General features: G+C 38.4%; 3 protein-coding genes across 6 annotated transcripts; 2 read left to right on the forward strand and 1 right to left on the reverse strand.

Moving 5' to 3' along the window:
- Positions 1-3461: 3461 nt before the first annotated feature.
- IDNK (IDNK gluconokinase) lies at positions 3462-14647 on the reverse strand. 2 transcript variants are annotated; one of them, XM_056513255.1, is made up of 5 exons: positions 14303-14647; positions 14174-14204; positions 13757-13843; positions 10105-10148; positions 3462-7593 (listed from the first exon to the last, which is right to left on the reverse strand). In XM_056513255.1, the coding sequence occupies exons 1-5, from the start codon at positions 14341-14343 to the stop codon at positions 7233-7235; spliced, it is 564 nt and encodes a 187-aa protein (XP_056369230.1). In that variant the 5' UTR covers positions 14344-14647; the 3' UTR covers positions 3462-7232. The 2 variants fall into 2 exon arrangements, with proteins under 2 accessions (XP_056369230.1, XP_056369232.1); XM_056513257.1 differs by lacking the exon at positions 14174-14204 and having other exon boundaries at positions 14303-14393.
- Positions 14648-26067: 11420 nt separating this feature from the next.
- FRMD3 (FERM domain containing 3) lies at positions 26068-146963 on the forward strand. 2 transcript variants are annotated; one of them, XM_056514440.1, is made up of 14 exons: positions 26069-26348; positions 81861-81965; positions 94538-94580; positions 101055-101133; positions 109723-109820; positions 110480-110603; positions 120275-120362; positions 122170-122258; positions 124469-124532; positions 125537-125625; positions 128806-128880; positions 129428-129496; positions 132601-132722; positions 143527-146963. In XM_056514440.1, exons 1-14 carry the CDS (start codon positions 26250-26252, stop codon positions 144120-144122), a joined length of 1740 nt encoding a protein of 579 aa, XP_056370415.1. In that variant the 5' UTR covers positions 26069-26249; the 3' UTR covers positions 144123-146963. The 2 variants fall into 2 exon arrangements, with proteins under 2 accessions (XP_056370416.1, XP_056370415.1); XM_056514441.1 differs by lacking the exon at positions 129428-129496 and having other exon boundaries at positions 26068-26348.
- Positions 146964-191499: 44536 nt separating this feature from the next.
- On the forward strand, positions 191500-226786 carry RASEF (RAS and EF-hand domain containing). Of its 2 annotated transcripts, none has more exons than XM_056514242.1 (17): positions 191500-191964; positions 202199-202345; positions 203125-203215; positions 206432-206527; positions 207506-207583; positions 208065-208180; positions 208878-208946; positions 209829-209913; positions 211318-211409; positions 214179-214413; positions 215427-215564; positions 215656-215803; positions 216712-216793; positions 218173-218287; positions 219132-219251; positions 220243-220319; positions 221395-226786. In XM_056514242.1, the coding sequence occupies exons 1-17, from the start codon at positions 191597-191599 to the stop codon at positions 221501-221503; spliced, it is 2166 nt and encodes a 721-aa protein (XP_056370217.1). In that variant the 5' UTR covers positions 191500-191596; the 3' UTR covers positions 221504-226786. The 2 variants fall into 2 exon arrangements, with proteins under 2 accessions (XP_056370217.1, XP_056370218.1); XM_056514243.1 differs by having other exon boundaries at positions 191516-191964; positions 211318-211400.
- The last annotated feature ends 48778 nt before the right edge of the window (positions 226787-275564 follow it).

The raw sequence follows: 275564 nt of genomic DNA on the forward strand, positions 1-275564 counted from the left end.
TGCGAGGGCAGTTCTTGATTTTCCCAGTCCTCGTTCTCACCTCCTGCAATTTGGGCAGTGTGGCTGGTGCACTTGCTGGTGAAGACTAAGGCAAAAAAGTGGTTGAGTACTCAGCCTTCCCTATGTCCTCCTGTCTTCCAAATCCCTCCTGAAAGGAGCCACATTTTCCCAAGTCTTCTACTGCTAATGTATCTAAAGAAGGTTTTCATTACCCTTGATATTTTTGGCTGGGTTTACTTCTGTCTTGCTTTAGCTTTCCTAACCACCTCCCTGCTTTTACCTTCTGCAACTTGGGCAGTGTGTCTGAAGCATTTGCCAGTGAAGGGAACAACCCAGGCATCAGTCAGTGGGTGCTGAGTGATGGTACTTTGTATCATTTGTTTCTTTTGGGTTTTAAAATTTGTCCAGGGGCTCCTTGTTCATCCATTCTAGTCTCCTAGCATTCTTTTCTAATTTCCTCCTTATTGGGGTGCTTTAATCTTGAGCCTTGAGGAAACAATCCTTGAATGCCATCCAGCCCTCTATGCTCAGGGCTCTGTCCCATGGTATTCTACCAAAGAGATCCTCCAAGAGTCTGAATTCAGTTCTCCTGAAGTCCAGTGTAGTATCTTGCTTCTCACTCTCCTCATTCCCCCAAGGATCTCAGTCTCCACTGTTTCATGGTCCTTGCAGCCCAGCCTGCCTTTGGGCTCCACATTCCCCACCAGCTCTTTGTTGCTTGAGAACAAGATCCAGCCTAGCATCTCTCCTCTTTAGCTCCTTTATCAGTTGGAGAGGGCAGTTGTCATCAGTGAACCTTTTGGAATACACGTGCTCTACTGTCCTGAGCTTCTAACGGGCTGTCCCAACCCAGAAGGCTGTGTGATGTTTCTTGTAAATTCTCATCTGTCTCAACAAGGTCCACGTCTATACAGTAGCCTTAGCTCCACCAATTAGCCCACTATTTAGCTGTGAAAGTGTAGTCTAACAAGCTCTCAACTTCTACAGCAAACTTTCAAACTAGCTCCCAAATCTCACAATAAACTTCAGATGTTGAGTAAGTGGTAGAATATGATTGCTGGGATAAAACAGAAGAGAATAGATGGAAAAGAGAGAAAAAAAAGTCAGTCCTTAGATCCTGTGTTAGTCCTGCTGCTGTGGCTGGTCTGGATCTGGGGTCGACAGAGAGAATGCTGGGGACCAATCCCCTTCCTTTTATGGTTTACCTGGTATATGCATCTCATGTAAAATAGATTTTTTTTGTGCCATTGCTGCTGTATTGTTCACATGTGCACAGTCACATGTGTGAGAGTTATTTAGAGTTATTTATTCCCTCCATGCAATGAGGGAGTTGGTGGACTGTGGTGTCCTGGAGCCCCTTTTAGTGAGGTGTCTGGAGTATCCATCCAGCATATCAGACCTTCCATTCCCCTTTGAACAGAACCATCTACGACTACAACCATTATTTTCTTCCTCATGGAACTGATGTTGTTATGAGCTGTAGGCATATCTGACCTTGATAACACCTCTGGTGGAAAGGGACCTCCATCATTATCCATTGCATGACCTTTCTTATCTGTAACTATTGTACAGAGAGGCATCTAAAGAGAGGGTCAGATGGGCAAGGAGGCATCTTTGGTTTTGTCCCAGGCAAGGACTTGACTGTTCATTGTTTCATTCTGACCTTCAGGCAGAGGGAGGTTATAGGACTCTCTGGTAAGAAAGAATAGAGAGCAAGTAGTTTCTGTAGAATAATCTCTAATTTTTTGCAGTTATTTTCACCGTGACTGTTACGATCTCCAAAGAAATTAATTTGACTTAAGTGTGCCTTAAGTCAAATTAGTGTGCCTTGAGATAAAAAAAAGTTAATACTCCCTCATCACTCAATAGGCAGATCTTTTTTGAGCATACAGTCCATGGCATCCAAAAAGTCTGTCAGATGGGAGGGTAGCAGTGATATGGGGAAAATAACAGTTTTTACCAAGACACTAAATAAATGAATCATGACTAGCACAAATACTTTCTCATGACATCACTCAGCTCACCCTTTTTAAGCATTTCAGTTGCATGTTACAAACTAAGAGACAATATATTTGAAATAAAATTTCATTGCAAATCAGCAAGAGATGAAGTTTGACCTAAATTCTATACTGAGCCTTCAGGTAAGCTTACTTCTTGAAGTAAAATCAGTGTTTATTAGTAACTATTGTCAACTAAACTAGCTTTCAGATAAAAATAGCTCTTCTTTCAGATGAGCACTTAGACAACTTGTATTTGAAATCTGCAGCTTGCATTTTGGACCAGAAGGGCCTGAAGGTCGTCTCTTCATTTTCCTGCTTTCTTCTTTTCCTCTGCTGTGGACCAAGTGACCTGACAGGCTTTTCTGCAAAACTGCCTTGCCTGATCATTGAACTCCTGCTGAAAAAAGTAACTAAAGCCAAAACCAAAAAACTTAGGATAATCTGAACAGGTATAATATATAATATACTATATTATATCTGACAGATACAATTTAAAATACTTAAAATGCGTGCATTTACTATTGGGAATATGACTGCAAGATGGCTAGTTTTGTAAAGGGATGTGATCTGCCTAATTCTCTTCTTGGCTCAGTAACTGCCTATACTGGGTTGACCCTGACTGGATGCCAGGCACACACCAAAGCCAGTATATCCCTCCTCTCTGCAGCTGGACAGGGAGACAAAATATAAAAAATGGTTCATGGATTGAGATAAGGACTGGGAGAGATTGCTCATTGAATACTGTCGTGGGAAAAACAGGCTGGAATTAGAGGCATTAGCTGAATTTATTAGTAACAAAATCAGAGCAGGATAATAATAAAAACAGACCTTAAAAAAACACCTTCCCTCTACTCCTCCCTCCTTCCTAGTAGTACCTCCTACCCCCCATCAGTGCAGGGAGACAGGGAATGGGGGTTACGGTCAGCTTATCACAAGTTGTTTCTGCCTCTGCTTGAGGAGAGTTGTTCCCGTTCTCCAGTATGGGGCCCCTCCCATGGGAGACAGTTCTCCAACATTTCAGTCCATCTCATGGGCCACAGTTCTCCACAAACTGCTGCAATGTGGGTCACTCTTCATGGCGTGAAGTTCCCAAGGACAAGCTGCTCTAATGTGAGTCCCCCATGGGGTCACATCCTACAGGAAACCTGCTCCAGTGTGGCCTCCTCTCTGCACAGGTGTGCAGGTCTCTGCCAGGACCCTGCTCCAACATAGGTTTTCCATGGGGTGACAGCTTCCTTTCAGGCATCCATGTGCTCCAGCCTGGAGCTCCTCCACCATAGGTGGGTCTCTGTACCCCCATGGACTGGACCTCTGTGGCTGCAGGGGCACAGCTGTCTCACCCTGGGCTGCTCCAGGGGCTGCAGGAGAATCTCAGCTCCGGTGCCTGGAGCACCTCCTCCTCCTCCTCCTTCTCCACTGACCTTGGTGCCTGCAGAGTCGTTCTTTTCACGTGTTCTCACTGCATTCTTTTCTGGCTGCCATTACGTCTGTGAAATCACAGTTTTTTCCGCCTTAAATCTGTTATCACAAAGTGTGACCACCGTTTCTGATAGGCCCAGCCTTGGCCAGCGGCACCTCTGTCTGGGAGCCAGCTGGGATTGGTTCTACAGGGGTGGAGGAGGCTTCCAGCAGCTTCTCACAGAAGTCATTCCTGTAGGCACCCCCCACAATACCACAACCTGTCATAATAAAATAAATATAATTAATTTTAAAAAAACCAAAAGAAAACCCCACATACCAATTTACAGTCTGTTCCTTTGCCTGTATAGATAACTTGTGCAGTTTGGCAAAGATAGCATTTCATTTTTATTTTCTCATTTCAGCACTGAAAAATATTTATGTTCCAGTAGGTACAGTATTTAAACAGCATGTTACTAACTGTGCTTAGTACAATTTTTTGAGAATGTATAGTGCATGTACCTTGCATGGATAATTTGTGCTTAGAGAGGGAAAGCAATTTCTAATTCCAGGTGTTTCCTCCTCAGTTTTTGCTGCATTTGCTTAAATACATTTCAAAATACACACAGAGCACTTGCATCTGGGTAAGTTGTACTAAATACTAAAAGCCTGCCCAACTAACCTCAACATGACATCCCTAGAATAGTGGTGTTTGTTTAAAAACAACAAAACTAAAAAAAAAATCCTCACAACAAAAAAACCAAATTACACCAAAATCAAGTAAATGAAATGTAGGATTGTGTTTGGACAGGGATTGTTCTGCTACCTTTTTCTTCGACTGCATACTTGCACAGCTTGATTAAACTCTGAGAGTACTTTCATGTGGTTAATATTGGGATAACTCACATCTTAATCTATTAATTTGTAATGCAGAGAAACACAAGTGAACAGAAGTAATGCTTTATTGTCTTTCAGAACAGCAGGTAAGACAACTGATCATGTTGACAACAACCTTCTTTGCAGTATCTTTTAAGTAAAAGCAAAATGCAAATATATCAAAAGGGTAAGGGAAGGAAATATTTCCAACATAGAAGCAAAGACCCTGAAATACCCTGACTTAATTTGAAGAAGCGTGAACTGCCTGTACATACAAACATAGTACTTTGTTTAGAAGCCTCCCAAAATCCAAGCTGCTTACATAAAACTCTCTAAAAGAGAAGTTTTTTTAACTGTTGAGTACAATTTTCTGTTGGTGAAAAATGTCCCTTTTTAAAAAAAATCTCTTAAAGGTCTGATCATGTCTATGTGTGACATGATGCAGCTGCTGCACAGAGTCTTGGTCTGGCTTTATTGTGTGTGAAAGAAAGTAAGCATAAATCTGTATTTAATAATGGGTACATTAGTCAACTGTTTATAAAATGGTGTATTGGAAAAGATGAAGACCTCCTTAACAGCAGAGGTGCCACAAGAGGGTGCTGTGTCTGATTTTCATAGCTGCAAAATTTGTACAGGTGTGACAAGTCACTGAAGAGCGCTCTGAAATTTGAGAGTATTAAGAAGCATACAGACATCCTTGTCTCTTGCACTTAACTTTGCCTCCGTGTCTTAAACTTGCATCCTGGCTTTTGGAACAAACAAGCTCTGAGGTGAGATCCCCTGCAGTGTACAGCAATAGACTAAAACTGCTAACTGCCTGGTATTCTCCCTTCGAGTCACAATAAACAGAAAATACCTGGGTAGGTATACCCAGAAAATTTATGGGTAGGTTAATGCCTAAAATTCCTAAACTCTGTGTCTAAAAATTGCTGCTTTCAGTAAGATAATGCCCATTTATTGCACTAATTTAAGCACAGTAGTTTGCTGCATAAACCACAAAGCCCTTACTGTTTTCATACATATTGAGAACCATGACTAATGTTTTTCAACTACTTACCTAGGTAAAAATTACACTAAAGATGCTTTCAGACATGAGGTGTTCTTCCACAAGAGTTCATTATCATCCCAGGAATAAAAAAAAAATTGCACGATACACACAAAATACCCATGTGTGATACCACATGGAGATGTCTCCATTCAGACAAGACTCAATCTTTCTTAGAGAAACTATTTCAGGTTTTCCTAACATTAAGCTGAAAAGGCATGTCTTGTATAACACAACATGAAAACACCTTGGTGGTAAAAAAGGACTTTAACCTTAAAGTCTGTCAGCTGGGTGACTGATCAGGTATTTGGAATTTTTTTCTCATTGTTATTAAAAAAGGATGAGAAAAATATGTATTAGGAATAGTTTAATCAAAAGCTTTAAAGCAATTGCACTGACATGCACTGAGGTGCCCACCAGCATTGGGAAGCGAAGGAAAAGGTCCAACTGTGAAACAGTAAGTTTTCAGAAAGAAAGAAATGTCTATCAATCTTGATTTCAGTACCTTAAATCACTGGTTGACTCACATAAAAGCTCTTAAGTTTGAAGCCAGTAAGATACCACTCAAGTTTTATTTCTAACGCTTTCCATTTAATTACATTTTGTATAGTGCATCACCACCACCTTTTTTTTTTTCTCACATTTTTCAGCTTCATGGTCATACACTAAGAGATCAGAAAAGTTCTCATGAAGTCATCAGTGCTCTGGTGAGGTCAAGGATACAAACACAAGAACCTACAACTTGATGAAAATCTGGCAGTGAGACAGGGGTAGCATCATGTATGGAACTTCATCATGTGTTGAGATTGTTATGGGTTTAATTCTTCAAAAGAGCAGAGCAGTTTTCAGTTGCTATAAAGTTGTTTATTGTAAAGGCACATAGTCTCAAAAGACAAAGAGTCCCAAGTGTTAAAGTCCATGCTAAAAGCTTTTGGCATAGAGTCCTGATTAGAAGTCATGATTGGAAATAGAAGCAGCTCTTGCTGCAGGACCCTGAGAGGGCCGAAGTTGCAGAGCAGCTCCTGTGGTCTTCTGGGCAATGATGATGGCAGTGAGGAGAGGAGAGAGTGAGAGCGTTCTCACTCCAATACACGGATTTTATTACAAATTACCCAGTGAGCTAAAAACATGAACCTGAAGCATTTCTTCTAAACCTATCAGAATTCTGGTTCTGTAATACAAAAGTTTACATATAATTTGTGCATATAGCCTATCTGTTCTATCTGAAGAATGTAAGCAATATTCTTACTATATTTTTTCTATGTCTAGAACTATGTTTTTGAGCTCTTACTGAAGCATGTTTTTGAAGCTTGTTTTTTACACCAGATTCTAATGCTTTTGCTCTTTAAGGCACTTAAAACATATTCTTACTTAACTTATTTACTTAAGCTTACAGCTCTATTTCATGCCTGTGTGGCTTAATATATTTTAATTTCTCTAAAGGCTTTAATTCAAACCCTGGATTTTGATCTTTCTCTGAGGAACTCAGGCCTTTGTTTTTCACACTCCAACAATTGTGCGTGTTCCTGCCTCTTGTAGGGGAAAATAGTGTTATTTTAAACAAAGCTGTAAATTATTGATCTTGTAATAGCAAATGTGCACATCTCAGTGTCTGACAGAGTAAATATTAAAATTAAGAAAATAAATTACTCTGTGGGACCCTTGCCAGGATTTTCAAAAGCGACTTACTAAAATGAGAATTTTAACTTCAGAGAATAAAGGGCTTAAAAAGTTAACAGTTCTTGAAAATTACATCTTATATGTCTTTTACAGGGCCATGACCAAAAAATCTGATTAGTAAACCAGCTCTTAAAAATAAATGGGTTTGTTTTAATAATCATTTTAATAATTAAAATCCTGTCTCATGGCCTTGCTGTCTTTCAGTGAATTTCTTTATGTGTCAATTCAGGAAATTACTCCGGCAAAGCCTCATTCTGAAGAATGGCACGCTCAATCTCTAGCACTATTTCTGGAAGAGATTTTTCTAGACTGACAGTAATGAAGTTTTCTGGTGCACTAGGTGGCTCTAGAGTATCAAACTGAGACTTGAGAAGTTCAAGTGGCATAAAATGACCTCTCCGCTTCTCCAGGCGGCCAGCAATGATGTCCATAGGTCCATCCAAATGAACAAAGAGGATCTTCAGTGCTGGTTTTTCTCCTGGTTGGTCTGGCTGCTTGCTTTCAATTGCAGATGCTCCACTAATTAGCACACGCCTGTACATCTTCTTCAGTGCAGAACAGGCCAGAATGGTATCTTGTCTAGATGTGTCTTCTCTATCAAAAAAAAAAATCCAAAACCCAAAAACCTTTACATAGCTATATGTGGTATGACAAAAATGGCTTGTTAGTTCTGCTGAAAAAGGTAGACAAGCCCTAGCTCCTCAAGAAGGACAGCCATGGGAGTAGTGGCATATTGACAGTGGTATTTGAGTAATTTTGACAGGATTTTGAAACCAAATTTCTAGTCCAGGTAAAGATGTAATTTGAAAGTGAGGTCAACCTGATATGTGGAAAAGACTTCATAACTTGTGAGAAATGACAGTTATGAAGTAGGTATGCATTTATTTAGTGTTGAGGTGCATGGGGATAATTTTTTTTAAAGCATGTACACTGCAACTTTAAAGTACTGATTTATTTATTTTTTTAAAAGCTTAGGATTACACAATATGCCTAATACATATTCATGTTTTAGCTTTGCTTAGTCTTGTTTACTCTTGCTTTGTATTAAAATTAACTAAAAGTTTTTTTGCGCTTGTGCTTTTTTAATTTAGGGGCTGTTGGAGGTTTTTGACAAAGGCTTCTAAACTTTTCAATGCACTTGAATTTTTTAACTTTGTTTTTGGAGCATGCGTTTTAGATTTTTTGGGTACATTCTAGGCTTTGAGTTCAGTTTTTGCTGGTTTGGGGTTTTGGATTTATTATTTATTAAGGGTAGCTTTGCACTCCTCACTTTGTTAGCAAGTTTTGGCTCCATTTATTACAAACTAGTTTGCCTCTCTTCCTAATTTTGCAAGCATAGTAAATATTAGGCATTTTTTATTGTCTTAGTTTTTGATGAACTATTCTTTACTTTTTAATTCTTTGTTTCAAACCTAGCCAACCTTCTGGTAAAATCTCAATTTTAAGGACCTTGTCTATTACCCACCATTCTTTCCTAAATTAAATTCAATTCTAGCACAAGGAAGTGTCAAGATCATTTCCTTGATTGCTGAGAACAGGAACTAAATATCCATAGAAATACCTCTCCATTATCAGTAAAATTACTGTACTATCCTCTCTGAAGGTAAGTTGCTGATAAACAGTACAGACCACTGTTCTGAAATACACAATATTTTCAACACCTGTTGTCACTGTCTTGGATTTAACTGTAATTTATGTTTCCTGCAACTCACTGGCAGCATTCCATATATGCTTACTTCAGATTAAACAAGAGATTGCAGGTCAGTAAATGCTTTTCACATGTATTTTCTGCTGACAGGTTTTCTTAAAGCATTTAACTCTGGGTGTGTCTGTTCCATCAAAAAGCAAATCCAGAATTAGTTGTCTCTGTGAAAAGTGAATAAAATTCCTAAGAAAATATATTCTATAATAAAATTAGAATCAGGTATAAACCTTTTTAAAAATCATTCTGTGGTCATCAGATTTTGGTTCAAAGGGAAGTAAGAACTTCTAATACCTACCATTATCACCTAGGAAAGTCAGTGACAGCCTCAGCTACTAATAAGTACTAATAATTAAACAATGGCATTAGGCGCTTTTAAAATATAGTTGATTTTGTAAAATTTCCAGAGCTGGGCAGTGGCATTGAGCTATCACACAACATAAAGTAATGGATCCAGCAAATCAATCCAGACAAATTTCTCAGTGAATTAACCCGTGTTCCAATGAGGTAGGCTCACCTAATGTGCAGAAACAAGTGTAAAGCCTGTCTAAGCAGTCCCTGCCTTCCCAACCTTTTCCTTATTTGGGACATACTCCAGTCCCCTCATCATTGTTGGATGCTCTCCAGTATGTCCAGGCGTCGCTTATAATGAGAAGCCCAGAACTCATGGAGTAGTTCAGTGCAAAAGGAGAGGGGAAAGATCACCTCCTTTGACCTGCTGACAATACTTGGTCTAATTCAGCCCAGGATTCAGGATTTTGCTGGCCTGTCTTGACAGAAGAGCACATTGCTGGCATTTATCCAACTGGGGCTGTCCACCACGACTCCCTCAGGCCCTTTTCTGCTGCTTTCCAGTGAGTGCCCCTCAGAGTCCATACCGTGCCTGGCGTTGTTCCTTCCCAGGGGCAGGACTTTGCATTTTTAAAAGGTTCCTACCAATCCATTTCTACAGCCTTTCATGGTCCCTCTGCATCAGTACTCCTCCCATTTTGGTGTCATCTGCAAATTAGCAGAGTACACTCAAGCAAACTAACAGTGTCAAACAAACTTGACACTGTATCTTATTCAAAATAACTATTTTATCCTACTGTTGTTATTAGTGCATTTTGTGGTTATGTTCTTTGTAAGTAGTTAATGTCAGGCTTATTAATAAACTGGATCCTTGAAATTAGTTTTTACACAGATAGTAGATTGGCAACAATTTCCCACTTTATTTCTCAGGGATTAGCTCACCATCAGCAATTACTATGACAGCTTAGATTAGTAAAAATAGAATGGCTGTACTACCTGCAGCGTTTCTTTACACTACCACTTATATTTCTGCTTTGCAATACAGTGGGGAAAAATACATTTGGTACTTTACTTCTGTCTTTAAAACTTTTTAAAACTAGATATTCTCTTACCTCCTTAGTATGTCATGCAATGTGCAAAGCCAAGGAATCCTGTCCTGGAAAGAAAACAAGTTAGTGGAAAATTTTTCAGACATTAACTTGAAACAATTGCTTCTAACATCTCAGACATTTGACTAAGAGATAAAATTAGCATTAAACTGTACAGCAAGTTCAATTTTGAATCTTTTTCTTCCTACATAGATTTGCTACACTGCCTGAAGGCTAATAAGAAGTGCTAGGCATATTATGAATAAGACACTTTTAGTGGAATAGTACTTTCTACATTACAGATCCCTGCAAATATATGATGGAAGTAATATGTATGCAAGTGTAGCATGCACCTCTGAAGGACAGGCAGCTTATCTCTTGCTTCTGTTATTCAAATGTACAGATAGAGTTGTTATTTCTTTTCCCTGATATAGTGTCAAACACACATCTAATCCCCATTTTGGATCCAAGTTGAAGCTTTCAGAAACAGACAGTTCTAAATTTAGTTATATAATTATACAATTATATTTATGTCAGTAGTACTTACAAATAAATGTAACCACAACCCCCAATTTCTCAAAACTTTTGTCCATTACTAAGGCAAACACAAGTGATTAATCAGATGCTTGCTTAATCTGAAATTTTAAGCTGCCACAAACTTCAGTCATGCCTAATGAAAACTAAACAAGTGCTCCCATTTTATCTTTCAATGCTGATACTGCTGAGTGAGCACAACAACTGACAACACAGACAAATAAATGCAACAATTTTCTTTTGCTGTCATTACACAGTAACTTCTCCTTGGCATTCAAGAAGGCCCTCACAATTTTCCACCTCTCCAGAAGAAATGCTATCCTCTCGCACCACGCACCGATGGTTTAGTCATTCAAGTGTGTAATGCTGATACAGACAACATACCGGCTTCCAACCACTAGTGAAAGATCCAAGTTTTTAACTAGAATCTAGAGTACTTTTTTTCATTAGCTAAGGACATCTCCCAAAAGATTTGAGGTACTTAAAAAGGTGGAAACCTTGCAAAATAAAGGTAGGAACAAATTCGCAAAATTTTTTTATTACAGCTAAATTCTCAAAGTCTTTTTCAAAAGATCCCATTACTGCATCTTGCCCTGTTTCTAAGCTCCATATAGTTTCAGATTGATTTTGTGTGTTCACCAGGATTGTTTAGTTTATATTCTTTGTTTAAAAGTCTTTATGTACATTCATAAGTGTAGATTTCTCTAGAAGTAGTGGACATAAACTTTTAAAATGCTTCCTGATTCCGTACAGGAAAAGTGGCTTTAACTGTAAACCACTGTCCTAATTGATGGCAAATGGAAAAACCGTTTTTTCAATCTGTGCCATTAATTAAGGTGTTGGTACTTCAAGCATTGCCAGCTGGGCAAAGGAAGGGATTGTCCCATTCTGCTCTGCAGCAGGGCGGCCTCACCTTGACTCCTGTCTGCAGTTTTGGGTGTCATAATTTAAGAAGATTATAAATATATTAGAGAGCATCCAAAGGAGGACCTTGAGGATGCTTGAGGGGCCTTGAGGGGAAGGTGTATGAGGAGTGGCTGAAGTCACTTGTCTGTTCAGCCTGGGGAAGACCAGTCTGAAGACAGACTTCACTGCAGTTAGACTTCATTGTGAGCAGAAGAGGAGGGACAGGCACTGATCTCTCTTACTGATCTCTGTGGTGCTCAGTGACAGGACCTGAGGAAATGGCCTGGAGCTGTGTCAGAGAGGTTGACTTCGAAAAAGGCCCCACCACAGAGGATGGTGCACTGGAACAAGCTCACTAGGGAAGTGGTCACAGCACCAGCCTAACCAAGTTCCAAAACACTTGGTCAGTGCTCTCAGGCACATGCAGCAATTCAGAATCATAGAATCATTAGGCTTGGGAAAGACCTTCAAGATCATCCAGTCCAACCTTTGACTGAATACCAATATGTTAATTAAACCACAACATTAAGTGTCTACTTGTGTTTTTTAAACACTTTTAGGGATGGTGACTGCACCACTTTTCTGAGCAACCAGTTCCAATGCTTAGCCACTCTTTCAGTGATGACATTTTTCCTAATATTCAACTTGAATCTCCCCTGGCACAACCTCAGACCATTTTCCCTTGTCCTATTCCTTGTTACTGGGGAGAAGAAGCTGACTCCCATCTCACCACAATCTCTTTTCTGGTAACTGTAGAGTCTCTCCCCTCTAAGGTATCCCCTTGATAAGGTCTCCCCTGAGCTTCCTTCTCTCCAGGGTAAAAATACCCTCAGCCCCCTCAGCCGCTCGTCACAGGACTTGTGTTCCAGACCCTTCACCAGCCTTGTTGCCCTCCTCTGGACTGACTCCAGCACCTCAATCTCCTTCCTGAATTAAGGGGCCCAGAACTGAAAACAGCACTCATGGTGTGGTCTCGCCAATATGAGCTACAGGGGGACAATTGCTGCCTTGCTTTTGCTGGCCACACTATTGCTAATAGAGGCCAGGATGCCATTGTCCTTCTTGGCCACCTGAGTGTGCTGGCTCACACACTCACCTGCTGCTGTCCAGCACTCCCAGGCCCTTTTCTGCTGGACAGCTTTCCAGCCTCTGCTTGTAGTCCTGCCTGGGGCTGTTGGGACCCAAGAGCAGTACCTGGCACTTCACCTTGTTGAAAAATGGCCTCAGCCCATTGATCCAGCCTGTCTGGATTCCTCTACAGAGCCTTCCCACCCTACAGCAGATCAGCCCTTCCATCCAAATTGGTGCCACCTGCAAGCTTACTGAATGCAGTCAATCCCCTCTGTATCATTAACAAAGATGTTAACCAGGATTTGCCATGACACTGATCCCTGGGGAAACCCACCAGTGACTATCGACTGTAGCTCCATTCACCAACACCCTCTGGGCCTGACCACCGGCCAGTTTTTAACCAGCAAACTGTACACTCATCCTAGACAAGAAAAGCCAGTTTCTCAAGGAGGATGCTTTGGGAAATGACATCAAAGGCTTTATTGAAATCCAGACAGACTATATCAACAGCCTTTCCCTCATCTCTTTGTTCACCTGGATATAGAAGGAGGTAAGGTTACCTTTCCCAAACCCCTGCTGTCTGGTCCTGATGTTCTGGTTGTCATGCACATGCCATGTGATGTACTCAATCTGTTCCATAACCTTCCCTGACACTGAGGCCAGACTTACAGGCATGCAGCTCCCTCCAACCCTTCCTGGAGATGGGCCACATTTGCCAACCTCCAGTCTTTTAGGACCTCCCAAGTTAATCAGGAACGGTGATAAATGAAAAGTGATTTGGGAGAAGGGTAACAAATTTTTTGAGTTTTCTTGTGTAGGGCCATGCTATGGATTCTGTGGTTCTTGTGGGTCCCTTCCAACTCAGCATATTCTAAGATTCTATGATTCTAATCCAAAACTGCAGCTCTGTGTGTGAACTGTAGAGGGGGAGATTCCTCACAAATCCTGAAACAGCAGCATAGCACTTGTGAGCTGACAAGCATTTGATAAAATACTTTTTTGTAGAGAATCCTTTTTGACACAAGAAGCCTCCCTCACCTTACCAAATGCAGACTTGAGTTTACAGTCAGACTAGTTTACATAGTAAACCACAACCTAGATGTGCATGAAGTTACAGAGAAAAACGTGTGTGGATGACAGTTTTTTCAGGGTTTATCCAATGTACCTCATCATTTAGTGGTATCCCTTCTGCCATTTTCTTCTTATTCTCTAGAGGATGATAATCGTCTGCATCGTAGAATTTCCATCCCAACTAAGGAAAAAAAAAAAATTATGGATCATTCAGCTAGATCAGGTGAGGCAACAATAACTTCAGAATTACAAAGACGACACTTAAGAAATTACAGGCTTCTTGCACCACAGTGTGAATCACCGTTTACAGCATGATGATTAGCAAATCAAACCAAAACACCCAGGCAGCTCGGTATCAGCAACAGCTGTTGCATCACGGCACTGAGCCGAAGCCGGAGCAGGGGACCCTGCGCCGGCGAGAGGCGGCCCGGGCGAAGGCCGTGGGTCCGGCGCTGGGAGGGGCCTGCCCGGCCCGGCCCGCCTCCGAGGCGGCGGCTCCACACGCTCCTACCTTCTCCGCCAGCCGCGACCCGACCGTGGTCCTGCGGGGAAGCACAAAGGGCAGGTTACGCACCCGGACCCGCTCCCGCAGCGCCGAGCCCCCGGCGCCGCCGCCGCTCCGCGCCCGCCCGGTACCTACTTCCCCGAGCCGCTGACGCCCATCACCACCAGCAGCACCATGGCGGCCCGGTGCGCTCCGCCGCCGCTTTGCCCTCCTGCCGGCCCGGCCCGCCCTCAGCCCTCAGGAGCGCCCGAAGCGCCTCCTCCCGCCCCGCCGCCGCTCCCTCGCCGTGGGAGCCCGGCCCGCCCCTGCCGTGCTCCCCGCTCTTTCCCGCTCCTTGTGCTGAAATTAACTGGTCTTCTCCCGAACCCCCTTTGTCTCAGGCTTTTCAGTCTGGTCGGGCGTTCCTCTTCCTGCGGTTCCTAGCGCAGTATTCACCGTTTGCAGCCTCAGCAGCATAAGCGAATTTAATAGAAACAATAATTTCTGCAGTGTGTGTTAAAATGTGTATTGATGCCCGCTGAATTACCCTTTGGTGATAAAGGTCTGCCTTCAAAATTTAATTAAGCCATCAGCCGTGCCGTGGCTAACTCCGTTTTAGTATTTCTTAGAGATTTAAAATCGCTGAATTACTTGGTGGGTAAGGCTGGAATGGACCACTGATGGGGTCATCTAGTCCAGCAGGCCGGCGCAAGCAGGACTCTGTAGAGCACATTAAGATTCTGTCCAGGCGGTTTTTGAGTATCTCCAGTGAGGGAGGCTCCACAGCCTCTCTGGGGACCCCACAACCTCTCGGGCAGGCAGCCTGTTCCAGTGCACGGTCACCTTCGCAGTGACAAAGTGCTTCCTGATGTTCGAGTGGGGCTGCCTGTGCTTCAGTTCGTGCCATTGCCTCTTGTCCCACCGGGCAGAGCCTGGATCTGTCCTCTGACACCCTCCCTTCAGACACTAATGAGGTCCCCTCTCAGTTGTCTTTTTTCGAGGCTGAACAGGCCCAGCTCCCTCAGCTTTTCCCTGGAAGAATGATCTAGTCCTTCAATCATCATTGTAGCCCGTTGCTGGTCTGCTCCAGGGGCTCCATGACTTCCTTGCTCAGTGAAAACTAGAGCTGGACATGGCACTCCAGATGTGGCCTCACCAGGGCTGAGAAGAGGGGCAAGATTGTGGAAAACTGTGGAAATTCACTTAGCTAGCTTAGATAGACTAAATTCTCAAGTATTTTTGCTATATGTACATATATCTGACCTAGCAACATTTTTAAAGCTCTGCAAGGATAACATGCAGTGATGCTGCCAGCCAGCGTTGAAGTTTTCCTGTATGGTGGAGAAGCATCTGCTGCACCTGTAAGAGCTGCTCCACCCAGTGATGATGGCTTCAGGAGGACGTGCTGTGTGCCCCCTTCATATTTTTTACATCAATTAAACCTTGGAAAAAATTCTCAGAACCTACATTAAGTCTCCCAGTCTGCATAAATTTTAGTTCCTGTGCACAGCACTTCAAATATCATTATGTATGATATTTGTATCTTTTCTTTTTTTAAATTGTTGCCTGTCTCTGACCATTTAATTGAGATCTGGAACTGTCTGTACTTCACATACCTATTAAGAAATGCTTAACGAAGACCAGAACCTTTGCAGTTATTAAGCTATTACTGAAACAGGCCAGTTCTCAAATTACTGACAGACTTCAACGATTTCTTTGAGGTGCCATGTGACTGGATACATATTTTGCTATAATAACTGTATGATTGTGCTAAAGTAATTGAATTTGCGTGCATCTTTTCTATTCGTTGGCTTATTAATGGTGAGACAAGGAAAAATGCTTCATTTGGATGAGAGTTCCAGGGAGATTCAAATGAACAAGCTCAAAAATACCAGCGGTCACTTTGACCCTGGGAGCATCACAATTGCTATTCCCATTCCCAGAATTAGAACTAACTGGTCTGTGGCAATAATTCCCCAGATTTTGCTAACATGAAGAGCAACTGACTAGCCTGCCTACAGTGCATGCCCAAGGCACAGCTTTAACAAGCTTCTTTATTTGATACCTCTTCTTTTCATCATTCATTTCCTTGCATTTTGGAAAAAGAGCCATTTTAAATTGGTGTGATATTATCTAATAGCTATTTTATATCCTCTTTTGTGCAGGAAATCTTGCCAGGAGTTGTCTTTTACTCAATCCCAGGTTAACTTAACATGAGCATGCACTGCAGAGTTTGCATGCACTGTACAGGCAGCAGTGCTGTGCAGATGCTGCTGCAGGGAGAAGAAAAAGACCTGGAGAAAGCTGATTGAATTGTACAAACACAAGAGCATATAGGCAATGTGAAGAAGGCAATTGCGTTCAGACTTCCTGCTTGTGTGGCTGATGTGATTTCTGCAGATATAATTTATGTTAGTAGTCAGCTGGAGAGATGACTTGATAAAACTCAGTCAAATGGTTGACTTAAAGGCAATGCTTTGGTTAAGCATTTAAGATGTGCTTAAATTAAATATGCTTTTATTACTAATGTTGTCAGAATGCAGAACTTAATTCCAAATCTCTATAGTAGTTATATAAAAAATCTTGTATGGTTTCATGAGCTCCAGAGTTCATTCACATAGCTGAAATAGAAGACAATGGAATGTAAGCATCTTCTGTGGTTTTAGTTATTATATTTAGTAAAAGGTGAAATTACAATATAATGGTGAAGGATGAACATTCTGGAATTAAAAGCCAAAAAACCTCAAGAATACCTACCCACCAAGTACTTCTCAATCTCAAAAGAATTTTCCACACACTGTATCTTTAAATACTTTTTAAAATTTTTTTTTAAAAAAAATAATATAATATAATATAAAAAATTTATATTTTATGGCTATTAGAACTATTTTCAGTGTCTTTCTGAGCCTTTCTGGTTTGACTAATTGTCTAATACTAAATTTATGGAATTCAGTAAAGCTTCATTTTTTACTTCAATTAGCTGCCTAATTTTAGAGAAGGGTAGCATGAAATATGAATGAGGATTTCATTTTCCTGGGGTTATTTCTGTTTGCCTTTACTGTATCTATCTCCTTCCCATGGATACTAGGAAATGTCTGTTGGATTCAGAATATTACCAAACTCAAAGCAGAAAAACAAACATTCCCATGGTAATTCCTAATGGAAACTTATCACAGTATAATCGTGAACTATTGTAAAAGTGCACAGGCCTCTTAATCCTTGCCAGGAACATCCATCATCATGGGTATCTTCTTCTTATAAAAGTGGGAGCTCAGATACATTGAGTAATCTGAGCTTCCTGAATCTTAAGGGGAGTAAGACTGCTTTTCAAGCAGCTAAGGCCTAAATTTATGGAGTAATTTATGGGTTCAAATAAAATCCTGAATATGCATTGATAGTAAATACAAGGCAGAGAGTGTTAATAGAGTATGTTCACTCTGAGGAGAATAGCTGAAAGAAGCTACACTGTGGTGTTCTGTCAGTCACAGTTAGTCCTTGTTGTGAAGTAAATCATCAAATTGCAGCCATGTTGATTGGAACTTTACCAACAATTTTCGGAATTTGTTTCATGCTATATAAAGTCAATCAATACATTGTCTAAAGTCCTTTCTGAGAAGAATTTAGTGCATAATGGCTTTCTGCACCCAATAGGAATTTACCAGTACTGAGGAAAAAAAAATCAATTTCATAAATGAGTCAAACTTTCAGACATTTGGGATCAGTAAATCAAACTAAAGCTGTTAAATGTTTCTTTAAATCATACTAAGTATTTGTATATATTATCTCATCCCTTTTTTTAATACTGAAGCTCTGAACTTTAGGGTTTGATGTTCATGAAATAAAAAGGGAGTGTTGTAAATAACTCTTATTTTTCCATTTTGCGGTACAAACACAAACAAATAAAAGAATAGGTGAGAGGGAATGGGAGCAGCTTTTCTTTGTTGCTTGTGACACAAGTATGTTCTCAGTTTGGTTGTAAAGCTGAAGGAATGACAAAATCGTCTGACCCTAATTATGGGTAAAAGAGAAATGCAGTATTTCATACCATTCTACAACCTGAACATGTCCTAGCACTAACTTCTGTACAGGGAAGCCTAAGAAAACATTTATCTAAAGTTTAAATTCACATAGCTCTAAATAGAGAAGTTATTGTTAAATGATTTAAATGACTTGCTTTTAAAGGCTAGCTGATGGACTTTCAATAATATTAATGTAGATAAGAAATGGAAAATTAGTTGGGTTTTTTACATGATTGTTCCTTAGGTTTTGAAAACTTCTTCATTTTATGGACTTGATTTTATCCGTGTAATCCTAGTTAAATCTTCCAATACTATCTCCAGGTTTGCATGAAAGTCCTACCAAATGTAATTGAAATTGAAATAGAAATCAGTGGTTTACCACATAAAAATTTCTTCATGTGATGCTACCAAAATCAGTGGATTAGCATAAATACTCCAGAGATAAATACTCAAAAAAGCACAATTGTCTGAAACAGTTTATAAAATAACATTTTATTTATCTGCCATGTTGAGGATATAAAAATTGTGAACATTACAGTAGTTTCCGTCCAGAGTAAAAACTAGAGCTGCAACAATGTGATTCAAAAGTGACAGTGATAAGCAAGGGGTTATATGTCTGACACTTGGAGCACAGTCAGAAAAATACATGGATTTTTCTGCCTGGGTGTGGAAAGCTGCTAGCAGAGGTAGTGCACACCTAGTGCTTGCAGGCCACAGTCACATGCAGTCTGGACTAATTTCAGTGTTACTGTAGGGACAGACTGGAAATAAAGAAAACCAGAGAAAGACTATTTTCTTTTCTTTAGTCTCTTCAAAAAGAAATCAGGCAGAGCTGAAAAGAGCATCTAGGAGAGCTTTACTGTTTCTATTCCAGTCCATGTGAGAATAAAAGTTGCTTCTGCAGCAGTACTTTGTTACTTTAAAGATTCTGTCCTCCGCTGGAAGTACAGGTTTTGCAACAGATTTATTATTTTATCTTCTCATCTTGTTTTTGTCTGGTAAGACTGAGGATGGAAAAGTTACGCAGTCTATATTTCAACATCAATTACAATACCAACAGTATTCGCTGATGTAGAGCCATTAATTTTGGAAGCACTCAAAGCATTAGTAAGATGGAGCCACCCGCTGGCTCTGGAAAAAGAGGGAGAATATGTATCTTAAAATGTTGCTTCTAGGTGATAAGATTACTATTTCTGAGCAGTTACTATTGAAGCCTTTTGAAGCATGTTGTCTTTGTGTCTCTGATGAATTTTTTCCATGTAGTAAGTCCACATCTCTTCCCTGTGTAGCCAAGCCTCCATTTTGTAGTCCCTTACAAGCACACTTAGTTCTTACACCCCTTGTGTGCAAGGAGATTCAACAACAAAGTTAATTGCAACTTCAAGCCCGGTCTGTATAAGCTCTCATATAATGAAAAGAGCCAGACCAACAAAAAGCAAGTCTGTACAGCAATTTGAAAAGGAATTAATGGCATAACTCAGAAGCTATAAAGAGAGCTGTATCAGAAACTGAATATTGTTGCATATTATTAATTAAAAATCATGATGCTAATTACTTTAATAGCAGATTCTGGATACAGATTAGATGCTGACAAGATGAACAAACTTGAAATACATGTTGTATATCATACACGTTTTTCCTGCAATACTTATTTTGTTCACAAAATGCACTCAGAACCTGAAATAATTTTGCAAAGCAGAAGATTTATTTTGCTGGACTTCACCTTGATTTATGCAAATTAGACATGAGGTAAAATAAGATTCGTCATATAGACCTCGATTTTGAAGACCATTCCTGGGTGGAAAAGTGCCATAAACACATTTGAAGTTAGACAACTACCACTGCAGATAAATGATGTAAAATTCAAATCATTTGATGGGAGTATTAAAAGTCAGAAAAGCCCCAAAAGAAGAAAAGGAACTATAAAACCAGCCAGAACTGGTCAACTCACTTGGAGCTCTTTTAAAGTGCCTGTGCAGCAGCCATGGAAACAGGATGTTACTTCAAGAGAATTCTGCCCATGAGCATCCAAATTTCACCCAGTAACAAGAACAGTATAAAAGCATATACAAAAAGGTGTGTGGTGGGGACTATTTTTCTGTGCTCTCATTAAGCAGGGTTTTTGGGATGCTGAGAGCTCTTCAAAGCCTGGCTCTAGATATTTTGCTGGACTGGCCAGCAGGTAATTGATATTAATGTAGTTTTTTTATATATTTTATGATGACTGCTATTGTTACAGTAAGGATCAAATTTAATCCTACCTGCAATAATAATGTGGAAAAAATGTGGTTGTTTGTTTTAACATTAGACTGTATTTGAACTGGAGTCTTACTAAACATTTATTTAGGCAAATTCTATAAAAGGAAGAACTGTTCAAGCTACAGACAGGCAATATCTCTTTTCTCCAATTATCAACACTGCCTGCAATTATATCTCTACCTGCATGAAAAGCAAACTTTTTTGTTGGTCAGATTGCTGTATTCTTTGTTTATGCACAAATACGGTCAGGAGAATGGAGCTGTGATTTGTGGCTTGATCAAGAGGTAGAGAGTGCCTTTTTTTGGATTACCAAATCATTTTTATGTTTTTTTTTGTTTTGTTTTGTTTTTTTTTTTTTTAAATTCATCGTAGTCTAAGGAGATATATGGATATGCAGCCACTCTGCATTCAGCGTGAGACAATCAGGTTCTTCTAGGCACTGAATTAACTGTAGACCTTTGAAACCCCTGGCTGTGTCACGTGCAGAACCTGTAAATCTTTTAGTAGTGGTAGCTGCAGAGTTTCTCTGGGGCTATTAACAAGTCTGTAAGAGTACTGCTTAGATTGTGTGAAAGTAACTAGAGAGAACCTGTAGTGAAAGAAGTTTTTGGGAACAAACTTGGTCTTCAGAGAAAAGACATTTCTTGGAGACACAGCATGGGAAACTGAGAGAGTACACTGACTGCTGTAGTTTTCCAGAGAAGGATATTAGACTCAGTAGATTAGAATTAGATTAGAACGACTGGCTATATACTCCCTGAAAACAGAAGAGTGTGCCAGAGAAACATTTTGACCCTACTGATGAGAGAGTCTTGTCAAGTCCCAGGTCCCTGTGAATCACAAGAATCATCTCACTGACTTTGTACACTCCAAACCAAAGGCTGAAAGCTGACATTTGCCTTTTTGGTAGTTGTACTATGTAGATTAAAATCAGTGTAAAGTTTGCTCCCACCAGCAAATTTCAAGTGTGGTATTGTGCAATCCAGTTTAACTCAGACAAATGCTGATTGGAGTTTGAGCTTCCAGATGACATCTGCAGGAAATTTGCTGAGAAGTTTGTACTGTAAAGTCAACCCATCATTCTCTGCTGGAAGAGAGTACTGTAATGTTCTTCCCGTACTTTGTTCTGAATCTTTGTAGAGATTGCTAAACTTAAGTGGTGGAAGAAATTATCTGCTTCTGACCTTCTGACTCACTACTTCTCCCCCTGTAAGCCATGGTTGGGGTGCACAAGTGCACCCAGGACCATCAGTGCCCTGCAGGTTATGATACAGCCCTTCAAATTTCAATAATACTCCAGGTCTTTTTTACTGGGGCAGTTGGGGCCAAATTTATCACATGTAGCCCTGCATTTTAAAACGGATTTCAGGGAGTGCAGCTCCCTTTGGAGTACAGGCATGAAAATCCTGAGTCTCTTTATACAGCTGCCAAATAATCTAGTGTTTTATGTATCTTGCTGCTTTCTCATTCATGCAACAAATATGTGATGGTTTTGTACTGATTTTGTTATGCAAAAGAAAGTAGAAACCTTATGTGAATTAATGTTTCACCTTCTGACTCAACTCTGCCACCAGTGGACGGTAGAACTTTTGCTATTTAAATATATTTTTGTTTGTAATTTATGTATATTGTAATACTCTTAGGGTTTTTTATATATATGAATTAATATTTATATGCAGTTTTCAAGTTACTGGTTTAATATGTACATGTAAGAAACCTTTTATTTCAAGATACATACCCCCTGCTTTTTTTCTTTCATGCTTTTTTTTTTTAATCTGAAGTGATTTTTTTAGATTACTAGTTAAGATTGAAACAAAGGAGATCCCATATGTGTGGAATCTCATATTTGTTTTCATATTTTGCATGCTGCCTGGTATGCCCAACCCTTCAATTACCCCACTACTAATTTCAGCTTAGTTACTAGATATATTTTAGAATTATACAGTGTGTGTCTCAAAGGTAATCCCCTTGAAGATAAAAAAGTGTATGCAAAAAAACTGTGGCCTTGGTATGAGTGATTTTTTAGCCTTGTGAGCCAGGTCCTTCAGAGGTCTCTCAAACACCTAGGAAGCCAGCTTTCCTGTGGACTTTGTGCCTTTGAAAGCAAAACTCACACTGTCCTCACTACAGGAGCCTACTCCCTGAACTATGATTCATTGCTAGCTCAACCCCCCATTCTTTAGGATAGGTTCTGGAGAAGCCTAATGCCCAGACCATGTGTCTTTAGCTGAAATATTTTAGTGTTGGAGTTCCTAATCCTGTTGTAGAAGGGAACTGAGTAAAACCTAAACTGTGACAGACTTCACAAATAAGTCACTGTTTACTAATGGCACATGATCTCTGAGCAATGGCTAATTGCTGTGTGCGCTAATGACCTGGCTGTGAGAGCTCCGTGAGGAACCCACAGCCAAGGCAAAGGGGAGGTTGGGCAAAGAGGTGTGTGCCATGCAGAGCACTCCTGTGGGGACAGTGGTTTGTGTATTTGGCCAATGCTGGAACTCAGGGTCTGACTCATGGCAGGCAGTATTTACAGTCATAGCAGTTGTATTTGTTGAAGAATCTTTGAGTATTTGGAAAAAACCTAAACAAATCCATATCAACTGTCTATATTTTTGGTTAAATAATAAACATTAATTGAAAGAGCTAAAGTTGCTGTATTTATCAGTCACTGAAGGGAAAATTCTTGGCTATTATATTCTGTAATTTGACTCCATGCAGAATCATCCAGATATCAAAGTGCTACTCAAGCTCATTAGTGCTCCCTACTGTCCTTAAATATAACTTTGTATCTGGCAGCAACTCCTAGGTTCCTGCCTAAGTGGGCTACTGTCCTTTAGGCCATCCACATGTACTCACTCATCCCAAAGCAAGGTCATTCAGTGACCAGTTAGATGAAGAAAGAATGGGAATGTGGCTATTGCACTGAGTGGTTCTGAGACTGATGAATCTAGAATGCATTTCAAGCAAGTATCTGCCCACCATCAAGCAGTTCTTGCAGTTGGCGTTTCCTGGTATTGAGATCTCCCATTAGAACTTCCAACATCTTCAGTACAAAGCCAGGTGAGTGCTTCAAAAAACTCCTCAATAATATACCATGGTCTTGGCAGCAGCAGTAGATGATAACCTTCCCCTGAGTCAGAAGCATATTCTGCAAGTTCAAGCAGCATATTTTCTTATATATTCCATCAGCTCAGCATTCTCTGAAAACTGAATTCAATTTATCTGTATGTTGCTTTGTGTTGTCTTATATTTGCCATACCCTTTAATTCATCAAGTGCCTGATTTTCCAGGTGATCTTTCCAAACACTAGCTGGATTTGGCCTCCAAGATCCAGCATAGAGGGGTGCACAGTGATAAGTGTGGAGGTAAGTTTGTGGGTTTTTTCTGCTTAATTTACAATGCTGAGACCTATAAAAGCCTTCTATTTGTAAGGGAAAATAAAAAAGTGTAGAACACTTTTTAAATAAGGAAGGGGTGGTGGTCCTAATATATGATGCAAGATTAATCTGGTGGATTTACTTCATGAAGTTGCAACTGGGCAAGTTGGTTTTCAACTTTTTTCAACTTTTTTTTTGGGTTTCAACTTTGGTTTTCAACCAAAACAACGTTCATTGCTGGGTTGTTTTTTTTTTGTTGTTGTTGTTCTTTGTTTTTTCTCTTTGGTTGGAGTATTTTTTTTTTTTATTTTTTCATTTATCTGGTGTCTTCCTATTAGATGGACGTTCAGTCATCTGTTAGATGGACTGCACATTCCCTGCAGTAAAAACTATTGCTGCGGTAGATTAAACACAGAAAAGGGTTACCTGTCTCACAGAGCTCTCAAGCACCTCAGGTCAACATGGCATGAGGTATTAAAGAGGAAAACAAAGTGACCAAAAAGACAAGAGTGACCTGTTTTTACAACGGGTAAGTAAAATTCTGCAGAGCTCTGTGCTCAGCAGCTGTGCTGGTGGTGGTAGACACTAGGTCACACTTGCTGTGCAACAGTTTGAAGATGCAGACTTCATGTTGTAGTCATCACTGTTGCTGTAATTCTGAGAACTCCTGGAAAGCTCATCCCTCTCCATGTGGTCCTGAAGGTAAAGCAAAACCCTCCTTCAGACAGTGTGATCTGCTCACTAAATCTTCATCACTGGCTCAACTCCCTCTTATAATTCCTCTTTTGGGTGGAGAAATGTGTACTGCAGAGACTGAAGTAAAGCTAAAATACTTGGCTTAGACAGAAAAGATTCCTTCTGTATGAGAAGCAGGAAAATCTGTGTCACCTGAGAGTCAATCTGCATGTGGGCTTAACTCCTGCTATTGAGTTCCCGCGTTGCAGAACTGTAAGACAAGAAGAGTTATTTTATTATTAGTGAGTGGGTGTCCACATCTGATGTCCCAGTTGATAAGGACCTTCTTCCATAACTTGTGGGCTGACTGTGGCTGCTGAGGTGAATAATCTGTTTTAAATACTCACTGGTTTGCTTCACTGTTTGCTGTGCAATTGAAAGCATTTATCATTTCTGTGAAGCATATATTTATAGCTTTTCTTTTATGTTCCACATTAAAGGGCTTTGCATATTTATTAGCTGATGGTAGCGAGGATTATATATTTCTCATTTGTTTGTGGTTGCCTGTATTTCCTCCTGCTAGCAGTCCAGCAGAAAGCCAAAGGAAGAGCTTACAGCAGTAGCAGCACTTAGGCTTTTACACGGGATTTTCAAAAGAACAACATATTCACACAGAACTATTTTCAAAATATGGACATTTACAGGTAATCACAGACGACTAGGCAAAATAATGGAAGTGCACTTTCTGTGTGGCTGTCAGTGCTTCTTTTATATTTGTAAACTTCCAGCCATGTCCCATTTTGCCCTGGCTGTTTTTCATTTCATATTTCAAAGGAAAGTGCTCATTTTTAACACAGTGCTGATCCCTGCTTCAAGGCTGGTTAAGTTTGGCGCTTGCTTTCTGCCAGCAAGGTTTTACACAAACATATACACCCTTTTGTGATGGAGAGCATAATAGTGAAACCACTGGATGCTTTATTTTCATTCCCACTTAGACAACAGATGGGGTGTGACTGCTGCTTCCTAATGGGTCATTTTTTTCCCTGAGGAAAGAAGTTTCCAAGGCTTGCACTCTTACAATAAGTTGCATTCTGTTTTCTTCTGTTTCATTAGGGTACACTCATCTTTGAGGTTTCTTTGTATGACTCTATAAATGTATTCCACAGGCTTCTCGTCCTGCCTCGGGGTGTGTTGGGACACGCCGGAGACTCACGCCATGGGCAGCCAGGCAGCGTGGGGACTCCACTCGCGGCCGGCAGCCCGGGGGATGTGCCCCGTTTGCAGGGCATCGGGCGTTCCCACGCGGGTACCAGTCTCTCAGGTGCACTCAAAACCAGGCGAGGCACGCCCGTGGCGGGGAAGGCGAACAATCGCGCTGACCATGTCCCTCCCGGCACTGCCCGCCCGGCCAGCCGCGCAGGGAGCGCCGCGGGACCGGCGGGGCGGAGAAGCGGGAGGAGCAGGTGAGGGCGGAGAGGTGCCCCCGCGGGCCGCGCCGTGCCGCGCCGTGCCGCGCCGTGCCGTGCCGGGGGCGGGCGCAGGAGGATGCTGAGGCCGGCCAGCGGAGCGCATCCTGACGCAGCGGCGGCCCGAGCCGCGGCGGGCGGGCGGATGGCGGGCGGCGGGGCGCCGCGGGGCTGAGGGGTGGGTGGCGCTGCCGCCGCTCCGTGCCGTGCCGCGCTGTGCCGTGCCGCGCCGTGCTCGGCCGGGCGCCGCTGCAGGCTGGCCCCCTGCGGCTGCCTGCGGGGCGGCGACGGCGGGCGGGCTGCCGGGATGATCCGGTTCCGGAGCTCCAGCATCAGGTCGCTGAGCGCGGAGATGAAATGCACCGTGCGGCTGCTGGACGACTCCGAGATCTCCTGCCACATCCAGGTGCCGGCGCTGAAAGGGGCGGCGGCGGCGGGGCGGCTCGGGGGGCGGCGGCTCGGGGGTCGCAGGGCCCGGGCTTGGCCGGGCTCGGCCGGGCTGGGCTCGGCGCGGCCGCGGCGGGAGCTCCGCTCGCCGCACGCCCCGTTCTCGGCGGGGGCTCCGCGCACCTGCGGCGCGGCTGCTCCGCCGCCTCCCGGCGCTGCGCCACGGCGCTGCACCGCCCGGCGTGGAGCCGCGGGATCCGCCGGGCTCCGGCACCCCGGCACAGCCTCCCCGCGGGCGGCAGGAGCGCCCCGGGCTGCGGTGGCCCGGGCGGGAAAGGGAGATCCCGGCGGCGACTTCCCCGTCCCGCCAGGCGGTAACGGGGCGGCCCGGGCGGCACCGCGGGCTGCGGAGCCGCTGCGCGGGAGGACTCGCTCTCCGGTACCGGGAAAGAAAGCCCTACCTTGGAGGCAAGGCCCGCGGCGTGCGGGAACCGCTGTAAGCGAGATAGCGGGCAGAGTTCAAAATGAAGCTCTGCCCCCTCTTCCTCTTCATCTAAGACAAAAAAAAAAAAACTTGAAGCAGGGTTTTCAGTGATAGTAGTTGCTGTATGGTTGGGAAAAAAGCCCCCAGTTTCGCCGTAGTCCCTCTTCCTAATTACTTAGTCCCTGGTTTTATTCCTTCAAGTAATATGGATAAAGATGCAAACAGTGAGGAGTCTGTGATTTTCTGGTGGAGTAGCAATGTTTGTAATGTGTGAAAGCAGGGGTATTTCAGGTGTTCTAACAAGAACCGTAACTCTGGTTACACCATGGAAGACTTAGATATTCTTACAGATTTAACTGCAACCATTAAAATCAAGTTACCCTCTGAAATTTCCATAGCATTCACAGAATAACAGAGATGAACTTGGCATCCAGATCAGAAGATATGAGTGCTCTTTTAGGAAGTTGTTTGTCACTCACAGTTAGTATTTCTGTCTCTCTGATAGAAAAAGCTCTTACAGCTTTAAATCGAGTTGGTAATCTTATACTAAGACTGTTATGGCACCTCCAAGTACCATGAAATATAAGTTCAATTTTTGCTTGAACCAAACCGTTTTCTGTTAGTTCCAGCAGAGCTATTTAACACCAGAAAAGAGTAAACTAGTTCCAGTTAAAAGGGACCTAAAACAATCACCTAGTCCAACTGCCTGACTGCTCCAGGACGGACCAGAGCACATAGCCTGTTACTCAGGGCTTTGCCCAAGTGTCTCTTTTAAGGCACTGACAGGTTTGAGGCATCAATTCCATGAAGCCTGTTCCAGTGTTTGACCACCCTCATGGTAAAGAAAGGTCTCCTGATGTCCAGTCTGAACCTCTCCCAATACAGCTTTGAACCATTCCCATTCCACATTCTTCTATGCCAGGAACAGACCAGCACCACCTCTCCAGGTCCCCTCCTCAGGCAGCTCTACAGAGCAGTGAGGTCACCCCTGAGCCTCCTCCTCTCCAAAACACACAAACCCAGAGCCCTCAGCTGCTCCTCTCAGGATGTGCCTTCCAGCCATTCCACCAGCTCTGCTGTCCTCCTCTGGACCATCCAAGGACCTTCCCACCCTTGTCAGACCGTGGGCCCAGCACTGCTCACAGGACTCAGGGTGAGGCTGCACCAGGGCTGAATCCAGCAGGATGATCCCAATCACCGCTGGTGATGCTGTGTCTGATGCACCCCGGGGTGGGGTTTGCCCTCCTGGCTGCCCAGCACACACTGCTGATCACCCTGAGCTGCTGCCAGCCAGCACCCCCAGATCCCTCTTCCAGGGCAGCTCTACACACATTGCTCCCCCGTCCTTGGTTGTGTGGTTGAGTTACTCTCTAACAGCATGTAACCTGGAAGTAACAGGAACTTACTGAAAACATTTTGTACATGTATCATTCTAGTGCTCTTATTATTGAAGAGCATGGTTATAAGATTTATTGGGTAAGAAGCAACATGGCCTTCAGAGTCTTTTCTTGAAGCTTAATGCAAGCTTTGCATTACTTATTTGGCACCTTTAAAAATTAGTTCCTTTAAACAATCATAAATTTAAGGTTAGAATCTGAGACAGTGTTATGACAGCTTTTTAGATTTGAAGCATTCCACAGATTTACACGTGCTAAGAATATTCCCTTCAATGCCTACAGGGTAGAAAAAAAGAGTTACTTTAGGTGTTATGTTGGGCAGGGTGAGGCAATCGGTTCAGAACCAGTTGTATGGTATTGCATCATTGTGGCTCCTTCTGCAGGCAGGAGAAAAATCACTGTTGAAAATGTTTTAACTATTAGAGTTCTAAGGATAATTCTGAAGATTGACTTCTGTTATAATCTCATTTGGAACTTGCTTTCCTGAGTCTGCGCACTGGCAGAAACATTTAAAATTCAGGAATAGCTCAGGTTGTTTCTTTATCCTCTTGTGTGTGCATAGCTTTTAAGACACTAGACTAATGAATCCCAAACCACTCAACTTTTTGGCTGTAGTCTTTTTGTCAGACCTGAAACCCCCACCTGCCTGTTAGAGCTATTTGTGCATATTGGTGCATGTTCACTGGGACAAAATAGCCCAGATGAGGTGCTGCTGGGTTAACAGTAGAGATGCCAGGGTTGTGCCAGCTGGAACATGTTGGACAGCTGTGTTTCGGTCATTAAGAGGATAAGAAAGCCTAATTCTACAACACTGAGAAATGCCATCAGAGTCTTTTAGGGACACAGGATGCAGTAAGGAATGTGACAACTGAAATTCTAGCTGTGCATATTCAGGGAAAAGGGAGGGGAGATATGTAGCTAGTCTGGATTGTGAGGTGTATAGATACAATTTTCTGGAGTTTAGCACACCAAATTTTGCCAAATCCTACTTTTTCAAGTATATCTTCCAAGCAGCCAGCTTGTACACATAGTTTAGTATTACAGGACCCTGGCACCACTTCTGGGCAGAGGTGTATGCTAATTTTCAGATGCACTGTCGATCTTTGGGCCTACAAAATATGCAACCAGAATTGTATGTTACTCATCTAAAACACTGGGAGGTAGTTCTAGGAAAAATAAGCAGGAGCAGATATCTCTAAAAGCTCCTGGCAGCTGGGAATGGACACGGGGATCAGGCAGGGAATGGACACGGTGAGGGGATTGGGCAGGGAATGGACATTGAGGTGAGGGGATCGAGCAGGGAATGGCTTTTTTTTCCATCCTGTAAATTTCTTGTAAATTTCAGTGTTTAGATAGGAAAAGAATATGCATTTTTCTTTTTATTATAGAGTTCTTTCAAAGCAGTGTTTCATTGAGCCGCCAAGCTAACAAAGTCTGCTTTTGGATATAACAATTTTAGCAAATAGTCTAGTGACAGCATATGGAGTGGTGTGGGGAGAATCAGAGGTGAATCATGCACTTTCAGACTCCAGCCAACTAGTTATCGAGTTGTGCAGCTGCCATGTAGGTCACCAAGTTGCTCAAGGCTAGGTTTGCAGCGCAGAGGTCAAGATTCAGTGCGTTGTCCTCCTCATCTGAGAGACCCTGTGACTGCAAAATAGGTGAAGTGGTGACAGACACAAGAATGGGCTGGGGCCTGAGGGACACCTAACTAATTCTTGTGGTGATGTTTATTTTCCCATGATTTTTGTTTGTGAAGGCCCTCTGTGATCTGTAGTCAAACAGTCTTATAGCAGCAGTAGGGTGAAGCTGCTGTGGCACAGTTGAATTTGAGAGGTTATGAAAAACAGCCTGAAGGGACAGTGGCCACTGTCTGTTTCCATTTGTAAGAGAAAGAGGTGACCTGCTTGTGCAGCCTGCCTGATAAAAAACAGAACCAGGGTTTGAAAGAGGGCAGTGGGGGAAGTAGGTCTTCAAAACAATTGGAAATGAGTCTGGAGCAGCAAGAAGAACTCCTTTCTGAACGTATTAATGAGATACTTCTCAATGGCATAATGGGTAAAAACTTCAGCTTTTGCAGACTTCAGGCAATAACTTAATGCAGCAATTTAGCCTTTTAGTAACAATAGCCTAGACCAAGTCTTGGCTTAACCTGTGCCACTTGCTCTCTCCTTAGTTCAAGTTTTGCTTTACTCCTTGAGATGTTCAGGTCCAGCTGTGTACAACTGGAGATAAGTTTGGCTGACTGAAGCTTTTCTCTCATTTGGAGCTTGTTATTGAAAGTGGTATGAACGTTTCTGTGTGTGTGTTTATTTTTAGAAATACTGCATGGCTGGGTCTTCTCGTGCCTCAGTCCATGTGTAAGATTGTGTTGTAATGAGGACTTTTTAATTACACAGGTTTTGCTTTGTATGAGCTTTCCCATACAAAAATCTGTTTGGATATTCCCAAAAATATCAACTGGCTACTATACTGGTTTTTATTGTTTAATTGTATGTAAATAGTTATTTGATTGGTGCTTAAGAGAAAAAAAATTGCATTTCTATGTCCGTCCAGATTTTGAACAAAGAAAAGATGTTATTCTAAAAAATAGGGTTTAGGAATCAGGGAGAAAATATAGCAGAATAAAACTTTGATTTACTCATGGTTCTTAGACCTTTTAACTCTTTTTGTGGAATTTGAAGTGAAGGTGATAAAATCTGAGAAAGCTCATTTCCTTCTGCTGCTGATGGTTCAATAGCAGAATGGTCTTGTGCTTTACTAATCTAATTTCAGGAGCAGCTTCTATGCAGTTTGAATACTGCTGCCTGTACTTCGCCTAATAATTTACTTGCTTGACTTTTTTTTTTTTTTTTTTTTTTTTTTTTTTTTTTTTTTTAATTTCCTTTTAAATGTAACATACACTGTTCTGTCTAGTTCTTTTTGTAGCACATTGATCACTGAAAAGTTGCCTACTTACTTAATGTTGTCTGCTTGGTCTGTGTCTTGCAGGCAAATGTTAATTTAATAGAGATCTGCTAATGAGAGGACTCTATTTAAAATTCCCATCCCTCAATAAAATGTAAAAACCAAAACAACATGCTGAAGCAGGCTGTGAAATAAAAGTGTAGTGACCACAAGTCTCTCTGTGAGGATATGCTGAATGTCAATGAGTTTAAAAAAAATAAATGGGAAAGGGAAGGCAGCATGAAAAGCGAAGGCAGAATGAAAATACTGGAGAGGCCAGAGATGAAAAGAAGGCAGGGAATCATAGCTGCGGAAAGGGAGAGGTTAAGGGATTATGTAGACAGAAGGCAGGAGATTTAGTGAATTTATATTTATCCTGTAAGCGATGTCAGAAGCGTAACCAGCCAGCGCCTTGAGCTGCTGGATTGATACTGTAGCAGTTCAAAATAGTACGATGAGATAAGGAAGGAGATGCAGGTTAGGAAGAATTATTCTCTGTGTTCTGCTGACACATTTTAGAAACTGCTCGCCAGGGCTTGTACTCCTGACTTGGTGCTTGAGCCTCTAATTGTACAGTTGCAAAGGGGTGCTCTTGGTGAGAGTTGTACATGAGAACACTCTCTAATTAAGCTAAGCCTATGGGTTAAAGCTATCTCTGTTGTAATTGCAAATTTTTTATTAAAGTTGCTGTAAAGTATTTATTTTCTGTTTGTTTGTTCCGTTGGTTTATTTGTTTTTGTTTTTATACATTAATGGTTCTTAAGGATGTGCTCTTAACTCCTTCCAAGGCTGAAAAGGAAACAGGAATAGAACACACTGCTAGAAGATTACTAGGGTGCTGGGAGTTTTCATTAAAATCAAGAAATTAGTTCTCTTGATGGATTTTGATGTGTGTTTCTGAAACTTGGTATTTGCTTAACATTAGTTTCTTTGTCTCTGATAAAGAAAAGATTCATACTTATGTGTGATACGGCCATATTGCTATCAATTCATGAACTCTGTTGCTCTTTCTTGCTATTTTTAAATGAAAATACTCACAAAGCTGCTTTATACAGGATTTTATCCAATATATACTAAATTGCAGCTGAACAGCTTTACTGTTGGCTAAAGCCTATTAATGATGAATGAGCTTTTTACCACACTCATGTTGTCTGATTAATGATCAAAATCTGAAAATTCTCTGTCCTAAAGACTATAATCTTGCCTTTAATTTTTAACTGCCTGTTTGCTTTGTGTTGTGATTGACATTGCAATTAATATTTTGATTGCTAGTAAATAAAGTCATGTGGGTTTAAATTTTTAAATTTTTAAATTTTTTTTTACCAATTCGTTGGTGAAGATAAATGTGTGTTTCACTAAATAGAAACAAGGTAGATGATAAGTAACTTAATATATTGGTCTAGGCTGAAGACTAGAGAAAAAAATGTTATCAAAAATACAGACATCCTTTCACAAAGTTTTCTACATAAAACAAACAAGCTAAAAGGAGAGTTGCTTGTTTAAAATATGGGTATAATCTTTGCACTTTTCGCCTCCTTTCATTTTTCTTTCAGCTTTACATAAAAATTTTTACATTCTTCATAGTCAGGCATGTTTGGATTTTAGCTGAACAGTAGAGGTGGAGCTGAAGTAATGATAAAAGGCAACAGGAAAATCAATAGCACAATGCAGCACATCTTATACCTCCAGACTGCAAATCCTAATTTTCATCCTGTGTAGTAGAAAAGTGGCTCCTGTGAGATACAGAAAGCCTTGCAGGAACTTCACGCACTTTTTTGTCTTGAAAGGGTTTTTGGCACCTCACCACAGTTTTCTTGTACCTTGAGACATTTTTGTCTATACAAGCATCTTCAGTGCACTGATACAGATTGTATAGAGAAGGCAGCCAAAAAGAAATAATATGGCAGAATTAAATGGCAAAAATAATTAATTTGTAAGGAAGTAATGTATTTTCATGTTTTAGTTGTATTTTCCTAGATTGAATTTCCTGTAGAGGTCAGAAATTATTTAATAGTGTGTATCAATTGAACTTTGAGTTTTAAGAAAAGAGGGGATTAAAACCTTTGCTATGGGAAGATGAAATAGAGTCTGAATGGTTTCTGCTGGTCCTCTGTAACAGATATTATATTAAAAACTCAAGTTTTAAATACATAAGTTAAAGAGTGGGAAAAATGGCAGCTGATTTTTCTCTTCCTCCTGAAACAAAGCAGGTGGGTTGGAAGACTGGAAAGCAATTATCTCTGCTTCTTTTCTGTAGCACAGGTCCGTTCTTCTGGGCATTTTGGCATATTAAATCAAACATACTGAAACAGTTCTCTTCATCTTCTTCTTCTCCTTGTTCTCTCTCTCTTTTTGCACTTCCCTTCCATTCTATAGTGTGGATAATGTCACCCTGTTGCAATGTTCATAATGTCCAGATAATCCTTCTCTCCTTTTCCTGTTAAAGTCAAGCTGCCAGCATACGACTTTGGCTGTTCCTTTCCCTGCTGCATATGGAATATATCTCCTTATAGTTCTTCCTTCAGCTGAGGCTTCTTGTCTGTTCTTTCATTTTTGATTGCTTAAATACTGCCTCATTTTCTCCTTAGCCTTGCTTTCTCAGAGACCCATTCTAGACCTTACAAGTAACATTTTTGTTCCTTCCTCTCACTGTGGTTTTAATTCCTTGTCTGATAGTGAAAACATAGTTTTAATAATTCAACAGTAAATAAATTAATATTAAATCTTCCTCTTTCTGGCATGAAATAATAATAAGAATAAAATAATGTTTATGATTAATGATAACTACAACAATCATCATAAGAATAGCAACATCACACTTTTCTTTCTTTACTCTTCCACTGTCAGTTTATGTTATCTTTTCCAGCTACAGGCAGTCAATTCCTAAAAGTGTTTCTGTTTTCCTCTTTTCAGGGTCTAACATGTTTTTGGTGGAGGTGTATTGATAATCAGCTCTTGCCATTTCAGTTTGCTTGCCATTTCAAGATAGATGCTGTTCTGTGGCAGTAGTAAGCCAAGTGTGTGCAGTAATCATCATATTTGTGGTTGCTGCTTATGGGAGTTACTGAAGAATAAACACTGATGATCTAATACTGTTACATTTAGAGGAAAAGTTTCCCCTCCGGAAACTTGAGAGAAAATGTATCATACCAATCTGTATATGGTTAAGTAAACTTCTAAAATTTGTCAAGGCTGTTCATGGTCAGAAATGAGAAGACAAAGGGCAGTAAACCTCAAGTTCTTTTTAATTGGAAGTGTTCACAAATGGAAATAACTCCTGCAGTCATTGGAAGTCCTGCAACTCGAAATAATTGTAGTAAGATACATAAGTATTAAGTGGCTGCAAAATTATTGCTCTTTAAATGCTACCTTTGGAAAATATGTCAAATGACATGTCATTAAAAATACTGTTATTTTCCCCTTGTTTACTTGAACCTCAGGAAGAAGTTAATGATTTAAAAACAAATTTTGCTCCTTTCAAATATATTATCTCACAATGATATTTTCCCCATAGCAACTCTCTTTGGGTTAGAATTGTACTTTAAAAACACAAACCAAGATTATTTCCATCTGAACATTTTTTTCCCAATGTTGTAACATGTAAACTTGCTATAAAAGGGCAATGTTGCAAAGATAACTTTGGAACTTCTGACAACATCATGTAAAACATTTTTCATACCACCAGCCTCTATTCCCACTTTTCACAGTTTTTCACATAACAGAAAGCTAAAAATAGATGTGGTTACAAAATGAAAACAAACACACAATATCTTCACCTTACAAACCCGAACAGTGTCAGAAGAATTTACAACAGGACATAATAATTTATTAAATATGAATAAGGTGAAATTGTGAGGATATTGATGCATGAAGTTTAGACTGCAATGGTATGTATTTCTTTTGTTTTCAGGTGCAGAGACTAGTCAAAAAAAACAGAGTTTCTATGTGTGAACTGCCTTTTGGGAGTGGTTCCTGGACTCTCCTATCTACCAGTCACTACTTGGGAACTAGTCAGCAAGAATACTAATTAGGAGAAACAGTATTGTTGTCAGGCAGTGTCCTAGCAGTTTGCCTGGCTTGAGTACTGGATTTCAACATTCCAAAATGCTTGGAGGGTTTTAGTAGTCTTACTATAGATGCAATCTCCATTTTTAAAGAAGAAAAATAGAAAAAAGGAGATTTATTTTTTTATGACTGGAGATGTATTTTACAGTTTGATATTGAAACATGAAATGGTAGCTGTGTTCATGACACTTTCATTTTAAGTGGAAAATCTCAAGAATTGTGTGGAGGGTCTTAAACAGTTGTTGGTTGTTAAACCAGGAGTCACACTGGTTTTATTAGGTGCTTACAAAACATCTGCAATTAGAATATGTGGCTGTAATCTTGGATTTGTACCTGTAATCTGTTCTGTAATGACAGTCTTGCTTTTTTGGGGGGGTGTGGGCTGTGTCTGTGAGTTGTTCCACTTGAGTGCTCTTAGCAGCAGAGTCTAATACAAAAGTACTCTGCACGACTTCAGTTAATGGTGCTCTGTTTTCATTTTTATGGACACAAGCTCTAAGCCCTATAGAGGACTGATAAATGAGATGTGTTTGGCTGTTTCTTTATTTGAAGAGTACTTGCAAAAATGCAGATGAGATTCTCTACGGAGTGCTATGCATGCCACAGAAATGCTACAGAACATACTTCTAATCCCATTTGTTTAGGCTTTTCAGAACAAAAGGCAGCGGTGAAAATCACATTTACCCTATAATTTAAAACTGAGAAACAAAGGTAAGTACTGCATAGTCAGAGGATGATAGTTGCCCTTGTGTTACGGGACAGTTAGCTAGGGTGTGAGTTAAACTCTGAAGTGTGCTGTGCCAGCCTGAGTTTTAGTGACTTTAGGAATTTGCCTTGAGCCATTCAGTGTGCCAGTGGGTGGAGTGCACCACACACATTGACCCTGGTTGCTCCTGCTCTGTGTGAGTTTTCTTTAGCTCTGTCCTTGGAAAGGGAAGGGAACAGCAGGGGCTTTTGCAGATGGTGCTGTGAGTGATTCAGTGCACAGATCCAGCCATTCAGATAAAATCACTCCAGCAGCTCGCAGTGCCCCTGCCCGTTGCTAGGTGCATATCCAGGGAGGTTTTCTGTTTTGACTGGAGAATACACTCACATTTCCAGGATTTCCAGAGTTTTCTAATATGGTCTGTCAGCTGGTACTTAACAGCCACCAGAACAGGGAAGAGTTGAGCAGGAGTTGTCAGTCCCCAGACCAAGCCATGCTGCTGGATTGTGGGATTAAAGCAAGAAGAGTTGCACACCTAAATGGAAAACGAGCAATCCACACAGTTTCAGGACAATGTGTTCAGGACAGTTCTGTTTGTTTGGTTGGGTTTTGTTTGTTTGTTTGTTGGTTGGCTGGTTGGTTTCTTGGGTGTATGCATTATATGCACCAAACAAATAGCAATTTTCCTTCTCTTGTCTTCGAATCAGAGAAGATTCTTGCCCAGAAGAATTTATGGTGTAATAGCAGTGAAAACACAATAGAGGAATGCTTAATTATATTGTGATGATGAGACCTCACAAAGTAATTCATACAGTTGGGCTGAGTTTTAACTTAAGTGTGGAAAAATGCTGCTATAGAAAGGAAATTCCAGTAGCAGGATGCTGGTATATGTGGGCATGTTGTAAATCATGCTGCCAAAGGCCAGAGGAGACAGGGGCAGAAAAAAACATTATTTGAATAAAGGGAGAAACCCCTCTGTCTCCTTTGTGCTCATGGGGAAGAGAATAAGGCTTCAGTTGTGTAGAGATTTTGGTCATTATGTGGTAAAATGCCAAAAGAGCATTGGTTACATCTTACCAGCATTTGTACCTGGAGTTTTGCTTCATTCTGTTATGTAGAAATTCTTTCTAGTGAAAGAACACATAGTTTTTAAATCTACAGTCACAAACACTGAGGTAATTTTGACTAATCTAATATGTTCCCCTCCTTGTTTTATATTTCACATTTGCTTTCAGGTGTCAAGGGATGAGTTCTTCTTTCAGCTAGGTCTGTGTAAATAACTTTTTCTCTCCTGACTCTGTTAGAGGCTCATTCATGTTGTGAATGTAGGAAGGCTGGCTTGAACTGGGGAGGAAGGGGAAGTAGGAATTACAGTGATTCTCTGTAGCCACAGTGGTTTTGATTGCTACTCCTGCCTTTTGGCAGCTCCTAGCTTACTGCCTTCTCTATAATGGGTAAAGATATCCAATCTGTGCCTAAGCACAGAGGGCAGGACCTGACTTGCCATTTTCACCTCTTTTCATTACCTGCTTCTTCAGTCCACCAGACAGTTTTCAGTCCTTTTCACAGATTCTCTCTGTGGCACTTCCAGGCTATGATTTCTACTTTTTTTTGGAAGTGGGGCATTATACTGTCTTGGAAACAGAAACCTACACGGGTTGATAAACAATTTACTAAAACCTGTAATTATTTCACAGGGATTATTCAAAGAATTGTTATAGATTCTGTAAATAATTTCTTACTTGTGTCCAATGGAGTTTTTCACCCCAAGGTACTTTTTTTAGATCATCATTTTGATGATAATGATCTGAGTTAGTCTTTAGACAGTGAGGGCTAGAAGTTCCATGCAATATTTTGGATAGATGTTGTTTTTCTGTTTGTTTTCTGTTTTCTTGTTTGGTTGGTTTGGTTGTTTATATTTTCAATTGTTTTGTTTGTTTGGCTGGTTTGTTTATTTTGGTAGTCTTTTGGAATTTATTTTCTCCATGAATTATCTTGACTGGCTTGTTATATTTTGCTGCTCTTGTAGCATACTTTCATATAGGGTACATAGGGTAATGCATATATCTGTGTGTTTGTGCACACCCTGTAATTTTCCTATAAAATCTGTACAGTTGTAAGGCTTTTATAATATCCTAACTGTCTCTATGGGGATTTTTTGCAATTCTTTTAAATGTATCAAGTTTTGCAATAATTATGTTGTACCTTAAAAACTTTAATTTCTAATCTTCTTGCTCATTAACTAGGTTATTCATACAAGTTTAATTTATTTTAATTGATTTTAAAATAAAAAAAATCTTAATTTTCATGGTCTGTTTGGCTGATCCCTCTCAATCCAAATGACATTTTAAAAAGATCTTTCCCAAAGCTTTAATGGTATTTATGCATTTTTAAACTGAGATTTAGAAAAACTTACAGTTAAAACTTACAGTATTTATAGTATAGGTCTTTGCCCATTCTTTTTATTTGCAGTGTCGTGTGGAATCCTGAATGATACTGGAGTGGTTCAGAAATAGTGGAAATGTTTCTAGGTCATGCAGGTACTTTCACAAAGCATGAGGAAACAAACAGTTTTTGACAGCTAAACTTCCCATTCTTCCTGTTAAAACTCAGCTATGCTAATATATTACTTGTTATGAAAATTCACATATTTTAATGTTTCTTTTTTTGTGTGTGTGCATGTGTTCACGCTAGAATTTATTTACACACCATGTCCAGGAAATGGTACATAGTTTTCTGTCATGAAGTCATAAGATAAGTGGATATCCCTGTTCTGAAAAAATAGACACAAACTGAATGGTTTTTCATTCATAGCTCCAACATCTGCTTTTCCACCATTCTTTTTTACACTGTGAATGCTCTTGTTTCTTTGTGGCCAAAACTACCATTGTAATCCAAAACCTGTAAGAAAGTGGTATTTTCTTTTTAGATTTTCCATAAATAGTCTGTGTTCTGATAATGGAAGAACTTACACTGCATTTGATGTCTTTCCATTAACCTGCTTTCAAAAGCTTCATTTTTTATTGTTTGGAAAATTACAGGGAAGATGCAGATGTGGATTTAGTTGCCTTTGTCTACTTTCTTCTTCTCCCCACCCTTTGCAGGAGAACCTTTTGGTAAATATGAGGGCAACGATTTCTAAAAATTATTTTGATGCCCTTCTACTTAGCCAAGATGCACTTTGCTTGTATTCCAAGAAGGACTAAAATTCTGCCAGATGTTAAGAGGTGTGGCCCGAGGGTAATGCATTATCCTTGATTCCCAAGCCGGTTATTGGTTTTGCTGGTGATGTCCTCACTCCTCTCCTCAGAGCCTCTGTGGTTCCCTTTCTGTCTGTCTCAGTATCACTAGTATAATTTTTATTAGCCTCTTTCCCTTGAAGCAAAACTCTGTGTTTTCACGCTTGGTCACAAAGGTAATCTGTTGAGAAAAGAACTTCTTTGTTCTGTTCACTGCATCAAAGAGGGTTTTAAACTGCTCTCCTAGTTTCTGTTTTTCTTATGCTACAAGCAGGTAGGCACAGTGACATGTAAATTCTTCCTGAAATTCCCGATTCACTGACTTTGCAGTAGTCAAAGGCAAGAAGAGCTGTGACTGTGGTGAACCTGCAGAGCTGGTTTGTGCCCTACATAATGTTTGGCACTTCTCTGAGACATGCAGAAGAAATTGCATTTTCTAACCTCCCTCTGCCTTCTCTGTCTCCAGAGGATTTCCTGCTTATGCAGTAACCAAAGCGTTTGCTGGAGGAGGATTCTGAGTTTTTATCCTGCAGACTGAATGATGCGGAAAGATTATGAATCCATGGGGAAACCAGTTTAACGAATTCTGTTTTCCTATTGTGTCCATACAAATTTGATATTGCTTTGTAATTAAAGTTGAATCTGCTTCTACAGGATATTGTTTTTCTCATTTTGAACCATGAAGCTTTGCCCATGCATTCCTGAAATAGATCAGCTAAATGTATGCTTAAGAAAGGAGGGAAATAAAAAGGAAAATACTGTCCTCCCAAAGGTTCAGTGGGATCTTTCTAGCAGTATTTCTTTGCAGAAATACCATGAGTTGAGTTGTCTTGCTGAGAGAGGGGTTTCTGCTTTATGAACAAGATAATTGTATATTTCTAAAGTAAACATCGTTCTGACACGATTCATAAATGCTGGATATTTTATGAACTCACTGGAATAAACAAAACAATGCCATCTCAAGCACTTAGTTTGTGGTTAATGTGCCTGCTTTTGCACATCTTTCAGCTACATCAGAGATCAAAATGAACTCCAGCACTTGAGGGCATGTGGGGAGGATTTTAGACACTCTGGAGGAAACTGTGTCTGTAAAGCCTTAATGATTGCTCCTTCATCTATGCAGATTTGCCTTAACTGGTGCCAGATCTGCTGTAATATTGATGACATCCTTCACCTTCTTAGTGGCCCAAATGTAAAAGAGCGTATGCTAGTAGTCAAATTTTGTTCATTGTATAGGCACATCACAAATGTTGAAGCCTACAAAAAGGATGAGGGCTGTAGCTACAGATTTGGCATGGATCATGCTTTCTGTTAGGTAAATGAAAAATGATGACAACTCTGATTTCGGTGCACTGGGCACATCCAATGGCTTAGCTGGTGTGAGAGTTTGATTAAGCAAATTCTGGAAGAGTTCTCTGACAGTGAGGCATTTAATAGCATGTCACAAGATATAATGATGAAGTTGTACATTGAATGACTGCCTTTATCCCTGAAAGAGTATGAGAGTGTGTGGAGGTACAAATCACCCGTTGCTTTCCATCTGCCTTGGTCTTGGCCTGGAGATTTGATGAAGCATTTGGCATTTAGGACACAGCAGTAGTAATTGGTGAAAAATTAGACATGAGTAATAGGAACGTTTAGCCAGACTGGGCAGTATTGGAATTCAGTGTTATGGGCTTACAACACAAGATTGCAGAATGCCTGGAGTGGGGCTGCATTAACCCAGGGCCAGTGCCAGGGCTGTGCCTGGGAAGTGGGCTGACTGATGTGTCCCTCAGAGAAATAAGGGGTACTTCCCATGAATTTTGTGGTTTTAGTGGGACTGTTAATCTCCTAATATCTATTTATAATGTTCCTATGGGGCATGCTGAGAGGTGTAGATTTTAAGGATTAAAGCAGATTTTAAAGATAAAAGCTGATGTTGGGGGAGAGGCTGTTAATGACTGTTTAATTTGGAGCACTTTCTGGGTTCTGCAAGAACGACTATAAAATTAAAAACTCTGAGATAGGATGCTCTCCCTTCTATACATGTGGAAGCATTCATGTGGGAATATGCTGTGATTTGTATGTCAAAAGAAACCTTTAGTTTCTCAGATGACTGTGCAGGATAGAGTGTCTTGCACTGCACTGGACCTTGTCTTCTGCAGAGCTCATGAAAGAGAATGTGCTTTGCTATGAGTAGTGTGGAAAAATGAGTTACCATTCTTATTCATGGTCTGTCTTCTGAGCCTCTTCCATTTTGCAGAGAGAGGAGATGAAGCTTGCATTGATCACAGCACAGCTGTAGTACTCACCCCACTTTTGCAAGGTCACTGTGTCCCCCGAAGTGCTCAGGAGAGAAGTAGACATGCAGGCTGTTTCTACACTTCTACTGCTCCAGAGCTGGTGGGGTTTAATTGAAAAATTTGCTTTTCTGCTGTGTGGGGTAGATATTGTGTCCCTGAGGAATGTTAAGCATTAAGCTTTCCTGTATCTTTGCCATTCTCACAAGCTATGACCTTGTATACAGCACTGTTACTGCCAGACCTCAGGAGCACCAGATCATCTGAAGCACTCTATTTTTTGATATTGTTTACAAGACAACCATTTGGGAATACAAATAGAGAGCACAGCACAGGAAGCATTCGGAATTTCCAGAAATCACACCATATGCCTCTCAGGGGATTACAATTTGGTGAAAGCAGAATCATGCTTTTTCAGAGCCCATTGTTCCTCAGTGCCACAATAGTCACAGATTATCAGTCTACCCTTTTCTTCTTTTTTACAAAGGGGGCTGATAGTAATTTCCCTCCATGCTAGTAATTTGTTTTCTCTATGACCTTATCATTTTATTTTTGCAGGACTTGCCATTTTTAGACATAAAAATGTATATTATGAAAGTTTGAGCAACTTTCATTAAGAATATCTGCTATTTCATTTCTGTAATTTAAAAAAGCCACGCCAACTAACACTCAGATGCTTCAGTTGTCTCTGTATATCTAATGAATGCAAACAGCTGAGGGCCAACATGCAAATGACAGCTTGAAACAGAATGGAACATGAGGAGTGCATTTCCATGGGCAGTGACAGCAGTGCTTACTGCATTATCACATTATCACAATAGTGCCACAATAGAGCCTAAGGCATGGATAAGGACACTATTTTGCTATGCAAACACCAAGGAAGATGAACTTCTTTATCATGTCTAAGGACACAGACAGAGTGGAGTGTTATATTATATATATAAATAAAAGAGATTGCTGCCATTAAATGAGAAGTTGTACATGAATCTGTATATGCTCTTGGTTCATAACAAATGAGAGGGAAAACATAGCAGACCAAAGCCTTTTTGCCAGTACATGTTAATATGCTGGGTTGGACAGTGTTCACAAAGGCAGGAAATAGTTATTCAGTCATCAAATGCAACTGAGTTATTTTCTGAGCCAGGGTTCTGAGCCCAAGTCTTTAAATTGAGACTGTTGCCTAGATGGGCACAGCAGATGAAGAAATAACACAGGGCTGTGTGGTGTGGTAGTCTCTGCATATTGCCATCTTTGCCAAGAAAAGAGGGGATTGGAGCATTATAATGAAATGTATTTTCCATTCATTTTTTTCTGCAAAAGATCTGACCTGGATGGAAAGGCAGTTCCTACTTTTGGAAGTTTCAGAAAAGTACTGTGGGAGCTGAGAAGGATAAGTGATTGTTATCCTCTCTCACTCATGAGGAAGGAGACAGGAGGCTTAAAGTGAGAGGGTTCTGATAGACCCCTGAGAGGCTGAGCTGCAGCTGGGAACAGGTGGGTGAAGGCTGGCTGTAGATAATCACGTTTGTGGTCCTCTGCTGGACTCTCTCCAGGAGCTCCATGTCTCTTTGGCACTGAGGATTCCAGAAATGGACACAGCACTCCAGTTGTGCCTCACCTGGGCTGAGCACAGGGCTGGGATCATTTGCCTTGCCCTGCTGGCAATGCTCTTCCTAATGCACCCCAAAACACCATTGGCTTTCTTGGCCACCAGGCCACCCTGCTGGCTCATGGGCACTTTGTTGTCCACCAGGATCCCAAGTCCTTCTCCACAGAGCTGCTCTCTAGCTGGTACCTGGGGTTATTCTTCCCCAGTAACCCTGCATTTGCTCTTGTCCAATTTCAGACAGTTCTTCTCTACCCATCTCTCTATCCTGTCAAGGTTGCACTCTTGCACTGCTCCCAGCTTTGTGCTGTCTGTGACCTGCTGAGGAGGCATCTGCTCCTTTGTCCAAATCATCATACTCAGTGCTGAACCTTGGGGCACCACCTGTGACAGGCCTCCAGTGACTCTGTCACTGACTGATACCTTCTGGGATCTGCCATTCAGCCAGTTCTCAATCCTCCTCCACACACACTCATCAAGATGGTATTCCTGCCTTTGCCTTTCATATCATATCATGGTACCTGGAGCCTTGCTGAAGTTCAGGTAGATTACAAACACCACTGTCCCCTCATCCATCCAGCCAGCTGTCCCATCATAGGATAGCAACAACTCTCCTGAAACCCAGAGAGTTTCCTCCTCAAGCAAGACAGAATTCCATGATCTTATGGAGACTTTAATGGAGGTTGCCACAGCCTTCACATCTGCAACCAGACCTCCCTTATTATATAGTTTAAGGTTCAGCAGCACAGCTTTTCTGGTTGGCCCTTCCATCACCAGTAGCTGAAAGTTTCATCAATGCTTTCCAACCACTGCTTGGATTGTTTCTGCTTTGCTGTGTTGTTCCTACAGCAGATGTTAGAGTGGCTGAAATCCCCTATGAGAACCAGGAATTTGACTACATAAAGGAATATGCTGAAGCAGGAGACCATGGAAAAGATCCTTGCATCATTTTTTGGAAAGATATCAGTGGAGCAGAATGGCATTTGGCAGGCTAGAGGATGTGATATTGGGATAATGTAGTCACATAATAACAATAATGAAATAGTGTCTCCATTTATTATACTTTTGTCTGCTTAGGGGTTAGGATGAATAATGATTATTTGTAGTAAGAATACGATTTTAGGAAACAAAGTAGATGTGTGTTATGAGTGCATGAGCTTTGTCATACTTCAAAATTAACTGAACAAGTAAGAGGTTTTTAAAAGCATTTCTTGACAGGCCAAGGATGCTGGTTGTGTATTAGGGGTGCTTCCAAGAAGGTAATAAATCTCTGGATGCTTAGCCGTGGAAACCCATTTGCAATTAATAAATGATATTTTAATACTTCTTTACTTTGAATTTGGCATGGAGAATTCTAACTGATTGCTACTGCCCCATTGTCTGCTGGCAGGATCACAGTCTTCTGGATGATATTATCTAGATTTATATTTTCTGTGTTTCAGGGTTGTCTCTAGTATTATCTACAAGTTTGAAAGCTGAGTTTCAACTCTATTGAGCACTTCAATTACTACAGAATTGGTATGCTTTTATACAACAAATCATATGTACTCTGACCTTGAGAGGTATGATTTTAAATTCTTAAAAAAAATCACACTTTTTGACAATCAAAAATGACTGGGATCTCTAACGTGAAAATTTTAAGGTGAAAAACCCAGGGGTTAGTGAAGTGTTAGGAAACATTGTATAAGGTGCAAGTGCAGGCGAGCTTCTTATTGGCTTCCAACATAGTTTGCTGTTTTGGAGAAAAAAGTTGAGGTATGTGGGAAAATGAAACTCCATTTAGGAAAAAAAAGTGTTTCTGTTGATTTGTATAAAGTATTTGACTAGCTTAATTTGAATTAGACTAGATTAGCTTACTAAACTAGAATACTTAAAATTAGACTAGATAACAGGCTTTCAGCATGAGGCAATCAGCTAATATATTAGTGCTGAAAGATAGCAATATAAGGAATGTCTGCTAGAAAATTACATAGTTAAATAACTTTAATATTTTTAAATGAGCATTTCACAGTTATCTTTAAAGAATTGTTTAGTGTGATTAAAGATTGTGGAGTGAAAAATGCCAACACACTGTGTCAGTTTTCTATTCCTGAACAAATGTCTGAAGAAAAAACTTTTTTATGCTTACTTCATTATTCATTAACTACTCTGAAATATTATGTGTAAGGTTCAAGATGGTACACCTAATTTATGAAAGTGGTTTTCTTATTTTGCAACAGATTTATCCGTAACTTCATTGACTAACCAGAAGTGAATGTAAGTGTACATAGTGCTCTCCTTATTGCTTATACCAGAGATGTAGAAGAGGGATATTCAAATACATGTACCTTTCATTGCATCTAAATTTTAGTGTATTTAAAATGTTTATCTTTTTTTTAATCTAAGTAAGCTGTATGACAGGTTACATGTTATTAATTAATTGAGCCAATGTCTTTGAATATGAAGGCACATAAATTTAGGTACCTTAAAATGCACCGATGCCAGTGAAGTAAGCATGTAACTAATTGGATGGATCCATGCTTGTCCAACTCCTAGCAGAGTGGATTTGGAGGGAAGTTAGAAGTTATGTGTAGTGCTTTACAGCTGATCTATGTTACTGTTCTGTGGGAATAGGGTTATGATTTGCATCAGCTTTAGGCAAAACCATAGCATGAATAATACACAGAGCTTGCACAATTTTTTAAATTTTAGATTAAGGCGTGTACAATTTCTATTTGTTTAACCACTTAGCAACATCTCCTTGAAGCAAATCTTCAATGCAAAACATCATGCAGGAAATAGATCAGTTCTCAGGTGCAAACCACTTCAAAAGCTCGGGGCGAGGAACAGAAATTTATATCTAGCAGTTCTAGTATGGAGAAATGGTTAGCTCTTTTTGAAAAACTTCTCCAATGTGCATTAAGGCAAGTGAAACAGAATGTTTCCAATGCAGCCAGTGGATGCAACATGGTGGAGGATATGTGGAAAGTACATGGATTATACATCAGTCACCTTTATTTCGAATTTTGCTTGGAATCTGGACTCTCCACATGAACAGTACATAAAAGCAGTTGCTCTGAAATACACGTGTGTTCTTACAGTTTATTAGCTTACACTGAAGAGGGTCATTTTCTCAGAGACATGACTTCATTTTGGTGGTGGTCTTCATTTTTTCAAACATACTGTAAGTGTTTTCTCAACTTGTTTCTCACTTGTTGTGTTGACGTTATCAGAGGTTTGGAATATTGAATCCTGTCTGCTGGTATGGACCGACAGTCTTGGATTTCCAGCCAGAACAATAGCTAATTTAACTGTTACTCCTAGTATCTTCAGTAATATTTTTTCAAGAAACTGAGGATTCACTTCCTAAATCACATGAGAATCACATGAGTTTTGGAAGTTAATTTTATGCAACCGTTCTTAACTGCTGTCAGGCCAAATAAATAATTTGTGTAAGGTTATGTAGTTCTCACAAGGACAGTCTTATTCAAGCACTCAGAATGCTGAGGTTGTTTGCTTTATGTACTATAATAAAACTGATTTTATGCCTGATGCAAACAGATAATAAGCTGGAGTTTCCTGTAATGATGTTAGTCCAGTCTGCAATTCTGAGTCGCAGTCAAGGAAAAAGGGAAAGTTACATACCATCCTGTTATCATAACAGAGTGTTATTGTCAATAGTTGTTACAGATGTTTTGCTTCATTTTCCCTGCACAATATTAAGGATTAAATAATTAAATACCTAGTGGAATCTGAAATTTGAATTGTTTAATAGTATACCAAATAAAAAAAAAATACAACCCTTTACAAATTACAAACCTTAGAAAGGTGTCTACTTTCCAATAGTATTTCTAAATACAATATTTACAGTAATAGCTTTGTCTTGAGCAATTACACAGATTGTTTACCTCAATGTCTTGTAAAATTTTCAGAAACTGATAAGAGCAGAAGAAATTATAAGAAAATGATGTAAGCCCAGGAACTTACATGAAAGTAGTACTGTAGACAGCCCACACCTCCAAGTCACTACCAAGCTTTAGTTTAATTTTAATTAGTAGACATTTATTTTGTTTACTTTTCACTGGAATTCTAGTGCCCATCCTGTTAAAACAGAACACAAATGGAAAAGACTTTAGGAAGTCTTCAAAATAGAAATGGAAGTATTGAACCCAGGCTTAGTGTATATTCAATATAATGACATAGTTAAATTGGATAACATTTTCAAATGCAAACTACAAGACAATGCAACTACAGACAGCTAATCTAAAGGAAAAAAAGTGCAAATATTAAAATGGAATTTTTTATTTTGTGTGTCAGTAGTTTCCTGATTGTTATTTTAAATCAAGTGTACTTGCTCAATGGTTTACAATGTGTATAATGGCTGAAGTGCCAGCTTGGCTTCAGGTTTTACTGACAAAAACTAGCAAGTAAAAATCCTGACTAGTTTGGAACTGAAGATCATTCCTTGCTACTGTAAATTATCCCTGATGAGGGATTATTGTCAACATTTCCACCTTTGCAGTTCATCTTGTGGGCTGAATTCTGCCTTCAAATGCAAATGTCTGTGATTGCAGTCAGTGATTGCACGGTGCAGGGTAGGTCAGGGCAGAGGATGAGGTGCCTGTGCTGCTGTGCTGCTTTGTGTTCCTGGGCACTCCTGCCACTGGCCTGAAAAACAGAGTGAATTGTCAATTTAGAGAGTTTGCAAGGCTGTGTTGGCTCTGTTTTCCTTAATTAATTGTTGTGTTTAGGAGGAAACAAGTATAAAAGTCCCAAGTATTCACATTTACTGAAACAGATCTTTCAACATAGGTAATATTCTTCAAAGAAAGGTCACAAAAGTGTGTCAGTCCTATTTTTGTATTATTTTCTTTTTGTCATTACAAAATGATGATTGAAAGCACTTTGCAGGAGATAGTGTTAGATTGGAAATTAATTTTACTAATAAATAATTTTCTGACAACAGGACATCAGTGTTTTTCAAGATTCAAGTCTTACTCTGCTTATGAACTAATAGTAATCAAGCCCATTAATAATATGATTTTTGTAATTAATTTAAGAGCAAGTTTTTAGCTTCTTCCATTTTCATAAACCTAATTTAGCCTATATGAAAGAGCTTAAGTGTACTTAAGCATGAGTCTCTAAATTCACCTATTTCAGTTAAAGAGAGAGAAATTTTGGGGCATGCAGTTTCTCATGAAACATAATTTATAGAAAGGATTACTGTGAACATTTTAGTGATTCCTGCTTAGTACTTCACTGAATTCTATGTAGTAATCCTAAAAGTTGAATTACTGCTCACAAAGATGTCCTTGTATCAGCAAACATTTTTAGGTAAAGGGGAATAAGTACATTTTATTACTTGGTTGTAAAAACATTTACTTATTTATTTGGGCATTTCAATGTATTTATTTGCTTATTCTAAAGAAGCTATATGTGTTTGAGGGAAGAAAAGCAAAACGTGTATATTTGTCACTTGTGGAGAACTTTTAATTTGTAATGGGACTCAACATAATTTAGCAGTTATGCTTCCTCAGGCAGTGTTACCCACTGCTAGTATTACCACATATAGTGCATACATATGATATTCTGCACTGAGGTATGTCTCAGCCATACACAGAAAGGACATGCTTTAATGTATTTATCTGGTTTTTATTTTTAAGTTTTTTTTTTTTAAATTTAAGGGTAGGGCTTTTTTTATTTAGGAGCAGTGAATTAAAATTATATTGAAAATCCTTGAAGGTTGGAAGCTGCTGTCATTATCTGAAATTTCCAGCTCAATTATTTGGCTCTTGAACTACTTGATAGTTTGAAAGAGAAACCTTTCTGGCCCATTATATTTGTGACTAAAGTCTCAGTCATTTAACATCTCTGGTCTTGAACCAATTCTATCCATGTGTGATGCCATTGAGCAGAGAGTGTTTTCATTTCCTCACAGACCCCTGCACACCTGCTCTTTATAAGGGTGTCTCATCTCTTGGGGTGGAGGCAGGACCCGGGTTTTGCTCTTGCTGGAGTTTTTAGCAATGTTCTGTTAAGAACAGGAGCCATGGCATTGCTACACGTTCCTCACACACCTGTTTGTGCCTCTAGACGTGATGGAGGGGTGACAGTGGTGGCCTGGGGCTGTGCTGCCAGGGCTACTGACCACTACCCTGGCTGGAAGTGGGTATGGATGGCTGCTTCCTTGCTTTGAGACAGGGGACAGCACTTCTTGGATGGCTTGGAGGAGGATGGATTTCTTTGGGAAGGAAGGTGAGGGGCTACACAGGACAGGGATAATTTGCCATGCCACCTGTATTAGGCAGTGGACGTGTCCATGGGGCAAAATCTGTGTGTAGCTGGGGGCTCCTGGATCTTTCTGGGTACAAGTCCATGAGGTGGACAGCTGGGATCCCAAGGACTTGCTTTGTTGCTGATGCAACAAGGATAAAATTATATTGTATTATATTATATGTATGTATGTATATTGTATTACATTATATAAACACTTGAGCTTTCTCTGACTTCATCCTCTTTATGTATTTTCTTATCAGCTTCATAGGCAGGTATTCTTTCTTTGGGACAATAGAATGCTTTCAAAACAGTTCTAGTCCTATTTATGCCATTTCCAACGTCTCAAGCTGGCAGCAGTCCAGTTACAACATACAAATTTGGTGTGTTTCCATTCTAGTCACCATAGGATGCCTCAAGGTATAGTTGTAACTTGAAAATTAAGATGTGCTTACATTTTTATTGTAGAGTAGTGAGCAAGTTCTGCCAAAAAAATATTAATGGAACATTTTATTTTTCAGTGTGAGTTTCATATTATTCCTCTTATTTAAGTCAAACAGTATATCTTGGAAGCTTTTTCATGGTAGTATCTATACTATGGTTGGGGATATACTTAGGGTGCAAAAGGTTTTCAGGAATGGGACAGACTCATTGGCTTAAGCCATACTGAATGCTCAAAACTTGCTTAACATGGTACCAGTGAAATTCAGCAAATCTGAACTGGGTCTTTACTTCTTTGTTTTATGGATGGTTCTTGGCCAGGTTGTAAGCAATCTTCTTGTATTAATCTAAGTTCCCTAATTTATTCCTAACTTGTAGTAATCCAGAGGCATTTGCTTCAAATTTTAAAAATATTCTCAGTTGTTGGCCCTTTCTTTTTTAATTGCATGCTGAATATAACTTTGCAAAAGGCAAAGTATTCATATTCACATATAATATTGCCAGGTCTGTATTTTCCACTATAGTCAATCTGTGGATGAAGAATCAAATATACCAGAATCCCTCCTGGAGTTCTTTGGTTTGTCCCTGTTCAGGGTTTGATTTTTTTCATTGCTCACTAACAAAGAAGGTCTCACATGTGAAGTTATATTTGCACTTGGCCACAGTGACCATGAAGGGAGCAAGTTTAAAATTTCTGTTGTCAGGAGGAAATGTGACAGCAAAACTTCAACCCTGGGCATGGGGAGAGCAGACTCCAGGCTTCTCAGGGAACTAGTTAGTGAGGTACTGTAGGAAGTGCTCTTGAAGGTGCTGGGGTACATCAGTGCTGGTCACTTTTTAAGCACCTCCTCCGAAGGGCACAGGAACAGCAGTTCCCAAATGTCACCTGTCAAGCAGGCAAAGTGGTAGGCTGGCTGAGCAAAGGTCTTCTTTTGGTGATAAGGCAAAAAAAGAAAGTGTAAGCACAGTGGAAGCAAGGTCTGGTGACATGGAAACTACACAGAGATGCTGCTTGTCACTGTAGGGAGAAAATTTGTGTGGCCAAAGCTCAATTGAAGTTGAATCTGGCAAAGAATGTGGGGGATAAAAAAAAAAGGAATTTTTGAAAATACAATAGCAGCAAAAGGCAGCCCAGAAATGACATTGGCCTGTTGCAGAATGAGGATGGTCACCTCATGAACAAGACAAGCCAGAGTTGTTAAATGTATCCTTTGCCTCTGACTTCAACACTGATGATGGGCTCTGGGAGTCCCAGTGTCTTGAGATGGGTGTGACAATCATAAACCCTCAGTTGACTCTGAAATTGTATGGGATCTGCTGCTCCAGCTGGATCCTGACAAATCTCTGGCACCTGATGGGATTCATCTGAGAATACTAAAATATTCAATACTGCCTCCTGTCATTGTGAGGTCTTGCTCAATGACTTTTGAGTGATCTTGGGAATCTGAAGAGTTCCTAGTTGACTGAAATGTGTCAAATGTCCTGATTTTCAAGAAGGATGGAAAGGAGGACCCTGGAAGCTGTAGACCTGTCAGTTTCCCTTCAGTGACTTGTAAAAGTATGGAGAAGATTATTCTGGGAATTACTGAAAAACACTAAAGGGTAGTGCAGTCACACTGGTTGTAGCCAGCATGGCTTTGAGAGCAAAGCCTAATCTTCTGTTGAACTTAATTTCCTTTCGTGACAAGGTAGCCCACCCAGCTGATCAAGGGAACCCAGTAAAATTTTCAATACTGCCTCTCACAGGAGACAAAATGTCCAGCCCAGAGCTGGATAACCCCATCATGGATCACAGGCCAGGCACAAAGAGTTACAGAGGATGGGGTGACATCAGACTGGGGACCTGTCACTGGTGGGGTTCCACAGGGCTCCATCCTCAACCCTCTGCTCTTCAACATCTTCATAAATGACTGGACACAGGACTGGAAGGGACACTGAGCAAGTCTGCAGATGATACAAAACTGGAGGAGCTGTTGATCCCTCGAGGGCAGGGAGGCCCTGCAGAGAGACCTTGACAAATCAGGGGTCTGGGCATCACCAACCATGAGGAGTTGCACAGGTGACATAAAACCTGCTTCAGTGGAGGAAATTAATGACTTGTATGTCCCAGTTTCAGAGCCTGGACTGGTTCTGAATTTGCAATTACAAGTATGTCTTTTCAGTTGCTGCTGCCTCATTCAGCACGATATTGTGACTTATCAGCTTGAAGCCAGGGTGTACAATCTGTCACTAGTTGAGCTCTCTTGGCCTTCCCTCCCATCTCTCATTCTCCCTGCATACATACTGAGATGTACTTTCCCAACACACTGAAGACAATTTGTTTATTTTGATGCAATTTCTCATAAGAGGTGATTTGTAGAGAGTTTACAGCAGTTTCTTTCCTAGAGGGCTGGATGCAGCACCACTTGGAATGGCTTGCAAGGGCCAACCCCCCCAAAGCTCCATTCACAGGTTTTGGGTGAAAATCTCGTATCCTGATGATGATCTGTAATTATTTTATGAATCACACTGACTTGGTCATTGAGATATTTACTCTGTGAATATCACAGTTAGCAAAGAGCTACATAATTAATTTGAATCTTCTGGAAGTAGACCTTGATTAATTCAGCGTCCACAAGGACAGGTATCAGAGAGTAGTTTCTCTGTGCTGATTCCAGTGCCAAAAGGCACTGCATGTTCTCTAAGCAATTGGGAACTGAAGCAGCATGTTGCAGCTACTTCCCAAAGCCCTGGGAGAGTGGGGGAAGAATTTCCTGCCAGAATGTGAAAGGCATTGCATATCTGGGCCATTGGTGGAGCCTTGACACAGTACGAGCTGGCTGTGGACCAGAATCTGCCATTTAAGATAATTTTATGCCTGGTTTAACATGTTGGAAACCCATAAGCAGTAGAAGCCAGTAAGCAAATAGAATGGTTCAGCATCAGCCACTGCTTTCAAAACACTGAAGAATTAATTTAAAAAGAAATCTCAAAATAAATGTAGGATTTTGTGGATGTAGTGGGTTTACTTATGTGTTTTCCTTGCTGGGCAGATACTGCTGTCCTTTTGCAATATATTACAGCACTATAATCAAAATAAAAAACTGCAGCTACTCTTATGGACAGTCACCTTCACATTAACTTTCTTACTCCTATATATTTTGTACTTCTTTTGTGAAATCTCTTTTTACTAATTTGTAATGATTCTTACTGATAAATCTTACTCAGAGAAAATGGAAAGAAGGAAACAGACAGAGAACTGAGCTAGACCAAGAGAAGTAAGAAATGAAGGAGAATGTAGAAAGTGATGCTGTGGTCAGAAAGGGGAAAAGAAAAAGCACCTACTTCTAAAGCTTTAAAGAAGCATAATAGATGGTAGGTTGCAATTTTTTGTTGCTTGCTTGTTTAACTTCTGTTAATTAATTCAGGATCTTTTCAAAGGGTCATAATTATTTTTTTAATACTGGACTGTTGAGTTGAAGTTTTCTGCTCCTTTGTTGGATAATAATTGCTCTGTACAATTAAGAATTTTATCATACTTAAAGTATGAGACAACTGCATTAGTGGCATTTTCTGCATTTAATTATAGACTCATTTAAATTGAAAGAGGCCTCTAAGATCATCAAGTCCAGCCATAAAATTGACACTGCTAAGTCCACCACAAAATCATGTCTCTAAGCATGTCTGCATGTCTTTAAAACACCTCAAGGGCTGGTATTCTCAACCACATACCTGGGCAACCTGTTTCATAATGAAGAATTTTTTCTAATATCCAATTTGAACTAGCCTTTTAGTGTTGATTAGTAGGACACGAGTAAAAGTTGCACCTGCAAGCTGTGAAAATGTCTGGCTAAAATTCAACTCATATCTTTAGGGCAATTTTCAGAAGTCCATTTTCTCAAAGTCAGTTTGACTCCTCCCCCTTGTGTGAATGGCACCTCCCTTTGTTGCAGAGGGGTGATGGAAAGAGCCATTTCTGGAAGGGGGCACAACTACTGGCATGCAGGTCAAGTCTCAAGTATTAGTCAGCTTCTCTCTTTAACAGAAACATAAAATAAAGTACAGCATATGGGAAACCACAGGCATGACCAGCTGAGCTGTGGCCAAGTTGCATGCTAGCAAAAGACAGCATCTGCTGTGTAATTCTTGTCAAAAAACAATACTAATCTCATTGGATCAGTATTTCACATGAGCTAATTTTCTCCTGTTGCCTAGCTCAATAGGCAGGGTTAATACTGTTTGCTAGGCAAGATATGTACAATTAAGTAAAAAGCCTTGGTGTGGTGATCAAATCTGTGGAGAAGATGGTATGTGGCAGCTATGGAGTTGTAACACAACAGTGCTTAATAATAGTATTCAGGACATTTCAGTTTGGTAGTGAAACTACAGTACTGAAATTCAGTACTGTACAATTAAATACTGTAGCAAGCTGCAAAGTAATTTGGATCAAGTCATTTATTTCAAAGTGTATTAAGGAGAAGAGAATAATTTGAATGTGGAATGTCAGTGTCCTGGTTTTGGCTGGGGTAGAGTTAATTGCTTCTCAGTACAGTGCTGTTTGGGACTCAGCAAGAAAATAATGTTGATAATTAGTGCTGCTACACTGGGAGGAGCTGTTGACAACCTCAAAGACAGAAAGTCCCTGCAGTGAGACCTCAGCAAACCAGAGATCAGCAGTCACCAACTGCATGAAGTATCATAAAGATGTCCAGGATTCTGCACCTGGGATGGGGCAGCCCTGGGGGTTGGGGAATGGGATGCTGGAGTGCAGTGCCATGGAAAGGCACCTGGGGGTTCTGGTCAGTGGCAAGCTGAACCTGAGCCAGCAGTGCTCTGGAGCCAGGAGGGACAGCCCTGTCCTGGGGGCATCAGGGACAGCATCACAGCTGGGCAAGGGAGGGGATTGTCCTGCTCTGCTCTGAGCTGGGGCAGCCTCACCTCCAGTGCTGGGGGTTGGTTTGGGTGCCACAATGTAAGAAAGACTTTAAACTGTTAGAGAGTGGCTGAAGAAGAACTATAAAGATGGTGAATGGCTTTGAGGGGAAGCCATGTGAGTAGTGGCTGAGGTCACTTGGTCTGTTCATCCTGGAGGAGACTGAGGGGAGGGCTCTATCTCTCTGATCATCTTCATTGCCCTCTGGACTCCCTCCAGCAGTTCCATGTCCTTCCTGTGCTGGGACCCCAGGGCTGGATGCAGGGTTCCAGCTGGGGTCTCACAGAGCAGAGCAGAGGGGCAGAATCCCCTCCCTCCCCTGCTGCCCACACTGCTCTGGATGCAGCCCAGGACATGTTTGGTTTCTGTGCTGGGAGTGCCCATGGCTGGGTCATGTCCAGCCTCTCACCCACAGCACCCCAAGCCCTTCTCATGAGTACTCTCCATCTGCTCATTCCCCAGCCTGTGTTGGTACTGGGGGTTGCCCTGGCCCGGTTCAGAACCTTATACTCAGTCTTTTTAAACTGCATGGGATTTCCGTGAGCCCAGTTCTTGAGCTTGCTCAGGTCCTTCTGGATGGCATCCTGTCCTGTGGGTGTGTCAGCTGCACCAGTTGGCTTGGTGTAGTCTGCATGCTTGCTGAGGCTGCAGTCCATCTCTCTTCTGTGTCATTGACAAAGACATTAAAGAGCAGCAGACAGAGCCTGATGGACACCACTCATTGCTGATCAACTGGATGTAGAGGCATTGACCACAGCTCCTCCCTGTGTCCATCCAGTCAATTCTTTATTCACTGAATAGTTCATCCATCAAATTCATGCCTCCTCAGTTTGGAGATAGGGATGTCACACGGGGCCATGTTGAAGGCCTTACAGAACTCTAGGCAGATGGTATGTCCATCTTCCTGCTGGATCACAGAATGCCACCTTACTGGTCACAATTTGCCTTTACTAAAGCCATATGGCAGCTTTGGATCCCCTTGTCTTCTACGTGCCTTAGCAAATCTTCAAGGGGGATCTGCTCCATGGTCTTCCCAGGCACAGAGATGAGGCTCCTGGGCTGTAGTTCTCTAGATCTTCCTTTTAGAAATGGGAGTGATGTTTCTCTTCAGCTTCATGGAAACAAAACATATTCAGATGAACTAAAAAGGATATAAAGACTTAAGGGACAAAGAAGCTGTGAAGCACCATCATATGTTGATGATTCCTTGGTTAGTATACCTCATTTTAATTCACAACTTTAACATTCCTGAACCTGCTGCTGTGCACCAGCTGCAGCTTGCTCCAAGCAGTGGTTCAACTTCTGAGCCAAGTGGTGAAATATCTTTCAAGACATATACTGCATCAAAACCACTAATCTACATCAACCAATAACAGGATTAAAAATACATCAAAACAGAAACTCAAAATATAATTAAGCTAAAGATATAATTAGGCCCCTCCCCCATGCTCCCACTTATACTCTCAGGAGCTATCATAAATTACTTATGCAAAAGCAAAAAAGCTCTTTGTATGTATGGATGCAGGAAATATTTCTCTCTTCCAAACACGTTGTGAAGCCCACATGTATACAAACCCTAAGGCATAAACAAATCATCTAAGAAGCATGGTCACATCAGAGTTCCCCTGACTCACACATTTAAGAACTGACAGAGGCAAGAGGATGAATGATTGTAGAGCATTCCTCCCACAAACACTAAAAATAGTTTTTAAAATACTGGGTGAAGTCTAGCCAAGAAAAGGAGAAAATCTATTTTAAGGCAGAAGAACTTAGTTTCTGTCAATGGTGGTTTTGGGAAGAGTATTAACATGAAGCAGAACAACTCTTAAATTTTGAGGTTCTGTAATTTGTTAACACAGGATGCATCCAAAAATATGTAGTAATTTTGATTACAGGAAAAATAATACCTACCACATTAAAGGACTTTCATATGCAGTACCTTCACCAACTTTTATTAAATATCACCACCAAAGGATTATAGAAAAACAATTTTCTCTACACCAAATGTTCTTCTTGCATTACATTTCCAAGGGCTAACAATATATGGTGATACCACTTCAATAGTTCTCACAATTAACCTCAATTACGTTTGTTTTTCCTCTTACCCTCCCCCTTTTCCTTTCCAATGGGAGCAATTAGAAGTTAGTTTCCTAAGAACAGAAGTTAGGGGATGCACAAGAAAGCTAAAAAAAACCCAATACATCTCACCAATTTCACTCAATCACTCAAAAAGGTATTGGTATTAGCAGATAACAATAACCTCAATCTTAAAATACTAAGTACTTCAAAGGTCAACAGTCCAATGATGTTCCAGCAGGACAAGGGTTACAAATGCAGATGCATCTCCATATTATACTGTGAGCTTTTGAATTTTTGTGATCTGATCCTAACATCTAATGCTTATTATTTGAAATTTAATATGCTGGATAGATTAGAAGTCCAACTTTAAAGTAATTTTAAGGATGTATAATTAGGAACATGCTGATATTAAATATCGTTTGGTCTGGATTGTCCTTACTTCTCCCTTCTCTTTTTGCCTTATCCTAGCATCATGCACGACAGTAAAACCTTTTTGAAAGTTTTTAAAATGCTAGTTCTTTTTAGGTGCTGATTCTTACTATAGAACATTTTTATAATGGGCTAAGAATAGGCAAAAGTCTTGCTCCTGGTTAGTGCATGTGGTAGAAACCATGAATCTTCCTGGGATTCCTCAAACTGGGATGTCATAGTGCAGCTGTGAGAACATTGCAAGTTGATGGAGAATTTACTGCTTGTGCATGATCTGCTTGTCAGCTTGTCATCGGGCTATGTGAGCATCGTAATTGCCCCAGAAATGGGGACTGTGCCTGCTTGCAAAGCTCCTCCTCAGCAGGAAGGCTTTCAGTGTGCCACCAGTGCTGTCAGCACACACACTGAATGCTGCTGGGCAGGATTCCTAGGTGAGCTTCAGATGGTCTGACATCCTCCTGCCTTAGGATGGCTTCTCCTCCTTGGGCTGGACTGTCAGACAGACGGTAGCTCAATCCAGGTGCCGTGGGTAAATTTTAGTTCAGGAGAGAATAAGCCTTCTCACAGGGTTCAGTTAGCATTGCTTTATTAAATAGCTTTCTTTGATGCCAACAGAGGTGCCTCTGTCTGGAAGAAATTTTCAGATTTACAACTGTGTCTGCTCCTCCTCACTACACATATGCCCACCTACACACACACACACACACTCTGAATCTCCCCTACATCTTTGGTATGTATTAAATAAAACAAAGCAATCAAAGAAAATGGAAAGTAGTTTGAAATGGGAGACTAATAGTGTCATATACATTTGACACACGTTTGAAATATATTTGAAATACTTAGAATTATAAAGAAGAAAAACTTTAAGACTGTAAGGCTTCAGTGCTCCGATTGTTTTAAAAGGTTTGGTGTCAGCATTTTTATACCCAGCATCTCTGGACTTTGAGATTTTGAGTCCAGAAAGCAGTTTGGAACACCTACAATGCCTGAAAATTTCTGTATAATCCTGGAATTTTAGGTTGACAATTATTCTTAGCAATATCTGCTAGGCAATACACTTTACAATATAAGATTTCTTATTTACAGTTCTACTTTCTTTTCCTCCTCCCCTCACATTATTTCTTATGTCTGTTCTTGCAGAATTAATGGAACTAACGCAAATGTGCATTCCAACTGGAAATTTATAATCACAGCTTTTAAATGACATGCTGTGTTAATCTCCAGTCACTCTAGATTCAGATGCTAATATCAGCTAGAAGTGTATTGAAATTAAAAGGCAAGAACATGAAGTAGTAGTCATACTGACCAATTTCTAAATAAGAGCAGTTTCCAGTGGGTTTATAAGTGGTTCTCTGGTGTTTTGATTATTGAACTCTTCTCCCAGATCTTCTAAGGAACAGCAGAAGTCATAGTGCAATATCTATTCTCAGAAAATATGCAATATCCACTTGAGACCATGATAATTTAGCAGCAATATTTCCTGATTTTCCAGTTAAAGGGAGGGTGTAATGGGAAAATACTGGCGCTAAGAAGGAAGATGATGAATCTGGTTTTTGCTAACATGTCCTGTTAGCAGCTGCACTTTCTCCTTCTCTTAGGAGCAAATGCTACACCAGCAGTAGCAGCAAGGGGTTCAACATTTGGCATAAGTTAAAGCAGCATAATGCAGTGCCAAGTAAAGAAACACAAGCAACTTGGAATGGGACTCTTCTGGCAGAGACCAAATGATTGCTTGGATGAAATTCAAGTTTCTGCGACTGGCTTAAAATTGGCTATACTGCTCATCTGTCTAAGAAAATTCAAGTACTAGCAAATGCTGAACTAAACAAGGCGCCATTTTCTTAGTATAAACACTTGAAGTGTGAGGTAGAGTTTGCAAGCAGAAAAGCTTTATTTTTTACCACTTATCACTTCATCACTTTTTACCACTTCATGTTTTTCTGTTTTAAGTAATTTTAATTTTTATCAATTTTCTGTATCTTTATATCACTGGCTTAACTGACTGTCATCACATAAGCCCAGATGGCAACTGAGCATCAGGCTTGTTCACACCTGCCACTGCACCCGGGTGGAACAGGAAGGAGAGTGAAAAGGAAAACTTGTAGCTTGAGATTAGAGCAGTAAAGCAACTGAAACAAAGTTAAATATATAGAATTAATAATTACTTTTTTAGAGAAAGGATAAAACGATACAATTGTACGATACAATTGCTCACCTCTCTCTGAGAGATGCGAGACACCATTCCCAAACACTTATCAGACCCATTTCCAGGTAACCCCCCTACTTTATATACTGTGCAAGATGTTCTGTGTTGTGGTGTATTTCTTCGACTGGCCTGTGTGTGCCACCTCTCCTGGCTATGTTCCCTCACAGCTTTTTTGTTTGCCACTTCACTGGAAAAGCATAAGAGACTGAATAAGTGTTTGATTTAGGATTATGAGAAACTGTGGATGCTCCATCCCTGAAAGTGTTAAAGACCAGGTTGGATGGGGCCCTGAGCAACCTGATCTAGAGAATGGCATCCTTGCTCGTGGGATGATCTTTATGGTCCCTTTCAACCCAAACCATTCTGTGATTCTTTGATTTTATCTACTGTGCTTTTCACAGGAACTTGTGGTTTCCTTCCTGTAGAAGTCTGTAATCACTGACCTGCTGCAGAATGTGTTTAGGAGGATCAGCCTTTTAACAGGTAGTTACTGATGTGATCCACTGCAGAGCTGCTGACTGAGAGAGATTAGTGCTAACACTGTGTATTTTACTCCCATGTGCATTTCTGTCTTTTTCACTTGGGTGTGATATACTTTCAAATGTATTCAGAATTTGGTGTTGTAGGCAGAAAAATAAATATGAAGAAACTAACAACTTTGGGTCTATAGCTAAAGAAGTTACCTGAGAGATACTTCTAATACATATTTAAGCATACCAATGCCCTTCTTAGAATTTAGTTATGTGTAGGTGAATATCTTTTCTCCTCCAGCTCTGCATGAAAGCATAAATTGTGTGCATTTTCTTGAGCAGTTGGCCTAAAGGAAAACACTCAAGCAGTAAAAGCCAAAGTGTGCCACCTTGTCTTTGCTTCCATTTTACACGTTTTGACTCACCTCTCACAAAATTTAATGTGGTTGGTTCTCTGTAGCAATGACTTTACAGGTTTGAAAGTGCTGTTCACCTCTCTCCAGAAATTTTTGCTTGCTGATGTGGAACTGCACACCTCATTCTACCCCATGCTGATACCCTCTGGGGTAATTTACAAGTGTGTACTTTTGCAAAATGTAATCTTGCTTTTGCAAGTTGTTTTTAAATTTCATACTAATATTCTTTAAAAAGACAATTTGTATGGAGTGAAAGAAGCTAAGTATATGTTAACGATTCTGATGTCACAGTTATATCAGTGAACTTATCCTTGTTAAAAACCAATATTTGTTACTGAAAGTTTAATTAAGTAAATTTTAGGAATGCAGTTTGCCTCTTGGCATCAACTTTTATAGAGGTTTTCTTTGTGCTGAGGTCCTATGTTACATTGTGTAAAATATTCAGTAATAGTAATTAACATTTTATTTTAAAGGGACCTGTAAAATTTGAAGCAATTGTAAAGTTTGCATTTATCTAAAACAGAGTTGTTTATCTCCATGAACTGAATGGCATCACTGTAGTACAGAGTCACACTTGTTAATTTCTCACTTTTTTTTTGCTTACACTTGAAAATTGGTATGCAAGTGGGAAGCTGAATGAGTGGTGGGAAGATTTTCTTGCTTCTCCCCAAAACAGTTTGGCAGAGCTTGTATGGCAGCAATGTATGAGACCAGTGGGACACATGCCTCTGTCATCCTTAAAGGACAGAGGGCTTCTGTTTTATTCCTGTTTAATGCAACCTCTTTGGTATTTTTTACAAGGATTAGACTCCTAGTTCATGCATGTTTCTGAAGAAAAATGACTTCCAGATGAATAATACTCATTGGCTAATGCCACATTGTATTTCTGCTAGGAGACTGGTGTTGAGGCATGCAGGATTGTCATATGGGGACACAAAATGGTATTTTGGCAAAATGTTGGTCTGTTGAGGCTTGTTTTAAATAGTATTAGCAGCTTGGTGACACTGAGCTGGTCAGGCCCAAAATTGATATGCAGAAGGATGAGACAGAGGAAGTGAACAGCAAATATAAACCTACACTGCCAAGCAGGGTACTTGTCTCTGTTGGCATCCTCTTGGAAATGTTTGAGTAGTTCCTTGGGAGCTGTTTGTAGTGGAGACAGGAGACGTGAAGGAAGGAATTATGTGTAGAGAGAGTCTCTCTGAAAATTTAGGAACCTCATAGAAGAAAAACACCAAATTTAAAAGTCTGTGGCTATGGTTTTCAAAACTGAAGACTCATAGGTTCTTAGGATATATATTTATGTGGGCAAAGTATTGAACTTGCCTTTGCCGGGATCCATTGAAATTCTCAGTCTCCCAAACTCAGTTTCTCCAACTGTCTCAAAATACCTTAGTTTCCCAGCTGAAATAGGAAACATTGTACTAATAACCATCACAAATATGATCCAAGAGAATTGTGTCTATTAATATTTATCAGAATTGTTATGTGACAAAAATGGGGGCATGAATTGGGCTCTAAAAAGAGGGACTGTAGAATTTTTTTCATACAGATTGCTTTTACCTTGGACTCATGTTTCAGCCTGCTCAAGCTGGAGGCAAATGCTAAGCACTTTATCTCTGTGGAAAACACTGTTATAGAAGTTTAAGGGATGAACATTCAATGGTGTATATAAAGACTCTTTCCACTCTTTACCCTTCACACATTCCATTTTTTAGTAGTTGTCCATCCATTTATAATCTCCATGAATTAAGTAATAATTTTTAAAAATAAATGAGCCTATTTTCCACCTTTTAAAAATTAAATATTTATGTTTTTACTAGAAACAGTTTCTATCAGCAGCAATGACTTCACCTCCTTACTTTGTAAATCTGTAAACTGTAGAACAATGTAGATCAAAGGGTATCTAGTGCACAGCCTCTAAGTAGGAACATTACAAATCACTTTATTGGTTTTTTTTTCCCTTTTTTTTGTTGCAGGAAATGCTAAATTATCCCTCTCTACAGAAAAGCTTAGAATAGTGGATACACAAATAGATAGGAGAAGGGAACATGAAAAGAGAGAAATACTCCTGCTCAGAAAAATATTTGAGTTTTTCTGATGAATCATAAATTTTTTTTTCTCTCTTGTTCATTTTACCATCCTGGGGAAGCATAAACTGAGAACTCCCTGCCTTTACTTTCTGTTGCTGTAGGCTTTCTAGAACCACCAATAATGCATTTTGCTTTTTTTATGTTTACTTGCAATATGTATTCAATACAAAGTCTTAAAAATTTGAGAAACGTGTGATTGATTCTACTTGTATATTTTAAAATCATCTTCAGCCCTTATTTACAAAATTTTCATTTTTAACTTCCCCTCAGTACTGATGTGATCTTTAAAAATGCTTGGAACTCTCAGTACCTATGAGAGCAACAAGTATTTCTCATCTGCACTTGTAAATACATATTGTAATTAGATTTCCCTGTGTTTTTGTAAGTATAAGCACTGTCAAGCCATCATTTCTCAGTGCCAGTGTACAGTAATAATAGAGCATGAAAATATGGAAAGAGGCCATGCTGGCAGCAATACTGTCCATACAAATTTTACCTAAAAGAGCAGAGAAGAAAATCTTATTGTTGCAGATTAGTGAAACTGGGAAGAATGTGCTTGATTTTAGTAGATGGCTCAAGTCTTTTACCTGCTTATGATGGTTGCTTCTGCAACAATCATCATCTCAGCATGATAGGATCATAGAATAATTTGGGTTGGAAGGGACCTTTAAAGGCCCTGTGATCCAACCTCCCTGCAAGGAGCAGGCACAAGTAATGGGCAGAGAAAAGCATGATCCAATGAATTAGAATTCTAACATCTGCCCCCTACTTGTGTGGTTTTGCATTTGCTGTTTATTTTATTTTGACTTGTTCTTGTTTTCAGTTTCCTGGCATTTTTTAGGGGTTTCTTTCGTTGTTTTTGTTTGTCAGTTTGTTGTTTTCTGTGTGTGTGTTTCATTCTTGGTTTTTTTCAAGGTATTTACAAGCACCCAATCTCCAGTGAAAGAAATGGAGACCTGCTCTTGAGATCAGAGCAAGGTTTAATTGTAATGAGCTATGGAGCATGTGCTGTTCCCTGTTAGCTCTTTGTGCAGTGACATGCAGAGGAGAATTGAGGAAGTCATAAGATTATCACAGTGGATTTTCTCTTCCTATTATTTTATTTAAATGGCTTTATTTTTTTACTGTAAGCAATTATTGTTCAATAAATATTCAGTGATGGATTAGCTAAATTCATCAAATGCTAAATACAAATAGCTTTCTTACATTTCAGATTTTTTAATAAAGAAAATCTATATCAAATTCCTGTAGACTGAGTTTTTAGAATGTGCACTCTCTCATTTGAAGTGTCTTTGGTAGTTTTAGGTGTGCTAAAATGTAAGAGGAACTGAAATTTCCTGGAAAGAAAGATCAAAGAGTCAAAGAGTGTAAGAATTGTGCAAAATAGAGACCTGTTGTGTTACTCAGTTTCCTAAGGAATTTCAAAGAAAATTTCAAGCCCTGCTACTTTTAAAATATTTAAGATTTATGCAACTTATTGGTCAGCCTACTTTTGAACTAACAAACATAAAAGGAACAGTAATTAATTAGCTTTTTCATCTCCAGAAAACTTTAAAATTAAACTTAATAATAATGAAATTAATAATCAGATGTCTTTGGTGTACATGAAAGCAGAGTGAAGAAATGAGGCTTAATCATTCTGTTTCATTGCATAATTTACTCCATCCTTTTGCCTTGAAGGTGTTGTTCCTCTTGTTCTACTGGTTCCAGTCCATGCTACTGCTGAACGGTGCTCTGATGTAATTTCCCATGGCTGCACAATTGATACTGAGAACAAACCTACTTTTCCTGGCTTTCCTTTGGGAATGTAGTGAACTTTTCAAAGGCTCCTGCTGCAAGTAGGTTAAAGGGATGCAGCAATCTGGAGCCAGTAGCTGTTTTACCCTTGGTAGGTCCATGTGCATCTTGGGATGCTGCACATCCATGTGTATCCTGGGTGAATGAACCTCGTCCTAGCTGCTGGCTAAGTGCTGGCAAAAAGCTTTTTGCCTTTGCTCTGCCTCTTTCAAGTGTACTTTCGCTGAGTCTTGTGGCTGCTGACAGCTTTTGTGGTTTTGACTGCCCTGCACAGAGGACATGCTAGTGAGCAGTGCAATCTAGGCACACATCTTCCCTTTGCAAATCTGTCTCTGTTACACCTTCTCCTGAGAATGCATGATGTAGGGGTGTGGCATTTACCATGTGCATGTGCGTGTGTTTCAGACCTTGGGAGGTCTGTGTGATGGGCAGTGCTGACATTTTGCAATGTTTAGCACACTGAAACTGAAAAAGAAAATTAAGTAGAGGATAACAAAAATATATAAGCACGTGCAAAGGGAAACACAGGAAAGGGTGACCCCAGCTTACTCATGCTACGTATACATTGAATTTTACTGAGTCCAAGACAAGAGAATTTGTGCACTGATTTCTATATTTGACCCTCAGATTTGTGTATGAATTTGAGCTCCACAGATTAGCAGGAAGAGCCTTTTTGTGATGTGTGAATAGCAGCTTGCATTGTAGGCTGAGATGCTAGCCTGAGACTGCAAAATGCTGTGTGGTGCATACTTCTTTTTCTTTTTTCCTTCTCCTAGCTGTTAACTCATTCAGACTCCATCAAATGTAAAGTTACTTTGGCAATTGACTCTTGCAGAATTAAGCTATGACTTCCTTTTTTTTTTTTTTTTAAGAAAAAAAAAAAAAGCCAGTGAGACTTTCAGAGTGGGATCCAAGATTTCTATTAGGAGGGATCCCCTAAAATCATCTTTTCAGCTGGTATTTTGAAAGTGAAATCTGAACTTATATTTAGCCATACTACTTACTGATTTAGAAGGGCTTAATGAACTTCTTCATCAACATTCTTCTCACACATGCATTTTTGAAAACCATGAAAAATTAGTCATGGTAACTTGAATGTCTGTATTGCCAGCCCAGATCTGGTGTTGCTCAGGCAATAGTAGTCTGTTGTTTTATGCTGATTCTGCTGTCACTCTCACTCTTACATGCTTTAGGCATGGCATACCCTGAAGTGAGTTAGTATTGACTGTTTGGATGTTATTTTTGCATTCCACCAGCACGATAAACTCTACCAAGGCAAAGCTGGGTCTGTTGCTGGATGCATCCCATAGTAATCTTTTCTCCTCTGTTTTCTGTGGTGATTCTGCTTTCCCTTACCCTTTACAATACTGTCTCACTGCTGGAATCATGCCTGTCTTGGGTTGTAACAAAAAATACTGTCAGGGGGATAAAAATGCTGTCCATATTTCCTTTAAGTGATCTTTAGGATCTATTGGATTGTGACTGATAGCCAGAACAAGATCTTGAATTACCTGTGAGCTTCTCTGAGAAGCCAGTACAGGAAAGGAAGTTTCCAGTTTGCCTTTCTATTTGCCCTATGATGCAGGTGCAAGAGCAGTGTTTTTATTAACTTAGGATGTATCTAGGAAGGAGCTAGTGTATTTCCCTAGTCACGTTTCTGAAGACAGACATGCTCTGGCATTCACTGATGCTGCTCTTTACCTTTTCATTCTGAGTAAATAAATCCAGTCTTAAAAAGAAAACAAATATATACCTTTATTACTTAGATCAATGTGCTAGCAACTGAGATGCTGCTATTACCAGACAATTCTTCCTACATCCTTAATGGAGCTGCTTTCCGGAGGAGTTATGTTATACCTATTTTTTTTTACATTGCCAGGAAACAGTCATCTTATTAAGATGAAAAGCTAATAAGAATTGGCCCTCTGCAGAGGGGCTAATTGTTCTGGCTAGTCTGGAGCAAGACTGTCTTCCTGACTGAAATGTTGTTGTTAAGTGGATGGAATGGATGCATGATTAGATTATCAAGCTGAATAATGCATATTTTTTTTGCTGTATTTTGGGTGTTCAATGCTAGAAGAATACAATAAAATAGGGTTTGAAAGTACTTTATTCCTCACTGTAGCAAAATAGGCATCAAAATGTGAGTAGTATAATACAGCTATTTTTGCACATGATAGGAAAACTAGTGGTAAGGCAGAAAACTGTCAAAACATAATTCATTAAATCGGGGCAATTTGTCATTAAACCTTGGATTACCAAGCATGAAAATTTATTAAATGGAAAAGATTGTCTGATGCTTGTCATAGGTTATCAGAATAAAGACTATTTATACATTTGGTTTAGGATAGAGACAGCTCTGTGTTGTCTTCCAGCTGCAGTTAAATGCAACGTTGATCTTCACAGTAAAACAAACAGTTTTTTGCAGTTTATGTTTTATTGTCTGTATTCATTAAGCCAGTCTAGAAGAATGTGTTCTACTGATATGTATATCAGATATAATTCTGTAATAAAGGGATTAATTTTGCAATTTAAAATTTGAAACTTGTCATTTAAATGACCTTTAGGTGTTTGCTTTTCCATGTTGTAGACAGAAGAGTATTGCACTAGGAAAGCTGAAACTTTGTCCTTGACATAGATTATTATCTCTGTATGCAGGAGAAAAGCTGAATTGAATTCTCATTTGTGTAGTCCTGGGCAGGATGCTGTTGAAGTCTAATAGTTTATTGATAATTGTTTTGATTGCACTATTTCATTTGCTTCATATCACACAGCACATTTGCTATTCTTTTCCACGCATATACAAATCACTCTTCAAATGGGACAATTGTCTTTTAAGAAAAGAAGACTGTATTTACACAGTGTGTCTCCTCTTTTCCTCACTTTCTGGTTTTTTAAGGAGATGTGTGCACCTCCTTTAGCTTGGGGCTCATGTTTTCCATGTAAAATTTTGTTCTCAAGTTCAACCAGAGTTTCTTGCCCAGTTTTATAACAAATGATTCCTTCAATATCAGTGCACAATTTTAGTGCAAAAAAGGGAGCCGTGGTTGTCATCCCCTGGTATTACCATAACAGAGAGTGGTGTGGAACAAGAGAAGGGTATGACAGCTGTGACCTGATTGTGTATTGAGAGGTTGAGACCTGCTTCTGATGGACAGCTTGTTTCGGAGTATTCTGAATCAGTATCTTAATCTGTCAGAGTACTTTTGTTTGTGGGTTTGTTTTTTTTTTTTCTTTTTCATATGCTCAGTGTAGTTAGCCAATAATAATTTAGGAGTAGAAGAATCTCAATGTTTCAGCTTTCTGGTAATTTCAAAGATCTCTGGCAGAACTTATAGGTCCAAGTGGCAGATGAGGGAGGGTGAAGTCAGCTGGGGAATGTTCTAATAGAAACAGAGGAGAGTTTGAAATGGCCACAAGGAGTCTAAAGTGGATGGAATTGCCACCACTGCTGTAAGCAGGATCTGTTTTCTGTGTTTACATTGCAGAGATTATTTTGAGAACCTTACAGAATTCAATTTTTAAAATATAAAATTCAATTTAAGCATTCATTGCATGGTTCTGAGGGTTTCCCTTTTCTCTGCCAGAGGCAGGAGCCATGCCTGTCTTTCCTCCTGATGCAGGGTAACAAATTGAGCCACAGTGAGACAGGAATCATGACAGTCAGAGCCAGGGCTGGCAAATGGTTTCCTGTGTTTTCATGGGAGGGAATTGCACAATTCCATCCAAGGGCAAGCTGCCAACTTGCCTTCAGTTTCATTAGTCATGAACTGACCGGGTGTTTCCAGTGCCAGTACAAAAAAGGATAAAAGGTGTATCCAATCCCCTTTACTCTTCCCTTGGTGCTAGCTCAGCATCAGCTGTTGGAGGGCAGAGGAAATTTTCCCAGTTTTCAAATGCATTTTTGTTCCTTTCATACTTTTTTGGGAAAAGGATGCCAATAATCTCTGCAGCTGCTCAGTATATGAGGAACTTTTGGGATTGTGAAGTTTTGCATGATTTTGAAGGGTGATGTTGAAGAACAAGGTAGACGTTTGACATAGATTGTTGTGCATGTATATTTTAAGACTGAATTTCATTGATCTGTAAAAAAATTCACCCAATATGATGCTTCAGGTTGAGTGGTAGTAACTGTTTTAGGGACTCAGTTAAGCAGGGATGAAACTGTACCTTAAAACTTTTTGAGGAAAGCTGTGCTTAAAACTTCAGAATGTGTTCTGGCTTGTGAGAAAGTGAGTGTTATTAAACATGACAGCTTATATACATTTTAAAATAACAGTTTTTGAATGCTGTCAAATAGATCATAGTCCGTCATTAAATTCATTTGATGAGGAGAGATTGTTCTAGATAGGTAGCTCTCTTTTTTAGTATTTTTATTTTAGTAACAATGTTTTTGGGAAATTATGGTGCTCTGTGGTTCTATGTTGCCAGTACAACCAACTTTGTTTTTTTCAAAGTTTGTTTTGTAAAGCTCGTGATGCAGTAGAATTAACCAGCACCAGAATCTGCGTATTTTCAACCTCTTTTTTTTTTTAAAAAAAGCTTTAAATCAAGATTGACTGCCTTGTCTGAAGACATGCTGTAGAAAAGAAATGCAATTATTTCATTTTACAAAAGATAAGGCTGGCAAGTATGAGACTTTAATTGGATAAAATTGTACTTTCCAAATTATTCAGATAGCTAAATCATCTAATGGCCTTCTCTAATGTTAGAATCCCTTATTCCTTTTTCTTGACATGTCTTTTATATTTATATATGAAGAGAGTACTTGTATATATACATATAGCCAAACATTCACAAAAAATATGGGGTATGTATGTGTGAGATGTAGCAAGGATACAGTATAAGCTAAAAAAGGAAATGCCTTTAATGAGCTAAATGCATGATGATGGTCAGCATTTTTAATCTAATGGCCATTGCCTTGAGAGATTCTTTGTTAAGTATTTCAAGATTAATATCTTCAGCCATGTATATGTATGCACTGCGGAGGTTCAACAGGGTCAGTGTTTAGATGGGTAGTAATGTCTGGAATTACCTTTCAATCATCCTGTGAAACAGTGTCCTTTAGTAGGTTGGTGCTTTCTGGTATCTGTGCACCATTGTCCACTTGTGCTGCTCTCCTGCCTTGCTTATAACCCAATGTACAGACTCAATGCTCAGAGTGTGCAAGCAGAAATTCATTTATATCTGTGTTTCTGTTTGCTGTTGAGAGAAGGTGACAAAGACAAAGCTTCAGAGGATGGGCTGCTGGGTACCTCAATGTGTGATACCTACCTGCAGGGGCTGAGGTTGGCCACCCACTATTGCGTGGTGAGGAGGAAGATGGGCAGCACTGGGAAGGGTTAGAGAAGATTAGGTTTTGAGACTGGGCAGCTTAAGAGCAGAGTGTCATTCATGCACTAAACTAAAGTTTAAATGTCTTGTAAGAAGGAGAATCTCTAATATTTTCTTGAAAAATACATCCTGGTTTACTGGGTTTCATGTCTCTGATATGGTTTTGCTTAACTCTGGTGCATTCTCAGTTGAGTTTTCAGTGCAGTCTGTTCTTCAAGGCTCTTCAGAGAACATGTGAAGGTGGGTGAGTTTGGGTTAATGGCAGCAGTGCACTTGCTGGCAAAGTCTTTAGAGAATCATGGAATCACAGAATATTCTGAGTTGGAAGGCATCCACAAGGATTATCCAGCCCAGCTCTTAAGTGTGATGTACCCAAAACCTTAGAGCCATTACCACGCTCTAACCAACAGAACTGGTCCCAGTGCTCTTCCCCTGCTCTCTGCTTCCCTTCTGCTTGCTGTTTTCTTGTACTTGGGCCACATGGCTAAGGATGATTGCTGCATCCCACAAGGAAGGGTGCAAGGCCACTTAAATGTCTGATGCTCTCTTGCCAATTTCCATGCTGGCTTGTTTCTTGCTTTATTTTCCAAAAGTTCTTTCTGCATTGATGTGTCAGGCAGAAAGAGAAATCCAAAAAGTTGTGTTGTGCTGCAAGACAAGACACCTTTTCTTCTTTGGTGTTATGTGCTCATTTATGTAACTTCTCCAGTTTTGAAAGAGGTTCATTATAAAATAATTTTGTCCTGAGGTTTTGCAGTCAGTTTTGGCAGGGCAGGTACAAAACTGTCAGAGCTTTGCTTTTTAGAATCTGCATGTCAGCTTTGCACTGCATCTAGCTCTATCTTAAGACACTTTTTAAGATTTTTTTTTTTTCTCCACATAAGCCTGTAGTACCCATAGATGATCTGGGTAAGGAGAATGTAGCCTTAGTTTGCTCCCAGATTGCAAAGAAAGAAGTTCAGCACAGGTTTTCTAGTCTCAGAGGACAATAAGAAATCTTACTTTGCTTGTTATTTTGCAATAATTTTCAAAGCCATTCACTCCTTTTTTTAGTTAGCTTGATATTTGCTATTGCTCTGCTTCAATTCTGAATGTGACAGGAATTTAAAGAGAGATGTTCCTGATGTAACAATGACCTAGGAACCAGCTGTGCTATCTATTTATGAAAGTTACTGAATGTTATAATTTTTGCCAGGTCTCCTTCCACTCCATAATCACCTGTGTGAGAATAGGAGTTTAAACCCAAAATGATGGGTTTTTTTTGCTTAAAAACCTCTTAACAAGGTACATTCTCTGAAAAAAATTGCTTAGGAGAACTGTGCTCATTTGCATACAGGAAGTAGCTTACATTGCATGTTTTTTTTATCTGCCACAAAACATAGTATAATGAATACAGGTGATCCTGTTAAGCACCATCTTATGTGTTTTTCTTTTTTTAATGGGTTTTGTGTTCAGTTGTAACATGCAATGTGGGTGGTTAAGGGAAATTGATCAGTGTGCATAAACATCCTTTGCATCCACTGATTTTTCAAAGCTTTCCCCAAATGCCAGCCACTGTGGAGCATATCAGAAAACTTCCAGTACATAAACACATAATCTGCAGTCTTTTTTTTCCCCCCTCTTCTTTTCATTCCGTTTTAATCGAGAGCCAAAATTTTATAAATTTCAAAGATAGCAAATTTTGCTCTGGATAGGAAAGAATAGACAGACTAGTATTCCTTTAAGGTCAGGAAAAGTTAGTTACATACATTTGGTATGTAATTCAGGGCTTTGCTTTCCATTTACTAGATGGAAAGAAGCATTTGCAGTATCCTAGGATTTATTTTGGGAAAAAACATCTTAAAAGGGCTACAAGAGTAACCACTGTTGAGAAGAAAAAGAGTATGATGAGTTCCTAACTTAGTCAAAAGTGATGCATTTTAATAATGTGTCACTATGTTCCCCAACTGAAAAATGTGGAAAACAGACCAGTTACTGAAACAGTAAAAAGTGGGGTCAGCTTGCCTTTGATGTCTGCTGAGTGTGTGGGAACAGGAAGTCTGAGCATATGTTGTAAAGATGAAGATGAATCTGACACTGTAAGGGAAAAAATGAAGTCTAGGAAAGGTGAAACAATTATGGGGTCTGTAAAATCTATTGCTGTGTTTAATGGAATGAGTCTGTAGCGTCCTCTGTTTGAATTTCTAAAGTGTGTTGGGTTTCTAGTGATGGTAGTTTAAAGAAATTCAGAAAGACTTGTTGTTTTAAATCTGTATTCTTATAATTTGTTCATTAAAGAGTGGAAGAAAAAAGACCATAGTTGTAATTTTGTGAGGTGAGGATTACAAGTACAAGGATAGTTCTGGCTATGCTATCAAATGGAGGTTTTATTTTAGGTAGTGCTACTGAAACAGTTTGTATGTCTTTCAAGGACTGAATAAACTCCAGAAAGTGAGGAAGGAAGGAAGGAAGGAAGGAAGGAAGGAAGGAAGGAAGGAAGGAAGGAAGGAAGGAAGGAAGGAAGGAAGGAAGGAAGGAAGGAAGGAAGGAAGGAAGGAAGGAAGGAAGGAAGGGAGGAAGGAAGGGAGGAAGGGAGGAAGGAAGGAGGGAGGGAGGGAGGAAGAGAGGAAGGAAGGAAGGAAGGAAGGAAGGAAGGAAGGAAGGAAGGAAGGAAGGAAGGAAGGAAGGAAGGAAGAAAGAAAGAAAGAAAGAAAGAAAGAAAGAAAGAAAGAAAGAAAGAAAGAAAGAAAGAAAGAAAGAAAGAAAGAAAGAAAGAAAGAAAGAAAGAAAGAAAGAAAGAAAGAAAGAAAGAAAGAAAGAAAGAAAAAGAAATCCAGCTTTCCCTACTACAAGAAAAAAATTGTGAGCTGGGAACTTTTTCTTTGGCAGGGAGACAGAAACTTGTATGCCACAGAGAATGAGTTCCTCCCCTGATACCTATATCTGGCTTTTGTTGAATACCATTTGGGTGCACTGGTGTAGGCACCATGTCCAAGGAGTGCTTCTGGAGGACTTCTTTCTCCAGTGTTTTCAATCTACCATTAATTTGCTTTTCTGAAGATTGAATGTAAAATATTCTACATTTAATGTTTTTTTCCTTCAAAACAAGCATTTAACAACTGGGATTATTAAAAGGGGAGGGAAAAGTACTGATTAAAGATTCTTTGCTGTGTAATTATTTCTGACAGGAAAATATATTTAACCATATGTGTCTAGAAAGCACTAGTTGAGCAGCTTGGAAGTAGTTTCTCGTGGTAAAATTATTCCCACAGTCTGCTGAAAGAAAGTACAGGAATAAGGCTCTTTGCTGAGTGGGAAATGAGCCAACATGATTCTTGAAGTTACAAAATTTCTGCAGTCAAAGCACATGGGAAAAGTGCTTAAGCATACTGAGATATTACCTAAGATGGATAGAAAGGAGTTACTTATCTGAGGCAGGTAAGCAAGATGAGTAGTTCAAAAAAATATGTGTTGGTGGATGGATTCTAAATAAATAGAAGGTGGGAGATCTTTGTGTTTATCCTCATCCTCTTCCATAAAAACTTTTTTGAAGATGCACAGTAGGTATTATGACAAGTGTCCTATGAGGCATATGTAGTATGTCTGGCTGACAGTTCAACTGCATAACACGATGAGGGTTCCTCAGTTAACTAAAAGTTTTTATCTAGGCCCTTATCACATCAGATTAGTGTATGAGTTGCTCTTTCAGCTGGTTCGCTGAGAGCTGGGACTTCATCACCGTGGTTGAGGGTCCTGTCGCTCAGGAGATATTATTTGTGTGTTGCAGCACTTGTGATTGGGTGTGCTTTAGAGATGATACTGCCAGATCAATGACTTCATAGCTGGGTTTGTGATTCTGGAATAATCCACATAGCGATGGATCAAATTTCCGTAATATCTAGTTGTATATTCTGTCCATTATGTAAGCTCTTAGATGTTCACATCACTATAATTGCCTTTCAAATGGACATTACTTCATCCCCTCTAGGGATTATGTTCCATGATCTTACTTTTCTTCCTCCGTTCCTCCACCAGTGCATGCACATCCCATCATGCTTGCAGGCATTCACCATGTGTTTCCTCATGTGAGGTGACAAACGTGGGGATAACCCCAAGCTGTGAGGGCGTGGGGGGTACCAGCTGAGGTGCCACTCTCAGTGCTTGCAGGGGTTCCCCAGCTCTACTCACAGCTCCTTTCCAGCTGCCCTTCTCTCCACTGGGTGTGGAAGCCAAGGTGTGTTTGTTCCTGTGTGACCCTTACCATGGCTGGGGTTCAGCTGAGCCCTGAAATGTGCTCCTGAAGGGGAATTCTTGCAACATCCCCAGCTGGCTGTGCTCATGTGGGCAGCATAAGCTGAATGCCTCTGTTGCCTGTGCTCAGGGAAATGTCTTGTTTGGCTAGAAGAATTCCTAGTTGCTTTCCTTTTTTAAAAACATTTCTTGTAAAATAAGGGCAGACTGCTAGACATCTGTTGGGAAAGGCGTATTTAAAGAATGGCGCTTGGATTTATACTTGAATATGTACTGATTTTTCTGTGTCTTTTGAAACTACTGAGAAGATTCAGGCCAAGGGAGGATTGTTGGCCATCATCTGTATATTAAGGGGACATTAGGTATTTTTATTAAAATCCTGGTTTCGCTTTTATGTTGCTTTGTAGGTGGGGACTGAGAACTCATTGTTGAAATCTCTAATCCACTTCCCTGGATGTGGTATGATGTCAAGAATGAAAGAGAGAAAGCAGACTCAGGTTTGCTGAACAATGCCGGGCATTGAACAAAATGATAGATTTGTTGACAGAAGGACTCAATTCCTTTTAAGAAATCAATAGTGCCTCAGATGGCATCACAAATGCTGTGCTAATGGAAGCTGTTACCAGAAGCGAGCAGTTAATGCTGCAAGCCTTCTGTGAGGCTGACACTTGAGGGACACAAAACCTAAATGGCCAAGTGATGCCCGTGTGTACAACAGAGAATGAATATTGCATTTGTGGTTTCCTCAGTGCTTGCTGGCCAGACTGGTGGAGACTTCTGAGAGCTGCAGTGTGCAAACTATAAATATTTATTTTTATTATTTATAACTTACCCATGGGTCAGAATAATTTGCTTGCAGAATATCACAGAGCTCAAGAACTGATTGTATGAAAGCTGTTACCTGTCTTCACTGCTGCTGTTCAGATTTTATTGAGTAGGAGAATATACTTTTCATTTCCCTTTTTCTTCCCCATTTATTTTGCTTTTAGAATAGTTTTCATTTAATGTTCATTCATCGATGGGACTGGCATTGTGGGATCTTCTCTGTGGTACAATTTTCTCCTTTTCCCTCTTCATCTGTTATTATTTGATCACTATTCTCATACAATAACCTCTGATTTTAGAGAGCATAAAAATATGCTGTCTTATGGACAGATCTGTCCATCTGTTGCAAATGAATAATGCAAATTAAAGAAATATAAATAACCTCAAATGATCATTTTCCAAACAAGTTAGTACATAAGAGGTATTTGACAAGTATGTTTCTGACCTCACTGCAGCAGTTATTTCTGGTTAAATTTTCAATATTGTGTACATTTAGCCAAGATATTTAAGATTAATAGAACTTTCTCAGCTACATTCACATATACAGCCTTGAATTTTCTCTTCTCTTATTTCTCTTCTTCCCAACATATACATTATTCTTTCTTCTTTCCTTTCCCCTTTATTTTAAGATGTATTTTTATAATTCTTGAGCAAAAGAAACTGTACATAAAGGCTAGTTTATAAGACTCTTTTCCCTTTAGTTCTCTTTGTTAGTATCTATAACTTGGGGCTCAACTGATAATTAAGAGCTTACAAATTTGAGTTAAAACTGATATATTTGTAAAAATTATGTTCTTTAAGACCCATTTCAGGTTACCAAATGAACTCTAACACCAGAGGAGTATGGGTAGCTTGTGTCTCAGACATGAAGCATTCTTTATCACTACTGACTGCTAAATTCCCCATGAAATAAGATGGGCATTAATTCTCTAATGTTTTCTATCATCTATTCAAATACTTTAATACATAATAAAATGTATTAAATGACAGATTCAAAAATTCTTCCCTCCCAAAGTTCTAGAATTAGATAATGTTGATGTAAATTATTTTTAATTAATATAGAAATATCAACTAGTATATAGAACAAAATACATACTTTGCAAGAGATAACTAATGTAAAATAATATGTGGAAGAGAACTGTTACAATTAAGTAAATGCCAGCTACTTTATTGCAGTGTCATGTTTTGTGCCTTTCATTAAAAAATCATTGGTCCTTTTTTTTGGTTAGTTTTGGGTGTGTAGAAATATAGTTAATTCTTTGCTGTTAGCAGAAGAAAAAATGACAAAAATACTTTGTTTCTAAAATAAAATATTTCATTTCCAATTTGCTTGTTTTCTTTCAGCAAAAGTTTGTTGCCTTTTTTTTTTTTTTTCATTTTGGAACTTAAACTCCGATAAAAGAAGCAAGTCATAACTGGCTCTTCTTACAACTCAGAAAATTTTCCAGTTAAATTTTATATACTAGACTAGACCAGACCAGCACTGTATTTTCAAACAGTATAAAATACTGTAGGATGCTGGAAGGAAGGAATTCCTTTTAAAGAGTTATACCATTTTAGCTGAGGAATGAAACAGGCATGCTTTTATTGTTCTATACATTTTGAAGGCATTATTCAATATTCTCTTCTTGTGAAACATTTTCCTATATTCCTGTTGTTGTTTCCAAGGCAGAAACAAAAAATGGCAAAGGACTTGTCTGTATATGTTTCTTGTGAGTACTTGCTGTCATTTGTAGTGTCAGTGAATCCATAAATCCAAAGAGCCGTAAGAAATTTGCAGAGGGCACTGGAGATTGTCAAAGTTAGGGCTGGCCCAGCTTTGCTATGCTAGAGTTGATTCTTTTCCCCCTCATTGACTTTGGTTGCTGCAGAATGAGGATTCTGTTCCAGATTCTGTAATTCAGGCAAGACTTAAAAATTGATCTAGAAGATACTGGGAAATTTGGTCATGCCTAGTTGTCTTCCTTCTCTGTGCCCTTAGCTCTCCTCCCTGTTCAGCTTCAAAGGGTTGATATTAAATGAGTCCCATTCCAGGGCACATCCCAGTCCAGTGATGCTTAGTGAACTTTTTTGCTGTTCCACTGGAGACAAATGCAAATATGACGATAGCTGTATCAAAATGACACGAGCAGAGAATTGCTCCTAGATATCCTTTCACAGCCGTGCTTTGGTGTACGAGAGCTGGCCCCACACTGAACTGTGGAATAAGTGACTAATGTCAATGCAATGGAAAACGTATGCCTGTGGGGATTCAAGTTATTTCTCTCATGGAAAGCCTAGAAGAAGTAGGATCTTATCACTGAGAGGATGTCCAAAGAAATGTAAAAAATGTGAGAAGTGGCAGTTGAAAATGCAGTTTAGCTCTGTTGCTTTTTATAATTATTGTTACCTATTGTCAACAGAACTATCTTTTTCACTTTTCAGTGGGTAAAGATGCTTTTTTTTTCCCCCCTAATTGGGTAGTTTTCATTCTATGGTTCTATCATGATTGTTCTTCAATGTATGAATTTAATCCTTTTACATCCATAGAACTTCAAAATACGTTGCATGACAAAAAAGAAAAACCCAAGCATACAAAATCAAACAGCATGCTTGCCTTGCCTGAGAGCCAGGCTTTTCATTGATTTAGACAGAAATGTTGGTTTCCATGTGCTTTCTTTGTTATGTTGATGGTTTTTTATTTTTGTTTGTTTGTTTGTTTGTTTTAATTTTTTTTTTTTTTTTGTGCATGGCTTTATGCTTAAGTAAGTACTTAAGTGTGTGACCAGCTTTACACACCGGGTCACTGTTGGGAGCTGTTCACACAAGTAAAGACACTTATGGGATGAGGATTGAAATCCCCAGTACAAATAAATACTGTGTTTATGACTCTGCACACTTCTTAGTAATGCCAGTGGCTTTCTGACAGAGATAAGCATAGCTGGCAGGACTTCAGTGGTTAGATAACAGAGCAGAAACATTTTGTTTAATCTGCTTGTGATTCTTGCTCTTCCTTGTGACGACATTCAGATAAATAGATGCAGAACTCCACAGTGAAGCAAATGCAAATAGGGAAAACATTTCACTGAATGTAAGACCTTAAACTGCTGTAAGTAGTTTTCCTCTCACTTTCGGATTTGTGAAGCAGTCACAAAGGTTTTGTGGTCTTGTTTTGCGTCATTGGAGAATTGTTAAATTGGTAGAACAAGTTACATTCTGCCTTGTTTTTTAAGTTGTATCAAGATAGTTGAACTAAAAAAAGAAATCCCCAAAGCAAACATGAGATGAGGATAATGTGTTAAACTGCTCAAGAGCAACAAAGATCGTTGTTTGGATTAGTTTCCATATACCAGAGAAATTACCAAGGAATTAGGTTATTCATTCTTAAATTTGCAGAGTTGCAGAAATGGAAGTTGTAACAAGAGTGTCTGGTAGGGGAAATGAAGCATTTCTCCAGTTTATTACTCAGTTCATAGAGCTAAGGAACAAACTCAGGCTGCCCTGTGAGTCCATCAATGGAAGACTCTGTATGATCCTGTTTTCATGTCTTCTTGGAGTAGATAACATTCCCTGTTTCGCTTAATTCTTTTGCCACAGCTGCAAGTTTAATTTGATATGTATTTGTTTCAATAAAAATGAAAACTTTTGATCCAGCTTAGAAAGCAGTGCTTAACAGTTATTTGCAAACCGACCTTGTGTGTTCAGGGATTTTGTCATTTACATGGCATTATATCCGTTGCATATGTGTTGGGGTTTGTTGTGGGATTTTGGTGGTATTAAGGTCAAATATTCAAATACAGCCTTAGGAAAAACATGCTTGTCTTCTCTGTGCCTATTTATCTAAATAAATCAGAAAGTCATTCCTCAAATCATTTATAGAAATCTCCAAATTTTTGTTTGAGTGTGTGGAATATCTGCATTATTATAGGACTTCATTTAAAGCCATGGGTTACAAAAATCTGAAGGAAAATATTTCTTATTTGAGACAGATATATTTGAATTAATAGACTTACAAAAAAGTGGCTAATTTAATGGTATTCTTTCATTGAAGACAATGTATTGATTACAATTCAAGACACTTCTCAGTCTCTTACAGACTTTTCTGACTCTTGTTTCTGCCTGCATGTATCTTCTTTAATGGACAGTAATTGATGACTTCAAAGTGAACTGTGGTATAATTCTCAAATATTTGAGCTGGGAAAATTTTAAATGCACGACTTGATTTTTACTTTCAGATTCCTGTTGTTTGTGGCTGAAATGCTTTAGTGGTGTCTGAAATAAAGGCTTTCTTTATTATGTATTTTTTTTATGTTCTAACAAGTGTTCTAAAATGTAATATAAAATTATTTTTCTGAGTTGCTGCAAAGTACTTTTTCTATATAAAAGGGTTTAAGGATTGTTTTTGTTTGTTTGCATTTTTTTTCTTTTTTTTAAAAGGTCACTTAATGGGAAGGCTGTATGGCAACTGTCTGAAATTTTTAGGCTACATTTTATATTCATTATTCTCTGACCCAAATCCATTCCTCTCCTCTGTTGTGGATGACTAGCTGTTCTAAATTTATGTTATCCAGATTATTTCACAAATCGGACTGAAATTTGGTTTTAATATATTCTTTTGTAGCATCGTAATATGTAGTAATGTGTAATAAATAGAAAAGGATTGTGATGTTCTAAAGCTCAGAAGAATTTGAAGCGTTGTTAGAGAAACGTAGAAAATGTTTATGTCTGCTGTTTGCAGAAAATAAAATTAACCTCCATTACCCATCCTTCTTGTCATACAGTCTATTATGAATTAGGACTTGGTGTGCTGTGGGCCACATCAAGTATTTTCCTCTGTGTATCAATTAAGATCTACTTTTTTTAAAAAAAAATTTCAAGTGTCTAGAAGGTTTTAATAGTGGAACATTTACAATTTCACTACATTATTCACATGCTGAATTAGCCCACTTTTGTGCATCTTGAATATTTTTTAAAATGTAATGAACTGAAGGGGATATACTAACCAAGGGTAAAGTTATTAACTAGTCCCTTCTATTTATTGGTGGAAGGCTTAAAGATTGCTGGAGCATGAATCTAGCTTGGAGGCTTTTTGCTCTTTTTTGTTTAGTTTGTTTCCATCATCTGTTTTCCAAGGAAGAAAACTAGGGCATCAATTCCTTTTAGAAACAGAATGTTGTTACTGGATTTATAAACATTATATGTGCTGTACCCTTTTATCAGTTTCTTCAGGAGTTCAGAAATTTGTGACTTATTTGTTATTTAGGTGACTGAAGCAAAGGGCTTTTAAAATTTATAGATTAGAATGTGAACCCCTAGTAATTTGTTGTAGGAGATTGTATTATTACTGGCTGTTCTTCCAGTAACACCCTCTGATGTTGTCACATGAAAATATGGGTAGTCAGGTTTCCTCATTTCCAATGTTTTATAAAATGGATTTCATTTGTTCACTGTTGCTGGTAAAGTCTGTTTTCATGTTTGATTGTACCTGAGTCATCTAATAACGTCTAATTTCCCAGTCATATTTAATTTGCTGAAGATTCATTTAAGACTGCAGTATAAATGTCATGTCTGTGTTTATAATTTTTCCTACTGCCTTTGTAATGAAATATCACCATGCAATTTTGTCAATACTTCAATGGTCTCTCACAGTCACAAAACTTTTCAGACACTTACATGATTTTAAGTTAAAAAGCAGTTAGTTGAAATATGACTACATAAGTGTAGATCTCTTTTTTGGTCAGCCACAAGGAAAGTGACAGTTTTTCTTTTGCATTTTCCAGTCTTTGAGGGAAGTGTTCTCTATGTTGTCTCCAGGATGCCCATACTTGTAACTGGGTACAACAAAAAAAAAAAAAAGTCAGTGAATGTGTTAACCACTCTTAACAGTAAACAAGTTGATTTTAAATGTCTTGAGGCTGGAATGAAAGAATTACAGAAGGAAAACTGTTGCATCTAGGTTATTTGGGAAAAGGTAACAATGCAGGGTGCAAAGCATGAGGTTGCATGAGCACAAGCTGAACAGACAAATTGTGTTAACATCCTTTGACAATGGCTGTTTAAAGATAGGAAAACAAATTATGGGAGCAGTCTTGAAGCATGTCTCATTTTTCCTGGGGAAGCAGTAGATCTCACCAGGCAGCAGTGGTGCCTGGGCCATCACCCTTTAGAGTATGACCTCCAACAGGTCACAGTGCTGGTTTTGGCTCAGCTGCTTCTGTGCAAAATGAAGATACTGGCAATCAATACCCAGCCTTGTAAAGTACCATGAGATGCTATTGCTTCAATTTTGCTTGCCATGCTCTTTATGGCTTAAATTGCCTCTTCTTAAAAAAGTTTGAACAAGGCATAGCATTAAAATTTTCAGGGAGTAGTTTGGAGAAAAACAATTAAGTATTATTTTTATATAAAATGATTTTGTGTTCTGTATAGTTTCTATTCAGTAGACATTAAGAGCTAAATTCAAATTGTTTGATGTCAGCACAGGGTAGAGACTCCTTATCTGGTCCACAGCAGAGATGACTCACATCCAGGACCAAGGTAGACACACAGAAGGAAAAAATTGCAGAGACCTGACACCACTGTGTGGTGAAGTATCTTTGTCTTCTTGGAGTGGTCTGTTTTAGGAAAACAACTTTTGCTAATATTGACACAAATCACATTTCAGAAAAAACCCCAACGTGAACCTTCACAGCAGCTGGATCAAAATAAATGTGAAAACTCATGTAGTATCTCAGTATTAGACATCAGATGAAAGAGAATAGACACACACTCTTGAGATAGAAAAAAAAAAAAAGAAAGAATTAGATTGTTTGCTAAATATCATGTGTAACAGATTTGATAAGGCCATACTTGCCCAATGACAATGAAGATGAAAACCTCTCTCAGTCATTTGGGCATTCTCTGTACTGCAGCTCTGACTTAATTGAGGAAATTAAGGATCAGATCTCTCTTGCTGTGGACACTGGGTAAAGATCGGGGATAAAAAAAACACAGAGTGTTTTGAAATTCTATATGTAAATAAGTATCTGTTATGCCTTATAGCATCCATGGAAATATGGTTGCTAGTAGTGTATTAAGTCTTATAAATATATTAAGTCTTTAGCCATTAGAGCAGCAAGAGTTTTCCTGAGGTAGAGTAGTAATTATATTTTCTTAATCAATCTGTGAATGTGTATTGATCATTAATTTCTTGAATCTTTTAGAGAAGATAACTGGTTAAATCCTTGTCCTCTTCTGAATAACAACAAATTTCATACACCATTTTCCTTGACACTTTGCCTAGATTTGTAGACAGCAAATTCAGAATACTCAACATAATTTATAATTTCTTTATCTTTTTACAGAGGGAAACCAAAGGTCAATTTCTGATAGATCACATCTGCAACTATTACAGCTTGCTGGAAAAAGACTATTTTGGTATTCGATATGTTGACCCTGAGAAGCAGAGGGTATGTATTTCATCCCTGACTAAATTTGCTTTCAAGTAAAGTGAATTGATTTTTTAAAAAATAAACATGTATGTTCTAATGCAAAATTATGTATCTCTGAGAATTTGTTCTCAGTCTGTAATCTGTAGAAGTTCCTAAAGTGACATTATTAAATTATTTTTCCCCTCACTTCATGTACTACTACTACTATTATTATTATTATTATTATTATTATTATTATTATTATTATTATTATTATTACGACTACTATTGTTATTATATTTTATATTATGATATATTTTGATTTGTGTAGTTCTGAGCACTTATACTAGAAAAGAATCTATAGGCATGACTCAGAGTCAGCACAGAGCTGCTCTAGGCTCTGACAGTGCACTGGAATTCTGGATTTTTAGTTTTCTCTTAGTGAATGATTTTTGGGATATGTAAGAATAAATCCTATTATGCTTATCAGGTAAAAGCAGTCATTCTGTTTCACCCATCATGGGATGCATGGACTTAAAAATCTGTAATGCAGAAAACAGATGTGATTTGTCAAGCTTTGGGGGGTTCTTCAGTTTGGTCCTCCCTATGAGCATCATTGCATGTCTGCAATAAAATTCTATGTCTTGTGCTGTAGGTATTTTTGTGTGCAGTTAATAGTCATCTCTCCTAGATGTTAGGTGCTTCTGCAGGTTGTATTTTATAGGTGATTTGCTTCTGCTACCTCTGTGTGGCTTCAGATGACTTTTGTTGTGTGAGAGTAGGAGCAAATGGTGAGCACAGGAAGCAGAAGTCCTCGGACACTGAAATTCAGAACTGCTTCTTCACCACGTTGTCCTGCTGGTCTCAATATTAAGACTAAGATATGTGACTTTAAATATCTTGGGTATGTATAATGGCATTTAATCTCTGGAAACAATTGCCAGTTTGAAGTTGCTGTGACTGAAGAGGAAAAAATTAATTTGGCTAGATATCTCTTGCTCCACCTTAATTACTTTTGTGAAAAGTCACCGGAATTCGGATATCACCATAAGCTCAACCTTATAAAATTGCAAAGGCTTTGCAAAGCTGCCCCAAGTAGTTTCCATTTCATCCCCCTTTTAAAGTGAAAGTAATTAGCCATTAGTCTGACCAGTGTTCTTAATTCTTCACAATCATAAAAATTATGGAGATGCTCAAGTGTTTGGAATTCATAGGAAAATTAGGTGGAGTACTGGATTGGGCTGTAATTAGGTAAGACTTAATAAATACTTCTATTGGATGTTTCTCTGACAGTCATTAAAAAATGCTACAGAAAAGCTATTTTACTTAATGGAAGCAAAGAGGGTCTTTTAAATAAAGCAAATTGCTTTTTGTCAGAATACTTTAAACTAATGATATTTTAGGAAAAAACCTTCAAAACCCCAAACGCATTTTGATGCCCATTATATCATACCATATTTGGTTCCCATGTCTCAAAGAGCTGTTAGCTATATTGTTAGCTAAATTCATCTTATCCGTCTTGAATATACAGTTGCTTTATATCTTATAGTATAGTTAATTTAGTGCTAAGTTTATGGAAGAAATTTTCTCTTGCTTAGCACCTCAAGACAATTTTGGGGAGAAAAAATATGTTCGTACCTAAAAAATCTTGTTTCCCTTTGTATCCCACAACTAGAGAATATTGTTGCCATCCTGTGTAGTATGGTGGCTTGCATTAACTGGTCCACTCTTCAGCTGGATTGTGTTAAACAGACTTACCAAACAAACATTTTCCATATGTACATTTTTAAGTGCTGATTTACAATTGCTCTCATGTTCTCAAGCATATTGATAACTTCAATAATTGGGTATTTTTTTTTTAATTCTATCATTAATTAAGACATGATTTATAAGGGACCCTGTTTTGTACAGACTTAAATACTTTGTTGATGAGATGAAAGCAATGTACATTCTTATCTTATGTTACAAGTCATTAAAATATGTTATTTTTATATTCAGTATTCCTGTATTGTCATTAACGTCTTCCTGGATGCCAAAGAATTCCTTACTTCTGCTCCCTAGTAATGACATGAATATATAATAACCCAGACATGTCCACACAGCTCCAGGCCTTGCCACCTCATGGTTCTGAAAAAAATTAACTCTGTCCTGGCCTAAACCAGGACAGCTCAGTAAAAAACTAAGGAAATGACTGTTTTGGATTTATGAGGTGTGTGACAGTTTTCTTCACGTTTTTTTTTATTTTTTTTTAATTTTTTTTATTTTTGCAATTGTGAGTTTAGATGCCTGGAATTAATCTAACAAAAAGCCATCAGTAGCTGCCTAGGTATGTGGTTAAAGAGATAAGCTATGGCAAGTGTAAAATGTGGTGGGGTCACAGGAGAAATGCCATGTGATTGTAACCACTGTACAGATAAGAATACTTAATGTTCCATAGGAGAAATTTTCAAAGCTCCATGGAATAATGTACTTGTAATTTGGTAGAAGAAATTTTCAAGACTCAGTGGAATTATTACAGGTCCCACCAAGGAGAAAGGGAGACACATTTTCTGCAGTACATTATGAGGGCTTGGTGTGATGTGTCACAAAACACAAACAGTAACCCAGTAAAGATCCACAGGTGGATTTCAGCAGCAGCTTCTTTCTGAATTTAAACCTTGTGCTTTGGCCAAGCACAGTTACTCTGAAGGAAAGCAATAGTTCATGCTATACCAGATAATAATGTGTGTGACAATGTACTTCAGTGCTCCAGAGGCAAATAAAGTGATGTGGGAAAATGAATGAGTATTGAATAGCCTGGTTTACTGCATGACATGGCTAAGGTAAAGGACAGCACTTTCTTTGTCTCTTAAGACTGTTTGTGGGAAGGTATTAACATCATTAGATTCTAATGGGACCTTGGCTGCTCTGATCCAGATATCTGTATTCAAGGAAGATCAACTTAACTGAAGAAGGAAAGGAGAAAGAAGGAATATTAGAAGCATAAAGAGAGTGCAGAGCTTGTTTATGAAATGATTAAAGAAGGCCACACCCTTTTAGAGCAGGAAACAAAGGATAGGAAGGTAGGGTTATACATGCATCAGAGAAAATAGAAAGAGAAAGTTTAATGGATCTGGTTCTTAAGGTGGTGAGAGCTGCACTGTCTGAGACAGTCCTAATGGAGGCAGTGGGGGAAAATCTTTCACCAGATTGGTAAATAATTTTAAGAGAATTCTCTATATTTATGGACGGAGTTTATATTAAATATTGGCAAAGATAGGGACTAGGCACCATCTTCTGAATGTTCTTTCAAACAAAATGTAATAGGAGCTGAAACAAAAAAGCATACCTTGTTTTTAGGGGAGTAATCATTGTTTCTGATGTACATAGCACACAATGGATATTACTTTGCTGAATTTTTGGAAATGCTAATTGCTTTTGTTGTAGCATTTTATGTGTTGTAGAGTTTTATATTCAACCACACAGTCTCTGTGTTTGCACAGAGAGGTCTACATCAATGGTTCCAAATGAAGCTGCCAAAACCATGCATTTAATTCTGGCTTGTTGTGAATTATTCTTGATTGATTTTTTGAACAGCTTAACTATATGAAATAATAGTATATTATTATATACTGTACACACACACACACACATATATATGAAATATTATGCAGATTTACTCCTGCTGGCATTTAGTCTAGAGAGATGCTTGCCTCCATTTTATTAAGATCTAGTTTTTTTTTGTGCAAAGGTTCCATAGTTGCTCTGAAAGCTAATTTGCATTCCTTTTGTTTTGTAGTGAGGGAGCTCAAGTAGGCAAAAATACCAGCTTTAATTCATTCAAAATGTCTTTTAAATGTAGAGTATGCTACTAAAATGTAGCATAGAAGTATCAAAATGTTTGACTCAGTTTAAGAATTAAAAATAATAATTGTTTCAATATTTCAGATGCTTAAAATTAAATGTTTCAAGATTTCTGTTTAGAACATTCAGAATTTCTGACTGTGTAAATAATGTAGAAAATTGAGCTAATTGTCTTATGTCAGAAAATAATTTTGAAATGTGGGAAAACAGCTGTGTTTTATAGGTTATTTTTCAAGTAAGTAATGATATATATTTCTTCCTTTCCCCAAATCCATTTTTATAATAATCCTTTCCTCCTACATAAATAAACATGTGTGTATATTTTGAGCATACTTAAACTTTTAAAATATTCTATGATTTTTCATATTCTTCTCCAGCCAAAAAACCCCCAAACTTTGGAAGACTCTCATAACAGAAGGCAGCATTGCATCTTCTTTTGTCTCTGAGTCTATGGGAGAGTAACAGTGACAATAAAATCAAACTGAACTAGCAGTCATAAACCCTAGGTTCTCCAACGTGTTGTATCTTTTAGTGTCACATTTGGATGTTCCTTTGGGGAAACTTTGCCCTAGTGAAGATTCAAAAATGTCAGTGGTAAACTAATAGTATTCAGTAAAATGCCATTTTATGTCTAATGATACTGAGAACAAAGGAGTTCCTAGTGTTCATATAATAGCTGTTGACTTTCTCATGTGGATTTCTGAGAAAATTATGTGGGATCACATTGCCTTTCTCCCTGACTCTAAACTGTAGCAACATTTGAAGCTACTTTTGGTTGAACTTGACCAGGGCAGTGATCATCCCTCTGCACCAGAGGAAAGGGCCTTGGGCTGAGACAGCGGAAATTCAGATCAGTTTTTAGGAAATATTTTTTCAGTGTTAGGGTGCTCAGGAAATATACTTCCCTGCAGGTGGTGGGATCATCACTCCTGGAGGCGCTCAAGAGGAGTCTGGATCTGTTGCTGGGTGGTGTGGTTTAGTGATTTAGGGGTTATAGTGGTAGTGGTGGGTGCATGATGGGACTGGATGATGTTAAAGGTTTCTTCCAGCCTTGATAGTTTTATGATTCTATACAGCTCTCAAGTGTTAAGTTCCTGTATGGTTTCATGCAGATAAACTGACACATTGGTGTTATTTTTCTTACTGAGGAAAACATTGAAAGCCAAACCCAACTAAAGGCCAAACCTAACCCAGGAAATCTGAGAGTGTAAAGAGAGATTGCTGTAAGAACCCGTAAACCCTCATTTGGAGCTTGTACTTTTTAGCAGTTTCCAATAGGAGCAATGCCTGGGTGCGCTGTTACTGATTCTGCTGCTCAAGGAACTATTCCTGCTACCTTTTAATATGCTAGATGCTATATTGAGGCTAATTGTCACATTCTCACACTTGTGGGAATGTAGAATGGCTAATTCTGTGCCAGATACCCTGGGTTTATTGAGCAGCTTCTTTGTGTTTTTGGGTCTGATACAAGATGAGATGAGAATAGAATGATAAAGGGGAGTTGCTGTTCAACATCTTCTTGAGAATGGATTTCTTGTTGAAAGAGGCTGTTCTTGAACACAAGAGAAAATTCAACAGAAGGAAGATATTAGTGTGATTAATAATTATTAAGTCCCTTCAGTGGGGCACCTGAGCAATAATTTAAACTTGGAAATACTTATTTCCTTTTTTTTTTTTAGCTCCCAGTGGATCCATGTGAGCACAAGCTCGTGGTTTTGTTTTTGAATGTGGAAGTATGAGGTGGTAGTTAGAAAGAAACACCTTGGAGCTACCCATGGGGTAGGTTGGAAGTGTAAGGGAAAGGCATTGTAGGACCCTGAAGTCTTACCTGGCACTGTGGAGATGTTTGGAATCATGATCACCCTTAAGCATTAGGATGCTCTGTCATGTGGGTGGGTGTGCTGGAGGCTGTCTGGGAGCAGCAGAGCAGTGCAGTGGTTTTAGCTCTGGGCTTGTGTGTCTGGCAGCATGGAAATAAAGCTTTCAGATTGGTGAAACTACTCTATGAGTACACTGCCTCTATGCAGCTGGTCCTGAATGGTAGCTCTGTGATTTTCTGACTTTCCCAGAACACAGAGCCTAGTTTGGTGCTTTGATAGAAAGATGACACTGGACACTATGGATTTTGTTGGCCTGCCTCATCATTTCTCCCTTAAGAACTGTCACAGATACAATTCTCACTTTGCTTTCAAGCTTAAATTTGGTGAAAACTGGATGACAATTCTACACAGATGTAGGAATTTTTTTGGTCAGATTTTATTTAATTTATTTCACTAGTAAGGGTGGTGAGGAGACCCATTTGTACACCAAACTGTCACTTATAATTGACCTGGGCAGAATGTTTTTTTAATCTTACAACCAAAGCAATTCAGCATTGTACCAGTATTTACTAGGAAAGGAAATTGTAGTCTCTGGCCCATTGGTAATTAATTTATTTATCATGAACTAGTGGTTCTGTTTTTAATGGGAGCTATAGACAAATTGTACAACAGTTCCTTTGGAGAAACCTTTGGAAATGGTCAGCAAAGCTAGAGTGCAGGTGATCTCTGCTTTAGCATTAGCAGCTGTTTAATACCTGTTTCTAAAATCATGTGCCTAGTCCCACGTGAGAGTGGGGAAGGCTGTCAGAAAGACACATCAGATAAATTGCAACCTCAGTTTAATGAAGTTATGGTTTTGTGTAAGGAGCTATAGTACTCCATACAGTTAGGATCTGTCTGGGAGATCTCCAGTCTGTGAAAGAGTAGAACAAGTATTATGGGCAGAAACCTACAGTGACTGAGCCATAGGTTAATAAAAATCTTAATCCTTATCCATGCATATGAACCTCTGCTCCAGGACAGAGTTATCACAAAAGTTACTTTATTTGCATGAACTCTTGCTGCAACACTGCTTGCTGTCTGCAGTTCAGGTCATGCTGGTTGAAAAAAAATAATATAACTGGAAAAGGAACAAAGATGGCTGTAAGAATTATATCTAATAGGAGTGGATTTCATACAGAGATGGATTAGACAAGAGTAATATGTCGAGTAAAGGGAGTGAGTGAGAGAGATTGAGTAAGAGAGAGCCAGAGAGTAAGCAAAAGTGAAGGAGAGAGAAAGATATGATGTAAAATAGCTTGGAGAAGGTGAAGCTTGGTGAAGGCAAAAGTTGCCCTGTAATTCTTAGAACTAGAACACTCTGAAGTAAACTAAGTATAAAGTCACTGGTATTGAGAAATAGCTTTTAGAAAACCACAGGCAGTAATAAATTCATTGTAGCTGTCATAAATTTGAAATATAAAATGGGAGCTTGGACAAATTGGTAAAAGCCTACAAAGATTTACAAAGAAATTTTAATGGAGGCTAGGTGGAAAAAGCCCACTGAGCACAACGGGAACTACTGCTCTGTTCTTTTTCTAAGTGCTTGTTTCAGACTGTTTTCAGAGACTAAGTGTTGAGTTAACTGGCAGCTTGCTTTTACTAGTAGAGCTGCATTTATGTACTAAACAAAAGTATGACAGAAATGAGTAGTTGTGTGAAGAGAATAAATACAAATATACACTTAATTCAGCAGAAATATTACGAAGTGAGTATTTTGTGTGAAGATTAGGAAACTTGTAAGTGAAATAATTTTGCAAGATATATTGATAAAAACAAAGATCATTTTCCCATCAGTTGTGAACTTGTTGTCTGGGATAATGTAGTGGCTCATGCATACATCAATATATGCAGATTTTATGGCCAGATGTTCAACTGATATAGAGACTATGGGTTAGTTCAGCTACTCCAAAACACAGCACTGATAATTCAGAAATTTGTTTAATAAATTCCAGTTCAGAATCATACAAAGGTAGTTCTGTTCCAGTATATCTGACTACCTTTTCTGGACCAGATAAAAGTTTGTGATAATGATGTACCTTGTTTCTTCCTCATTAACATGCCACTAAATAGCATCAGTGCCCTGATTTTGGAAAAAATACAGAGGAGCAGCTCTTTTGCTACAGCAGAACAATGTCAATATTCTTGGTACAAAAGTTCTTAAAACCATGAAAAACTGGGATTGGCCTAGGGCATGAGAAAGGAAACACACATTATGTCCTGGGCCCTTTGGCATCTCTTGTTACTCTATGGAGTGGACATCTAATTATTTCCCTTGTCTGAACTTCCATGAGCTTTGGAGGATATTAGGATGTTATTACCTTTCATTTTTTTCTTTCTTCTTTTTTTTTTGTTTTTTTTTTTGGCATGTGGTGACTTCATGCAAGTCACTTCTTTGAAGCTAAAGCAAATTTACCATGATTTTGCTCTTTACTCAAGGAAAATATTAGATACTTATTTTCAAGAGTAATATAGGGTGGAGTTTTAAATAAAATTAATTATTTTTTGCTTTTCTAGCAGTGTTTCATGTCTCCATTCTCCTGCTCTCTTCTGTCGAGTAAACAAAATTTTCCAATCTAGCACTTGCCTGGAATATTTTTGTAAAACTTGCAGGTTCTTCTGATTCTGTTTTACTATATGCACACACAAGCACTTGGCTAAGTATGGCTTGCCAAATGAAATTTAAATATTCATGGTATTTGTGCACTTTCAGTTGCCCCTTTCTAGCTGCTCCTCTTGCAAACACTGGGACTTAATCAAAAGCCTTATGGCTTGGAAGAGGTGAGAACCTTTGCTTTTCAGGTGGTGAGGTGCTGGAGCAGGTTGCCCAGAGCAGCTGTGGTTGCTCCATCCCGTGAGTGTTCAAGGCCAGGAAGGATGAAACTCTGAGCAGCCTGGTCTTGTGACAGGTCAATGTCAATGGCATGGCAGGTGGAACAGAATAGTCTTCAACATCCCTTTCAACCTAGGCCATTCTTTCCTCACAGGTTCTTAATTTAAAACTCTTAATCCTCTGCTGAATCAAGACCAAGCTCAGTCCTCTCAGACCTTCTCAAGTGAAGGGCTCCATTCGAAACAGGTTGCAACCTGCCCAAGTGTTTTTACTGGAAGCATATCAGTGTGCAGTTAAATAGTTTCTAGAATGGTGTGTTTACCCTTGCAGGGTGTCCTTGTTCACCCTGAGCTTTTGCTGTGAAAGCTGATAGCACATCAGCTGCTCAGCATTTGCGGGTAAGCAAGAACACACCTGGCCTCGCTAATGACTACTCAGCGCCACTCAAGGGCTGATCAGAACTGAAGGCTCTATTTACAAAGTAAAAATTGCACTAGTCTGAAACACAGCACAGAATTGCAGTGATATCTTAGTCAGAAGGCAATGCTTATTTTAGGATCCCAGCACCAAAAGTGATATCCATGATAGTTTGCTTATGCGCCACTGGCACTTGAAGCACCAAGACTTGTTAGGTCATGACTGACCTTCAAGATTTCTATGTATCTTTCTCTCTCCCTTCTGTTTTCTGTAAGGGCATCTGTCTGATCACTGAGATACCCAGCAGCTACTGAAACCTCTTTTGGCAAAGAGCTTGGAAATTGGTAGTGCAAACATGCATCTCCTCTCAGTATGCTCGACAATGCGTTAGCGGGTTTGGGATCAAAGGATTCTCCTCCCCTTTGGGCAGCAACCATGTTGCTAACATGCTTTCAATGAAACAAGAAGTTCAGCCCCTGCAGGAATGATTTCTGGTGGTCATTAAGTACTACCAGATGTAAAGCCAAGCTGATTTGAGGTTGATTGAGGGTGCAGGCCATCCTTCAATTAAAGCATCCTTTGTGGACTACAGTGTCAAATACATGAGACAGAAGTGAAACAGCTTAAAATGGCTGGAGTTTTTGTCTCTCCCTGATTTGCACACTTTAATGTTAGTAAAGAAATGAAAGATTATTATATCTATTTACAGTTTTATATCTGACTAGTTTTGTTTGGGTTTTTAATTAGTCCTATCAAGTGCAATAAAGAGTACAATAATTACTTACAATGTAGAGTTGAAAACATCTGTGGACTGTTCTGGCAAGGCAGTGTGGCATATGTATTAACAACATTTTTTTGCTGCTGGACATGTAAAATATTTCTAAAATTTATCTTGACTAGCTAACTCAAAATGTTATATATATTTTCCTTTCACCTAAGATTTTTTTTCTTTTTCAGGAAAATTGTTAAAAAAATATTGCTACATGGAAAAAGCATTTTGGAAGACCAAATACTTTTCAATTTAAAGTTTCTGCAGAAACAGTTTGATTAATTTACAGGAACCTTAATCTCCTCCTAACTATAGCAGCTAATTAATCTTGGAATAAATATAGCTTCAATACTGTATAGTAGAGATGAGGCACAGGTATTAATTATTAATAGTCAATGCTGTAGGGCTGAAAGATAAGTACTCAGGGGAAAATCTTTCCAAAAACTCAAGTTGAAATATGCAAACAAATATAGGGGTGGCTATTTCCAGAAGTATTAGCAAGGACTAGGTGTTTATCTTCTCCTGACAGTCAGTGAGCATTAAGCACCTAATTGCTGTGTCTCTAAAAGTCTCCACAAATTATAAGGGAGCTCCTCAGTTTTCTGGAAGATTCAGCTGAATTTTGTACACGTTTGCAATCTTCCACCAACAGAAGGTCACAACAGAAATCTGAGCTTGTAGAAACTGCCTGCCAGTTGCATGACCTCCATGCAAAAGCCTAGATTGCTTAATTGCTTGGTATCTTTTCAATCTGTTTTTAACTCATGAAGGTCAGGTCTTAGTGAAACATGTTTGATTTTGGTCATGTTAGGTAAATCTGAGTTCCTGGGGGTTTGAGGAATTTCATCCATGTTTCCCCTCCTTCATTACTCATGTGGTTGGTTTCATATTTGCAAATTGGCTTTTTTTTACCTCTGACTGTTTTTTACAATAGGTGATCAACTTTTTCAAACTGTTCTAAATGCTGATCTGGTCTGATGCTGATATTTCAGCTTAGTATTTCAAAAAGAAATATCCAGAAAATTGTGTTGCATTTCTACTAGGTGAAAATAGTGAATACTCTCAACTTTCAGTTTCCTGGGAGCAGTACAGCATGGCTTACTGCCCAAGTCCCCCTTTTCTGTCTGGATCTTGGTGAATGTGGGGTGGGTCTGTGAAGAGGTTAAGGAAAGTGCACTTATTTATCTGCGTGTCTTTACTGTTCTGCTATCTCTGAATTCATTCTGGATTATGTATCTTTAAACCACTGCAGACTGTATAAGATTTTTTAAATCAGATTGTCTTTACCTTTTTATGAGCAGCTCTCAGCTCCCTTTATTCAGAGTGAAACATATAAATAATTTATATGTATGATCTAAAAAAAGAATGAAATGAGCTAGATATTTCTGGTAAGTCAGTGAAACCATCATTGCTGATTCAATTCTGTTTCTTTCATCTTTGTCCCTGAAAAGAGAGATACTGGGAAAATGGAATAGGTAAAGAAACGTTGGAGGGTTGTTGTTTTAGTGGGGCTGTTGTTTGAAGTTTGAGGTTATTGTGTTTTTGTTTTGTTTGCACCAGGTTTCTATATCAGTTTCTCAGTGATAAGTGAACTTCAAACAGAAATGTGCTGCAGAGCTTATCTCCAGTACTGCTGTAAACTATATGTGTGTGAGTTTCTGAGCAATCATAGCACATAAACAAATATTTGAAAATTTTCTTTCCAAGGTATTTGTTTTGTCAAAAGTTCACTTTCAGAGAACTAAGTTACGGTTGTCCTGACTTCATCTGAATTCTCGAGATGTAATAATTTTATGTCAGTTATTAACAACTCCTCCAAAATATCTACCCCTGGCCTTTTGGTGTAGTAGAATTACTAAAGGTTATAAGGAGAGAGGATAACCCATGTAGGATATGTTAAGTTTCATGTATGGTTTAATAAATGCCACGATTTCTTTTTGCAGTTGACCAAAGGGTTTTAGAGCTAGAATGAAAGGGTTAAAAATGAAATGCCTTAGTGTGAGGCCTTCCAGTGTTGAGCATGCTTATTAAAAGTGAATGCTGTGCTTTTTGACCAGCTGCTTCCACAGCACAAATCTCATTTTGCTGTGAAGATTTTTGCTTACATGAAAAATACTAATACGAAAGCTGCTGGCTGTGGTCAGAAGTGGCACTTGAATATCAGCATGTTCTTTTGTCTGAGAAAACATCCTCCTGAGCAGGATGCTAGCAGGGGATGTGCTAAGGCTCTTAACTAAAATGTGAGCCTAACTTTTGGTTACAGAAGCACGTGAGTTTATTTTCTAAGTGAATTAAAAAAAAAACAAACAAACTTTTTCTGCCAAAAACATCTTTTCCTGTAAAGTTATGCACCTACTGATGAGCATCCATACCTATCTGCTGTACATTAGCTGCCCATATTCTGAACATTTCCTGGAAAAGTGCAATTTTTTCCTGTGAGATTTTTACTTATGGCTAGAAAAGAACAATATCTTATGTCCTATGTGGTTTGACTGAGGATATAGTACTTGGACATTCTTCAGTTTTAAGAGATATAGAAGACAACACTATGAAGAGACAGTGTTAAGTTTCTGAATAGTCTGTCCTACTGTCTGATATGATCATTCTTCTGGAAAAAAAATGGCTGAAAGTATGAGACTAAAATGTCCACTGCAAGCTGAGGACTACAGCCTGTCCCCTTTAAATGGGTCTCTGATATATCTGTTTTATTTCGATCTCAACTACATCTATCTTACTGACACTGGTGATATCAAGTATATTTATACAGTACAAATTCATTATAGAGGTGCATTTCTCATTCATGTATGTCTCAGCGAAACAAAATTCCTACATCTCATTTTTTGTCTGCTGTGATCCATATTAACCTCTGCTCTCTGCTTTGTCTTTCCAGCACTGGCTTGAGCCCAACAAGTCCATCTTCAAGCAAATGAAATGTAAGTCTTGAAGGCTCATGTTTCTAAACTGATTTTTAAATAACTGGAGGTCTTCTTGTGTTTCCATGCAGTAATTTAGAATAAGCTTCATTTGTTTCTCAGTGTAAACAGGTCTTTCTTGTTAGCACATGAAGGAGTTCTAAAAACTCCATGCTACCCTGATCTTACCATCTCACAGTGCTCTGCACATCAAAAGCTTTTCCTTACTGCTCATGGCTACAGCCAGAGGCCAGCAGACATGGGGTGGCAGATCTGGTCAGAAGACCTCTATGTTCCAGCTCTCATTTTAGTCAGATGCAATCAGCCACTGGGAGATGGCAATAAAAATGTAGTGTTGCAATTGCTTCTGGGTCTTCCCTGGTTTTCCTTTCTGCTGCCCCTTGCTTCCTGAAAATGCAGAGCATTGGCTTGAGATCATTTTCACTGTCCAGAAAACAAGTATTAGCCCAAGTATTGTGGGCTAAATGGTGAGCTTTCTGCCACAGGTAAGGGGAACTTAAGATCAGTATTTTAAAAAGTGTCTTAAAAACAGGAATGTATTACTTTAATTATCTTTTTGAAATGTCACTGTCTGGCCTATGGTTTCCATTAAATAGTCCAACTGTGAAGACCCCTTCAGGAAGAGAACTGCTTTGGTACTCAGCTTATATCCAACAGCAGAAGATAGTTTATTTGGCAGTTCTGGAGAACTGACATGGCACATCAGAAGTTGTGTCTTAGTCACTGCCTGTCCATCCATCCATCCATCTATCTATCTATCTATCTATCTATCTATCTATCTATCTATCTATCTATCCATCCATCCATCCATCCATCCATCTATCTATCTATCTATCTATCTATCTATCTATCTATCTATCTATCTATCTATCTATCTATCTGTCTATCTATCTATCTGCCTACCCACCCACCCACCTACCCACCTATCTACTTACCTTATGAAAAAAGGAGAATTTCATCCTCATATTGCTTGTATACAGTTTTCTATTTTAAGCATTAGTACAAGGAGCCTTTGGTGTGGGAGATAATGTATTTGCTTTAAAATTTGATGAGGCTTAAGAGATTGTCTAACACATAAAGCCAGTTAATACTGGATGTTGACTGCACTATATGGAATACTTCAAGGAATTCTTCCATTGATGCAGCTGTACTGCAATATATGTATATACATGTATATATATATGCCAACACACAAATATCTGACAAATTCAGTGTGAACTTCTATATCTAGTGATTAGCTAGCTGGAGTACTATCCAGTAATAATTAAGTTCAAAAATGTCAAATTAGAACTAAGTTGTGCTCAATAATGCTAGTAGAGGAAGAAAAGAGGGAATTGTAATAATTGTAAATCATCTTAATCTCTTGCTTCCTTTCGATGTGTTATCAAAAGCAGAACAGTTTCCTGAATGTATCCTCTGGTCTGCATTTGTGTCACTGCTTTTACCCCAAAAAGCATAAGGGCTCCTTCCTCTTGTGCCCTTTGCATAGCAAAACATGCAGGGGCTCTGCCAGGAGATGTTCTGAGAGTGTTTTGACTTGTTCAAAAGAACCTTTCTTGCACATGGATGTTGCCTAGATGTGATAGACGGTGGTCCATGAATTCTGTAGGTGTAGTGAATTGACGGCCTCATCACAGGATTTCTGTGGCTTTTGTGATAGAATCCTAATCAAAACTCCAGAAATAAAAGAATACATAGCAAAAAAGCAAAATAAAAAGCAGCTAGCATGATGTTGTTTACCGTAGTGAAAAAATATTCAGTTTACTATGAAAAAGTTTAGACTTAGAAGAAGAAATTATTGATACTCATTTATAAAACATCCCAGTCTCAGGTGGCACAAGTGAGGACTGAAATTGGTAGCAGGTGGAAAGTCTAAAAACTGAAGCAATAAAGTGACTGGTTAATAGCACATATGTTATTAATGCATAACTTCTGGGAGAAATTATGTTAGAAAGCTGTTCACAGTGACTGGACTAGTTGGATATTTCCTTTTATTTCTTTGCATTAAGGAATTCAGGAAGGAATGAATAATTTTCTCTGATAATACTAATGACTCAAAAAGTTCTAAATCCAGTTGAATGCTTAGATTTACACAGAATTGTGAAGCACTTGAATATGTGCAGAAAAATTTCAAAAATACTGTATTCTTGAGCTCAGCTACCATTTGTGGGGAGCTTCCTTTTCTTCCAGCACAGCAGCAAGTTTTTCACTCTGTTTATTCCTGCAGCTCAATACTGACAAATATTTGGAGCAGAAAAAGTTTGACTAGTAGAAGTATTCTAGTATACATTTTAGTAGGTACTAGCTTTCATGGCCTCAGTAGTACATGAACCATTCAGGCATAATCTCTCTATATAGTCAGGTTGTACAGAACTCAAAATCTGGCAACAATACATTTCTGTCTATGGAAAAGGATGTTGTATCTTTGAAGCTCTGAAGTGTCCATAGGATCTTGCAAGACGTGCCACAATTTAAATTTCTTTGGCTTTGGAAAAAAATTTCTTTAATTTCATATTTGGTAACATTGTTATATGACAGGTATATGTCTTATAATGTACTAAACTATATTTAAATGCTTTCTGGTGCCACATAAAAAAATGAAGGCATGGTATCTTTTTTGTCTCACCATCTACCTTTGCATATGCCATTGTAATGTTTGTGTTTTAATGTGATGTTAAAGTCTAATGCCTCAGCTGCTTTTACCACTAATTTTGCATGAGAGTGAAAAATTTAGTTTCTGAGAAATGTCCTGAACCACTGCCAGGGTTGTTTGTACAGATTGAAGCCAATTGGTGACCCATGATCAGCAGTTGTAAGCAGCATGTTTCCAATAGTGTGATAGAAGACTCTCTGGAAGGTTACCTAAAGATGCTGTATCTTTGCAGTCCAGGATACAGAACTTCTAAAACAAGTTTTTTCTGCTCTTTTGCATGTGTATATTGTTATTCTCTCCCAAATGCTGGCAGAAAAGTTCTCTATTTGACAATCTCATATTTTATGAGCTTAAATACTTGCATTTTCTGTCTAGGAATGTTCTGGTGTAAAACCTGAGTCACATCAGCACTAATGTTTAAGTGAAGAAGAGTTTTCCCATGCATTTTCTCTCTTGTTGCTTTTTGATTACTTTTAAAGATTATTCTGCATATATAGTAATGTGCAGCTCTCCTGAAACCTGCTTGATGGGAAATATCCAAATGTGTGGGTTTTGTTGTTGATGACAGTGGAACACAATAATTTCTGTTGCTCTGATGTGCAGGAGTTCTAAATTTTCATGTTTTTCTTGCTGCCTTGCCATAGCTGAAAGAGCTTAGGTTTAGATTACATATCATGGAAAAATTATTTACTGTGAGGGTGGTGAGGCACTGTTGCCCACGAAGGTAGTGAGTGTCCTGTCCTTGGATGTGTTCAAGGCCAGGTTGGAACCTGATCTAGTGCAAGCTGTTCCTGCCCAGGAGGGCTGGAACTAGACAATCTTTAAGGTCTCTTCAAACCCAAACCACTCTATGATTCTGTGATCTAAAACAGTAATACTAAAAGGGTGCTCTCCTGTGTCAGGTCATGGGAATTTTTCAATTAATTTCCGTGATCTCTAATACTGTCCTAAAACCTGAAAGGAGGTGGAATGAACCAGGGGATCTCAATACAAATACAAAGAAAACTTTAATCAAATATGAGATTCATAAATACATGTACAATGAGGGTAGTAGTTTTGTGTGATCCTTTAGGCACTAATCTGAATGCTGTGTATTCTATGATCCTCATGAAGATTTAATAAAAGTATTTTAAGCTTTATTATGAACACCTGCTTCTGCAAGTTCTGCTGTTTCAGGAAGGTTTGTTGTTAACATTTCCACTTTATTATGTAAGTGGTCAAAAGTAATTTTAAGGAATTGAGAAATTATGTGTCTTGACAATCACATCTCTTGAGCTGATAGAATTCAATGCCTGTCTTGGTTTCTTCTATGAGAAACCAAAGAGAGAACATGAAGTCCCCATGTGTGTTTCTCCAGTGTGATAAAATCTAGAAGATAAAGGCCTTGCTAAATGTTTACATATCATCAAATGTCTCTTTGGAAGAACATTAGGCTTATGATCTCCATCTTAAAAGATGGAGAGTAAAGTAGATAGCTTTGGCAGTTCCCTCCTTCCCCGTTCAAATGTTCATTGTGGCTGGTTTTCCAATTAGGATAAGAAACAGAAAAAGAGGATCTCCTTCTGTAGTTGCAGGGAACATTCTTATCTCCAGAGATTAATTAGATGGACAGGTTTATATTCTTTTTACCATTTCAAATTGCAAGTTGTTTTTGTTCCATTCTTGCAAAGCAATAGAGAAGGGATCTTGGCTTAGCAGGCTGCAGCAGACTTGTATTTGCTGCACTGCTGAGGAGGAGTATTGTTACAGAAGCTCGAGCCTAGGAAAAGATTTGTGAAATAGGATTTAAGCTGCCTTGACAAATCTCTTGCATGTCCTGTGCATTGGTGTGTACTTCTGTCACATACTGTTCTTCTGCTACAAGTAAAACATTTCCTACTTTAACCTTTCCTATGGATGTGGGCTATTTTTATAATGCAGTGCAGTGTATGCTGCCGTTTCCTCACTCTGACACTCTTTGCATATAGGGCAGCTGATACTTTTATGTGGTTTCCACATAGTGCCAGAATGGGACTCTTCTATTATAACCTTTTTTATTTATTTATTTTTACCCCAGACAAATTTTAAATTTTTTTTTTTAATTGACATCTGGAAAATTGGGTAAAATTCACTACATTTTTGGGGTCTTGCAGTAGGCTTGTATTTGCTAGGGCCCTGAAGACCCATTCATTAGCTATTCTTATATCTGCATCATTATTTGCAAACTAATTCTAAATCTGCCAAAACATTTATAGTTTAGTTTTTTTTCTCTGGTGGAAGAGCTCTTGTTTGTTTAGCATGGGTTGTCTCTTCTGTCACATTTTTAAAGTGGAACAGGATTCCAAAAGCGCAGCTTTTCCTCCCTTGCTTAGTTTTAACATGGTTGTTGAGCAGTGACAGAACCATTTAAGATGACTTAAGTTATCTTTTGCTTTGTCCAGGCAAGATGACTCCTTAGTGAGTTTCTGCATGGCTGCCTTCCTTTCTGGGACAGTGAATTTGAATTCATTTTACCTTCTACTTTACTGTTTCAGGGCAGGGAAGACATAACCATGTCTTCTGTTTTGCAGACTATTTCCAGTCACTCTAGGACAATGCTGCAGCCACAGCTAAGACAGCAAAAGCCACAGAAAACAGACTGTTTCTCTATCCTTCAGAGGTCTTCTCCAGATCTGAAAAGTGTGAAAATATCTCTTGATATTTTTTTTCCTTAATTTCTTCTTAATTTCTATTTATTGTTGATTATTTGCATTTTTCCTTTTCCTATATTTTTTATATTTCCATTCCCATCCCCTCTGAAATTCCTCCTTGTGTCTTAAATGAATAGTTATTTAAACAGGGGGAAAAAGGTGAAATAAGCAGTTTTTCTGGAGGCTGACTGTACCTAAAATAAGTACAATGTGATGTTTTCAAAAAGGAAAATATTCCTTTATCTTCAGGAAGGGTTGAGCCTTCCAAAATATACCAGCCATAACAAAAGATTTAATGCCCTTTCAGTTCCTATTGCTGTTGTACATCACATGGAACTGTGTGATATCCAGAGATGTGTTTCTGGAACATTGCAGCATACAGGTAAATACTGCAGTCAGAGTAGCTTGAAGAGTGTCATGATTGTTGAACTAATTACCATATGAAGTTTATACAAGCCTATAAACTGGTAAGCTTAAGAAGATGGTACCATAAAATGTTCTGTTATGATTTACAGTTTTAAAGAGTAATTATTGATTTCATTTGGTGGTATCTTCCATTTTCTCTGGATTTTTTTTCCCTTTCCTTCTGCCTTCCCTTTTTCTTCTGTAAAAGCACTATCCCTTCATGGTTTTGGAAATTTAAAATTGACTGTGTACACTGAGAATATAACAAAACAAAAATATTTTTAAACTAACTAGAATATTTTAGATCTGCACTTTGCTTTGAGAGCCAATGATTTCAAAATTTAAATATTTCCTGATGTTGTGATCCCTTCCTCTTTCTCCTTTCCCTTTTCCCCTTCCCTGTTTCTTTTTCCCCTCTTTCTTTTCTATTGAAAAGATTGTATGTCAGACCTGGTTTTGGTACCATTGCTCAGAGTTAGGTACTATAATCTTATTAAATACATAAACATTTTTCTACTGTCTTTAGTTTCGTTAACTAAATGGTTTCTTCAATTTTGTAGTATTATCATTGCTTACTGCTTATCATTTGCCTAAAAAGACCATCCCAGAATAATATATAATAATGTTCTTGCTTGAATCTCTGCTTAAACTAACCAATAATAACACACTTTGAGGTCACTTCTTCAGAGTGGCTTAAGCAATGTTTGTTTGCTACTGTTCTCATGCTTTTTCTGTATAATGTTTCAGCTCATCCACCATATACCATGTGCTTTAGAGTGAAATTCTACCCACATGAACCCTTGAAGATTAAAGAAGAGCTCACCAGGTATTTTTTTTTGTTTTGTTTTGTTTTTGTTTGGTTGTTTGTTTGGTTGTTTTTTTGTTTTGTTTTGTCTTGTTTTGGTTCTTCTTTTAGTCTATACATTTAATGTGCATTGCTAACAAGCTCAAGAAAAGGCAGATTGTTGTCTAGGGTACAGTTCTCACTGTTTCTGGTAAAATTAGCACAGGCTGACATTTGCTATATTGATCATCTTTTTTTTACTGTCACATCTATAGTTCTTCTAAAGCAGTTTGATGGAGCACTCTACAAGTACTTTCAAAAAAATGAAGCAGTGGTCAAACAACTGGGCAAAACTTATCCTGGTTCCTTCCCTTCCCTTCCCTTCCCTTCCCTTCCCTTCCCTTCCCTTCCCTTCCCTTCCCTTCCCTTCCCTTCCCTTCCCTTCCCTTCCCTTCCCTTCCCTTCCCTTCCCTTCCCTTCCCTTCCCTTCCCTTCCCTTCCCTTCCCTTCCCTTCCCTTCCCTTCCCTTCCCTTCCCTTCCCTTCCCTTCCCTTCCCTTCCCTTCCCTTCCCTTCCCTTCCCTTCCCTTCCCTTCCCTTCCCTTCCCTTCCCTTCCCTTCCCTTCCCTTCCCTTCCCTTCCCTTCCCTTCCCTTCCCTTCCCTTCCCTTCCCTTCCCTTCCCTTCCCTTCCCTTCCCTTCCCTTCCCTTCCCTTCCCTTCCCTTCCCTTCCCTTCCCTTCCCTTCCCTTCCCTTCCCTTCCCTTCCCTTCCCTTCCCTTCCCTTCCCTTCCCTTCCCTTCCCTTCCCTTCCCTTCCCTTCCCTTCCCTTCCCTTCCCTTCCCTTCCCTTCCCTTCCCTTCCCTTCCCTTCCCTTCCCTTCCCTTCCCTTCCCTGAAACTTCCCTTCCCTTCCCTTCCCTGAAACTTCCCTTCCCTGAAACTTCCCTGAAACTTCCCTTCCCTGAAACTTCCCTTCCCTTCCCTTCCCTTCCCTTCCCTTCCCTTCCCTTCCCTTCCCTTCCCTTCCCTTCCCTTCCCTTCCCTTCCCTTCCCTTCCCTTCCCTTCCCTTCCCTTCCCTTCCCTTCCCTTCCCTTCCCTTCCCTTCCCTTCCCTTCCCTTCCCTTCCCTTCCCTTCCCTTCCCTTCCCTTCCCTTCCCTTCCCTTCCCTTCCCTTCTCCCTTCCCTTCCCTGCTCCCTCCCTTCCCTTCCCTGCCCTGCTCCCTGCCCTGCTCCCTGCCCTGCCCTGCCCTGCCCTGCCCTCCTTTCTGAAATAATCTGGAAGTTTAATTCAGTACTATTTCAACAGGTTTATGTATAGTCTCACTTTTCTCTTGGGTGTGTCTTTTGGATCAAAAATAAGATAATATTATCAAAGTACTGACTATAGCAAACTGATATAGAGGTGCAATATGTTCACATTTTTCGAATACAGCTGCTCTGGAGGGTAAGAATTCTTACTGCTTATGTCAGAATTTTGAAATTTATGGTGTGAAAACGGAGCTGTACAACAGTTCAGTTGTACTTTATGAATGGGAGCTTTGTCCTTCCTACTACCCATTGTGAATATTCCATTGCTCTGGGCATTTTTCCAAGAGCTGTACATGAGGGTGAAAAGCAGAGAAGCGCAGCTCTGTTGAGCTCTGTGCAGGGCTGTATGCACGCTGCAGCCTGTTAGAGAGCAGGCCAAGCTGCTGGCTGCTGGCTGCCTGCTGAGCCCCTCAGACTCGCTGCCTTCGCTCTCCACCAGCTCCTCCCTGGCACTGCATGTGCTTGTGCTCACCAGACACTTCATGAGTGTGGCTGATCCCATGGTCACTGGCTCACTCTGAAGGTTTCAGAAGCAGCCTGTGTTCTGCTGAATGGCACATTTGCAGTTTGTACAGAACAGCTGGAGCATGCTGTTCATAGTATCGCTGTTTATCTTGGATGAAACACTGGAATTGTTCAGCTGAGTGAATGGGGTGTACACCAGGAAGTCAATGGATTTTCATGATTTGATACTGTTTGCCCTCGGATGAACATTTTACCTTTTATGACCCAGAGTATGATTGTATAGACCTTTCTCATTCTAAATTACCTGACTTTTTAAAAACTTCTTGGATATCCTCCTAGGATAAGTGTTATTGAAATGCAAAGCACCAAGAATTGGCTCACTGATGTGTGTACTGTGCTGTGAGTATATTTTAGTCTTTGCTAGGATATTTCAAATGAATTTTTGAGGTCAAATTGTTGTGTGAAAAATGGGTTGCAGTCTTTTATAAAAAATAATTCCATTAACTTAAAAAGATGCTTAAAAAGGTGAAATATAATTTGAGACATCATTAATTCAACATGTTTTTGTATCTGATCATCTTAATACTTTACCAATGTTGTTACTTGGGAAGCTTTGCTTCATCTCTGCCCATATGTTTTACATGATAACAAAATACAGAAAATGCTCCTGAAGTGAGAAAGTAAAGTGCAGTCATGTAACCCACCTCTGAGAATTGGCTTCATGACCAAAGCAGAGGTCAGATTCAAGTTGATGGTCTAGATTGGCTGGAGTTATTTTTCTTTTCCTTGAATCGCAATGATTGGTGAAATTCAAGCAGAAGAATGTTTATTAGCTTTTGACAGAGCACTGTCACGAAACCTTGAGGACTTGTTGGCTTCTTGGTAAATTTTTGCTTTGCCTTTTGTTTTCAGTGCTGCTGCTTTCACTTGACAATCATATTTTTTGCTGTGTGTTCTTAAGATGTTTTGAAAATAAATTAATAATATTGCCACCCTTTGACTTAAAAGCCATCTGTGCTTTGCAGGTGTTTGTACAGCCAGCTGAGTGAGGGTAATAGTGCTTTACATTTCTGTCACTGTCTGTGCCTATGCATGTCAGGGCTCCTCTCTCACTTCTTCAGCTGGGTGGAAATCTGATGGGTGTCTGTGGTCCCCATTTAAATAATGAAATTAAGTTACAGTAAGACATCCTGTCACACTGCCATACCACTCTGGTTCAGAACATTAATTAACCCTGTGGTTAATTCCTCATGTGGATTATTGTCAATGCAGTCTTTGTAAAAGCTTTATAGAAATAAATCTTTAATGAAACATCTTAGTGATATCAGAGAGACTTACAGTTCTTAAAAATAATTGGTTTTCCTACTCTTCCTTAGAAATAACTGATGAAAAAAAATCATCTATTCAGTACATGGAGCTGTATGTCTGTGGTTTCTAAAGGTTTGATTTCTGTGAAACCAGTGTACAATGGTTCAATAACAATAGTATCTGGTAACAAAAAGTATCACGGTAACAATAGTATGTCTACTATTCAGTATTTAGACATGACTCACAGGAAGAAAATTTAAGAGTTGTCCCCTCAGATTATTGATGCTTCATTACTGTCCTACCTTTTATAGGTTGGGCTTGACTGTAATCCTTGAGTTATTCTGTGGTTTAGCATGTGAAACTATTTTCAGAAAATGAAGGTGGAGAATGACCCATCTGAAGTTATCACAATGTCTGTAATATTATAGGAAAAAAACCCCTGTAGCAGTCTGAAAACACTGCATGTTTGGAGGCCAGGAGTGCCTTGGGCAACATGATGCTGCATGCTTGCCTGTCACTGCATTGTATTACACTAAGGAAAACTAAGAATATTGTCAGTCTCATTGTACCTTTCCAGCCACTTACTTTCAGCTTCTCTTGTTTTAATTAGCAATGATTTTCACAGCTATGCTTTTGAAATAAAATCAGTGCAAGTCTTTGGGTGTCAAGGCACTCTGAAGTATTATTGCTAAAGAAGAAATTCTGTGGAAAATATTTCTGCTTCTCACTATGGAAGGGAGGTTCATGTGGTGCTTGGTCACTGTTTTCCCTAGAGTGAACTGATGTTAGTGTAGTAACTCAAGTTGTCTTCAGAGGCCGTGGGACCTGTTGTCTTGATCTCTCTTGCTTATGTAGTGACAGACCTCCTAAGACACAACCTGTCAATGAAGTCCAAATCTTAATGCACTTCAGTGCTTCTCAGCTCATCAGCTTAATGGGTGTCAACATGGGTTTAGAAAATCTGTCCTTATTTTTGGAAATAGTTTCCACAGCAGGGCACTGAAGCTGCACATTTGAAACATGTTTGAGAAAGACTAAAGACATACTTTTTCTTTTTAATTAGGCAATTTTCCCAATGCCTTTTAAAAAATTATGATGAGAAAGTGGCAAGGATTTCACTTATTTTTCTCAAATTATTTGCCCTCTGCTTGTATGCTGGAGACTCAGCAGACTTCAACACAAGCAGGGTATATATTTTTTAATGGTTCATATAATCTTTTAAATGGAGAAAGATGCTCAGCCTTAGTAAAAGAATGATGCTCCTTGTAGTGTGTTGACTCTGGATGGATGCCTGGCATCCACCAAAGCCTTTCTCTCACTTTTCTCCACAGCTAGACCTCTCACAGGGGAGAGAAAATGTAATGAAGGATCCGTGAATTGAGATAAGGACCAGGAGAGATCACTCACCAAATACCACAATGGGAAAAGAGGATGCAATTTGAGACATTTATTGAAATTATTAACAAAATCGGAGCAGGATAATTAGAAGTAAAATAAGACCTTAAAAATGCCTTCCTCCCCACCCCTCCATCCTTCCCATCGCTGCCTGCTCCTTCAATGGTGCAGAGAGATGGAAAATGAGGGTTATGGTCAGTTCATCACAAGCTGTTTCTTCTGCTGCTCAGGGAGAGGAGACCTTCCTCTCCTGCACTGCTGGAGACAGTTCTCCATGAATTTCTCTGATGTGAGTCCATCTCACAAGCAGCAGCTCTCTGTGGACTGCAACATGCCACAGTCCTCCCAAAACTGCTGCAGCCTGGGACTCTTCCATGGGATGCACTCCTCCAAGGCTGCTCCAATGGGGGCTCCTCTCTCCATGGGCCTCCCATGAGTCCACAGCCTCCTCAGGCATCACAGAAGTAATTAGGTTGGAAAAGTCATCTGAGATCATCGAGTCTAACCTATGACAACACAACCTACAGTCAACTAGACTGTACCACCGAGTGCCACATCCAGTCTTTCCTTAAACAGCTCCAGGGATGGTGGCTCTACCAGTTCCTTGAGCAGCCTATTCCAAAGCCCAGTTACCCCTTCTGTGAAGAAATTCTTCCTAATGTCCAACCCAGCCTCCCCTGGTGCAGTTTAAGGTGTGTCCTCTTGTCATGTTTCTGGTTGCCTGGGAGAAGAGACCAAGCCCCACCTGGCTGAACCCTCCTTTCGTGCAGCTGTGGAAAGCAATAAGGTCTCCCCTGAGCCTCCTCTTCTCCAGGCTAAAGAGCCCCAGCTGCTCCTTGTAGCACTTGTGCTCCAGACACTTTGTCCTTCTCTGGACTCACTGCAGCACCTCTTTGCCCTTCTTGAAGTGAGGACCCCAAAACTTGACACGAGACTGTAGGCTGGCCTCACCTATGCTGAGTACAGTGGGAGAATGACTTCCCTAGTCCCTCTGGACACACTGTTCTTGATAAAGGCTGGGCTGCCTTTGGCCTTCTTGGCCACCTGTGTACACTACTGGCTCATGTTCAGCCTTTTTCTCTTCATGGCTCTGTAAAGCATAGAAAATATGTTCTCTTATTTGTGATGTTACATACTTGTATGTAGTAGTTAGTGTTTAGTGGAGATTCATATGTCTTGGCAGGAAGCCAGTGCTCCTGCAGTCTACTTGATGACATCTCCTGTGGAAGTCAAAATGCAGAGTTGGTATTCAGAATAATATGCATAAAGAACTCAAAAATTCTTCTGGGTAGAAGGGCACCCAACACAGGAATATTGTAAACACATCCATTTGCCCTCTGCCACTCTGTACCTGAGTGCACACAGTACCATGGAAAAGAGTGAGTCAAAGTCAGTCACCATGCTGAGATAACAATTTTTGAAGAATTGCTGGATCTCTGGAGGTGACCATATTTGTCAGCTAGAAAGGCTGCAACAACACTGGGAGACACATTTGCTATGGGAATAAACTAAGTTAAATTACTTGAACGAAACAAAAAACCAATATGTGGCCAAATCACAAAGTTTGGCTGTGGGAAAGCTTTCTTAGTTCTCTGAACATCTTAAAATAGATAAATTGTCTGTTAAGCAGCTAGCAACATGATCTCAGGGGGTCATGATGCCCGCTTAAAAACAAGAATAGATATTGCTGACCCTTAATCTGCATGGCAGGAAGGGCTTGGCTGACCTGAAGCTTAGTCATCTGTACTTCAAACAGATAATAGTTGGAAATGAGGTTATTCCAATGAGAGACATTTGTAAGTGTAAGCACTGAAGAATAATTTTACTAGCTTCTCGTTAAGCTTGAATACTTACTGCTATAAATCAGGTTATAATGATATGCCAGGGCTTGGAAAAAACACCTATGGTGGAAGGACACATGAAGAAGCAAAATCAGGTCTGATTTTGCAAGTTATTTCTGTAAGTGCATGCAGTTTTAAGTACATACATACACTTAAGTGAATTTAGGAGTAAGGTATACATTCATAAGTTTTTGCTCACCTGAGGCATAAATTGCTACATTAGGATTACAGGCAGTGTCTGAGCCTTTGGCAAAATTCCTCTCAATTGAAAATATATTTATCTTTTTCATTTGAAAGCACTCTAAAATCTTAGTCCTGTTCCAGGCTGCCCTTCTTGCTTTGGAGATCTCAGCCCATCTTCATAGGACAGGTGCTCCCACCCTCTTGTCAGTTTGGTGGCTCTTCTCTGGATTTGTTCCAGCAAGTCCACCTCTCTCTTGTGTTGCAGACCCCAGAGCTGGATGCAGTGCTCCAGATGGGGTGTCACCAGAGCAGAGTAGGGGGTCAGAATCCCATCCTTGATGTGCTGCTCACACCTCTTCTGATGCAGCCCAACATAGGGTTGGCTTTCTTGGCTGTGATTGTACACTCTTGGGTCATGTTGAGCTTTTCATCCACCAATGCCCCCATTCTCTTCAGGGGTGCTCTCAATTCATTCTCCATCTGGCCTGTATTTGTTCTTTGGATTGCCCTGATTCATGTGCAGGACCTTACAGCTGGCCTTGTTGAACTTCATGAGGTTTCCAAAGATGCACCTCTTAAGCCTGTCAAGGTCCCTCTGAATGGCATCACATTCCTCCAGCTGTGTTGACAGACTCCCCACACTGCTTGATTTTGTTGGGAATTGATACTGAGGATCTTTGATTGTGGTCAGCAACAAACTATTTGGTTAGAAATGACACACATTGATCTGTTGACCTCACAGCTTGGTTAACAAACCATGCTCTGAAACCTTGATTGGGCTTTTTTTTTGGCACTGCTGTAGAATACCAGTACCAACATATGGAAGTAAATTTCGGAGCTGTTACTGGACATTAGTTATGGGGTGGGGGAAAAAAGGTGATACAGAAAAAAAAAAAAAGCCTTTAAGTGCAAAGATCCTGTAAATCTTGTAATGCAGTGAAGGGATATGTTTGTAATAAGAGAAAATTGCTTTTCTCATTGATAAGTGTATCCCATTTATTGTATTCAGTAAAAATACAAAGAAAGCAAAAAAGTTTCTCTTGCCCTTCAGATAGTATTTCCAGGCTTGCTCTTGATGCAGAAGCTCATGATATCAGCAGGTAACAGAAGCAGCTAACTTGGACAAAATATATCTGACATTGCTGTTTTTCATAAATCACATTTTTATTGGCTATGCTGTATGCTGCTCAAGGTTGGAGAGGACTGGCAATGTCAAGGAATGTCCTGATGGTCTACAGAAGACACTGAGTCTTGATAGAACCCTCTAGATGGTAGATTTTGTCTAGCTGAGGCAAGGTTTAAATAGTTTATTTTCCCAGAGGGGTGAAGTGCCTAGTTAGAGTGGCTGTAACCCACTAGGTGTGAGGAAAGAAGCTGTGAGTGACTTGCTGTGCTGTGGGTTGATCCATCTATGGGAGGCTGTTCTGCAGGGGAGAAAGCAGAGGAGAAGGTGGTGACCTTGAAGCTGTGCCATTCCACATGCTGCTAGAAATAAACCTTTAAGTTCCTCTGTGGTAGAAGGCAGAGGACAGGTAGAAGGAACCTTTTGTTTTCTTCTCCCCATTTTTTTGGAGAAGGAGATGAATGGGAGAGGTGACTCCCCCTCAGGCAGGTACCCCATGCCTGTGGCTCTTAAGGTCTCATGAGGTTATTTCTGCCTTCAAACTTCATCTGGGATTCTTTACAGACAAAAAAAAAAGCCCCAAAAAAACAGAAGAGGAAAATATCATCATTGTGGTCAGTGTACTATTTTGCCTACAGCAAGGGAAAAATCTCCTTGTGTAAACCTGTATGTAATGAGAACAGGGGTGCTCAAACAAGCTTACATTACCATAATTTATTTCACATTATTAATGAGCATTGTAATAGCTATGTATTTTAAATAAAGCGTGTTCTATGGTATTTCTTAGTGGATTTTTGTTGTTTTTACTCTTATCATTTCACTGTTATTGAAAAAAAATCTATTTACCTATATTTTTTCTTTGTGGTTGTTTTTTGCCTCTTTTCCCTGCTATGTAAGACAACAAGAGAAAGATCCAAAATAGCTGCAGCAATTGGTTTTACACTGATACGTTAGAAATGTTACAAAAAGATAGCATGTTGCTTCTTAATTTTTAAAATTATATTTCAGATACCTCTTATATCTACAAATAAAAAGGGACATTTTTCATGGTCGTTTGCTGTGTTCCTTTTCTGATGCTGCCTACTTGGGTGCCTGTATTGTCCAAGGTAAGTATGAGCATCAGGCTTCTTTAAATACTTCACTTTATATGATAAAGTTCATTTTATTCTGCCTTAAGGTGAATGAAGCTCTTAATGCATTACAAAGCAGTCAAAACTGAGCCCAGACTTTATTAAACAAGGCTCATTCAGAAAATTAGTACACAAAGTGTCAGGTTTGGGTTCCTAAGTGACACATCTTTTAGAAGAGCAATCAAGTTCTGCCCAGTACCTTGATTAACGTTGTGGCCTGTGTTTCTCTTCTATAATAGAATTAGGACCAGTCAGTGCCAGTGCAGATAAATCATGTGAAAAAGGGGAGAATCAGGAGTGCATTATTTTAGTTCTGTCTGGTACCAGAATAATAGGTACTCAAAGGGGAGCATTGCCAATGCTTCTGTTTTACAGAAAATAATTCAGCATTGCTTATTAATGCAGTAGTTACTAAGGCATTGAACTTCTCTTGAGACTCATTGGTTAAAGTGACAGTTACAAGGATTTTGTTGTTTCAGTTAATTATAAATTCCTCCAAGAAGCATTTCTTGTGAGATGCTAGATTCATACTGAGTATGGAAGTACCTTGAATTACACTGCATTTACTGAATTCTTTCCCTGTTAATTATTGTTGCAATTCAATTTTTTTGTTTTTGTATTTTGGATCTGTTCAGCTGAGCTTGGTGATTATGATCCTGATGAACACCCAGAGAATTACATCAATGACTTCAAGATTTTTCCCAAGCAGTCACAAAAGCTTGAGAAGAAAATAGCTGAAATGCATAAGAATGAATTCAGGTAATTTATAATGCTGTTTGGTAAAGAGACAGCTAAGAAATACTTTTATCTGCTTCCAAGTAGTGCATGTTAACTTAGGAGGGTTTGTTCCATGAATTATAATAGAAGCTCTACCAATATCCTGTCTGATAGGCTGTGTTTGAAAATGCGGTTTCAGCTTAGGGGGTTTTCTTTTCCTGTTAAACTTCATTAATCATAGCTGATTCCTGCATGACTGCTGGTAATTTAGACTTCATTTGTTTGGAATGTAGGTCTGCTTAGTGGGAACAGCTCTCAGATCAGAGCTGCTCTAGCTGATTAGTGGAATAAAACCTTTCATTTAGGGAGCACACGTTTTTTGTTCAGAATTTCTGTCTGAGCTGCGATTCTGAAATTCTTGACAGATATTGACCTGATTGAAACTATAATTAGGTTATTTTACCTGTAGGTGGTTAACATAGTGGTGAATTGCACAGAAATGTATTTAAGTAACTTCCTTGGAAGACTAAGGGGATGAGGTTTAGAACTCTCTGCATGCTCTTTCTTGTGTTCTGAACTTTTAATACTGTAAAAAGGCAAAGGAGGAAACAGATTAGTCAGTCTTTTGGTTTTTAAGTTAAACGAGTTTCAGGAGAGGAGCAGTGAGTTAGCTGTGCAACTATACCCTCTTCAGGGCTGTCAGTGAATGACATGCAGAGTGTGGAGGGAGATTTTATGAGCCCCTCGGCATCTTGATTAGTTGAGGGTAGTCCTCAGAACACGGGGAAAGGCATAGGATGTGCAGAAAATCAAATGAAAGCAAATGGTTAATTACACAATGTAGAATGACAGTTTTTATTGATTATAAGGCCATTTGCACATGCTTACCCTGTGTTTTGTTTTCATATTTCAATATATGCAAAGAAAGAAGAAAAATTCCTTTTCAGGAGACTTAAACCTTAAAACACTTTTTATTTCCAGAGGCCTCTAAAATGTGTTTTTCAAATGAAGTGCAACATTCATGACCATAAGCTTGCTAGTATTAATGCGTCTTCTTTTTTTTCCTTCCTGCAATCTATATAGTTTCTTTGTATTTCTTTCAGTGAAACAATGTTTTTAATGGCTTATATCTAACATTTTTAACGTAATCCAACCTGCACTGTACACAGACCTATAGAAATAACATTTTAAAACAAGATCAATTTCTTTTACTGTCAGTATTTTTCCATACAGTGTCTACAGATTTCCAAAGGATAATTCAGTCTTAATTACAAACCAAGATATTTCATCAGTTAAGCCATGGTGCAATTGAAAAATCTGATAAATTCAGTCTTTCAATAACAGGCTCATGCTCTGCTTAATGTTAGGAGAAGGAAAACTGGTAGGCCAGTGCTGGTGGTTTTTAAGTTTTATAGCAGTGGGAGAGATGTATTTTTCTGTGTTGGTTTGCTTTTTCATGTATGTGTAATTCTGCACATCCTTTGTGGGTGTAACAATCTAGTTCTCTTGTTATGAGTAACCAGACATATTTTTAGCTCATCTTTTAAATCCTCTTTCCTGTTGGTGTAGTCTGTCTGATCCTGTGATAATAAATATTACAAATTTTCACAGAGATCTCTCTGGAATTTTCCAGGTCCTGAATTCCTCCCATCAGTGGTTGCTCAGCACGAGGCTGTCCCTGTATTTCTTCAGTAGTCTTGTCAAGGGACATCATTCACAATTACCTTTTGGAAATCAGATGGTATCAGGCTGACTTTTTTGCTTGTGGATCTGCTGGTTCCTACAAGAAAAAAAAAAAAAAAACCAAAAAATAAACAAACCAGAACAAAAAAAAAAACCAGAAACAGACCACAGGAAAAAAAAAAACAACAACAACAACAAAAAAACCCCAAACCAAACAAAAAAAACCCAAACCCAAAAACCAGTTATTTGAGACCTAATTATGAATTATAGCAGAATTCTTTTCATATATTCCACTTATATATTCCTTAATTTGCTTTCTATTCTATACTTTACTGTTTGGATTTCAGCATATCTAGCAGCAAAAAAAATTATAGAAAAAACCAGTATTCTCTATGACATTGATTAGCACATGTGCTTCAATGCATTCCCTAGCAAGTCAAATTTTCTGACAACAATTAATATTGTGGTGCTCAGTGAGTGTTTTTAAAAGGTGCAGGGGGTTCCTCAGGTCTTTTCTTACAAGATGCTGGAGTGACATGTTAGCTGACAGCTTACATGTGAGCAGAGCAGATGAGACTGAGAGCCTTTTCAATCCAGCTGCCATTCATCTGCCTTCAGAGTTGTTACCTCTCTGTTTCGGCTCTGTGAGCCAGAGTCTTTGTTTTCTTCACTTGTGTAAACAAACAGAGATGATGACATCTCTCTCCAGCAGTAGACTCCCATATCACCAAAGCCCTGGGGCTTGGAAGAGGCCAGTTCTTCTCTAAATCCTGTGTCAACATCCTTGAAGCCTGTTCATTTCTTTGGGTGGTTTTTTGGGGAGGGGTGGGGGGAGGTGTTTTCTTTAATTTTTTTAATTTTTTTTTTTTGTTTTGTTTTGTTTTGTTTTGTTTTTTTTTTTTTTATTTTTATTTTTTTTTATTTTTTGTCCTTTTGGGTGTTTTTTTGTTTTTTTTTTTTGTTGTAGAGGGGTGAGGTGGCATTTATTTTTTCCTTTTGTTTTTTTAAAGAACTCACTGGTTGAAACTGAAGCCATTTTTCTATCCTGTCTGAAAACTAATATTCCGTTTTTAGTTCTGATGTGAAATATTGCACCATGTATTTATGGAAGAGTTAAGCCTTGAATTTATCTGAAAGCCCCCCCACAAATATTTACTTTTTCAAAGTTACATGACCTGCTCCAATGCCTGTTTTCAATGCTGACCTCATATAGGTAAATACAAGTTATTTTTTATTTCCTTAGATGGCCAATGTGGATGCAGGTTTAAGATACTGAGTGTTACTGAACTGGTTATTGTCTCTACTTTGTTTATAAAATACTTTGCAGGAGTCATATGTGAAAGACTGTCTTTTGGGAGAAGAAAATTTTCCTCTGAGGATGTGAAATAACTGCCATTTTCTGATAACTATCTGAAAAACCATTTAAAGTGTTAAGCTAATGGGAGTATTTTCTTGAACACCAGAGTAACAAATTAATGCTTGTCCTTGATCCATGCTAATTGAGAAGTTTTGTTTAAATTTGTTTAGAAAGTCATGTGACAGTTTTATCCTTTGCTGTATCACCTGCATTGTAACTACTCAGTGAGGATTTAGGTGCTTTCCTGCACTGTTTTTACTCTACTGTGCTCCCTTAGCCATCCCATCAGTGCTCGTGTGGCTTTTACACTGCTGCCAGCAGGAGCACAGAATATCCCAGTCTCCACTGCTGTGGCTCTCCAGCTCTTGTCAGCTCTCAGTGGAGCCACTGACAAGCACAGCTATGAATGTTACTGTCTGAGTCCAATCTGGGAGCCTGTCCTAGAGGACTTGGCAGGGATTGATAGAAAATGCTTTTTTTGTGAGTGTTAATATAATTTCATTAAGATTAAACAACTCCTTGCATGATGAGTACATTGAAATTTAGCATATGTTGGATACATTAAAAAGCACTAAAACTAAATTATGATTTAGCAAGTCCAGAATAAGGTGGATTTATTTTATTTAAGTGCTTCCCACAATTAAAAGTACATATTATATGGTTTTATGTGTAGTGCTGGTAGCCTGATCATATACACTCTGTATTCAGCTTCCTGTACTACTCTACATTGGTATCTAGCAGCTTCATATACACAAAGGGAGTTCAATTGAAAGGACAGTGTGCTCCAAAACTTGCAAGTCACATTGGAGGAGACAGAAGCCACTTTTCCAGGATCAAGGATCTGCTGAGGTTTATGTGGAGCTGAGTGGGATATCTGGAAAAGAGCAGGGCTCGGGCTGCTGCAGAGATAAGAGCCTGCTGTCTCAGAGTTTCCCAGTGCAATCATTTAGATTTGTCTATCAATCCATGTATTGGCAATTGTCACTGCTTAAAAAGGAACTAATTCTCTAAGTATCAAAACATCATTGTATGTGGTGTAATAGTAAACAATTTGTTTCTACAAATTTGTTGCTACATTTTCCCAGTGTTCTCACTCCAGAATTGGTATCAGTTGTAATCTGGATGAATGAAAAAGATTGTTGGACTGTAGTCACCTAGTCCTTTCCCTGAAGAATTCCATGTATGCTTATTTCCTCAAAGCTCAAAGGAGTGTGCTTAAAACCAATTCAAATCAAGGAGCTGTTCTTGTAATTCTGGTTTCACTAACTAGAGAATAACATGAGTGAGTTTGTTTTCTTGTGGGTTTGTTTTTTTTTTTGTTTTTTTTTTTTTTTTTTTTTTTTTTTTTTTTTTTTTTTTTTTTTTTAATTAATGTTTGCACGGTACAAAGAATATTTCCAGAAGCTTTGGGGTGAGGCACAGCTTTCCCTGAGCAGGAATTTAACGGAAGAGGCAGTTGTAGCAGTAATCTAGAGAAGGGAACTTTGCAGACAAAAGAGTTGTCTTTCCCATTCTCTTTTCAAAAACTGAAAAGATATATCAATACATGGGACTTTTCTATTTATATAATTCCAAGAAGTATTCAGTAAAAAGGATAATCTGCTTAAGTTGAAAAGGTTGTAACATTTACGGCAACATTGATAATTTTTTAGCCTTAGGAGAGATTTTTCTTGTGTGTATGTGCACTTGAACATGCACTGCATTTTTTTAACTTCTTTATTCCCTGGGAAGAGTGGTCATAATCATGATCTGCAAATGTCATTGTTTTTATCATGCTAATTGTTATCTGTCTCATGGTGAGGTTTGGATTCAGGTTCTGCATACTTAACACACTGATATCTTCAGATGTCTGTGTGAAATTTTAAAATGTACTGATTTCTTCATTGGCTGGAAGGAACTGTTTCCTCTGCTCCATTCCTCCCTCCTAATCTCTTCTCTGTTTGGGGAAGGCTTTATGGGCTGGGTGTGTCTGGACCAGAAATATTAATCTACTGTGATAATAAAACCAGAAAGCTTAGTAGATTTCTCTGCATCATGGAATTATTAAATATTTTAAATTAATATTAGGTAAATTAAAACTGTATCTCTTCTGTAAATGTATTCTGTCTTTGAACTTAAAGCTGTCTGTGTCACTGTGTCAATTTGACAAGTAAAGGTAAAATACTAATGTCTGAACACAGACTTCAGAGATAGCTTCTCAGTCTGATCTCTGAAGGCACATGAGTAATTTGAAATGTTCTGGTAGAAGGAGTTATGTGAGTGGCACACATCAACACAGCATGCATGCTCTAAAATTAAACCCATAAGCATTTAATGGACTCAGTAGAAGGGTTTGATTATGGTTTTAACGTGGTTATTTGGGTTTTACTCAGATTCTGACTGTCTGAGAGGAAAAACAACTTTGCAGTAAACTTGATATTTAAGTGTTCTGCAGCTTTCTAAGTTTGGTATATTTCAGCAATTTTCAATAATTAATTTAATTTCTAGATGATAAAGTTTCTTTTCATATACAGACCCATTTAAAAGCTTTCCTCTGCCCTGCCAGGCTGGACAGTTCCTGGGGAGCTTTACTGCTGCTTGGGCAATATGATGAGTCTTATTTTTCTGATAAACTGAACCACAGCCTACAAGGCAATTTCATTTACCAGTGCCTTCATTTAGTGCTTTTCTTTGAAATTATCATCACCACTGTGCTAGTTTTTCCACTACAACTAAAACATTAGCAATCATGGCAGGTTTATTTCAATGCCACATAGCACTGCTATTGTGACTAAAAATAACAAAAATACATTATTTAAAAACATCTCCACTATCTGCCAAAATATTCTCAGTTTAAAGTAAGAGCTGATGAAGACCATTAGCACTGTAATTTTATAAAAATTGGAGTCTCAGCTACATGTAAAAAGATTTAAAGATACAACAGCAGAAATGTTTTCATATAGTAAGCAGTTTTGTGTTCAGTGTACAGTGCAGCTAAATGCACAGTTTCTTTAGCAGAGTTCTAGCTGTATTTTAGATTAAAAGGAAACCCAAGTAACTCAGTTCTGCTGGGAAATGTCCTCTAAAAGCTCTGGATACAACAGCAAGAATATTTACTTCCTTCTGGAAGTTGTTGCTTTTGTCTCTCCTGAGATCACAGTGAAACATGTACATGATTGCATGGCAGGGCAAAGAGTGGTTAATGGAGACTGAGCCTGTGTTGTTTAAAGCATTATGGCTGGTGTCCCTGGCTTGCAGGTGAATATATAATGTCTCTAGAGGCCAGAGCATTGTGTACGTATTTATTTATTTATTCCTTTATTAAAATACATTAGTACACCTTACAGACCGCAAATGTCCAGAAATTAAACGTAGATAGTACATACTCTGCTAGAGTATTGCTATTGTATTCTGCAACAAGTTCCTTTTCTTGACATAGAGATGAGCTGAAAGGGTGGACTGTAATTTTTATTATTACTACTTTGCTAATAGTAGTAATATCCCACAGTCAGTGAGGGAATCAGAGATGAGAAATCAAATTACCTCATTAATGCGCTCAGGAACCAAGAGGATGAAAATAGCATTGAAAATGTTCTTCCTTTGCTGTTTTTGCTACATGGTCTTCTTTGTCAAAAGGAGTTAATGCTCAGTCCTGTGCTATTTCATCCTTAACTTGCATTAATATTCATGACTTCTGTATGTAACAGATATATACTTCAAAGCAAAGGTATAAAAGGGAGAAACTTCTGGAATGAATTGGTGTTGGCAGTGAGTGCAGCAAGTAGACCATCACTGTGACACACCCTGGAAGTTGCTCCCTGTTGAGCTTCCTTGCCTTTGAAGTGCTTCAGGGTTGGGGACCCTGTGGGGAATAAAAAGAGCTTTTACATCCCCTAGTGCATACTTCTCATGAGCCTCAAGTTAAAACAGAATGTTTTGCATACTTCTCAGTGTTCTACTGAAGTGTTTGTTTCATTAAAATTTTATTAGGAACTTTTGGATTGATTGATTCCTAGGTTGAATCATTAATTCATAGTTAATGGCTGTGGAATTCTAATTTAACAAATAATCCAGTTTTTTATCATTTGTGTGGTTTTTGGTCCTGTTCAATACCTTTGCCATGCAGTGGATGGCTGCTGTAGTGCCTGCAACATATAGAAAGAGAATATATCTTTCTCTTAATGCTGAATTAATACTGAAAAATAAGGTCAAGAGCAGTGAATGCAGTGAGAGACCTGAATTTTCTGAGAGTACTGAGTTCTAAAAGAGTAAATATGTGTTGCCAAAATATTCCTGGGGTTTCCATTGTAAAACACTTGCGTAAGTGAATACACTATAAATTCTTTTGTAGGGCTGTTTGTTGCATTTTGAAAGCTTAAGGGCTTTTTAACAAAGCACATCAAAGGCATATCTAATGCTAGATTAGTGATTGATAAAAAAGTTGACTGCTGATAGGATTTGTTACAGTTATATTTTTATTTAGTAAGAAAAATTTCATTACTAAGTTACCCACGAAAAGCATATTATCAAGGCTTAGTTGTTAATCCTCTGATAAGAGACGAATGAGGATTTTTTCATTTGATATTGTCCTTGACTCTTGTGCTTTGTGATGCTCTTTTAAGGCTTTGCACTGTAGCCATTTGATTAGTCTGTAATCGGATAAGATCGAATTTGTCCCTGTCTGCTGCTTTTTTTTCCCCAAACGCCACAGCTTGCTTCAGTTGACATACACAAAAGCATCATAGTAGCAAGGATATAGGGGAGGAGAGCCTGATAATACTTTTTAAAATGTCTCTTTAATAGTAATACCAAGCTGAGATTTTTTTTCCCCATTTGAATATGCCAACTCCCCAAACCACATTGTTGCAACCTATTTCTCACTTTTTGAAGACTATTCTTTGTACTAGCAAATAGAGGTAGTAAAAAAATGCATTTTGTAATCCTTTGTTTTTTGTAAAGCACAATATCTAATAAGCAACCAAATGAATTGTTTGGCTTTTCACTATGCAACATAACTATTCTAGGTAATTTAGGTCAAACTAATTAATTACTGGTACATGAAATAAACTTGTTGCCTTTTTAGGGGTCATTTATGGTCTTACAGTTGTGATGACACAAAAAGTTGTGATTTAGTAGCATTTAAAATGGAGAAAAAGCTTAATAGAGCTACCAAAAAATGGAGTGGAAAAATAAGAATTTTTGTTTTGATTGCTGCTTTTGTGCTGCTTTCTCCTTAAATATTAGCTGTGTAAATACACATCTGTAATTTTTGGTGTTGCCCTTAATACATGCTCTTCCCCATTGGCAAGTGGTGAAAAAGAGACCAAAACAGGAAAGAGAAAGAAGGCCACTTCTTCTCTAACAGGTAGATTTTTTTAAATTTAGAAGTAAAACATCCACAAAAATGTGATCTGAAATAAACTGAAGGTTGTGTAGTGTCAAATAAATACTTAAGATACTTAATATCCAAGAAATGTTGTGGGGTTGATTAGGAGATGATAAACAGTGAAGTAAAAATGAGCAATTTTAAAACTTTGTAACAGAAATGGATAGTGACACATTGCCATAGGTCCTTGTCCTGATATGTTCAAAATAATATTTGATGCTAGATATTGCTTTAATTGTTAAACTGAACTTTGGGCCAGATCCTGGATATCATGCATTAATACTTGTTGGTTTCTACCTGATGGGGAATAACAGGCTTTCAGGGAAATTATGCTACAACAATACACAGTGAAGTATTAAATGCCAATTCCTGTTTGCAATCAGGAGGACTGACTCACAAAACAAAAAATTCAGGTGTAGAGTAATGTTTGACTATGATCGTTGATATTTGAAAATTTTTTTATGGCTTTTTTTTTTTTTTTTCATAATTGGCATGGAAAGTATTTATGAGATCTGGCTTTCTAGAGGTCCTAGGCACTGTTCCTGATCATAAAACCGTATTGTCTATCAAAATCATACACTCTAGTTCATACAGATACAGAAATGAAATAGTACTTGAAAGAGTTCACTTTCAAATAATCCTTGTAAGTCTGTGTTAGAGTTTATTGTAATGGCAGTAGTTTCCTAAAATCAGATAAAACTTACTCTAGACCCCAAGTCTTCATGCCACTTTTCAGGCTTTAGTGTATATTTGCTGTTGATTATAGGCACCCTAAAAATAGGGGTGTATAAATGGAAACACTGACAGATCTGAGCTATCATGTTGGTAGCAGGCCCTGCTATAATTAGGCATACATCTGAGTAGGCAGTGAAATATGAATGCTGTGTTTATACCTTGCACTGGAAGGAATGTTTGTTAATCTGCACAATCCTTTCAAATGATATGGGGAGCAAAAGTTTGTGGAAAAAAAGATGCTGAGGTTGATTTCATATTCAGGCTGACATGAGAGTATATCAAAAGACAAGAAATACTTGCAGAATATTAGATAATTCTGGTTAGTTGTGGTTATCTTGGCATTTATTAAAAAATCAAAATTTACCTGAAAACATCAGCCACTGTACAATTCAGCAGAAGAAAAGATGTTAAAAGTTTTCTATCTTTTTATTACAAACAAAACATGGTTGAAATAGTTTAAATATCAGTAAAAACTCTTCTTTCCTCTGTCTTTAGGCATTTTAACTCTTCAGCCAAAAAGTTTTTCTCCTATTTTTTTTAGCTGTCAAAGAATTTTTTCTTTTATGATTTCAGAGGACAGAGCCCAGCTGTTGCTGAATTTAACTTGCTTCTTAAAGCAAATTCTCTGGAAACTTATGGTGTTGATCCTCACCCTTGCAAGGTAACATTTCTTTTTACTAACTTTTAATAAAAATGTTCTCTTTACTAACATTTAGTTAAAAGAGAGTAATGCAATTGATTTAGCTCTGGTTTTTATCCAGGCACAAATAGGGAGCAATTTCTAAAAAAGCTGCCCTGGAACTACATATTATGCTTAAGCCTTGGAAGAGCACTGCCTGGTTAACATTTCTGCATCAGTCAAAAATAGGGTCTCTCCAGAGGAAGCAGAATATCACAGGAGGATCTAGTAGGTTGTAATGGCATAAACTCTGATTATATTCCATAATTTCTTTGCATTCAGTGTGAAGATTTCTTTTAATTACTCCAGGCATGAAATATTTTTTGTTTGCCAAGATTTTCAGGATTCATCATTATTTTGACAAGATGATGCAACACTCTGATACTCCATGGTAGATCAGTTTTTCAAACACCATCAAAATATACAAATCTTAGGAAGAACAGTGAGCCAAATGTAGAAGAAGGAGAACCCACTTCCCATCCCCACTTCCCACTTTGTTATTTTGTGGTCCTCTATAAGAAGGTGATCTTAATTACCAGTTCTGATTATCTTGTGTGAGTGCATTTTTAATTACTTGGTTATATCTGCATAATCTGCAGTGTTTATTTTTAGAGAGACTTGCTTTGTGTTTTAACTGCTGCTTTTGCTTTGGCTTGTGTATTATCTCTTCTGCTGGGACTGCAGTACTGTTTAGTTGGCTGTTCTGGTGATGAGCATCCTTGAGCACTCAGCTCTAACACAAAACTGCATAATATTTTGGATATACTTTGTCAGAAATGGTTCTTCTTTGTGAAAGACAGGGTCTGGGTCAGACATTATTGAAGTCAGTGATGTAGTAAAGTTTACTTTGAGACTATACTGCAGATTTTCAAAAGGCATCCCAGAAACTGAGGCATAACTAGCTCAGAATTATTTCTTTACCTATGTGGCAGTTTTGTAGTGTGGGGGACAATCAGAAGTTCATCACCCATGCCTAAGGAAAATTTGTCTGTCTTCTGGACAGACAAGGTTTCAAAGCAAGGTTCTTTCCTGCTCCTTATGACATGCTCCTCTCAGTTCTGTGGTTGCTACTCCAGAACCATCTCTGTTTCTGTTCCTCTTTACTTTGTTGATAAAACATAAGGCATAATAAAGTAGATTATCTTTAGCAAGATGAGGGTATGGAACTTGGGATGGACAGAAAATTCAGTTAATATAAAATTCAGCTCAATCATTAATCAAAAATGATAAGCCAGAACTTTTATTATGGAGTTATATCTTTAAAATTTTCTTTTCTATTTCAAAGGCAAGCACCAGTATTTCTTCTGGTTTGTACTGAAGAGTAAATGAGTACAAAACAGAAGCTTTTGTTATTAAATGCTGTTGGTAAGCAGTATTTCCAATACACCACCTTACAAGGGAACAAGGTATTGTGAAACTTAAAAAATATCAGCAATTGAAGCAGATATGAATCCCTGGTTTGTAGTTAGTCCTCCTTTTAAGAACGGGACATACACAGTAATATGTTTTCAATAAATTTGATAAGTCTATCTAAGGAGTCCCTATTGTCATGAGCTGCAGGTAGATGGAAACAAAGCATAACATGCTGTTACTGAAATGCCTAGAAATAAATGAGGTCTTTATTGCCAAGGGCAGTTTTTTCCTTTAGAAGTGTACATTTAGAAGGCAAAATTTGTTTGGAAGAGGAAAACAAAATAAAGATAATCTAGACTGGAATAACAATTTATGCTATCAGTAAGAAATACCTCATTGGATGAGGGGAAATTTATGTTTCTTTTTCTCTTTCAAGGACTCATTTGGGACAACTACCTTTTTAGGATTCACAGCTGTAGGATTTGTAGTTTTCCAGGGGAATAAAAGAATTCATTTATTAAAATGGTAAGCATACGACTTAAGAATATTTTAATAAATAAGCATATTTTCTCTTGTGTCTTCTTTTCCTACCATTTTCACCTGCATTTATTGTCTTTAAGGAGAGCCATGTGAATATTACATCTCCTGCCCCATCATGTTTCTGTTTTAAAGGATTTTAGATAACAACAACTACAACAATAATAGCAAGAACAACAACAATTCAATCTCATTCAGCTCCCAGTGAAAATTATTCTCAAGGTTCATTAGTCAACATAATTTAGAAATGCTAAAAGTGAGTAAGTTGATTTTTCAGCTATGCTGTAAATCACCACTGAGGTTTATTGGCAGAGAGGTCTGGAATACTTCCAAAAGTCCACCTTAATCTTTACTGACTCTTGCAAATATTGCAACCTCCTCACTTAATTAGCCTTAATTCAAAAACTATAAAAGAACTAATTTGGTAAGCAGAGGAGGGGGAGGTGAGAATGCCTTCAAATTTTTTTTAGTCTTTTTTTTTTAAGAAATGGGCACTTACTCAATTGTCTTTGGTTTGTCTGGTTTTATTTGAACTCCTAGACTTAATTTGTTAGTCCAGTCAGCCATGTTTGAGAAAGAGGTAAAACTGAGATGATGTTCAGAGCAGCTGGCCACACCCTCAGCAGTGTGGTGCAAAGTGACCAGTCATGCTCAGACAATCTCATTTTAGCCCTGCTGCTGCATGGGTGCCAGCAGCATTACTCAGGTGTGGCTGTTCCATCTCTGAGATCTCAGCCTGTCTTGTGGGATCAAGATGGGTGGAAGGTGAAAAAAAGGTGAAGCTGGACTCCTTGCAGTGTATCTGTATAAATTTCCCTGAGAGTTGAATAACCTGAAATCCTCAGAAGTTTGAAGTCAGTGCAGTCCTGTCTGCACAGCTGAGTTCCCTGTGGAGCTCTGGGGGCATGCCCATCAAAAGCCAACCCTTTGTGGCCCTGGATTTATGCTATAATTCCCCCAGGGTTAATTGCAGGTAGCTGTGGTCACAGTACTCCAGTGGTTTGTGGTTTTGGCACAAGGAAAATGTAACAGTAATGTCAGTCTAGGGCACGCTGAGGAGAGAGTAGCACTTGCCACTCCACAGTACTGTGAGAAATGGATCTCACAGCATTTAGCTTTTCATGTTGTTTGAGGATAATGTGTCCTCTTGGCGACCTAGGCATATTTATTAAATGCATTAGTATGAAAACCAGATGAAAAATAAAACAGTGATGGAGGAAAAGCCAATAAACTTTCTCAGTGTTACAGTAAAGGCTGAAAGTGCAGTCTGGTGAGTTATATCTGAACAATATGTACTACTACTTCTTCCATTTCAGAGGTCTAGAAGTAAGTGCTAGTAGCTGTAACTAATTTTAGCTGAAATTTGCACTGCACAATAAAAATCCCTAATTTGTATTTGAGATTTTCTTCTCAATGTAAAAGGATTCTCAATGATTTTTGGTTCATCTCATGTAAATGGAAAACTCTTGTCAAAAAGTTTCAAATATAGCATTGTCCTTCCTCCAAGATTGTTCCTGTTTCAACTCTGACATCCAAAAACCCTTAGGGAAATTTATGAAAAACAACAGTGTCTCCATTTTAAATATCCATTACAATTTAAACAGGGTCATGACAATGCCTTTTTAGGGTCCACTGTTATTTCATATGTAGATTGAGCACTCAACCTTGATTAAATTAAATTTTGATAAAGGCTTTGCAACTCAAAAAGCCCCTCTATAACAAGTGCTGTCAAACATTTTCTTTTTCTTCTTCTTGTGTTCTGTAATAAGTAGTCAGTTACTAAGACATGTGGTATGAAGCCTCAGGTAAATAAGAATAGAGAAAAGAATATTATCTTGCCCTCAGTTTAATTACAATAGACATTGTAGGATTTTAAGACATTAGAAGAATTACAAACAGTTCCTTAAATATAACATAAATAAAAGCTTCTCTCTACTTTTAATTTTCTCTTCAGTTTCCAGCAAAGTTAATTCTTTGAAGGCACATAAGGATGTAAAAGAAATACTTTGAACTTATATTCTCTAAAAGAATTAAACAATTTAACAATTTTATCCTAAAACTATCCTAACCTCTGTTGAAGTCTTTTGTCATTTGATAGACTGCTTGACTTTGGTAATCAGGGAAACTTACATGCTAGTTACTTTTTTTACTTTTAGGTCTATCCTTTTTTCCCCTTTAAATATTTTTTCTCTTTCTAGGTGTGATGTCTATAAACTGAAATTTGAAGGGAAGACATTTTATGTGTTTGGAGCTCAGAAAGAGGTTAGGTTTAATATTTTTACAGAACTTCTGTATTTGGTTAAGATTGTATAAGATATAACATATTTATTTAACTAAACAAACTTCAAAATAATCAAGAATTGTATTTAATATTGTAAACAAAATATAGAATATGAATGAATGTGAATAATTTTTGTAAACATGTCTAATTTGCTAAGGGTTGAGACATTTCTCAATAGTCACACCATGCTATATAGATTTTTCATGGTTTTTGATGCTTTTGGAATAAAGCTTTAATTTATTTTAAAGTGCTAAAGCTGTACTTGCCCACTCTGAAGTATAGAAGATGTCGGTATATGATTGTAAATTCAAGTAGGCATTGATACCCGTATCAATGTGATATTTTTTGGATGATTACAATCCCATCCTCAGATCTTGGTGAGCTGACAAGGTTAGAGTCTGTCTCCTGTAATTAGGAGTCTTATCACTGCGCTCTTGCCATTGAAATCCTAGAGAATTTTGTCTAAAGCATGTTACAGTCAGCTCTTTTCCTGGATCAGAGTGATATAGTCTAAGGTTAAGGTTTTGAATGGAGGTGAGGAAAGAAAATTAAGGAAAGAGATAGTGCCAGAGGTATCAGGACTGCTCATGGCTGCAAGGAGATTTTGATGGTAGGACATCAAATAGTAGGGTGGTAGTAAGTAGTGCAGCAACTGTGTGATGTAGAATATTGAACAGAGAGATTTTGGTTTTGACCAGTTATACAGTTGTTTTAAAAGCCACTTGTACATATGGTCTTCCATGCCCCTCCAAGCATTTCCTTTTGTCTCTGAAAAAATTGCCTAGGAAGTTTAAATATCAGCTATATATGGTTATGATATCAGCTTTGCATCAGCTATGTATGGGTGAACCACAGATTTACACTACACAGGAAAACTTAGTTTTCATTGTCTGGCTAAAGGTGATGCCATTAGGTACAGCTATTTCAGTTGCTGAGAATTCAGCATTTTCACTGCTTTCATTTGCTTTCTTTTCCTTGCACTTAGAAGAAGGCTGTGCTGTCATTCCATACCTCTACACCAGCAGCCTGCAAGCATCTTTGGAAGTGTGGGGTGGAGAACCAGGCTTTTTACAAGTATGTGCACCTGAAGTAATTGTCTATACTAAAAGTAAAAAAGAAAAAAAAGTGCATGTGAGTAGAAAATCGTGAAATGTTCCATTTAACTAGCAGAAGGCAAAATGCAAACAGAAAATATGCAAGATAATGGGGAATATTTTTTCACTTCAAGCCAGTATTAGAAAAATTGTTAAAAATTGAAATGAGACAGGAGGGTTTTGACTCCAACACAATGCTTTTGCTGCTCCGTAGTGAGATATTGGATGGACAGAGTATTGTGCTTGTGTCTGGGAACATAGCTGTTAATCTTAGCCCTGCTGTGGAATATCTTGAGAATGGAGGAAAAAATCTGCTTGATTCTCTGGGCTCTTCTGCCAGGAGGTAATTGCTCTTCCACTTGAAATTGGAGGCTTAGTAAGAGTTGATTAACTCTTGAATAAACAGTTCTCTTTAATGATTTAAGGAAGAAAATAAAAATTGATAAATTTTGAAAGATACCTGTGATCTTGTTATACATAAAAAGCCTGTAAAATGACAAAAAAGGTAATATCTTCCTCCCTGTTCCCTAGAAAGGGAACCTAATAATAATTCCTCATTAAAAACTCCTCTGCATTCTTTCTGCCCTCCATTGATGTTGTTAGATCTGTTAATTGAGGCATGTAGCTTTTATTCTTGATGCTTAGTGTTTCCTTACAGCCTCTAGCATATTTTATAAATATGACTGTTTCTGTTTTGGCACACAGCCACACCAGGAGGCTGCTGTAAGGCTAAATAAAAATGAAGTAGGAAAAAAGTGTCTTCTAACCTGGATGCTAATGACCTGCTTTAATTTGGAGAAGAGTCTCCCTTTAGTTTCAACAGTGATATAATAATATATAATCTATCCAACTGATATATTCAATTGAATAATTAAAAAACCACCCAAACCCCAGGAAGTAGGAGCTGGCACGATGCATTTGTTAATTCTCTATGTCAACATCTACTGTGCTTGAGACTATATCAAGCCTAAATATAGTCTATAAATAAAGACTAATTTGAAGTTTATCCAGAAGCATTTTCTGTTGGAAGTAGGCTTAAGTAGGAAAATACTGCATGGTGTTAAAGTAGTTTAATTTTATGTTACAAGAAATAAATAAGGAATATGAGATGATTTCCTCCTAAAGAAGAAAAATTTATTTTTTGAGTAGAAATCAGCTCAATGTAAAAATGTCTCAGGGAGACTCAAAGGAATATCATCTCTCTTCTCTTGTGAAATTGCTGAAATATTAACTATTTGTGTTTTGATCACAAATACATGGTTTAGGGGATTTGATCTTGACTAGATGCCAGATGCTTACCCAGCTTCTCTTTCACTCCCTCAACAGGTCAAGAGGAAAAAGTGTGATAAAGTAACTTACAGCTTAGTATAAAGACAGAAAGATTGCTTACCAGTTACTGTCACAGGCAAAACAGACTTGGAGAAGTTTATTTCCTGTTAACCTTTTCACTCATTTCTAATTGCTATCAGAGACAAAACTAAAACACCCTTCCAGGATCAACTTTATTCCTTTGTTTCTGACTCTCTCCTCCTTGCCCTGAGCAGCTCAGGGAGACGGGGAACTGCTCCTTCCTTCCTCTGCTCCAGCCTCCTTCATGATCTCCTCAAGCACGGGTCCTTCCCATGTGCTTGCAATCCCTCAGGATATACCTGCTGCATTTGTTCCTCTCCCTGGGCCACTGTGCCTGCCTGGAGCCAACTCACGTCTGAGCTCCAGGAGCTGCAGCTTCCTTCAGTGCAGGCTCTTCCATGGCCTGCAGTGAGGATATCTGCTCTGTTTGGCTGCACTGGGACAGCCTCCCTCCCCACAGTTTTCTCCATTGTCTCCAGGACAGAATCTGCACCTGGAGCTCCTCCTCCCCTTGTTCTTCTCTGACTTTGATATGTTCAATGCTGTTTCTCTCACTTACTTTTATACTTTCCAAATTACCTTATGAAGTGGAATTATTCCTTAACAATGATTGCTTAAAGTTATGCCCACCTGTTTCAATTTTGGTGGGTCTTTCAAAAGAACTTATTTAATAAAATGAAGATTGGAAATGTTACTCAATGAATAGGGACATGAACAATAGATTGAAAAATTGTAATGTTTAATATGATGAATGCAGAAGAATAAAAATAATCCCTCAGACATAAAATTGAAGCCAAAACTATCTATAAGTAAAGCCTTAAGATCATAGTTTCAAAACAGGAAATGCTTTCTCACATTTCAGAGAAATAGAGTTGTACAGTGGGGACTGTTTCTTAGCAGCATTAACATTTGTTTAAGTTCTGTATAATATCAACATGATGTTCTAATAAGATTAAAGCAGATGTAGTCAGATTGTGTAAATAATTCATGGCAATGACACTTTGCCTTGATTAAATTTGGTCCTCTCCTCTTCCTGGAAGGGTTTGAGACTTGGAATTTGAGGTAAGGTCATGATCACATGACATATTTTGAAAAAGAGAGCTTTAGTCTTGTCTTGATCCAGGTTCAGGGGTCACTGTTGCAATTATTCAAATAGATATTAACCATGGAAAGTTGTTTATTTAGAGTCTGGGAATGGGAGACTCATTACAAAATCAATTTACCATTTTTCAAGAGAACATGGCATGTGTGAGGTAGTCTTCCACATTATAAAAGACTGTGATAAAAAGTTGCTGTGTACTTGGTGATTACAGGGAAGCACTAGGCTATGATGTAGGCTACTAAGAAGTTGACTGAATTGAGATATTGGAAAAGCACCTACTTTGGGAGGCAACTTGTTGTCTTTATTATTGTCTTTATTATTTCTTTGTTTTCTCAGTGGAAAAGCAAAATTAGCCATATTTTCCCACAAACAAGGTGGTGTTAGGACACATATCCCAGAGGCTTTTTGGTATATCAGGTCTTTCCTTCATCCTGGGAATGAAAATTCATAGAGATGCAGCATGTGTCTGCATTTAATTCTCTTGCTTTCATGACAATTACTTGTTCCATGTTCAGTCATTCTATGCTGTCTGAATTATTTTATGCTTGCTTCATAGTCCATTTTGTATAAAGGCTTTAAAAAAGTTCAAAAGTTTATTTTTTGAATGATACTTTATTGCATAAAAATAACAAAGCTTCTAATTTGCCTTGTTCATTTTTGCTTATCATGTCCTTGAAAAGGTGACAGTCTCTGTTGTTTTCCTTCAAGGTATGCAAAGTCCAGTCAGATCAAGACGATGTCCAGCAGCAAGATATTTTTTAAAGGCAGCAGATTTCGATATAGGTGGGTGTTTGGTGTTTGTTATTCATGTTAAATCATTTCAGGAAGTAAGAAAATGTCAGTAATTACTCATGGCAAATTCAGGGCTTTTCCTGCTAGAGGGTCTCTTTGTGCCTACATGACACAAAATTTGAAAATCTTTCTGTTGCCTCTTCTAGTGTCACTTAAAAAAATAAGCAGTAGTTTTCACACAGATACTTCTGTCAAGAGTAGTTCCACCAGCAGGTAACTCTGCTTTCGGTGCACTTCTGTAAAAACAAGGACGTGTGTCCAGTGCAGAGATTTTTATGCCCCCTGGGTAGCTCTGAAACAGGTGTGATATAAAGAGGCAGTCCAGTTCCACTTGTGGTGTAGTACAAGTACTACTTCTTTGGTAGTTTTGTGGGCAAGTAGTCAGCGTAGTTTTATTCTGGGAGATTATGTATGCACTTTATTGAATTTTTTTTCCCTTTCCTTTAAATTTTTTTGTAATGCTACCTAATTGTTCACATTTAATTCTTGGCATGTATCTTAGTATTTACTTGAGTTTTCATTCCATCTTATAATGCAGTGGAAAAGTAGCCAAAGAGGTTGTGGAGGCAAGCTCTAAAATCCAGAGGGAACCTCCTGAAGTTCACAGGTATGTCTTGACATTCAAAGTTTAAGGACCAGGGAGGATAAGTGTTCTCCTTCCTTTACTATCAGGTGCAATGGCTGTCACCCTGAGCTTCCACAATTACGCATGCAAACCTTCGGAAATACATGTCTGACAATGCTACAAAACTCTGACTGGTGTCTCCTATAAAAGACAGCCTAATCTGTGCTGCTTTGAAGCTGAGTTTAACTAAACAGTCAGATTGATAACTTATATTATTTTTATGTTATGGCATAAGCTGCTATTATATGATCCTGACAGAAAAGTACATTCTAATTGCATTCCTAGATTTTGTTTGATTTTAAAAGTTCTTGGTTTTTATATGTTTATGGATATGTTTCAAAGTATATTTCATAGGTTTTCCATAACACAGTCAGATTAAAAAGCATGAAGTTCATTCAGTAAAGAGGAAAAAGTATTGGAGAATCTTTTTTTTCAGAGAAAAATTTGGCTTGTAAGAAATAAGCTGCTGGAGTTTGCTACCAAACTAATGCTTTCAGGTCCTTATCAGTCATTGTAGTGACAGTAAAAATTCCTAGGAACCTGATTATATATTATATATTCTTCAGAAAAGAAGAAGGTCATCAGGGAAAACTACTTGAAACCTTTTTTAATACCAGGTTAAATAATATCCTGGACATTCCACAGCCATAATCCTGTTTTTGTTGAGATTTCATGTTTAGGGGGGAAATATACTCTGTTTATTTTTAACTGAATATTGCTATTCCGTCTATATTTGAGATAGAAGTATATTGTCTTTACTAAAAGACAGGAATATATTTGCAGTAAATATTTATAATATGTTGCCCGGCCCTCCTATGTAATTGATATTTAGGCCATGCAGACATACTCTCAAACATATTTTTCCAGATTACACTTTAAAATGGGTAAGTGAAGGTCTAGAATGTATTAAATGATAACACAGAAGGCAGAATATAGATGCATCATTGAGGCAGTATAAAATATTTGGTCATACAAATGTACTTTAAATGAGAATAGTTGCTCTATTTAGAAAATAGCTTATTGCCTACTTTCCAAGAGATTTCTTTTTTCCAGGATAAGAAAAGATTTTCATACACTTATTCTTTATCTTGTATTTAGCTTTTCTTTGATTTCTGTATTTAGAAATATTTGAAACATATAGTTTAAACTTAGTGTACATAAAGAAAAAGATCAGAGAGCAAGTAAGTTTATAAAGCAACCTCATATGGATTTAACACTTGTAAATACCAATGCATATCTTTTATCATTAACCTTCTTACAAAGCTTTCATTTTTAATATTATGGAAGCTCCAAGTTCAGTTTTTTAGAAAGACTAAGGAATATAATGATTTCAGGTGCTTTTATAGCTCAAGCTGTGAAATAGGAGACACAGGTAGCTGATTCTTCTAAAAGCACAAGCAGGCAAAAAGTATAGAAAATTTCCAGCTCAAAGTAAGAGGCATGTTTTTAAAAAAATTACTCTGTGAAAAATTTAAATGATGACTTTTCAGAAGCAAAACATGCAGAAAAAATTTTCATTGAAGGTAAACATATATCTATATATCTATCTACAAAGTTTTTCCTCCCTGTGCCCTCACCCTCAAAGTAAATTCAGTTGTACCATGGTTGCATTAAAAAAGGATCATGCAGTTGAGAGGAGGGTGCTGCTCCATTTATCCATTTTTGTGTGGATATTACACTTAAGGCACTGTGTACTGAAAATCTGTTGGAGTGTGTGGTCATGCAGGATTAATGCAGTGGCAAGTTCTTCTGACAAATACAGAATGAATAATTTGATGTTTTGCTTCCAAGGCATGCCTGAAGGGGGTATCTTTGTAAATAAGTATGGAGCAGAAGCCTATGGATGCTCCCAGGCACAACTCATATTTCAGGAGCTGCTGCAGAACTTTTTACACAAGCACAAAGGTTCAGGGATTGCATAAAAAGCCTATGGATTTACCATTGGGTTGGAGAGGCTGTAATTGTAATAATCTGAGTGAAAAACTTCCGTGGATAGTGAAAATTTAAACTAAATAGTTATCAGAGGGTGTTCAGAGAATGCAAATGAGGACATAAATATCTTTGGACATGTGTTACAGCACAAGGAATTGTGTAAATTGAGCAAGAAAGCTTTTTTATTCCCACAGAATATTTACTGACAGATAGTGTGGATTAAGAGTTGGACACCTGTGTCCCAAGTTCACCTAAACCTTCAGCAACACACAGTTCCATCTTCTGACTTACAATAGGTTCTTTGTTCAGTTTGTTTTTGTGGAATTTTAAGTTGAGCCTTTTGTGCAGACTTGAAATGCATTTTGTGAAACTTCAGCACTGTATCCATATACTATTTGAAGTCAAGTAGAATACTCTTCCCTTTCATCTTTTGTCAAAGTAAATATTTTATAATATAATGGTTAAGATTTACTGCAGGACTCTTGCTTCAGGCCTGTATCATGTAAATCCTAGATAACATATTCAAAAGAGCTATTTTATATTCTCAGTAATATATCTTTTGGCTAATAAGCACCATGACTGAAGAAAATCAGGCAGCATTCCTAAAACTTTCCAGAGCATATTCAACACCTGATACCAGGAAAGCCTCTTAGACAAGAAAGAAAACCAGCCTGAGTGCTGGGATACACGGTGTGGAGGCAGCATCTGGGGTACATGGGCATGAGTGAGAGCACTCTGTAAACCACAGGGACACAGTTGTTCCTGCTTTAGTCTTTGATCCTCAGCTCTCAAACTGTGACAAATCCTTTATCCAGTTCTGGAAGTGATGGAACAACTTTTCCCTTCCTTGAATCCAAGTTCTAATGTTTGCTGTGCACTATGGAGAGGAGCAACACACTGAAATCCTGCCTGAGGATCTCCCTCCTAAAGGAGGTAAATCAGCACAAACGCTCTCTCACACCTTCAGATATTGAAATGTTTACATCTGTGGAGGGTGCAACATAACACAGCAGAAAGCAGCGTTCAACGTGTAGAGCTTTTTACAGCAGCTCAAGGCCTCAAAGTAATTTGTGCAAAATGATTCTGAGATGAGGTCTGCTGGGCTGCAGTTATTCCCAGCAAGCAAACTGACTGTGTTTTCCCCATTCTTTTAGAACCAGCATTACCCAGAGTCGCAGCTCTCCCTCCTTGAACAAGCAACTCATAATCAACATGGAACCCCTGCAGCCTCTCCTTCCTTCTCCCTGTGAGGAGGAAGAGGTTCCTTTAGATGAAGGTGAGTCACTTACCCAATTCCTTTCAATATTTATTACAAAGCATATGGAAAAAGGTGTGATTCTGGCTCAGGGATATGCAAAAAATCTAGTAATTTTCATTAGGAATCCATCATTAAACCTCTGTATGTCAAACCCAGAAATGACCATTATCTCAAGAAACTGTGCATGAGCTTTATGTGAGATACATTGTGAGGAAAGTTACTGCTATTTGATTTCCATTTCAAAAAATCTTTTAAATTGTCAGGCAAAAGGATCTTAGGAAATAGTCTCAAGATGGCACCTTTTTCTAATAGTGTCAGCAGTCACTCAGGAGTGAAAATGGGCAGTTTACTGCTGGATATCTTGTTTTTCTCAATTCCCTTTACTGTTACATTTCTTTCTTTATGCTTTAGTCTGCTAATTTAATTTCCTTGACAATAAAATAACATTTTTTGAAGATCAGCTATGAAAGATCTTCTGTTAATTTATCTTCCTTGACAAAAAGGGATGTCATTGGAAGATCAGCTTCAATTTCCTCTGTAGAACAATGTTTTCCATGCGCTTCTTTTTTTCTTGATATTTTAAAAATCACATTGAACACTTTTCTTTGTGAGATACGGTCACTACAAACAATGACATGAACACCATTGTCAGCTTAAATGTGCATAATTGCCTTTGTCCTAATAAAAATGAAGCCAACCAAACAAAATCTGACACTGGCTCTTGCTTGAGATGGGTGAGATAACTGTTTGAGAGGTTGGGAAATATGATCTTTGCTGTTGCTTTGTTTTGGTCAATGGGAAACAGAAAATAGCTGAGTATCTTCCTTTTCATGGGAGTATGTCCTAATTTTATTTTAAAGAAGTATGAACACGTTTTGCTCATTCTTGGGAGTTTGGACACTGAATGCAGCAAGCACAGGGTAAATTACGTTGTCTGTGTGCACACCTGATTATAATTAGTAGTAGCAGCTGTTAGTTTAAACAGTTACTTGTTTACCTCTGCTGTGAAATACACGTGCCTGAGAATTTGCCTTGTAGCAGCCAAGTTCCACCGCTGTGTTTCCTCTGGCAGCTGTCACCACTGCAGAGTACAGCAGCAGCTGGCTGCATACAGCCACACGTCCTTGTTTGCATCCTGTAACCACACTTACAACCCTAGGCAATGAAATCCATTTTTGGAACTGGTGACTTATTGCTGTATGCTCCCCAGACAGTTCTTGTTGAAAATGTTTGTGTTACATAAGTTTGCAAATTACATTTCCTTTCAGTCCGACAGATTGTTGTTACTATGATGAGCTAATACACGTATTTGCTGGTGGTATTTAACTACATACTTTATATGTTGTTAAATATCACCAGCTGCTAAGTTAACAGTCTTTTCCTGCAGAAAATTTGGCTATATTATCAAACTGCGGCTTGAACTGATCTCACAGCTCTCCAACAGTGGTGCTGGCTCTCTTCCCAACATCCACTTTTGTGGATTCCCACATTCTCCTTTGCCCCAGCGCTAATCATACCAGTGTGAACTGGTAGAAGGAGTTTAAAAAAATCAAAAAGGACCCAAAAACCCAGTACATAAAATAAATTCAAAACAACAGCAGCAAAACCAAACCAAACCCAATAACAACTGCAAGCTGAATTAGAACAAAAAACCAAAAAACCCCAAAGGCCTCTTAACTGTGCAGTGTCCTATTATTGCCTGACTCAAGCTTTGAGTGGCTTAGTAAGAGGGTCAAACAAGGTCCTGTATTGGGGTAAGGGCATGAGAAGGAGATGAGGAGAAGGGAGGCATCCAGCCCTGAGACTGACACAAGGAAACTGCTTTTGGTGTGCTGCAGACATGAAACAGCCTTAACATCTTTGTATATGTCTTGGCCTGGCCCAGTGAAGCATACTTTCATTTTTATTGTTCCAAGGGCAAAAGTCAATGTTATCAGATCAATAATTCATGCATGAAGTCTCAGCATAGAAGTATCAAGTGACCAAAAGAAGCTTTCATCACTTTGTCAAAACTACATTAATATCCTGTGACTGGAGAGGTAGGGTTTTGCCTTTTTAATAAAAAAAACTAGGCTACTCAAATAAGCTGAAGCTGTGATAGCACCTGTTGCTATAAAATCCAGAGACAATGGACTACCACCTGCAAAACAGTTGCCAAGTGATCACCACAGGCAGTAATCTGTCTCACCTAAATCAGATGGAAAAAGAAGGCAGCCACAATATCTAGAAGCACTTTAAGAAATACAATGCATTCAAGTTCTTGGGTGGAGCAAGAACTGAGCTATACTTAGTGCTGGTGAGGCTGCACCTCAAATCCTGTGTTCAGTTCTGGGCCCCTCACTGCAAAAAAGAGATTGGGGAAGAGACTGGAGAATGTCCAGAGAAGGGTGTGAGTGAAGGGTCTGGAGCACAAGTCCTGTTAGGACCATTTGAGGGATCTTGTTTAGTCTTGAGGAAGCTTGGGGTGACCTTATCACTCTCTACAACTCCCTGAAAGGAGTGTGCAGCCACAGGAGATTGGTATTATCTCCCAGGTAATAAATAACAGATAAGAGAAAGTGGCCTTACATTGGCACCTGAGAAGGTTTAGTTTGTATATAAAAAAAAATTCCTCACCAAAAGGATGGTCAGACATTGGAACAAACTGTCCAGGGACATGGTTGCATCAACCTCCTTGGAGTGTTCAGAAGGTGTGGGTGTGGTGCCTGGGGACATGGCTCAGTGGTGAGCCCAGCAGTGCTGGGTTAACAGACTTGGTCATCTTTCCAGCCTTAGTGATTCTGTGTACTGAATGAGCACACACCTGCTACCATCAGTCTAATTGTCTGTCTCTGTGAAGGTACTCAGCTGTGTAAGATTTCCTTGTAGAGGAGGGGCATGTGGAGCTTTTCTAGGTACAACTATTTTAATTTTTTTTAGATAGTCTTTTGCCGACAGTTAGTACAGACCGGCAGTTTCTGAGTCAGCTGCAAGATTTTGAGATTTCTCCCTTAGTTGTGAGTAGATAAAAGGATGGGGAGCGATTTGAAATTAACACAGTCATTTCTCTTTTGGGTAAGCATGGTCACATGAAAGACAAATGATAGATTTTACTTCTCAACATCAGTATGCAGGAACACACTGGCCTTTTTTCCCCTTGCAATAAGATTTGACGCCTTGGATATTTTTATGGTTCTGTGTGGCTCAGCTGTTATGCTGGCAAGTGCTAGCTGAGATGGATGCTGTGGAAGTTTGCAATGTATGTTATGAGGCATTTGGTGGAAATGTTTCAAATGTTGGAAATCTTTCACAACCTTGTCTGGCTGGCACTTGAGCCCTTGTATAGGCCTTCCTTTATGTATTGAATACATTGGTTGTTAGATTTTGGTGAGAATTCATGCTTTCCAGTTTTTGTAGCCATGTAAACAATCAAGTGTCAACCCCTTTTAGTTAGAATTCAATGATCATGTTTTGGTCGCTGCAACAATTATGAGAATAAAAATAAGAAAAGAAGACAGAATTCTACTTTTGAAGGGGTGATAAAATGGAGATAGGGAGTGAAGGGGTACTTCATCTTTCCTCACACCCACAAGAAAGTGCTTGCTGAAAAGGAAAGGAAGGGAGAAATCTTTGCTCCAACAGAGGAAGGTGTAAACTTTTCCTCTGCTGGATATTTGTGCTATACAGGCTGTGTGGGGAAGGTAGCCACAGTAAAGATGCTTTCCAAAAGCTTCATTGAAGCAGATGTCTTTTATGAGAGAAACATCTGAGCCTAAAATAGACATTTGCAGGACACCCTCCCCTACTCCTCTTTTTCCCACATATTTGCATGCATCACTGATTTTTTGGTACAAGGGGAACTAGGATGTCAGATAATGGAGACTCAGCACAACATGGGTGTTCTGGGAAGTGAGAGACTGGATCCCCATGAGTACACTCCTTCCAGTTTACCTCTTCTCTGTGGCTTTGGTGTACCAGGAAAGAGTTTCTTTCTCACTAGGATAGTGTGGTGTTATGCATGTTGTTGCCTTCCAATTCCCAGCTAGAGCAAGTTATCAGCAGCCAACATAGGTGCATCATGGTTTTTTTTTTTTTTTGGGAACCCGTGTGTCTCTGCTGGACAGGAACAGGGAAGTGCCTAGCCTTCTGAGACAACATTTCTTTCTGGTGGATAAGAATCTGTCCAGCAACTGTCCTCAAGTGGGAATTGGAACTCATATGTAAAGAGAGAATTTCCTTTTTCCAGACTTATAATTTTTCTGTTCTTGTTTTTGCATGAGTAGGTCAGTTTTCATTCTAGGCTAGAAATGAATGAGCTTTTATCTCAGTGGTTTGCTTTGTGACTAAGGTTTGTAAGCACAGCATAGGATTTATCCATTGTATCTATATGTTTCAGAAATAATTTTCAGTCAGTGATGGGGAGCTGACATTACTGCCATATTAAAGCTTTTTAGAAAAATAATGGGACTATGAATGCTGGCTTCTTTTTTAACAGCACTGTTTTTGTGCCTTAGATATTTTTATGCCTCTGTGTGTGGTTCAGCTGTTATGCCAGCAACTGCTAACTGAGATGGGTGCTGTGAAAGTTTGTATTGTACATTATGAGGCATTTGGAAATGTTTAAAAATAACCTCTGATTCTGTTCCCTGCTGGGATATTTTTGTTGGCCATGTTAGAAGCTTGTCATTTGATTCATTGAGAGTGACTTGTGTTGTCTCTTAAAACTCAGTGGGAACTTAATAAAAGGTCAAAGCTGGTATGGCTAGAGCTTTTACAAGATCTTGAGAAGAGGAATTAATAGTCAAAATGGTGAAATGTCTTGTAAAAATCCAAACCAAGAGAAGCATTCATTTGCGGATGGTTAACCACTGCAACAAGGAAGTATGCATTCGTTTGCTGCGGCATGGCTCCAAGATCACAGCCAGAAGGGCTGGTAAATCTGCATTTATTTTACTCGAACCCCTTTTTAAAACCCTCTTACCCTAGTTTATGCACAGTGTCTCTTGGAAAGGAATTGTACTTGTACAATTAAATTGTACTTATACATGTAAATGATATGTACAGCAGAGGATAAGGATGAATTACTGACAAGAGTGAAGTTTTAAATGGAGAATAAATGAGAAAAAATTTTTTTGTATGTTTTACAGAAAATTGTGGATTTATTTGTTAATTGGCATTGAATTAGGGACTGGAATTTTGCCTTTGCATTTTTCTGGGACTGAGGTGGGGGAAATACTTTGAAACTGTAGTAATTTATGACAAAACTAAATAGAAGGTAGTAGATTTTGAATGTGAGCTGAATGCAGTAGCTGAGACAGCTCAGCTTTTTATTTCAATGAGTTTTGTACACAAGAGGAGTGCAACCCAAGCAACTAAAAGCATTCAGTATTGTCTTGGAGAGAAAAGTGGTGTTTTTTTCAGGAAATGCCTTTGCCAAAGTATTACCCCCCTGACAGTAAATATGTCCATTTCCTTAATGTTGTAAGATATTTTAAAATTTGTTTTTTATGCTTTCTGTAGTACCGTTTGCTTTTGATATTTGGGCACCTATAGGTTAAATTATTTCATTTTGTACTAACCTATATTAAGTCTTTGCACTGAATCTTCATTTCAGAAATTCATTATAGTCAAAGAATTAACTGAAAATGTTCTGGCAAAGATTAGAATATTGTTTCTCTTTTGATATTGGAAAATTAGAAAGCAGTGAGTGCAGTAGATACAGGAGAAACTGCTTCTTGTAGTGATTTGTCTCGGAGTAGCAGCAGCTCCTGGTTGTCTTTGCTTTTTGAATTGCCATTCAGGGGAAACAGTAGAATCTAGGAGAATGCACCTAAGTTCCTTGATTCAAAAATGGTAGCAAAATTGGAAAAGCATTATTATTGACGTGTTTTGTTTTCTTGCATCTCAGAGGTTTAATACTGGCTCCAAAAAGATGTAAGACAGCTTGTTGATTTAATATAATGACACCAATCATAAGAGGTTTGTATGTTGGGACTACATTTGTTCTTAAACATCTTGATTTTGTCGTACTATTTATGAACATGTCATTCTTTTTGAAGTACACATGCAAAAAAAAATTAAATATATAGATCAGTATATAAAGTATGTATACCAGCACCAAAGCACAGGAGGTAGCTGGTGCAAGACTCCTAGCAGGGGACATGACTGCTCAGGAGAACCCCTTTGTGACCCTTTCAGAGCAGCACTGACTTGTGCCAGGAGGGGGTCACCCATGCTGAGTGGGAATGCTGGAATGTCCCACTTGCCCTTTTGCTTGGGTGCTAAGCTTTCACATCAGTGCTCTGCTCTTTTCAGCCTCACTCTTCTTGGTGTGGTGCTGGACACTGAGTCGCTGCAGTCCCATCACCAGGTCCTTCTTGCTCTGAACTGCTGACAGATGCGTCTTGCCTTCCCATTCCTGCTCCCAGGGTACACATCTGTCCCTCCCTGATGCTTCCATCAGTCCTGTTGCTGCTTAATCCTGTTTCTGGAAAGGGGATCAACAGCTCTGGCCAAAGGGAGGTTGAAGACAGGCATCCCTGAATGCCCGCCATGCAGTATGCTCTGCTCTGCTTCTGCCTCTGTGCTTTTTGTGGGGTGTGAAAAGCAGAGCAGTGGCCTTCAGTGGCTGTCCTGGCCATGACATTGAACACCAGTGCAGCTGGGAGGTGAGCTGTGATGCCACAAATATGCAACTCATATGAACTGGCAGCTGGACAGGGCTTTGCTCCCTTCCAGAAGTTCCCATTGGACTAAAGCAAGCAGTAATGGCCAGCAGGAAGGCCGGGTCACTGCCTAAAAAGGAGTAACCATAAACTGTCATTGATTAACTCTCCTTGCAAAGCTGCAACAGGTGTCTTTTATGGGCATGGGATGGGGGTATGACACAAATCTGTGACCTCCTGTCTCTGAGGGTAGGAGGTCTGGCTGTGGTGCAAATCTTGCTTGATATAGATCCTGTGTAGGGAAATATTTAAGTTCAATGCAATTCCAGACTCTGTCTCATTTTTCTATGTTTTCTTTGTGACATTCAGGCACTTTGTTCATGTGAGAAAATAACTTTCTCCTTCCCTTTGGAAGGTCATTCTATTCATAGTACAAATTAATTTTGTCCATTTGGAAAATAAGCAAAGGATACATGATATTTCTAGAGGAAGAAGTAAAAAGGACAGGAAGGATTCCTTCTAATTGCAGCCTGACTGGCCTCTATTGTTTACATGTGTGTATGAAATGTTCCTAGCACTGTTCTCTCTGGACCATATATAATTTTCCATTTCTCTCTTTAAAATGAGGGTATATTCATACTTGCTCCTTTCTGCAATGTAAAAGGCTGTTACAGGTGTGTAATTGTGTTTCTGGTAAGAAAAGCCATGTGCAGGATATCTGGCCAACAGACAACGTGTGAACTAAATTTTTTAATAAGCAGATGGTACATTTTTCAGGGGTGCTGTACTCCCAGCAACTGCAGCTTCTTAAGAATGGAGGAGCTAGAGCTGCCCTTCATTTTGTTAATCCTCAGCTGCTGGTTTTGGCCCCTGTAGAAATACTAGCAGCTGACAACATTTATGGCACCTCTTTCATGTTCATGTTCACAGCAAATGACTGCATTAGTAATCTCATGTCTTATTCAGGTTCACATTCCTGATTTGAGGGAATCACAGTATTTGGTGGAAGAGGAATACTGAGTGTCACCAATGAGATCTCTGGCTTTGTAAAATTTGTTAGTTGCCAGAAAATTGTAGCAAACTTTTGCTGTGGAAATATAAAAAATAAATCTGAGTTTGTTTACCTGATATTCCAGTAATTTGTATTAGAAGTTTCTGATTTATGGAATGTAAATTGCCAGTAAGAATATAAAGAATGGAAAGAAGAAGTTCTTCTCAAATGTAATTTAATTTTCAACTCACAGTCCTTTAAATCTGAACACTACATAAATTTTAATTATTGTTAAAGAGGTAGTAGACTTTTCAAAATTGTGCCAACCGGTTATATAAAATTTGTTATAAAAGTAGTATCAAAATACTTGCTATGTATGAATAGAAGCAAAAGATTGGCAGTAGAGTCATAGAATGATTAAAGAGTATTGGGAGTTGGGCTTGCTTTAACTTTCATATTCTATTTTATTCCATTGGAATATTTGGAGGATTTTTTTTTCTTTTAACTTGATTTTATCACTTCAGTGAACTGACTCTCTTGAAGGCTATTTGAAAAGCAAAAAAAACAAAAAGCTTTCTTCTCTCTTAAATTTGTGTTACTGGAATATTTATTGTACTGTGGAACTTTGGTACTTTAATGTGATATTCTTTGGCCTACATAAGCTTTGTAAATTATATTTGACATAATAATTTTACAGTTATGTCTTTCAAAACCATCAAAATATGAATGGCTCCACATACTGATGTATATATTGCAGCATAGCTGAAACTTTGCTGGCATCAGTCATGCTTACCCTGATTAATAGCTTATTCTTTCCTCAGTCCTTGACTTAAAAATGTTGTGGTGCTACAGAGAACATGAAGGAGCAAAAAAAACAACTTTATGAATTTAATTTTTTAAAATATCATATAAGCTTGCAGTAGCACTTAATGCTCATTCTAAACTTTCAAATATTTATTTACACTAGTATTTGACTGATATAAAATGCAATTACTTTGATTTAATAAGTTTAAATAACAAATAAAGGAGTTGAAAATTCTTAGCAGTTGAAATGAAATAGTGGAATGTAAATTTGATGTGTGCTTCAGAACTGCAACATATTGCAATTTTAATACAAACCCTTCAGGTACAAAAACACTGACATGAAAAGGTTCCTCTGCTGCCTTCTATCAACAGGTTAACCTCATAGTCAGAAGTTTGCCAGTTATTTCGGAAAAATAAAATTTTAATGAAAATTAATACATGTTGTTCATGTTTGCTATGCATTTTATGCAAGCTGAAATTTACTCTGGGGAGGACAAGTAGGCTCAAGAATCATAAATTGGGGTGACCTTTCTTTGTGGTGGCTACAGCTGTCCTCTGTAATGAGAAACATGGAGAAGATGTATTACTGGCCTTGCACCTAAGATGGCATAGAAAGGCCTATGGCCAGAATTCTCAAATTTGGGACAGTAAAATTGGGTGCTTTCAACCATTTTGAAATGTCTAAGTAACTTAAATTTTACTCATATTAAGAATAATTGAAAAGCATATTTGAGAATCAAATGGTAGTACTTGTGTGTCAAAAGAAATGTGTAGATTCTTTACAGAATTAAAGAATTTTGGCTTTTCAATTTAATGTCCCGTGGGTGTACTCTCAAGTAACTTGAGTTTTGATGACCCAGCATTACCTTCTGTTACTTAGGAGAAAGATCCTCCAAATCTATTCTCACTTCTTGGTGTTCACACACTGTTTTATCTCATTTTAGTTGGTTTGTGTCCTCCTCTTAATGGCTGTGGCAAGTGTGTTGCTTAATGTAAAGACTGGTGTAGACAATTAAGTTCCAGAACAAAACAAGTTTCATTGTGAAATGTGATGAATTTCTAAACTGGCTGTGGTAAGAGAGGATAGAGTAGTCGAGACAAGGAATTATTAGGTAGGAAGTAAAATCAAACATATGAAAATTAAAACTAATTAAATTACTAAACTAATAATTATTGATGACAATGTTTAAATTAATCTACTCACATTTGCTGCTGAAAGGAGCTCTCCTGCCCTCATTCTCCATCCCTGGTAATGTGCTGTCTCCACAGGAGCACATGACAAGAGCTCAGGAAGAAAAACCATCAGATCCTAACCCAGGCTACTTTGCTCAGTGATGAAATGAAAGGAAGCAGAAATTGTCTTTTTGGTCATTTGGCCAAAATGTGAAACATCACCTGGAACCGTGGCCAGTGAGGTCTAGAGAGCAAGGAAAACAAAAGAAATTACAGGGGAAGAGATCTGTCTGGGCCACTTTGAACACTTAAAAAGGGAAATTTCCTTGAGGAGGTGTCTTAACATCATTTTGTACAGCAGGCCTGTTGCCCAACTGTTCTCCTTTCCTCTCCTGCGACTGACAACTAACAGCAGTGACTGAAGCATTGATACAGCTGTAAACAGCTAGACTTCTTTGCAGACTTATTGCTGTTAGAGATAGACTGGAAAAAGGAGAGCAAATTTTGGGAGGAGAGAATTTGAGCAGAGAATAGTGTCATAAGAAAGTCTCTGTGAAGGGGAGAGGGAAATTTAGAGGAGAGAGAAAAAAGCTAAAGAACTAGATGAGCAGAAAAAAAAAAAGACATGGGAAGGAGCTTTTTTAACAGGTGAGGCAGACTGTTAGAAGGCTGTCCCAATGATATCTAATCCTCATATCATGTGTTAACTTTCCCCTCCTTTTTTCCATTTTTACTGATAACATGAATTTGTCATGATAATCTGGTGTCTTTTTAATGTCATGCTTTATTCTCAGCCTCAGCTGTTATCTTACTACACTCATTCATCTCAAAGCAATGAGAGTTGGCAGATTTTATTGTTGTTGCTACTATTATTATTAATATTATATACCAAAGAGCACCAATTCACACATGTAGTTTGCATTAATTTATACCAGAAGTCGTATAATAAGCTACTCTCTTTTCTAGTTTGCACTATATTATTATCCTTGGTGCTGTGTCAGACCCTCTTTAGCAGATCTGATGTACTACAGCATTGTAAAGATACTGTCCCCTTCAAAAACCTTTTCCAGTTTTTGATAATTGTGGTTTTAACATGCAAAATTATTGTACAATCTTCTTCCCATACATCTGTTAGATACTCTTGGAAGGCTGACTTTTGCTACCAGGCTGTCAGAAGTTTAGTATCACTGTTTTAATCTCATTTTTTCAGGTATCCAGCTGCCGAAGGAAGAGGAGATTTCAGTACCTGTGACTTCAAGCTCTCCAGTAAAGGATACTGGGAAGGATGTTGATCTTGCCATTGAACAGGAAGAGAAGATGAAAGAGGAACCCTTAACCATCTCAGAGCTGGTATACAATCCAAGTGCCAGCTTGCTGCCCACCCCTGTTGATGATGAGATTGACATGCTTTTTGATACCTGTCCAAGAGCAGAGAATGAGAAAGATGATACCGATTCGTTTGAGGACCTTGAAGCAGATGAAAACGCATTTTTAATTGCGGAGGAGGAAGAACTGAAAGAAGCTCGGAGAGCCCTGAGGTGGAGCTATGACTTTCTAATGGGCAACATAGAGGTGAATGCTTTTGTGAAGAGTTTCTCCAGACTTTTTCTTGTAGGTCTTGGATTATTGTTGTTTGTGTTCCCCCTTTTCCTTGTTCTCTTGGAGTCGGACCTTCAAATCTCTTTCCTTCACGAGATCCGTCAGACGCCGGAGTTTCAGCAGTTTCATATCGAATATTACTGCCCCCTTAGGCAGTGGATGGCTTGCAAAATAAACTTCATCCGTGATATACTGGGCAGCTTTTAAATTTTACATTGATATGATACAACTAAGGGCTATATTCAAAATCTCAGTTAGTGACAGTTTTCCATAATGCCCCTGGGCCCATCTGTTGGCAGCTGCCGTCATATCTTTATGTACAGTTTTTGTTACAGACTCTGCAGGTTCTTCAGTTCCCTTTACATACTTAAATTGCCATTTTAGTTACCAGCTTATTACAGTCACCTCTCAATAACCAAAAAGCAGCTTTATTTTAATTACATTTCAGACTTCCAGCTCATTTATTGCATTATATAAGACAGAGTCACAATAAGTTTTGCTGTCCTTAACCTTTCAATCCATGACACTATAACTGATGATATTGAAAGAAAACATTTTTGAATATACTCCTTAGTGCAACAATCTCTTCTAACCAATGCCTATACAAGCAATGTTTATGCTGGGTTTTTGGTTTTTGTTTGTTTATGTTTGTTTGTTTTTTTAAAATTTTTATGTGTTTAAGATATTTTGGTAAATTTTTAGTAAAAGACAACTTATGATGTTATTTAAATGTACATTAGTAAGAATAATGCAGAGGGGCATGTAGGGTGTTTTTAGTGTTTTACCAGTTATTTGTTTTTAAACTGGGGCCGGAGAATGAATGAATTTAATGTAGCTCTATACAAAGGGACTGTGTTTGGGAAACACAGAGAAAGTTCACTCAAGTTCAGTAGGGGCTGCCTGGGGGAGGTGAAATGACAGCAAGTATGCAAAAGAATTTCTGAAAGGCACAGTTCTAAAGTTTGGGGAAGTGAGCAGAACTGAAATGATCCTTCCTCTTATCTGTCAGGTTGTCTTCCACTTTATCAGTTCTGTAGAAAGTCTTTACAAGATAGTCCAAGTATGTTTAGAGAAAGATTGAGTCTTCAGTCTAAATGTAGATTATTGTACATAACAGGAGACAATAATAGTAAGTAGCAAAAAAAAAAAAAAAAGAAAAAAAAAAAAAAAGAAAAAAAAAAAAAAAGAAAAAAAAAGGACCCGAAAATAAATCAATAGGTGAGTGAGCTACTTTTAAAAACCATAAAGAAGATGAAAAGGTGAAAAAGGAATAATTTTTTCATACTTCTTTTAAAAAGCAAAGCATTAGGCTGTACAGTTGATATAAAAATAATCTACTGGCTCACAATTAAAGGCTTAAAGACTTTAAGAGATGCAACTTCATGCTTGATGCCCTTTATGACTAATCTCTAAGACATCATATTTTCTGTGCATACTAATATGCTTCCTTTCCCATATAGCACCATACTTACCCTCATTCCTTGTTATTATGAACCCAGTTACAAGATCTAATGCTATTTTGTGTAACATGGATTTGTATGTCTAAAGATATTCCAATATAGCTTAGAGAATATACTTGCGTAAAATCTTGTTAACTCTGAGAACATTTGAAAGCCCTCAAATATACCACAGAGGTTGTATTTAGGACAAGAAAGTTTTTATTCCTCCTCTCCCACAATCTTAGTGCAGCCTTGTTTCATTTTTAAATGAAGCAATTTTGACTTCAGACTCTTTCTCCTGCTTAGACCCTTATGAATTGGGGACATATTTGAGGCTATTTTATTAGATGTGCATTTAACACATTGTAACCACATGTCTAATTCCTACTAAATAAATTCCTTTAGTTTCAATATCAGGGAATCTCTTCTGCTTAGTTTTCTCTTGTAAGCCTTTGCCAGTGTCTAGTTTTAAAATGGCAATTTTCATAGAGGATTTTTCCTTCCCTTCTAATCTTCTCCAGTTTTTAAAAGACAGAACAGTTACGGGGCTTAGGAGTACCTTTCCTCAGCTGAAAACTTTTGGATTGCTATTTGTCTCCCTTCCAACAAAGACTAAATTAAACAATTGTGGTTTTGTCTTTGTCCTTGCTAATCTGTTTCCCAGAAGGATCACTTATGATTAGTAACTTATTGTCTATTCCTTCCTATGCTACTTGCAGCTATATGATCCTTTCCCACAAGATAATGATTCAGCCTAATAGAAATGGAGAGTGAGCAAATGTAGACATTTGGTCTCAACTGGAAATTACTCATTTGCATTGTTGCTAAATAAAGGGGTCAGAAAAGGTGTTTTCAGTGGTGAAGGCTGTGATAGCAGACACCCTGCTGGACTGTGAAGACATGGTTCCAAACAACCTCCTAGAAAATCTGATAATCACTTAAAAAAAAAAAAAATTGAGTATGATAGATTTTAATTACAGCACTCCAGAAGTAGGAGTATTGTAATGCTTGATTTAACTCTTAGAAATCAGAGTCAGAAAATAGCTCAGTTGCATGAGAATGCAATCTCAACAATTGTGCAGTGCAGTGAAGTTTTATATAGGGTTACATGCAATGTGTGTGCACAAGTGCTTGTGTTTACTAACCATGTGCATACATTCAGACCTGGCCTTTTAAAATTCTCCCTTTTCCTTCCTATATTCTCTGGTCTATCAAAGTAATTTAAGAGTATTGTAACTTAAAGGGCAGGACCATGTCACACACAGAAGGACGTGGCTGGGCACATTCAGAGAGGGTAGCAGCTTTTTACTAGTAAAGATGACAGACTTGGACTATGGAGTGTCTATAGGTACAGTATTGTGTATTTCTGTCTGTGCTTGGATTATATTGTAAAATGTTATGTACTTGAAATATATTTTGTGGTTTGTCTAACATTTATAAACACAACTCTGGGAAGAATTAAAAATGGTTTTATTTCATGGAGTGTAAGGGGAAAATATACCTGTAACTTGAGCCTTATCTTTGTACAGTGAATTTCACATTTCTATATGTCAACATCCTGATTGTTTTGTATGTTGATATGATGGCAGGAATCCCTAATAAAATTACACTGGAGAAAAACTTTCTGTAGTTATGACAGTTCTTATGGGGAAAGATTTTCTACCAATAATACTTTTTGTCACAAAGTACTTGGATTATAATATAGTACAATTTCTTATGACTCTTACAATGTTTTCAATATTATTTCCTTTATTCATCAGTTGGTGAGACACTAAAAAGTACTTTAAAATAGGATGTTATTAACACAGCTTCAGGCTCATTTACTGAGAGTCTGTTGGTTTGCCTGGTTACCACATAAGAGTGAGTCAAGGTCCTGAGATACAGTGGCTGCACACAAAGTAAAAACTGAGGGGCTAGTTTTACACTCAGGCCTTTGCAATGGACATACAGCTGCAACATTTCAGAGGCAGATCTGGCTAGGTGGTTATGTAGGAAAAGCTGAGCTGTCTTACACTGAGTTGGTTTGGAGCTCTGACAGAGCAAAAGTATTTGGTAAAAAATGTACAGTCAATTGCAATGAAGCAATTGATTATAATTCTGAGAAGCTAGGAGAAATAGAAGATACTTCTTGACTACATAAAACCTTTAGATGAAGATATTACTGTACTGTATAGAAAGTGCCAAAACCTAAATAGACTCTGGCAATTTGAAATGTAAAATCCAGGACAATGTAGTACAGGTAAACCTATTTATTCAGTTAAAAGGATGATGGTTGAAATACATTGTTTGGATTCTGAAGTCCCTGCTATAATTTATGAAACTAGCATTTGTAAAACAAATCACTTTTACTTTGGGTAGAAACTCGGCATTTGCCATAACTTCTTTCTGAATCATCACACAAATTTATCTAGAATTACAACTCAGTGAAATGCCATGCCAGAGATGCAGCATTTGAAGAAATCGGCTGCATTTTTTGGTCACTGTAGGTCCTTGACAACAGATGAATGGACCAAACTGGAGATCTCAAGCACCAGAAGGTAAGAAACTTCATCTGGAAGTCAAGGTATATTTCTTAACATTTTGTCAGGTTGTGTTGGCTTTTGTTGTGCTTAAATCCCAAAGGAAGTAATTCTCTCTTCTGTTTGCATGGATTTGCTGTAGATTTCCTTAAAGCTATCATCTTATATGTAAAAAGACATATGTCTGAGACACCCTGTGAAGATATCAGCTGTCACAGCTGTTAAATGCCATACTAGACTGATCCCATAGTCATTCTGCCCCTTTACAAAGGTGGTTTCCTCATCAGCTTTATCCTCAGAAATCTGAGGGAGCTGCTGGGACATGTAGATGTTGTGCTTGGGGTTTCTTTCTCTAAAGGCAGGTGATTGATGTTCATCTCAGCCAGATGAACTCCCTGCAGCAATCCTATTTTGCACTGTTACAAGATCCACAGTTTGCCCATGGGTCTTGTAGCTCACTCCTAGAAAGCATGGGCACTACTCGTCCCTTAAGGGTGTAGTATGAATTCATGGCTGTGGCACAATCCATCACACACACATCAACTGCCCTACTCAGCCACAGCTCAGTGCTTGTGTGCTACACTGAAGAACAATAAAGCACTAATTTCTGCTTCAGCATCATATAGCAATGGAATACAAAACAAAGTTTTACGAGTAAATATTCAACATATGCTTGAAAATTACCTGTTTATTTCATACTGACCTTTCCCATATTACCTCATTTTAATTTCACTGAAGAAATGTTTGTTGAGCTCATGAGATGGCAGATACTTTGGAGAAGCATAGTGGCCCCCCAGAATCTTCATCAATGTCATGATGAACAAATATTATCTACTAACTGCTGGTTGCAAAAGATGAAGAAACAGAATTGGCTTAAATGGACTAAAAATTCAGGTGAAAAAGGTCACATTTATTTGATTGAAGAATAATTAAGTGTATTCTTTGAATCTATTTAATTATACATAAAGATTTAAATATGTATTTAAATGTACAATACGTATATAATTAGTAAATATTAATAAATGTTATGGTAATTAGTAAGTATAATGATAGTAGGTATTTCTTTGATAGAAGAATGATGAATGATCAAATATGTTGAAGGAATAGGACACCTATTTCTAGAAAAAGCTGTATGGAAATCCTCTCATTTGTAATATCTTATTTCAAATACATAATGAAAAACTCTACTGCATGTAATATCTCCTGAAAAGCCTTAAATATATTTTAAGATATTTTCTGTGTTTCAGTATTATATACATTAATAATTCCCTAAAGAGAAGTTTTGATTAAGCTGCAGGTACTTTTGAATTAATTCCTAGTGCAATGAATCTCCCAACAGAAGCTTAAATGTCATCTAATGTGTTTTTCTCAAAAAATCTTCATATTCTCGGATATTCAGATTCTTCCCCAGGATAGGGCTGTATGTACACACGGACATGCACTTTGGGAATGGAAAAAAAGGATTTTTGCAAAGCCAAAACTGGAGTAAAGGCTTCTCAGCACCAAGTTTGCTTAAATCTTCTTGAGAGCTAAGTCAATCCTCACTCAGAAGGGTATAAACATTTGAAATGCCTAACTCAGTAGCACAGTGACCATCACCACTGCTTTACTGGCTTTGCCTAGAACATGGCATGTACCACTTCTGCCTGAGATCCTGATATGACCACAGGGAACTGCAATAACAAAGGCAATGTAATGAAATATCTCTGCTGCACTAATGGGCATAAAACCAAAATAAGCATCAACTGGTAGTGAAAAATAGATTGAGTCAATTTTGCTCCATAGCTGTCTAAATTGCTCTTGAAATTTCAACCTAGTGTTAAGCCAGCATAGCTGACTTGTATTTTCTTTGGCCAGCTCACCAGAAATGTTACTATCTATTTAAGACCATCATTATATCCCCACAACTTTTGCAGTCTCAGATGTATGTGACATCCTCTTCACTGATTCCCTCTGCCCTTTCCCACACACATTGTTTTCCCAAAAAGTTATTTTGGAACCTCAGAAATGAGATAAAACATCACATTTCTAAAGTGCTGAAGTGTTACCAGTGCTCAGAGAAAGGACTCATCTTTCAATGTGTGAGCAGCTTTTGTCACAGTGCCCCATAGCTGTACTATTGTAAGTGGCCTTACAATAGCACAGCAGGCAGGTTTCATGTGGGAAAGGGAGCTCAGAAGCTGAAAACAGAATTTCTACTGCCAGTCATGCAGTCATGACTTCCTCCTTTATGTATGTTGCTCTTCTGATCAAAGGCTCCTTTGCTGTTCTGATTTAGGCAGTTGGCCTCCCCAAAGCAGAATGCTCCACCTGTCAAAATGTCATTTCCAAAGCCTGTCTTCTCTTTCACCTCTCATGTGCAGATTTAGTACACACCCTGGATGTACAAACAATTTTACTGAACTTCAGCATAGCCCCTGAGCTGTAAAACATGTACAACTTATTTCTGAATTTGTGTACTAGGCAGCACGACCAATTTTTTGAAGTCTATAATAGTGCATAATATGTGCAAATTTTTATGACTTGCATTGCAGTACTGACTTTGAAATATTTGTTAAAACCACACAACTATACTATAATAGCACTCTCAGAAACTTTAAGAAACATCAGGACCCTCATGAAACAACTCTGTAGGTGTCACTGCTGCCTCTGAGTAACAGCTCTGGCTTCATGGTTGTACTTTGCATATTGACTTGACAGGTCAGCAAGAAGTGCATTTAGTAAAAATTGATCAGCAAAACTCTAAAATCACAAGGTGTTCCCCCCAAGAAGCTCGGGTAATGCATCACAAAGTAGCAACCTAGAAAAAAGAATAGAGCAAACCTTTTAATACAATCACTAATTTTAAGAGCACAGTTTTACATTTCTCAAAATGTATTTCCTGAGTTGTATTTTTTTAGAAAAGTATACATGCCTAGCTGCTTCTAGCAATTATAGACAAGGTACACAGTTATTGGTTTTATACATATGAAAACAGCATTTTTCCAACAGTGTTGTAACCAAAGCTTAAAATACATTATATGATTTTAGAGAAAAGCTGTGATCAGAGTATAAGATAAAGCTCTATCAACCAAGGCTAAGGCAACTTTAAAAAGGGGATACAATTGTTAGTTTATTTAAACTTTTAAAACAGCTATAATAACAAAATTTGTTGATTATTTACTGCCTGAAATTTGAACTTAAGTAAGATTGAATGTATATGAAGAGATGTCCTTATCTTCTAGGTTGCTGGGGATCAGAAATCTGTGTTTAGCACCGGATACAAAATAACTTGCAAAGCATTTGTCCTCATTAAAAAAAACAAAACCACAACACTGTTCAAGAGTGTCCTCTTGTGGCACTACAGAATAAGCCAAATGAAGTTGTCTTGTGTTGAAATACTTTTCTTAACTAGATTCTGGAGTTGGTTGGGGTGTTTGGGTAGATGTTTTTGTTTGGTTAGTCAGCTGGGATTCTTTAGGTTATGTTTGATTAGTTGACTTTTTTTCTTTTTAAAATGATACTAAATAAATATTTGCAAATGTGTTTGAATAGGTATTTATCATTTTAGGAATTAATGTCTCAAGGTTGGCTGATCTGGGAACAAGCTTTTAGGCCGGTTCAGGAAGACACAAGGCCCAAGGTCTCCAGCAGCATCCCTTCTTGCCATCCCAAGGAGATGGGGGCTGGATGTGCCATGTGGTCAGAGCTCTGCCATTGCTGGCTCCCCCGTGGGTCCATGAACACATGTATTTGCACTGTACAGTATACAGAATGTGTGATAGAGCTGTGTCTGTAAGGCATAGTGAGAGCAACCTGCATTTAGGGCCTGGGCTGAGTTATATGGTTCTAATGCCCCTCTCACTGGCACTTTGCATTGCTTTGCAGGTCCAGCTTGCCTTTGGCCATACCTCTCAACTCCACTTGGAAAAGTGTTTATTATGCTATCATTTTTAGCTGATGGTATCATGGATAAATGTGGCTAGCCACATCTCAGATATTTCCAGTTTAGTCAAATGGAAGAACTTCAGTCACTTTTTCTGCAGCCTGTCCTGTGATTTTTAACTTAATTTTGTCACCAAACTCAAAGTAATAGCAGGTGATTTTTAGTTTGCTGAAGAGCTGCTGTAGTTCAGGTGTCCCAGAAGTTAATGGGGATATCGAGCAGGATCACAAAAGGGAAATCTGTCCATCCAAAGCTGATGGCCTCTGATGTGCATACACCTCTCTGACTGCACTAAAAGGTCCTAATGACTGTGGCTACATTTCTGTGTAGGCAGCTGCTCCTGAGCACTGTGTAGAAGGATGGGAGACCTCAAGAATCTAATACCACATTGGAAAATAGGTTAAAACTGTGCTGGAGAATAGACATGAGAAAAAGGAAACTGAAATGAAGCCAATACAGTTGTATAGTTGATGAGGCATAAAATGCCAGGATGAAATATTTAATTTATAAGGGATTGTTTTTCTCTTGAACAGCAAATTACTTAAGAAAGAACAAGGTCTTGCAGTACTTTTATGGAGCAAGGTTTTTGCTGACAAATTTGGCATGAAAAGTTCCTGCTAGCACTGTTCATGGTCAGATGAATAACACCAGGGCCTGCTATATTCCGTGAAATGGTCTGAAAAGTAAATCTTCACCTGCATCATTTTATCAAAATGTTCTCTTGAATTTTATCAAAGAAATATCATTGATAAAATTGTTGTGGTGTCTGAAAAATCTTTGAGGTGATACAAAAGAAAATTAGTTTCTAATACTTAGTTTGTTGAGAACAGGATGTACAAAAAAAGTAATCTGAAAAAAAGGGCTTTGGTTTTAGACTTCATTTAGCAAGAAAAAGGAAATCAAGGATATTTGAGAATTACTCTTGGAGAAGGCAAGAAAGCAAAAGCATATGGGATAGGCTTGCTTTGAGAACTAATGTGGGCTGCCAACCTGAAAACCAGGTTTCTAAGAAGTGTTAGTATAGATAAGTTGAGTATAATTTTCTTGACTGTTCAGATGGTGTTTGCAAGATGAAGTTAGTTTCCTTGTTCTTGGGTGTTGTTTCTGTGCCCACATTACTTGTAAATTATTTGTTTTATCTCGCTTTTCATCAAACCCATGAGGCTGGGTTGCATTTCTTGCTGTGCTGGTTAAGATTTGCAGTCAGCTTCTTATTTGTTGTTTTTCTTACCTCTAACAGCTGAGAAAATGCTTATCAGCCCCAAACACAATGCTCAAAAGGTAAAAATGCACCAAAAATATTATTATTATTATTATTATTACTATTATTATTATTATTATTATTATTATTATTATTATTATTATTATTGTTGTTGTTGTTGTTGTTGTTGTTGTTGTTTTTGTTGTTGCTGCTGCTGCTGCTGCTGCTGCTGTTGCTGTTGCTGTTGTTGCTGTTGCCTAAACTGGAAGCAGAGAATAGAGATCAGTTGAGGAACTTAGAAATAGTTATGCATTCCATTAATTTCCCATAAGTATTAGAGGAATTCTCCTATGTTTAACTATTGGGTGTCATCTGTATTTGGCTGTCCTTCTGACAGTTGTGGTGATCATGCTGCTTGCTCTGCTGGAACCAGATGGGCTGTGCAGACTGCTTGGATTCACCCCAGTGGCTTTGTTGATGTGGGTGTTGTTCCTGAAGCCAGCAGATACGCAAGAACCCTTTGTTAGAGCACAGAATCAAAAGAGTAATAATATTTTTCTTGATTCGTTCGTACCTGGATCTATGTGTCCTCTGGTCCATGAATCCAAAGAAGAAGGAGGTGGCAGACTCTGTCAGTAGCAAGGTGTGTCCAACATATCTTAAACCTGACAAATTATATCATATGACTTGTGAATTCTGACTTATTATTTGCTTTATATGAGTCAGTCTATTTAGGTGAGTTACTTGGGCAAAGAAGTAACATCAAGGTGGGAACAGAAGTCCAAGAATATTCAGTGCTTCACCTATAATTATTGATAATCTATATCAATTCACCTTAGTAGCTTTAAACCCTGTGGAAGCTTCAGATTTTAAGGTATCTGGTTTGCATCAAGACTATCTGCTGTCAGTTTTGAGTTGGGAGAATTTGCCCCCAAAGCAGGCTCTTAATGAATTTATTTTATTAATTATTTTAAGTTGCATAATTGTTCTGTGAAAACACAAAATCAGTCTTGGATGTGCTGTCAGCTCAGTTCTTCCCCCCCTCCCAACCCCCGCCTTTTCCCATCCTTAAAATTGAGATTGATTAACTTGTAACATATTTTATTGCCTTGTTTCCTAAAATAAAAAGTAGCAATAGGACTCCAAGGCTCAAATACTCAAGGAAAGTACTTTAAAATAATATCTACTTGAAAGCGTCTACTTTCAAATGAACACTTCAGCCTGAACGAGACATTGCTGAAGTTCCTTCTTAAGCAGAATTCATGATTACAGAGGTGAGCACTAAAACTTTTTGAGATTAACCCTCACCCAGGCTTTATATATTCAGTCCCAAGCAGGATAATGATAGCAACAACTCTTTATTTGATTGCATTCTGGAAGAAAGAAGTTGGCAATAAGTTGTAAGAGAGAGAAGAGGGCAGCTTTTTGTTTAACCTAGGCTATCTACATATTTGAGGTTGAAAGCTGAAATGAAGAATGGATGAAGCAGACTTCCTGCTTTTTCCATTACTATTTCTTTTCTGCCAGTAAGATCTAGATTTACAATAAAATATATGTGCAATATCAACCTTATTGCGACTTTTAATTTGAAATGCAAACATCAAATATATGATCATTCTTTTTGAATGACGTCTTGATTGATAAACTTCCTCTGACATAAAATTGTGTATTTCATGTGAATTGAGGCACTGCAGTAGTCATTGCTTTGTTTCCAAAAGCTGAGCTAATTTAGTGTTTCTGAGACTTCCAGACCCAGCTACTCCTGGGAAATAACTGAAATTGTGGGCTTTGCATACATACTCCTGGAAATATCTCCACTGATGTCAATAAAGTCAGGGTTTCACTTTCAAAGTTGTTGGGATTTTATGTAACTTTATCAGATCAAAAGAATTTTCCAGAGGTACATATGTCTATATCAAAGAGTTTGTTGAATATTTAACAATTTAAAAATTTTCCTCTTATTTTTTTCCTCTCAGAACTTCACTCATTGGGCCCTTGGAATAGCACACTGTGATTAAGAATTTTATTTTAAAATTAGGTTTTATTGTTTTTATTAAGCTCCACAGATAATTTAGTGACTAAATATCAATTTTTTTAATGTTTCTGTTTCAAGATATTGTTTATGGAAATTGTTTCATAGTATTGTTTCTGTTGTACCAATTAAATTTCTGATTTGATTTTCAAACCCAGCAATGTGATCCTGTTTGACCAGTGGAAAACATACAGTTTTGATACAAGCTGGAATTTTACATATCATTCTGTCTCACTTAAAAATAATTGTCAACATAAATTTGGTTTGGTTTGCAATATGTCAAAGTAGCAATAGAATACTGTCACTTTCTAACCTATCAAATTAAATATCAGCTATTTTTTAATATTCATACATTCATACAATCAGAACCTTTTTATCTGGATTAAAAGTAAATAAAGAAAAATTGTTCTAGATGTTTAAGAAAGTAAAAGAAAGAACGAGGTGTACTCCTGGCTATGAATGCTTCAAACTTCGGTAACTTTTAAAAAGGCAGTGGAGAGAATATAGTTGTTCATAAACCAAATTCTAATTGTGTGAATGTTGTAATCTAAAAAAACTTTTATCTTCTCACTTATGTCATATTAGGCACACAGTCTAACTGGAATAAAGGAATACAGCTCTTATGTCTTAATTTGGCATCCCCTGAGCTTTCCATCTTGAAGGTCTTCTTTGTCCCCACTAAAGAATTTCCTTTACTGGAGGCAGGATCAAATCAGCAGTCATTTCCATTACTGAGCAGTAAACAGACCATACCTCTGAAGATGAACATTCAGTGCCTTGGTTTAGTTGATGGGGAGGTGTTAGGTCATAGGTTGGACTTGATGCTCTCAAAGGTCTTTTGCAGCCTAGTTCATTCTGTGATTCTCTGTGATTCTTTAATGACTGTTAAATACAAGTCACACATTTTTATATGGCTATTATTAATTCTGTTATAAATACACTTTGTTTCTGTTTTTAATGTAGTATTAGGAAGAATTGCTTTGTGCTGAAAAGGTATTACCCAAATAAAAAATTAAATACTTAATAGATTAATCTATTCCAGCACAGTCAACTTTTGCATTTGAAAAGTGTTATCCAACAACACATAAAAGTTGCTTGTATAATTCTATTGTTAACACTTCTACAACCTGGTTTTACAAAATCATCTGAAGTAAATTTAATCTTGCGTATTCACATGAGATGACATCAAAAACTGGTTTTAAAGCAGCACAATGTAATTAGGAACCCTGAAACTGTGCTAAAATAACACTGTTATCTTATGGTGGAGGAGAAGTTTTGCTTTTTCCTTATAAAAAGCAATATTCATCATAATTTCCATTAAGTTAATGTGTTTTGTAGCATTAAGTGTTGTCACATAGTATAGATAGGAATGTTTCTGAATCAGATGATCCTTGGAATAAAAGTGAATGGTCCAAGGATGTACTCAGAGAAGTCCAGAGTTGCATAGTCACTTTACCTACATGAACAGCTGAAATCAAGGTTGGCTTTTCTAACTTACAGTTTTTATAAGATACTATTTTCTTTAAGGAATATTCTACCAAGGGCTTTAATTCTGATTTTTAAAACTGCAATGTCCTTACCTTTAATCCTTGTCTTTAGCCTTAATATTTTTCTCAGTTTTTAGCTTCTTGCCTTATGGAGTGTCCTGGAATGATTTAGGTCAAATAAATCAAGGTATTGTTGTCAGAGCTTCGTCTTCAGCGAGGGGGTAGAATACAATGAATACATTCCTTTAATCAACACTTCTATCTCACTGAAGCACATCCACAAATAAGAAGAGCCCTGTATCATTAATATCCTCTAAACCTCCATAATATCTGTGTAGCAATTATTTTATTCAAAGTCTTCAGAACATAATTGTTTTTTTGTGTGTGTATGGGGTTTTTTTTGTTTGTTTGGGTTATTTTTTGTTGTTTTGTTTTGTTGTTTTATTTTTTTTTCTTTTTGTTGTTGAGTTTTGTTTTGTTTTGTTTTCCATTCTTAAGTAGAGAGAAATATTTAAGAAAGACAATAGAGAAGTAACAATTAGAAATAGAAAGCCTTTACACTTGAGTAGAGGAGATTGTTTAGCAAGGATAAGATGGGCCTTTACACAGGAGGTAAATTTAATCATAGAATTGTAGAATCATCATGGAAGAGACCTACAAGGTCTTCCAGTCCAACCACCCACCCAGCAGTAGCACAACAAACCCTTAACCACTAAGCCACATCACCCAGCAACAGACCCAGACTTCTCTTGAACTCCTCCAGGGATGGTGACTCCACCACCGCCCTGAGCAACCTCTTCCAGTTCTTGACCCTAAAAGTAAAAAAAACCCTGAATCTCCCCTGTCTCGTCTGGTCCTCTAACTGCAGGCACAGTAGTGGATACCAGCCCCCACCTCACTACACCTCCTTCCAGGGAGTTGTGGAGAGCAATGAGGCTCCCCCTGAGCCTCCTCTTCTCCAGACTAAACAAACCCAGATCCCTCAGCCATTCCTCTCAAGACTTGATGATTTCTAGCCCTTTCATGAACCTTGTTGCCCTTCCCTGGACATTCTAGAGAATCTCAAAGACAATTCTGAATTGAAGGGCCCAGAACTGAACAGAGTTTGAGGCGTGGCCTCACCAGTGCTGAGTACAAGGGGATATCTCTTCCTTACTTGTGCTGGTCAGGATGCCATAGGGCTTCTTGGCCTCCTGGGCTCACTGTTGGCTCCTACTGAACCACCTTCAACCAGCAACCCAAGACCCTTTCTGTCAAGTATCTCCTGACCTACTCCTCCTACAGCCTGTAGTGCTGCACCAGGTTGTGACCCAAGTGCACTTCTCCTTATTGAACCTCGTGAAGGCATGAAAACAGATTTCAAATTTTTTTTTTCTTGTATATACTAATTAACAACAGAAACACATCATGGTTTTTCATTGAAGGGGGAAGTGACGTATTTGATTTGCTCTATATTCTTACCTTTATTTCTTTCACTTCTCTGAATCAATTTCAATAAATGTGATTTTCTAGTATCTTCCACCCTACTTCTAAATAGACAATGTGAACTAGGGAAAAAGAAGCATAGAATTTACCTTCTTATCAGCTTAGAAAGTGGACCTAGATTCTACGTATGCCTAGGAATACACAACTAATACAAATCTAGACTAGTGTAGCATCCCAGGGTTGGGTGGTAATCACATTATATTTTTTACCTGACAATATTAATCTGGACCCTGTGGGTCTATGTTGATTGTTAACCTTCCCTTATTTCCAGTTACCTCTGCTGCGTGATACACAAAGGTACTGAAAGACTGACTGAAAAACAAATGCATGATACTCACCTCTAAAAATGTAACTTGGATTGTTAATTCAAAATTATATTATTTCTACATGTCATGTATGAACTCCTTTTCTTCATCCTTTTGGCATTCTTACTTTTTTATTCTCCTTGCTTTTGGTGAGGTCTTCTACTGCCTGTGTTCTACTCCTGCTGATGAGCTTTTCCTAATGCAGGCCAGGTGGTTGTTTGCCATCTCTGCAGCAAAGGTGTGGTGATGAACCATAGAACCCCTAAGTCTTTCTCCTCAGCTGTTGTGTCCCAGCTTGTACTGATGCAGGCCAGGAAAAGGATATTTCCTTCCTCTTTGCTGAGCTCAATGAAAATCCTATTTACCCATTCCTCCAGCAGTCTGACAACACACAACCAACTGGAGTATCAACCAGATAGATCAGGATGGATTGTTTGTGCAGCTTTGAGATAGTATTTTAAATTATGTGTGCTATGTAAAATTCAAGGGAATACTGTCCCTGCAAAAGTTTGTTGATATTTCCCATAGGATAACTGCTTTTGCTTTGATGAGCCTTTGATGATTCTTTTCCTTAAACAAGCAGCTATTACTCAGCTGGATGCATACATAAGCATATACCAGGAGTGAAAGAAATGCTTTTATTATTACAGAAGAACATAATTTATATGTTCTTATAACATGCCTTCCTGTTGGATCTAATCCATATACTTATGACAAATGTTACTTGGGAAACTTTTCTGTCATGAGAAAGACTTTCTACTCTCCTCCTTCAGCAGAGGTTCTGATTGCCTAGATGCACATGTGAATGTAGGGGAATTGTAGGTTTGTGATCAGGGGCATCTGCATTCAGATCTTTGTCACAAATATCTGTTATTACTAGGATTGCTCCATGAACTTAAGCTGCTTCAGTTCAGTTAAATTACTGAAGAAGAAAAAAAAACAATCAATGTTTTCCATTGGCAAAGAACATATATTTCATTCTCAAGACTTTAAGTCAAAATATAATAATGTGAAAACATCAGCACATTTTATCCAAAGACTGAAGGGTAACAGAAACAAAGCAAAAGAGGCCTGCATGCACTGGACAGCCTGAACAATTAATAAGTTAGGTGGTTTCTAAAAAAAGAAGAAACCCAAGGCTGTGACTAAAGAAGCAAACAAAACTGTAGGTCACCTGCTGTAGGGTAGCTCTGTCATGGCTTATGTCACGTTCTCACAGTGAATTCCTGAGCAAATACACCTTGCACAAACAAACGTCAGGGGCTGCCTTTCAGTGGTGCTGAACAAATGTTCCAGCAGTGAAGCGTGCTGTTCCTTTGGAGAGGCCACAGCAGCCTCAGCAGCCGTGCAGCTGGTGGCAGAGGAAGGCAGGAGGCCTCTGTGTAGGATTTTGCCTGGTGTTAGAGACCATCAACAATAGGTAACACACACAGGTAAATGACACTCATCAGGCAGGCATGGAAAAATGCAAGCCAGAGGGATTTTTCACTTGGTTCTTGTACTTCCGTCCACTTTGGTAGTTGTGCATGTTGTGAAGCAAAACTTCCAAACTCAGCAAGGTCTTCTCAGCTGTATAAGAAAGGCTGTCAACTTTTGCTTGGCGAGGGTAGCTATGCAGTGTTCCATAGACAGGATATGCACTCAATTTCCAATATTGGCTAACGTATACTGTTATGATTGACAGCAAATACTTCTGTATGTACATTTCCATGCTGTCAGTACTCTGCTAGTTATAATGCATAAAGTTTGAAAATATGAAGGTAATGTAGATCTTCTTTAGCTATATAGGAAGCCTCTAGCAAGTGAAATTATTTTTTTCCTGAGCTGAAGGAATTTCAAGGGATAGCCTGCCTTTATCTCACCCTAAGATTTCATGCCGACACAAAATCATGTTCAGCCCACTTTGTCAACAAATCATGAACTTTATGTGTATATTTTTAATTTTTTTATAAATTCCTGTGTTCATAGGTTCGATAACTGTAACTACTTTCCACTTTAATCATACCAGGATATAAATTGGCATAATTAAGAGTATGGAAATTAAAAGGTGGAATCTACACAAAACCAACTATACAAAATCTGCATGCCAGCACCAAGGTGGTATTGAGGAAAAGATTCATAGAAGAATTCCAGTTGCTGGAACATAAAGAATGGCAGGATGGCATAGCTAGTGTTCTGAGTATACTAAGGTGTGAAGATCCTTGGATTCTCCTGTAATCAGCTACCAAAGGTTATCTCAGCCACTAATGTTATTAGCACATATTTTATATTTAAGACTAGGTTACTTCAGGAAAAACTGCATATCTATATTAGCTTTTCATGGGTATTTCATAAGCAAACAAATACATTCTCTCATCAGGCTGAACTAGAAATAATTACATCATTTAGCTCCACTGTAGTCACAAGTGCAGACAGCTGTTTTGGGTTCATTGGCAGTCTCTCAGCTGGTACTGAAATACTCCATCATGCAAAAGAGTGGAGTGGAAGGCATCTCTCTGCATAGCTCCTGATCTTCAGTGTTAATGTTGCTGAAAATCCAATCTTTTTCTACTTCTAATGCTGTTCCCAACCAGTCGTTTAGATATAATTACTACTAGTCTGTAGTAATGAAAAAATGTAATTTTAGGGAGTGATTCTCAAGCACGGATTTGGGGACTGAGCATAGGGCAATCTCATGTAAAGTTCTCTTTAGGAAATGGTATTACATGAGTGAATAAGCTGTATTTGACTGCTTAAAATAGCTGGCTTGTTCAGCTATATTGTATCCTGTATCTTGTTAAGGAAACAGAGGAAAATGGGTCCTAGTAAAAGTTACAGATTTTTTCTTAAGTTTTACATGAATACAAAGCGTGGATGGATGTATTTAAATATGTATTTGTAACTGCCATAGAGGAAATGATTTTATAAGAAATAAATCTATGAGTTACAAACTCTAGAAAGCAAAGAGGTGTTCTGGGCTCAGTCCTGGAGTACCAGCAGTTCCTGTAGATGAATAAAGCCTGGGGGTTTTTATCATAATCTCCAAACATAACTGTAGTTTGTCAATTTACTACATACGGTTTAAACTGATGTGCATCCCAGAATGAGAAGAAAGAGATTAAATCAGTGAATTGAAATGGCTAAGTTTTATCAGGTCATTTAACATGGAATCTCTTTTGTTCTTTCTTTCCAGAACTATTTAAGTTATTTAATCTAGGAACAATTTAAGTTATTGAAGGTAGCTACTTCTGATCATTTTAAGTTTCGTTGTCAAGTGCTAGAGTGAATTTTGGCACACAGAAAAAGCCCCTAAGGGAATTAATTTAAAGTAATACAATACATATTGTGAGAAACAACAGCTTCTAGACATTTTGTGAATTGAGCTATTTATTGCTTTTGTCTTATTTATACAACACCTGACATGAATGTGGTATGCTTTCAACAAGTAAGTGAAGTATTTTAGATTTGTTCCAGATTAACTTAATGATACTTGAAGGAAAGCACAGTGAATAAATGGGAATAAATGATAATAGGATCTTTACATATTTTTATGAAAGTCTGAAATCCTGAGCTGTAAATCCTTAAAAGAGGCAAAATGAGCAACTCATAAATGGCAGCAACTTGCTGTTTGAAGAGTGTCCTTAAATATTTCTCATTACTAGAACAGATTCTGGGATGCTTTCAAATGAAAGTGCAAATTCAGGCTGCTCTTACATTGAATACCTATACAATAATGAGAGTATGAAAAACTGTATGAAATAGTGCAACAGGTATTGTCCTAGCTGGATGCAGCATAAAGATTGGTGTACATAAGCAAAGTAGTCCTACCACCTGAATCTACTGCATGTTCTTTAAGATAGTTTTGACAACTGTTGACGAATTTCTATGGTACCCTTCAAGGAGAATTCAACAAGTTTGTGCTTAACATAAAAAAAATATAAACAATTAACAATGTATTGGGAAAAGTTTCACTGCACAACATTGTTCTACATGGCATCTGCAAAGATTCTCCACAAGCAATTCCTCACAGGCACTTGAGCCCTCAGCAGCACCAACCCCTTGAGCAGTTGCATGGGGCACCTGAGTCTTGCCGTGGGTCCATTCCCCAGCCCAGCTCTGTTGCCCCAGGGTTCACCCTGCATTCTCCAACTCCAGGAAAGTCCACAATATCAAGGCTTGTTTCTTATCCCATCCCCAGGGGAAACTAATCCCTGTCAAGGAGTCCTTCTGCCCTTGGCATTCCTGCTCCCGGTGACTTTAACCCCTTTTTGCAGGAAGGCTGCCTTTCCCTCCATTCTGTCACAAATAACTTTCCCTTTCACAAATAAAATAAGACTTATTTTTCATGTCCTAGATTCGGATTCTTCTTCTGCACTGAGCAAAGTGCCATCATTTAATCCTTTATTGATCTAGGGAATTTACTTTCCTATTTTTCTGCTGTCTAGTGCTCTTGATATTAAGCAGGTAATTCAAAGTGTATTTCAGGTATTTATATAGACTACTTCCTGATGTGGGATCATCAGCCAAATAACAGTATTTAAAATAGAGAAAGGAAAGTAACTGATGTGGCATTTATTAGTGCCTTGCCTCACCCTCTGCTTGGAGTAGGAAGTTTGCCCTGGAGCACTGGCTCTTTATGGGGTTGCTATGGACACTCTTATACTGCTGCAAACAGAAAAGGACTGAACTTTCCAGGGGGCCCTTAAGTAGAGTAAGTTTTAGCAACTTGGAAAATGTTGAACTTTTGAGGTTAATTTTTCAGCAGTAACAGTCAAAATAACATTTGCAATAACAAATCATTAGCATTTGAGCATGTATTAAAAGTGTTTTGGTTACTTTTTTTAGATACATGCCAGCAGTAACTCAAGTTTCTACTCAGATTTTGCCTCAGTTATTTTGTTCAAAGTCAGTTCACTGGAGTCAAGGCTAAAGGACTTTCACAAATGAGCAATTCAAAGTAAAGAGTCACAGCTGGAAAGAAATACTTGGATATTAAATCTTGGATATTAAGATCTTTTCAAGACCAAGATTAAGCAAAATTTTATCAAGTCCAGAAGGGCTATGCCTAGATGGTAGCCATTGTCAGATCATGACCATGTTGAGGGGATAATTCAAAATGTAAATGTGGAATATGAAATCTGCTCTCAAGAATGACCTGAGAAGTGTACTTTAGATGAGTTTTCTTGAAAGAAAGTTTTGTTATGCTTCCTACATTAGACCAGATACGCAAATGCTGTTAAACAGGCTCAAACAGTGCAGAACTGATTAGCTGACATCAAAGACATTACTTGTTTGGAAGTGGATGAAGTAAACATGATCCACCTGAGCAACACGATCATTTTCTGTGAAATAAGCAGAGCATGACCAACAGCAGAGCTGTTTTTTTTGAAAGCCTGACATCCCAAGGAAATTGCTGATGCGCCTTCAATTTTGAGCAAGCAGCAAATATTATCAGAACATTTTAAAACAAATGCAAATATGTACACAACAACAGAATCTACTTTTTTGGGGTCTTTTTGTTGTTTTTATTGGTGTGTTTTTTATTGTTGTTGTTGTTTGCTTTTTTTTGTTTGGGCTGTTTTTTATTTTTTGTTTTGTTTTGTTTTTTCTTTATTTGGTTTGGTTTTTTTTTTAAACACAGGTGAAAATTAGTGGTAACATTGTGTGAAGAAACAAAATTTCATCCATGAGAAATCCATGCCTTTCTATATATTCATCTTCTAAGAGAAATAAACTTACAGGAATCTGCTATAGTACCTAATCACCTTGCCAAGTAACATCTACTCAGCAAAGCATATTTTTAAAATCTTTGAATTACTTTTTGCAATAACTTCAAATATGCTAAAAATATGTGATTTAAAAAGCAAGAGAAAGTTTTTTTCTAAAAGTTTTATGCATACTTACTGAATGGATAGAATTATAGAATTTTTCACTGCTCAGTAAACTCAAATGGTACCTTTTTTGTGTTCACTCTCTGGTAGTGCTTTGATTAGTAGTTCAGAAGCTAGAATTGGTATTCAGCATGGCTCTGCTCTGTGCTAATTAGTTTGATTGGCAGAGCTAATTAGCCTGGATGTAGCATTGTGCTGATGCAATTATACAGTTTTTGATTCATAAGCTAATATTGTTGCATGGCAATGTGGTGTTCCAGTTCATTAATAACTAGATCAGCTCTTTCCCTAGTATGGCATTGCATTTTCTGCCGTGGATGGGCTCACAGGACTTTGCACATGGGACAATATCTGAAAATTTACCATAAGGATTAATGTCCTGCTGGAAACACTTCGACATTTAAGGTAAGCCAGGTTCCTTTTCCTGCAGCTGATCTTCTACCCTGCCTTAGCAAGACTTCTATGAAACAGGTGGATTTGTAAAAGTCTTTGAGCTATATTCATTCAGACTAGACTTTAAAGGAAGAGAGGAGAGAGTTTTTAGATAGTGATTTGAAAACTGGCATAGACTATCAAGAGCTTTGGATTTCATTGTTTCACAGAAGCACAGATTGGCTGAAGTAGGAGGGAGCTCTGAGTATTGGCTAGTCCAGTGCTCCAGATCAAAAATGGCCAGCTAGGACATGTTGCTTAGTGCTGTCTCCAGTTGGGTGTTGAATATCTCCAAGGATGGAGACTCAACTGGGAGTCTCCACAGACCGCATGGGAGACATATTCTAGTGTTCAACAGTCCTCAGTGTCAAAAAGCTTTTTGTCTATTTAAATGTAAATTCTTGCATTTCACTTTGTGCTCATTGCCTCTTGTCCTGCCACACCACTGAGAGAAGTTTGACTCTGTGTTCATGATAACTTCCTGTCAGGTAATTATGCACACTAAACCTTCCCTTCTCCCAGCTCTCTCAGCCTTTCCTCCTGGGGCAGATGCTGAAGTTCTGTAATCACAGAACATCAGACTCCTTCATGGCTGTTTGCTGGCCTTGGTCCCATATGTCCATGACTGTCTTGTGCTGGGGAGCCCAGAGATGGACCCAGATTTCCAGGTGTGTCTCACCAGTGCTGGGCAGGCAGGAAGGATCACCTCACTCAACCTGTTGGTGATGCTTTCCCAATGCAGCCCAGACAGCTGTTGGCCTTCTTCTGGGAAACTGCTAGCTCTGACTTGTCCAGAGGACTCACAAGTCTTCGTTTCATTCAGTACTAACAGCATTCCATCACCATCTGGAAGTGGGATTATATCATTGGCATTATTTCCATTCTTGCTAATTATAGGAAACGTATTTATCTTCCTATTCTTACATCTGACTACACATTTATTTCAGAAATCTTTAGGTTCTCTAATCTTTTTCCTACACTTTATAATTTCATTTGTATTACCACATATTTTCTTATTTTAAACATTAATTAAATGATTTTTTTTATTCTTTTCCCCTGATTGTTCTTTCTAAATGCAGTTCTCTGTTATTTAGACAAAGATTACCAGAATTAAGGAGTTCTGCCAAACACAGCATTTGTCATAACTTCAAATTTTAATTAAAGAACATGCAGTTCAGTTTTCTCTGAACATTCTTCTCCCCAGTAGTTTTTCTTGCAGCTTTTTGCAGTGGGAAATTTAGCCCTTTTGAACAGAAAATTATTTGTGGGCACTATGTTCTGTATTTCCATAATGAACATGTGTGTAACAATAACTGATCTTTAAGCAACCACAAGTTTTCAATCTAGTAATTCATTAATTTTTATTCTACTGAGATTAAAATAGATATCGGGTAATTAAAGCAACTTTCATATGCAGTCACACTGCAAAAAATCTGAACTGTCATGTTAGAGAAATCAGTGGCACAGATCTTGCAATTGTAGGCCAAGACCTATGTCAGAATTATTGATCTTCATTAATTACAGGGTATTTCTTAGCCTAAGTCGTCTACGTACCTATTTTACTGAACTGAAACAGTTGCATTTGCCTGCATTTGTATCATAAATAAGGTTTTCTGATTAAAATGGAGACTAACTGCAGCACTTCTGCTTAGGTACATTATTTTTGTCATGGTTTTACAGCTGGTGGAAAGAACAATTAATTTGGATGCATGAGGTTAACCACTGGCCAACTTTTCTTTTTCTTGCACCTTTTTTATAGCAAACTGACAGTGTTCCTGATCCATAGTATTATAAATGTGAGGAGATTCAGTTCCAATAAAAATAATGATAACATAGCAACTTCAATGCTAATACAACCTATCTATTCTTTTGAAGAACATTCAAAAAGCCTAGACCTAGGGGGAATTAATGCAAGAGAAAGAGCAGTGCAGAACCTGTAATAAATCTTGAACACGTGGTTTCAAAAGTGACCCACTGTCACTCCAGCAAACACGACCATAAGCACAATTACATTTGGTTGCCTTTAACAGAATGCTGATGTCTAGCACTATCATCTGTCAGTATGCTTAATTAATTATCTATCCTAAAAGTAGTGAATCAAAAACTCTTTGATTTTGATAATTTACAGATGATTTCGAAGATTGTTTTTAGACAGAGTTGATTTCCTTTCAGAGAATCTTCTTGCCTGTCTGTTACTAGTCCTTATAAATTTGAGGGGTTTGTGTGGAAAATTAAGATTTTTCATAACAAAAACCACGAGGGGGAGCCTATGTCACCACATTTTTTTGGCTTTTTTTTCTTTTAATATACTTAGCAAGTGATCATCTGTGATTTCAAGAGTTAAACAGGATGTTTTTTGTTTAGCAATTGCATGTCTTTAGCCTCCTTTTCAATAGGACTTGGTGAAAAGTTATCTGATATGGCACATTTCTGAATGTGACCTTTATATAGGGGAAGGATTAAACAGATAAGAACCTTATTTTGTATAAAACCAGAAAAAAAAAGGGGGGGTGGTCCTGAAGCTCTTTTGACTCATCTGGTCTCTACCAGTTCAGACATTTTTCTTCAAATTTCATTTGTTTCTTAGTTTTCTCTTCGTGTTGCCACATTGAAGAGGAAAATGTTCACAGGCAGCAATTGTCATATATGTACTTTTGCACACCTACAGTCACAGAATGGCTTGAGTTGGGAGGGACCCTAAGGATTATCTTGTTTGAAGCCAGTTGCCATGGTCATGAATGCCACTCACCAGATCAGGTTGCTCAAAGCCCCATCCAACGGGGCCTTCCAGAGATGTGGGACATCCTCAAACTATTCGGTGAACACACAGAAAAGCAGATGAAATCCATATGTCAAGGCCATATACTACAAAGAAAATACACAGCATTTTCTGTTAATTGCATGTGAGCATAGTGTAAGACTGGGGAGCTTAAATCTATAATGATCTATATAGATCTATAGTGGTTTCTGAGGGAGCTGTCTCACCACTGTGAGCTGACACAGAGAATCTGATGTTTGAAATATACATTACTAGGAGCTGTTACATGCCATTGAGTGTGTTTATTAACAAGATAGCTACATATTTCCAGAGGAGACATAGCTAGAGAATTTTAACCCTAGTTAAAGGAAGTCATTCTGCAAAAGTGGCAATAAGAGGAAGATTAAAAAATTGTATTATTTGGACAAGGAAAGTGATTGACAATGTGGGAAAAATATTTACATCAAGGTTTGCATAAGGTAGTCATTTGGATAAAATCATTGATAACAAAGATACATAAGTGCTCAATATTTTGTAGGGAAGATACAGGTAAGATAACACCTGGATAACTTAGATATTTGCAATTGATTGGGCCTTCTGTGCTTCCTCCTAACTACTGTTCCTAAAGTGCAGGCAGATAAAACCTCAGCCATAGATTTAAAGTTGTAATTGTGGAGAAAGGGATGCTGGAAGACTGACTAAAAGCCCTTAATTAGTGCTTGTTTTTGAAAGGAAGAGAAGCAAGCTCAGAACTTTGTTGTGCTATGTATTACTTCCATTCATTGAGAAATTTTCAGAGAAATAATTAAATTTCATTATTAGTGAAGGGAAAAAAAATAACAAAAGGTAATAACTACTCTCTTTCAGTCAATCTTACCCTGCTCTGCAATATGCTAACAGACCTTGAAGAGATACCAAATAATTTTTTTGGCACTGTTCTCTCTGTGTTGCTCTCACAAGCAATCAAGAGAAACATGCTATGTGCAAATATTTACAAATAAATGAAAAAATGTTTGGAATCTATTTCAGTATATGGCAGTGGTTTGTTTTAGTATAGAAAGAATGTTTTGAGCTGTTCACAGTCTTTTTGGTTCTCTGTAGTTTAGAGTTTTCAGTGGTGGCCCTTATGATGTTTCTGGCTTCATAGTTGAAATCAAACTGAGTGGGTGTGGCAGGCCACTGCCCGCCAGGATTAGGTAACAAATCTGAGTATGGATCAGTAGTGTCAAGATGCTTCTCAAAAGGCAAGAAGTGAAGAAATAAGATAGTTTTTGACATTTTGACTGTTGGAATCTCAGAGCTGTTACTGCTTATTGTCCTAGGGAAAAGTCTCTCAACATCAGGACTCAAGTGGTCTTGTTGACTATCAGCATACTTCATATGCAACTGGGTAAGTGCACAGTTGTAACACCCATGTATAGAAAAGCTATTTAACACATTTCATATACATATTGTGCCTCAACTCAGTAGTTTGATCTGGGTAACAACCAAGTAAAGTGAACAAATCCTTCGGCAGAAAACCCAAAGTTACTGGTAAAAGAAATTAGCTTATAAATAGATTGTCAGTTACATAAATTTACTAGTTTTCTTCCAAATGTTAGCTGTAGCTGCATGCTTCCTAATGAGAGTCTTAGGTTGCACAGTAAAATAATTTTAAGACATAGAAGATTACTAAGAATAATTAAATTGTTTTATGCAGCAGTTCTTTTGTGTGTAATAACTATTTCATTATATATCCTTTTCTGTAAGTTTCAGATGAGTGAATTGAAAAAAATCCACTTTGATAAAGCAGTTATGGGATGTATTTTCGAATATTTAGTAAGACTTCATTTGGTAGCAATATTAAGTCTTAGCTCTGGTGCTGGGAAATTGCTGTTTTATGAAATTTGGGCTAAGTAATCTTTCTACTCATAGTTCATTTAATAAAACTACATTTCAGAGGCAATACAACTTCCATTACTGGAAATTGAAAGGATCCTAGTGGTTTCTGTGAGAGGCAGGTTCTTTCTTTCCTCTTTGTTTACAGATTTTGAGGTTCATCTTAAATTTATATATGGTATTCTTCCCAGTGTTTTATAGCAAACTTGAAAAAATCTGGCTGGTTGCACAGCTCTGTAGTGACTCAAGAATTCCTATATCCATTTCTTCAGTTCGTATTTTTATTAACTGCTAATGGGACCAATTATGATGCTTTTATTCCCAGAGGTCACTGGAAAGATATGACCTGTCAAGTATGATGATAACACAATCCTAAAAAATACAAGATTAGCTTGGCAGACAAGAAGGGGAAGAATATTATAAATATTTTTTGATCTGCTTAATATATATATATATATATCATGTCAAATATGAAAGCAAAAGAAGGAAAGAAACTACAGTATTTAACTGGAGTCCAATGAGTCAATTCAATATAAATATTTTATTTGCAGTACCCTAGTGATTTGACGATTGCATAGGTGAACCATTAATTGGTAATTGACTTTTAAAATGCAATAAAAACCTGTTTCAGTGCTTTATTCCACAGGAGAATAATAATGAGTCTTTCATTGATTAACACAAGTTTTCTTGTTTTCATTGGGAATTCATTTCTCTGTCTTACAGAGAAATGATTTGTGGTACCACAGCAAAGTTTCTGGTATTTACAATTGGTTTCATTCTACTGGAGTGAATAGATTTCAGAGTGGCGTAGAGAGAATTCAGTTGCCAAGGGGGAAGAATGTCAACCAGAGGAAAACCACAGGGGGTGTCTGAGTGGGGCAGCCCATAATACCTGGCTTCAGTTCACAGGCACTGGCATTCAGTGGACTGTAACCAAGAGAAAAATAAAAGAACTTACAAAGGACTTTAGATTGCTTTGTGAGGAGTGATTAAAGGCAGCCTTGTGATGTGATTATCAGCTGTGAACCTGCCTTCTGTTCAGAGGACAGAGCGGAGGGCAGGTCCCAAAGGCTTCACTGCACTGCTGGGGTTGGGATGGGGGATTTAACTGGCTGCACAGGGGTGAGGAAGGACACAAACCCAGGCACCGTCTGCATTCACACACACTGTAAACACACACTGGCTGCCCATAAGAGTGAGTGTGGTGAGTGCTGTCACACTGAGAGCTAACTAAAGATGAGCTGCCAGTGAGCTGGGAGAGTAATTGCCCACAGCTCATGCTTCATAACTCTGAGGCTGAGCAGAGAGCAATGTGCTCAACTTACACTAAACTGCTGTATGTAGCTACCTACCAGTCACCTCTGAGTAGTGCATTTCTCCAATGAATTTGTTTTATTTGTAACACTAGACCAAGAAAACAAAAATTACCTTTACTGTCCATTATTTTCTAGTCAACATCTGTGACTTTAACTAATGAACAAGTTATATTGGACTAGAATGTAAAGAACAAGGGCATTCCTATAATATTACACTGAGGCTAACAACTTCAACTCAAACTGAAGTGAAACTCTGAAGCATGCAGCCACATCAGTAAACAGCTAGAGTTTTGCAAAGGTGTACCCTATTCACACCTACAGAAATACCTATTTAGATTTGAAACATATCAAACATGTAACTACACACATAAGGTGGTGCAAACATAGCTAATTTTTCACATCATAGTCTACACTTCGTGTATGGAAAACATAGTACATGAAAAACATAGGTTTATATATATATATATATATATATATATATATATATATATATATACACACGTCTATGTATTTTTAAGTGTGCTGGCAGAAATTTGTCACAAAAACCTGAAGCCAATGAAATTGTTTTGGTTGATTTGTTGTTGTTGTTGTTGTGGTTTTTGTTGTTGTCTTGTGTTTGCTTTTCTGTTGTCTTTTCTGGGGTTGTTTTTGTAATTTCTTTCTTTCTTTCTTTCTTTCTTTCTTTCTTTCTTTCTTTCTTTCTTTCTTTCTTTCTTTCTTTCTTTCTTTCTTTCTTTCTTTCTTTCTTTCTTTCTTTCTTTCTTTCTTTCTTTCTTTCTTTCTTTCTTTCTTTCTTCCAAGACTGGAAGGAGAAATTTTGCATTTCTGTTTTCAAGGTACTTCTGCCAATGGATGCCCAATTACTGACAATGCTTTAGATATCCTGGTTGAAAAACATGGTAAAAAATAAACTGACATTCAAATTACCATGCATAGTAAAAATTATCAGTTTACTGGAACAGTCCAGTTTTTTTGGATTAAAAATTTTATCTTAAAAGCTTAAATGTTTTGGCTTGGACGTTTCATCATATTATTTGACCTAAGTAAAGGTGTGCACAATTGTGTTTACATTGGAAGGTGGATAGTAATATAATGTTCAAGGAAAATTTTCCTTAACTGTTCCTGAAATAGGGATGTAGCTGGTGCAAACAGTGCTTGTTTTGCAGAACTGTTAATCTTTATTCTATGCACAATAACACCTGGTGATAACTTAGTGGTTTTGACAGCTGGGTTGTGATTACCTGAGGGGATTAATCATCACAGCTGGTTGGAGATGTGTTTTTCACACTCCAGAAACACTATGTTAGAGCTTTTAGTGTAGATTGAGCTTTGAGAAGTGACCTGACCACAGGTTTGAGACAAGTCAAGAGATAAGGCAAAACCCCATCAAATTCCCTACTCTCTGGTAGGCAGTATGTCCTTAATATCCCTTGCCCTTACATGTATTTAAATTCGCTAAAAAGAGATCAGGTTTCATTCCAGATATTGAAACTGAACAAGAGTCATAACATGAATTAGTTCTGCTTGAGTATGTCACCATCTGACTGTTCAGATTTGACTGCACACTTTCTTCTCTAAAAGGATTCTGTGCTATAACAGAGCTAATTAAACATGGACGAGAGCTGAATATATGTATATATTTCCAATACATACATACATGAATATATTATACAATTTCAATTGGTTGATATGCTGTGTAAGAATCTGAATATCAACCTACATGAATTTTATGTTTCAGAATATATAACAGGCAAATATATATATAAATATATATATATAATATATATAATATATAAACAGTCAAACTGTGAAAAATTAAGAGCTTGTTAACAGTGAAAGCTATGATATTTAGAGAAATAAAGCCACAAGATGCACAAGAACAAAAGAAAACTAGGTAATCTTTGCAGTAAATAAGTGGGTTGGTGTTTTTCATAGTACACAAATCTAAGAAGCAGAAGAAGTATACTGTGGATATGTGTGTTACACTAATATTGCTGGTTAAAAAACAAAATAATTTTTAACATAAAATATTTTTACAGTAAGGTATAAGTATGCGTCACCCTGCGATAAAAGGAATCTTGGCAGCTAAAGAATAAACAGAAAAATAAGGGCGTGTATTGTGACATTTTTTCACTATCCAGATAAAGGAGTACTCTGGAGCAGCCTTGCTGGCTTGTCATTGAATTTCCTTCTAATACATGGAATCAGAAAACATCTGAATCTGTGGTTTCTATTTCTGTATATCTCTGTGTGTGTTTCTGACATTCCATTCGTTATTTCAAATAAGTGTGACGCAGAGGACAGAGGAGCTCAGCCAGATGAGACTTATTTGTCTTTTGTTTATAGCCAGTGGCCAGTCCGTTTCCTCAGATGCTTGTGCAGGGTGGAGAGCAGCAAGTAAAAAAACAATGCAAATGAAGTTAAGGGTTATGTAGATATTAGCATAGATTTCTTCTGAAATATAATGGAGCTGAGTTTTAGGCAAAATCCTTGTTTGGCAGGAGAGAAGGAAGCTCAGACAGTCAATATATTTTATTCAGTAGCAAATTTTTCACTGTGATTTGCTGGGAGGAAATGCTGGTCTCTGACTTTATTCTAATCAGGAGCTCATCCAGCTGGTTCAGAACACCCTCAGTGGGCAACAAGTATAAATGAATTGAAATTCAGTCTTGAAATCCAGTCTTGACTCCAGAACCTGTCTGACTTAAGGGGACAGTGTCCTAGTTTGGACAAACTTAGGGGAAAAAACCCCCAGAAGAGCTCCCCAGGGAATAAACCCCCAATTCTTTATCCCACTAGACTTAAGAAAAAAATTCTTCACTCAGGGGGAAAAGTGGAAAAAACCTATTTATTAACACATACAAGGGAAACACTTCCCAGCACAGATCCAGATGCAAAAAAAAAAAATTTCACCGAGGGAGAAAAAAAGAGACGTGGACGATTCGATCTTCACCAGAAGGACGAGACGCTTCTCTGGCCGGTGTCCAGAGGCAGCCGCAGGGTTCCTCCGGAGCGAGCTGGTGCTGATCCTCGGGAGGTGAGGGGGGGGGGGGGGGAGGGAGAGGGGGAGAGAGAGAAAGGGAGAGAGGAAAAGGAAAGAAAAAAACAGCCAGCAAGCCTTAAACAACAGCGAGCTAAAACAAATAATTCAAGCAATATATAGCCAAAAAATCAAGAAAAAAAAACAGCAAACTAACAAGCCAGGCAACGAACTACTACCACAGCAGCGAAAAGCCACCACCAGCAGCAGCAGCAGCAGCCAGAGCCAAGCGAGCCACCGCAAGCAGAAGAGAAAAAAACCAAGGCCAGTCCACAGAGCCGAGCCCAGGCGGCCCCTCCCCCGGGAGCAGACAGCTTCCATGGCCAAGGGGGGCAGGGTGAGGAGTCAGTCAAAACACCAACCCAGGACATTCCACCCCTTATCCCATATCGTGATCATTGACACACGATTGGGATATACACTCATTAAACACAATATGAACACTTCCTCTGACTTGCTCAAACCTTCAACATTTACATATTCCTTCTGTCTCATCCCACAGTCAGATCTCCCTGAGGTACACAGCGGGTTGTTCCATCTTTCTGCATTATCCACCAAGTACATCCAGGTCCTTGAGCAAAGGCAATCCCCCGAATGGGTTTGCCTGTACTCGAGGTAGGATTAATCCATACTGTCTTCCCTAGCAATCCTCTGACATGGGCCGCTGGGACTTTGTCTCCATCTACTGTATTAAGGCACTCAGATTGGGCAGGACCTGCTCGGTTGGTGGAACCTCGAGTGTTGACTAACCAAGTGGCCTTTGCCAAATGCTGCTCCCAATTCTTAAAGGATCCCCCACCCAATGCCTTTAAGGTGGTCTTTAACAATCCATTGTACCTCTCCACTTTACCTGCAGCTGGTGCATGGTAAGGGATGTGGTACACCCACTCAATACCGTGTTCCCTAGCCCAGGTGTTGACAAGGTTATTCTTAAAATGAGTCCCATTGTCTGATTCGATCCTCTCAGGAGTACCATGCCTCCAAAGGACCTGTTTTTCCAGGCCCAGGATGGTGTTGCGGGCAGTGGCATGAGATACAGGGTAAGTCTCCAACCATCCGGTGGTGGCTTCCACCATGGTCAGCACATAACGTTTACCCTGGCGGGTCTGAGGCAGTGCGATGTAATCAATCTGCCAAACCTCCCCATACCTGTACTTGGACCACCGTCCTCCATACCAGAGGGGCTTCACCCGCTTGGCCTGCTTGATGGCAGCGCAAGTGTCACAATCATGAATAACTTGAGTAATGCTGTCCATGGTTAGATCCACCCCTCGGTCTCGTGCCCACTTGTAGGTAGCATCCCTCCCCTGATGGCCTGAGGCATCATGGGCCCATCGAGCCAGGAACAACTCTCCCTTATGTTTCCAATCTAAATCTATTTCCAACCCCCCTATTTTTGCTGCTTGATCTACTTGATGGTTATTTTGCTGTTCTTCGTTAGCTCTACTTCTGGGGACATGGGCGTCCACATGGCGAACCTTCACGGGTAGCTTGTCTAACCGAGTAGCTATGTCTTTCCACTCTTCTGCAGCCCAGATTGGTCTTCCTCTGCGCTGCCAGTTCGTCTCTTTCCATCTCTGCAGCCATCCCCACAAAGCGTTGGCTACCATCCAGGAATCAGTGTAAAGATAGAGCTTTGGCCACCTTTCTCTTTCGGCAATATTCAAAGCCAGTTGGACAGCTTTGAGTTCAGCGAATTGACTAGACCCTCCTTCTCCTTCAGTAGCTTCTGCAACCCGTCGTGTAGGGCTCCATACAGCTGCTTTCCATTTCCGATTTGTCCCTACAATGCGACAGGAACCGTCGGTGAACAGGGCATAACGGATTTCCTCTGCCGGTAGCTGGTTGTAAGGTGGTGCTTCTTCAGCCCGGGTCACTGGTTCTTGTTCCTCGTCTGTCACACCAAAACTTTCTCCCTCTGGCCAGTTGGTAATTATTTCTAAGATCCCTGGGCGATTTAACTTCCCGATCCGGGCGCGCTGCGTAATGAGGGCTATCCACTTGCTCCATGTGGCACTGGTGGCATGGTGGGTGGAGGGAACCTTCCCACTGAACATCCACCCCAGCACTGGCAACCGGGGTGCCAGAAAGAGTTGTGCTTCTGTGCCAATCACCTCTGAAGCAGCTTGGACTCCCTCATAAGCAGCCAGGATTTCCTTTTCTGTCGGGGTATAATTACCTTCAGACCCTCTGTAACTTCTGCTCCAGAATCCCAGGGGTCGGCCTCGGGTCTCACCTGACACCTTCTGCCACAGACTCCAAGACAGACCGTGGTTTCCAGCTGCAGAATAGAGCACATTCTTCACATCTGGCCCCGTCCTGACGGGACCAAGAGCTACTGCATGGGCGATCTCTTGTTTAATCTGGATGAAGGCTTGTTGTTGTTCTGGGCCCCAATGAAAATCATTCTTCTTCCGAGTAACCTGGTAAAGAGGGCTCACAATCTGACTGTACTCGGGGATGTGCATTCTCCAAAAGCCTATAGCACCCAAGAAAGCTTGTGTCTCCTTCTTGTTAGTAGGTGGAGACATAGCTGTGATTTTATTAATAACATCAGTAGGAATCTGACGTCTTCCATCTTGCCACTTCACTCCTAGGAACTGGATCTCACGAGCAGGTCCCTTAACTTTATTCTTTTTGATGGCAAAACCGGCTTCCAGGAGAATTCGGATAATTTCCTTTCCTTTCTCAAACACTTCTTCTGCTGTGTTTCCCCACACAATGATGTCATCGATGTACTGCAAATGTTCTGGAGCCTCACCCTTTTCCAGTGCAGCCTGGATCAGCCCATGGCAGATGGTGGGGCTGTGTTTCCACCCCTGGGGCAGTCGGTTCCAGGTGTACTGCACGCCCCTCCAGGTGAAAGCAAACTGCGGCCTGCACTCTGCTGCCAAAGGAATGGAGAAAAACGCATTGGCGATGTCAATGGTGGCATACCACCTTGCTGCCTTGGACTCCAGCTCGTACTGCAGCTCCAGCATGTCCGGCACGGCAGCGCTCAGCGGTGGGGTGACTTCATTCAATGCACGGTAGTCTACTGTCAATCTCCATTCTCCTTCAGACTTGCGCACAGGCCAGATGGGACTGTTGAAGGGTGAGTGGGTTTTGCTCACCACCCCTTGGCACTCCAGCTCCCGGATCATCTTATGGATCGGGATCACAGCATCCCGAGTTGTCCTATATTGCCGGCGATGTACTATCGAAGTGGCAATCGGTACTCTCTGCTCCTCTACCCTCAGGAGTCCCACGGCAATTGGATTCTCACATAGTCCGGGCAGGGTGTTCAATTGCTGGATTCTCTCTGCCATCGCAGCCGCTATCCCAAATGCCCACTTGAAGCCTTTTGGGTCCTTAAAATACCCGCTTCGAAGGAAATCTATTCCCAAAATACACGGGGCCTCTGGGCCAGTCACAATCGAGTATCTCTTCCACTCTCCTCCAGTTAGACTCATTTCCGCTTCCACTATGGTAAAGTCCTGTGATCCACCTGTTACACCAGCAATAGAAACGGTCTCTTCTCCGACACATCCTGATGGAAATATAGTACATTGCGATCCAGTGTCCACTAAAGCTTTATACTTCTGTGGTTTCAATGTGCCAGGCCACCGAATCCACACGGTCCAAAACACTCGGTTTTCCCTGGCCTCACCCTGGCTAGAGGCAGGGTCTCCCTAAGCCTGTTTATCCTTTTTGACGGGGGCATAGGTCTTAGAAGTTCCTTCAAGTGAATCAGACATGTCGTCATCATCCTCCTCATACGTGGCACTGTGATTCCGGGCGACTGGAGCTGCTCTCTTTCTGATGGAACCTTCTTGTTGAGCCTTGTCTTCCTTCAAATCACGCACTCGTCGTGCCAGAACAGCTGTGGGCTTTCCATCCCACCTCTTCATGTTTTCTCCGCAGTCACGCAAGAAAAACCACAACTCCGCACGTGGGGTGTACCTTCTCTCCTCAGCAGAGGAGCGTCTGCGTTGACTGCCAGGACGTCCGATTTGCACAGCTGAGATTTGGAGGAGATCCTCCTTGATTTCCTCTCTCAGCTTCTTATGGTTTTCCTCCAACTTATCCTCCAAGTTCTGTAAACGTGTTTCTACGGCTGCAATCCTGGCATGCGTTGGGCCATGCACAGCATCAGCGTACGCCCGAAGCTTCTTTGCCATATCAAGCACTGTCTCGTATATGTCTTCTCGTTTCATGATTGCAAGAGCTGAGGCATATTCAGATGGTCCAAGCCTCACAAGCTTCCTCCACATAATCGGTGTGCATGGTACCAGATCTGGATTTCTAGTTGTTACGTCATCTGAGAAAATAATTTCTGTCACCGCCATCTCTCTCAAACGTTGGACTCCCTGCTCGATGGTTTTCCATTTGGTCTGCTGCATGTACAGGTCATCAGCGCAGAGATATCTTTGTGCCACACTGTCCAATACACGTGACCAGAGGCTCTGAGGATTAGCTCCCCTCATCATACCTTGATCGATGACTGGATCTTGAGACAGGGATCCCAAATGTCTCGCTTCCGTGCCATCCAGGATGGTTGCCTCACCAGCCGCATCCCAAAGCCGAACTAGCCAACTAATTATGGATTCATCAGGTCGCCTTGTATAGTCTTTTCTTAGACCACGAAGATCTTTCAGAGAAAGGGACTCATTATTAGTTTCAGATCTCCCATCAGTCACTTTAGCTTCAGATTTTACATCAGGGGGAGTTGAAGGTCCTTCTCCTGCATCCTCCTCATCCTCATCCTCCCCCGGCCGATCTGTTTTCTTTGTGCACTTTCTACTCCTGGTACTGGTAGCCACAGCCATAGGTTGAAGCTTGCTGTCTAATTTTGCCCCTGTCCTGGAGCCTGAGGAGTTAACTGCAGTCTGAGTAACTGGAATAGTGGCTACGTTATCTCCCTGTTCCCTCTCCTTTGTTTGTTGTCCTGCACTATCTAACAGGGTTCGATAAGCGTACGCCAGAGCCCAGCTTACTGCAGTGATTTTCTTTTTCTTAGAATTGTCCTGACACTTTTCTTTTAAGTACTTTGCAATCTTGACTGGGTCTTGAATTTGTTCAGATGAAAAATCCCAGATTATAGGTTCAGAAAACTCTTTTAGAATTTGGCCCAGTTCCTCCCATTTGCCACACCACTCAGAATTCTTCCCACTCTGCTTTGCTACCAAATCAGGGGTTGTAACACCTGCATCCCTAGAAATCTCAGCTTTCATTCTGTATAAACTGCAGACAGTATAGAAAAAACTTACTAAATTAAATACCAGAAAGATGGTTTCCTTTACACTCAGGGAGAGCTGAACATTTTCTAACAGAGATGTAAATAATTCAGGGGAGAAGAAGGAAAATAAAGGCAAGAAATCCTCTTTGCTTGCTTCTCCTCTAATGAATTGAGTGCACAACACAAACCACGACTTGTACATCCCTGAAGTGGATTCTAACACCTTCATAAACTTCTGGCAGATCATAACAACCAAGCCTAGCCCAATGAGTATTTTGGTTAATACCCCTTTCATGAAAAAACTACGTGCTAGAGACAACACTGGGGCTATCTCTGAGTAAGAGAACAGGCCCAAAGACCACAGGGGTATTAAGATTTCAAAAAACTCTAAAGAGCAAACATACAGACAGGCTTCCAATCCAAAAGACATCATGGCTTCAAAAAACATACTGATATCAATACAGGCAAATTAAAAACAAGATGTTATTAAAGTTTTTTCCACTTTCTCCTTCCCCGTACGGGCCACCAAATAAGAAATGTCCTAGTTTGGACAAACTTAGGGGAAAAAACCCCCAGAAGAGCTCCCCAGGGAATAAACCCCCAATTCTTTATCCCACTAGACTTAAGAAAAAAATTCTTCACTCAGGGGGAAAAGTGGAAAAAACCTATTTATTAACACATACAAGGGAAACACTTCCCAGCACAGATCCAGATGCAAAAAAAAAAATTTCACCGAGGGAGAAAAAAAGAGACGTGGACGATTCGATCTTCACCAGAAGGACGAGACGCTTCTCTGGCCGGTGTCCAGAGGCAGCCGCAGGGTTCCTCCGGAGCGAGCTGGTGCTGATCCTCGGGAGGTGAGGGGGGGGGGGGGAGGGAGAGGGGGAGAGAGAGAAAGGGAGAGAGGAAAAGGAAAGAAAAAAACAGCCAGCAAGCCTTAAACAACAGCGAGCTAAAACAAATAATTCAAGCAATATATAGCCAAAAAATCAAGAAAAAAAAACAGCAAACTAACAAGCCAGGCAACGAACTACTACCACAGCAGCGAAAAGCCACCACCAGCAGCAGCAGCAGCAGCCAGAGCCAAGCGAGCCACCGCAAGCAGAAGAGAAAAAAACCAAGGCCAGTCCACAGAGCTGAGCCCAGGCGGCCCCTCCCCCGGGAGCAGACAGCTTCCATGGCCAAGGGGGGCAGGGTGAGGAGTCAGTCAAAACACCAACCCAGGACAGACAGAAAACTTCTCTGATGGTTTGGGCTACAGATGAAAGTGAATGTCAGCCTTGTGAGTTGCCTGGTGCAGCTGTTGAACTCAATGCAGGCTGAACTGCTTCACATGATTTCTGCTTCACATCTGTACAGGAGCATGGACCATATCAGTCTTCCTTGTCTGGACTAACTCTTCCAGCTGAAGGGGCATGTTAGTTTATTTCTGTCCAAACTAATGACAGTTACCCATATTTAATCACACATATTAGCGAACCAGCTGCTTATTAAGTACTTAATAGATGAGTAGTACTCAAGTGATCCTCTTAATATACATGTTTTTAAGCAATGTTCTGTATGGAAATTTCTTTCTTATTCTCATAAGCATGTTCCACTTCTGTTTATCTTGTCTAAAATTAGCATTTTACATCAATATATACAAATATATATGCACATACACATGAATGAATATACATTAAAGGAACTGCATTATCTTAAGACCAAAAGGTAGCACATAATAAAGTTATTATTTTTAATTAATGCTAATAACTACTACATTTTACTCATGTTATTTGATAGGGTGAGACTGTAAGCTACATGAATTTTATTTGAGAAGCACTGACAAGTAGCACACACACTGTAGTGGTCAGCACATAGGTAGCAAGTGGAACAAGATTTGAACCCACTGTGTTAGCTGTGCTGATTGAGTGCACAAGGGTCCAATGCACGGAAGAAGTGCAGGCTGAGTGCATTCTGCCTCCATATCTGCAGAAGACTGATATAGGGATGCCCTAATGTCTGGTAGCCACAGAAAGCAGTTGCTTTGATCAGGCTGCAAGGGATGCATAAAATCCTGTACAAATGGCCAAACTGTAATTTCAACTTGTACCAAGTTTCTGGGGAAAAGAAGGATCTCTTGGGGGAAGGTGGTGCATAAGGATTACACGTACTAGTCCCATACTAAGCGCCATCTCCTTCTTTTTAAGGGCTGATGCTTTGAAACACACAGGTAGCTGACCTCTTGTAGGTTTTATGGATTTGCAAAGTAGTTTTCTGCATAAAAAAGGGGAAATATATGATTACTTAGGGGTAGGTAATTCATAGTTCCTAAAGGCGACATTCTGTAAAAGTTTTCATTATTTTCATTATAGTATCAGTTGTTTTCAGTTAAACTAATTGTGAGAAATTGAGCAAGAGGAATGAATTTTTATCTGATTGAAGCAGTTAATACCTGAGAAATCAGGTTATGTATTATTTATTGGTAAGGATGACATATTTCAGATGTTGTAGTAATATCATCCAGTGAAAACTATTACCACTGGTAAGGAAGGATTTATTTTATTTTAATAATTCAACAGGTTTTTTTTCCTATAGCACATTCCTTGAAATAAATTACACTAGCAAGAAGAGTGGATAGCACTAGAAATCAGCTGCACTGTCCTCAAAACAGTTTTTAAGCATTCTGTGCAAAGAACGTGTATTATAAATTAGGCTGATGGAAACATATCCTTGTCCATTTTATCTGACTTTCTTTGACAAAGAAGTCATGCATGTTTTAAAAGCTCTGAGGTTGCTTGAAAGTTTTCTGTTAAGGTTGCATCTGACTTATTTATTTATTTATACTGACAAGATTCTTTGATTTTACGGCACAAAATTGCTTTTATATGATGAACTGCTGATCCTTCATCTGATCTTCCTATTCCATATCACACAGTATTGGGTATTATCAAAAATTAATGTATATCAAAGCTTAAGGCCTGATTCTGCTCCTCACAGTCAATTGGAATTGTCTGTGATGGATTAGAGCCCTGACAAGTCTAAAGTAAACCCAGTAGGGTACAAGCCCTTGCCCAAGGAGCATCTAACTCTCCAGACTGGCTCACAGGAGTCTATCTGATATTTTTGTGTGTGGGGTTTTATATTTCTTCGTGGTAGGCTTCAGTTAGTTTTGACAGTAGGAAACAGTCATTGGTTAAGTAATACTATTTTAGTGAAAGGACCTTTCTAACATAATGAAAGCATTTCTTCTTTTGTAATTATGACACAATCTTTAGTCTGAGTTTCCTCTTCCTCAGGGTCAGGCATCTAAAATTAGTTACTTACAGAACAACTTTAGGATTGGCCTGATTTTCACAGCTGGCAAACACAATCTGTGCCACTGTACACTTCACAGGGCTAACTGAATTTCACAGTTTAAGAAAACAGAAGCACTGCATTGATTTTGGAGCGGCCCCCAGTGATGTTGGCAGGTGATGGCTGGATCAAAACTGGAGCACAGGGGCACTGCAGGCCTGCAGAGCTGTGCTCCATCTGCATCTAGGCAGATCAGCACAGGGGAAACTTCTGCTTTCCTGGGATGGATAACTCAGTCACAGCTATCTCAGGAAACTCTTCACCATGATTGGTAATATGTCCTTTAGGGATATCTGGCTTTAAACTAGCATGGTTAAGCACTGGGATCAAATGCCAAGGACTTGACTATTGCATTCTTCAGTTTCCTATATGTCTACATACTACTGCATGGCAGGTGGTTGCCAAGTGCCACCAAATATAAACAAACCTGGCAGGATCCATATCCTGCAATTAAAGTTTCAGTGGAACTCCTGACAGTTCTTCTCCAACTTCTCTCCTATAGCTCTCAAACACTTGTTCCTCTGCCCTCATGTTGGTCTTGTATTAAATATGAATCTCCTCTTAATTCTATCCCTTCAATTTTGTAAGACAGAAGTGACTCTAGTCTTAAAAAATATGAAAACACATGGAAGTCATTATGCAATGCATCAAGAGGGGAACTCCTCTTGTTCTTAAAATAGCAGAAATCACATTAGAGGCAGAGAATATGAAATAACTGATTTTGTCTCTTTTTCAGGTTGAATGAAAATATTTGGAAAAGACAAAAAAAATCATTATAATTTCAAAAAGATTTTTTGTTTATCTAAGAGAGAAGGAAATATGTTAAAGGAAGCTGGTAATAAGAACAAAAAATAAAGTTGGAAGTAGTGTAAGATATATAAGTAACATATAACATTTCTCTTTAGGAGAAATGCTCTTCTCTTTCGTATGCTACTAGTTTCAGGAAATAACCACACCACAAAATTTCCAGCATATTGCAGGTTCAAGCTTATTAAGAGAAATTTAAACATGGACTGTCTTATCTGGGTGTATATTTGCCATGTGAAAGCAGCTATAAAACCTACCACCTTGTCCTGTGTGACTCCTTTGGGATGAATGGACAGTTTAAGATGCAGTCTGGTTTGTTGCAGAATAGAGAAGGTATTTAGTGAATAATTCTAGTTAGTCCCTTACCATAATCTGTATTTTCAAGGCAGTTTGATCCCTAAGAGTCTTGAGCTGCAAGTGAGGTCTCTGGTGGCTCCTGTTACACAGCAGTAGCTGTGGTAAACCACTAGAGAAACAAGTGAAGAGTTGTAACCAAAACAATGTCTTCTACTTTCTCTCTTACGTCACCCTTCCTTAAAGAAAAGTAAAATAATGGAAGAGGGTATTATTTACTTATTTCTCAGAAGAATTGTAAATGGACATAAAGTTGCATTTGAAAGACCTCTTTCAAAGTCTGTACATTAAAATTCTCGCTTGGCTAAAATTTTCTTCAAATCTTGCTATTTTTCCAGAGGCTTTTCCTTTGCCAACTTATTTCCTTTTCTTTCCTTTGATTTTTCTAAAGCCTAGAAAATTAAATTAAAACTTCATCAACATTAGTAATGTTGAAATAGTCTGCATTTAATATTTTTTATGGTTTTCCAAAAGTAAAACTGACTCAGCCTTTAAATGATGTTATGTGTGGGTCTCTATGCCTATAGAACATATGAAGGTGTTTTTAAAGATACCTGGAAGAATGTTGGTAAGCCTGGTTTTTTTTGTGGGTCTCAGTGCTTCTGGCCAGCTTTTTATTGGTCAGTCTGGAATGCAAAGAGCTCAGTTTCTGCCGAGAAGTCACTTTAGGAGCCATTAAAATACTCTTCGGTAACCACAGAAGATGAGCGAGGGCTTGAATATCCTTCAAGTCTTTGACTATGGCTGCAGCATTTCCTTTCAGATCCTGAGGATTTAATTGAAATATGAAGGCATTATTATTGTCATTAAGTGTGAAATGTGTTTTAAAAGCCATTCACAGTTAAATTTTAAAATACACTCATTCCCACAGGAATTATTTTGCACTTTAGAATGTTATATTCATGTTATACTAATCCATAATGACTGTTGTTATTCACTCTCATATGTCGTCCATAACTTTTTCAAAATTTCAGCTCTCATGGATAGAATTTTTTATAGTATTATGATATAGTTATTTCAAGTAGTAAATTTAAAATGACATAGCACAGAAACTCATGAAGAGTGGATTTTTAAAATAAAAATTGTGTTTTATATATATAACATCTTTTAAAAAAAAGAAGTTCAAGTAAGAACAATTATGAAAATCTCTGGCACTGCTACAATGGATCATTTAACAAATTGTTTATTAAGAGCATAACTTTTTCTGTTGCTCTGGATTGCTTGTAAATAGTTTTTATAGGTTTTTTTCCCCCTCTCCCCCAAATTCCTGTGTTCAAAATTATCTACTGTTCATCCCTAGTTTTAGTTTAAAACTTATCAGTTCACAATGACTATTTGAAATTAGAGCTGTCCTTATTTCTACAGAAGACAAAGTGACATGAGGTGTTTTTCCTCCTGTATCAGGTAGGAGAATGTGATGGCCTCTGTGCTGAGAAAAACCCCAGGAGTCAGCAGAGCACATTCTACTGTCATACAGCTATAAAGTGGTATGAAATACAACATCCCACAGCTTTTAGTGCTCTAGTACAGTCAGGTAAAGCACTTAGATCTCATCACGGCTAAAGTCTAATTCCATGCAGCTGTGTGTGCATCAGGTGTTATTTTTGGGTTTCAGAAATCAGGTGCTTTAGGAGGATGGTCAGCCTGTCACAAAAAACATTTATGTTACAAACACAGAATTAACTTCTCATAAGAGTTCTTGGGTATTTACTTGGAGGCAATTTCACTGACAGAAAAAAATACATTTGACTTGTTATTTTTTTAGTCTTCTCCACTTATGTAAATATTGAGGAAAGTGTTTATCAAGTCTGTTAAGGGATTTGGGCTCAAAAGAACATATTATTTTTCTTTATGCTTTGGGAGCCGGTGAGAGGCAACCCTCTTTATTAGCCCTTTAGTGGAAGAAACGTTCAATAGAATTAATTTTTTCCTTTCTGATTTTATACTGTGTTGCTGAGGTGAACTGTCTTCTCTGCAATTTACGTGCTGAGAAAAGAAGACTCCTTAAATAGGTAGAAATGAAAAATTATGTGGCTTTATAACTGTATGATTATTTTATGATTTGTTTTACTTTTCTGCTCTGAGTCATGTAATCTTTAATCTCTTTTGCTTTAAATTCCCCATTAATTATGTTTAATGTTTTCCTCTTTAGAAGATCCTTTAGGAATGCTTTACTACATCTCCATTTTTGTTCACCTCTCCCATATTTTATGGCAATATTTTTCGATCATACATTGTAATAAGTAATAACTTATGGTTTTTGAATACATTTATTTTATTTCTTTCATGATACAAAAGTAACCCTCCTTAGGTAGAGAAAAGTCAAATTTTCCATGTTCACAATTATTCAGCATTTAGATTTGAACTTTTGTTGAAGTATGATATATTCAGGAAGTAAATTCTAATAGGATTATCATCTCAAATGTTATTCTGACCTTTTATAAATAAAAAGACCTACACAGGTTATTTTCCTACCCTTTTAAATTAAAAATACCAGGACTGACCTCTCTGACACTGAGGTCAGTGGGCATGGTAGCATTTAGTTTATTATTGAACTGGATGTGCCTTCCAAAACAGGGCAGCCACAATAAAAGTGGATCATCCCATCTCCCAGTCGGTGCTCATTGAGACAGAGAATCATGGGAGATGTTAGCTGTGCTTCAACTGATGCCAGGGATTGTTCTAAACAATCTAACAGAGTAGGTAGTTGAGTTCCAGTGTCTTTGTCTGGGACCTGGCACTTACAGAATCATTAGCTGCAGTCAAGGGGACTAAGAGAAACTATCTGGTTTTGGCTGAGGTAGAGTTAATTTTCTTCACAGTGGCTAGTGTGGAGCTGTGTTTTGGATTGTGCTGAAAACAGGGTTAATATCATAGAAACTGTTATTGCTGAGCAGGGCTCACACAGAGCCAAGGCCTTCTCTGCTTTTTCAGATGGCTGCACTGGTGAGGTCTTTGGGGGTGTCTGGGAGTTTGTGGGGGCAAGCAGCCAGACCAGGTGACCCCAGCTGACCAAAGGGATGTTCCAGACCCTCATGTGACATCATGCTCAGCATGTAAAGTGTGAGGAGGAAGAAGGGCTGTTTGGAGCATTTATATTCCCAGGTCACTTTATGTGTGATGGGACTCTGCTCTCCTGGCAATGCCTGAACACCTGCCTGTCCCTGGGAAGTAGTGAATTAATTCCTTGTTTTGCTTTGCATGTGTGTGTGGCTTTTGCTTTCCCTACTAAACTGTCTTTATCTCAACCCATGAGTTTTCTCACTTTTACCCTTCTAGTTTGGTCCCTCATCCTCCTGGTGGAGGAGTGAGCAAGCGGCCATGTGGGGATTGCTTAAACCTTGTCACCATCCAGGACCCCTGTCAATGGAGCATTGACCAGCAATGTTTTCCCCAGGAATACTGCCTAGAAGTCTCATGCTGTAGGAATTTCCAATGGCCCTGTGGCACTGAGCAGCTCAACAGCAAAACACCCTCTTGGGATTCACAAGTGAGACATTCTTCCCTCATTCTTTTAAGGCTTGCCCTGTTGATGGTACACAGAGTTTGACACAGAATTTGCCCAAGACGAATAGCAGAAGGTTTCACAATGTGAAACAGTGGCAGCCACTTTTGCCTAGAATAAATTAGGAAGAAGTACAGAATATATGTGTGTGTGTTTTAAGGAGGAACCTGAAGGTAAGAGCATTACACACAAGACTGGAGATGAATTCAGTCTTCCTCTCTGAACTAATTTCAGTATTTCTTGCTCCAGGTAAGCAAATATCTTTCAGATTGTCTTAGAGATGCTCAAGTGATTGAATACCATTTAGTCAGAATCTGTGAAAATAATGTAAGATTTTTTGGATCAGACAGAGAGAAATAAAAGATGGATTAGTTGTCAACTGACATATGGAAAATTGTCATCTAGCATTTTCACCAAAGACTCTTTTTGCCTAGTTATAATGAACTGTAAAACACAAAAAAAGGTGCTTGGATCAGTGGCTTTGAGCAGCTGTGTGCATCTTAATTCCATCACTGTCACCAGCTTCTTTGTGGTTAGGACACTTGCATGAGGAAAAAGAAAGGTAACCTTAATTTCCTTCAGGCAAGACAGTGATTTAAACTTCAATCTTCTGATTCTGGGGAAATGTTCCAACACATTGAGCAAGAAGTGAGATAGGAGTAGGGTGAAACAGTGACCATTGTGTTTGCAAGGGAAACCTGGACCTTGATGTATTTTTGAAGGAGCTTTGGCATAATTTTCCAGTAAAAGGTCAAAGCTAATCCTAACTGGAAGGAGGCATATCTGTTTGACCTAACATTGTTTATCCCTGTTCTGAATAGGACACTTCTTTGCTCTGTCTTCAGCAGTGTTCATTGTTAAGAGGATTTGCACACAGTGAATTGCATTTTGAGATGTCCATTTCTTTAAGAACAAAGAAATTTTGTCAGTAGATGTGATTTGGTTTTGACTATTAGAATTGAAAAAACTATGTGGACTACCGAAGCCAAGGAAAGCTTCCTGTAAAAGATGAAATTCATATATATTTATTGCTAGCTGCTTATGTTATTCTAAAGCATTACAGATTTTGAGAATTGGCAATGTAATAACATGTCTTTAGAACAGTCTTTAAAAGTTATTTTTTGGAGGCTGGAGAACTCGCTAGAGCAGCATGAGGGTGACAGCTAACATGTCCAAATTAGGCTCAGCAGTCATTATCAGTCATTTCAGCATCTCCATGGCTATTAAGTTGGTCATACAGACAAGTTTTCAAAAAGACTGCCAATACTTAATAAATTCTGCAAGAGCACCTTGGGTGCTTTGACATTTAAATATCAATGGTCTCTTGTGTCTCTTGTAGGCTAAAGATGCTGAGGTTTACACCTCAGCCATGATCTGGAGTTTGTTAAAGTGTTATAATACCAATAAGGTCTTTCACAGCATCATAATTTTTAGGAGAATTAAAAAAAAAATAAATCTGCATTTCCTGAGAAACATGTTTGGCTTTTAAACATACCTCTTCTTAGACAGAGAACTTTTACTGTCACTTTTTGTCTCACTTATTTCACAAAGTCAAAGCATAAAATTGTGTTTCTTCAAAATATTATTTTTTAATTTCCCGGACTAAGTTTTTAAAGACATAGATTATGCCTTTTCCCCTTAAGAGTCATAATGATGCAGTTTTTCTGAGAAATACAGTCTACATGACGTCTGTTACCACCTACATTACCCTTATTTTTCAATTGCAGAGAATAAGGATGAGTCATATTCAATACTACTAAAAATTCTATGCAATAGGGAAGGAGAGGATGTAGAAATGTCCCATGATCTGTCCAGACCTGGCATTTAATATGTGCACCTATCCTATATGTTTCACACAAAGTGCATGCCAGGATAGAACCATGTAAACAGTCAGTTTAATGACATCAAAGCACAGTTTAATGCATCAAAGCAAAGAAAATGCCAGCTAAGTAACAAAATGGCAAAGGAAGACACCGTAAGAGAATGGCAGAAAATGGAAACCAGTAGGAAAGAAGAACCACTACCACAGCCCATCTCCTGGAGACCTCCCAGACTCTGCTCTGCACATCACCCTCCTCTCCCCTTGTCCTTCATGTGCCTGTGCACACTGTGCTTCCCTTCCTGATGGTAGGAAGGTAGAGATGGAGTGCCATGCTGGGATTGTGATGCTTTGAGATGTATAGTGATTTGTAGAGGTGGTAAAGTTTGTGTTGGGGGGGGGGGAGGAAGAAATTGGTGCAGGTTTATATAATTATGTTTCAGTTGTAGTTAGTATGATGCCTGTGTGTGATGTTAACTGTTTTCAGTATCACTGGTTTAGTCTATTTTACTTATGCTCCCTTTATGTCATATACTTTCCAAGTAGATTGTACAGTTTGTATTAAATTGTCCAAATGTAAAACAGAAAAACATGAATAAGACAGTAATTGCAACCACTGAGCATCATCTCAGCCAACCCTTGATGTCATGTGTTGCCACGCGTTTCTTTTCTGTTTTACATGTCTCTTCCAATCTGTAACATTTAACCTCTCTCTCTATAACACTGTCAGAATCCACCTTTTTCCACTCGGTTCAACAGGACACTTTAGTAGCCACACAATGAATCCTTTCTTGTTCATCTGTTGCCTTAGGTCTTTCTAAAGAATGATTTAAGTTTCGCTTCTGCCTCTTCAGCCAAATAGATTCTTGGGCTATCTTGTGAGTTTCATGGCACAGTGAAGCAAAACAGATGAGAGACTGAAAACTGAATGCATGGTATATCTGTATCTTCAGTATCTTACGCATGAACTTAAAACTTCTCTTATTAATTTAAAACTACTATGCCACATAAACAGTGCCTTGTGTTTGCATATTTATTTAATTTAGAGCTGGATTTGAAGAGCAGGTCATTCTAAGAACAGGGACATGATTTCAGAAGAAAGCACTGTTTTGCCATTGCCTGCTGGGAATCCTGGTCTCCCCACTCATTCTTTGGTCTTAACAAATGAAACATTTATTATCTTTGTGCAGTTGTGACAGAACTATTCAATTAAACCATGGCCTGTCAAGCAATCGTTGGCTGTGCCTATGTGCCCTCTATTTAGCAGCTCAAGGTAGTGACTTACACTAAAGATACACACAAGTGTACGTAAAAGAGTGGGTAGGATAAGGATAACTGACCAATGACAACTCATAAATCTGCAGCCACAAAAGGAAAAAAGGTGAGCACTTTGATTCAACTGGGTACTCCCCTGCCTGGCTAGTCAGACACACTCAGACCCAGATGAGGCTGTTCCAGTTCACCTCATGAGCTTGTCCACTCTGAAAGCCAAATGTCCCAGCTCCTATAAACAGAGAGCTGGGCTGTATATGCAAGAGAAGTTTGTCCCTTTGATGGTTTCATCAATCCCATAAAGGCTTCATGACACACTTTAGGTATAAAAATTTGGTGGATAGATAAAAGACCATAGAATAGGAAGAATACTTTTGTTAAATTAATTCTACTTTTCTAAAACACTAAGAAACTGATGATGAGACCACTTTACTACTATTAGCAGTTTTGCAACTGTGTGGTGGAATTGTAATGAAAAATATATAAAATAATAAATTTAAGTTTTCCTGTTATCTCGTACTTTTAAGCTAAAACTTATATTCCAAATTGCTTAAAAACTATATTTCCTTAAAGTATGGGGAACATTTTACAAAACTTTTTATTATCTGAAGAAGGATTGTTGTCTGTCTGTCTAATCCTGATGTGTTAATAATCAAAAACGGCAAAAAAAATTCCCTTTGAGGGCATTCCACATCTTAGGCAGAGGAGTACTTGATAGTTCTCATTTACAGTGTGTGATTTATTGAGGTGAGAGGGACTATTTGTGCTTTGCTGGATCACATAATTCGGCTATGTTTTTGTCAATAAGGAAATGCTGTTCCAACAGATTTGTAGTCTGTTTATCCCAATTGTGGTATAACATGGTATAACACAATTTACATTTGCAGATAGATATAAACGAGAATAAGTAATAATTTTAAAATATCCCTTATATTCAAATGGAATCTGAGCCTTCAATCTGACTTCAACAAGGAAGACATGTTGACTTCTGTCAAGAAAGACACTAGCTGTTCACAGAGCACTGAAAAGCTGTATTCTCTGCTTTATTGTTTTGAATGCCTCTTTTGTATTTTCAGTTTAAGATGGTATTTTAACAACCCACATTTCTAAATGTGGATGGTGAGACATCTATGAGCCCGTAAGCACAACGTATAACTCCAAGGCTATTTGTGTCAGCGAGAATTTATCTGTTCAAACTTTGTGTCATCATGTGCGTTTTGGACCTTCCACGAGGAGTATTTTCTTCATGTTGGAAAACGGAAGCTAGGTTTTAACACCTTACAATGACCGCATAGTATCAGGACTCACATTTGATTGCTGCTGGGGGTGAGACATGTTTTTTATCCTGCCTTGCTGCTCGTGTTACCTGTGCCCTTCGCAACTCGCTGGGCTGGAGGGGGCCCGACACTCTGTGGGACGGCGGGGCCCGGGACCCGCCCCGCTCTCCGGCGGTGCCGGCCGCCCGGCCCGGGACCCGCCCCGCTCTCCGGGGGTGCCGGCCGCCCGGCCCGGGACCTGCCCCGGCCCGGAGCCAACACCTGGTTCCGCCTCCCGGCCTGCCGGGCCCCGAGGGCGCGGGGCGGAGCAGGCCCGGCCCGCCCCGTGAGGCGCAGGTAGGGCAGCGCCCGGCCGGTCCCGCCGCGCTCTGCCCGCGCTCCGAGTCTCGGCGCCCGGCGCTGGCCGATGGATCCCGGGGCGGCGGGGGACGAGCTGTCCCGCTTGCGCGCTCTCTTCCTGGCGTGCGACGCCAGCGGCTCGGGCCGCATCGAGCGGGAGGACTTCGCTGCCCTCTGCGCCGAGCTGCGGGTGCGGCCGGCCGAGGCCGAGGCCATCTTCCAGCGCCTCGACAGCGACCGCGACGGGGCCATCACCTTCCCGGAGTTCGCCCGCGGCTTCCGCGGCGCCACGCGGCCGCAGCCCGGCGGCAGCGAGCCGGGGGGCGAGCACATGGAGGAGGAGGAGGCGTCAGCGGCTTGGGTCGCCGCGGGGCTGGATCAGCCCTGGAAGGACTTCGAGGTGCGGCTCGGGGACGAGGCGAGGTACATCCCCAGGTAAGGTCCGGCCCCGCCCGCTCCGTCCCGCCCCAAGCCCGGCGGTGGGAGCGGGTCGTGGCCCCGGGGCTGGCGGGCTGAGCCGCGGGCACCCCGGCCCGGGGCTGGCGAGCCGGTCCTGCGGGCGGGAGCGGCCCTCCCGGCGGGGCCGGCGCTGATGCAATCCCGGCTGGGGCACGGCCGAGTGGCCCGACCGCTGGCCCCCTGCGCCTGCAGGTGTGCAGAGCCCTCCGCACTCCTGCCTCCCGGCTGGGGTGGCTGCCAACGCTGTTCTTCCAGCGGGCGGCCGCTTCTGGCTTCCTCCGCTCTGTTCTGCCTGCGACCCACGTGGGAAAGTCGGGCTGCTACAGTGCACGGGACGTAAAGTTCTGCCGGCTCCGCAGCAACTTCCTCCTTGTGCTGTTCCCCGACCAGCCCCCGGCGTTTTTCTTCCAGCTCTGTCAGCCTTTTCCTGGTAGAGGCTGACCGGCAACATCGCTGCCTCCACGGTAACGGTGTTGGTAAATATGGCCCTGGGTCTGATGAGCTCGCTGAGAGAGTTTTTGTCCCCGGTCTCAGTGAAATGAAGACAGCTGATGGTAGCTCGGTTTGAGATTTAAACCCATTTACCACGGGTCTGTCGGTAAGGGGCTGATTCCGGTGTACGGAGACACATTTTGATGACTCTCACGAATCTGCCTGAACGCTGTGGTGCTCAAAATTAGTATGAAAATGTTGGCCATAGAAAGTATAAAGTGATTCTGCTTCATTTTAAAGTTGTAGTTTATGATGGGAAACAAGTAACCTGAGATTCAGGATTTGACAGCTAGTCAAGAGAGTTTAAAAATGTCATGTGTGTGAATATATCTCTATGTTGTCTGTATATAGTGTTTCTAAAATTCCTGCTTATACCAATAATTAAAAATGTGTTTGGATTATGAGGGGAAAAGTTCATTCATGGAAATTTTCAGTTGCTTAACTACTACTCACGTGCAAATCTGGAGTAAATTTTCTTTAATTTTTGGATTCTTTACTCTCTAGTCTAATTGTACTGCCCCATTTCAGACAGATCAGTAAATTCATACAGGTCTTTCTTAATTTGTTCATGGTGCTTTCCTTGTTGGATACTTGCTTTCTACAGAAAGAGAATAAGAACAAAAGGCTGTTTGAAAGCTTGCAGACATATTTTATAACCTGAAGTCAGAAACTCAACAGGAGCTGAAAAAGATCTGACTCATGAACAGTGGTAACTTGTGAAAGCATCTGTCTCCCCTCGGTAATAGTTCTGTTTCAGTATCCTAGTTACTCTTTGCAGCAGCAGTTTCAGTATAGTCTAACTGATTGTCTGAAAGGAGAGTAGTAAGGAAGGGGAGCAGCTGCAATTGGCTCCACTATGCAGAAACATCTGGTAGTTTTGCTAAATTCATCTTAATATACTGTTATTTCTGTTAGGATACTCATACTTAAAAACTGGAAACAACTAAGTTGTGTTGGCTAAATACTATCAGGTGGCAGTAATTTGATGTAAATATTTCCTATTCAGGTTCAGATTTGAACATTCTTAATAGTTGGCTGTATTTATTAAGTGTCTGTCAGTGTCAACTGAAAAGCAGTGAGCGCTTTGTTTTTTCTCTCTCCTGTCCTGAAGTGCTAGAAGCAGGTCTGTTCTACACCTCAACTTTTTTTCCACTTATACCCCACATCTATTTTTTGTTGAAACATACCTGTAAGGTTTTTTTTCTGTGAGTAGTCCCACTAAAATATTTTGGATCACTTACATGAGTGATGAATATATTGAAATTCTTTGAGGGGTCTTAAGCAGAAGAACATGACAAAATCAAGCTAAGTACAAGCTGGACTTAAAAAATATATTTGTCTTTTTCTTTAAATTATTTAATTTGTTTTAGTTGTTTGTCTCAGGAAAAGGCAGTACTTTGAAAGCTACAACTGGCTTGGAACACATCTCCATTTTCAATGCTATAAAATAGTTGGCATCCTTATGTTGTGTTTTATTGCTCTTCATATATTGGTTGTGACATTGACATCTCAGAGAAAAGTAGTTACAAAGGAGAAGCTCCTCAAAGCCAGATGAGTCCATATTTTTTAATCTCAGTTGTGTGGTTTTTATCTTGATAATTTTGGGTTTCAGTTACTCAAAATGCTTTGCCTGTGGCCACAGACTTGCAAGTCACTGGCACATGTGCTTTAATGCTATTGGGGTTTTTACAGAGAAAAACAAGGCATAGCAAATGGGAGTAGTGAGATAAGGGTTGAAGTCAGGAGAAAATGCCACAGTAAACACCTGTAATCTCTGTCACTCCTCAGCTGGAGGAAATCAAAGGAAAGTTTTCATGATACACATGGCTCTGTCTTTGTTTCAGGAACTGAAAGTTCAATTTCTGTGACTGAGCTTTTTAGAAGCATAAATAAGCCTACATACATAATGAGCTGTGAAAACCAGTAACCCTGATCCTGTCCTCAGTGTAGTAGAAGGCATTTAATGCAAAATTATTTACTGCCAGATACTAAAATAAGCATATATTACAATAAGGGTATTTTGAATTTAATTACTTTTTTGGAAAAGGTAATTTTATTCTTCAGTGGGTCATACCTCTGAAGTTTGGTGCATCAGTTGCACAGTCCCTTTAGATTATACTTCAAAAGAGTCAAGTCGGTGCTGAAGCTGTGTTTTCATTGTTTTCAGTTAAACAGGCAAAGTCACATTAAAGAGCCTCTTTACAGCCTTACTCCTTTCCTCCTCACCTAAACAGATTCTTTTGACTAAAATAAGTTAGATTTCTTGGTAAGGTGGTTACTGTGAGTCAGAGTATTGTTTGCCTTAGCCTTTACTTGTGCTTAGTGGTCAGTTTGCCTCTAGGAAATGTGTAGTGGATCCGTACAGAAGGTTGATTTTTTTTTGTTTTGTTTTTTTTTGTTTTTTTTTTTTTTGTTTGGTTTGGTTTGGTGTTTTTTTGTTTTTTTTTTTGTTTTTTTTTTTTTGTTTTTTTTTTGTTTTTTTTCTTGTTTATTGTCTTTTCTTCTTGTTGTTGTTGTCTTGTTTGTTTTTAATTTAATTTAAAATACAGCTACCTTTCTGCATTGTTGCATTTAATCAATGTTTCCAGTTTATATATAGTGAATTGCCAGCTGGAGATCTGTTTTATTGAGAAGTCAGCCATGTTCATTAGTTTATTCCTCAAGGAAGTAGTTGCAGTGGTACAGGAGTGGACAAAAAAGAATCTTACCTTTTTGGTGCTCCAGGCAGTGAGTGCTTCAGTGCACTGCCACTCTGGAAGTGTTTAGGCCTTGATAATGTTACTGGATGTTGCATTCTTTCTTGTGTCCAATCTCAGTTCGAATTTCAGTTGCAAGACTGAACGGTTCCCTCCATGCTCCTAATAGACAGATGCATTCCTTTGAGTGTGTAGGAATGTCTCCCTAGTGGCAATCCTTTTCCAAAGCTTGAGCAAGGAATAATCTAGCATCCTCTGACACTGCAAGAGAAATCCTGTGCTTATGAATGCCCTCTGTAAATTTTAGGCAAAAAATGACCTGGAAAACAGATTTTTGAATTTCAGTGTCAGAGACTTCAGGCAGAAAGAACAAAGGCTTGGGACTGTGAAAAAGACTAAGCCCTACCAGGCAACTTTTTTGCAATATTTGGCAAATAGGATAATCTTACTGGAAAACGAACTAAATTAATTAGAGCATGAATTGGTGGATTAATCTGAACCTGAAAGTTTGTATCCCTAGTTCAAGTTAAATCTGCTGCCTCTGAGAGGCCTCATACTCCATTGCTTTGCTTTTTTGTCTTTGGGTCTCTTTTATTTGTGTGCCTTGTACTTTCAGCCAAACCGACTATTCATCAGACTCAGATTTCAGTGCTGCCTGATTGTTGGATTTTATGCTTCATACAATTCCAAAGTCTTTTAATGTGATTATGATAACAGTGTGCCCCCAGTCATGTTGTGTGGAGCTGTGTAGAAAATGTGTAACTGGAGGATGTGATAAAATGAGAAAAGCATGCTGTTCTTAACATGAGCTACTTAAACTGCAAAAACAGGCGATGCTCATGGGATATACCACTGTACTACAGCAAAAACTAGAATCTCTGATTCAAAAAAACCCCTGTCCAAAACCTGTCATGCTCTTGCTGTCATGAACTAGGATAGACTTTTGCCAAAGTCTATATAGAGCACAGTATTAACTTTTGCCAGCAATTTGTGTTTACTTCCATGAGATGATGAGCTGTGATGTCAGAAGTGGAAAGGTTTCCCTGGAACTTGAAGCATATTCCCTAGAGAGGGCATAAAGGCATAAATCCTGAGGAAAAACAAATGCTATGTCCTTTTTTTTTGCCACAGTGCTGGAGAGGGGATCTCTTCTGTAAGAATGTTGTCTTGTTTTTTAATACGTATTATGGCAGGCTTGAGAGATGTGCTCTGCTGGAAATGTGATGGATGCCTTTCTGTGAGCTAGAAGACTTTCTGAGCTACCTTATGTTTTATTGCTCTTCTGATTTTTACTTTAATCAAAACAGCATCTGTGCCAACTAACTTAAGCACTGTAGCATTCATTTTTTTCATTTTCCTGGATTATTTTCCTGATATCATGTGATCATTTGCCATAATGTCTTTGAGGTATTCTCCTATTCCACAGACTTTATCTTTCCCTGCCTGTTCCACAGTGTTTTCCATCGCTGCTCCACTGGTTCTAAATCACACCTCAAAGAGAACAGTATTCATGCTTTGGAAACATTCAAAATCTTTCATCTGGGAATCAGACCTTGGCTGGGTTGTCCCATCCGAGGGCTACTGATTTGATAATCTTCTTTTAAATCAGCCTGTTTCTCAAGGGGCAGATACAGAAAAAGAAAATGTAGTCTTAACAAACCCATAGTGCTCCGAGTTGACAAATATTTTGAATTTTACACTGTGTAAAAATTCTGTGTAATTTGTTTTGCTTCAAGACACTCAATCTAGAGAAAGTGTTAGGCACTCAACAGTGATAAAGTTAGATCCTTTCCAATCTATATCAGATTTCATTTTTCTTTTCTGCTGACTGTTACAGTGGCATATCCAATGTTCCTGCTTTTCTGAAAAAGGTACTTCTCAATCTCTTGGAGGCACACATGAACTGTTGGTCTCCAGTGTAATACAATTATCAGATGTATTATGCTTGAGCTTTGTTTTGTTGTGATCACCCAGCTCAGACCTTCCCATCTCAGACCACCTTTCGCTTCATCTCTTCATGTCCACACCAGAACAGAACTTCTTTGAGTGATCAGAGCAATTTTAGAAAGAGATGATTTAGATCTCTTTAGTAGAAATGATCTTTAGTAGAAAGAGATCATTAAAAGTGTTCTTAAAACTAATACTGCCCTTAGGGTCAGACTGAGGCGCCCTGTGTACCATAGGATTTTCTTTCTGGCAACTACCTTTCTGGGAGCACATGTTGGATACTGAGCAGCTCTGGACTTGTTATTAGTTGAAATTTTCATCATCGTCCTCTGAACTGCATTCAGAGTGTGGATTATTAGGTAAATGGTTACTGTACAATCAGCAAACCAGAAGCAATACTATGAATTGATAAGTATTAATATGTCTGTGTGGATTAAAGGAAATTGCGATGCAATGTAGTTGAAATATTTGATAATATCTGATATCCCCAAAATCAATGTTGTGGGCTTTTTGTTGTGGGTCCTCCCCCCCACTGCCCTCCTGCTCATCTTCTGTTCAACTGTGGCATTTTAAATCTATCTTATTAGAACTTGCATTATAATCAGAGGAGTTTTATTTTCTTTATGCAGTTCTCACAGGAACTTTCTGAATACTGTAACTTTGCTTAAGTTAACTCATGTGAAGCTGTGCAAATATTGACTAATTACTCTTACTAAGTACTAATTTTACAGATAGTTTATGCTATAAAACCTTTGAGATGAAGTAAGGTAAAGCCAAAGCAGTCCTTGGCCACAATATTATACTTTTTGTGGGTACTAGTGCTTGGTGTCTACACTTTGCAGAAGCAACAGAAATAAATGCATACATGATGAGTAGTGTAACCGTAGTGCCAGATGAACAAAGTGACAAACTTTCATGCCATATATTAATAAATGCTCTTTCTATGCATTAGTATTTGTGAATACCTTTAAGTTCCACACTAACAGAGTTGTGTTAGTGTGGAACTTAAAGGTGTGCAGCTAAATACACTGAAAAATGCATTTGGGATTTCAAGGAAAACCAGTTTTCCAAGGCAAGTCCAAGCATTTGAGGTTAGTTTTGCTGAAGCACTTTGTCTGGCAAAAGGCAGACTATTTAGAGTTCAAGTCAGCTTAGTGAAATCCATTTGTAAAATCTTCTTTGATAACTAATTTTGCATAACTAAAGAATTTGCAGAAAGAAATAGTGTGTATTCAAGAGGAAGTGAGGAGAAGCAAATTGGGCAATATTCATTGCAGCTGATTTGCCATGCTATAGCAGTGTCACTGAAATTCACCAAAGCATGTGAAAACAGGGGAATGATTAAAAATATAAAAACGAAATTTTGAACAAATGATCTTCAAATACTTACTGCATGTTGATACAGAGTGCACATAATTGCTGCTGCCTTCATCATGGATACTTGGAGTGACTAAATCACTGACAGTCTTTCCATCAAAGTGTATTATGTCTTCCTGAAAGCATAAGTGATTAAGTAATCCTGCTAATTTTGTTGCATGCCTTTGATTTCTCATCTGTTTTGTTACTGTTGTTGTTTTTGGTGGTTTTGGTGATTTTTTGGGTTATTTTTTTTTGTTGATGTAGTAGTTATGAGCCTACTTTTTAATTCAAACGTCCTGTATCATTGCTGTAGAAGCTCTCACATAAGAATCATTGAGAGTTTCAGTGACCAGTTGTGATCTTTCCAAGCCCTTTCCAGAATCCTGCATGGTTGTGGTTGTATGGATATTGCTTGACTTCTTAAGCCTAACTATTTCTCCATAAAACTGTGTTACTGAAATACTTTAAATCCAGCTGTGTGGAAGATGGTTATTGGGCTATGAAGGAATACGAAATATAAAAGTTTTTTAATGCCAGAGGGAGAATAAAACCTCACAGTAGCTACTCTGAGTTTCTGGCTACTGCATCTTAAAGCAGTCTTAGCTGTGTGGCAGAAGGGGTCAGCATCACAGGAATATTGATTTCTAACTTCAGTTCAGGCATATGTATTTCCATATCACACAATATTCTGAACTGAAGGGACCAACGAAGATCATCAAGTGAATGGCCCATACAGGTATTGGACCCAAAACCAGGTGTTATTAGCACCATCCTCTAACTGTTCTCAGATTTGCTTATATTTGAAAAGAATTGCAAAATAGTTACAGTTGGAAGGAACCTTTGGAGATCATCCAGTCCAGCCTTCCTGCCAAGGAGGGTCAGCTAAGAGTGGGTTACACAGGAATCTGGCCAGGTATGTTTTGAATGTCTCCGGAGAGAGAGACTCCACAATATCTTTGGGCAGCCTCTTCCAGTGCTCTGCCAGCCTCAATGTAAAGAGACTTCCTTATGTTGAGGTGAAACTTAGTGTTTTAGTTTATGGCCATTGCTCCTCATTCTGTCTCTGGGCACCACTGAAGAGTCTGGCACCATCCTCTTGCACCCATCTTTGAGATATTTATATGTGTTAATGAGATTCCCTCTCAGTCTTCTCTTCTCCAGACTAAACAGGCCCAGCTCCTGCAGTCTCCCCTCTTAAGAGAGGTGCTGCAAACCCCAAATTATCTTTGTGACCCCCTGCTGGACCCTCTCCAGTAGCTCCTTGTCTCTCTTTCTCTGAGAAGCCCAGAACTGGACACAGTGCTCCAGATTCAGCCTCAGCAGGGCCAAGTACAGGCACAACTCCTCCCAGTGCATCCCAGGATCCCCTTGGCCCTCCTGGCCACGAGGGCACTGCCAGCTCATGGACAGCTTGTCCATGGACAGAGTCCCAGGTCCTTCTCCACAGAGCTGCTCTGCAGGAGCAACCCCTGACCTGTGCTGGCTCTTGGGGCTGTTCCTCCCCAGGTGCAGGACCAGGCACTGGCTCCTGTCGAACTCATTTTCTCTCTGCCCAACTCTCCAGATTATCAATATCACACAGAATGGCAGCAGAACCTTCAGGTGGATCAGCCACTCCCTCAGTTTAGTGCCATAAGCAAACCTGCTGAGGATACGTTCTATCCTTTCATCTGGGTCACTGACAAACAAGTTGAACAAGACTGGTTCCAGTATTGATCCCAGAGAATGTCGCTGACGACAGGCCTCCAGGTGGATTCTGGAAATGTCTTTAACAGTTTTTAAAATGCAAATAATTAATTAAATAAATATACATTTGAGGAGTTCATTAATGTTACCTTACTTATACAGAGTTTGTAGCGCCTGATGATCAGATAAATATGTTTGTAATTGCTACCATTTGGGAACCTAAACGACACTCTGTTCAGAATACGTTTTGGAAAAGAAATCGTGTGCATACATTAAAAGATATTTAGCTTATTAAATGCAGGTAAGCATTAGCCTTTGTAAAGGAAATCCTTTGCAAGACAGAAAGATGCATGTACATACGTGTGTGTGTACATGTATGTACACAGAATTTTCTCAGGCATCAGTAAATCTTTCTCTCTTTGTGCTGGGTTTATGTTTCTCTGTCTCAAAATGAATGTCAACATTTGAGCTGGAAACAAGTTTTGCAGTGTCCTGAAGTAGTTAAATTGTTTGAAAGGGAATATAATAATAATATTAATATAATAATAATATATATATAATATAATAATAACTATAATAATAGTTATGTACTGTTTTAATAAATAAGTTAGACCTTCAGTGGAGAAATCACATATGCAAGAAGCATAGTGCTGCAGCATTGATAATCAAAGTTATGAAATTGCTTCAAGTGGGAAAAAATGAAGAGAATATAGAGTGATTGTTGTTATGATGTGTTTGGTGAATGTACTAAGTAGCACTGCCTCCACTGAAGATAGGAAAACTTCAGCTGTCTAACAAAGAGGATTGTTTAATCAGAGTTCAGGCATTCATTAGCAGCAAAAAGAGGGTATTTGTGATGTTGGATACGATGTTAAACTTGAACTTGCAAAATATTATTTTTGGTTGTATTTCTGCTTCTGATAGCATATGTTTCCTCATTACCGGCCTGTTTTCCCCACTTTTCTAGACTTGATCTTCTCTGTTCCTTTTTCTTTTTTCATTCAGTTTTTAAGTTATTGAATAACTGTTCATGTTATAGCATATAGTCTATGTCAATCACAGCTAGGACAGCTAAATTCTGTTACAGAATATTTTCTGGTGTGTTGCCTAATGTAATCCAGGAGTTGGAAACTAGGATTTAAAACAAAGGTTTGATTGACATACCAGTAGCATGAACAGAAATCAGTGTTATTTATGTAGTAATGGACTTTGTAAAAGCTTTTTTTAAAAAATCTTGTAAAGGTGCTTTGCTCTGACAATTAGAACAGTGTGCAATCTCTGTAAATTAGTCTAGATTAAATAGAAATCAGAACATACTATTCCTGCATCGAGGCAGCTTTTCACTATGAAATTCAGGAGAGCTTTTAACAACTAAAATACCTACAGAAACATTTTCTTTCTTCTTTATGAGATATAGCTGTAATTTTTTATGTGAGAGTTGTATACATAATTAACTTCTTATAACAATAAATTTATTTGGGTATAGACCAAAATAATTTGTCTGAAACTGAAGAGCTCTATTCTTATTTTGCCTAAAGCCCGCGTCTCTCTATCTCCTTTCCCTTTTAACTTAGGTAGCTGGCATTCATACCCATCTTCAATCCTTATGCAATCTCCTGGATTCTTAGGTTTCTTCACAGATTATGATTAACATTAGAGCAATCAGAAACTTGATATACATTGTGGGTTACTCCAGTGGCATTCTCTTCATTACACTATGAATAGAATTTTAAAAAAATCATTAGGCAGGTTGGTGGTTTTGTTTTGGTTTGGTTTGGTTTTTGGTTTTTGTTTTTGTTTTTGTTTTTTTTTTTCAGTAGCTATATTAAAGCGGAAAAGTGGAAATGGTAAACATAATTTAAAAGAGTTTACATGTACTATACTGAGTGTTCAAAGCCTGTATCTAGATTGTTAAATTTTAAAAATAGGCAAAGAGGGGAATATCTTAATTTGTAGTAAGATTTTCAAACCTGTAATAGAACATTGTTCCAAGTAGAGTATATTAAAATGTGCATATCTCTCTTTTTCAGACAAGAGCAGGTCAGTGTTTTGTATCAGAACATACACATAGCAGAACCAAGATTAATCCAGCCGTATGAGCATGTCATTAAGAACTTCATCCAAGAGATCAAACTTCAAAGCACAGAGATGGAAACTCTGGCCATAGCGGTAAAAAGGTATACTGAATTGTGTTTTTGTTTTTTTTTTTCTCTCTCTCTTCTCATGCTTCTTTTGATTAAACTTCTGAGAGTTTATGCCAAAATATGCCATGCAAAGTATTTCCATAAACTGAGTTCTGAAGTTAGCTTGTATGCATGCCCTCATATATAAGCACATATAGCAGCCTGCAAATGATTACCTGTCCATACTTTTAATAAATTCTGGACCAAATTTTTGCAGACTCTGTTGTTAGTTAATTTTCTCAAAACATTTTTACTCCTCATCTTTGGCTGCAATTTTGAGTTTTATCATACATGTCCGCTGTACTTTCATTTTAGAAATCATACTTTTGCTCCGTGAGCTTCAAGGAGTGTATTTACCTCTTTTAACTACTTGGCAGTGTCAGTCTCACATCATAACTGACAAAACCAAAGAGATTAGCTCAGGACAGAGATCTCATGTGTGTGGGTGATGGAAGTTGCTTTTGAAGTCTCTTCATAGGATAATGAGAGGCACCTTTTATCTTTGTAACTTAATTTTAAAAATGCAGATGTGATGTATTTCATGCTGATCATCAGCTTGCAGCTATTATTTATAATCTAATTTGCCAGTGTCTTCAAACTAATTTGGGATTTAGGTTCCCAGCCACACCAGTTTCAAGGCCTGGGCAATGTTAAACTGTTTCCATGTCTGTCTGTCTAATTTGTTTCAGTTAAGGTAGGCAGATGTGCTTCACACAGTGTTTCTTTCAAGCCAAAATGCAATTCCTAAGAAAATATTTTCTACTAAATTTTAGAGCTCAGGACAAAGCAGCTGTTCAACTCAGTGAGTTGGAGGAAGAGATGGAACTACGGATACAGGCTGCAGAGCATAAAGTTAAAAAGGAAGTGAGTATTTTATAACTACAGAATTTCATAATTACTAAACTTTCAGTGATCTTTAGCAGGATGGATGGCCATGTGTGGCCCTGATGGACTGACTCAAAGGGCAGTAGGCAGGGCCTGGATGTAAAAAAACTATCTGTGAGATAAAAAATGAATGATCTTAATGCTTTCCTAAAGATGAGTATCTGCTTAGGTGTAATAAATCAAGAAAAAATAGTCTTTCCCTTTTGTGGGAGCATACTGGCCAAGAAGAGCTTCTTTCTGAGACCAGTATTGGAAACAGACTGGAGAAAATGATATTTCAGCACTAAAGAATTCAATCTGTTCTCCTACTAAAAGAATTTCTGTAGAATTTAATGCTTGAATGATTTAGTCTTGCTTTGTCTATCTGCCTGGAATAATGATCTTTCTTTTCTCCATTTTCCTGCAACTACATTTTAGAGACTTAAGAGAGGATAACTGTAATAACAATATGTGAGGATCTGGGCCTCTCAAACTTCATGGGAAATTCTGTTTTCATCTGCTCAATTTTAGCAGTTGTTTTAACTTGCTTGCAGTCTATATGAAAAGGTGTAAAAATCCTCTTCTCTTACCCAGGGAGAGATGTATTAGAACCACATGTGACTGCATAATTCCAAGGAGCAAGACCAGCTGCCTGCTTAATTTTGAATTGTTACTTCATTCACTTAAAATAAGCTGAACTTTATATGGGCATAAGAGTAACAGTTTGTGAAAGTGTTCTGATATGGGCATAAGAAATACATTAATTGAAACATATACTATGGGCGTAATTATTGCTTGGTAGAATACACAGTATGCTGAACATATATATGTATTTGCTATAGCTTCTTTCACCAGAATATTTGCAGAACCAGAAGCAATAAAGTGCTGTCTGCCAGCTTGCTGATTTTAAGTAGTTCATGCTATCGATGTGTGAAGGTAAATGGTATTCTGATGGATTTACTTCAAATAGCTCTTTTCTTATACAAGAGAAAACAGTCCTACCACACCATAAAAGCCTATTGTGCTCCTAGAAACAAAATATAATGGCATAAAAATGTTAAAGATATCACCCCTGTAAAAAAAAAAAAAAAAAAAAAAAAAAAAAGTGTGTTTTAGTACGTTTAACTAGTGGTAATGCACCTCGTGGAGATAAATTTTCTCTTCCAGAGAAGCTAAGTTGTTAATGTTTAGAAAACAACTACATTTTCTCTGAAAAATGACTGTTCTCAAAAAAGGATAAAGCCCTGAATACTCTTTTTCGCTGCTTTAAGAAGATGACTGGGATGTGTGTGTTTGCTTACTCTGAGAATATCTACTATTATGTACTAGCATTATGCAAAATTCAGTCTTCTACGTGTTATCTGCATCTAGTCTGTATTCTCAATCTCTGTTTGCATCTAGCTATAGGTATGAAAGAGACGATTTGTTAACTTTTTTCTCACAAGGCTTTTTTAATTTTCACTCTCCAGTGTTCCTTGTAGCTCTTAGCTCCACATACCGCACCTACTAAAACGCCCTGAGAGTAAATGTTAAGTTATTTACTTTGTGGGAATGTACTAAGCCATTAATCTTAATGTCTGTAATCGAGGCTATTGTTTGTCAGAATGATCTCACTCATGCCACCGGGACACCTGCTTCTGCATGAGCCTATCCTGGATTTTGTTCCTTCAAGGGAAGCAAGTAGTTACCAAACAATACTTAGGAGTCTATGCAGTTGGCAACAGTAGGGGAATCCAGCTTAAATTGATTACTTTGATTATTGTTTTAACACATGACTGTCAGTGTCACCTGTGGGAAATTCTAATTCTGAGTTGTAAGCAAAGTCCATGCCTGCCTTCTCCCTGTGAAAACTCAGCTTGTTTCTTTGGCTCCACCTATCACTGGTCCATTCTGATTTCTTTTGCTGTGAAACTGGAATCCCTGGAGAGTGACGAGTGAGTGAAACACACCAGTTTATAGCACACCACACACACTGTTCTTCTCCTTGTGCTTGATGAAACCTCTTTCCAAAACCTCTGTTTTGATTAAAATAAATTTCAGAATGTTGTACTTGGTTTGATACTCAAACTGGGTACTATATAAAGATACTAGTATTTAGACTGAGCATCTGCTGGTTTCCAACAATGAGAAAATTAAACCCATTCCAATTGTCACCTTTTACCTCTTCTGCTCCTTTGAGCAGTAAAGAAAACTAGGAGAAATTATAAGTTTACTGGAAAGCTGCAATAATCACAATATTAATAATATAGGGTATACAAAGAGAGAAAGTTTTACCCATGAAAGTGCATTCACTGCTGAATATCCATGGGCAATACAGTCTCTAAACACAGGCAAAATGGTGACCATCCTGATGTGGCTCCCCATTCCACAGGGAGGAAAACAAAGGCAGCACATCTGGAGGCTCTCACAGCTCAATCTCCTCACCCTGGACCTGAAGGGAAGACAGGGACAACCCAAAACCTGAAAAGAGAGCTTGCCTGAATAAGGAGTTGTGCTGCCAAGATGCAGACTCCAGTAGTGGTGGCTGCATCAGTGCAGCCTCTCTCTCTCTGAGGCCGTGGTGGTAATAGCAGGGCAGGTTCTGGGCTCTCTCTGTGGTGATGGCAGAAGTTGCAGGACAGTAGCTCCAACAGCTCCAGCAGCTGCAACGGTGGCTCTGTCCTGGTGCTCAACAGCCGTGCAGTCCTGACTCCAGTCTCTGCCATGCACTCTAAAAGATGACACTGCTTCCTTTTCCATCATGGCGCTTTTCCTGCTGAGACCATCCTGGTAATGTGAGGGGTATTGAATGGACAGCAGTGAAACCACCCCCTTTTCTCTGTTCCTGGGACAGAGACATTTGAAACAGGAGATGATGTTGTCTGCTTGCCTTTTACTGACATGGGCCTGCAATGTTCCAACACTTAAAGAAAAAAATATAAAAGAAAAGCACAAGTAGAACAATAAGTGACATTGAGAATGTTAAGCACAGGAATCGTGAACAAAAAACACTGAATGCACCTATATCTTTGCTTTCATGCCACCATTTTATTTCTATGTGTGTTTTGTAAGTGGACTGCAATTACAGAATCAGAATCTATGGATCTTAAGGAGAGGACAGAATGGAAAGACACATTTGTCTAAGCGAAAAGTGTGTGCTTTCCAAACTGATGAATGAATTTTTTAATAAACGTTTGGAACCTGTCTCAACTTCTAATGAGATTAAAAATATTGCAGGAGAAGCAAAAAGCTGAAGAAGCACTAAATGAGCTGAAGCGCCAATATGACACTGAAGTTGGGGATCTTCAGGTGACAATAAAAAAGCTTAAAAAGGTGAGTTGAAGTCTGGTGAGTTTTCTTAAGTGTTTGCAGAGATTTTGACCTAATGAAATGCCTCCCTCAGGATGTATAATCATAATTGTAGATTTCTAATTTAATTTGTGTTAGTCAATGGCAACTGCAGATAATTTTTAGATTGTGTTGTCATTCTGTGCTTTTTTATTCATGCTGTGTAATTTGTTGAAATACTTAGGAAAGTGAGCAGCAACTATTACCTAAATTTTGTGGCTTAACATTTTTCTAGGTCCATTGGGTTATTAGCATTGCAGCTACCTAGTCTTGTATTTGGTGCATTAGAAATAGTCCAATACATTGCCATTAAGTACTTGTAATTTATAGATAAAGATGGATTTGCAACCCAGATACAGTAATTTATAGTATTTACAATAAAGTGCCTTTTAGAACCCAGCTGCAATCTGATCTTGTAATTTGATACCTAGTAGTAAAGTAAACTGAAATCTCAGATAGGAATGATGTTTTGGGATATTTTGCAGTTTGGGTTGAATTTTGACGTTGGTTTTTACTGTTTTACCAGAATTATAATAAGCAAAGTGGATGTATTTGGAGGGGTTTTGTATTTAATTGCTCTTAAAAGAACATTAGTAGAAATGGAAATTTTTGCAAGAAACTTGAAAGCTTCTTATCCAAATACTGCATAGCTAAAGTAGAAATAATTTATATATTTTTTTAAAGTTAGTGTTTCTATCTTTTTCTATCTTAATAGCTGTCTTATGTGCCACTAGTTATGAATATTTTGTACCTAAACAGTGCAAAATGCATATCAGTTTTCTAGAAAGTTGGAGGTTTTTGAAGTATCACTTTCTGCTAGTACATTCAGAAAAACTCTTAAGTTTTAAAAACTTTAGTAACTGTAAAACCTTGTAAGCATTATTTATTGTTATTTCCATAAGGGTTTTTTTAAAAATCAGAATAATCAAATACATTAACTGTGCATTTCTTTAATACTTCAAGCTGGAGGAGCAATCCAAATATGTCAATCACAGGGAAGATGTAGCTGAACTGAAAAAAAGAATACATGATATGTTGCTGGTAAGAGATCATTATCATAAACATTAATTTAGCCTCAGTTTTAGTGTCTGCAATACAGATTGTTATACTTGTGGGGATTTGGTGTTTGTTTTTTTTTTTCCTTTTTTTTTCACATTTACTGGTAAGCTAGAAAGTAAACTTTTAAAGTCATGGATAAGTACATTTGGGTCTTTTAAGTTGAAAAAGTACCTTTTAAAATATATACATATCTTACGTAGGACATCTAGAAATGGCTTGAGATGATGTGGTTCCATTTTTTTGTAACTGAATGGAAAAATAAACGTTAAGATGTTCTTGCATGTTAGTTTACTGACTTCCCTGTCGATTTAGCATTCTTTCATTTTCTTTCCCGCTCTATGCCAAATTGTATAGTGTTTCGTTTTTATTTAACTTTGATTTTTTTTACTCTATTATTATAATATATCAACATTTTGTGGAGGTGACTGTGACAACTAACATCTAATATCTTCCTTTTTTAAAGGAAAATCAGAGACTTAAGAAAGATCTTTTAGAAGCACAGACAAATATAGCTTTTCTACAGAGTGAATTAGATACCCTGAAAAGCGAGTATGCAGATCAGTCTTTGACCACTGAGAGGTAAGGTACTTCTGCATGATAATATTTTCACCTGGGAAAAAACAAAATCTATTTCCTGATATAATTATTATGTATACAATTGGCAACTGTTATTTTCTAAATTTACCTTAAAGGGTAAGTACATGTTTGACACCATGTCATCAATACTGTTCATTTTTCTTGTTAGGTTTCTAAAAGAAAAAGTTCTGGCTATGATGCAAGACCTCACAATCTTGCAAGAATATCCATTGGTTTTAGTGGGAATTTATTAGGAATAACACAACTGTACAGCATCAGGCATTTTTTTTCTTCATGAGTATCTGTATGAATATTAGGGAGAGTAGTTTTGGAAGCCTTCCATGTCTGTCTCAACCATTTGTTTTTCTAAAGTGAATGAAAGCTACTCCTAGTTACTCTTTTAAAGGAGCATAAGAGTTTCATTGTGTGGTTATCTTCAAGTAATACGAATTATATTTCAATGGAATATAGGCAGTCCCAGTGGTTATTTTCATCTTTCATTTTTCATTCACAGTTTTTTTGAGTTATAATGGCAGAGATAAATGACGTCACCAAACGATCTTACTTTGCATAAAACTGCTCTCAGTGTATTTCAGCATAAATGTAAACTTTGCAAAAGGCAATATGGTGAAAATGTAAGAGCATCCTGTTAAGTAGAAGTTCATTTAAGTTGGATGTTGGTTTTTGTTTTTTATTCCAGGGATCTAGAAATCATCCGAGAGTATACTGAAGACAGAGATAATCTGGAAAGACAAATTGAAATACTTCAGTAAGTTTTAGTAATTCAATTTTTTATTACCAAACTTTGTCCAGACATATTTGGGATAAATGATTTTGTATGTAAAAGATTGGGTTGAAATTTGGAAAAAAGTGCCAAGTGAAAATACTGAAATGGCCTAAATTATCAGAAATAGTTTTGTTCTCAACTGTCATAAATATTACTGTGGTATTAACCCACTGAAACTTCAGTTGGTTTCTTTCCATTTCTTTTCTAAGTCCCACTAACTTTCATTTCTTTCTAATAAGCTGAATGTGTTTTGAGTCTATCCATGCTATCATAAAAATTATTGCCTGGCTCCTATTTCTATTGGCTTTGTTTCTCTAGTAACTCGCTGTCTTCTTATTATTGTCTGGAAAGTGCTAAGACTGTGCAGTATTGTAAAATAGATGCACAAGAAGGGTCACAATGAAGAGAATTCTTAATATCTTTATTTAATTTCCTTAGCCTAAACAAATTTTTTCTTTCAAGCAGATGAATTGTGTTTGTCTTCAGAACACCTCAGCAATACTTAAAGGGTAGTAATTTTGTACAGAAATGGCTGGACTAGTTGTTTTGTTGTGTGGTTTTTTTGGGGTTTTTTTTGTGGCCATTTCTACAGTATCTTTTTTTCCACTCAGCTGACCATTCACCATGCGGTATAAGTGAAAATGGGCTTCCTCAGCTGCCACTGAAGCCTAAAATTCACAGTGATTTTTTCAGATAATTTGAGTTTCTGTCAATGTGTTTCTAGTTTTATGTTACTCTTTAGAGTTTAGCTAAAGAACAGAAAGGAGTCTTTTATAAGTATTTTTAAAACTTTTCTTTTTGAGAAATTATATCCTTTTTCATATTTTCTTTAGTTCTGCAAGTTAAACTTTGTTTCCTTGTTAGATCAGCTAATAGAAAATTACATGACAGCAACGATGGTTTAAGAAGTGCACTTGAAAACAGTTTCAGCAAGTACAACAGATCACTGGTATGTATTTATGATTTTTGTTACATTGTCATAGGAGGTGTAGGAATCAACACAGCAAATCTAAATTGGTATCTCAGTGGGTACTCAGAAAATTGAGTTTTATTCAGTGGACTCACTGTGGGAATACTCTTGTGTAGTTTTGTTAGATTTTGCTTAAGTTTTGTTAAATAATGGAAGTTTTTTAGAGCATAGCTGCTTCCTGAAGTACTTTGGAAGGTAACTATTTTGTTTAATGTGCTGTGATATTTAGTGAGGTGAATAAATCAACAGTTTCTCTTGAGCTAAAGGGAATGTATTTGTGTATGGGAGTGTCCTAGCATTGACAACACACTTTCTCAGAAAACTGCCCCTTTTTAGTGGCAAGGTCTTAACCTAACTTGAACTTTTGTCTGGGCATGTCACTGGGAAAATGGACAGCATGGACTACTGATAGAGACCTTAGTCAGACCCTTTTGGGCTCTCAGAATTGCATTGGAGTCTCTTGTAACAAATGTCATTTGATGTCCTCCAAATTATAGAGGGAAGGCTTGAAAGTAAGAAAAAATCTACTCTACACTGTCATTTTGCAATCCTGTGAAACCTGTGAAAACTCTTAAAACTAATGATTGGGCATCATGAGGAAAGCAGATAGCTTTTTAGAAGGATGGGACCGAAATAATGGGCCCACAAAGAGTCCTGGACAGGAAGGAGGAAAATGGGGTCAGTGGCTTGTTTCCAGTATTCAGTACAAGTGAATGACTGCTTTTTGCTGATACAAACTACCCTACCAGAGATTTGCTACAGATGCAGTAATGGATACCATTTCCTACCCTCACGCCTAGAAATATATATGAGCATATTACAGGGAAGACAGAAGAAGCTGTTTCCAGTGAATAAATGGAGGCACAGCAGAATGTAAAAAATACTTTGTCACATGCTATTAGTCGAGACCCTTCCTTCACTATCTCTCTCAAGAATTAGGAAGTAGTTCTCCTGAAACTAGCTCAGCTGGTGGCAGTTCTCCCTCTCTTTTTTTTTTTTTTTTTTTTTTTTTTTTTTTTAAGTAGTTAGCATGCTTTTCATAACTTAGCATTTCAGAGTCTTCAGGTGTAGTCAGTGAAATCATCCTCTTTGAAATTCTTTTGTGGCTGAATGTGTCTCATGGTATAGTCAGTATAAAGGCAGTGGTGGAGCCTAAATCCTGTAGATAATAGGCCTTCTGACCCTCAGTCATATATAAAGTAAGAGGTTTAACTAAATACAATTAACTTAATATATGTATATATATGTGTGTGTATAATACAAAGAAACATGCTAAATACATCCAGTTTGTAATTTTGATGATGTACAATTTTTTCTAAACAAATCTGGATGCTTCTCTGTGTTCATCCAAGTTATAATGCATTTCTTATGTGTCTGTTGCAGCGGTTAGCAAATACCTCACCAGGAAGTACCATTTCTAGAAGCAGTCTTAAATTTAATGGTGAACATTCTCCTTTAAACCCACGGTATGACAGGTAAGCCAGGCTTGCTTTTGTTAATTTAAAAGTGGCTTGTTGTAGAAGAGCAGATACTGTTAAGTAAGAGAGAATAGTTCTGTCTGCTTTGGAAGTAATGTGTTACCATAGCATAGTCCAAAATATATTGAAGTTATTCAGAAGTCTCAGGATAACCCTCTTCAGTGGAAGCCATAAACTTATGGAGAGTTCAGACAGCCTCTTGTCTGGTTTTGGCCTCTTTTTGATTCTAGTTTGATTCTCAGTCTCTGTCTCCAAGAAACTATATAACTCTTCTGAGGGCCTTTGTTAACCTTACTTAGTACTTGAACATAAAACCAAAAATGTTTTATTTCTCAGCTTGTGTGCCTTTTTCCCATGTAATAATTGCTACAAATATGGGCCTGATTCTTAAAAATAATAAATCACCTCATCTCACACTGACATGCAAGAGTAGTGAATGCACTTCGATATTAATGGGATAAGAGTACAAAACCAGTTAGTTTTCTAAATGCAATTAGATGTCAGAGGTATTTATTTTTGTACTTACTGGATACAGATCATTGATCAGAAATTCCTCTCATAATTTCAGAGACTCACTGAAGACAGAGGGTGTTGGAGGCAGCCCTGAGTGCTGTCAATCATGCTATTCTTTCACACTGGGTTCGTTAAACAGTTAGGTCCGTCAGCAAAAGTGTGTATCCTTATTCAATCAATGGATTATTTTGTCTTCTTTTTCTTTCAGTATTCCAAACCATAAAGAGACCTCTAATAGAGGTCTTAGTAGTCTGTGTTTTATGTTTTGGGAGAAAGAAAAATATCTTGGATAGGCATAAAATTTACTTCTTCTTCAGACTTATAATATCCCCATTCATTCAGTACTGTCATTCTTTTTCTGTTGTCCTTATGTGAGATGTGTTTGCTGGCTGTAAAGTTTTGGTTGTCACAAGCTGTTTCCTTTTTATGAATGCACATAAATGCAATTCTCTAATGTTGGACCCTCTGCAAATTTTTAGAGGCATCCACTCTAAGTTGCATATTAAATTCAGTAATTTTCTCAGGGAGTAACCTAAACCTCTTTGGAGGCTCAGTTATGTTGTTCTCTATGAATATTTATTAGTATGTGCCACATGGTGCAATCCTTGCATTTCCACAAAAGTGAGAAATACAAGTGACTTTAGAGGAAAGTTTATGTGGTAGGAGTAAAGCTTAATCTTAATGTGTGTGACTTGACAGTACCAAAAGATAGAAAGAGGTGTGAATGTCCCAAAACTTGTTCTCAGTACTTTGTCTCCTGACTTAAGATCAACATTAAGAGTTTTGCATACTAGCATGTTTTAAGCAATTCATTCAAAAAGGTATGATTTTTCTTTTTTTTTTTTTATCTCTAAGATTCATCTTGGTCTAACTTGCTTTAAGCATATATAGAATTCCCAGCATTGAATTAATGTTTCAGTGAAGCTGAAAATTGCCTACTAAAGAGCTTTATTTCAGGGAATGCCTGACAGGCTTAACTTTGTTATAGCATGTACTCTTCCTCAGCATTTCAGTGATTTGACATAGGCTAGTAGGTGCATGAATGCAAAGACCATGTATTCCTTTATGTCCTGCAGCAAAGATGGTGTGTGTGAATTAGATGGTTCTGAATGTTACTGCATGGGACAGTGATGCCACTGTCACCCCCATTTGGCCAGTTGCAGGGGGGAATTTGACTCAGTAACAACATCACGATGTGGTGATTTTCTCCAGTGTGCCCTCCTGTGTTGTGCCATTGCAGAGGAGCCCCTCTGGGGGCAAGCTGCTATTAGAAGGATTGATGCTCACCTTGCCTTGTTTAGTTCTGTGCATCACATCCATTCCCAACAGGGCTAAGCCAGACCCTCTCTTCTCTGCTATGACTTGGAGACCTTTACAGCCTCACTTTAGTTGATGCCTGTCCCTGTCTTGCTGAAGGAGCATGATAATGATTGTAGCCAGTGTAACCTTTTTTAGAAGACTGTTTATTTTCTAAGATTAACTCTATTAACCTTCCTTTTCTGTATTTTTATTTATGTAAATACTACCTTTTTTTTTTGTGTAAGCCATACTGGCATTACAGCATTCATTAGAATATTTTTATATATTACAGTATCCAGAATTAAAAAAACAAAACAAAACAAAGACTTCTGAAGGAAAATTAAGGTAAAAGAGAGGAATTCTGTGTAAAAATTTAGGTTTTGCATAGCCTACCAAATGATAAGAAAATTTTTCAGTGGCTTCTTCCACCATTACACCATTACCGATGTCTTGAACTTGGCTATTACTTCTTCCCTATTTATAGTTGTTTCTTACTGGCACGTGTGCCTCTGTGAGCAAGTGCATTCATATAAATGAGATACAGTATGTCAGGGTCGTGTTATGAGTCAGAATAGGTCAAAACTAGCTAAAAGATGGTATATATTTTTCTTTTTCTGATGTCTTCATAGTACATCTTTCTTTCTTTTTTTTTTTTCTTTCTGAATATTTTTAGATAGGTTTTTTAACCAATAGTCAAAATTACTGATTTGGAAAGTCATCATCAGTAACATAGATTAAATAATTTAATCTGAGCATCCCAAGACATATGATTGAGAAAGAAAGTCTTTATAAGGGCAAGACAGGGATTGAAATATGTCATAAAATTAATATTAGCATTTCTAAGAATTGGCTATTCCAGAAGGGCTCAGATTTTCTCGGGAAGAGCAATTATTTATTATTTGAATTTCTTACAGGGAATAATTAATTCTTCCCCTTCCAATATTTCCTTGTTAGGTCATCTCATTCGTCTTGCGTTGGTGAAGATTATGATTCTTTAGCCCTTTGTGATCCAATGCAAAGGATAAACTGTGAAGTTGACAGCTTACCTGAGAGCTGTTTTGATAGTGGTTTGTCTACCCTGAGAGATTCAAATGAGTATGATTCAGAAGTGGAATATAGGCATCAAAGGATTTTTCAAAGGGCACAGTACATGCAAGAAGGCTTTGGTGGTGATGCTTCTGATACAGATGTAAGTGCCAGATTTACTCCTTCTGTGAGGAAGGCCTTTGATTGGAGATAAAATTAGCTTCCTGTTTTTAAAATAAAATGGATCTTTGTCGACAGGCCAGTTAAAAGTAAATAGTTGGAACATAAGCATTTAAATGAATTAGTGAATTTTTTTTGAGAATGTATAAATAGTTCTCCTTTTGTTTTACATTTTTGATACATTTTTGAGGTAATAATTTCATTTTTGAAGTTTATATGATTTTTGAAGATTGTTAAACTGTATGCAGAAGGGAGCTCATTTCCTGAAGAGAGAAAAAAGCAGATAGAAGTAAGATAAGTTTCCATTTACTTTCTCTTGCCGTGCTGTGGCAGTGGAGAAAGCCTGTAAGTCAATGTATGCACTAACAGTATTCTAAGTCTTGGAGAATAAAAAAAAAAAAAATCTAAGAAAGCGTTACTTTTACAGTTTTATTGTTAGTAACATTGTAAGCATTACTGAGGACTACATACCCAAAACAGTATCAAGCACAGTAGAATGTTTGGTGGTTTTTTTTTAAGATAAACAATTTTCTGTGCATTTAGTAGACATTAAACTCTGTGGAGACTTTGCTATTAATAATGTTGATTACAGCTGTGCTCTACTTAATTTAGTTTGAGTAGTAATAGCATAGAGTAATATATTTGAGGAAATTCTTAATGTTTGCAAAATAAGCTTTGAAATAAAATATTGTCACAATTGTTTATTGTGACTATGTTTTAAGCAGAAATTTTCATATAGAAATTAATTTTCTTTATCAGAGTACTGAAAGAATGGATGCTGAACAATAAAAACGTTGAAAGACAAAATGTAGATAATAGTAAAGAGCAAAAATTAATGAGAAGAGTAATCACATTATTTTGATTAGAATTGCACAGCTGTATCTGATAATTTATCCCTGTTTAATCCAAACTGTTAAAATGTTCTAATCAGTTTCAGCTGTTCCTTTCCAAAAAAAATCATACTTTTCTCACCAGACAACTAACTCCTACTTTCAGGTTCCAGAGATCAGGGATGAGGAGACATACAGTCCTGCTAGCAGCAGTGCAGTTTTAGACTGGAAGCCCTCACAACCCGTTAGTCGAAGCAGCTCGGTTGCTTCAACGAGGAAACACATATCTGCTCTCACCCCTCAGGTAACCAGTTCTTCAGGGGATAAATGGAAAAGAGTGATACAGAGGGCTTTACTTTATGAGTTGTTATAGAGGGATTTTTTTTTATTTTCAGTCAGATGCAGCTGAATGCACTCCAAAATACCCCAGTTCAGAGAAAGCTTACAAGATTGTTCTTGCTGGAGATGCAGCAGTGGGAAAATCCAGTTTTCTTATGAGACTTTGCAAGAATGAATTTCAAGGCAATACCAGTGCAACTCTGGGTATAGTTGGTGTTCTTTTTAAAATATTGAAATGAATTTCATTGATATTTTGTAGTCAAATGGGTGAACAGCTTGCCTTTGTCGTTGCTTGCTGGGGTTTCCTGGCTATACACACACACGTTCTCATGTGGGCTGTGAGATTTAATTGAGTACTAAAGCTTAGTAATAACAGCTGTTTGTAGTTTTCAATAGGGTACTGGTCTAATTTAGTTTTTCTTTGCAAAGCCTCTTTCTTAACAATACAAAGCACCAGAGAAGGAATGTCAGTGTAAGGAACTTGCAGTGTGCGTAAGAACTTTTCTGCATTTTTCATTGCTTTCTTGTTTTCTCAGTACTTCACTCTTTCTTTAATATTTCATACTATCCTTTGATGTCTTTACTACTATTTTTTGTTATGATTTCTTTAAAGTGTTATTGAAGCTTTGGTTTGAATATAGATAGGATTTCTGACTGACTTCTTGTGTGTGTTAATATAGTTGTCAGCCAAAAAACTTAAATCTTAACAATTCCAATGACTGGATTTTGTCTTTCAGTTGAATCATACCTATATGTTTGTTTTATTGTCTCTTGTCAGGATTTTTGTTCTAATTTATCTTTTTCTTCCTAGGTATTTGAAACCAAGTTTTTTACAAAACATTTTCATTTCTTAGATAAAAGTTTAGCAAAATAAAGCAGGAGATCTTATTTTTTGTTGAGAATGCAATTTGTGTGAAATCTGGGAAAAGACAAATGCAGTTGGGATTATTGCAGTTCAGAAGTATGTGCATGACTGACTGAAATCTTATAACCTATTAAAAAGAGATTAATTTTGGAAAAACTGTTGTATATAGTCCCTACCTTTTAATTTTCTGTCTCTTTTTTAAGATTGTTGATGGGTTTTTTTAGACTATACATATGATTCTTTTCAGGTGTAGATTTTCAAATGAAAAGACTAATTGTTGATGGAGAACCTACAGTGCTACAGCTGTGGGACACAGCTGGGCAGGAGAGGTTAGTGATCCTCTGCACTTACCTAACTTGAACTCTTTTGTTTGTAGAAGCCATTTTCCTTTTTTTATCCAGCTGAAAAAAGCCATTAATTGTATGGTCCATATGTAAATGCCTGTAAACAGATGGAATTTTCTCTGCTGAGACCTCAAGACAGGTGGAATGTTGTTTATGTGTTAGCTTAGGTGATACTTGAGGCAATCTTTTCTCACCATAGAGACAAATAGTTGAGGTTCACCACGTTAATTAAATCCATGTGTCCTTCCTTGGCAATACTAACCAATGAGTAGATGCATATGGTTTCTTCTGGTTTTAGTCTTTGACTTTCTTTGTTCTTATACACTTGTATTTTTAAGCAGGATTTTTCTTGGAGTTTCCCTTCCCTCCCTCCCCATTTCCTTGAAAATCCTGGTCCTGATTTGCATTGTATTTAATATATAAAAGCTTCTTTCCAAAGACTTTGGAACTTGGCCAAAAATACCTTTACATGTTGCTGAATTTATATACAAGATTCTGCAAAATATTGTGTAAAGTTTTCTCAAAATCCTGTGACATCTTTACTTGAGAGCCTTTACTTCAATAACAGCTTTTAAGGCTTTTTATGAGGTTTATCTTGTGTCATGGAGGTCAGTTTAATATGTTAATTGACCAAGATTTATATTGGGCTGTATGTAGGTAGGGATCCAATACGTCTCCTCTCATGTAATAAATTTGTGAAGAATATTCTAATATCCAGTGAAAATACCTAGTTATTGTACTTGGTTGAGTAGATTATATAAAGCTTGTGTCAAAGATGATTAATTGATCATGAAGTGATGGAATAATTTTACCGGATTTCTGTCTTTTTCAAAGGAAGTAAAGTGAGCAAGTCAGTTTAGGAAGTTACATGTAGGTGGATCATAGAATCATAGAACCATTAAGGCTCCAAAAGGCCTCCAGGCTCATGGGATCCAACTGTTAAACCTAATACTGCTGTGTTCACCACTAAAACATGTCCCCAGGTGCCACGCTTCCAGGAATGAAGGTTCTGCCACTTCCCTGGACAGCTCCTTCCAATGCCTGACCACCCTTTCATAGAAGAAATTTTCCCTATTTTCTAATCTAAACGTCTCCTGATATAATTTGAGACTGGACCATCTGTAATAGATACACTGTAGATTGTTTTGATATATAAAATATTGATCGTTGTTTAGGCAGAATCCCATTGATCCTTAAGGAGCATTTGTAGACCTGCATCAGCAGCTTTCAAGAATTCACTGTATTATATGAAGAGAATTGTACTCAATAGTGAAATTAAATAATGCTGTGTTCTTAATGATGTTGAATTGAACTATTATTTGATAGTGTGGTTTAAGCAAATATTTTCTTTTTTTTTTTGAAAGATTTAGAAGTATTGCTAAATCATACTTCAGAAGAGCAGATGGTGTCTTACTGCTGTACGATGTAACATGTGAAAAAAGCTTTATTAATGTGAGAGAATGGGTGGATATGATAGAGGTAAGACCCTTAGATATATGCAACTTAGAAGCTGTGCTTCACTGCATTACTAGTCTTATTATTTATAAAATTATATTATATGTAAATTGTAATTATCCAGACTAGAGGCTGTCATAGAAATAAAAGCTGCATGGAAGTCCTAAATGTATCCTGACATACTCAGTTAGAATTTAATCTGATCCATCTTTTTGTGTGAAAGGATGTTGTGCAATGATACTCTTCTTGTTCACTTCCTTTTGAATTGAATGTGGCAGCTCATTTCAGATACCTTCTTGTGGATGGCTTGAATATTCCTTGGAGTTTTGGTATTTTAAACCAATACATTAGGTTCTGTAAATTAGCTATAGCTCAAGTGAAATTTTCAGTATTCCTTTCTACTTGTATTTCTTGTTTTTATAATTTGAATATGAATTTGCATTGGTGCAAGGGGTTTTTCTCTTGTGCTGGGGATGCTTAATAGGAGGGAAAGTGGCAACCAAAATACTTAAATCATCTTATGTGAAAGCATTTTCTTTTAGGCATGGTATAGGAGTTAATTACTTTTCCCTCAGTAATTTTGTCATACAGCATTTAGATGCAGTAACCAATTCCATTCCAGTAACTTAACACATTAAACAAGGCTTATGGAAATGGAAGCCTGTCTTTACAGGCTGATAGTTAAGCTGACTGCTTCTATTTTGAGTGATTTATAAAATGTTCTCATCATAGCTTTCATAATTTGTCAATTTTTTTCTACTAGTGTGCAAGACTTTGTGGAAATGAAATTGTTATGGCATGATGGTGTTAGCCACTTCTTCATATTCTGAGTGTTCTAGCAGTAAGGAAATAAAAAATCTCTTTACAGGATGCGACTCATGAGAATATTCCAATTATGGTGGTGGGAAACAAGGCAGATCTCCGTCAAGATGTTACAGAACAAGGGCAAAAGTGTGTGTCTATAAACTATGGAGAAAAGCTGGCTATGGTAAGGTCCAAGTGTGCCTCATTAGGATAAAATGGTTTAGGAATTTTAATCTGAAAACCGTGTGAGAAACTAGTAAACAAAAGTAATTTTCTGCTCATTTGTCCAAGTCAAGTAATGAGGATTCATGCATACTTTACATTAAGCTATGGTGTTTTGCTGGTGTTTGCTGGGCTAAATCACTTCTCAGTGTCCGCTGAGGAGAATTTCATTATCAGCTGTGTAAGACTTCTCAGTCTTTTTCATAAAAAAGTGGATGGACGGAAGACTGAGTTTTTCTGCCAAATAGAAATTGCGGGTTCAAATAAGAGGCACGCTGTTGAGTGATTTGTGTCTGTCCAGATTTTGTGTGGAGTATTTGCATCTTCAAGAGACTCTTTTGTATTCCTGCCACATGTGCAGAAACTAAAAGGAATTCTGTGCTATAAATAGAAGCGTGGGCAAGTTTTTTTTCATGTTTTCATATGGGGTAAAAGAGATGCACAAATCCTATATTTCTAGAATAATAGGAAGAGTCTTAAGGGTCTTCAGTGGCTGAGCACTTGCACAGCTAATTGATTATACTGGGGCAGATACCATGTCTGATACTTACGGAATGATATCTTTTGGTTAGCCTACAATAACTACATGCTGTAGTTGTAGTAGCTAGCAAGTTAGATTAAGTAACCAGTCCTGGCAACTTTCTTATTAGATTGCAGTCTTGTCGACAAGAATATTGAATTTGAGCATTAAGCTTATAATATGGGTTTTACTTAGTTTATTAATTCACAATATATTGATTATAAACCAGAAATAATTAAAAAAACAATTAGTGTTTTATTTCACAGTACTAAAGAGAATGTGTTGGACCATGGAGAGCACCAGCAGAAATCCTGTTCATTTAAATCTATTGTCATTCTTCGTGTAATTCAGGAAACAATTTGTAGTTAAATGTACCCATCCACATGGGAACCATCTCAGATCAGTTAGCTTAACATTTTATTTTTACTCACAGACTTACAATGCACTATTCTGTGAAACAAGTGCTAAAGATGGGTCCAATATTGTGGAAGCAGTTCTTCATCTTGCTCGGTAAGTAACTGTGTTTCTATTTTCATCTAAGCACATCTGAGTATATTTTATAAAAAAGACACTGCGTGTGAATATACATAGAAAGATTCACACATAGTTTTAAAATTGTACTGATGTTAAAAAAAATCTTAAAAAATACTCTGTTAAATCATTATAGGTAAGTGCAAGGTGGGATATATTCTCAGTTTAATGAAGTAACATTTTTGCTTGACAATGTTACAGGGCTCTCTCAATAATTAATAGTTAAACCAAGACTCAGTTACAGAGCCCACGATTTTAAAACCTATTTGCTGAATGAATTGTAATTTTAATTGTACATGGATTCATTTTCTTAACTCTTTCATAATTTATTTTGAAATGTAATAAATCTGTGTGTAATTATATTTTAATTCTTTCACACATATTAATATGTATTCAGTTTTCTTACTGACCCTTCTAATTACACATATTTTCTTGGATGTCCTCTTCTCTAAATTATTTACAAGGTAAAAATTTTGTTAGTGGTCATTTAACACCCTAGTGTTTTTAAGATAGTAGAATTATAATATTTGGCTCACATACTACCTTTTCAAACCATTTTTGGTTAAAGTATGATTTTAAAAGGCTAAGGTGTGTAATCCATAATCAGTCATATGTGCACATCTTTTAAGTCTGCATTTCTAAAAAACATCCAACAGCATGCATTTTTTTCAATGAAAGTTAATTTATGCTTGAAACTGAAGTTATCTGGTTTTATACTTAGAGCTATGAACATACACTTTTTCTATGGTAAAATACCAAAGCAAAAAAAGAAAAACTTCTCAGAAGAAAATTGAAGATAAATGAGAACATGGAGGAGTTGTTAGATATTAAAAAAAAATTACATTTTTATCACTATGAATTGCGTGGAAACATCAGTATGATTCTCAAATTGGAAATCTGTGAGACATGTTGATTCTGTGCTAATTTACATTGTATTAGCCATACAATAGATGGTGATGAGCTCTGCAACATAGAGTGGGAAAAATAGAATAGTGAATATGAACAGAAATATGTTCATTGAGCACAGTTTTTTTGTTTTTGTATTTTGTTACAGTGAGGTGCGAAAACGGAGTGATAATCAAGATGATACAAGATCAATAACCAGCCTGGCTGGGACACCTGTCAAAAAGTCGGCACTCATGAAAAACTGTTGCAATGTTTAAATGACTGATAATTTTCCTTAACTAAATAACTTGTATATTTAAAAAAAACCAAGCCAATAACCAAATGAAATATTTGTTGTGTTTTCTTTTTATTATGGGTTTATATATTTGTATATTTAGAAGCTACACATAATGTTCAAAATCCAGACTCTATTTTCTATTCATTCAAATTGTGAAATTGCTTGATCCCATACTCTGGTTTCACCTTTCTTAAGGAGTATAATTCAGTGCAATGAGCTCAGAATCAATGCTACAGTAGTCACTGCGTACAATATTGTGTCTACCTGCATGTTTCTTTATGGCATCAGTATTTCCTATATACAGAACTTAATAATATCCAATATCAGTCACAGGTAAAGAAAAAATTACAGCTTCAGTTAATTTAATCTCTTTATGATCATGTCTACCTGTCTAGTTTTTGACAGCCTTAAGTATATGTTGGCTAAACATTTCTTAGGAAAACTCCGAGCTATTAAGGGTTGCCTAGGTCCAAGTAATCCCTAAGTGTAGGGGAACCAGAATGGTCTTTGCTGGGAGAAGACAGTGGCAGGTGCATGTTGTTCTGTTGTAGTTCCTCAGAAGTTGGGTAGTTAGAGTGTATTTCATTTTGAGCATTGGGGTTTGACTAAGAACTGAGATGTATATTTTACATCTTATCCTACACAGCTCAGAGGTGTAAGAAACTGTTCATTTATCTGGACGACTACAGTTCAGAATTCCAGAGAGAACTTAACACCTGTAATATGTAGGATTGCTGAAATGAGTAATGATCCAATATCTATCTGTTTAGGTTAGATCATTTTTGTTACTACAGAGCAATAGGAGTTGTAATTTTTCTCTTGTTTCTTCCAGTATCTTCTATTCAGTCAGTAATTGAAGGATTATAATAGTACGTAGGAGTCTGATTTAATAGATACTTTTTAATGCATTTTTATAAGTTTTAAATCAACAGGTGAAAGAATTGCTGCACATGCACAAGCATTTGTATAAATTTTTCATTAGAAGAGAACCCTGGAATGAACAGCAATCACCTTAATGAGAGTACTGTTACCTGATTTTAGACAAGTTCTGAGAAACTTAGTTGTAGCTTTACGTGTCAGAATCTCTAAACATTGAATTATTATAGCTTAAAATAGTTCCCAAGAGTTCCACAGTGTAGTAAAAAAATTATGAGCATTTACACAGTTAGTGGTCAAAATCCAGTTCTTCTTAACTTTTTCACTGATTTCGATCAAAATAGGATAGGACGTTTTTAGAGCCAGCAAACTGTTGTCTCCTCTGTTTCCTTTAATAAAACATCTCCAGGCTGAGGCCTAGTTCAGTAAATCAAACTTGGATTAAGTTTTATCAACTGATGGAAAACCCATATGACAGCAGTTATATAACTAATTCATAATTTGCAGAAAATAAAAAATGGTTTCAGCGAGGAAAAGTATTGTCTTTAGGCATCCTTTCAAGCCTGTAATCAGAGCAGCTAATCCTTGGGTAATTATCAGCAAATTTTTTTAACAAGAGAGATCTAATGCCAGAATGAATAAGGCATTTTATTTCACTAAATAACAGTTCAGAGTTAGGGTTAGATTAGAACACAAAACATATTTGATAAGGGTTTTTTGAAGTACTTGGAGAATCTTCACATGCTACCTAATTCCATGCTGGAGACTTCAGATTTTCATCTTCCCATACAGCAGTACAGGCCTCACTGTAGTTAGGAGACTTATTTGAAGCAGGTGGCAGAGGATGCAGGACACTCAGGTGTATCACGAATATGCCTAATCACAGACATAATGTTTGCTGTTAACTCTATATTATTTACAAAATATAAATACAGCTTCAGTTAGCTTCTTTGAGGAGAAAAGTAAAATTTAACTGACTGCATTGATGAGGGCCACTTCTGTGTTCTTTGTGTGAACCCTTCCCTCTGTCCATATGAATGAAATGGAAGTAAAATTAATTTGGGATGTGTTTGCAATAGGGAGAAGAGAGGAAGATGACACAGTGCTTGATTTGTGAAGTGTGAGCCTTCAACATATAGGTATTTGCATTTCCTCAGGATAGGATCATGATTATAGGCTGTGATTATGTTCCAAAATGTTTCTCCTTCAGTGTTTTTAACTTGGAGAACCTGGACTGGGCATCAGTATTCTAAGTGTATGTCCTGAGCTGCTGTGTTTGAGCAGCTCTGTGGTCTTGGCCTGCAGTAAATGACGTGCAATGTTTGCCTAAACATCATTGACACACCTGCATGATCAAAGTGTTTTGGCTGGATACAGAGAATCACATAAAATGATTTATAGGAAGGATTTCTGGAAATGGTTTTGTAAAACCTTCCAAGGACCCTAGCAGAGATGGACTTTTGCCAGCCCTAGATTTGTAGGTTTGGGTAACCAGCCTGTGAAAATGCCCCAAGACAGAGGTACTGCCACCAATCTGGGCAACATATTCTCATACTTGTCCTCCTTTTGTGGATAAACATTTCTCTTCATGTCCATCCCCAAATGGCTACAAATTTATAACAGTTTTTCCCCATTGTCTCCTCTCCTGCTATGAACAAGAATTTGACTACAATCTTGGTGACTTCCCTTTCAGTATCTGTAGATTGACGCGATTACACTGTGTATTTTTCCTAATTACTTGAGATCAGACAAAGTATCGCATCATGGATGGAGGAGGATACAAAGAGACTCTTTCAGTCTCAGTTTATTCCAGGGCCGTGGTATGGCCGGAAAGAGGCCGAGTCTCTCCCCGCACCAGGTATTCAGGAGAAGGGAATGGGAGTGGCTTTTGGCTGGCTGCCAATGGGATGAGGACACAGAGGGACCAGGATCAGCATACCGACCCCCGGTGGGTACAAGGACACAGGGGAAGGTCACAGGACCGGAAAGGAAGACATGAACTGGGGTTTGCAGGAAGGAGGTTACAGGATATCCTGATTTCAGTTCTTATACCTCATATACCGAATTACAACAGTAGATCTCCCTTGACCTTCTCTCCACCAGTGTAACAATATCAGGAGCATCTCTTGCAAAGTATCTCTGGGTTCCGCATCCCAAAATTAGTGGCACGTGTGCATGTGTAGTAATTGCTTTCATATATAATATTTTTTATCATACAGAGGTTGCCATGTGAATTTCTGTGTTTGTAGAGAGACTGGTTGAAGGATGTGAGTTCAGGGACCTGCCTTCAAACCAGATTTTCCCTCTCATAGCAGCCCACTGATGTTTTGGGTACTTTTGTTTTTGATTTATTTTAATAACCAAAATCTATCTTATGTTATTCAGACAGTTTATGTAGCCTAAATTAATTTATAAAGTTCTGTAGTTTTTTTGTGTCATGTAAAGCAACTTTAATTTGAAACAGTGTTGTTTTCTAAATAAGACTCAGGGTAGAATGTTGTTAGCTGTTAACAAAGTTTTACCTTGGAGTAAATTTATGATCAATATCTAGATGACTGAAAAAGCACTATTAAATGGGGATATAGCTATAGCTCAGTTAGAACTCATTTTAGAAATCCTGTGATGGTCAGATCCATCATGTCTTGAACACTAATATAATACCATGTTGAATTCATGTTAAAGCAAAATAACTTAGAAAAATATTTAAATCTAGAAATTAAAGCATGTATTTATACATAGAAATAATGAATACATAAATTTTTCTGTTGTTTTGCTTTAAAAGGTTACCTTGTCTTCAGCCTAAAAGGTAAAATGCAAAAATCAGCTTTATGCTCTGACATGGTTGCACTATTGTCCTTTGAATGTTTTTATGGTTTTTTTCAGTACATAAGAACTATTCATTTAATCGCACAAATTTTTTTTTTTTTTTAGTTAGTACAAATATTCCCTTAATACATGTATTTATTTGAAAAGGAAAGGTCTTTTATGTTTTTCCTCATGATCTGTAAATACATTATTTTTATTCAGTTGACATGGAAACTGTTTTATCCTGTATTTTTGACCCTTTTTAATTGTAATTTATTACACATTTCTGAGGCAATAATTTCTGTGACATTCTTCAAATATGTTTTGATCATGCAAATTCTTGTAACCACTTTGTGCCTGTTTAGCATATATTAGTGGCTTAATAAGACAACCTTCTGCCTGTAAGTTCTGTTATAGTCTTATATGGTTTAAGTATTTTAGTATTTAGTCGGTCTAACTTCATTTGTATATTCATGAGAAAATCCTCTGTTTGAAAAAAAATTACAGTTATAAATCTTACACGATGCTAAAACGTAGATTAAGGAAAATATCTATAGGCCACCCTTCATGGAACATCATTTAGCTGTGCATACATGCAGGTCTCCAAATAAATGGATAGGTTCTGTGCTACTGCAGGCAATCCACATATACATCCTTTTAAAGTGGTTTTCTATTTTTTCCACTCTCCGCTGCCATACAGCAATGCTAGGGGTAGCATTTTAGGTAAAAGTACTGCAGTCAAGGATCCCCAGTTCATGAACCAAATGGAACCATATATTAATGTAGTCATGGTACTTCATTATATTATAAAGAAACAGATTTTCAAGATGTTTCTGACTGTGTTAGAAAATTATGAAAATGGACCAATATCTCGTGTACACTTCCAATGGCCTTTACCACTACCTCTGCCAGACTTGATAGAGCATGTAAATCTCTCTAACCCTGTCTGGGCTACTATAGATTAGAGAAACTTTTTAGAGTACCAGTTATTTTGTTACTTACTCTTCCACTGTATTACTATGAGTCCCAATTCTTTCTCATTGGTATCCTTAGGACTAGTAATACCAATATTCGTCATTATTATTTTTTTAATTATCTCTTATTTTGAGAAAACTTCCTGTAAAAGAAAATCTGACTCAGTATGTAAAATGTTACTGAGTTTATACAAAGAAGTCCTTTCCCTACAATTCTGTTCCCTGAATTATGGCTTCAGGTAGCTGGGCTAATAGGAAATTAGTCATTAGGTGGCTAAGTAACAAATAAAACCAAGCTGTGGAGGTTTCCCACTGAATATAAAAGGAAGTATGTAAAATGTAAGTGTATTTTCATACCAGTATGAGGAATAAATTGCACCCATTGCATGGTCATCTTTCAATAAAAATCTGTATATTCTGTAATTAGGGTTCTAAATTGTGAAAAGTTTTTTTAAATTTTATACTGTTTACAAGTAAAACTGGTTTTAGTGCATCTTGTTCCTCCTTAAAACAACTAATCACTTCACTTACTGTAAGTTTGTATGCTTAAAACTGACATCTTTCCTGTATTACAAATTACTGTATAATAAAATACACTTCAATAGCCATTTTTCTTCAGTGTATTTTCTTTTTTCAGTGCTTATGAACAGCAGTCCAGCATAACATCTGTGACCTGTCAGCTTAATATTGTTATGGTTTTCCAACTTCTGCAGCCAGTTGCATGTAAGAGTGATGCAATCAACCACTGGTATCTGCCTGCCTCCCAAGTTTTTAGCCTCAATGAACAGTCATCAGCTTTGAGCTGAGAGATGTCCCTTGCTGTGATTCTCGAATAAATCTTGCTGTACCTCTTTACAGAGATGCTTCAGCCAGGCTGTCTCTAACCACTAAGATGTGATATTGCTGAAGTAAGAAAAAAAAGAAGAAAAGTAGCCCAAAATAACAAACCTCATGCAAATACACTTTATATAGGACTCCAGGCATCAAGCGAAAAATACTTAGGGGTACATATATCAGAGACAAAATATATCAGAGTCCCAAAATGTAAATTAAAAGCTGCATCAGGTAAAATTGGCCAATTTAAATGTTATCATGGAATCAAAGAATCATGTAAGTTAGAAAAGACATTCAAGATTGAGTCCATTGTATTCAGGTATTTTTCCATTTTATTTTTGTAACCTATTCTTCACCAGCCACAAAAGCAGTAGGAATTAAAATACGTTTTTTTCTTTATTATTTCCACAAATTAAAAATTATTGTTGAAACTGAAGCATTTAGCTATATTTAATACCTGATGTTATCAGCAGATAATCAGAAACTATTTTTATATATCTTCTTACTGATATTGTAGTCAGCAAGGAATTCTTGTTCACAAGCTAGTGGTGTAGTCCAAGGAAAATTAGACATGCAGTAACAAAAGTTGGTCTTACTGCAACAAAAAATGCAAATGTGAACAAAAAATGCAAACCTGGTTGTTTTTGTTTACACTTTCCTATTACTTTCTGCCAATAATCACAGATTTGCTAAGAACTTGCTGTTGTTTTCATTTTGAAAAAGTTTTTTTTTTTTTTAAATTTTACTTAAAATAGGAAATAAAGACAATCAAGGATGCAGTCCTTAAAGGAATGGAAACTCTATGAGTTGCTTATTTTTCTTGCACCCCAGAACGAAATGAGAACTTCCACAAGGACAAAAATTTGAAATGTTTGCACCAGAATAAAAGATCAATGACAAAATAGAAGGTACAGGAAAAAAAGACAGAGACTATATTTAGTACACAGTTCTGACAGCCTTGTGATTGTTTTTCCTGAATGTAGCTTTCTACTTCAATCTGTATCCATTCCTGTGGAGTAACTATTTCCTTTTTCTAGCTTTTAGGGAATTGTTCTTTTCATATCAAAAACGTATTTTTGGAGGGATAACTGTAATTGGAGTAATTGGAAAAAATCTTCAGGCATTTTGCAGTAAATTTATCGAAGTTCTCTTGATCAGTTGAATAAGTCAAAGTTCCTGAGATTTGCAATGATTCCACAAAAAAAAACTCACTTAAGATTTATACACTATATGCTAAGATAAAGAAGCAAATTAACTGTGAAAGATGTCAAACTAAAACCAGGTCTGTGGGAGCAGGTGGAACTATATTAAACTGTAAGTGATGAAAACAGAAATGGAAGCTATTAATTGAGTGAAATGTTTTAGATTAATCTAAATCTCAAACCACGATTTATAGTAACAGTTTGTGAAGTAGTTAATATTTTTCAAAATACTTCTGCTAGTGTTTATGCTAAAGTGAAGACATTGCTTTGGCACTATCAGAGCTGTAATATTAAACTTGCCTGTAGCTGAGTTCTGGGCCAACAGAATCCCAACTGAACCATACACAGCCCTTGCCAACTCTTGCAGTTCTTATTCATTGCACTGGATCAAACTGGTGGACATCTCTGTCAAAGGCACAGAGATGAAGTAAATTCTAATAAGAGAGTTCTGCAAATGCACAAGAATATATACACTTCTTCCACATTTGTTTCCATCAGAAAGTGACCAGTCATCAGAAGTGACCAATATGAGTGATAGCATAAGGCTAAGCAGTGACTAGTAAACTTGCTTTGTATAGCAATGTCCTAATTCTGGAAAATCAGGTTTAGGGAGGTATATATTTGTATATACCTGTATACACATACACATTAGAATATATATTTTTTTCTTTTTGTTTATATATAAACATGCACATGTATATGTATACATGTTGCATGCATACATACATGTGAAAAAATGACTACTGTCTTTCCCTCCAAAAAAATTTAAATCCTAGATCACAGGAGCCTTCCTGTAATGATTTTCATAAAAGATGATGGTGACATCAGTCATCTTGTCATGTTTTTCTCTCAGTGTATGTCTGCTCTATATCCAAGGCTGTGTCTTGCTAAACATGTACTGGCAACTACTTTTGCTTTTGAAATCCAGGGAATTTTTAGTGTTTAGTATATAGAATCACAGAATTTTTGAGGTTGGAAAAGATCTTAAAGATCATCAGTCCAACCGTTAGCCCAGCAGTGCCAATACTAAACTATGTCCATAAGTGCCATATCTACTTGTCTTTAAAATCCTTCCAGGGCTGGTGACTCAACCAGTCCCTGGGGCAAAGCTAATGTAATAATTTTTGTATCCCATTTTGTATTTACCTGAGACTGTGTATCAACATGTGAGTATAGAAGTGTCTCAGAAGGAATTTCTCTCAAGATTTACATGGATAATTTATATTGCAAGGTGGTCCTAAAGAACAAATAGAGGCTTTTCTAAAGAATTCATGTACCATTTGACCATTACAGTTGTCATAGAATAGCTGTGCTTTGAAAAGGAACATGAATAATTGTAGCCTCAAAGTGCTGTGATGGACATAAAATCTGTCCTTCCTACGTGGGAAGGATGCACAGATCATATTATGCGCTTAATGGATAGTTTTGAAGGTTTTCTTTTTCCTGCTAAAGAAAGTCTTGTGTCTTTTTACCTCTCTCTCTCTCTCTTTTTTTTTTCCCTCAGTGTATTTACAAATAATGAAAGGTGGGTGGAAGTCACACAGCCTGTGTGCAGTTGCTTACCCAGAGAGCATGATGACAAAAAAAAGTTTTAAGTGAGGTCAAAATAAATATGACACTTAAAAGTGAATGAAACAAATAGGTACTTTAGAATGTGAAATATCTTTGGTGGTTAGCTACTGATAGAATTTTGTTGAATAAAAGTAGTAAAATTTTGCTTCCAAAGAATACATTTGAAACTGGATGGGGAGCCTTGAAACCCAACCAGTGAAGCATGGACATGATGCCTATATAATATTGAATGAAGGATGTATAAGCACATTCAACCTTAATCTTTTTCTTTAAAGACCAGTTCTTTAAACATTTTGTTAAATCAGAGTATTTGGTTAAATTCCATCTTTTCCTTACTTTCATCTTATATTTGAGATTTAGGCAAGTGGGTACTATATATATCAAGAATTTGAAATATTTTCTTTTTGAAGCAAAGTCATTTATTTAAAAAATACAAGCAAATATTTGAAGATCAAAAGTCTATCTGCAAAGTGTGTGGAAAAAGACTTTCTGTTCTGCTCCCAAGTCCTGCAGTTTTCTCATTCTTATTTCCATATTTTATCTTTTGCTTTGTCCTGTGTCTCTACCTGTCTTTCCATCCCATACTCACTATCCTCTCTCCATGCTTTTCTACACTCTTCAATTCATCTACATACAATTACTCACCATTTCTGATTTTCTTGCACCCATAGCTATTTTCTTGCAAACCTCCATCCCTTCTGTTCAACAATGCAAGGGCTTTTTCTCCTAACTCTCAAAGACCTGTGTCACAGAAAATTTTCTCAGATAATTCCTGATAGTTTCTTTGCCATGTTATTAAAAAGGGGCCTGGGTGATTAGCACTTCCCCTGAGATATTTCAGGTAGGGAAATTATGTGAAAATAAAAAGTATGTGAGAATTCAAAAGCTGTTGGAAAACTGAAATACTAAAAGTGCATGAGTTTTTTTTACTATTAATCTGAATCAAATGAGAATTTTACTGAAGCTAGCTACAGAAGATAAATTTGAAAAATCAAAAAAATGTTGTGTCCTCAGGACTGACTGATCTATAAGGCCTGGGTGTGTGCTCTGATCATGTTCTCCATAGAAAACACACTTGCTTCCTGGTGAAACAGGTAGGTTTAAGATTTTGCATCAAGAAACTGCATCAAAGGGTATTATTTTAATAATTTTTTGAAATATGAACAAGGTCCCATCAGAATGCAAATCTATAAGCTAAACAAAGAGAAAATAAGTCATAAAATATTGAAAATTTGGAACAATAATATTAAGGACTATCAAACAACTTGTAAACCATATAACACACTTCTTTGTGAAAAAAAAAAAAAGGTTAATTTTTAGCAAACATTAAAGCAGTCATTTATTCTCACTGAAATACTGGGCAATCCTGCAAATGTGTAATTTATGGAATGAGGGCAACAATGCACATTTATAATTTACACAGCTTTTTGTTGAAATGTCTGACAGTGTTTATTGTGAAAGTTTCCAGTAGTGAAACTCTACCACATTCATAAGAAGTTTCATAACTAAATTATACCCATTTGTTATTTAACTAATTTGCATGTAATATAGATTTCTTGCTTTTAGCTTTCCTGAAATGCTTGTCATGCACAAATTTATTGCAACACAGAAGTGTTGCTGATGGTAATTGCATTGTACTACACATTCAATTTGCAGAAATATGTATTTATTTACACTCAAAAAATTTGTTTAATAAAACAATATTTTAAGGCTAAGGTTAATTAAAATTTTAGTTTAATTTAATTCTGCCATAATTCAATGATAAGCTGATCACTTACCTCAAGAGCAAAGAAACCTTTTGCAGCAAAAGCTCTCTTCCCCAACTGCATGTCCTGTGTCATCACTGGAGGGCAGCAATGTCCAACATAAAACAATTTTATCTCTCAGGTTTGTCTCGTGTTACAAAAGCTGTCACACAAACTCCCCACCTTAAAAACATACAGTCCAGACGTGAGTTTGTACAGCAGAACATTCACCCTGTGTTAGTTAAATTCCCGTCTGTTTTCAGTACAACAGCCTTTCTGAGCAGTGTAGGACTTTCTTGTGAAAACTCCCCCAAGGCTAAAACTTCACATTCAAGAATCTTACACCACCTTCCCCCCCTCTTTCCCACCCCCAGCACATTGGGGTTGTGCTATTGATTGGTTTGGCTGTTCTCTGGTTGGGGTCTGTGGTGCAGCAGATACTTCTGGGACTGTGGGTGCCAGCTGCTGCCTTGCAAAAGTGGTTGGATGAATTTCTTTCATTTGTCTGTTTTATTATAAAATAAACATTGCTTAGGGCAATTTTCTGTAATGACAAGCATTTCATTATAGATTTGAATGGAGGGGAAAAAACCCCATTCTGCCTCCTCTGACTGACGTTTCACAGAATGAGGAATGTTGCCTTTTGTGTCCTAGACTATCTTGTCGACTTAAGAGATTACTTCTAAGAATCTCTTTATATGTGTATCTTGCTAGCCTGACTATGTTAATTTTGAGTAAGGAAATATTAAAAATGTAAGAAATAGATTACATTCACTTTGAGATTATCCTGATCATAGTTTTTGGTAGTGTTGGGGCAGGCATTAATTGAAAATTAACTCAATTCAACTAAAACAGCTGTAAATGTTAAGACTGGCTAGTCCCAAGGTATTTATTTTTGCTCCATTTCATGGATGCAGAAATGTTAGTTCTTTACCCTGTTGATCAGCCTAGGGTAATGAACAAATGTTTGCAGTTGGAAACAAATAATCTCCGAATGCTATAGCCTTACTGTGTGCAATGGAAAGCACTTGCAAACACAGAAAAAAATGAGTCACTAAGAGGTGAACTCTGACCCTGGAGCAAAGACACACCTGATGCTGCAGTAGGTTTTGCCTTTGCTGTGGAGGCTGTGGGATGAGGTGGGAGCTAGCCCACCACTGCTCCCACAGCCCCTGCCAACCAGGTCCAGGCTGACTGCCTGTGGCTGTGAAGGGCTTGATGCCACCATGGGATCATGGTATCCTTGAAATAAAAATTTCTATACGCTGTATAAACAAAAGAGAAAAGCCCAAATCACCTTTCTAGCCACCCTTAAGGTCCCAACCCTGCAAGGTGCTGGTGGGATGAGGTGGGCTAAGGATCCTGGGAGCTGGAGATTGAGGGCAAAGGAGGACCCTGGCCCTGGGGGCTCACCCCGAGCTCCCCCTCAGCAGAGGGGCTGTGCTCCCAGCAAGTATAAAACATTGTCCCCTGGCCTGGGTAGTGTGGTGAGTTGGTGATTGCTGATATCTCCTGCTGGGTGTATACCCAGGATGTGTTTTTTCAAGCCAGCCCTCTCCCATATTGTGTGTAGAGGCCCTTTCTGTGGGAGAAGATAGAGCAATCATTGCTCTGTTGCAGACTAGTGAGGCTGTGGTGAGTGTGGAGAAGAAATCAGCATAATGAATGAAACAATTTCATAATTAATGAAAGGCAATAGGCTAAGAGGCTTGGGGAGAGATGGTGGGTGAGTGGAGGCCTTGAGAGAGTGCTGTTTATATGGACAGCCTGCGACAGCACCTATTTTTGAGAGGATGCCAGGGCTGTAGACTCTAAGCATGCTCTTTTTGCAGTGCTAGGGGAATTGCATAAAGAAGAATAATATTTTGTGCTCAGCCAGCCAGTCTGTGGCATGTTGGGTGCTGGTGCTGCCTGGAGCACATGCTGTGGGGGAGCAGGGCACAGCCCTTCTGTGGGACTCTGCTGTACAGCTTTATATACACTCCTATTTGTTTATGTAAGTTTTGGGATTTTTTTTTTTTTTTTTACAACAGTGTATTTCAGGATTGTTTCACATGCACTGTCTGGAAGAGGCCAGGATCTGACATCAGCTGCCTCTCTGAAGGGTGTGCTGGCAGCTCCAGCTGCTGGGGACTGGGAGCTGGGGCATTCAGGCTTAAGTGTCCAGCAGACCTCTCCACTCACCCTGGGGAGCAAATGCCAAAGCACCATACAAATTTGGGCATAAGCTTGACTATGTAAAGGTGGGGTTTAATCCCAAATTAGATGGTAACTGAGTAGAGGTTGCATTAGAGATCCCTTGGATGTTAATAAGATGGTGGTTGCTGAAGCTACTGTGGGGTGATGGTGTTTCCAGAGACAAAATGGGTTGTGAATTGTTACTTTTCCTTTGCCTAAACTTAAACAATGAGAAAAAAGGATTTTTTTTCTTAAAGTCTCATAGAACCCTTTAATTCCTGGCTTTTTTCTGTGTTTTTCAGGAGGAATTGAGTGAGATAACATAATTTTGAAGCAAATTCAGGTGTATCTCTTGTGGAGATTTGATATCAAATGGCATATATATGTGTGTGTGTGCCTATTAATATATATATACACACTCACACACCCTTTTTTTTCCAAAATGAGTTGCTTATGAGGTTTCAAAAGCCATGTTTCTATGATTGTTTTTGTGTTGCTTCAGTAACTCTGGAGCATTTATCCATGTAATAGTATGGTCTTATGCTTCACTGATTATATAGAACTCATGCCTCAATAACTTTGTTTGATAGGATTCAGATGAAATGTTGCTTAGTATATTTTGTGTTTAAAAGCTTACTTTTAGCAAATAAGAAAAGCAGGCATTTAAAAAGACATAATCAGGTTGGCTTAATAGGCTAATTAGGTTTAAACATATATATTAAAATAGATGGCTGAACCACTTGTTTTTAATTGATGCAAATGTTTCTTTTTATTGTGGTACGATTGAAATGTGGACTATTGCCAAACACAGTTTTTGTAAATGAAGAGATCTTAATTCCTGTATAAATAAAAAATATCCTAATTGGCAGTGTATTTTAGGAATTGTTTACAAAAGTTTTTTTAGGAAGACAAATATTCATATGACTTTTACAGAATCTTCACAACGTGGTAGTGGAACAGTTACTACAGGGCACCATGATGTTAATTTAAATTAGCCTGCAAGTGCAGGCTTAACCCTTTTATTACCAGTACTCCAAAATTATTAAATTGACAGAGCAGAATTGGTTGTCCTAGTAGATGTGTGAAACTCCATCACACAAAAGTCAGTCAAGGGGTGGGAGATATAGAAGGGCAGTCCCCATACTTCAACTAAGTCACTGGTCATTCTCCAGTCACTTTCTCTCAGGTTTTTGCAGTTCAGCAGTTACTCTCAGAGTGTTCCAGCAACAGATAAGTGTCCTCTCATATTTCACTGAAATTCCATCTCAAACTCTGCTGTCAGTAATTCCTCAAGTATGGCAAAGCAGAAGGGTTGTCTTTCAAGTGAGTTCCATACATAAGAAGTCTAATAGCTTAAATTTCAAACCTAGAATTCAATCCAGACTTGAAACAACTGATTGCATCTAGGGAAAGAGGGATATGACTGGTATTTGGGCAACTGTTTTTGAATGCTGGACTCAGTAGGATCTATTAGATAATATCTAAAATATTGCTAAATTCACTTAGCTTACCCCCTCAAAACTTAGCAAATAAGAGTCTACAAATGCCTGGAAGGTTTTTTTCCTCACAAGCAAATGACTCTCGATTAGAGAACTTATTGGGAGAAACATGACAAATCCTGGTTATTACACTGTCTCCAGAGCACTCTCTAGAGCCTGCAAGATATAGCTGTTTGCCAAAAATGACTAGAAATCTACACTGGTGATTTGCTTCATTCTTTTTTAACTGGCAGGAAATGTGCTACTCAGTGGATATGGAGTTCACTGGATTTCCACACTGAGATAATTGCAGTCAATGGCTCAAAGTCCAAGTGGAGACCAGAGATGATAGGTGTCCTCAGGGGCTATTTAACTGACCAGTGCTATTTAATGTCTTTGTTGGCAACACGGACAGTGGGATGGAGTCCATCCAAACAACACCAAGCTCTGTGGTGTGGTTGACACATTGGAGGGAAAGGATGCTATCCAGAGGGACTGAGAGAGGTTTGAGAAACCGTGGGAATCTCATGAAGATCGACAAGGACAAGTATAAGGTCCTGCATTGGGGTCAGGAAAATCCCAAGCACAAATACAGGCTTGATGAAAGCCTTGATGAAAGCTTGATACAGTCTTGATGAAAATGCCTTGGGTGCTGGTGGATGAGAGGCTGGACATGGGCTGGCATCTCAAAAAATTAGTCATGTCCCAGGCTGCATACAAAGCAGAGTGACCATCAGAGCAAGGGAGGGCATTCTGTTCCTCTGCTCTGCCATGGTGAGACCCCACCTGCCATGCTGCATCCAGCTCTAAGGTCCCCAGCACAGGAAGGACATTGGAGCAAGTCCAAAGGAGAGCCATGAAGATGATAGAGAGCCAAGCACCTCTCCTGTGAAGATGGACTGAAAGAACTGTTCAGTCAGGAGAACAAAAGGCACCAGGTAGATCTCGTAGCAGCCTTTTGGGATCTAAAGAGGGTCTGCAGGAGAACTGGAGATGGACTTTTTACAAGGGCTTATAATCATAGGACAAGGGAGAATGGCTTCAAACAGAAAGTGAGTTGACTTAGATCAGATAAAGTAGTTTTCTACATTGTGCTGAGACACTAGTTCAGGTTGTCAAGAGAATTTGTGGATGACCTGGAAGTGTTCAAGGCCAGGCTGGATGGAGTTTTTGGCTACCTGGTCTAGCAGAAAATGTCCCTGTCCATGAAAGAGGGGTTGGAAGTAGATAAAATTTAAAGTGCTTCCAGCCAAACCATTCTATGATTTTATAAAATATTGACATCAGATGTTTGGTCTTCCTTTTTTCCATAGTAATCTTGGACCCACTGTTTTCCATTCATAATTCAGGAACTTTTCCACAAGACATGCATGTATAATTGAGTTATGGAAATTAATTTTTTGGCTACGTACTGTGAGTAGGTACACTTCAAACACTTGAAAAAGAGAACTTCTTCTTTATTGTTTGTTCTCTCAACTCTGCAGACTCTTCCTTTATTTAGTTGCATGGATTTTTTTTTTTTTTTTTTTTTTTTGTTGTGTGTGTGTGCAAAAAAATAAAGCTATTCTAGCACTTTGAAAATTGTTGCAAGGCAACATTAACTGGGATATTGAAAGTCTAAACTTCATTTATAATTTGTTTTTATCTGATCAGTTTTTTCAGTGTGTAGTTGTCCCTCTCCCACTTCTACTATTTACAGTTTCAGTATGAAACTACACTAGTAAATGAAGTATAGAGCAGGAACAGTTTTACCTGTATTGCAAAACTCTGTTTATGTTGAGAAAGCCCTAGGCTGTGTGCTTCCATCTAAGTTGTTTTTCCTGCTATCTGGGTAAATGAGGTATTGGTGGGGCTGGGTCCATATCAGTCAAGCTCACCAAACAGCTGCTTAAGCTAAGGGTTTTTTAATTACAGCTTGATTACCTCCAATGAGAGATAGCTGAATGCCCAGCAATGAAGAGGAAGGAATGTGTGGTTTGTGGAGCTGGTCTCTACTATATATTGGAAACATGTAAGATGTATAAGGCCAGAGTATAAGATCTAAAATAAATTGCCTGAAATAAATTATTCTGAGTAGCAAGCTCCCCTCAGTGGTGAGCATCATTTGTTTAGAAGAAAAGATGGTTTTTAAACCTTGCTTAGAGTGCAAGTACATGTTGTGAGCCACTTAGACTGCTGGAGCAGTGGTCTGGCTGTTGTGGTTTGATTTTTTTCTTCCATTGTTTCAGGGGATCATACGAACCCAACAGGGCCAAAGAGCCTTTAATACTCATTGTTCCTATCTCAGCCTTGGATTAATCTTGTGCAAGTAGAAATTCTTACATTTTATTGCTTCTGTTGTTGAGATAAGCAGCTAGAGATAGGGTGTTACTTGAATTACTAGACTGTGCTACCTGGAAATCACAGGGATGTTGATACTTGAAATTCCTGTAGCTGACCCCTGACTCTGGGGTAAGAGTAAAACATTTTTTGAAAAATTCTGGCAGAAGATAGAACAACTAAGTGTAGGTTTTATCTTTCCATCCTGTATGTTATAGCTCTGTGGCAGAAGACTTAGTTCTCTTTTGGTTTTACAAGAAGATATTGCAAAATGCATAGTATTATCTCTGATAAATTTTCATAAGAGTCCCATATCAATAAGGACAGAATGCCAAGCTGCTGGCTGAAGCGATTTGGGAATGTCAAGAAAAGCCAGTGCTTTTGAAGAATTAAAGTACAAATCTCAGTCTGAGCTTGGACAAAATAAGATTTCCAACTATTTTTCTTCAAATCTGTATCCTTGTATCAAAAAAGAAAATGTAACTTTATGATAGTTTTCTTATATTCTGCAGAATGTATGTTGTGAAGTGGTTATTTCCATTAAACAAACCACCTGATACAAATGGGTAATTTCACTTATTTTTCTTATAGCTTTTTCAGGGAAATGGCTGAAGATACATTGAAATAAATTTAATATAATCTTAAGCAGAAAGAAGCATGAAAAATTAATTCTTAACTAGTAAAATTTGCTGAAATCATAAGCAAGGGATAGAATTATAATAAGCATAATGCAATCTTCCTTTTTCTTGCAACACAAAAAGGTAGAACTGAAGTGAAAGTAAAATATGTATCAGTCATTACTTCTGTACATGGTGAAAAATATGTAAGATCATACTTGTGTGTAATCTGTTACTGCATCAATATCCAACATGGAGAATTCAAAATTATTTTTACAAAATTATTTGATAGTATTTTGTGATTCTTTTTTTATTCAAATTGCTGTGGATGCAGATCTTATTATGGGGTAGGAAGGACTGATCTGTGTATTGATTTTGAGGGGTGCCTCAAGTTATGTAATCCTTTTTCCTTCATCTTCCCTTTTCCCTTCCCCTTCCCTGTGAAATTCCCCAGACAGAACCCTTCCAATAGAGATGAAGCATGCTTTTTACTAGTAGAACAGCAACACCTGACTCTCTGAGACACAACCATCCACCAGGAAACAAAACAAGATCAACTGGAGTGCCTGTCATCCACCCAACAGAGAGAAGGCAGCAAGGCAGAAGGTCATAAAGAGCAAGTGGAGACAATATATAAGAGGGTCTGTATGTGGAAGGCCAGTCAATGAATGATGAGGATGGATGAAGACCCAACTCCATTGGAGGTGTCACCAGTGTCTGAAAGACCTACACGTCGTACCACAACCATTTCCTCAAAAAAAAAAAGGATGTAGTTGCAAACATTTCCCTTGACTTGGAATGGAGTCCAGTATGGTGTGTGAACCTGGGGCCAGGGTCAAGGGCATCACCAGGAAGCTGCTGGTAAGGCCCTTGGGTTACTGCCCTTTGCTAGTCTGCCAAGGGGATAGCGATGAAGTGGCAACGCACAGGTTTTGGTTGATCAAAAGAGACTTCAGGGTGTTCAGATGATTGGGATGGAATGATTACATTAATGGACAAAGGAAGGGCTGTGCATGTCACCTCTCTGGGTTTATGTAAGGCCTTTGATGGCTCCCCACAGCATCCTGCTCTCTAGATTGGAAAGATGATTTGATATGTGGAATTTCCTGTGGATGAGGAGTTGGTTGATTAAGTTGGCTCCCCAGAGGGTAGTGGTCATTGGCTCTGTGTCCTTATTAACATCAGTGACAAGTGCTGTCCGTCAGATATCCATATGGGAACAGTACTGTTTAATGACTTACACAGTGACACAGAGAAAGGGAGCAAGTGTACCCTCAGCAAGTCTGCAAATGGCATCAAGCTGAGTGGTGCCACTGATAATCCTGATGGATGGGGTACCATCCAGAAGGGCATGGTCAAGCTGGAGGAGTGGATCCATGGGAATCACATGAGGTTCAACCAAGAGCAAGGTGTGTACCTGTGTTGCCCCTGTTTCAGCACAAGCTCTGCAATGAACAGATTCTTCTGAGAAGGACTTGGGGTGCTGGTGGGTGAGAGGCTGGACATGACCCAGCCATGGGCACTCCCAGCACAGAAACCAAACGTGTCCTGGGCTGCATCCAGAGCAGTGTGGGCAGCAGGGGAGGGAGGGGATTCTGCCCCTCTGCTCTGCTCTCTGAGACCCCAGCTGGAACCCTGCACCCAGCTCGGGGCTCCCTGCACAGGAAGGACATCAACGTGTTGGAGCAAGTACAGAGGAGAGCCATGAACTCTAGTAATGGCAGAAGGTGTCAAATTAAATGCTTAATGCCATATTCTCAGGAAGACCTTAAGGTATAGGCTATTGAAACTAAGGAAATACACCAGATAAATATCATTATTCACGTCAACTGGACTGTGTTTATTTGATATAGGGGGATTATTTTTGTTTGGTTGGTTTTGGGTGTGGATTGGGGATATATGTATATATGTATATATGTATATATGTATATATGTATATATGTATATATGTATATATGTATATATGTATATATGTATATATGTATATATGTATATATGTATATATGTATATATGTATATATGTATATATAGATATATAGGTATATAGGTATATGTATTCTTTTTTTGTGTTAATTATTTTTAAGTAGCAGGCCATATGGTTGTTGTTTTGAATTTGTAACTGAAACACTGTTGTCAACACACTCATGTGTTGGCTGTTGCTGAGTATTTTTTGCCCAGCATCAAGGTTTTCCCTTTTTCTCACTTTCCTCCCTCACCTTCCCCTCTCAGGGACTAGGCTGGAACTGGGCAGGAAGCTGGCAGGAAGCTGACCCTAAAAGACCAAAGGGATGTTTTATGCTGTGTAACATCATAGTCAGTAATGAAAGCAATAAAAGGATAGGAGGAGGGATTAGGAATGTTCGCAGTTTTGGCGTTTCCCCAAATAATCACTGCATGTGCTAAGGCTCTGCTTTGCAGGAGGTTGCTACACATCTTCTAGCCCATGGGAAACAGCTAAATTGTTCTGCTTCCACATGTAATTTTTCTTCCCCTATTAAATTGTCTGTTTTCATCCACAAATATTCTTGTCTCCATTCTGTTTTCTCCTCTTTTCAAGGGATAAGGGAGTGACTGGCTGGATGTGTAGTTATTTGCCCTACCCACCATAGGATTTTTTGTTGCACAATAGGGCTTAAGACGTGCAAGATAACATCAGATTGATTGTAGTTTGAATTTATAGCTGTTATAACTGCTTAGGTGTTCATAGGCAGGCTCTCATGCTTGCCACGAGGCTATTTTACTTTACTGTATATTGTAGCCTGTGGCTTGCTGATGGTTGTTCTTGGTTTTTGCTGGTTGATGTTCTGCATATCATCTTACTTTGCCATGCCTGGTAACATTTTGATAACAATACATTCCCTTGTGCCTGGGCTGGTATATGACCCTGGCAATGTTTCCATTCCTGTACTGCTATATCAGACATGATTAGAGACAAGTATGAACTAGATCAAAAACCCCTGAATAAACCCATGCTGGAGCAACACACAGAGGAATATGGAGGATTCGTGCTGGCACAAGTGCAAAGTGTGGACGTTGCTGCAAAAGTAACTCTATCACTTGGTCCAAAGGGAAAAGGGGTGCAGATTCTAAAGGATATACAGTTAACCTCAGCATTTATACACGTTGTAACCAATGGCTTAGGTTGTATGCTGTAGGAAGTCATATAGCAGGAATAACCCAAGTGAATGGAGGACAAATCTCAGAAGGAATTGGGCAAGTGAACTGGTGACAGCCTGAACTGTCTCTACTTCTCAGCAACACAACAAGCGTTGTATTCTCTCCTGTATTCTATAGAAGGAGCCCCATCTACGGGCTGAACAAACACTATGGACATTTTTAATCTTTCTCCCATTTTCTCTTCATCCTAAAGGAGAGGTGAGTAAGCAGCTGTTTGCACATTTGTGTGTTGGCTGGGATTAACCACCACACTTGTCAGTTACAAGAGACATCTAAGAAAACACACATTTAAGAAAACCTCTCCCCAGATAAGTGTCACTTCTCCCTTGCAAAACCCTAGAGTTCTCCCTTTCAGGCACCTATAAAGAAATTAACTATTGGATGCTATTGGAGACAGAAACTTAACAAAAAAAGGACCTTTCATGGGATCCAGTAGTGTTTTTTGTTGTTGATGGAGAAATGCTTCTTCTTGATCTCCTTTTTGTTGTAATTGAGTTGTGTTACTTGGTTTTGGTATCTTTTCAGCAGAAAGATATGTTGAGTTAAACGTTAAACTAATACTTAAGATTTACGGTATGTGAGAAATCACTCAAATTCCTCACAGTTTTTAAATGGACATTGAATGGACAATTTCAGTTTTGGCTTGGGATGCTTTAATTTGCAATTAATCAAGAGGTAAAAACATAATCAAAGAGGAATTGCTTATGTTTGCAAATGAGTTTTATAATGATTGTGGAGCAGGAATTTGAAAAGAATTGTTAAGAACCCTCTACTAAGAGTTGTACAGTTTTATAGATATGATTAAAACTAGACTGATCTCCTTTTCTATCGTATAGATTAAAAAGGACCAACACTGAACAACATGACTAACATTGTTAAAATCAAGCTAGCTACAGTACTAAGGGCCATCCATAAATGGATGGGAGGTCAATGAAACTAAAATCAGCTTATTTTTCTTTTCCATTTGTTTTTATTCTGAATAAACAATTCTTCAATTTAGAGTATGTATGGTAAGGACCTTAGCCACTCTTGAAGTATGCTTATAACTGACAAGATATACAGAATATCTTCCACACCAGAGGAAGACATCAAATTTTAGACAACAAATGATAGAATATGATAGCAAGTCTTTTTTCCTTGTAAGAATATGGCAATATCATTTAATCTTAGTGTCTGATTCTACTGACTATCATTCTTTTTGCCACAAAAAAGAAATATACAGGGTCTAGCCAAACAATTGTATAACTATAGATTTAACATCAGATTTTCTAACATTTTAATGGCCTGTTTGTCCCTGTTTACATCAAGAAGGAAAGTTTATTTTGTGGCAAAAAGTGTCTGAAATCCAAGCTCTTTGATAGACAAAGCTCAGGCTGATGGATACAATTATTTTCTGCTTAAATATGAGAGTGTGGAGCTGAGTTGGTTTTTTATAGGTGTTTCTTTATTTATATATATTATTGTTTTTTAAAGGATATTGCTAAGTGACAGAGATTTTAGGTAATTTTGTACTACTACCTCAGGTAAAAGAATAAGCTTTACCTACTCTTGCCAAGATAATTCTTCTTTGTGGCTTTCTTGCTCAATCTCTTGGTTGAAGAGAGAGGATTTAGCCTTTTGGATCAAATGTAGGCATGTCTGTTGACCTGGATTTTTATGCCTGATAACTAAGGCATAGACTATCATACCTTAAGCTCACTCAAACAATGGTGCCATTATTCAGTGGCTCAGAATTGTGTTAAAAAGCAAGACCTAATAAATAAATAAACAAAGGAACATAAAAAGAAAGGACCTTCTGGCCGTAATAAGGTAAATTTTCTGATTCATGTTTTAGCAAGTAAGACAGTGTTGCAATCAGTGACAGCAGAACACATACTGGGGTGGTCACTGGAGCAGAAACTCCATGTTGGTGGACTATCTCTTTCAAATATGAAGGAAAAAATTAAGTAGTGTTTGAAAATAACATTTTTATCTAGCTGAAAAACCGATTGCACATGAAAGCATCGATTTACTTTCAGCTGTGAATCACATTTTTCATGTGGCAAATAATCCTACGCTTCTTTGCATTGGTACACATTTAACTGAGGTCAGCTTGTGGCTGCTTCTCTCATTACTCCAATTTCTCTAAGTCCAGAGAAGAGTAACTTTTCAGAAAATGTGTAATATTGTGATATCTGATGACAACTCAGGAAAATAAAAGAATGATTAACAAGTCAGGCTTTATTAGAGCAACAGAAGATCTGTGATAATAACTTTGAAACATGGATTGTTTGCAACACCATCCCCTTGACAGATTATATATTGTAGGTAGAAATATTTGCATGGTCAGAATCCTCATTGCTCTCCCTCTGTAGTGTCTATGTCTTGTCATATTTAACATGACGATATTTAATTGCTTTTCTCTTACATGATCCATTGATATATTTGACTTTTAATGACATACTTGAAGGCTCTTTTAATAGGATTTTTGTGTGCACAAAATTCACTGATATCTCACTAGACTGCCTTGTTTTTCATAATGGCTTTGTTGTGGCTTTCTTGTGTTTGAACATAAGAGCTATTACAGAGCTTCTCATTTGAACTTCATGTCCCTAATAGTCAGTAAGGTGACAAGCTCTTCAGTTCAAAGAAATGCTGAAGGTAATACATCCTTCCACAACAAAGGGGAACTTTTCAGTATTACAGACTACTTGAAAAAAGAGAAACTTATATTGATTAATGGTGTTACTTACTAATTATACAGTAGTTTTCCTCTTCAAGATACTTCAATCATTAATTAATTTTCAACACCTTGCTACCCTCCTCATTTGTTCCACCATTTGCTGCTTCACACATTACTCCTACTTTCTACCATCCCCTAATTTTCCATTGCAGGTAATGCAACCTCACAGTGTTTTTCTTACATCATTTTGGTGGTTATCTATAAGCACTATCTGATTCTTCAGTGCATGTTTTAATGCCCACTCATCATTGAGCATAAACCAGTGAAGCCTATAGAACATTTAATATACTGTTTTTGACTGTGCATCATATTCTAGATTTACCATAAATTGATCTGAGATATTTTCAGTGGGTTCTGAACCCACTGAACCAGCACTGCTGGTTCATTGGGAGGTTGTCATATATAGAAATTGGTAGTATATAAACAAATAGATGATAATAGCTTCAGCAGTGTAAATAAATATTTACAATTAATTCCCCCTTCAACTTGAGAACTTAAGAGTATGGAAATATTAATAAAAGTATTATGAAAGTATCAGTTTGCATCATAAATATGAATTTTCATTCCCTAGAATATTAGAGAGAAACAACCAAATTTTTTTTTTAAATTCAGTAAGTCAAGCATCATAAATATATTGCAAAGCCAAAATATGGGATACAGGAAGATAATGTTTTCTTTTCTCATTTTGTGACTGGCTCCAGAGAAAAGCATGCTTGCATCATCTCTCCTGCAAAAGGGATGGAATTGAAATGCAGATACATGCGACCTTGGTCTGGATTTAGAATCATAGAACGTTTTGAGCTGGAAAGGACCTTAAATATCATCTAACTACAATCACCCTGCTGTGGGCAGGGGCACAAGCTACTAGTCTAGACTGCCCATATCCCCATCCAACTTGGCCTGAATACTTCCAGGGATGGAGTGTCCACAGCTTCTCTAGGCAACTTACTGCAGTGCCTCACCCAGCCTCACAATGAAGAATTTTTTTCTATACACCAAATCTAAATTCCTCCTCTCTCAGTTTGAAGCCTTTCCCCCTTGTCTCATCTCCACAGCTCATGATGAAGTGTCCTTCTCCTTGGCTTCCCTGTAGGCTCCCTCCAGATACTGGAAGCTTACTATGAGATCTCCATGTAACATTCCCTTCCCCAGGCTGAACCTCCCCAGCTTCTTCACTTGTCTTCAGCCTAGAGGTGCTCCAGCTCCCTTTGGGGGATCCACTAAGTATAGCAATGAGCTTTCTTCCCTTTTTTGTAGAGAATGTTAGGTGTCCCTTAGGATACGGATCCATTTCATTTAACTGACATCTATGATAACTTATAAGTTCTTGTCAATGTATCGTATCTTGAGAATCACTCACTCTGGTCATTTATAATGTTATGAATACTGCCAAAAGTAAACAGCTATTTTTTCCATTCTCCATTGACTTCACTTACAGCTGTTATTTCCAACATTTTTAGTAGCCTGGTTGCTGTTTGTCTTAATTCCAATTAGTTTATTACAGATAATCAAAATGGGGAAAACTGATGGTTGTACTAGATGTTTGCATAAACATTTCTGACTTTGTCTTGGAGGCACATTGCTTATGCACTGCATATAAAGAAAATGTGTTGCTGTTTCTGTTCAGGCTGTTCAACATGGGTTTATTTGCACTGAATTCTCAAAAACTGTGTAACTTTAGTCTTAAATTCAGAGTTTTGCAATCCCTATCTAACTGTATTTACCTAATCTAGGTTATGTTAGATCCATTATCTTTCATCTGCTTTACAGTGTGTTAGTCTATAAAGTATTATTTACATTTATGATGAGAAAGGGTAATTGATTAGTTGTGTTTGAATTTTTCATTCCTGCTTAGCAGAGTGGGAAGGGTTTTGTGGTTTTGGGCTTTTTTTTCTGTTTTCTTCTTAATCACATGTTGAATTTATTTTTAGCAGCTGGTTTGCTTTAATGAACTTGTTGACTTGAAGTCTATAAAGACAAAAGCCTAGCCCTTTTGCATGTTTAAAAAATGCAGGAAGTTCTGTTTATTTATAACTGAGAGGTTTTTTAAACTGCAGACAAGTGCTTTATAGCCCTATCACATCATAAAAACTGAAATAGACCTTACTTCTGTGAAATTTCTGTAACAGAAGCTTTTAATTATTCTCAACAAAACAACAAAAAAACCCATAAGATCTTTCTTTAGATTACAATGGGAAGCTAGCTGAAATCTTAGGAAGTAAAAGGTGTCTTTTATTTCAGCTAAAAAATTGTCTGTTCTTGAAGTTCTTTTCCAGTATTGATACTGATATGAATGGTTTGCCTACTGAGCTGAACAAGAATCTTTCTTTTACCTAAGTTTTCTGTACCAAGGACAAAGAGGTCTGGATCACCAAGCAGATGTTATCTTAAATGCTTACTACTACCTCATTTTGTGCTTCGCACTGCCTTTCTTATAAAAATAAGTATTCTTCTTCCAAAATCTGTTATTTCTTATCAACATGCCCAACTTGATCTTTGGATCAAAACAAGTTCTGAATTTATGTACTCAGAAATTCTTGGCCTGCCAGACAATCTTAGTACAAAGGTGCACTGGTTTTTCACAGCCTGGTTTTTGTTTGTGGGGGCCACAGAGGTGGCTCCTGTGAGAAGCTGCTGGAAGCTCCCACTGTGTCCAGCAGAGCCAATCCCTGTTGGCTCTGAGGATGGACATGCTGCTGGCCAAAGCTGGACCAATGAGAGAGGCTGATAACACCTCTGTCATGACATGTTTAAGAAGTAAATAAAAACAAAGTCACAGAGTTTTTGCTCCTATCCAGAAAAGAGAAGGAGATGAGAACATGTGAGGGAAACAACATGGACACACCAAGGTCAGTGGAGAAAGAGGGCCAGGAGCAGCTCCAGGAGCGGAGATTCCTCTGCAGGCTGTGGTGAGACTGTGGTGAGGCAGCTGTGCCCTGCAGCCATGGGGATCCATGGGGGATGAGAGATCCACCCACAGCCCATGGGGATCCATGGGGGATGAGAGATCCACCCACAGCCCATGGGGATCCATGGGGATGAGAGATCCACCCACAGCCCATGGGGATCCATGGGGGATGAGAGATCCACCCACAGCCCATGGGGATCCATGGGGATGAGAGATCCACCCACAGCCCATCAGGATCCATGGGGGATGCAGAGATCCACCCACAGCCCATGGGGATCCATGAGGGATGAGAGATCCACCCACAGCCTATGGGGATCCATGGGGATGCAGAGACCCACCCACAGCCCATGGGGATCCATGGGGGATGCAGAGATCCACCCACAGCCCATGGGGATCCATGGGGATGCAGAGATCCACCCATAGCCCATGGGGATCCATGGGGATGCAGAGATCCACCCACAGCCCGTGGGGATCCATGGGGATGCAGAGATCCACCCACAGCCCATGGGGATCCATGGGGATGCAGAGATCCACCCACAGCCCATGGGGATCCATGGGGGATGCAGAGATCCACCCACACCCCATGGAAGGTGCCCATTCCAGAGCCTGTGATGCCTGGAGGAGGCTGTGATCCAGTGGGAGACCCAGAGGACAGAGAGAGCCTTTTCTTCCAGGCTGGAGCAGCCTGTGCTTGGAGGACTGCACCCCATGGAACAGTGACCCATGTCTCAGCAGTTTTGGGAGGACTGTGTGCCCGTGGGAGGGTCTCATATTGCAGCAGCTTTGGCAGGACTGCTGCTCCTGAGATTGGACCCACTCTGGAGAAGTTAATGGAGAACTGTGTCCCGTGGGAGGGACCCCATGGCCTCACAGGGGAAGGACTCCTCTCCCAGAGCAGTGGAAGAAAATCTCAGTGATGAGCTGACCAAAACCCCCATGCCCTGTCTCCCTGCACTGCTGGTAGGAAGGAGGGAGGGGCTGAAGGGAAATAGTGTTATAAGGGCTTGTTTTACTTCTTATTATCCTCTTCTGACTCTCTTACTAATGAATTCACTTTGCAACTTAGGGTTGCACCTGTTTTGCCCTTGAAATAGTTCTCCTGATCCTTATCTCACTAATTAAGCCTTCATTATTTTTTCCCTCCTTTGCCCAGCTGTAGCACGAAAAGGTGAGCGAGCAGCTCTCATGGATGCCTGACATTGGACCAGTGTTAAACCACAACATGTGATAGGCATGCAGCTGCAGAATGCTTGGCATGTCTAAATAGGTCCATTTTTTAACAACAAATACGAGGAATATTTTTCATATACTCCTAGTGCAAATGATTAAGGCCATTCAATTTTTCAACAAAAAACCCCAGAAATGTAATGTTCTACCATTTTATTTCCTCTTCCTGAAATGCTGTCCAATGGTAATCACAATTGTTCTACCTAAAAAATAAAATTATTATTAATCTACAATTAAGTATCTCTTAATTATAAAACTTTCTGGAAAGATTATGCAAGACTGAAAAATGCTGATCTAAAATATTGAGTGAAATGGCATGTGATAAACATGGAAACTAGTAAAGATGATTATAGCAGAATCATTGTCCTAGAATTGATGGGGTAAAATACAGATTAGATTAGATTTCTGTCTTAACCCTTTTTAACTTGGAAAAACAGACTGAAAGGAACTGATGAATGTTATTTTAGTAAACCAATAAGGTAATTACCCACAGGGCTCTGCTGTTCTGATAGACTTGCTGATGAGCAATATTCATATTAAATTAAGTGTAAGAGAAGAGTGGTATGGTCTTTATAAAGAAACTTCTCATTAAAATAAAGCATTTTGCTTTCTCTACAAGTTTAGAATTGAATAACTTGGGGGCTAATTAGCGTATCTATATTCTGTGGTGATTTTAAGAAAGATATGCCATGCTGAAACTCTGGCTTATGCTGTGTGATTAAGTAGCTGTTGTTCAGTAGAGTAACTATAGACTCCTCAGTGTCATAATTGCACCTGTTTGTAGCTCTGTCGAGCCCACAGGTAATGTTTAAATGGGCAGGTTTCACTGAGGTTCTTTCTAGGAAATAGACTAACATGAAAGGAAAAAATTGGTCCAGAAAAATGGTTATGTAATGGAATAGAGCTCATGAAAATCTCAGTTTTTAGAACAGCCTATGAAGGAGAGAGGTACGAAGTAAGCTCTTTGCCAAGAGAGAAGCATTTGTTTAGTTGTTGGACCACTTCCATTTCAGACTTAACTGGCCTACAGCAAAAAAGGAGAGGAGAAGAAAAGCTTCCTAGTTTCAAAAGGAATCTAAGAAGCTCTGTATTGTCTTTAAGCTTTTTGATTTTCTGGAGGAACATTTACAGGTACCATCTGAAAGCTGTAAATATTGTGCATCTTGTCACTGCTCAATTCTTTTTCAAATCAGATAATAGTTGTTGATTTAGTAACAATGTATAATTATCAAGTAATCTGTCAAATTCAAGGTCAATATCAGCAATAAAACAGAACACTATCTCTAGATACATATAAAATATTTACAGCTTTCTCAACATGCTTCTTTAATCCTCAGAAATGTTAATTTTCCTAATGCCATTGTCAGAGAATCTGTGGATCACTAGCTCATCCATATCCTTGAACAGGCAGGTACCTCTACTTCACCACCCCTTCTGGGGGAGGTGCAGGTGCTGCAGCTCAGTCTGCATCCATGGAACCTTCCACAACCTGCTTACCCCACAATGGTGAGATATCCCCTACAGGTCACATAGGTCTGCTTGAGGTGGGTGGGAAACCCTATCAACCCTCTGAGTAGTGCAGGCTACACCTCTGGAGTGAAGCTGCTTCATCAGGTCTAGGCAAAGGTCACAATAGTGGTGAGATGAATTCTGGCTGTGTCAAACCCACTCTGAATGCCTGCACTCTTACCAAGGTCTTTCTCATTAAAATCCCAGCCTTCCCTTCAAGCTCATTCTTCTTTCTTAAAAGTCTTCTGATATTCCCCTGGTTATAATGTTTAATCTTGGCTGATGGTAGTTTCATGCAAACCTTGTCACACTGTTATCAGGCTTTTTCACTTTGTGAAAATTTTGTATGGGCTACTCATATATGCTCCTTGTGCTCACATGTCATGTCAGCTGTTACTATCCAGGTGATATCACCAAGAGGGACCTTGTGAATTCCCCATATTTAGATTCCAGCCTTGCATGAAATTAGATGATGACCTAATTTATACAAGTTTTCCTACTTATTGGCAGAGGGTTGTAGTTAGAGGTGATGTGTCAGACCAAACAATGCATCTGGAAAGACCAGATATTTTGGAAATTCTTCTTGAGTTTTTCCTGATTTCTTTGTGTAACATGGTTCTGCTTCCTATAAACACTCTTCCTCTGTGGGTTTTATGCAAGGCACACAGAGTCCACCAAACTGTTTAGCTTAAATCCAAGACAGAGATAAAAAGGGATATTTTGGAAAGGGATTTTTTCCAAGTTCATGGTAGGTGTGGGATTCATCAGAATTGATGCCTGTTGTGAATGGCTGAAAGGTTTCATCTCCACAAAGGGGTAATGATCAGCCTGCTTGGTCCCAGAGGCCAAAGGAAAAGCAATGCTGCAATACACTTAAACTGAAGCAGGGTTAAAAGTAGACAGACTAACAAAATTGAGATTTTTTCCAAAAGCCTAGACAGCTTCAGTGAGAATTTACCTTTATACATGTAAAGTCAATGGATAAAGAAGTCTAATTTAAAACTTTTCATGTGCTACCACGTTCTTGCAATGCAGTCTTCTCTTAAGTAGTATATACTCATTCTATAACAAATTACCTCTAACAACTTAAGTGTGCATTAGGAACCAAGGAATATGATCTTAAACATTTCTCTTCTGCTGCTGGGCTTTTTTTTAAAAAATGGATATCACTAAAGCTAGTAAAACAAGTTAATTTTCAGATAAGGATAGATGTGTGGATGTCACAGATTTTTTCCTTTCCACTGTTCTTGAAAATGGTGATTCTGATTTCTTAGGCGATAAATGTTTAATGTTACAGTACTTCTAAATGAATTTTGGGTTAGTGATATGATTAAATATGACTATGATGAAGGCAATAATACCAAGGTTAGTTGGTCTCTGATTCAACATCAATGCTCCACAGTCTGTTGGAGGGACAAATATTGGACGAATTTTGTTAAGGTTCAGGTGATGTTATTTGTTCATTATTTTCCACTATCATGAGCAAAGATAGTGATTTATAGTGACTCAACTTACACTTAGCTGAAGAATGTCTGTGTACCTAGACCTCTATGCAGCAGTAAATTGTTATAGTCCAAAAAATGTGAATGGCAGCTACTCCAGAATCTATGCAAAATCTAAATGCTAGAATTTCTCCATTCAAAAAACAACTAGTCTGAACTAAAAAATGTTTTATTCATTCATGATGAATGATGGCTGATGTTCAGTTGTAATTTTTTGCAATGCTTTTCAAAATCTGTAGTTGTGCAGTACACTATTTAGAAACACGGTGTATGGAATTCTTGGTTAGGATTCACTGCAGAGATGTACTATTTGCTTTTCCAGGTGGTGATCCCGACTCCATGATTTTGGGGCTTCTGTGGCATATGATTCTTGTGTCATTATTAGCACAAGTAAGAATGTTGGTTTGCTTTATCAACCCCTTGTCTTAGGATCAGAATCTAATTCAATACAAACAGTTGCAGAAACTGAATCAAATTAATTACTCTTATTCACTAAGAGACTTCATTGATATATTACCACTCTTGAAAGCTGTTTTCAGAAATCAGTTTCAGTAATGAAAAGTACAAAAAAAATTTAATTATATTAAAGAACCAGGGTAGAATTGTTTTGGTTTGAAAGACAGGTGTATGCCAAGGAAGGAAGGAGCCTCCCTTGGAATGGAAAATATGACCCAAGTTCCTCCAAATTATTATAGCTTTGAAATTAAGAGCCTTTCAGACAAAGATATGGGAAAAGGAGTACCAGTCCTTTTCAGTGTATGTAGGTATAAGCAGCCAAAGAAACACACCAGTGCCAGCCCCAAGAATCCAGAGAATATTACCATTCATTCTCTTCCTGCTCTCCAATCCCCAACAATCCAGAGCACATTCCCATTCAGTCTCTTCCCGCTCTCCTATCCCCATCAATCCAGAGCACATTCCCATTCAGTCTCTTCCCACTCTCCTATCCCCAACAATCCAGAGCACATTCCCATTCAGTCTCTTCCCGCTCTCCTATCCCCAACAATCCAGAGCACATTCCCATTCAGTCTGTTCCCCCTCTCCTATCCCCAACAATCCAGAGCACATTCCCATTCAGTCTCTTCCCGCTCTCCTATCCCCATCAATCCAGAGCACATTCCCATTCAGTCTGTTCCCGCTCTCCTATCCCCAGCAATCCAGAGCACATTCCCATTCAGTCTGTTCCCCCTCTCCAGCCCCAACAATCCAGAGCACATTCCCATTCAGTCTCTTCCCGCTCTCCTATCCCCATCAATCCAGAGCACATTCCCATTCAGGCTCTTCCCGCTCTCCTATCCCCATCAATCCAGAGCACATTCCCATTCAGTCTCTTCCCGCTCTCCTGTCCCCAACAATCCAGAGCACATTCCCATTCAGTCTCTTCCCGCTCTCCTATCCCCATCAATCCAGAGCACATTCCCATTCAGTCTCTTCCCGCTCTCCCGCCCCTCTCCCCTGGTGCGGTCCCGCCCGCAGCCGGCAGGGGGCGCTGGTGGCTCCGGGGCGCTGCGGTGCTTCCCGCGCCGGCAGGGGGCGCTGTGGCGCGGGGCGGCTCGCGCTCCCTCACGCGGTGATGGCGGCCGGGCTGCGCACAATGGGCCCGGCCGGAACCTCGGGGCAGCGGCTGGAACATCAGGGCGGGCTCAGCCCGGGCAGCAAGAGGCAGCAGAAACTGCAGCTGCAGCTGGAAGCTCACACTGTCCCCGCAGGCAGGAGGTGCCAAACACCGAGAGCTGAAACAGAGAAAGCGCGGCGTTGGGCTGGAACACAGCTGGGGGAGACTCCCTTGGAGGAAAGGGCTCGGGATCCCCGGGTTTTCCCTGAGGCACCCGAGCAGAGGGGTGAAGGCTCCTTTTTCTAGTGAGGTCGTGTGTTAATGAGATCCCGGTGTAATGGCAGCTCTTAGGAGCAGAGCTCCACTCGCGGTAGAAGGCAGCAGGAGACAGAATCCCGCAGTGGCGCTGAATTCTGCCCACAGTGGCTGAATTCTTCCCACCGAGGTGCTGAATCCTGCCCACAGCGGCGCTGAATTCTCCCCACCGAGGTGCTGAATTCTGCCCACAGCGGTGCTGAATTCTCCCCAGAGTTGTGCTGAATTCTCCCCACAGTAGTGCTGAATTCTCCTCACAGTTGTGCTGAATTCTCCCCAGAGTTGTGCTGAATTCTCCCCACAGCGGTGCTGAATTCTGCCCACAGCAGTCTGAATTCTTCCAACCGAGGTGCTGAATTCTCCCCACAGCAGTGCTGAATTCTCCTCACAGTTGTGCTGAATTCTCCCCACAGCGATGCTGAATTCTTCCCACCGAGGTGCTGAATTCTCCCCAGAGTTGTGCTGAATTCTCCCCACAGCGGTGCTGAATTCTCCTCACAGTTGTGCTGAATTCTCCCCACCGAGGTGCTGAATTCTGCCCACAGCGGTGCTGAATTCTCCCCAGAGTTGTGCTGAATTCTCCCCACAGTAGTGCTGAATTCTCCCCACAGTAGTGCTGAATTCTCCCCACAGTAGTGCTGAATTCTCCTCACAGTTGTGCTGAATTCTCCCCAGAGTTGTGCTGAATTCTCCCTGCAGCGGTGCTGAATTCTGCCCACAGCAGTCTGAATTCTTCCAACCGAGGTGCTGAATTCTCCCCACAGTTGTGCTGAATTCTCCCTGCAGCAGCGCTGAATTCTCCCCAGAGTTGTGCTGAATTCTCCCCAGAGTTGTGCTGAATTCTTCCTGCAGCGGCTGCAGTCTCTCTCCCACTCTGAAGCCAACAGTGTAGAGAGGTCGGAGCTGTGCCCAATCCTTCCCCCAGTCCACATCTAGAGTATCTCTGCTGCTCCAAGAGAAACTCCTCGATAAGGGAAGTGCAGCCAGGTGCCCTTCTACCCTGAGCCCAGCAAGTTGTTTTGTCTCTCTTAAGCACGTTATGGATTCTTGGTGACAGATGGGACAAAATTCCATGAAAGAAAGAAACAAAAGGGAAAATTTTAAATCCAGCAAGAATTTATGTACGATATTTCAGTGTGATAACATCTAAGAAAGCTTTTAATGCATTTTGGCAAAGAAGTTATTAGCTTTCTTAGTTTTGTTTTGTTTTGCTTTTTTTGATAATAAATTGGATAGGACACTTCCTTTTAAATGTCTGTCAACCTTCAGAAAATAAGAAGCTTTTTAGATATTATCTACCTATTGATATGTATTAGTGAAAAGATTCAACTAACTTCCTTAGTTAGAAGTATTGTGTAAATCTTATTATTGAAAACAGTTAGGCTGTGCTTTCATGTGAATCAGCTGTATTATCCTTGCCTACAGTATTTGATGTCATGCACAAATGCTGCTTGTAGACATAGTAGAGATTTAAATGATAGTCGACTAATGCTGGAAAGGATAGACTTTGAGCATGTTCTCAGCAGTAAATTTAATAATCCCTATGTGTTTTGAGAGTAGAAATTTGAGGGATAATGAAAATATATTAAAAACTGAAATTATATGGATAGTCCAGTTTAAAAAAACAATTGTCACCCTCCAATAGCCTTACTTGTTGAGATGAAACCATAAGCTAGATCATATCATCTGTGACTTCTTCCTGTTGGGCTTCTGTGCTATATCCTGGAAGTCTTGTCATTCTGCCACATTTTTTGGCAATATAACCTGGATTAGGGATAAATTAGAAGCAAGAGTGTGAGATATTATAACAGCATGGGTCTTGCTTAGAGGTTCACAGCAAAAGTAACCCTATTTACTGCACATGACTGCCCTGAGATCTGCATCTGCTCTCTTCCTTTCTGTCACTAACAGTTAGTACTTTCTATTTCCATCCCTATGCTTCCTCGCCAAATTATTCAGTGAGAATGAAGTCTTGCAACTCATTGGATCTTAATATACTGGACATGCATGCCAAACTCTGAGGTATCTAGTCACACGTACATAGTCACAGTCTGTGCTGGCAACCCAGAAATATTTTACTTGGTGCTCAGCAGTGCTTACAAGGACTTTCCAGTTTCCCATGCTCTGCCAGCCAGGAGGTGCACAAAAAGCCAGGAGGAGCACTACCAGGACAGCTGACCCAAACTGGCCAAAGGGATATTCCATACCAGGGAATGTCATGCCCAGTAGGCAAAGTGGGGGGAACTGGGCCCCCAGGAGGTACTTACTGCTGCTGAGGGATGGGCTGGGCATCAGTTGGTGGGCAGTTGTTTTGGGCATCTCTTGGTTCTCGTGGGTTTTGTCCTCTCTCTCTTTTACATTTAATTATTATTATTTTGCTTTCTTTCTTATCACAAGCCATGGGTTTTATCTTTTCATGGTTCTTCTTCCTATCCCCCCTGGGGGTGTGCTGAAGGATATTTAAGTGCAAGCAGGGGTTAAACAATTACATGCTCATTCAGAAAATAAGTCTGAAAGCATGCTTGGGAGGAGAAAAGCCAGAAGGAATTCTATAAAGTCCATGAAGCTGTGTCTGCCTATTTGATGATGTAGTGTGCAGGGAGATACTTCAGAACAGGCTGCCACATGGACAGGAGGTTTGCTGTGATCCCAGCTGCTACAAGGACTGCTCACTGAAAGCAATGCAGGCATGGCCAGTAGGAGTCGGCACTGCTCTTCTCTGTAGCAAAAGTTTTTTTTCTCCCTATGGGCTAAGTTTCCCTCCACCTCTGTATTTCCACATTACCTATGTCTTTGAAGAACTAGGCTTCTGCAAACATTTCTAAACTTTATCAGTTACCACGGGAAGTGTTTTAATACAACCTAGAGGCCCAGCTGGCATTGATTTTTTAGACCTCTGAACACCTCTAGAAATGTTGGCTACATTTGAAAGTTGGCTACATTTCTTCATGCACACAAACACACATTTATACACGAACCCACATGTATCTATATGTGTGTATGTATTTATTGGGTAATAATCTGTAATGCTAACTGACAAAAGATAGTTTCCTGAATTAATGTGGTATATCTGAGCCTTGTTCAAATGAAAATGTTTGCTAGATGCTTCTCTGGCTAAAGATATGGAGAACTAATAGGCAGACAGTACCATATGGGCAGAGCTTCTTCTCAACCTGGGAAGATGCTTTTTCCCTTCTTTGATACGGAAGGAAGGAGTAAAAGCTGTTTCTGCTTCCAGACTGTGGAAAGAAAATACTAAGCAAAGAGAAAAGATGACTCTTAACTAAACAAATTTTAGGCTATTATATGCATTATAATGTTGTTCATATTTTATCCCTTGTAATAGATTTTATTTCAGAGTGAAAAGGCAAATGAACTATCAGCTCAGCAGCTATGATAAAGTCACTTTTAACCAAAGTTGAAGTTAATAAGTTAATTTGAAAATTCTTAGGGCACCTGAAAAAAATAAAATTATATATATATATATATATATATATATATATATATAAATAATTGCTTCTGAGATGCACCTTCATAAGCTGAGAGACCTGAATCTGGAAGATCTTTCTCATTATTATTCATGCATGCCTTGTTTCTTCCCTTGGGACTCTTTCCTTGGGCAAGAGAAGCTAGAAAGACACTGTGGTAGTAAAACAGATAATAAAAAATATTTTATTGGTGGTCAGTATTTAAAGAAATTAATTTCTATATACATTAGAGAGCTGGATAGCTTTAAAGAGCAGAAGTGTTCGGAATGCTTCAGAATATTTTGAGTTGAAAGTGGCGTTTAAAGGTCACCTACTCCAACCTCCCTGTCATGGAGGGGGACATTATCACTACATCAGGCTCCTCAGAGCCCCATCCAACCTGATTCGGAGTATTGTCAGGTTTGAGGTGTACATCACCTCTTGGGCCACCTGCTCTGGTGGTTTATCACCATTATTTTAGATGCATAGAATTGCACTTTAATGTAGTATACATAGGTAGATAAATTTTCCCCTCTGTTTGATATGACAAGTAGCACATCTTATCCTAACACAGAGTATCTGAACACACCTTAATATTCCATGTATTTGTTCTCCTTTAAAAAAACGTGTAGTGAGTAAGTAGGAATTCAGTAAGAACTTAATATGGAAATGTGTATGTGTGTGTTGCATACATATCATTACAGATATATAAACATTTATATCTGGAGCGATATTGAAGGCTGTAATCTACTCAAGTACGCTAAATGAGGTTAGAACTTGACACTGACACAAAGCAGCCTGTATCCAAATTCTTTTAAGCTGCTGACATCTGAAACACAGTTTTACTCTTAAATCATTAATTAACATGGGCAAGAGTCCTTCTCAACTCTGGAGCTGCACCAGGATGTTTTTTAGAAGAGCAATAGAGGTTATTTAAAAACCTAGCATTAGAAATTCCCTGGTGCTTTAATTTACTACTGTGCATGTTACCAAAGTAGTGGTTGATTTGCTTAACTTGAGTGTATTCATAACTACGTGGGAAGCATGTGACCATGTACTTTATGCTGTACAATATTTCCAAATGGTACGCAATTCATCTTTTGCATCAGTTACAAATCAGAATTTCTGGTGCTAGAACACTTTTCTCGGAGTGTATTAGTACACATTAACAAAACAAAACAAAACAAAACAAAACAAAACAAAACAAAACAAATAAAAAAAAAAAAAGAGGGAAGTCATTAGGAAATCCTTGCTGTGCTTCATAGCTTATTTTAGCTTGTTCAGCAGCATATGGAATAAAATTTCTTCAGTCCAGCATAAGTCTTACCATTAGCAAATTAAGAGGAAGAAATGGGTAGGTAATGAAAAATTCTTGGTTTGAAATATTCAGAAATGAAGTCCAGTGTGACATGTAATAGCATTAGTTTGTCACAGATTTATGCGACATATTGATTAGCTAATGGCAATAAAAAGAAAAAATTAGGATGCTGCAGACAGTCTGTGATATCTGAGCCAGAGACATTGTGATCCATCACTGATTTGTGAGATCCTGAGAAGAAGGACACGATAACACTAATAAATCCACAGCGAAGAAAATACTCTCATATGCTGACGCTAATTTTACCACGCTCTTTATGGAAATATATGCTGGAGAAAATAAAATGTTTTATGGAAGAAGACTGACTGTATGAACAAGGGGATGAGTATCAGAAATGCTTCTGGATTGTAAATACAAGAAATTCTGTAGTAATATTTACATTTGTCTGAATTTTTAGAAACAAGAAATAGCAATGATTTGTTGGTACCCTGAGAAGAGTGAAACATTTCTTGGCAATCCAGTTGAATCTATAGACAACAGCTGTATATTTGTGGCAGTAAAAGTTCTTGATTTCCTGGAGTACTTTGTTAATTTGGATTGCAAGACTCATTCTCTCTGTTTATGTTTTATTTCTGTGGCACTTATCTGGTAAATTACGCAAAATGTATATGGGATTCATGCTATAAACTGTAGAACTGCATGAAGGCGTTCAGGGATTGCCTTAAGAAGTTGATAGGCAATAGTCTGAAATAGGGGTGGCTGATCTTCCTGACCTTGCAGGCTATTCATCTGAAACTTCTGTGCTGGAGAACTCTGAGATTCATGTCATGTCTTTGACTAATGAGGAAAAATGGGAGCTTTCAAGGGGGGTGCTAGAGGTGTGCTACAGTAGAACAAGCCAGGAATGGCTTTTCCAGGATTTACTTATTTGTTTCCTCTACAGCTGGGGATGTCTACTGCCTCTTCCTGGCATGGCCTCACTCCTAGCTGTGCTCATAGCCTCTCTATAGGAGCGTTACTACTGGAGAATAAAATAAGAGACAAAGGCTGACTGCAGTATAACTGAACTTCCTGATTTCATATTTGTAACACCAGATAAAATTCCTGGCTTTTCTGTATTTATCCTGTTCAGAACTTTACATATAAATATATATTGCTTAGAGGAAAATTTAAAGTTACCAGCTACTCTGACTTCTGATTTTAAGTCTAACCATACAGTGGACACCTTCATCCACTGACTTTGCAAAAAAAACCCAAAACCTTCTAATGCAAGATCAGGAGCTGATCCTTATAGTGTATATGAATGCAGGAAAAACCCTGATTTTTATTCTCCTTTGACCTATAAAAAGGTATTGACATTATTCCTGATGTGAAAATGCCACCACTATATTTCTGCTGCCAAAGTGGTCTTGCAACCAAAGCCTAACTGAAGACGAGTAGTCTTCTTTATCTAACTTGTGTGTAAGAGATTCATAATCTGCTGTGGCCATTTCACAATTCCTCTGGAAATAATTCTTAAAGATACTGAAAAGCAATTTTAAATATGGTTTGTGTAAGAATTTTTTATTGCCTCTTATATTTAAAATTTCTATCAGGAGACTAGATTATTTGTGTTTAAATCCCCTAGAAAAGCAATCCTGTCCTCATTATCCAAGCCACCAGTCCACAGACAAAGGGTAGAAACAAGAAACAAATTACCACATTGACACCCAGATCTTTCCTATTTTGTCTTGACAGCATTTCATTTATATGATGGTGTATTTTTCCCTTGCAGCTATTGCCTCCTGTTACTCTTTAAGGTAATTGAAGCTGGGCCCAAAAGACCTTAGAGGCTTGTATCTTCTCCTCACATTAGTGACACTTCAGTGATAAACTTGAACTTAAAGTTACTGAGGCGTAACTGAGGGTTCATTTGATAGCTAGTGGTTTTCAGCAGCACTGCAGGGCTTCAGAGGCTCAGCGTGAGCGAGATTGTTAATGTCCTGTGAGGGAAAACAATAACACATTTCATTAATGCGTTCATGTGTGAAGCATCCATTAGTGCACTGGAGGTATTAATGACGTTATGCTTTAAACTGACATGTGGGGCATGACAGGAATTGCAAGGTCTGATGAGAACAGATGACAAGATAAGCAAATATTTGAATGGCTTCATTTGCCTGCAGGTCAAACCATGGTACAAGAGAGAGGAGAATTGAGAAAGCTAAAACCTGGGAGAGATTAGTGTTTTCCTAGCATGGACTGAACCACATGAAAACTTAAGAAAGATTGTTTACTAAGCAAATAGAGAGGTCAGTAAGGACAATAAATATGTAAGTGGTACAAGCTTAATTAATCCTGAGTCTCAGTTTGCTGTTTGAGTTTAATTGCTAAAGCCAGGGCACAATTCAAGGTACAGATATACAGAAAAATATTTTGATTATTTATCCATTAAAATTGATATTATTTTAGTTTTCACTAATTCACCTTTTTCTGCCTGCTCTGAAGGTCTAAAGTTTATAGCTAAATAAGCTGCTGACTAAATCAACAGAACTATTGCACTTTGTGCCACAACTGAGTTTGGGATTTTAATAAACTAGTTCATCTGCAGGCAAGCAGAAGTTGTTAGAGTTGGTAAGATTATTATTCTTCTCTCATTGCCATGCACATTCTTAATTTGTCAGGTTTGAACTAGTCGTAAATTAGCAGATAAAGGCCTGCTCCCCTGTTTTGGACCAGTGTTGGGTTGCTGCAGGAGGCTCACAGTGCGATGGATTTGACAGCTGCAACTCAGCCATTAGATGACAGCAGTGCACATCTCAATGCCATCCAGCATAATTTAACATGAACAATCTGACATGCTTGGCAGATCCTTGAAGAAGGGGGAGGAAAAGGCCACTCCTTTGCTACCTCTGATTCAGAATGATTTCGTACAGCCAGACTTTTCAGAAGCGGTAACTCTCACTAGCTGGCTAATGCAATGAGGTTGTGCATTATGACTTCCGTGTAAGTGCTGCTGTGCAAAACCAAAGCAAAAAACTTTTTCATTTCCAGTTCTCTAGGATCTATGAATAAAAACCTGCACATTTTGTTTTTTGCATCTTCAAAGCACCTTCATCTAACTTATTCATGAACACTTCTCCGTGCCTCAGTATCTTCTGATTTTCATCCTTTAGTACAATGTAGTGATTTCCTGTCCAGGCCTTTGTGCTTGTACATCAATCAGTCTTGAAATCATTTAAAAAAAACTAAGCAACAATATTTGACAATTTTTCACACTGAAATTCTGGGTAGTTTGCTCAGAAGTCTCCATTACAACTGTTGTCACAAATATTGCTCATTTGAGCTAAAATTTTCCATGAAGATACTTTTTTTTTTTTTTATGAGAGGAGTGAAAACCCAATAATTTCAATCATCTGGAGTCATCAGGAGGTAGGAAAACATAATTTTTACTCTATAATCAGCAAGGTGGAAAGATATTGTCAAGGACAGTGTGGGTTTTCCTTTTTAATAAGCTGCACATTTATGTGTACAATTTGCTTCTCTTATGCTTGTTTTCAGTAACAAGCTGTCTAAGAAAGAGAATGCTGATGGACTGCACATAAACTTTGTCAAATTTGAACACTCGTATTTGTTTGCCATCCACCCTTCAAATCAACTTATGATACATCTTTTCCTCAAAGTGCATACTCCAGAAGGAATGGTGAATGGCTGACTGGTACAGTAGATAGGAGGGAGTCAGAGCTGAGTTTCACTGAGCTGATATTTGTCTATTCTTACTCAGGGACTCCCATAACAGGGCAGGTGAGTGGGAGCTGTGCAAGAATGACCCTACAGATTGATCCCTGCGAACCTGTGTTCTAAGCAACACATTAGTTTGGGCTTTGTGTTCTGTCTGTCCTTACTCCTTCTGTTACCAATTTTGCCTCTAAACATAAAAAAATTTCTGTTTAAGATAAACACTACTTTTTAGAAATTGTCTATTAAAGGAATGAAAAAAAAAGTCTTAATGTATCTGCTTCTTAGGGTTCTCTGCATGTCATAGCCTAAACTTACCATGCAGTTTACTTTTAAAGGATTTCCAGTCAGCTCTAAAAATGGAAATGATTTTGATAAACAGTTGAACTTTTGAATGCTTATTTGAACTGACCTTCCAAGCCTTTACTGATTTTTGTTTCCAGTGCTGAACTAGTGTCTCTGATGGTCATGATGACGAAGGGTGGCGTAAGATGTTGATGCTGAACTTTAAAGGATGGGGGCAAGAGCCTAAGATAACAGGAGGCCTTTGAGAACAAATTATCCCATGGCAACAAAGTGACACTGTAGTATTTTCTATAAAAAATTTGACCTTTTTGATGAGGACATGTCTAGAGATGAATAACAAAATGCCAGGTCTGTCCTTTACCTTTTCCATTGAAAATGACTGATCAATATTTCTTCCCATAGCATGCCTTATCTAGTGGAAGATAAAGAAGTGACAGTGGAAAAATCTCAGTAGTCATAAGCTTACATGGAAGGTAAGTTGGAATTATTACGGGCATGCAGAATATGCTCTACACTTTATGCACTGAGAGAACTGACTTACAGAATAAAAATAGGAGAGTATTTTCTGCAAAACTGCAGTAAGGCTGTTGGATGGATGCATGGTGTCTAATGTCAGATCAATGAGTGCACCATCAAGGATATAAGTTTGTGTTTCAAGACAATAATGGTGTAATATTTATCCTGCTTATGAGGTGGTATCCATGTTGCATTCTATGTCTGTCTTACTAATGCTAGTGCTCTTCTGTTTAGAATACCCTTTCGGCTATGAAATCTGATTTAGGAGAAATCGCTGCACAGTCAAAAGTGGTTATGGTGGAATGAGAAATTTGAGTCTTGACATTCTGTTTGTGAGAAATTAGATAATACTATGGCTTTCCTGCTTAATAATTTCAAAATCTTTTTCCTTGTCTTCATGAACATTCATCAAGTTATTTGGCTAAGAATATGTGACATATACTTTCTATCCTTTGCTTTTGCAATTTATCAAGTCAAATCTTGCCAGAATAGCTCTCAGTTTTTTTCCTTTGTGGAAAAACTGTTGTTTCTTGGAGTGAGATATGTATGTCACACTGGTTACTTAGAACTGGAGGTGCTAAACATGACCAACCATTCAGCTGGGTCCCCCAAGTCACTTGCTCTTCTTAGTAGAGTCCTTTAGGCAACTCTAAGAAGCAGAAGGATATATTCTCACAAAACTGTTACACTTGTTACAAACTGAGAATTTCCAGCTTACACCAAAGGCCTGGCAAATGCTTTTTTTGTCTTTGCTATTTGTTTTAAAATAGAAGCTGTCACCTAAAAAAGAAAGCCACATTGACAACTCAGTGTTTATCTTTGCAGAGACAGTTCTCAAAACGTGTGGCTTTTGAAATGCAAGGTTTGAAAAGCTTTAAAACTTTTTTAAAGGTTTGTGGAATAATTCTGTCCCATTACTTAAATAAATCTTGTTTTCTTCCAGCTCTTTCTCATATTTTTATTCAATGTTTCTACTCTATAGCAGGCAGCTTGATGCCTCTCTCTTTCAAAGGATAAGTTCCATGAAGGAGGAATTCAGAAAAAAATAAGACTTTTCCAGAGATCATGCTGGGAAGAAGTGAATACCAGACAGCTGTGATCTGGTTGATAGTGATGAGAGAATGTCCTTGTCCTTCTTACACTGATTTGACTATATGACAAGTTCGTTCTCCCACACATCTTGAGAAATCTTGACTGTGTGGTGTGAAAATTCATTTGGAATACTGGTGACAAATAAACTGTAACTCCAAACATGGGACTTATCCACAAATAAGTTTTCATTGACTTTTTCTTCACTGTTCATATTGGAGTGTCACTTTCATTAGAACAGGCAAGTTTGTGTTTTCTTAGATTTTTAGAGTTTATATGCTACTGCGGGCATATTCCCAGGGAACTATTGGAAAATGCTAAAGGAATTCCAGAAAGAACCTACCCTGAGTAGGCTCAATTTGGCTACTTTGTTATTATCCACAAATTCTGGTCTTTGTTGGCAAATAATTCAAGGAGAGTGGTCTTTCCTATTGCTGTAATGGCATATTCTAATCAATGGGCATAATTTGAAAGTCTTAGAATAAATGAAAACGTAATTAATATAAAGCTTTGGGTTGCTTTGGTGCAGTTTTTTGGTTTGTCTTGGTTTTTTTTGTTTGCTATTGATAGTTCTTATATAATACTAGGCATTTAGAATACTTTAGACTTTTATACATATGTGAGTATAATAAAAAAAGCCTGTGAGTATGTAAAATGCCTCTAACTGTATAAAACTGAAGTGAATTTCCTGTATCCTGGAACAGGTTAAGAGATGCAGTCAGAAACTCATGTTAAATGTCAGAAGAAGTAGCCAATGACATGCTCTTAAAAACCCCTCAAATTAGCATGATTCTTCCTTCTAATTTACTTCCTGCTGCAGTGAAACATTGGAGAGGATGGAGTGGTAGAAATGGAGTCTATATAAGATGAGATTGGAAATACTTCTTATGCTCTACAAGCAGAATATCTCTGGGATCCATATTTCCATGACTTCATTAGAAAATGCGTAAAGCATACATGAAGGTCAAATTTGGTTTTAGGACCTTGCTCTACCACAGATTTTGGAAAATAGGCACAAAAGAAAGGGGAAGAATGAGGCAGCTAAACAGCCTGGCAATTTTTGTCTGAACCAGTTTAGTGAGAGAAAGTGTCAGAAATATACTCCAAGAAGAGAATGAAGATACAGAGTTTAAAACTGGTGAAAGGAGAAACATCTGAGGAAGAAGGCAGTAGGCAAGCTAGCAAACAAATAACTGTTTTACAGACAGCGTTTAAAAGTTGGCAGTTTTAAAAAATCTCTGGATTTTCTTGTAGCAGTACTACATGCTGTGTCTTTTACACAAATTGTTTGTCAATAAAATGACAGTGTTTCTGATTATTTTTCTCAGATACCTTCCAGGAAAAACTTATAATTTTACAGTTGCTGGAATGATATAATTGCTAACCCTGCTATGCCATAGTATATTTTTCCTGACAAACATAATGATAAATTAGTAATTTGTGGCATATTTCATTTAGACACTAATTGCCGTTCTAGCTCATTATTGATATTAATGATCCAGCAACTCTAACTGTTAAGGGATGAACAAGGCTGAAATCATGGTCCATAAGCTTGCTACACTTTCAATAGATTTGAATGAAAATTAGAATATTTAAGCAAATTGGTTGGTAAAAGGGATGGGCATCTTTCAGCCTTGTTAAATCAATACATTTTATTGGAAATCACGATTAATTTGGATGGGTGTTTTCATTAGGCTTATCCATATCCTTGGCTTGGGCACCAGGTGTCAGTCTTGGTGCTGGTAGAGAGAAGACAGGTTTGAAAAGATCCTGTGTGGCTGAATTAGTGATTCTTTCCCAAAGAGTTCCTATGACGCCAAGCAATGCATTGGCGGGGGTGGGGGGAAGTAGAAAAAATAAATTTAAAAAAAGCAGGGAAAAAAAAAGCAAAAAAGAAAGCTCCATTAGTAACAATGCCATGAATGAACCATGATATTTGTTCAGGAATGTTACAAAATTACTGTGGTGTCCTGCACTTTTGGTGCCCTGCGTCCAGCAGAAGAGGAAGTATATGAATTTCTGAACATGATGGTATCTCGATACAAGTAGTGTTGGCATGTTTGATAGAACATCTTTTTTGAAGAGTTTTTACTTTATATACCTTTATATACATCTGTCAAAAGTTAAAGAAAATATAATTTCTTTCAATGTAAAAATAAACCTGAATGGTTTCATCAAAAAGATAGCATCCAGCACAACTCTTTGGAAAGAAAGTTACTTTATTATGGATTAGTTGAGATACTACCTGACATCTTTGGTCAAATGCAAATACAATGATTGGTAGCTAGGAAATATAATATTTTAGGAGACTACTGAACAGTAATTGTTAATTAGACAAGCCAAAGAATTTGTTTGCGGGTCAGTTGCTAATTGGTGGACACATTCAGAATTGCCTTCATCAACCATGCAAAAAAAAAAAGTGTAAAGCGCAAAATACATCAGATAGCATGATTTAATTCCACCACTCATTAAGCTTTCCAATAAATGTAAGTTCATATTACAAAATGTAGGTCCAGATTCCAATCAGAAACTGCTCCATATTTAAAAGTAATGACCATATATTCATTGACGCAAATTTGATGGTCTAACAAGATAATTGCAGAAAAGATGGAACATCACTCAGATGGTTGAAAATCTTATCCTTTCTCTGGATCTCCTATATCTCAATGCTTAAATTTCATGTATATAGAGAAAATAACAATTGTTTAGTAACCCTGTTGTTTCTCAACCTGAGAACTTCCCTCAGACCTCTGCTCCTTTCTTTCAACACTTGGATTCTGTTAGATGAGTTTGTTTCTTCAAAGTAATAATGAAGTCAGCTGAGAAGATACCGACTGTCTTAAAAATGTTGGAAGGACAAGCATTTTGCCAACACGAGTCATTGTTGCATGTATGTCTCTCAGGACAAAGGACTTTAAAACCAAATTAAAAATCATTGATATTTCATCCAATTTTCCTACTATTAGTACATGTACTCTATTGTAAACCACATTTTATTAGTCTTAGTATGCACTGAATATTGTTTTCTCAATAATTGATTGGAGTGAAACAAAATGCAAGATATAAGTATTTCGTATTAGAATTTTTCTTGTGAACTTCAAAGGTTTAAATCAGCTTGAACTGGAAATGGTATGAAGTTTTCTTGCATGAGACTTTTCTTAAATAATCATTTTTTAAAATAATCAATATTGTAGCCTGGTAAACATGCCGTGAAATTTAATAAGCATCTTGATTATCTCATTTGTTGATGTCCTGAGGAGAAGCAGAAGATGAGATTTCATTCAGATATTGACAGTGGACCTTCCTGAAAATAACTGAGATCAAAAACCCTTCAGAAGTCTTAGATGGAGTAAGAAGGGAGACCCTAGATTTGTGGAGGTCTTTTCATGTCATCATGTTTATTCTGGTTAGTGTTTATGCTGAAATACATGCAACACTAAAGTTTAAATCTGAAAACCTGATGTTATTTGCAATGTAGAGAAACACAACTCCCTTGCCGTGTCTGATACTAAAGTTTGACTCATCTCTTTCCTGATGATTGCGTATAATGTTCCAGTAAAGTGAAGGATAAAAAACAACTTTGCATTAGAAAGGAGATTTGAAACTAAGCACAGTTATCTAATGATATTAGTGAGTTTTGGATTCAGTCTTGTACTCTACCACTGACTTTCTGTCAATATTAGGTAACTCCATTTAACCAATTTCTCAGTAATTTTTGTGTAATTCCTGTGAAAACACAGGTCTTCTGCCTTTTTTAAATTCCACTATCCTCTCTAAGAAGTATATCTAAAGTGTCAACATACATGAAAAGATAGGTGTGAGGATGTGGATATAGAGGTTTTGAAGATCATTGGCTACTTCATTAATAGATGTCACATAATTACTCCTCAAATGAGGAACAGGATTAACAGCAGCTGATGTACTGATATTTGAAGATTCAGCAAAATATGTTATTTCTAGTACTGCTGGAATGCAAAATTTATGAAAAGTCTTTTTGCCTACCTCTAAAAAAGTGCTTTGAAACCTCTGTAGAGAGAGCTAGTGATCCATCTTTTGCATGTATCTAGTAAGTGATGTTTATTGTTGGAATGCATTGCTCTTTCCATATAGTACCCCTAAGGTCTGCTGCTTCAGCAGCTGCTTAGACGCTTTTCCTTCCATTATTGTCCTCCTTACACTCATTCCAAACCAAAAGTCATGAAAAATGGAATGCGGTAAGTTTTGAAATGTTTTGGCAATATCTGGGATAACTCACAGAAGTACCTCATAGAAATACACAAATAATTATTGCTCTTTAGAGATCCCAAAAAATATTAAGAAGAATATTAAGGTATTAATATGAATAAGGAAAGTTTTAAGCTGATTTTCTAAGAAACAGAGTTCTATCTTAAAAAGCAAGAAGAATACATTAAAAAAAAAAAAAAGCTGATGGTGACAGTAGAAATGGTATCATTCTTGGGATGGGGATCAGGCCTCAAATTTTTGTCCAGAAGCTAGAGAAAGCCACAGGAGTCATTATTCTCCATAAAATTAAGGAAAATGTGTGAAATTAATAAAAAGAAATCTTTAAATAATAGAGGAACCTAGCTGAATGAGCCTTTTGACCTAGTTGAAGAGGAAAGAAGGAAATGGCTTTCTCTGATATGCAAGTCAAGCAAGTCATGACTATGCATGGATGCCAGTATGAAAATATAATATTTCTCAAGGTGTAGATTTTTGACTGGCTGAAGCTGTCCTGGCTTTTTTGCTGCCACTTTAACTGTGCTAATCATCATTGGGATTAATGGCTGAGGACACAGGGCATTTGGCTGGGTTTTTTTGTTTCTTTTTTTAATAGGAAATTTAGTATAGAAGCTTACCTGAATAGATAGCTTAGAGACAGAGCTTTTTTACTAAGAACAGTTATCTGAGAGATGAAAATACTTAACTGGCACCAAGAGATTAACTGTAGGAAAACAGTAGGTAAATATGAGAAAGATGAAACTGTACGAGCAGATGAGCATACATCAAGAATGAAGAGGAATAAAGGAAGTATAGAAGGTTGTAAATAACATGAGATAAGGTATGTACATAACTGTGCAATATATTATCTTATTAATACAGAAAAAGGGAAGGATTTTTTTTTGTTTTGTTTTGTTTTGTTTTGTTTTGTTCTGGTTTTTAATATATATTGTATTTTACCACAATGGGAAAATGACTGGTGGAGAGGTTTTTAAAACATCATAGATGAGCGGTGACAAGATTTGCTGTTGTTATAAATGTACAGGAGAAAGAAGTGAAGGAATCTGAGATGACCAGCAGGTTTTGACCTGTGTATCTTTAATGTGGATGACAATGTTGCCATCTGTTTTCATGTGTTTAAAAGTGCTTTACAGCCTATGAGCATTCTTGACCTTGAATATTCTTACTTTCTCATTTTTGTGTTCTAACAAATATGGTGTTACTGTCCAGTTCCTATATTTGCTCATCATGCTTAAGTACTCATATAACTAAGCTGATCTATATCAACTGAATTCTAAAATAAGTTAATCAAGCTGACTTAAACTGGAATTGATACTGGTTTTAAAACCAAATATTATTTGAACTGAATTCTACTTATTCCCCCAATCTTCTTTTGAGACCTCTTATTAGAACACCTGGTAGCCTCCTACTAAGTTAATGACTGAGTGCTATGCTAATTCTTAAATGAGCAGTCAGTACACATCAATTATTTTTATTTGTCAGCAGTCATGAGAAGGGATGCACCATCCAGACACTTGAGTTAGTAAGAAATGTTGCCATGAACACAAGGGCCTGAGACCATTCTTCTCCCTTGGACTGTGCTGGTGGGAAGAGCGTGCACCTACAGAGAGGAGTATAAGTGAACATGGATGCAGAGGCAAATAGAAAGACACACTGGAAACAGGATGGCTGGGATAGGATTGCTTAGAGCTTGATAAACTAATGTGAAACACTGCAGTAATACAATCAGTTGCCTATGGTCACATTCCTCTCCGTTACAATGCATGCGTGTATCTCCTGATGAGGTAAGGGGTTTTTTCCCATTTAAAGAAATTATTCGTGTGGTGCTATGCAGATCTGCCAGAACTTACTTCTTGGGGAAAACACACCTATTAAAAAAAGATTGTAAGAAATTATTAGGTATTGAAACCTATAAGATTCTGAAGGTTTTTTTTTTTTTTTTTAATAGTAACTTTTATAAATTATTTTGTATGGTGATGCTTGAAATTTCACAGAAAACTTAATTATGCTAAGGCTTACAGTTATACTGATGAATTATCTATATAGAAGGTGAGAGATTGATAAAAGTTGCAAAACTCAGATACAAATTTAATTTTCTCTCTAGTCAGGAAGGGGGAGGAGGAGCAGGTCATCTGTGATGTGGATCCATTTACGGTGGAAGTATTATCATTTGGCAACAAAACCACAGACAAATGCTGCCTTTCCAGCTTCACTGAATAGACACTATGATGTAGGCAGATCCATATAGTCCTTTAAGAAAAGGACTTGGACCTGTTCTCATCTGTTTCTGTTTTGCAAGGTCCCGAGAGGTCCCTGGCCACCTGGAACTCTGCAAACAAATTACATTGGTTTTGATTTGAACTTACTTGAGTGCTGAAAGCATAAAGGCAGTCAAAGCTCAAAATAACAATGGTAGAAGTAGGCAGGGCCCAATGCAGTCACACAAGAGATGAGGACATTTCTCTCCCATATAAAAGACTAATTTGCATGACTAATGCATGCAAAGAGTAGTATTGACCCTTTTCTGTCCTGCCTTGTCCATATGAGCTATGCAGGCTGTCTGTAGAAACCATGCAGGATGGTTCTGGGGATATAGAGAGAGGGGAAAGTAATTTAAAGAAACTCTTTACTTCAGATGGCTGCCTTTCAGTAGTAATTATTTATCTGCTAATTATTAAGAGAATGCATACATATTTAACTTCCTCCTATGCTGCTATGGTTCTTAGTTTTAAGCTATATGGCCCCAAAATTGACTTTACATTTTACAGAAATTAATGGATCAAGGGAATAGATGGGATTAATCTTTTCCTTCAAAGAATTCATAGATCTGTAAAAGGATCCATTTTACATTCAGTAGCAAATTGCTACAGGAAATTGAAATTCTGAATCCAGTGGTGTTCATCGTACTTTGTTTTGTGTTTATGGACCTGGTGGAGGTTTCTTCTGTTTTATAACTGTAATAAGCAGTGCTCTAACAAGGTATGGAGTGATCAAATGTCTGAAATGGAGATTGGGCCAAACTGTTGTGGTAAAATGTTAGCAGTTTCCAAGTCTAGATTTTTATTTTCTGAAGGTGAGAGAACAGAGGAGGAAAAGGATAGAGCTGTAAGGCTTCCATTTATCTTGTTTTTCTGTGTAAGTTAGAGTTCTTGAAGAGTTCAGGTGTAATCACAGCCTTCTGTTGCGACAGGAAGCACCATCTGCTGAGGCATTCTGTAAGCAATATAACGTCTCTCCAGAGACAGTTTAGCATTCAATTCACAGAGAAGGATGGCAGGGACTTGTAAACAAAAGAAAACAACTGAAGCAGTGAAGAATGGGCTGTGCTCTGAAGATTCAATATGTTTCCTTATAGGTGAAAAATCCTGTACTGTTTTAAAAGCTTGGCAGAGCATTCTGATGTATTAATTGTGGTGGGGTTTTGTTTTCACTCTACCTTGTTATTCAAAAGCCAAAAAGTAATGTCATAATACTGTTTCTTCTTTTTGTTGTTGTTGGTTTTTTTTTGTTTTGGTTTTTTTTTTTTTTTCCACTGAAACCCTCAGGTTTGTATGAGTTTAGCCCACATTATGTTATTTTAATTGCAGCTCAATAGTAATTACATAGGTAGAGTGAAAATATTGGTATTGACTGTCAATGAATATAAAATTATGAAGTCACTTGGAATGAATGATAGCCTTACTAGTTAATAAATGCCTAGAATAAACACTTTTTATATCCTATAAAATATTTTAAATCAGACCAGGAATGGCTGTGGTTTTGGAGAGATGGATTGAATGGAAACTATTTCCTGTATCAGAATTATAGGCAACATATCTATAAGAGTGACATGAAGTATAATTCTTATTGGTCTTAAGTTTAAATAAAATGAATGACGAATACAAGGTGCTGCAACTTCAGAACGTGACATTAAAGTTCTTAGGTTCTCCAGAATGGCCTAGTATCTATTTATTCTATCAAACATATTAAAATAACAAAATCTTTCTTAGTCACTGTCTTGTGTAAAGCAGATATTACACTTTCAGGAAATGTGAACAGCTTCCATTACATGCAAGCTCCCCTAAATCTTATCCATAAGGAAAACAGAGTTGAGAAAATTGTCGGTCTGTGGTGCAAGAGATGTGAACTAAATGGCTTTTGTCTGTTTTTCTACCTTACGTATCCAGAATACATTAGACTTGAATGATGAGAGCTGGAGAGAAGACAAATAAAAGGAATATATTTGTTAATTAATTTTCTTTTAATGATCGTTATGTTGTATTAGGTAAGGCAACATCTTCATAGCTGGTGAAAAGTGTTGGACATTAAGGAGTCCAATATATACTTTCTTGTCTATGGAGATAGTGTTGAGGCTACTTTGTCACTGAAATAAGTGTGAGTCTAATCAGAAGTTATATGTGATATAAGTGGCTTTCAACTAAATTGAACATTTTAATATGGCACAAAACACATGGTTGTTGGAATAAGCTTTTAAAAACTGCACCCTTATTTTCAAGTGGTAAAATTTACAAGTGCCCGAAAGTCCAAGAGGGTTATATGTTGGTCCTCTACTCATGGATAAAATTCATTCATGAGGTGTTTGTATTTTGTTAAACCTAAAAGATAAGAGGTACCTTGATTTTGGCCTCTAAGATTTTGTGCTCTAAATAAGATGCAGAACATTTCATCATTTTTATTTTATGATCTGTTGAGTCCTCAGGGCTGCAAAAGGGACCATGTGGTCTCACTTACAAAACAACAACATCAGTGACTTTAACTAAAAATATTTAAGATGGAAACCAAGGAGGGGAAATATTAACTTCTAACTATTGGCAGAAATTGGTATGCTGTTTTGGGGGCACAGTGGAAGTATAGATTAAAAAGCGTGTGTCTGATGACACAATCATCTGATTCACATAAATCTTACAAGAAATGAGAAGAAAGTAAAGCATTCAAATCTGTCTCCCCTTCCCTCAGATCCATTGTATTAATTCAATCATTAGTGGGTTTCCATTCAAGACTGAAGCCAGTATTGATGGATCACCTTTTAAGAAAAAATTGCTTTGCTGTATAAATAGTAATAAACAATCCTGTGGAAACTGGAGAATCATATTTGGAGAGAAGAGCTTTTTGTTCCCAAATTATAGAAGAATAGGACCTATGAAATCAAGCAAAGGCATAAAGAACTAAGACTTGGTGGCCCTCTGATTTAGTAATCTATGCTAGAAGAACTTAAATTTTTTTCTGTTTTGATACATGGGAATAAATCTCTGTATAAATCCATAGGCGTCTTGCCTCTGTATTTTTCTTGGGATCAGGGCTTTCTGTAAGCCCTGAGAGATATATCTGGAAAAAAATCTGAAACAATTTAATGATTTTATTTTTAATAGTAAACACTATCTGCAGGACTTCCCCCTAGAAATTAGTAGTTTCTGGACAGCTGCTTAGCACTACTTGTAATACCTACTGTCATGCTGATTTCCTCCCTCTAAGAATGGGTGATTAAATTATGAAAGATGCAGTAATCTCATATGTAGATGTATCATGAAATAGAATTTTCCCCTGTAAAGAGGTCTTCCTGATGGATAATAGCAAATAAAGACAATAGGATCTTTGCCTAGCTTTCTTAGACTAGTAGGAGCCTGATATGCAAAAAAAAAGGGCAAAATCAAAATGCTTTCAAGTCTGAGTCTGAGACTTCCAAGACCCTGCAGGAATTTTTAGTATTGTTTGGTACTAGTTCTCCTGTCATAAGCTAACACTGTTAACTACAGTATCCTGGAGCCCTACTGTGTATAGTAGTAAAGCGGTAAACTGTTTAAGAAAAAATGCCTTTGGGTACTTGTATATACCATTCCCTTAATCCTCTTCCTTGCTGGTTTAGACATATTCATACAGAGACCTGCTTGTTCGGTATCTAGGAATTGTCCTGTTGATGGGTTTAGGAATTATACAGATTTAGGTTTTTAGGCCTCAGATTTATACTGTTCATTCTATTCTGCTCTCATTAATCCAGCAATGTGTCTGGCCTGCCATCTGGAATGACATACTGGTGTATCTTAAGTAAGAGGAATTTGCTGTTTGTTGGACCTGACTGATTGCTAGCAAAACGCCTTTCCCTCTAGTTGCATGACTCTTGTTTTATAACTTTGAATCTTTTTCCTGTTGATGAATGACTTCAATATGAAAAGGACACTTTGGACGAGGAGTCTAACCCTATACTATGTGAAAGTGTCACCTCCCCGTGTTTTAAATAACACTTTACACTGCTATAGCTTAAGGAGACTTGAGACCATGATTGAGTTGTAAGCTTGTCCACTATGTGCGTGTTGCTTTAGCAAGAATATCTGCAGCCTGAGTCATTTTTTTAGTCATGAAGTTAATTAAGTGAAGAGGATTTACAGGTGTAAATTTATGTCCTGCATCTGGAAGAGAGAGAGAGAGTTAGCTTTTGTCTTTTAAATTAAAAGCTCTAAAAAGCTGTAAACCAAACCAAAATAAAAGCCCCAGAAGTAGCACTCCTTGTTGGATGTGTCTTACAAATCTCTGCTAAAGCATTCCCCATTTTCCTACTTTCCGTCATCTCTATGATGCATTTCCTGCTCATACAGGGGCCCAGGTTTCCTGCAGTTGCTGGGGGTGGAGCCCAGAGCTGTGTGGGCAAGGCCAGCTCGCTATTCTATACCACACAGGTCATTGTTGGGAGCATGGCTTCAGCAGAAGGGAACAGCCACCACACAGTGGAAGTGGCACCATTTTGTTCCTCATTCCCATGTGAGAGTGCATGCAAGTCCAAGTGATAAACACAGACGAGCAGAACGGAGCCGAGCTGAGCCCACCCAAGTAATGCTGAGCCCAGCAGTGTGTGTGCACCAGAGGTGCCACAAGGAGCTGTGATGGAGTGGAGCAATGTGGGCAATCTGCCTTGGGGGGCTTGTCCATAATTTTTTCCACTGGGTCAGGGAAGGGGAGTTTATCATTGCAGGGCTGTGGTGGTGTCTGCCATTTTCTCCTTTGTTGCAGGAGGCCATGTGGTGCCAGCATTGGTGATGTCCAACAACTTGTCTTTGTCTCAGCAGACGTGTGGAACTAGGTCAGGGTGGTGTGCACATTTTTGTCTCTCTTTCGCATACTTTTATTATTAATGTGTTGTTGCTGTTCCTGTTCATTTCTTGTTGTTTGTTTTCAGTAAATTGCTATCTCAGCCCATAGTCGCTGCCTATGTTCTTCTCTCACCAGAGGGAGGCTAATTTGGAGTTTAATTCCCAGCTGGTTTTAAACCACAACATTTAATTGGACTGTGAGAAAACAAGGGCATACGCTAATAAAATGAGAGCATTTCAGACAAGTTTTATTAAGTTGTTCCTCTGAAACAGAGAGGAACTGAAAGGTGATCTTCAGTGCAGTATATAAATACCACCAATCAAGCCTTAGCTGTTTTATCAGGGGCTACTCCTATGGCTTGACATGTTTGTGCTGGCCTAAGGGGGATTTTTCAAGAAGTGATGAAGCCTTTCTAAGTAGTCAGAGGTTTTCTAACCTTGTGCATCAAGAGGTGTCTGAGAAAAATATCTCTTTTAAGAAAGGGTCAGACTACCCAAAACGAGCTCTGCTGATAGACCAATAGTGTGTTGTATATATCTGCAAAACCTCATCACTGGAAGAAATAACGTTAATTGTAGAAGCAGAAGTAATAAAGCATATAAGCATATAATAACATACAAAAAACATTCCTGTAGAAGGATTCATAAAAATATCAAAATATTAAGCGGTGTCTGCAGCACTTACAAATTTTCTCATCTGAAGGAATGGAAGAAAAAAATCATGGGGCTGTTGCACAGGTTAAGTCAACACTTCTAGAAGACCTCTGCACATTTCTTCTGTTTCATTTA

Source organism: Oenanthe melanoleuca, chromosome Z, assembly GCF_029582105.1.
Source record: "Oenanthe melanoleuca isolate GR-GAL-2019-014 chromosome Z, OMel1.0, whole genome shotgun sequence".
Taxonomy (NCBI): Eukaryota; Metazoa; Chordata; class Aves; order Passeriformes; family Muscicapidae; genus Oenanthe; species Oenanthe melanoleuca.

Excerpts from the sequence above, each read along its gene's own strand:
- FRMD3 (XM_056514440.1), top strand. The coding sequence starts at position 26,250 with ATGATCCGGTTCCGGAGCTCCAGCATCAGGTCGCTGAGCGCGGAGATG. Across the intron at positions 94,581-101,054 it reads CATCTTCAAGCAAATGAAAT|CTCATCCACCATATACCATG; the intron begins GTAAGTCTTGAA and ends ATAATGTTTCAG. Across the intron at positions 128,881-129,427 it reads GGCAGCAGATTTCGATATAG|TGGAAAAGTAGCCAAAGAGG; the intron begins GTGGGTGTTTGG and ends CTTATAATGCAG.
- IDNK (XM_056513255.1), bottom strand. The coding sequence starts at position 14,343 with ATGGTGCTGCTGGTGGTGATGGGCGTCAGCGGCTCGGGGAA. Across the intron at positions 13,844-14,173 it reads GGTCGCGGCTGGCGGAGAAG|TTGGGATGGAAATTCTACGA; the intron begins GTAGGAGCGTGT and ends TTTTTTCCTTAG. Across the intron at positions 10,149-13,756 it reads GGATACCACTAAATGATGAG|GACAGGATTCCTTGGCTTTG; the intron begins GTACATTGGATA and ends TTTTCTTTCCAG.
- RASEF (XM_056514242.1), top strand. The coding sequence starts at position 191,597 with ATGGATCCCGGGGCGGCGGGGGACGAGCTGTCCCGCTTGCGCGCTCTC. Across the intron at positions 203,216-206,431 it reads AGCATAAAGTTAAAAAGGAA|GAGAAGCAAAAAGCTGAAGA; the intron begins GTGAGTATTTTA and ends AAAATATTGCAG. Across the intron at positions 219,252-220,242 it reads ATGGAGAAAAGCTGGCTATG|ACTTACAATGCACTATTCTG; the intron begins GTAAGGTCCAAG and ends TTTTACTCACAG.